The 229156-nt window shown below is 39.7% G+C and overlaps 11 protein-coding genes across 26 annotated transcripts in view; 5 read left to right on the forward strand and 6 right to left on the reverse strand.

Annotated features, from left to right (window-relative positions):
• The window catches only part of tshz3a (teashirt zinc finger homeobox 3a), a 16610-nt gene extending 5411 nt beyond the window's left edge, over nucleotides 1-11199 (forward strand). Inside the window, exon 2 of the mRNA XM_067502351.1 lies at nucleotides 7001-11199. Within this exon, the coding sequence (XP_067358452.1) occupies nucleotides 7001-10293 (3293 nt within the window). The 3' untranslated portion in view covers nucleotides 10294-11199. The remainder of the gene's footprint in view (nucleotides 1-7000) is intronic.
• A 21774-nt stretch (nucleotides 11200-32973) lies between these two features.
• LOC137125605 (zinc finger protein 219-like) lies at nucleotides 32974-55641 on the reverse strand. Of its 2 annotated transcripts, none has more exons than XM_067501344.1 (4): nucleotides 55503-55641; nucleotides 45520-47335; nucleotides 39207-40148; nucleotides 32974-33445 (listed from the first exon to the last, which is right to left on the reverse strand). In XM_067501344.1, the coding sequence occupies exons 2-4, from the start codon at nucleotides 47126-47128 to the stop codon at nucleotides 33210-33212; spliced, it is 2787 nt and encodes a 928-aa protein (XP_067357445.1). In that variant the 5' UTR covers nucleotides 47129-47335; nucleotides 55503-55641; the 3' UTR covers nucleotides 32974-33209. The 2 variants fall into 2 exon arrangements, with proteins under 2 accessions (XP_067357445.1, XP_067357446.1); XM_067501345.1 differs by having other exon boundaries at nucleotides 32976-33445; nucleotides 45526-47335.
• A 4201-nt stretch (nucleotides 55642-59842) lies between these two features.
• On the reverse strand, nucleotides 59843-70345 carry uri1 (URI1 prefoldin like chaperone). Of its 2 annotated transcripts, none has more exons than XM_067501347.1 (11): nucleotides 69954-70345; nucleotides 68871-68905; nucleotides 63776-63854; nucleotides 63439-63574; nucleotides 62249-62340; nucleotides 62095-62158; nucleotides 61796-61976; nucleotides 61462-61699; nucleotides 61210-61361; nucleotides 60869-61109; nucleotides 59843-60300 (listed from the first exon to the last, which is right to left on the reverse strand). In XM_067501347.1, exons 1-11 carry the CDS (start codon nucleotides 70023-70025, stop codon nucleotides 60277-60279), a joined length of 1314 nt encoding a protein of 437 aa, XP_067357448.1. In that variant the 5' UTR covers nucleotides 70026-70345; the 3' UTR covers nucleotides 59843-60276. The 2 variants fall into 2 exon arrangements, with proteins under 2 accessions (XP_067357448.1, XP_067357447.1); XM_067501346.1 differs by having other exon boundaries at nucleotides 59843-60625; nucleotides 69954-70344.
• Nucleotides 70346-71594: 1249 nt separating this feature from the next.
• Nucleotides 71595-73269, forward strand: zgc:112052 (protein C19orf12 homolog). Of its 2 annotated transcripts, none has more exons than XM_067501348.1 (3): nucleotides 71595-71724; nucleotides 72231-72391; nucleotides 72503-73269. In XM_067501348.1, exons 2-3 carry the CDS (start codon nucleotides 72232-72234, stop codon nucleotides 72766-72768), a joined length of 426 nt encoding a protein of 141 aa, XP_067357449.1. In that variant the 5' UTR covers nucleotides 71595-71724; nucleotide 72231; the 3' UTR covers nucleotides 72769-73269. The 2 variants fall into 2 exon arrangements, with proteins under 2 accessions (XP_067357449.1, XP_067357450.1); XM_067501349.1 differs by lacking the exon at nucleotides 71595-71724 and adding an exon at nucleotides 71732-72039.
• A 1605-nt stretch (nucleotides 73270-74874) lies between these two features.
• Nucleotides 74875-77249, reverse strand: LOC137125608 (cytochrome b-c1 complex subunit Rieske, mitochondrial-like). Of its 2 annotated transcripts, none has more exons than XM_067501350.1 (2): nucleotides 77013-77249; nucleotides 74875-75606 (listed from the first exon to the last, which is right to left on the reverse strand). In XM_067501350.1, the coding sequence occupies exons 1-2, from the start codon at nucleotides 77137-77139 to the stop codon at nucleotides 74996-74998; spliced, it is 738 nt and encodes a 245-aa protein (XP_067357451.1). In that variant the 5' UTR covers nucleotides 77140-77249; the 3' UTR covers nucleotides 74875-74995. The 2 variants fall into 2 exon arrangements, with proteins under 2 accessions (XP_067357451.1, XP_067357452.1); XM_067501351.1 differs by having other exon boundaries at nucleotides 77025-77245.
• A 246-nt stretch (nucleotides 77250-77495) lies between these two features.
• Nucleotides 77496-81101, forward strand: rxylt1 (ribitol xylosyltransferase 1). Of its 2 annotated transcripts, XM_067501352.1 has the most exons (6): nucleotides 77496-77716; nucleotides 77865-78053; nucleotides 79070-79172; nucleotides 79277-79591; nucleotides 79684-79854; nucleotides 80127-81101. In XM_067501352.1, exons 1-6 carry the CDS (start codon nucleotides 77551-77553, stop codon nucleotides 80527-80529), a joined length of 1347 nt encoding a protein of 448 aa, XP_067357453.1. In that variant the 5' UTR covers nucleotides 77496-77550; the 3' UTR covers nucleotides 80530-81101. The 2 variants fall into 2 exon arrangements, with proteins under 2 accessions (XP_067357453.1, XP_067357454.1); XM_067501353.1 differs by lacking the exons at nucleotides 77496-77716; nucleotides 79070-79172 and having other exon boundaries at nucleotides 77895-78053.
• Nucleotides 81102-81750: 649 nt separating this feature from the next.
• On the forward strand, nucleotides 81751-154236 carry srgap1a (SLIT-ROBO Rho GTPase activating protein 1a). 9 transcript variants are annotated; one of them, XM_067501358.1, is made up of 22 exons: nucleotides 81752-82421; nucleotides 108313-108508; nucleotides 114660-114822; nucleotides 120160-120222; nucleotides 122721-122900; nucleotides 123704-123832; nucleotides 126115-126336; nucleotides 126884-126985; nucleotides 130409-130606; nucleotides 131109-131193; nucleotides 132273-132300; nucleotides 132985-133090; nucleotides 135094-135154; nucleotides 135693-135770; nucleotides 135933-136067; nucleotides 139269-139374; nucleotides 139534-139758; nucleotides 141030-141094; nucleotides 144941-145121; nucleotides 147630-147767; nucleotides 150558-151004; nucleotides 151661-151803. In XM_067501358.1, the coding sequence occupies exons 1-22, from the start codon at nucleotides 82358-82360 to the stop codon at nucleotides 151665-151667; spliced, it is 2979 nt and encodes a 992-aa protein (XP_067357459.1). In that variant the 5' UTR covers nucleotides 81752-82357; the 3' UTR covers nucleotides 151668-151803. The 9 variants fall into 9 exon arrangements, with proteins under 9 accessions (XP_067357462.1, XP_067357459.1, XP_067357460.1 ...); XM_067501359.1 differs by having other exon boundaries at nucleotides 150558-151015; nucleotides 151661-151798; XM_067501355.1 differs by having other exon boundaries at nucleotides 81753-82421; nucleotides 150561-150939; nucleotides 151661-154236.
• Nucleotides 154237-154577: 341 nt separating this feature from the next.
• cfap263 (cilia and flagella associated protein 263) lies at nucleotides 154578-158348 on the reverse strand. Of its 3 annotated transcripts, none has more exons than XM_067501366.1 (10): nucleotides 158209-158348; nucleotides 157871-158051; nucleotides 157421-157556; nucleotides 156765-156926; nucleotides 156514-156663; nucleotides 156153-156263; nucleotides 155775-155873; nucleotides 155543-155650; nucleotides 155248-155403; nucleotides 154578-155020 (listed from the first exon to the last, which is right to left on the reverse strand). In XM_067501366.1, the coding sequence occupies exons 2-10, from the start codon at nucleotides 158014-158016 to the stop codon at nucleotides 154892-154894; spliced, it is 1197 nt and encodes a 398-aa protein (XP_067357467.1). In that variant the 5' UTR covers nucleotides 158017-158051; nucleotides 158209-158348; the 3' UTR covers nucleotides 154578-154891. The 3 variants fall into 3 exon arrangements, with proteins under 3 accessions (XP_067357467.1, XP_067357468.1, XP_067357469.1); XM_067501367.1 differs by having other exon boundaries at nucleotides 158185-158320; XM_067501368.1 differs by lacking the exons at nucleotides 156765-156926; nucleotides 158209-158348 and having other exon boundaries at nucleotides 157871-158186.
• parp12a (poly (ADP-ribose) polymerase family, member 12a) lies at nucleotides 158224-164209 on the forward strand. The gene is made up of 11 exons (XM_067501364.1): nucleotides 158224-158619; nucleotides 159263-159398; nucleotides 159531-159786; nucleotides 159893-160042; nucleotides 160143-160332; nucleotides 160437-160611; nucleotides 160837-161072; nucleotides 162557-162644; nucleotides 162752-162882; nucleotides 163425-163576; nucleotides 163744-164209. Exons 1-11 carry the CDS (start codon nucleotides 158300-158302, stop codon nucleotides 163998-164000), a joined length of 2091 nt encoding a protein of 696 aa, XP_067357465.1. The 5' UTR covers nucleotides 158224-158299; the 3' UTR covers nucleotides 164001-164209.
• A 1445-nt stretch (nucleotides 164210-165654) lies between these two features.
• tbxas1 (thromboxane A synthase 1 (platelet)) lies at nucleotides 165655-173192 on the reverse strand. Its single transcript, XM_067501365.1, has 14 exons — nucleotides 173095-173192; nucleotides 172355-172492; nucleotides 172024-172117; nucleotides 171057-171109; nucleotides 170785-170881; nucleotides 170560-170676; nucleotides 169354-169442; nucleotides 169115-169263; nucleotides 168400-168530; nucleotides 167910-168251; nucleotides 167676-167764; nucleotides 167408-167545; nucleotides 166900-167062; nucleotides 165655-166753 (listed from the first exon to the last, which is right to left on the reverse strand). The coding sequence occupies exons 2-14, from the start codon at nucleotides 172453-172455 to the stop codon at nucleotides 166643-166645; spliced, it is 1674 nt and encodes a 557-aa protein (XP_067357466.1). The 5' UTR covers nucleotides 172456-172492; nucleotides 173095-173192; the 3' UTR covers nucleotides 165655-166642.
• A 16052-nt stretch (nucleotides 173193-189244) lies between these two features.
• LOC137126279 (uncharacterized) lies at nucleotides 189245-195983 on the reverse strand. Its single transcript, XM_067502869.1, has 6 exons — nucleotides 195781-195983; nucleotides 193753-193896; nucleotides 191984-192989; nucleotides 191613-191768; nucleotides 190553-190645; nucleotides 189245-190322 (listed from the first exon to the last, which is right to left on the reverse strand). The coding sequence occupies exons 3-6, from the start codon at nucleotides 192035-192037 to the stop codon at nucleotides 190014-190016; spliced, it is 612 nt and encodes a 203-aa protein (XP_067358970.1). The 5' UTR covers nucleotides 192038-192989; nucleotides 193753-193896; nucleotides 195781-195983; the 3' UTR covers nucleotides 189245-190013.
• Between the last annotated feature and the right edge of the window lie 33173 nt (nucleotides 195984-229156).

Below are 229156 nucleotides of genomic sequence, written 5' to 3' on the forward strand. Positions count from 1 at the left end.
GTAATGGCCGCCTAAAAGTTTCCATTCAGCTTTGCACAGAAGAGTCCCCAGCCCCATGTCATAACCCAACAATCATGAATACAGTGAGAGGTCAAGGCAAGGCCAAATCTGCTGCTGCTACAGAAACGTGAACAAACTGTTGTTTTGTTTTTGTCCTCTTCTTGTTCTTTCGGTCTGTCTACTACCTCCTCCTCCTCCTACACACTACTGTGATTTATGGTAGCCATCCATCTTCAGGCTGCGTCCATCACCTCCTCGTTGCTAGGCGATCATCAATGCAGCAGCTGTGCATTGTGAGTGGGGTTTGGTCATCCCACTCCCAAGCCCTGACTTTATTAGGCCTGGTTCTATAGATCTGTAGATGCATGTAGTAATGTACTGTATGTATAATTCTGACTAATTTTATATATGTATATATATATATATATATATATATATATATATATATATATATATATATATATATATATATATATATATATATATATATATATATATATTTTTTTTTTTTTTTTTTTTAGCTCATATTTTTGTAGTTTTGGACATTATCAGCAACAACATCTACAACAACAACAGTCAAACAGCTACATGACACCAGCATGAAATTAACTGAGACGGCTTCGCAACTAGATTCAAGCAGCAATAAAAACACGAGCAGATCAGACAGGTTATAAACTGGTCTGCTTCCATCTAGTTACCATAATACTCCATAGCAGGTTAAAAGAATTGTGATCATTCACATTTTGAGCTAAGCACGTTTCAGTGAAGTTGATCTACTGTTCTTACCATAGTTTAAGTGCCTGCAGTTTTGTAATACTTTTATAAATATATCAGACAGTTGAAGTTTGCTGCACTAATCTACTTTTCCAAATTCTTTACTTCAGATGATTGAGTTAAAATTGGCATGTTTAAAATCTGTTGTATCACTGGTGTTTCCAAGGCATCAAAAGTAAATCTGTGTCTTGGAAAATCCCAGACTCTGTGCAAAAATGTTGGCAAGTAAAATGTTATGACAGGTAGGAATTTAGGCATAAACTATGACATTAAAAAAGGCAAGGGGAACACAGTAGTCCTTGTATTTAACCTAGTTTAATTGGACAATCTTAACTCCAGCGAGTCTTACTTTCAGCCTCCTGTCTTGCTGTTTAGCCTCATTCACACAACCCAGTGACCTTTTATGAACACTGTCATATGAGGCCCAAACAGTTGATGGAATGAGAAAATAAACAGCAGTTTTGCTTCACGGAGCTTTGCTTGAGAATGGCTAAGGTAGGGCATGTAGACAGAGTGATGGAAAAGACGAGGCAGAGATGAGGGATAGTCGAAGCCGAAGTTTGACTGGCTATGTATTATCAGAGCAGACAGACTTGATGTGGATGTCAAACTTCTCGCAGAATCTCGATCCTTATTACTGACCTTGGATTTTTGCATTGTTTTTTTTTTTTTTTTTTGTCTTGTTTTTACTCATCATGGCTGCATCAAGTTTCAAACTAGTCATGAGTTTGGTCACCTTTTGTCACAGCTTTATTCTCTGTTAGCGTCAATAACAAGGGACCTTTATGTGTTTGTGGCTTGTCTCACATCAGATAAATGGGATGAATTTTCAGGTCTTAAAGGTCTGCATGTTCAGCTGGCAGCTTTGAGGTTTAGTCATAACACAACAATCAGGCGAGAGTTGAATCTGTTCAATGCCTGTGTCTTTTTTTTGTTCAGCCTCTCTTTCTCTTTGTCACTCTCTCTCCTCTTAATATGTGCATTGACAAGGTTCAGCCCTAAGCTTTGCCTGGGGCCAGAATGATCTCTCTGTTTTTCCCATCTCCCATATCACACATCCTGTACTACAATCGGCGGACACAATGTATTCACAATGCCGTCGGGGGGTAGAGAACACACACAAATAAAAAGTGACAAAGACATCCATGATTGTTTGTAACATGATAGCTTGCATGAGAGTAATGTAGTGGCAGAGTATTTTAAAAACCGAATGTGAGCAGCACTTGCCAGCATTCTCTGGTCACATCTGAAAACAGCGCATTACAGTATGTCAGGACTGGTTAATTTTTCAAATAGCCACAGATCACCTGTTACATATTTTCTCGTGGGACTTTGAGCCAGCCTGTAAAGATCAAAGGCACAAGCGGGAGAGAACTAAGTTTGATTGTGTGTGTTACCTTGACAAATGTGTACAACAGAAAGGCATTTCAGGTATGTTACTGATCTGCTGCTATTTTGACAGAATGGGGCTGTTTTGGACTAAATTATTCTAATCTATTTAAAGAGTTTTAGGCTGCTGGGAAACTTGAGAGCATGAGTGGAAGTCAGGGGTTTGTGGGTTTTTTGATTGAGACTGAGGTGACTTCCTGTCCTGTGCTTTTCTGGAACAGTTTCCTGTCTGTGAGAGACCCCTGCTGAGGCACTGTGTTGGTTTAAGGGCATCGAGGTCCAGTTCAAATACTGTACACATGTCAAGTTTAACTCCTTCCTCTCAGAATCGCTGTATCCTCTCCAACTGGCCAAAGATATTTCGACAAACGTGTGATTAAAAAAAAGGCTCTGGCATCTTTCTCTTCTGCTGCTCAACTGATTGAATTGAAAACATAATTTAAATGTCGTCTTTTACATAAAAATAACAGCTTAATGTGTGTTACCTCTTTATTGTCTGCAAAATCCCATGATCATACAAGGCTTCAGAATTTATTAAACCAATAACAAAAGTCTGAAATATAAGGGCTTTTTTTGGTGCTTGATTGTTGTTGCAGTTAAACAATGTCATAAAACATCTCTTGTAATCTTTACAGTGGGCTATAAGGGACCACCCATGTAGACGGCTTCCTCTCCCCACCCTGGATTTCAGTTTTGTCTTTGTGCACAGCAGTTCTCTAGGTGTACAGAAATAAAGTTTCTAATATGAACATTATCAATAATGAAATACCCCAAAATATTAGTTTCCCCAAAGCATTCATTCCTATTTTATTTACTTATCCTCTTAGGATGTCAATTAAGCATTCTTATTTCTCCTTTGAATCTGCATAACACAATATAATGTGAACTTTGAATTGACATTTTACATTACATCAGTTTATGAAGGGCCTAAGCACTGTTAAAGATTGTTTTACATAGTAGTATGTGCATTTAAATTTAAATCTTTTTCTTTACATCTTTGCACAATTCCAGCAAAAAAACGTTTCACAAAACACACATCTGCTTTTTTGTGTAAAAACAGCACAGATGAAATATTGTAGAAAAAATAAAAAATTCTCTTTTTTATAACACGATGCCTGTGGCAAGGTTGCAGTCATTTGAGGGTCAGACTCAGGTAGAGTTTTTAATAACACATCCTGTTTACCCCACTGCTGCTGGGTGTGATCTGGCTCCCAGACCGATTCCCCAGCTGTGGCTGTGTGCCTGACCAGGAGTATGCATGTTGGTCTGCATACAGGACTTAGTTCAACCCTGAGGAAGAGCTATCAGGATGTATTTTGACCGATTTACTAAAATATTTTAGTTTTATTTTTAACTTATACACAGATTCAATAGTTTTCCTACTGTAGCTGTGATAATCTAACAACAAGCTCAAATATTTCTACTTGAAAAAAGGTTTTATTATTATTATGATTATTTGCTCTTCCTATTATAACTCATGCATATGAGGCCTATTTAAGACACAGCATCAAAAACAGACAGTGCCTTTAGCAGCACTTGAGGAGAAATAACCCGTGGGACAGAGGGAAGGAGAGAAAGACACCAAAAGGCTCTGCTTTAGAGGCAGCCACAGCACCTTCCTGCTTAATCACCCCCTGTCCCTGCCCTGTCTGTTGTTCCTAATCGTCAGAGCAGCACTGCAGTATTTCTATCAGATGATCTCTCCCTCCTCGTCTGCGGAACTTATGTTTATGAAAATGATACTCCACAGGAATGCCTTCCTGCATGCCAAAATGTCACTGTCTTTCCTCATCGCTTGCATCTGCGTGTACAAGTGTGTTTGTGTGGAGGGGTGTTATAACTGACTAGCTTTATTTATAATTATGTTGAGGGGTTTGAGGTTGTGTATCTTAAGGTGAAATGTGTGTTTCTGGATGAGTTGTATGTTCTGCAGCCTCTGTGTGTATGTGTAAATCCTTTATTGCTATTGCTGTGTGGACTGTGACTGACATGTTGATTGTGTGAAAGTGCACCTTCTACCTTTCTTGACCCCACCCACCTACCCCCACACACAAATACACATGCTAATGCCCGAATACACAAACAACTACAACAACACTGCTACCAAGAAAAAAAAGGACCTAAAGATTCTTGTCATTCCTCCACATGGAAACCTCACTTCATCATTTCAAGATCATACACACACACGTGCACACACACACACACCACACACACACAAACACACACACTAGGAAAGCTCATACATTAGTCCAACATCATATGCTTAGATATTAGTTAAGACTGCATCCACAAATATGGTTGTATTCATAATCATCTTCTTTTTTTTATTCTAAAGGAGCCTCTATACTCCCATCACCTTTTATTAGCTTGATAAATCACCTCTGTTGTCAGTCAAGCCAGGGAGAATAATTGGATGTGGTTGTCGCCCTGTGTGATGGATTATCAGTCATTGGGGATTAAATTAACAGATAGTGCTCAGACATAATGGTTTTTGTTTTGCATTTTAAATTGCCTGGGAGCATGGCTAGACTCTGTAGGTTTTATAGCTGGTCCTTTTGGACTGCCCCCCCACCCCCCCGTGCTTTCTAGGCTTAATGACAAATGAACAATAACCTACAGGGCCGCAGCTCTATTAGTATGAAATGTGAACCATTTAGTACCAAGTTAAGGCACAAAAAGAGGCCTGGGAAGGCATGCAACTTTGACATCAAATTAGATATAACGATAGTTTGATGAAATAGCTATACAGTTATATGAACTATGTGGAATAAGTTTTTGTTGTGGAATGACATTTACAACCAGCTAGTCAGGAAACAAACACATTAACCATCTCATCCTGACTGGATTTCCTCTTTCAAATGAGAATCTGACACAACTACTTTCCAGAGGAAAGTAAAGCTAAAGGAAAGAGGGTGTGGGCATTAGCTTGAGCAATGGTAGCAGTGAGATATCTCCCTTGCGTGTTTGCCCGAGCGTGAGCGATTTACCTCCTCGCCCCTTCTCCATCCTCCCAGACCCCTCCCTCCCCTCCACGTCCACATTATCATAATTGTGTCCAGAACATGAGGGGCCGGGGAAGTGATCATGTCATTTTATTTACACCCTGCTTGGCCCTTTTTACAAACGACATGCCACTGACTGCCAAGCAGACTGGGGCCCGACGACATCTTTTGATCAGGGCTGTCGGGGCCTATCAGCGGAGAATGGCAGGTAATGGATACCCAGTGACAAACCAAATCTCCGGGAGGATGGAGAGTGGGCTGCACCTGCCAGGTCTCCATTAGGCTGGCCTCTCAGTTGGGCTGCCTGCTGACTGTGCCCCCAGGGCCCAAATCAGACCAGCGCCAGCCGCATGGCTGCCTAGAGATTGGCTGTTAGCACTGGAAATGAGAGTTATTTCAGCTATGACATTTTTGTTTAGACTGGACGTGTACGTGTGGGGCAGTGGGGGAATGAAGGATTTAGTCACAGCGTGTGTGTGTGTATGTGTGTGTGTGTGTGTGTGTGTGTGTGTAAGTGTTATGTGTGTGTGTGTGTTCGCATGTTTGTGTCCACATGCACAAGTTCAACTGTATGAATGCTCAAACCTTATGAGCCTATACCTACCACTTATTTTTGTTGCATTTGTCTTAGTTTACAATATTGTCCAAATGGCCTAAGACCTGTCCACAAGCCATTCACTATTTTCAGAGTTTATTTTCTTTTCCTTATGTTGAGCGATTTACTGAGTGAGGTGGACAGGAAATGAGGGAGGAGGGCTTATGACACTGTGGAAGAAGGGGGTGAGAGGTGGGTGAGTTGGCGTTGAGTGGGTAGACTCACTGCCACAACAGACGTAGGGGCTTGTGTTTATGTGTGGTGTAGCAGCACACATATACGCATCCATGTGTACACACACACTTATCATCTCTAGTCATGTGAACAGTGGGTGCCAGCATAAATAGTGACAGGTCGCTTATGCATCACGATCATGTTGATCATCTTCAGTCTCACCTTGTCCTTTTTTCCCTTTGTCTCATTTTACAATTCTCTTTATTTAGTTCATTTCTTTTTTTTATCTTATGATGTGTGAAATCTCGTATTTTGTTCATGCGAGATTTACCACCTGTTTGGACTGTTGAGGTTTCATTTTAAGAATGCAGCTTGAACCTATAGTATTGTTTACTTTCTCAATACTAACAATCTAATAAAACTCACTTGAGTCCAGATGACACCGTATGATGTCTATCTAACATGTCAAAGACATCACCAAAATTCTGACATCCTTTTCTTGAAATTCTATTCTAGATATGCTCTGTCTTTGTGTGCGCGTGTGTCTGTATATATGTGTGTGTAATCAGAGAAGGCAGATGAAGAGGCGTCAGACATATTAACTGACAGATGGAGGTTGATCCAACTCATTTATTACCCCAGAGGAGAATGCCACAGTGAGATTGGGCTTCATTAATTTCAGATTTAGTTTTCATTTCAAGCTGTTGCGCCCTGAGATAAATAAAATGGTGCATTATGTTTTTGCCAAGATATTTCTTTTTTGTTTTCCTCCAATAGAAGGAGTTAAAAGAGGGGAGGCATAAGTTCCGTGTGGCTGGGGTAGTATATAAATACAGGCTCGCCTAGAGGAAAATAACACCTCAACGGTTGATGAGGTGAAATGGGATGACTGTAATTTCTCAGCTCAGCTTTAAAGGCTCCCACACAGATGGCTCATTTATCCCTCGGAGTCCTCGGGCACACATAGCAGGGAAACTTTTTCTCCAGTTATTCTAACATAGCATGTTCTTTCCCTGCAATTTAACTCATCTCTTTCTTTCTGTCTTTGTCTCTATTCTCCTTGCAGCCTATTCTCCCGAGGAGCTTACAGAGCACACTGTGGAGAATGAGGAGGCAGAAGCAGACGACCTGCCCTCGGCCCCTCAGGATGACCTTTCCATGAAAGATGAGTTTGTGGAGCAAAGTGCAGTGCCTGGCAGGGAGCAGGCTTGTGACCAGGAATCAGCTGGGGCTGTAGAGCTCTCAGGACAAGACATGGACAGTGAGTCCCATGTGAGTGAGACCAGTGACCGTCTCTCAGACTTTGAAAGCCCCTCCAGAAAAGCCGAAGGCAATCTGGTCACAGGACCTCTGAATGGTGGGACTAAGACACCTCCCATTGGGATGGACACCTTAGAACAAATGAAGGCTATCTACTCCAGCTTTCTTACCGGCCCCTTGTGGTCACCACTGAACTTTAACTCTACACAGCCACAGCCACAGGCGCAGTCGTCATCTTCTACAGAGAAGCCAACTCGCAGCAACAGCACTAGTAGCAGTAGCAGCTGCAGCAGCAGTAACTATGACTGGCATCAGTCTGCAGTGGCAAAAACACTACAACAGCATCCTCCCCAGAGCTGTCACGCTGCTCAGTCTGAGCCCAGCCTCTTTAGCACAGTCCAGCTCCACAGGCAAAACCCAAAGTTGTTTGGCTCAATCTTCACTGGGGCCAGTAAATTCCGCTGTAAGGGGTGTAGTGCGGCTTATGAAACCCTGGTGGAGCTGACAGTTCACATGAATGACACAGGGCACTACCGCGATGACAACCAGGACAGAGCAGGTGGTGGTGCAAAGCGCTGGTCTAAACCACGTAAGCGTTCCTTGCTGGAGATGGAGGGGAAAGAGGATGCCCAGAAAGTTTTGAAGTGCATGTATTGTGGTCACTCCTTTGAATCCCTCCAGGATCTCAGTGTCCACATGATCAAGACCAAACACTACCAGAAAGTGCCTCTGAAAGAGCCAATGGCTCCTGTGGCAACCAAAATTATGTCTTCTAAGAAAAGAGGGCTTGTAGGTTTAGACCTCACTGCCTCACCACGTTCTAGAGAAGGAACGCCCAAAGTTAAGCACCTGCAGGCAGACCTAAGTGAATCCTCCCATAAACCTTCTTCCAGCCCTTTGACCACCCCCAATAACCGCTATGGCCAACAGAATGGCCATAGCTATGCTTGGCAGTTTGAATCCAACAAATTCCAAATCCTGAAGTGTATGGAGTGTGGGAGTTCCCATAATACACTGCATGAGCTGAGAACCCACATGATGGTGACAGGACACTTCCTCAGGGTAACCAGCTCTGTAGGAAAGAGAATCAAAACACTTCCTGAGGCCACCTCCCCCAACCCTGGAAGGGTCACCACACCTATTGAACAAAGGGTCCAGTCTGTCCCACTGGCACCCTCCAACTTCTCTCCTCCACCTGTACAAACTACCACAACTCCCCCTGCCACCTCACCCCCTCTCAAAGAGATCAAGAAGGAGGAGATTGAGGAAGAGTGTACTAAGCAAGAGGAAAAGAAAGGAGGAAAGGAGGAGGATGCTGAGAAGGAGCAAAAATATGACATCTCAAAGTATAACTATCTTACTGAAGAGGACCTGAAGGAGAGCCCCAAAGGGGGTTTGGATATTCTCAAATCACTAGAAAACACTGTGACGTCAGCCATCAACAAGGCACAGAGTGGGAATCCAAGCTGGGGGGGCTACTCTAGCATCCATGCAGCCTACCAGTTCCCCAGTGCCCTCAAGCTCCAACAAGGCGTCATGGAAAAGAATTCCCCAATGAAGTTTTTGTACAACGGAGGAGATGTAGCATTGTCCTCCCTCACCAAAAACCAGCCTCTAATTTCTCCACCACTTAGTCAATCCTCCCCTTTCCCTAGCAACAACTTCCAAGCAATGGAGGACCTTGTGAAAAAAGTGACTGAGAAAGTAGCAAAGGTAGAGCAAAGGGTAAAGCAGTTGTCTCCCAAGAGGGAGAACCATCTCTCTCCATGTAGTAGTGAAGCTGGAGAATCCCATAAGGGAGGAGAGGCTGACTCACCGCGAGAATGGAGGGCAGTGACCCCAGCTAGTAGCGACAGGGGAAGCCATAGCGACAGAGCATCCCCAGCAACAGAACCCAAGAGAGATGCAGCAGTCAAATCTCCACTCACCTCGACACTGAGGTGCAGCACTGCCATTATCACTGGCCATACTCCACTAGAGCAGCCCTTTGTCAACCCTCTAAGTGCTCTTCAGTCAGTAATGAACATTCATTTGGGGAAAGCAGCCAAGCCCTCTTTGCCAAACCAAGATCCCCTGAGCCTGCTCTCAAGGCTGAGCCAGAGCATGGCTGAAAGGGCTGCTGTGGCTGCTCCTCCCTCACAGACCAAAAAGCCTGAAAGTGTAGTTGACAATAGTTTTAGCCAGCCCAGTGATGACCAACCTATGGACCTCACGAAAGGGAAGAGTGAAAGAGGAGGATCTGTAGGTTCAGCACCCCTTACGCCATCATCCACAGCCTCCTCTATCTCCCCTTCCTCTCTTGTTACTCCTGCAAAGCTAACAGTGGTCTCTCCCTTCACGTCCACCAGTCCGCTACATGAAAATGCATTGTCAGATATCTCAGACATGTTGAGGAACCTGACACAGTCTCATCATGTCCCAAAAACCTCCACACGGTCCCGGGTGACAGATAAAGTTGAAGTTGCAGGATCTACTCATGAAGATGATGACGCCTCCCTGCATGGCCACAAACGCAAAGGGCGTCACTCCAACTGGAACCCCCAGCACCTCCTACTTCTGCAGGCCCAGTTTGCCTCGAGCCTCAGGCAGACATCAGAGGGGAAGTATATCATTAATGACCTCAGCCCACAGGAAAGAATGCACATCTCTCGTTTCACAGGCCTGTCTATGACCACCATCAGCCACTGGCTAGCTAATGTCAAGTACCAGCTAAGGAGAACAGGCAGAACAAAGTTCCTAAAGAACCTGGACTCTGGACAACCTATATTTTTCTGCAGTGACTGTGCCTCACAGATCCGAACCCCAGCAGCTTATGTATGCCACCTGGAAGCCCACCTAGGGTTCAGAATCAGAGACCTGGCCAAGCTGTCCCCTAAACAGGCTGTCAGAGACTCCCACACTCTCACTGAGAAACTACTACCCCTGGAGTCCTTGCTTTCTCCACAAGATGACTGCAGTAGTAATGGTGCAGTGTACCGCTGCCAGCTCTGTGTCCGTAAATTTGCCACTAAGCACGCAATCAAGCTTCACCTCAGCAAGAGCCATGGGAAGTCTCCTGAGGACCATCTGCTGTATGTGTGCGAGCTCGAAAAACACTAAATTACTCTTAGCAGGAGACATACTGGAAAACACATGTAAAATGACTGTTAAAAACCAGAAGGAAAAAAAGAAAATTTGAAAGTATGGTGATGCAATGAACTCCTGTTAAAAATGTCAGCACAAGGTGTTTACATCTTATTGGCCTATAAACATTTCTGATTTCTCTGTGTTTAAGAAATCATTTATTTCACATTAAAATATAGTGTAGATCAATGATATTTAGCCCAAATTTGTTGTCTCCCTTATCTGTGTTCCCCTTTGTTAATGTGAGACAGCAGAGAACAGATTAATTCATAAACATGGTGAGTCTTTTCACTAGAAGGTCAGCTAATAACTTGAAATACGCTAACTTTAATGTATTTATTTTGTATTTTTGTGAGTTTGGCTTTGATTTGCTGGTAGACTGCATGTTCAACAAGTTTTACTGTTACGTTTGTCCTGTCCTGTCCTACTCAGATTTTGAAAGGCCCTTTCAAACTGATCATTTTTTACCCACCTTAGAACAGCCAAATGCCTGGGAAAGCGCCGTAAAAGTATCTGCCAAACAGCAAACTTCTTCGCTTGTTTTTATAGTTGTCTCTGTACAGCCTATTGATTTTCTTGCTGATTGTAAAAGCTGCCTTGTTCTTTATCATTGAGTAAGGGGTGCTTAAAATCCAGGTTTGTGTAAAAATGTACATATGGTGTATAAACTTACAACTTGCTGTTTAAATTATGCATACTTGTTATATTTCTTAATTTAAGAGGACTACGACTATCCACTGGTGCAGAGCCTTTGAAGAAGATTAAACGGACATTGTTTTGCACAATAGTTTTATAAATGTTATTTGATAAAAAAATACAAATATGTTAATGCCTTGTGCTTCTATGATTAAATTTAACTAACTGCTGTATAAAGTATTTGTTTTCTCGCCTATTTATCAGCGATATTTGTAGATCAAGGTGCATTATATAAGTTAAATTCAAAATGTAGTGTTTTATCAAGTAGCAGTTTGTAAAGAGATGACACATCACAGTTTTTTCCTAAACGTGATTTCCAGATGGTTACAGTATCTAATTTTCACCTGGCTCACTAGAAAGTCATGCACCTAAAGGGAAAAAACTTCTTTTTGTTATTCCACATTGTAATGACTAAGCACTTAGAAATCAGCTGAGAGATTGTCAAAATCGGATTGCATCTGCACAAACCCTGATAGAACTTAAAAACCTTCTGCATTTTCCTCTGCAGTTGTCTTCACAACAACAATTTCTCTAGAATATTCGTGGTGATTTCTGTGTCGTCGCATTGTTGTGGGGTGGACCCGAGAGGTGCGAGTGGTGCCACTGCCTGCGAGGCGTCTGGCAGGTGGTGTGTGCTGCATGTAAACCACCAGATGTTTCTGAAACGAGCCACTGGAGGAGGAGGAGGAGGCAGGCGGGCTGCAACAGCAGGCAGAGTGGGCTGATTACCACGGGGGCTTGGATGCCATCAGGAGCCCTGGGCAGAGACAGCAAATCTGGCACACACCTGGACTCCAAGACTGTCCCTTGGAAAAAATAAAGCGGGATCCTATATATGCGTGCTGAGACAAGCTGACAGTGGTGCAGAATGCACAGACAGGTGCTATTCCCTCAAAGCAGGCTTTTGGATCTAACAACATTACTGGCAGGTGTCGACGCTATCAGAGTAGTCACAATTCAGGCTCAGTGCCATGTAATGAGAAAGTTTTTTTATTGTTGTTTTTCAGTATGCATGATAAAGACATGCATGCATGCACGCTCTTAACCCTCAGATTTTCAACCATCTACCTTTGTCTAATTTGAAGATGCCTAGGGACACAATGTTCTTTCTGTTTGATGTTCCCAGGCTTTGCTTGTCGTGAATGACTGAGTGAGTGACTTGGGGCCGGGGAAGTTATCTGGTAACTATGGTGATGGCCATTTGCCCAGGCTCTAACCCTGCTCGCTCACTCAACAGAGGACAGCTCGAGTGCAGCACACCCATTTACTCTCTTAAATCTCATCATCTCGCTTCAGTTCCTCCCACCCGGGAACAGATTAATTAACACACACACACTGTGTCCTGACCCCGTCTTCTCACACAAACTCATTACCGCCTCAGACTTGCTCCCGGCCCTCCGACGTTTAGGATACATTGGTCTTACGTTGTAGGAGAACCCAGTGATGACTCACAACTGACAAGCAGAATAAAGCCCTTAACAAAGGATGATAATTGAAAGATGGGATTCAGACTGGTAGCCATTGATAATGCAAATGAAAAAGACCGAGCTTCCTTATTGAATATCTTGCGAGTTTCCTGGCTCACAGGGTACTTGCATGTATAAAATTATCTCTTGGATATGGTCAGTTTTTTTGCTGCACTGTATGTGTTGATGAATGCTTTAGGCTTGGTGATGGACTTGGGGTGAGGATGGTTGGGGGCATTAATGGGATAGTTGACACTTTGGGGGTTAATGAGGAGCTGGAGGGAGAGGGCTAAATGATTGGCCTTCTGCTTGGATGAGCATTATAGTGGCTGCTAGAGGAGAGTAATGTAGAATCTGTGGATCTGCTGTGGCCAATTATTTAGCATGAAAAGCACAAAACTCTCAGTTGTATTTTTCAGCAATAATAAAGAGAAGATTAGATGCGTTATCCATTGTTCTTTTGTCTTGACTATCCTTGAGGGCTGGGTAGTTATAGACGCCGATGCGCCTCACTGCTCCTAAAACAAAGTCAGCAGTGAAGGGGGAAGAAAGGAGGCGGACAGGACAGGGATAGGATAGGAGGAGAATGAGTCCCCCCACTCCTCCACTCCACAGATCTCCCATCAGCTCTTGTCATCCCTCTAATGAATATCAGTTAAATTGCTCTGTGGATCTGAGGAGTTTGGATGTCAATGTGATTTGTGTGAGTGTGGCGGATGGAGGGACCCAGACTAATGAAAGGCGAGCCTAGCCTGACAGAGTGATGAGCATCAAGCCCATCAGACCAATCACACAAGAGTAGCTGACAGCACCGACAGACAGCTGCAAAGGAGAGGTTATGTATTTAGCAAAACAAAATGGCTGCCAAAACAGTGGTGGATGTCTTTAGAACACATTGATATACTGCATGTCCCTCCTGTCTTAGTGTGCTTGTAAAGTTGTGTAAACTGATACAGGTTGCACAAGCGTGCAGTCCTGAACAGCCGTGAAATGCAATTTCTGTAAAATTTATGGAAGACAACTCTTGTGTTTTAAGGCTTCACGTTAATCAGCAAAAGTCTTAAAAATATCAACAGGTTGAGATGATAAAATAGGTTAACTGCTATTAAAAGGGAACAACAAATAAAATGTTCCTTCAAGTGTTTCATCATAATTTGATAAACAACCATGTCGAAAACCAGAAATAAGCTTTGAGCCCCCCTCAAATCTCTGCATGCCAAGATGGCAGACAATGTAGGAAGTGATGTCCACTAATGCAGCCTACATAGCAAAGGTGACATGATGTCTACTGACAGCAGTGCAGGAGTCACAGGTAGAGCCAATTTATCTTCACCCTGGACCTCTGACCCCTGTCTCTAATGTATGGGAGAAGGAGTCACGCAGGAAGAAAATCTAGCCTTTAATTTTGACAGCATCAAAAATAACCTAAAACTTAAGTTAACAATATCATGCAGAGATTTTTGAGAGAGAAAGTGGGAAAGAGACTGAGACAGAGACACCAAGAGAAAGAGATGGAGACAGTGAGTTTAAGGTGGTATGATTTTTGAACGCGCCTTCACTACTGTGTGAAGGTTTTCATGCTGCTGTGTTGCAGTGTGCTGCTGCTGCTGCCGGAGATAGCTGTCAGAGGTATTTTGGTGTGATATCTGACAGATTTGCTAAAGACACTCGTCTCAGGGCACTACTCTATATATCGTTAGTTTAATGCACAATGACATGACCAATTATAGCGAGCTCCATGCTCAAATAGCATGTCAAAACCTGTGTATCAATCCATTAGATCCTGTCTCCCATCACATTAAGTGGTACCTTTAGCTATCTGTTCAGCACGTAAAGAAAAATGCTGACGAAATGGAAAATGTGCTGTTCACAGAGCTGATATATTTTGGAGAAGGATTCTCTCTCTCTCTCTCTCTCTCTCTCTCTCTCTCTCTCTCTCTCTCTCTCACTTCTCTCTTTGTCTTTCTGTCTCCCTTTTTGCTGATCTCCCGCTCGCTTGCTCATCCCAGCCACGGAGCGCAAAATGCATAAACAATACATCTAGATAATGGCCTGCATTGTTTACTTAGCTCTGAAAATGTATTTGTGCAAAACTCTAAAATGCATTTAGGAGGAATCATTCACTCTGTGTAAAGGCTTGTTGACATTGGGGTGCTCTCAAAAGCAGGGGAAGTGTCATAACAACATCATAGATCACTGTATCAATTGGAATAAGAGGATGTGCTGTGTATGACTTGGAACAAACCAGTACATTTGACCAGTAGATGCTCACCCAGTGTTTCTGCATCAACCTACTTTGTCGGCCTTGACAGTTGGTGGGAGGAGGTATGTGATTTAGTGCAGTTGGTCCTAACGACCTCTCTGTCCTTGTGACGAGGACACACCGCCTCAGGGCGCTGGCATGGAGGATGTGCCTTGGACCGCCTGGCACCTCGCCTGGCACCACGCATGGCAACACGTCCACACTCTGCCACCAATCTGATGGATTGGCCTGTCTCTGGTGCCACCTTCATGAAATCACTTTTTGATTTGTTGTCATGTTTTGCTCCTTTTTTTTTCTTGCTACTTGAGTTTTTCACGGGTAGGAACAGCCTCTGGTCAGGTATTACAAGAGTGATTAAATTAACCTTCAATAAATCAGCATAATAGAGCGTTACCTGTGAGAGTGTGTGCGTGCGAGACTGCCCAGCGGTATGAAAGTGTGCGATCGGGAGGTCAACATCAAATGTCCATCCAGGACTATGAAACACAGTTGCCCTGTGGCTGAAGCTGCTCTTTCCAATGTGCCATATCACAGGAAACACATCAATAAGGCACGATTACAAGGCTGACAAAATTAATCTCAACTGTCATTTCACAGAGCTTGGGTTTGAGAGTGCTCTGATCAAGTTACATTAGTGGGAGGCTACTGAATGATTTGGAGTGGAATCAAAATCCATTTGACTTCCCTTCTGTTTGGCTAAGGCTTATTATCATTAAGAACGTTTTCTTATCAGATACAAATGACATTTACTGTAGGAGTAAATTTTAATCTAGGTTCCTGAATTTAATGCATATAATACTATAACTACAGAGCCTTGTCTTATCAGCAGCTATTGTAGGAACTGACATTTTAAACAAATGACCATTAGCACGACTTTTAGACTCTGAGTGTACAAGGGCCTGCAATGCCAAAGGTCATTTGTCCTGTAAGTAAAGGTAGTAAAGTAAAAAGTTAAAATACCACACTTTAAAAACCCATTTAGTGATTCAATGTGTTATTTAACGCTATAGTGTTTAAGCTTGAGTCCACCATTGAAATTACCTTAACATGCACAAGGGTTTCAGATGAAACTGTTATTCAGTATTACCGTTATATTTTAGATGGTGCTCAATGTGCATTTGCTTTTGTATTAAACTGCACTTATTGTCATTATCAGTAACAAATAATAGGAAATATTATTACCAACAAGTGCTTAAAATTAAAGATTTCTTGGTCCTACCCTCAGATATGACCTATAGGAGCATAATAGCAACAAGCATACTGGATATTTTTCTTTTGTAGAACAATAATCAAACTGGGGTTATGGCATCCAGTTTACTGAATGGACACAGTTTAGGCACACAATAAATTTCACGTTGGAAAACATTAGAGTTTGGGATTCCATTAGGTACTACGATAAACGTAGGGTCACCATAGTTACATTAATAATATAATAAATGAACAAGGCTGTGAAATAGGAAACAACCAGCGGTCTTCAGTCTCAAAGTCCTGTGTTTGACCTACCCATCTGTCCACTGCCGACTTCTTTATTCCATCACCATTTCCTCCTCTGCTCCTGACTAATGACATGACTAATATGACCGCTAAAATTCACATACCTATAAAATGTAACTATGAGTCGTAATAAGCTGCTTAGAAAGACAAGCTAGCGGTTGTCTTTTATAGGACATTCAAATTATTACTCATTAATAATTATAAGCTTTATAAGCTTTATATAAGCTATAATAAGTATAGCTTTATAAGCTTTATGTTGTATCTATAACAGTGGCAACAGCTGTGAAATTAATGTGGGTGAAAAGTACTCAATTCCCACATGAAACTGAAAAATTACAGTACGACCACATCAGAATTGTACTTAACAATTTTGTATAAATTAACTTAAACTATAAAATGTAATTTTGTTTCAAACATAGTGACTATTTCAGACTTCCTGAAGATACCATTGTGTAATAGATTAAGGTAAGTAGCGATGCCTCATACAGCACAGTTTTCAAAACAATAGCTTGTTTGAGAAAGAAGAAATATTTAGCACTCATTTGTTTGATTTATTAAGTTAGAGATATAAGAAGCACAATGTTGTTTCTCATCATAAAACCCATTCCTTACTGAGAAACAAGGCGAACCTAAAACAATTCATTCTTTCCCTGTCTTCAATGTCCTTCACAAGCCAATTTTGACAGCTCAATCCAGAAGAGGAAGTCAAACTCAGGACATCTGCTTCTCTGCTTCACAGAGACATGGCAGGGATTTTGACACAGAGTGTCAGGGTAATCTGACAAGACAAGCCTCGTGTTTTATCGGAGCGTTCAAAAAATGTGCCGCCGTCGCTCTGGCTTGTGTCTTCCGTACATCATTCTGTCTTTTCCTTGACTGCTATGCCTTGCGTAGGTGGCACTGAAAAAGAATGTCCTGTAAAACAGACGAAAGAGGGGAGAGAAGGGAAGAGAAGGAAAGAGAGCGAGGGAGAAATGAGAGTCAGACCCATGACCTCTTCGGCCATGCGATGTGTCTGAAGCTGGCAGGGGACGCAATTGAGAGTGACACTCCTGGTTGGAGCTGCCAAACTGCCACTTCCTGTCCTCTTTATTCACACATAGCAGGAGTTTAAGCTGGACATTTGAAGAGCAGAGAACAGACATGTGTCTCCTTGTACAGCCATCGTTTCTGACTGTCATTATTGTGGTTCACAGCCACTCCGTCAAATTCACCATCCGACACCCATCTCCCAAACGAGGGCAGAAAGAAAGGGAGAATGAGAGGAAAGCAGTATAATGAGTGATTATATGAAATTGCTTGTTTCTTTTTTCTGGTAATTGACTGAAATATGAAACTTTCTTTGTCATCACTGTTCCCTTTTTTCAACTCCTTATGCCTCCTCTGGTGTATCATTGGATTTGGGAGTCCTCAGTGGCTCAGCATGATCAAATTGCTGTAGAATTGGAGAAATTGGACTCATAATTTTGATGTTTTGTGTTGAATAACCCTTTAACTTTGTTAGGATCAAGTTTGTCACTCTTCCTCTTCTGCTTTCTCCTTTAATGGCTTTGTTTTTCTTCTTCCCAGCATCCCTAATAACGATTGCACCTGAGATGGGCCACTTTCACCAATACAAATAAGATTCAAAGTCATGTGTCCAGCTCCAGGTTTTCATTGAATTCTGTCCCCTTAGGTCAAGTTTGTTTTATTTCTCTGATATTCCTGTCTTTCCTGCCTTTGCCTTACCAGTATATCCATCTCTGTTTCTGCTCTTTACTCTTTTTTTTAGCTCTGCTTGCACAGACACCCTCTCTCTCTCAATCGTGCACACACACACACATTATCCTTGGGCTATTACCAGGGTAAGTCAATTTGATCCATCCAAGGCAGTGGATGTCATTTTATTCATATATTTTCAAGCCTAGTGACTTTATTAAAGGCTACTGCTTCAATCTATCCTGAATGGATGAATGCACCCACTGATGAAACACAGGAAAAAATGAGGCCCACACAGCCTGAAATGACCACAGCCAATCAGTCTGTCATTTTCAAACATGTTCTCAAATTCTGTGTTTTATATGCAATCGAAAACAGCTTGGTGATTCTGAAGCTTTTGGCACAATGTTTTCTATTCATCTGTGAGTGAAGAGACAGAGAGTTGCCTGCCCGCCTTCCAATGACAAGAGAATGGCTGTTGAGACTTCCAGCTTGGGGGAAAAATGAGATGTTACAGTCAGTGGAGGCACGGAGCACAGAAAGTTGGAGACAAGACAAAAATGTGTCTATTCATGCCAACTGGTGTCCTGACCCTCCTCCAGGCTGCCATTGCTTTCTGTCAAGAGAAGAAATTAAAGGGCCATTCACAAGACATGGAGACTTCAACGCCTTTGCGACCAGGCCTCATCCATTCGCTCTCACTCTGCTGTTACTGGTTTTAGGTCAGCTGCTACCTAGTAGCTGCTGAAAGAGGAAACCTCCTAGTGAGGTTCATTCAGAAAAAGTATTCCAGGTCCTGTCTCTTTAAGGTGAATATTGGAAAGCCAGAGTGCACACAGCCAACTAGTCTTCCAGAATAGAGCGGAAGGTCATATAGAGTTCAGAGTGAGAGTGGTAAGTGATGACTCTAGAGGGACTCTGATGTCTGCTGATGCACCTCAAAGACCAGGTTTCAGTGGCTGAAGTCACAATGCACTGAGAATTCCTTTAAGTGGATCAACAACTTACAGAAAGCTTGTTCTTTTACTGTTGAGCCATCAGGCTGAAAAAACTCTGCGTGCCTTTAACAAGCTTGTCAACTGTAAAACGATGGCCACTGGTGAATTCAAGCTTATAGTAGATTCAAGATTTACAGTAGTGTCAACAGCCAATCAGCCTTCTCCTCCAGCCTTTTCCAGCTGAAAGGGTACCAATTTTCTGAATTAAACTTCTGTGTCAAGAAACGACTCATGAGAAATTGACAACTGCAACACAAACATTTGGAAACTTTTCTTTTGATAGATAGAGGTGTTGAAGCAAGCAGTGATACATGACATGAACAGCAGAGTAGTTGTGAGACCTGATGGTTTTAAAAGCCCTTGAATGAATGTGATGGCATGTTATTAGTCAGCTGGTAGTCGAACTAAAGATGCATGATACTGAGCATAAATGAGGCAGCTGACACCAATCAGCTTATATGACAACCTAAATTATTAAGTATTACATTAGCTGTACTAGTGTGAACTAATGCCACATTCTGCAAGGCTAGGCTTGCTTTCCATATTGTATAGCCAATATTTTGAAAGGTATGAGTATACACCACCACAGGTTTAAGAGAAAACTCGAGGCTATGCCATGCAGTTTTTTATAACAACAATATAAATTTGCAGGGGAATCATTTCAGTATTCGTCTCCAGTTGGACTTAAAGACAACAGATTGTGATGATTTATATTAAGCTTGAGGTTTTTAGAAAGCTGCAAGTGTCTTGCACACCCCAACCGAGTCTGAATTTCACAAGTCTTAATAACGGAGGTGGTAAGATGATAAAATATATGGAGGAAAATATTAGAAACAAAATATGAAGAAAGGAGAGAAATAAGACTAAAGTGCTGTATAAAGACCATGTAGCCGTTTTTTGTTTCTAAAATCCTTTATTTGCTTTTTTGTAACGTAAGACATTGCTGCAACAAGAATCACTGGGCAGTTTGGCACTGGTGAAATGTACTGTGAGTGAGACAAACACAGACAGAAAGTGGAAGTGGAGGGACATTACTAACAATATCTTGGAAGGTGACTGAGATCAAGATTTGATGGCATCAGTCTTTTCTGTTTGACTTAACCACACCAAGCGATAAACCAGAGACTCCCACAGCTGTAGAAAAGAGACATGTATTCGAGCGCACGTGTGTGACAGTTACAGAATCTAAATTCATCCCCTTTTGCCTCCAAAGCCTCCCGCAGCCCTTCACCGCCTCCTCCACCCTGCTTAACTATCAGAGCTGTATCGTTTTGCAAACCTCTGCGGTGATGTTGTCAGGCTTCTTTCTGTGAAGTGGCCCCAGCCATAAAACAACAGTGACGTGAGTGATTGATCCAGCAATGAGGATGGCAATACTCCTCTGCATCAATATGAAGGCAGCCTGCGGGACTGGAGCCCTTTCAGACAGCTCTCTGTTTCTCCTCAGAGGAAAAATCCATACACAATTGATGGCAGTTCAAAGAGAGGCTTTATTGTGGGATATCAAATAAAACATCAGAGAACACAGAGAATGGGAGAGAGAGATAGAATGAAAGAGTGCATGAGAGTGAGCGAGTATGGGTGTAAAAGAGGGGGAGACAGAAAGAGCAATCTGCATTTCGCTTTATCTCCTTTTTGCACCTGAATGGTAATGAACTGGCTTAGATGAAATGAAGAGACTTCGTCGTTTCCAGAGGACTTGCAAACACCATGTGGATGTCAACAGTATGTATGGCACAATTACACTATAGGTTCCGACACAAAAGTGGTATGCAGATATAGAGAACAGGTGATTGTGTGCAAATGAAGACAACCTAGACAGGGCGGTAAAGGTGTTACGTATGTATAGGGTTATTTTAGGGTAGAACAGAGAAGCGTAAGTAAGAGGGAGAGATATCAGTCGTTTCCTGTCTATTCTCTGCAGCCTGGCCTCCGGCAAACCCTCTTATGATTTCATCAGCACTGCTTCTAATCCACTTACTTAATGAAATACATAATTAACACAGCTTAATTGTGGTAGGGACAGTTTTGACTGAAATCATTTCCTGTGGCCAGCGTTGCTGTAATTGAATGTGTTCTTCACACCAGATCGAGACCCCTGGGTTAGAGCAGAGATTAGTTGGTTTTTCTCTTAACTTGTTTTCCTATTTGGAAAAACAAGAAATTCTTTGCTTGTATCTCATTGTTTGTTCATTTGTCACACGGAAACAGAATTCAGACTTTAGTGATCTGATTTGTGATGATGGATCATTATGTGACATGAAATCTACTAATTAATCAAGGTGATTATAATTTATTTGTGTTTCCAATTTTCCATTTTCAGACATAGATGAGTAGCTTTTGACCCTGATTCACTGCTGAAGATACAACCTAAAAAACAAGGAAATATATTCAGTCATAATTGGCTGGGCAATGTTTAATGTTTCATTGTGACTCATCCTCGCTTTCTCTGTCTCTTTGGCTCTTTGGTTGTGATTGATCGATGTGTCAGATATGATGGGGCATCATGGCGTTAGACAGGGTTTGTAGCTCTGTCATGTGACCGCAGCAGATGGCACAGCTGAGTATTAGAGTGGGTTCACCTGCTGTTTGCTCTCCTGCTTCCTGCTTTACTGCTATCAAATACCACCAAGGGAGAGTGAAGGAGTGAAGGAAGAATCAAGGGGAGGAATCATGGAGGAGAAGGAAATGGTGTGGGGAGCGAGGGGAGGAGAGAAGGATTTAGAAAGAAAAAGCAAGAGAGGAGACAAACTAGAGAGATGGATAAAGAAGCAGATAAAAAGAGCAAGATGAGCGGAGGAGATGATGGGTTTGGATGAGGGAGGTATGTGTGATTGTGCAGAGAGAGAGGTGCATAAAAGGGGGGGACAGAATTAACAGTGCAAAAATGGACGCATTCTTTTTTTTATAATTTTCTCTTTTTTTAATTTGCCTCTGCGTTGTTCTCCCTCTCATCTTCTCTCAATCATAAGGCTGAGATCATAAGCTCATAATGATGGGATGTGGTCGAGGATCCATTTAACACCCGTTCCAGACCAGTGGATGAGTACAGATGGAGGGGCTTAAGAGACACAGAAAGTAACAATGACTGATCGCTGGGCCTGGTGACTCCAAGGGACATCCTCTATGTAATTCTCTTAGTGTAGCATAATATCATTTATCCCACAAATAGACATATGACCCTGCAGAACCCGTGTCACTCAGAGTTCAAGACTCAGGGAGTGCACTCAAAGGACAGGACACACATTCATAATTAGACACAATGCGGTTAGTGCTTACACATATACATACACATACATGTACACGCTTGTGCTTTGCACCAGTGGTGCCGCACGTACACGTGCGCACATAGCCACAGATAAGGAACGTCTGTCACACATAAACACACATGCTCATTACATATGCATAACCAGCGTACAGCTTTAAGGGCATTGCTGACTAATAGAAGCACTCGCTGCGGCCTGCAAACATAAGCGCGTTATCAGTGATGAATTCCACCACACCTACCCACCTTGACAGCAGGCCAACCAACAGCCTTCTCGGCTGCTATCTGCCCTCTACAGCCCTGCTCCTGGGCTGTTTGGGAATGAGTGGCAGGTGTGTGTAAATGCTGGTGCCGATATGTCACAGGCACCAATCTGCAGTCCCCGGGGATCCTACTGGGAGTTCAGCCTGAGTATCACACCGCGGAGAAAACAATTTCTGCTGCCAATACTCCTGCGCAGATGAGAAATGTTTTAATATTTGCTGCTGCTTTATGGCTGCGGCTGTGACAGTGATGGAGAAAATGTCAGCTTTTTCCACCCTTAAATGCCACTCTTTGTCTCAGTCTGTTTCTTTTCATTGATCCCTGCCTCTGCCTCAGAATCAATAAGGTCCACGAAACAGTCGCTTGTCTGAGAATGCATTGCCGTTTTCCCTCTTCAAACCTTTCTGCGATGCAGGATTTCACACTTTACTTTTTTTGCCTAATTAGTTATCCAATATGGGAGCAGATTGTGTAAGGCAACATGTACAAAGGAAGAAATAGCATTGTAATTCCACAGCTGATTTAGTTGTCAGTCACTGGAAAGAATGTGTGCCCCCCCACCCCAACCCAACAGAAATTTGCTCACTTTCTTTTCTTTAGCTCTGAGTTGTAGTTTTATGTGTTTTGTCTAACTGCAGTAACATTTAACCAGATAATAGCAGCACACAAAAAAAGACAACAATACATCCCTTCTTCCTTCCAGCTACTCCAGAGCTCAGCAGAGACTTGTGATAGTAAGTGACCCAAACTTGCACCCTCACAGGGTGAAGGGTAATTCAGTCAGTGTTGTCACTCAGCTGCAGTCCCACTTCAGCTCTTCCCTCTGGTGCTGCCAAGAAGCGGGTAGGACAAAAGAGATAGAGCAGTAACAGTTTAGGGCTCAACCAGGATGGTAGATGTTCTCCATCGACCGTGGCCCTCAGGAGTAGACTGCTCCTGGAGCCTGTGTCAATCTGGATCAGATATCTGTGATGTCAGTTCAATAGACACAGAAAGTGATTTAAACTGACTGTTTTTTTAAAGTCACATAGATATTTCATTCGATGACTGAAAGGTTAAGATTAAAATGCAAGCAACAATAGGTCCATTTAGCTGAATCATTGATTCTGGGGTCATTCAGAGGACGCCAGGGAGAGTGATGATATAATATAACGCATCACTTCCTTTACAAGTCGACAGGGCAGACAATTAAAGGTTTGTTCTCACAAGACATGTCTTCCACCCGAGGCTTGGAGGCAGAGCAGGAAGAGGACAGGATGTGAAACTGATCCCTCCTGAGTCTTACTGGATAATATATTGTGTTTATAGACACGTGTCGATACAAACACACACACTCCCTGTGTTTATATTATACTGAGACACACACACACACAATTCATAAGTTCAGCAAGTCATCTTATTCATTTTTTTAGAGGAAAGGAAATAGATGTACAGTACCTGGGAGCTCTATGCATGCTGCAAGCAGTTACAGGTTAATGTTTAAAGCAAACACACCACTTAAAAGGCTTTACAACTCACTTTAACAATTGACATGCTTTTCCCTGTGGTTCACTACAGTCAGTCAATATTTACAACATGAGCAGCTGTCTTCCAAATCCTGTTTCTGACCTTTCGTAATACCGTGACAGACACTGCACAAGCAAACAAATTGTTCACCTACAGTGAACAGAGAACTTTTAAACAATGAATGACAGGCTGTTTTGGGGCACCTAAAGAGTCTGACTGAGGTTTGTACTCAATAACCCTTGTTTCATCTCTTTGAAAAAAATAATAAAATAATAAAAAGTGCATCACGTCAAAAGTTTGAATCCCCCTTAATAACCTGATTAAACATTTATTTTCAAATTAAAGAAGATTTGTGCTAGCTGAGTAGGCATTAAATATTATTTATTCCTTATTGATGAAAAAAATCCGTTTTACTTTTCTTGCCATTTCAAAATAAATTATAGCTCTTAAAACCACCTATACCATTGGTTTAGTTACCACAGATAAATCATTATTTTCTAAAAGGTCGACAACTAATGAGAGTGTAATTTTCTGTGACACACACCCACACTCAAATACAAACCCTACTGTACATCAGGCAGGTCCACAAGAAAACATGAGTAAGAGAAGCTGATGGTGTGTGTACACAGTCTTCAGAACACTTGAGCTAAGGTGCTGCACCTTGTCAAAGCAGCCCAGTGTCAGGTGACAAGGCATCATGCCACCTCAGACAGAAATGTCCCAGTAATGTCTCACTCGATGAACCACGGGCCGCAGCTTTGTCCCTCCATCACAGCCAATTCCGAACAGCTGCCTGCTGCTGTCACTGTCTGTTAATGTGTCTCAACATAAACACCTGCCTGAACCACATCAGGGCTTCACTTTCATGTGACCATTTATTGTTACTGCTTTGTTTCAGCCCACTTTAGTTCCTGGTTTTGGATTTGTTCTGATCAGCGATAATGAAATCCTCTGGCATCATTTGGGAACTACTTCGGAAAGTATTCAATATTTCATATTGTGCGAATATAAATAGTAGTAATGAAGAATTATTTTGTTTCCATGTAACTTAGGTTCACATTTTATTGCTCATACCACTGAAAGAGTGTGATAGCTGTACTCAAGGCCACATGAGCAGAATAAAACATGTCCAATCAACAAGACATTTTCACTTAAGTTGTACCTGTTCATTCATCAGACAACAAAAATAAGCAAAAATAACCACTGGTTATACTGACGTTTGGACTTCCACCATAAACTGAGCAGCGTTCACAGGCCTGGGCTGTATTTAATGGCTCCTTGTAGCAAATTGTCTGTGTACTTATTTCAGTTACTGTGTATTGTCTGTTCGGTGTGTCTTAAAATTATTTGGCTTATTATGATTTAAATGAAATGTTATGATAACATTTCAGGTGCAAACACAAGATTATCTTGCTCAAATTTTGGCTTGTTTACTGCTTTTCTGATCGTTTGACTGCTTATGTTTCCAGCCCTGTCCGATTTCATCAAAGCAATGTTGGCGTATTCCAATATCTTAGCAATTAATATGACGAGGAAGGACTATAAAAATGTGACTCGAAATGGAATAAACTGAGGGCAACTTTATGTGGGTGGTCTTCCTGTAAATTATAAAATAGTTCTTGTCTGTTTACTGTGTGCTTGACCACTCAAACACCCATTAGACAGTGTCAAATTATGACCAAATATAGTCTTCATCTCTGACTTCTTAGAAGTCGTTTTCATTGGCCTCCACTTGACTGTGAACAATGACATTTTTCAATGACAGTTACAGTCATAACAAAAGTAAACAATGACTAAATATAGTTGAATCTGATTGCGTAAACAAATCATTTTTTAGCGAAAACACTGGTTGAATAGCATTTGAGTGATGGTATTGTACATTATGTTTTCCTCTGCTACACATCTTCATAGTGTTCTGCCTAATCCTCTTTTTCACAGTCTAGTCTGAAAAAGGTCTTTCACACAGTGGCCTAAGGGACATGAATAATTGTTGATATAGAGGCTGTTTCATAAACCCCTAACACTGTAATCACACTCTGACAGATGTGGGCCTACTACATATAAACACACACGCGCGCACACACAAAGGCACACAGATTTAACCCCCTCTTTTTTTCTCAGTGACTCACTGCTCATATCAGCATAGTGACCGCAGACTGATCCAGCCCTCAAGGGCCGCGGGGCTGAGGGTTGGAGCAACGCTGGATACAGAATAAACAATGAATGACGTGTGATGAGGGGTTGGATGTGATCGTAAACTACTTCCACAATGTAAAGGGATACTCATGGCCCACAGACAATAATGTGCTGATGTAAGAACAAATCTGCCTTTGATTACAAGACTGACGGATTAAACAAATTCCAGAAAACTGTGGTTTCTCAAAGGAAGTTTGGGACAGTCAGTGTGTTACACCTCCTAAAACTTTACAATTTCTGATGTTGTTGCACATTAGGAAATGAATGACATTTGACCAAATGTAGAACAATAGCTTGCAATTTAACCTTTTGTCCATTGTTAAGTGGCAGTATCCTGGTATAGATTCTGAGACGATGAAGCATGAATAGTAATTGTTTACCTGCAGTTGGTACAATGTCAACAGACCAATCCATCACATGGACCCTGTCCACTTATTTATAGACAAGGGGAATAAATCAGGCGAGTGGATGAAAGTTGAAAAGACAAACACAAGGACACAAATAGGAACCCGATAGATAATACTTTACACATTTTTAATCAAGATGTCAGCTACAGGAAAGATGAATGTAGCATCCATCTATCTGTAATTAAACTTGTGCATCATCTTAATGTAGATATAATGTGATAAACAGCCTGAAGGTGATATACTGATACTAATAGTGCAGCGAGTGATTTGAGCTTCATCATTTCTTGAAGTTTGCATTGTAATACTAAAGGTAAATGATTTGAGGTATATTATCATTATGAGTTTACATTGTAAAACCTGGCACTCAATGATATAAACTGTATATCTTTGCGTCTTTTGGTGAGTGAATGATTTCAATAATCTCTACAAAATTGACTTTCCGAGATTTCTTTTTTGAAGTCCATGAAATCGCTTCTGTAAATAGGACAGAAAGTAACAACTAGCACACCTGACATATCCTTAAGTCTAAGGATAGGATATAGTGTAATAATGGGATATTGGTGAGAATAGAAAATGTTAAATATTGTGGTGTCTGGGTTGATTTTTCTTTTTCAGAGTAAGTAATCATCATACTGTTACATCAGACTACTGGGACCCACTTCACGGGAAGACAGTGTCATAAAGTCTTCCCAGGATTCAGCAGGAAGGATTATTTCTTAGAAAATCTGTTTGAAATATGTTTATCTTGTAATTCCTCAAATGCCTTTAACAGTGTTGCTTTCATTGCTCACAAACCAGGTGGCTCTCCATCATTTACCAGGAAAAATCCCACTCATTTGTTTTTACAAAAGAGATAAGGAAACACTGCAAGCACTTGTAAGGAAATTGAGCATGCGTCAAGCCTCATTTTGAAATTTCACAAAACTGCTCTGTGTCACTCTGTTTGATTTCCCCACACACTTTGGGATGTGCTGTCAAGAGGTGTTCTCTCCAGTGTCTTTTTTATCAAATTCATGGAACAGGAGATGGCACAAAACCTTCAGACAGACAAGACAAACAGTATGACAACTGGAGAAAGAATGCAAAGAGACACACACACAAACATACACAAAAAAACACTGTTTTCTCTGATATCTGCCAAGTGTCTTTCCTTTACCGCCAGATAGTGGAGATTTAAGCTGATAGGCCTGATTCTGCTCCAAAAGCCCGTGGTACAGTAAAAACTTTCAATGTCATTGGATTTGTTGTGTGGGTGTGCTAGGCAAAGGGCGGTGTAGGGGTGGAGGTGTGGGTGGGGGCTGAGATTACAGTGAATGTCACCCTACCTCCTCTCTCAATCATCCACTTTCAATCCAGCGCCGTCCCAGGGTTTTGCGAGACAGCTTGGCGATGATGCCAGTAAAATGGGATCAATAGCAGAGGGAAAAACAGACCAGACAATCTCTTACCCCCTTGAACTTCTGTACCCATGATTGATTTGTCCTCTGCCACAGGAGAGGAGATATTAGAGACAAGGAACACGTGTGTGGCCAAACATGTATGAGTGTGTGCACCTGTGTACCCATGTTGAAAGCATGTTTTTGTACAAGTGTGTATGTGTGTGCGTGTGTGTGTGTGTGTGTGTGTGTGTATGTGTGTATGTGTGCTTCCACTCAGTGATTGATGATCTGAAGAGCATACACATCATCAGCAAGGCATTTGCGAGGTGTGTGAGTCAGGAGCTGTCATCCCCCTCAGTCTCCCCAAGCAGAGGCCTCGCCTGCTGATTTATAGTAAATCATTAAAATCTGCTTATTATTGCAGCAGCTCATCACCCACCCCCTCCCTCTTTTCTGATAACCATCCCCTCCCCCACTGAAAACTTGCCACACCACTGCAGAGACACACCAACAATATTATCTGACCAGCCCAGTGACAGTAACTTAAACACACAGAGTGATGGTCAGCAGGTTCTGGCACATTAAATCCGTTTTTGATGTGTGTTTGAAAATAAATAGCCCAGATGTCTTGTTTCATAAACACAGGCGGAGGAAGCCAGTGAAAGAACCTGGCTGTGTTCCTGAACAACAGCTGGTGCAGTGTGGAAGTATCTATCTACAAAAAAGGAAAGAAACTTTCTTTTGGGCACTCATGCTCACATGTCCGTAAACACACAAACCCACAGACCCACACACAAATGCATACACACACCTGCACACCTCTACTGTCTTCTGTCTATGAAACTGAAAATGTGATGTGACTTGAACAATGACAGGTGTGTTTGTCAAGGATGTGGCTGTCACTTCAAATCAATGGACGGGAGCATCTTCCCAGAGAGACTTTCCACTTCTTAGGGTTTGACTGGTTACATTGCGCTTCAGTGCAGGTTGGAGAACAGTAAGTTGTCAAAATGGCATTCAGGGAGCCATGCTTAGGCGTCAGTGGATCAGCGGAAAAAAGTAATGTCAAAAGAGACTCATTTTTGCTTCTTCATCAGTGGTAGCTTCCACTGGTCATTATATACTGACTCATGTAGTGAAAAAGAAAATCATTAACTGGGCGTCTATCCATCCCAAGATCATTAGCACGAACAAACCCGAGAATCACTGTTTTAGAGACGTACTATTCAAGCAAGTTGTGTAGGGCACAGCATAAAATAATGATAATCATTTCTACTGAATAACTCAAGTGAGAATCACAGCTTGTCTATTGCCACTTTGCGGTGCGTGGTTTGTCAAATGCTTTTCAATTACAGCCTTTAACTTGAGGCACTATCACATGCCCATGAAGTGATTTTAATGAAGTTTGGTGCAATTGTTTGTTATGCAAGACAGGTCTTTTCAGCAGAAAGTGAGAAGGGAGAGAGAGAACGAGAGGAGGCTGAAAACCCAAATGAACTTTGGGTGATAACACGACACGAGTGGCTGAGCAGGGGAGTAGCTCTGGGCTCAAATCTAGTCACTTCCTGTCACTGGTATTTAACTGAACATGTGTATTGTACAATATGAGACGGGTCACTCTGCTACATCTATGCCTAAGACTCAAAACATGGGTGCACAACATGCATTCTGGAGCCAGATTGTTGTCTCCAACTCCCTGAATCTCCCTGAGTTGATTCTGTCCCACTTTTCTCCTCCAAATCTCCCTCCCTCCCTGACACATACAGTATAACAGCCTCATCTCCATTCTGTCTCTAAAGCTCCTGGATCCTCGCAGCACAGGTGCAGGACTGCAGGGCTACAGCCCACAGGCCCTGGATGCTGAAACAGGAGAGGCGAGTCGGCACACATGCAGAATTACAACGCCTCCATTTCTCACACTGACATAATCCCCATGTTTTATTTGTCCCCTTGTAATTCTTTTTATATCTTGGGCTTATGTTCTTTGGCATTTGTTCAATCCCAGCCTCGGGACATGGGGCTCTACCAGGCCCATATGTGTGCCTTGCTCCAGTTAACGCATATTAGTGCCTTTGTAACTGTGACTAAACTGGCACGTCTGAGATGGGAGATGTGCTGGCTTTGACTGACAGCCCATGTCTGGATCCTGTACTTTGAGTCTCACGCAGACTTATCAAACACGGGTTCTGTCAGAGCATCCCTCACTCTGCTGTCAGGCACAGGAGATTTGCAGAAGCTTCTGACCACATGTCTCTGAATTACCTTACACTCTATGGCTGTAAGTGTGTGTGTGTGTGTGTGTGTGTGTGTGTGTGTGTGTGCGCGTGTGAAGTAAAGACTGCATATTATCTCACACACTGCTGTTCCCTAGAGTTACTTTTACCAAAACTGAGTCTCAGAAGCATGTTCTTGGCATGTTCCCTCTTTTCCTCAGTAGGGAATATCCTAAGGGAAAACTTAAATGAAACATTTTTCATGCTTGTGGTTTGGCAAGATTGCCTGCAGGAGAAAAAACAGAGACTTGTATACCCTGATCAGATCAGTCACTAAAATTACATTAAGAAAGCTTTTCCAATAACAGCTTGATATTAGGACTTCAGTGCAGTGTTGATGTATGTTGTCGGCAGAGAAAATCTGTTAAGTCTGTGCCATGTGATGCCAACAGTCTTAAATATTGTTTTCACAACTGTGCTAGCTAATTACCTTTAATTTTTCATCTGTGCTCCAAGGGTTGTAAGAGACTGTGATTAGTGATTCATTACTTCTCATTACCTGGCCTGTCAAACTGTTTCCTTTACTTATTCAGGCTGATTAGCCGTACATGGCCCGCCTCTCTAAATGAGGCTGAGAAAAAGACCTCAAACATGGACCGCAGATAAGCAACTATAAATAGTAATAATGATGGGAGGGACAATGATGAGGGGACATGCATTAAAAAAAAGGAAACCACAAAGAAAAAAATGATGCACTAATTTTATGATGAGGAGTTGGACTTTGTCTATATCTAATTTGTGTGTTTCAAATACACACTTTCATATAACATTTCAGCTTAAGTCGATAATGACACAGTTCTGATCTGAGGTCACTGGGTAAACCTCACGCAGACAGTCTGGAAGATGGCAGGTCTGCCTTTTCTCCAGAGACGGGTTATTTATAGGTGTCAGAGAATGAGGATTGATTTACTGCAGGTAAACAGGATGTCATTCTTAGCAAAAGGTCAAGGTGAGCCAAAGCTTAGAAAGTTGAAATACAGGAATTTTGCCTCTGTGCATTTCACTTATCTGTCAAGCCAATCAGGCTTTAAAAACGCTGACAGAACTTGATAACATGCAAACTGCCTATTTTAGATTAAAGATGTGACACGATGAGTCCCCGAGTTCGAACACAAAACAACACTAAAGACTTTGAAAAAAGAGGAGTGTGCTGATAATGAGGGATGAGCCCTTACAAACCAACAAAAAGCCTGAGTATGACATTGACTTTGGTAGCGAGACGTTAACTAAAACATTCATCACCATTAGGCGTAATTAACAAACTTCCCCAGCATTAATTAAAGGGTCCTGCTTTAAGGGAAACTGTGCTTAATTAGGAAGTTTGACAGGATGAGGCCTCAGGGATGATCCATATCCAAAGGGCTGTTGGAGGGGTTCAAGTGGCAGAATTTCTACAATGCTGTAGCATTTGCTTCGTTCCACACAAATCTTTGTGCCCTTGGTCAGCTCACAAGATGCTCTGGTCTGGTGCGATCTGGTCTGAAAAAGTATCGACAGGTATGACAGGCCTCTGATTAGCCAGTCCGCTGAAGGCCCACACCTTAAGGTAGAGAGATGAAGGGTGAGTGAGCAGAAGGAGGAGGGAGAGGGGGGAAAGGAGACGTTTTGGGGGAAAGGAGAGGAGGGACGGACTGGTGACAAAGGCATTCAGCGCTGACAGGGTACACACAAATACAAGAGGCTACTACAAAACCACATGTATATCAGGACTGAGTCACCTGCAAAAGTGTTTGTGAAGCACTCGATTACAAAAACTAGGGGGTTTGAGGATGACAAATGTGTACCCAAAGAATCTGTGATTGGATCGGGGATTAAGGGGCTGCAGTCTCTCTGATGGGAAACAGACAGGAGACAGACCGACGGAGAGTGGAAGAAAGAGAAAGAAACTGAAGGGACGGAAGGATGGAAGGAGGACAGCAAACAAATGTCAGACTGCCCAGGCAGGAAGACAGAGTGGCAGAGTGGGTGGGCTTTGACAGACACATCTCACACAGGCTGACAGCTCTGTCAATAGCCCCAGGATGGCCGCCCTGATTGACAGCTAGCAGGTGGCGCATGAATGGAGTTGTCAGGCCGACTGTCAGTCAAAGTCACATCGCGGTGGCTACAAGGCCCTGGCTGAACAGGCACACAGCTGCCCAAGGTGATTTCTGAGTGTACAGGCAGAGTACTGGCACGGGAAGCTGGAGCAGCTCACATTCAGATCATACTATAATTACCACACATGGCAGCAGCAGCATACGATAGCATTTTACACTATTGGGCAGATCTCTTATACACACAGATGGGTGGTTCCACTCAATTAAAAAAAAAAAAGTAGTAAAAAAAAAGAAGGGATTTGAATTTACTATCATTGAATCTCTGCAGTTTTTCCATTTCCTTGGTTCCCCTTAATTGAGCATTGTTCCAGCACGAGGGCATGAAGCATAGGAGTTAATGGGCAATAATTATATGTGAGAGAGGCTTTCTCCCTGGAGTGGAATCCAGAACAAATGGAAGCTTCGATGTGCAACATTCTACTTCATTACATCTGCTGCGATTAAAGCCTGAACATCTGGCACCACATCCTGACAGATAGACAAGGCTTCTGGACTGGAAGGGAAATCGAGTGATATTTACAAAAATGTAACACAGAGTATTTACTGGATGAAAGAACAAGTGCTTTGGGCAGGCATGGTACATTTTCCCTATCAGACAAGTGTTGAACTGATAGATGCATGTAAACACAAGTAAATCGTTTGGACACTTTTGACAAAACAAACGGCACTAAATACCTCCGCTTACACTTTCACATCACAGGACTTTTATTATTATAGGCAGCTTCTTTTGCTACAGATAAATACGTACTGTGGCTCTTCAAGTAAACACTGGAATGTACATCAAGGTTGGTTGTTAATTTTTTTAACAATCTCAATTATCCTAACCCTTTCGAGGTGAAGTTAAAACAATATTCATAACTGTCTGTGTCTGCTGCTGCCATGACAACATCAAGTCCCACAGAGTGATGTCATGCCGATCTGGTCTCTCCCTGGAGCATGGTTGTCTTCCGTGATGCTCTGAGGCAATCTGGAGGGCCTTTGAGGCACATGCGAGCGTCGGAGGCGGCGGTCAGGGTAAAGGCTGTTGTCAAAGGGCTTACGGTGGACACAGAGGACGTGGGTCTTCAGGTTGCCCTTCTGGGAGGCGCTGTAGGGGCAGTATCTGCACTGAAACGGCTTCCGAGCTGAAAAAAAGGAACCAGATACAGAAATGAATAGTAATTTAACCTCTGCAGCTTTTCTTACCACCTGGCGAATGCCAAATGTGTCCATGTCTTTAAGAACCTACACCGCTGGATAACTTTCAAAATAATAGCATTTCATAGTTTGGACTGTTATTACTGGCCCTTTGCGCCAGGGCTCCACTGCAAGTAAGTCAGTCAAATCAAAGCAAACTAATATCTTTTACTTCACACAGACCAGGTTTCCTATTCGTGAATTTCTTTTGTGGAAATGAGCACGATAAGGTTGACTTACTGTAAAAAATGTATGAAACATAATTCTGCATATCAAATACAGTTCTGATGGGTGCAGGTAAAAAGTTCAGGGAAAGGAAATCACACATACAAGTTTTATTGGTGTTCAAAAACATTTCCTATTAGTCTGTGCGGTTTTGTAGAAAAATGTAAAAATAAAACTGTCTAAACATAGTCTCAAAATTACAATTCACACCTTAAATTTACCAGCATAATGTCATAGGCTGAAACTTTTTTACAGAAAGCCCGGCAAGTTCTAATTCATGTAACACATTTCCTGCTCACAACTGAAATACACATACACACAAATAAACACATACACAAGTGTTGAGCTGAGGAATGACAGACGTCTGCAGCTGGGAGGCAAGGCATGCCAAAACTTCCTGTCTGTCACTCTCTTTAGTGGCCGCTACACAACTCCACTACAAATAATGTGAACCCAGATGACACAGATTGTACCTTTAAGATACAAATAACAAAGCATATTGTTAATAGCTTGCAGACGTTTACCTGACCTCAATGAAAATCAGTATGACACCACAGCCTGAAGGTGTTGCTAAGATCAAAACAAAAACTGCACAGGATGACTCATTTACTTTCTACCTAGACAGCTATGTGTCCTTGTTCAGTGCGGTGCTATTTTCGAGATGTTACCTCATATAATGACTTTCTCTTTTCCCCTCTGTCTAACACTTCAATGTGTTTTTCTGTGATTCATGGTTACAGTAAACCATTAAGTCCTGATGTCATTTGACATCACTTCCCAAAAACTGAGGGCTGTCTCAGCCTTCTCACCCCACCCTCGCCTCTTCCTCTCTATCATGCTCCTCATCAGAGCTGAGACAGCTGCACGCAGCTGAGCTCTTGCTTTCACATCAACATAAAAAAGGTGTTTTTGGGAGGAAAAGTGGGAAAACTCACAGAAGGTGCGAGCAATAAAAGGTAATGCTCCATCTGTTGGTGTATAATAACCTGATGGCCGTAAAGGACACACACAAACACACACACTCACACACTAGTCAGAGAGAGGATAAGGGCTGACACATCTGAATATCATCAGGATGGCACAGAGGGTTTCATGTGTTAGTGTGAGAGTACAGAGTAGTAGGGTGTGTGTGTCGGGGGGGGAAGGGGGGGCTGTCTGGGAGGAACAATAGTAAAAGAAAGCTTTGTCAAAATCCAAGCACCAGTTTGTGGTCCGTGTTAAACTCCACCTGTCTCACCTCAACTTCTCCCGGACTCAATCACTGGGAGGGGAAAAACGGGGCAGGACAACAAAAAATAAACATCTTATTCTCTGCGTTTCTTAAGCTCATTTACTGAAAGTGAAGTTGCACTCTTTCATGCAGAGAACTTTAAAACTGTCGCATCACTCCTGCAAATTTCACAGATCCATTGTGACTTTATAAATTGAAAAGATTTCTCTCAGTCTCGTTAAAAACATGTAAATTCACTCAGATGAAACTGGTCTGTACCCTTTAACTTTCATAAATATTAAGCCAGAACGTCTCATGTCTACATCAGTTGCTTGTTGCACTGTTGCACAGTTTCCTCCTCTCTGCCCCTATCGCCTTTATTTTTCTCACTACTTCTCATCTTCCCGGGTCTGCTGTTCTTTCTTCACTCCCACCAGAGGAGAGGGGAGGTCCAAGAGAGGGCAACCTCCAAATAAGTTCCATTAATCACAGGCCAGAGTCTAATGCAACTAATATTTTACAATTAGAGGAGACAGCAGTAGGCTTGGAGCCATCCATCTCTTCACCACATGATCCCCCATTCATGGGCTGCTCTAGCCACAGCTTCAGACTAGATATGCACACACACATGCACACAAATACACACACACGCACATATGCGTGCACCCATATACACGTTCACATGCATAGACGCACAAATAAGCTGGACAGGAAATGAGAGGCGTGGGATTATTTGGTGTTGATAGAAAGACTGAAGATGGGCCAATGGTAAAAGAAAAATAGAAAGAGTGATACAGACTTTGGCTCTGTATAAGACACTGGACTGTATTAAAGGATTATTCTGCTTTATTATAAGTCTTAGCTTTGGCCATCATTTACTTTGGTTAAGATTACACTGTAAAAAGCAAAGTAGCTTTTGAGCTCTGGGAATACAGCAACATCACTACAACTACTGTAATTCAGCAGTCTGTCAGAAAATCAGGCTCAGTTGTTAGCTGACCCTGATAATTGAAACCAATTTATTTGGAGGTAAACCTGAAACCGAGCACATCTGAAATAATAGTAATCACTCATTACCTAGCAAAACTTAATGTGCACACACAGCAAACATGCTCAGTCAGAAATTAAGCCGGATCTCCGTGTGCTGTAAAAGCCATGGGTTTTGTTTATTAATACTGTGAAGTTGAAGCTACAAAATCTTGCCTGGGCTTTGTTTAAAATCTGTAAGATTATTTCATCATCAGCCTCCTGAAACTTCAATCTATCAAAGTCACTGAACTTGCAAAGAACAATCGAGCACATAACTCTCTCTGTGAAACCACAACTTTTTATTTTTACACTTTGGTTTTTGTACGAATTAAACAAATTAGCTATACAGTAATCAATTATTGAGCTTAGTTCTGTTCTTAGCTCTTTTCCCTGCTTTCATGTATAGAAATACATTTGAGAGTGGTGTCAATTTTTTCAATTAATTATCTGAAAGAAAGCAAAGCAGTATCTTAAGTATGAGTTTGTATTTTAAGTTGGTAAGTGCGGCTTGAAGCTCTGCGTCTTTTGGTATTAACTGAAATGTGAAAAATATTGTAATATGTGGCCAGATTTTAAGTATTTCAACTTTTACATATCCTTTAGTCAGATCAGATTAAATAAAAATTTCTGATTGTATTATTCTAATGTAATGATGGAGAGTTTAGACAACGGTTAAACAACTCCAAACTTTGGCTTTTTTGTTTGATTAAAAGTATTTTTTAGTTAAATAATGTGTGTGATGGAAAAAAGGACTATGCTGCTGTGCTTTTAAATGTTTACTCATATGTTGGGACTACTATTTAAAAAACCTTGTATTTGCATATTTGCATTAGATTGAACGCATGTATATGTTTGCACCTGCATACATGTTATCCTCTGTGTGTGTGTGTGTGTGTGTGTAGTGAGAGGGTGCTGTGTATCACAGGCCGAGATAATGACCATGATGACAGTGGCGGGGCCGACGGAGGCCAGAGGAGGATGGTGACGGATGACACAGGCCTGAGCTCTGATGGCACACAGACAGTGAGTGATGACTGCACATCCTTCCCAGTGCTCCACCCTTCATTATCTCTATGGGGAGAAACACAGCACAAAGGCAGGCCGCGCTGCCCTCTCACTGCCCTCAAACGACATCTGCTCACAGAGACTGCCAGTACTACCGCTCCTCTTTCACCTCGCTGTCGCTCCATCCATCTCCATCTATGGTGATCTTTCTCTGCCCCTTTTCTCTCGCTTTCTGTCACCCTCTTTGCGGAGGGTATACAGAGGTCAGACAATAAGATAATGACTCACCTCATTCAACCTTTCAAATCAGGGCCCTCTCTTTCTCTCTGTTCCTCTATGTTCTTTCATTCTTAATCCTTTCTTTATCGATCTTCTCATATTCACTTGTTCTCATGTGTCTGGGAGGCCTGATATAATGTCACATGAGAGACTGAAAGAGTTTAGTTAACTGCTTAACTTGTTTACAGTCAGATGTGACTCTAATAAAGCCAAGAGATTTGTACATCACTACAGGAGTGAAATATGAATGCATGCCCTACTGACTGGTGAAGAAATATTTGGAGGATGTGCAGCTCTGCTGTTAGAATGGTAAATGTTGCCATCTAGTGGATTAGTCTGAGCAGTGCAGAAATTAGACCGTCTGTTTAAAACACAAGGGAGGTCTCAGTGAGACTAATGAGCATGCAGACAGGTTCAAGCAGAGGTCACCATCTGGCCAATTACCACTGTTGGCACATTGGAGCCGACCTGAACTGTCATCACAAACACATCACTCCATGTCCAAACTGCCCAGCAATATGTCACCATGCCACTCAATGTGCCATACAGTATGGAGAGGATGGGGGCAACAGGAGACAGCCCCATGACAAAGCCACCTGGTCTGCACTGCAGACATGACAGGCTGCTGGACCACCTGCTTGGTTCAGTTTTAGAGGACATTCAATAGACTCTCAAGGTCAGTTACCCATCTCAATGTCCAATTTGACTGACAGGTCTTCAATGTGTCATTGGCATCTGCTTCCTCGGGGAGAGAATACAAATATGAAGGATCAATCTGCAGCAAACAAAAGGCAGGAGATGCTGGAAACATCTCCTTACAGTTAGCAATACTTTGATCAGAATGCTGAAAAACACACCAATAGTTATAGTAAAATATGCTGTATTTGAGGGAAATGAGTCCAATTACTCAAAAGATAACCCCAAACTGCCAGCTTCTCTAAACCCTATCTAATTTTTCAATCCAAACAGCATTATAGACAATAAAAGCAAAAAAGAAACATGAGCAATGTGACAGCTATGACAGGAGTTGCAGGGGGGGGGGGGCTGCTTTTTGGAATATTATAATAGCCATCTGTACAATCAAATAGAAATCTACATCTTGCTGTTAGAATCATAAAGAAAGGGAACAGATGTTAATCCCTAATGGAGTTGACAGGCACTTTCCTGTCTTTCACATGAACATATTGAGTTTCTGAATAAGAGGGGGATCAGAGGGAAGGTGTATCATGTTGCACTCATAATACATGCATATCAAAGACCCCAGCTGTTGGATTCCCTCTCCTGAGAGACAGCATTATTAAACCTGCACTCAGCAAGCATATCACACCAGCACAAGAGCTTAAGTCTCTCCATCAGTGGGCTCCATTGGTTTGGGCGATTTGTAACCTATCACACAAGTAGATTATATCATCCTTTAAAGTGTAGGGGTAATCAGTGCGACACACCTGTGTCTTCTTTAGCCCTTATTTGAGATCAGAGACAAGATCAGGCAAGAGAAGAAACTAAAGTGCTATAAGTATAAAGGAAGTGTGTTATTCGTAATTGCTATGATTCATTCACACACTCACACTCACTCTTCACACATCTGCTGTCAGGTGATAAGGGCTGAGATATTGCAAGAAACTTTTTTTGGATTCCTATAGCAGCATCCTTGTAACTGACAATGTCACGCATTGCTACAGAACCTACAGCCAGTATGCGAGTTTCCCAATTATATATAGCATTAACTGACTAGTTGTAATATTGTTATATTCCCATCTGCAATGGTCTGTCACATTTTAGGTGGGATGATACAAAGCTTGCGAGAGAAGATGAGATGAGAACAAGATAAAAAAAATGAATTACTGCTCTTTATCCACTAGGGGGCACTAGATACTTTCAAATATGGAACCAGCTCTGGCTACATCTTGGCAATAGGGACAGCTGTATTTAAAATTTATGATATATAAGCCGATGCTCACCTGATCCAACATCGTTCTCCATATTCCCCTCACCATTCAGACTGGCTTTATGTGCGCTGGCAGGTGCCTCGCTTAGGTTCCCATGGGATCTGAGGAAGGAGATCAGTCCAGCCTGGTGCTGGAGTGGATTAGCCTGTCCTGGAGTCAAGTTCTCCAGAGAGGAGATGAGAGGTTCAGCCACAGCTCTCCCCCAAGCCCCCAGCTTTTCTTGGTTCTTCTCTCCAGAAGCCTGGAAATCTAGACTGGTTTCTCCAGGCTCCTCTGGCTCCAGGACATTATTTTTCAGCATCTTCCACTCTGCAGCCTCGTCATTTTCGTCCTCCCTCCCTTGCTCGCATATCTCAAACTCAGCTTCACTATTGTGACACGTGGGACTTCCATTCTGTGTGTTCATCTCTTCTTTTGTTCCCTGCACTGAAAGGTCACACTGATATCCAGGTTTCACACTGAGTTCAGCTGAGGCATTAGAGAAACTTTGTAGCCGACGGGTAATCGAGGAGGAGCGGCCATTAAAAAAAACACTAGACATCTGTACCAGTACAGCAGGAGATATGGCTGAATGGGACGTGACAGGCTCCGGTCTGATAGACAAATCTAAGGGCTCATACTGGGACTTCCTTGTTTGGGTAGATAAAGTACCTTCAGCATCTGCATCTTTGTCAGTGAGGTCTGACTGCTTGCTGATGAGCAGAGGGTTTTCACTGTGGTTCTCTACATCAAAGTAGTGACCTGCAGCTGGGCTCCAGTCCTCCCTAGATCTGGGTCTCAGCTTAGAGTTGGGACTGGAACTGGTGCTGCTGCTGCTCGTGGGCTGCAGTGGAGAAGAAAGGTTCCTGCTGTTCTGCCAGTGGGGGAAGTGGTAGCGATCCAGATGGAATCCAAGGGAGGCTGTCTGTGCAGCGGTGTAGTCACTGGAGAGTGGACACCTGTAGACTTTGTCACCTAATGCAGAAATAGCAGCAAAAACATGACAGAATTCGAATGAAATTACAAAGCTATGTATATATGAGGCATACAGAGCATTTGTTCTGAGAAAAGTATGTACCAACAACTGTTGTCTAAACATGAAAAATGTTGCAATCCCACACCAGCCTGAGTTGAATGATTTAAGTGCTGCCCTGCAGTAAATCAAGCTTGTAATCAGCTTTCAGCTCCAGTGATCCATCATTTTACAGTATGGACGCCGCCACCGTGTGCAATAAATACACCCAAAGATGTTAACACCAAACAAGATTCTTCCAGAAATAATAAACAGTGAAATTGTAAAGCACCCAGAACAAGGCAGATGTCGCAGACAAGAACCTCATTCCATCAAAACCAGTAAGTGGGTTTCCCAGTCAAAAATAACGAAGTCCAACATGTGAGCACTTCTGATTAACCGCATGCTATAGCAGAGTTTATTTTTGCTTCATACTTGAGAAACTGTGTGATGGGAACATAATTCAAAAAGTACTAAGTGTATTATTGTGGAGAATGACAATGGGTAATTTTCTTCCTTTTAGCCAGTGAATAATATCCATCTGGATCGAAGATTTGATTCTGCACACCATAACTTTTAATTAAGGGTAATTTAAGCATCTTCTTTCCTCTGTTTACCTTCAGTTTAATCCTTATAGGTATCACAGAAACACCCTTCAGGGTTAAACACACTCTCTGTGACCATTTTGAGTTAGTGATTGTCTGAGACCTCAGCCTTGCACTGTCTTTAAACAGCCCAGCTGTTTCGCTGCCATTCCAATTACAGTAAAAGTCATCCGACGCCATTAAGCCACAAATATTGGCAGTTTATTGCCCAACACTCTCCTGGCATTTGAAGGTCAGGTCATACATTATACTGTGTCTTTTAGGGATGCGTCTGGAATAGGGAGATAAACCCACCACCATTAATTTAATTCTATGCATATTGATGCCTTATTGTTCTTCTTTAATGGACTAATATCTGAGTTACAACAGTGATTCATGCCCGCCAGAGAAATATCAATTTCATACACCTCAAGATCTGACCCTGAGGTAATTCTCTGAGGTAAATCTAAATCTAATGATCTGTAGTTGTTACTTTACTTTGTTTCCAACTTTAATAGAAAAACCACCATTGTGAGCTGAATGGTAGTAAAAGCTGGCTGTTTTTTAACATTTCGAACGTACAAAACCGGAAAATAACACCCACGCATTAATTAAATAGAGCTGAACCTAATGAAATTGTAAAATTGCAGCCGAAATGGCACATTTCATGTCCTTGGACTAAAGTCAGTCACCGCTGTTTCCACTATACTCGGTGTATGTTTGTGAGCCTGTGCGGGTGTGAGCAGTGTTTACAGTGTGTTTGATTTAACGTCTGTGTACATTACATGTGCGTGGCGAAGTGTGTGGGCGTGCAAGAGCGGGAAAGACACTTCAACAGTGCCACACCCTTGTCTCCAGTAACAGACAAAAAAATCCAAACAGCTTAATGGAACTCTTTCAGACACACTATATATCTCAATTATTCTGTGGCTTAAATTACGATGACATTACCGGCCAGCTCCAACTGCAGAAAACACATATATCTGACCTCATCTTTCAGCGTGGACCTTCCTAAACCCATTTGCCAGCCTACATGAGAGCGGTAAAACAACACAAAGACTGAAGAGTCTGCCTTTTTTCTCTTTCTTTGGATGGGTGCCATCTTTGTGATTGCCTGGTTCATGCTAACTTAATCAGTTTAAGATTTACTTACACTGCCGAGGCTCACATTATGTGAGGGGAGTAATTTTAGAGCTTAGATTTATCAACCAAAAACTCCAATTACTGCATCATTACAAACCCCAGCCTCTCTCACCTAACACAGAGCATCTAATGAAGTGATGCGTATGAGTTATCCGCCCTTACTGGATGTGCAAGGCGGAGGAAAAAAGTAAATAAATAAATAAATGCCTCCACTGAGCCGTGTCTATGGAAAAGCATGCAGCTGGGCTTGGACAAGTGATTCATTTCATATGGAAATAGGCTTTAAGATTTACAACCATACATCACCGTCAATGCAATCACGGGCTCACATACTACATGCTTACACAGACATTTGGCAGTTATATTGTAGATATCAAACTCTATATACAGTGGAGCTATAGCTTCTTTTATATATGTGCAATCAGGCACCTGAAATGCAAAACAGAGATACATGTTGGCTGGTTTAGTTTAAGATGAAACAGAGTGAGAACGAGAGTCACACACAAGACTGGTGAGAAAAACAGGGGCACCAGATGTTCTTTGATGTTTATAATAGCATATATTATTAATATTAATTAGACCACATAGTCAATGACGCATTTGGGACGTTTCCAAGTCAATTAAGCCAAATGGCATTCAGGAGACGGTGGAACAATATTTCAAGGCAGGTGTTCAGAACTCCCTGGGTAAATCTTTTTATCTGCATGCTAGGAAAACAAGCATTTTGAGCTTAATTTGAGCCTCATATCTGCAATAATAATTAAAAAGAGGATTAAAAGACAGAAGTGAGAGGGAGATGGAAAAGCCAACAGGTAATCAGTGTAGACAAACCAGTCAGACTGACTCTGATCTCTGAATAAGAGCAGATTTTGTGAATCCCGACACAGGACCGAGTTAGATAAGCACGCGTTTAGTTAAAAGATCCTTTTACTGTCAGCTATTACAAAGAAGAGACTGATGTAACAGTAACAGCCGAATGAAAAGTTATATTGAGTACAGCAGCCTGCTTTATCTGTTTCTGGGTAAACCATGGCTCATATTACCATTCACAGATTTACAGACGCTTATCATTTCAGGCTGTCTTTGCTTTTACAGTAAAAGCAGCATAAAAGCATGGAATAGGGCGCAAAACACATGTGGGGACAACATCATTACATGGTGTCTGCTCATTGACCTTGAGGTTAAGAGTACTGAATGGGACTAATTAATAACTGTCAGAGCATTTTATGTTTGTCGGGCATGTTTTTATATGAAGCCTGGAATCTAACTTGTCCAATGTAGGTCAGAGGCCTGAAGCATGCACCCTTCATTAGTTTATCATTTCAAGAAGAGTCATTATTCTTAATCTCAGATTATAATTAAAGTCAAAGTGCATTTTGAAATCGGTTCTGATTAGATATTGAAAGAAGTAATTCGTAACACACGCCTTCCACTGAAATCAAAGCAGAAATTCTAATTTAAGATGCTGGATGTTTGTAGTTTGAAATCTAAATCCAGTAGTGTATCTGGATGTATCAAGCAAAGAAGCAGCCTCTCACGCTGACAGCCATGACTGTACTATATTTGCTATCCATATTGAGAACATCAATAACTTCATGGCCACCATAGGCTGACTATGAATAATTCAGTCAGTAATACTGGACTAATCAATGTTCCCCAAGCTGAACATCTGGCAGTGGCAATTCTTCCTCAGCATCTCTACACTCCTGAATTAGAGAACACTCGCTCTCTCCCTCTCCTTTCCTCCCCGTTCAACCATCAACACAGACAGAGTTGATCAGTTACAACCCCCACCTCCGAAAAAACTTATCCCTGTTATTAAACCCTCATCAAGTGGTGCGTGTTCTCCATATGTGTAGGATTTACCTATCTGTCCCGCAGCAGACCTGTGTGTTGAGCCAGGGCCAGCAGCGTGTGATTGTGTTAATTAATCTGTCATTGTGAGCGCAGGGAGCAGCTGCAGAGGTCTCTGGGATATATTGTCAGAGCTAAACAATGCGGTGCTAAGCCCCCAGAGTGAGTCTACCATTACAGAGGACTAAGAACAGAGAGGAGAGGAGGAGAGGAAGAGAGGGGGAGAGAAAGCCTGCCGGATCCATCACTGACTAAAGCAATGACGCCTGACCTTTACAATGAATTAGTTTCCATGCTTAATATTGACTGAAATTAGAGTCTGATACTGAATGTGCCATCCCAGAACTGTGTGCACTCAAATTCTCAGCTAGCCAGCTATCATAAATGTTTCTGGAAGTGACACCGTATGGTCTTAGAGATAGGGGAGGAGAGGGAAAGTAAAAACAACAGAGCTTGAATATGTTTCTTAACTTAAAGAGCAACCAGAGAGGGATTTGGCCGTAAACTGCGGTATGTAAATATTCAGATACAAGTATGTGTGTACAATATGGAAACAAAACATCTAATGAGATTAGACCTGATCCATTTATCTCTGCTATACGGCCATCATTTAAGAGGATAGTGGATCCAATCCCACAAGACCGCATCAGACTTAGATGTACATAACAACAGCATCCCAGAGCTGGAAGAAAAATAACCATAGTCATAAGCTACGAAGAAAGAGAACAAAAGTTTGGATTTATTTTTCTTCTCTTCTCTTAACAACAATGTTGTAGCAGTAATTTAGGCTCATGATAACATGTTAGCAGGATGCCATGACAAGAAAGGCATTTACCCAGAGAGCCGAATCATCCAAATCACCAGGTGGAACAGAAGACTATCAATAAAAATACCAGGTGGTAGATCAAATCATAAAAATCACTAGGTGGTATATATCAAATCATTAAAAACACCAGATGGCATGCATTAACATCTTGTGCCCCCGTAGGCAAGGGGTGGGGATGTGACGGATATAAAATAGAGAGTACTAATTATCCCTACGATTCAACATGATGCCATTATCTTTAAAAGGAAGACAAAGTCTCTGCGGATGACAGTAATATCTGTGGTGGCGTTATTGACCCTGCGCTACATGTCCACCTACAGTAAGTGGGATGAAAAATGAGGCCACAGCTGTCACCCAGACGTTATATTTTTCAAAAAAGTCAAACGTAAATAAAACAATACGGTTATTATTATGTGATAATTCGATGTTTTGTTGTGCTATGCATATTTCAAAGTGTTGTCTGTCTGCTTCTGTCATTTAAACCACACATCATTTTTTTCACTCTGATGCTCAAAACAAATCCTGCAAAGCACAGACAAAATATTTATAGTAAGGGACAGTTGGGTGACTTTATGTAAAGGCAAAAGAGAGAGACTGAAAAAATAACGGTTAGAGGGGCCTGCATGCCAAGATGTGGACCACGTATACCACAATGTTGCTAGTGAGAATCCTGCCAGGACCTTTGTCAAATGTTATTTATTTCACTGGGATAAAGAATCTATTAATCTTTATTAAATTATTAATTTATTTCTTGGTGTGAAACAATAACCCTAATGATGACACGTCAGATCTAATACCCGATGCTGAGCAGTGCTCCCCCTCCCCTCCTGTTGAGTAAAGTGAACCTAATATGTAAAATCTATTTAGGGACCCTTCAATGAAAAAAAAAACCTACAGAAGAAAATGTGCTTTCTGTTACCATATTACCTGTACCTGGAGAAGATTGTGGCTGATGGTCCAGGACACTTCCAGAGTGGGCGTTCCCCTTCTCTGTGATGATCTCTGCTGGCCCATGCTGACTCACGCTGCCTGGGCTAGAAGGTCTGCTGATAACCGTTGCGTCAGGGTCACTGAGACACATTTTCCCATCGTCTAGAGGGAGACGTCTCTCGGGCATGTAAGGGGCGCACTGCTGCTGGTCTTTAGCATTGAACATTGACTGTTCAACAGACACCCCCGGTGTCATGATCTGCCAACCTGGGTAGCTGCTGCTGCTGTTATGTGTCTCTCTGTTAGAGATGATTTTTTGCAGATGTTCCATGCTATTGGAGCTTAGTGGAGGGTGGAGATGATTTAAACTCAACAATGCTGAGCTCTCTACATCTGTCAGAGGGGGCGGGCACGAGGACATCATCCTCCCTAACATCTCTCTAACCTTTATGTCAACGCTTGCTGTGGCGAGTATCTGGTTATAATCTGGCTGTTCAGCTCTCTCGGCCGTGAGGAACCTGTTGTGAATGCGGGACATGTAGTAGGAGTAGAGGTTGCTCTGGTGGTCCTGTGTTAGATTACTCATGTTAGCAGAGTTGTCATGCTCAGCAGGGATATTACTCTTAGTGGCAAGCTTATTGAGGTGGACCTTCATGTGGTTTTTGAGAAACCAGGGTTCTTTGAAACGCCGGCCACAGATTTGACAGCAGTGCTCGAAAGAGTCCTTGTGTTTCCTCATGTGACCCTTCAGGAACCAAGCCTGGCTGAAGGTCTGGCCGCATACCTCGCAAGGAAATTCACCAATGGGCTTCCCCTTGTCACCAGCCGATACAGCAGGCCTCTGTCCTGAACCCGAATCAGCAGTTATATGTGTTGTCTCAACGTGGCCAATGAGCTCCTCCTCTTGCGAGGCAGCAAACTCGCACAAGGTGCATTTGTAGGGTTTGTGTAAGATCCTGATGTGGCGCTCAAGCTCCTGCTGCTTTCTGAACTTTCCCTTACAGAATGAGCAGCGGAAACCAGAAGATTGGGGTTGGATGGACTCGTGGTTGGCAGTCACTTTAGGAGAGGTGGATGCATGAGGCTGGCTCTCTGCTGCACCAGTGTTGCTTAAAAAGTGAGGTTGTGTCAGAACAGTCTGCAGCAGGGGCTTCTGAAGCTGGTTTATTTTAGATGGTTGCTGATGGCTAACACGACCAGCTCGCATCTGTCTGTCCCTCAGTATCGCCCTTTCCTCAAGTTCATGAAGCAACCTGTTCTCCTCTCTTATCCTTCCGCGGCCCTTGCCCAGAATGCCTTGCTTGTGAGTACGGAGGTGTATCTTCAAGTTGCCCTTCTGTGCAGCCCTGTGGTCGCAGTAGGGACACTTGAAGGGCTTCTCGCCAGTGTGTGTACGCATGTGAAGGGAAAGGATGCTGTTAAAGCGAAAACGCTTCCCACACAAGGGGCAGGGATACTTTCTATTCTTGCGGCTGTCTTCCTGAGCTGAATTTACCTGGGAGACAATACTCTGATTGGTGACTCTCAAAAACTGGGAAAGCTCTACTCTCCCATTCATACTGCTGAGAATCCTTGCATCCATAATTTGATTGGCCAAAAGTGCCATCTGGCTCCTAATTGGGTGGTTGGACAGGGTAATGAAGCTGTCCTTTCAGGGACTAGCTGATGTTACAGTATGGTGGTTAGGGGCATCTATGTGAGACGGTCCTAAGGTTAGCAGTGATCTGTATGCTGACTGTTTGCACTTATTCACTTGAAACAGGATGTGAATTCATGCTGTTCAGATGAAATGTTTGTTTGTTGTAGCTTAGACCTAAAGAGAAGACAAAAGGAGCATTAAGTGAAAACACATTCTTCCAATACCAAGAAAGTACAGTAAATACATTAATTTCAAGTTTGGAAAGAAAGAATACTTGAGGAAAATGTCAGCATGGTTATGTTCTGTCATTTAGGTGGGTAAAAGTACTTTTGCAACTGCTATATAATGCCAGTTATGCACCACAAATAGGTCAGGAAATAGAGCAGAGTAGATTTTGACTCTCTTCATCCTGTGTTAAGTATACCTGTGGTTTTAGATTATTGATGGAGACTGTGAAAGCGCTGATTAAGTAAAACCACAAAGACTTCCTCAACAAATATTGCATCTTTACTAAAGGGTAAGGTTTGAACCCTTTGTCTAGATATCAGTTAGTACTGACGCAGAGTACTAACACAACACAAACATCAAAGGCTGTCTCTTCTACTTGCCCTTTCTTTGCTTTTCACAAATCTGTACATCAAGTAAAGTAAGAGAGTTAAGCCTTTTACTAGGATAATTATGTCACAGGAGTACTAAAGAAATAAACAACTTAATGAGGGAAAAATGCTAACTAACATTAAAGATAGAATATCCAAGTAGAAAGCTAAAGTATGCGTCACTTTTCTCCTGCCTGGCTCTCTTTTTTTGTTCAACTGTAACAACAAAACAAAGCTTCAAATTCACATCCTGCTACAATGGTAGAGGTCACATATGTGAGCCCTGCACAGCTTTAGTGCAGCACCAAAGGGCACAGAACAAAGCCTGCACTGTCCACAATGAATTAACACAGGCTTACATCATCCTGGACTGCAACCTCAGTCAGTCATGAAAATGATGTACACAAAACCACACAGATAAAAAGCTGGCAGGCTGGCAGCAGAGGTTGGTGCAAGCAGCGTCTCTGCTGTAAACTGCAGATCAGAAATCAATGTGATAGGCTAACCATTTACAAGCTGAATCATATCTGACAGAAATAAGTGATTTATCATCAAATTATATTGAAATACAGAAGATCCACCTCATATTTCCAAACCTGGTATTCCTTTGCCTTCAGAACCGAGGGGAAAGCAGAGGATGCCCCGCCCACTTCCCACCCATTTCCAAGGATTACCGTCATTTGAACCAATATTGTATTGCCTCTATTAATGTCATTACTGTACTGAAGCCTTGGATGTGTAATTGTGTACAGTGCATCCATTTTGAAGTCTGCACCCAATCAATAATGACTGATCAGGCTCAATGGCACTTACAGCTTCTTATAGAATAACTTTAACTACTGTATAACTGTATTTCTATTTTAACCCACATACCTGGATGTCACACCATCATGAGGTAAGTGAAATAAACACAACATTGTTCAAAATACAAGGCAATGGACCGAATGTAACTAAAGACCTTCCAAATAAAATGTCTGACAGTGAAAGTGAGCCACCTGCTGCTGCTGCCTATAGTCCATAGCAACCTCAGTCAGTCATGAAAATAATGTACACAAAACAACACAGATAAAAACCTGGCCTGCCTGCAGCCATGGTTGGTGTGAGCGGTGCGTCTGCTCTGAGCTGAGATCAATGTAACACCTGACCTAATCATATCTGACAGGGAGAAAGTGAGCGAATGATATTTGCATACACTAGCTCCACTTCATATTTGCTAAAGTGGTATTCGTCTGATTAACTAAGCTTAGCAAGGAGGCATGAAACCTTCTGTGTGTTTGCTGGTGCATATGTAAGTTATGTAGGAATTGGTAGAGATAGGGAGCGGCATGCAGGGCCATCAGGTGCTTTCTCTGTCAGACTGGATTAGGCTCCTTTGGTTCAGATTGAGAGAGTGCTTGATTGTTATTAAGCATCGTGTCACAGTGGCGCCTCTTAGGTGTGGCCACGCAGAGATGAACAAGGAGCAGGTGTTATTTAGCACAGGCAATAAAGGGGGAAAAAAGTGACACATAAACATTTAAACTGGCTATGGGATCTGTGCATATTGGATGATTTCAGATCTGACAATATCAAACATCCTTATATTTACTTTCACTGCTGTCAGGCTAAGGATTCTGAATTTCCATGTTTAATCTACGAGAGGCGGCATGTATAATAGTTTTACTTTATAGTTGCACCATATTCTCAGCCATGATGGATGGACAAAATTTTAAATCCATAGTGAGTTGACACTGGAATGAAACACATGAATAAAATTTATAGATGAGTACTGCATATTTCATACTTCTTTTTAACAGCAGTTAACAAACATTAATAATTTATGTTGATGGTTGAGCAGAGAACTACTATGAATGCACCACAAACTGCAAAATGAGCTTGCAGCCAACAGTTACAGTGACACATGTAATGTTATCTAAAATTATGAAAATTACAAAATCACATAAAAAAATTACTTGACATATTCTGATGTATAGATGATCAGAAATTCTGATGCACAGATGATCATAAATTATTATTTATTTAATATTTGACATAACTTCCTTTTGCTTGCAAAGCCTGGAAACCAAGGGTAATTTATTGTTTACACTTTCTTCCATTTTGTTTCCCTACTTTTAGATTAATTTGGATGTTGTTTGAAAATATATACACGGTATACACTCTTCTCATATCAATAAGTGGTGTCCCATGCAGGCTGGGTATACAATCATAAAATTATGAATTAATTCATTAATGTATTTACAAATGTGAAAACGTTCAACCTAGATGATTAAGTATGGCACGGCCTCATATAGATATCAGTACCTCATATGAGCTAACAATACAAGGAATGGTTAAACATATCTTTTGACGACCCAGATTCTTTGTAACCTGCCTCTGCCTACTTCACAATGGAACATAACATGAGATCACGCCTTTCAAAATTCCTGGAATTCCCTGACTTCCCTGCCCGTAGGAAACAATTGTTTTATTCATCATTATAGAGTGGGCTTATGTACAGACAGTTAAACCACGTGCCATGCTTTTTGCCCCCTTCTGTCTCTCCCACACCCACTTGACAGCAAGTCAGCCAGCCACCCATCCCATGGACTGCCCTGTCAGGGAATGAAGAGCTAGTACGAGGGAGAGGGCAGTGGCAACACAGCTGCCCACCATGACCTGTACAAAAGATAGCACCCATATACTTTCTGACAGCCAGATTAATGAAACCCTATAGGAGCTTCTCTGTAGGCCCCCCAAAAGCCTGACGGAGACAGAATAGTCTAACCAGCACCATTCATTACCGCAGGAGTACAGAGCACAAAAAGAGCACACACAGCACTGACAAACTAGCTCCTTGTGAGTAATAGCTAAAGAACTCATAAAGGAATACATACACATTTGTTGTGGAAGCAGTAAATCTATGCCATTCCTTTTACAACTATCAAAAATCTGGCTCGTGTCCTGTAAAAATAAATCTGGCATCCATGTGGAGCATGGGTGATGTGCAGTGACTTGGGAGGCAGCTCTTTCACATGTTCACTGAAAGGAGGCTTTCGATTAATTTTGTTTGTCTCATTCAGTAATGCAGATTAGTGGCCTTGAATGTAACAGAGGGAAAATAGGTTCCTCTGGAAACATACTAAGAGCTACAGGGCACAGCGACTGCAAATCAGGCCGAAAACAACAGGTTTGCTTGGTGGTGGGCAGCTGTGATCGTACCTTTACGAGTTGTTGAAAAGTAAACAAGTATACATGTGAAACATGAGAGTACTAAAGGAACTATGCAGCATCATGACCTCATTACACTCAGTATGTGTGTCATATTTAAACTTTGCATGAGCTTCCTCTGATGCTTTCAATTGCTCTCACAGACAGCCCAGAACAAGGACATATAAACACTGTCTCCTTAGTTCTCTCCTGCTGTCTCTCTCATACACACACACAGCGCTCACACAGACAAGCACGTGCATATAGAATGTATTTTAAATCACTAATGTGTAAACAGTTGCTCTTGTTTGCACAGACCACCTGTTCTTTCTGGACACAAACAAAGCTTTGGCGTAGGATGGGGTGTGTTAACAGTGTGGGGTGCGTAGGGGATGCCTTCCACAAGAGAAGCCTATCCACATGGTGTAGGCTGCATCAGATGGTTGGGCCCTGCAGGACGGCAGCCAGCTCCAACAGACTCAAACAGATCTCAAAGAATGGAGCTTCTTCAGTGTGCAACATACTGACATGTTTTCCTTTCTCAAAAAGTACAACTTCCTCCAGTGCAAGAAAAGCCAATGCAAACTGTTGTCAGTATATCATTTAAAGAGACAGGACAGTTTTGCTTTTTGCAGTATATTTGCCTGTTTGTGCAGCTAAATATTTGCAAACCTAAAAAGAGGTGGCTAAAAATGGAAAGGAAAGACTAGAAAATCTAGATGTGCCTACTTTCAATTTGCTAAAGCACTTGGAGGCACTAAAACAAAAGTCATTAAACGAATCATCACAAAATCACAGCAGGAGTCTGGTAATGCCACTTACAGTATCTCATTAAGCTATGGCATCTACAGGAAAAAAACTGACAAACAAAGAGCATAATCCAAGGCACATTAACTGGGCTGATAATTCAATGAACTCTCATTTGGCAGCCATCTTGCCCTTGTGATGGTCGTTTTTCAGCCGCAGCAGCAGAGCACAGACCCCTCATGAAGTTCCACTCTCTCATACACACACACGCACACACACATGCGCACACACACACACGTATCACATATATTTCTCCTCACCATCGCTGTCTCTCTCTCCCGTGCTCTCTAAAACAACAAAACATCCACCATTAGACAACGGGGTACCAGCGTAATTAGAAAATGACTTCCTTTGCAATCCTAGCTAAGTAGTTTACACACTGTAATTACAGGGACAAAATCATCTTTTCATCATTTCACTGATTGAGCTCATCAACCCAGTGGGATCCCAGGACTATACTCAGGCAACATCTGGGCTAAGAGAATTAGCCCTTAGTTTAGCAGGCCTTACACAGTGGCAAGCAACACTGTATGAACACCGGACATGGCCGTGAAACACATCTCTAATTGAGAGGAGTTTTTTTGGGTGGGGGAGGGGTGGAATCAGATTGGGTGTTAGATCACAATCCTGTGTTCAGCAGAACATTAGGAGTTTACTTATTTAATATAGCAGGATGCGATGGAAGAGGAGGGCAAGGTCACTGCACAGTAACTATCTCTGTTTCCCACACTTCCAAAAATGCCATATCAAACTTTTACTCCCCTCCAGCGCACTGCTGCACTTGTGAATTGAAGCCCTGAAGATTGACCTTGGTTCACAACAACATGCCTTTTCATGGGGCGCTCTGTTTACACTAATTCTCTGTGTGCCCTGAGCCTTGACTTTCTAACAAACACATGTGGTCCTGGAGTTGAAGGTGAAGTGCTTTCCTTCGTCTCTGTCCTGTGGAAAGGATCTGCCTCTATGTGTTGGCAACAGAGGCAAGTGTTTAATGCAGCAGCTGTTAGCCTCGTGGATTTTCACTAATCACTCTCTCCTGATTACTCTGATGAGTGTATGATGCTCTTAAATAATCAACCCGCAATGAAAAAAAAGAAAAATAATTATCATCATCTCCCTAAGTAGTGCAGCTGCACCCGCCTGCAATAATTACAACTAGAACAGGGCGCCTTCTCTCGTCACTTACAACCACTTATTATTAGAGATAACGCTAATTGGTGTGGTGGTGGGCGACAATTCTTCATAGGGTTCATCATAAAAAGGCAAACCTTGAAAGTTATGGCACATTAGAGGTCTTAAAGCCAAGGTATGGTATTAAACATTGCATGCTGAGACACGCCGATAATCTGAGCCAGGGGAGTAGTAGACGTCCTATCAGTAGCCCCTTGGTTGCCTCGCTGCCTTGCCCTCACTCCACCCTTCCCCCACTCCTGGTATCAGCCTGGCAGACACAATTAACATTTTCATAAAAACAATTCCCTGCCTCCAATAGTCCAATATAATTTGTTTTCCATCTCTGTTCATTAATCATTGTTTAAATCGGTGAGCCATCCCCTCCACTCTGCCATCTGCACTCAGCTGTGTTACAGATATGACACCTTCCCCCTTAATGGGAGCTGACAGCCAAGAGAGGAGGCCTGTGGAAAATAGCTTCCTGCATGTGCACTTCCACCTCGCATACTGCCAGCAGGTGAGAGAGGGGTATTTAATGGGTTTTGATTAATCTCAAAGGCAAACAACATTACACTACAATATTATACAGGATGCAGTATGTGCACATGCAACACAGCAGAAGAAAAAGTGTAGAAAGCTACAGTGGTTAGAATAACTGGAACAAAACTCATGCAGAAATGCTTCATAACAATGGCGATGCATTCCACATTTTGTTGAAGTTGTTCGACTGTATTTTTTATTTTATTTTTTTGTCTCTCCTCTAGTTAAATTAGTGCAGTGTTCCTACAATATGCTATTGTTTTCCTGGAATTGGGAGCAAGGTTATTAATTATTCACTGTTGTGTTCTCATATGAGGGGGCTATGCTTTTCACTGTATTGCCTCATAGCTCAAATACTTAGGGCCATAGTACTCAGGCAAATTTCATGAGGCAACATCACAGAGATATTATAATCACGAGGCAGACACTTAGAAGATTAAAAGTTTCCTGAAGAGTTTGAATGACTGGAGAGGTTCAAATTTACTTCTCACTGAATTTCAAAGTTCCAGGATATCTGAGGTCCACATGGGAAAGGCAAACCAAACAACTTTTGCCTTGCTTTTTTTCCTCTTTCAAGTGATTTTAAGCCTAAGTCTAAATAGCTTAGGCATTTTTGGGGGAAGAAAATCCTACTCAATGTGGTGGTAAGAGGGTGCCAAAAAGTTCATCTGGCCTGTTGATTTCAGCATGGATTACAGATATTCAAATCATGCGCCTCATGTTCAAACAAGTGCCTCTATCAGGGGAGAAAGTTGCCAAGCAGAGCTTTGTCATGTAATCTGCATGAATTTACTGCAGCATAATGAGAAAATGGCAGTGGCACTACATTTAATACAGTTTCATCCACTCACCCTCCCTCTCTCTAATTTCCTCTCAGTTATGATGATAATAAGTTCAAATACCCCTCCGGTCTCAATGCAGGCTATAGTTTTACATTTTTTTTAAAAAAAAAGGTTGATGTCACTTGAACATAGCAAAGGCCCAATATTTCTTCAAGAACTGCATATGCATGGTCGCATTTACAAAACCGCTTTAGACAAACGCCCCAACTCTTTTCGGGGTGTTTCTAACAAGGACAGCAGCAGCAGTAGCAGCAGCAGCAGTAAATGATGTGTATATTCAAAGCTGAATATTTCATGTTGATTGATCGTACTGACTGCCATCCACCTGCTCCTCCTCCTGTCCCACCGGAGCTGGCATGAGGAGAATTCAGTAATTGAGAAGAGCAGAGCATGGTCTCTCTTTGCTCACATATGACAGATGGGGCATCATCGCTTCAAAGGAGAGCATTTGGAAACAGGAGCAATGGGGGGCAGAGGGTGAGGGTGGCTTTAAAAGTAGCTGTGCCACTCTGTACAGGTGACAGCAGAAAAAAAAAGGTTACAACATCTAAAGTATGGCTTCTTCAGTACCTGTGTCACAGTAGTGAAAAGTGTGACCAAAAACAAAACTGTAAACATTGTAAATGATTTTTGTCTGCACACTGGTTTTATTGAACATCAGACAAATTGGACGTTGTGATGTGTAGACACTTTGCATCATTTTGTATTTTCAGTCACAACCGCACAACTTACTTAGCCCATATAATGAAGTCTTGTATAAAGATGTAAAGATGTAAAGATGTCTTGTATATCATGTTATTGAGTTATAGGATTTGTGGGTTTCAATTATATCCAAATATCACTATGACATTTAAAAGCAAACGTATTGGCTTAATGTGCTATGGTGTGATAGAAGGTCGCCATGAATAGGTCTATTGTACACACAACATATCCATACATAAACACACAGGAAACACATCTTCACAAAAGACGCTCTTCTGATGATTATAATGACACATCAGGCTGAATTTCTTGGTCATCTTTCAGCCCCGGTCGTTACTTACTTTTTACCCCCCAAAAAATGCCCCAACAGTTGCAGCTCTGGGAAACGCGTGTCTATCAGAATGCGACTCGTCAGAAACTTAAAGTCTCTCTCACTTTTTTTTTTTTACACATAACTTGAGCCAATCTTTAGCGGAAGCAGTGATTTTCTCTTACCTGGCCGGTTCGAGGAGACGCGGAGGAGCCGAGGTGACAGCTGTGGTTCAGCGGAGAGTGATGTTGACCTGGATGACTGACTGCTGACTGACGCTTCCAACGCTTTATCATAAACGCCTTGTCGGACCCAGAGTTCCCCTTGAACTGCCGTTTCCTCTTTAAAAAAAACCTTTAAACGTTTTCGCCAGACGAAGGCAGCAGTGCGCCTCGTTCTGTCGTATTTCCAGTTGAAAGAAAGAGCTAATGAAATCTTATAAAAATTACTCCGGATACTTCGCCATGTCCAGAAGCCGTATGTCTCCCTCATCTGGCCGCTGGTATGTAAGTGTAACAGACTGGCGCCGTGCGTAAAATGTGCTCTGGTGTCTCCAGGACGAAGACATCATCAATCCTTCCTCTGGGATGACAGCATATCTAAGTATTATGTGGTATTATTCGGGTCAAATTGGAGATTATCTGCAGGTGTTGGACTTCAATGTTCTTGAACTTCTGTTAAGTGTTGACTTCTGAGTTCGCCTGTAACAGTGTCAAGGTTTTCTATACATATGCAGACACATTGTGCTCCGTTGACCCTTATGCTTTGCAGTAACTGCGTCTTACTCAATGTTCGCAAACAGTTTGTTGATGTAACCGAATAAAAGATGACTATACCTCGACGATCGGGCGTTTCAGTTTGTAAATGGCTCTTAATTAGGAACCTTAATTGGATGCTTGTAGCATCTATCTACACTACGGTTTATGTGACCTTCACTGAAGATTATCCTTCAAGAAAGTGAGGAACAACCACCTCACATCAAATAAATGAACGAATTCCAACAATTCTATCTAAGAAAAATTCTCAGATATAGCCATAAGTTTACCATAACATGGAGGATGCCAACACATCAACAGGTATTTGGTTTTTGTTGTAGTTTACATCCAAACTATAGGTACAGGTGTTTATTCTTTATTCAGTTATTATTCTTGTGTTAAATGTTGAAGCACCCCAATAAAAGTGGCATGATAATTAGTTTTGAAATTAAAGTTATTGGGACATTGTTTATGTTGTGTTTAACTGGTTAACTATTAGGTCTGTAGACTAGAAAATCGTGAGAACACAGCAAAAAAAAAAGCAAATGCTCACATTGAGTATGAGTCTTCAGCCTAAAAAATGATTTTAAATAATACTTAATTTATTTATTATTTATTGTTTTGCTTTTCTATTTTTCTGCTCTAAGAATAATTATTTTATTTAGCTGTAATCTAGATATTTGAGGGACCTTACAATATATATTTTTTCAGTTACATGAAGAGGCAAAATAAACATCTGCATGCTATTTTGATGCTTGTTGCATGCATGGTTTGTTGGACTCTGAATAACTTTTACAGATGTTAAGAATTGTTAGGATAAAAGAGTTAATGTGGATCCCCTGGAATGTTTTATTTTTTTTGTCTTTCTTGAGATTTTTTTTTGTGGATTTCTTTAGTGAATCGCATAAGGAGCAAATAAACACTTCCTCTCAGAGGCCATGAGTGCAACTAATGTTGGTACAAGACATTTGGGTCTTTAAAGTATGTTCAAATTGCAGAAAAGTAGATGTAAAGACTGCTGTTTAATCCATTCACCTGACATTTGGAGCAAAGTGCAACTTTTCCTCTTCCCCTCTGAAACCCAAGCACCTGTCTGGAAAACAATAGCTGCTTGAATCCTTCATCGCAACACTCTTAAAATCCCTCTTAATCCCTGAAATGTAGATCTCGTGTGTGCTGTAGCCCATTACATAGTTTGTATCCTAGATTTCTCTGAAACCTATTCTGCTATGTTTGAGCATATACCTTTACAGCTTAACCTACATAAGTCCATTGATCAGTGTCTTACCAACACAACGCCAGCATGTTAAGCATTGCCTAATCTGTCTCATGCTACCTGGATTTTCATATTGAAGAAATAATCCTGACAAATGGGTGTGTGGGGGGATGGGGGTTAGAGTCACCTCAGGACCTGTTTTAAAAGCTTCTTATCGGAGACCTACACTCCCACCATTTAACTAAAAGGGGAGTGATAGCCTTTCAACTCACAAACCACCAGCTCTAATTAAAGCTGTTTGGAGGAGAGATGAAGTAAAGTCTTGTTAATGTATTTTCAAACTAAAAATCAAGATTCTGCCCAAAACAACACAGTTCACATGGTGTTTTTGTCACCTCCAAGGTATTTTTGTATGTATCATTTACTGACTCTGAATATATTAATCATAGCTGGAAAAGATGAGTCCTAACATTTACGAAGAGGCCAGAAGAGAGAGTAATAGAACGTACAACTCTATGAAAAAATCAATATAAACTCCCACATGACTTTGTAAGAATTTAAAATCTTGCTATTTTCATTGGAAACTGATTAATGTTTTCTGGTTACAGTTTATTACTATATATATAACAACAAGTATAACAAAGACACAAACTAGTAAATATAAGAATATTATTTGCTCCTTATTTTATATATTACTACATGTACTCTGGCTGCCATTTATTCTTCACAAATGGTAAAAAATAACATATAGGAGCATATATTGTAATGTTGTATTTCCATTTCTTAGGCTTTCTTCTTCTCCATTACATTTTACAAGGAAATGTATTACATTTCAGAAAATATGGTACTTTTAACTTCATTTTACTTTACTTTTATTTGACTTTACTCAGTGTGATTTTGTCTACCTTAATAAGGTAACTCTTCATGTATCAAATTAGCTCCACTTAAGGCTAAAACAGGGAAGGACGGTGGTGGAGTGGTTAGCGCTACTGCCTCACAGCTAGAAAGTTGCAGGTTTGAATACCTGGTGGACCGTGGCCTTTCTGTGTGGATTTTGCATGTTTTCTCAGGCATCTTTGGTTTCCTCCCACAGTCTAAAGTCATGGATGTTAGATTAATTGGTGATTGCCCATTGGTGTTAATTGCTGTCTTTCTATGGTGGCCCTAAAATAGACTGCGATGGGCTTCTGCAACCCTACACAGGATAAGCAGTTACATGGATGGATGGAAAAAGTTACAAGTTACACAGTTTAACAGCAATCAGATGTTACTCAAAGATATTTGTCGTAAGCGGGGTTATGACAATTTTTACGCTCATGCACTAGTATGTACATTAATAATAATGATGATACATTTTGTTAATATAGTGCTTTTGAAGGAACTCAAACATGTTTTACAAAAAAAAGGAACAGTTACACAACAAAAAACAAACTTATGCAGAGAAGAACAAAGGTGGGAGAAATTACAGGTTAAAACGGTTTTCAAAAGGTGTGACATGATTGCTGTTTTGGAGGTGATAATTTACATTTAGAGAGATGATTTAAGTCATGATGAGTGTGTTAATTATGGCAGCACAGTGCTGGAATGGTTAGCACTGCTGACTGATAGCTAGAAGACCCCTAGTTTCAGTCCCCGGCCTGCTGTTGCCTTTCTATGAGGAGTTTGCATGTTCTCCTGTGTTTGTGTGGGTTTCTTCCCATTGTCCAAGTGGTGACACTGGTGACTCCAAATTGGATCGATAGTTCTGTCTGTAGAAAGACTGGCTAACTGCACAGGGTGTACCCCATCTCTTGCCCAATGACTGGTGGGATACGGTCCAGTGCCCCACCCCCACCCCCTCCCCATCCCCATCCCCATGGATTCTTTGCTGAAAATAATAATACTTTGCACATTCTTATGTCTGGATTTTTTCATTATGTTTGTCTTGTTTCCTTTTGCATTTTATGGGGGATGGGGGTTCAAGAGATCACAGGTATTTCCCATCATTCACATATCACTCATTGTGCAGTTCAACAGGTGTGTAATTTCCTTCATGTACATTTCCTGACAGCAGCCAAGAATTGCAAAGTTTATTCTGTAAACCAGACTTTTTCTGGACAAGAGCTGCTAAAGGCCTGTGCTCTTGGGCCCACACTTACCTTGATTTGTCAACAGTTGTTTTCTTGAAAATTCCTTCAAATGCATTAAGGCTGGTTTTTCTATACTGTTTACTACAATGAGACATTACATGTTTTGTAGGCTTCACAACTTAGATGAAGTGTTATTGCTCCCTTAAAGGGTTTGGTGGTAATTTGTGTTGGTGCTTTATTTAGCTTTTCAAATTTTAATGCACAACAGGAAATTCACTAGAAGTAACAATAATTCTTAGAAGATGATATTAGCTCAGTCAGTATCTGGTGATAGCTGTTCAAAGACTGAAACACCAGGTATCAGAATCAAAAACATATTAAACACTATTACTATGCAGTGTAGTAAGCAATTTGAGAAAACTAACTGTTTCTTAGTCACATTAAAACAGAATATTTTCTTTCATCATAAGAAGTGGAAAGAAGACTTGTAACCAAAATCATTTATTTTCCTTTTTAAGGTTTTGTTAATTTATTATTTTTTTATTTTTTTTTACATAAAGCTTGTTACAAAGGAATACATACATTCATTTTGCAGGTCAAGAGAAGGTGAAATTAGAGCTAGAGGGCACCTGATTCTGCTTACGGATCAATAGTTGAAAAAAACAAACAAAACAAAAACTCAAAACAAAACAAGGCAACTCATCCTATGTGGCAAAGCCTAACGTCTTCCCTAAAGTGGCAACAGCTTGGATCAATAGAAGAAAACATGACAGACAACTATTGGTTTAAACAAGCCTCACAGAAAGAAGGACTAATGTTAAGTGTCACTTATACAGTAAAAGCAGATAAGAAAAAAAGACTTATCAATGTTTGGAGTATGTTTAAATGCAGTATTACACTGATTTGTTCTTCTCACACATCAACCGTATTCAATGACAGAACCCTGCATGGTTAGAAGAGAGAGAAAAGAGAGGGTAAGATGGTTTGCACTATGTCCAGTTCATTGTCGAAGAAAGGACACAATGGCTAAGAGAAAAAGAAGTTGTTACTGTGAAATGTGAATATTTGCTTATTAACGGTCATTTCTGCTGCAACCTGGCAGCTTTAAACTTTGACACCCGTTTTGGGGCCTGCTCGGGTGGGGTGACATCGGGCGCCACTTCCTCCTGTTTTCTCTCTGGTATGGTTGGCAAAGCCGGTGGAGAAATGGTCAAATGAGGGACAGTTGTAGGCATTGGGTCCTTCTCAATTACTGTCCCTGAAAATGCCTGTAAAAATAGAGACATTAGAGCGTTCCTATGCTGTTTCCTTGTGTCATACAACGAACTTAAGGAGGTTTCTGTGGGAGCTTTATTATAATGTTGAGATCTTGGACTTAAAGGTGTCATTTCTATAAATGGCTTCAAAATGTAGTTATACAAATATATACAGTAAAAAGTATTGTATATACTGCAGAGTCCTTCACAAAGTTATTGCCCTTAAAGACTAGAATAAAGAAACGTGTATTTTACCTCAAATCGGCTGGTGGGATACAGTGGCACTGCTGTGGGACTGTCTTCCTCCGTAATGCCATCACTGGTGTCACTGTGCGTCGCTTCATCGTGGCTGAAGCTGCGGCCAACCATCCGGCGCTCCTCAAAGTCAGCCGCGCTGCTTTCGCTCGTGTCGCTGCACACGCTGTTCTCTCGGCTCCTTGACTTCAGGATGGACTTTCTGGGGATGGGCTCCCCGTTCCTCACATCCACAAACAACCTAACAAAAATAACAAATCAGCCAATGTCACAAAGTAGCTCAACAGTAATAAAGTTTGATTTATGGCCCAGCCCTTGATGTTTGATTTTTTTTTTTTTACCTGTAAATGTCTGCTGGTGTTGTGATTTTGTGAAGTTCATGATGTGAGTGTCCATTAGTGTGGCCGTTTTTCTTTTTCCTCTTTGAATGTTCCTTCTGCTCTTTCCTTTCACTGAACTTCAGTGTGGTGTTTTTTCCTGTGTTTATCCTCACCTGAAGTAAAGACAAGGGGCAGGAGAGGGTAATGACAAAACAGAATTAAACTTTAAAATTAAAAGAATAGGACAAAATATACGTTTTAAATCGCTCTGACCTTCTTGGGTTCAACTGTATGAGTGAAAAAGATGGTGGGCAAAGAGTTGCCCTCCTCTTCCTCATCGTCTTCCTCCTCTTTCCTATCTTCATTGGATGACTCTTTGCTGTGAGGCATGGAAGTCCAGTTTGGCTTCACACTCAATCCGTTTAGAGCAGGTAGAGCTTCTGTGTCCTTCTCTTCTTCTGAGGACGAAGATGATGTGTCCTCACCATTCATGTCTGCATTATCAGATAATCTAAAGACAAATAATCAATTGCAGAGTTTTATTTTCTTGCCAAAATGAGGAATAAACGTATGAACCTAGAAGTATTCACTCAAAGTGTAGATGCACCTGTCCTGCTCATCTTGTAGCTCCTCAAGTTTCTCAAGTTCATCCAATCTAGCCCACAGCTCCTCCTCAGTCATGATGCCTTCTCTGCTCTCTCCTTCATTCTGCTCGTCTTCTTTTTGTGTATCAAACACCACGTCCAACTTGGGCTTAGAATTTGGTTTGTGGGCTATTCTATGTTTTCCTGTTAAAAACAGACCAAATGGAAAGGAGGATAACTGGTAATCCAAAACTGGTGTAGAATTGCGTTTAAAGTGTTCAGAAGACCGCAAGTAAAATGACCAAAGGCTGACCAACAATACCTTTGGTGACAGCAGTGCCAGTGTTTTCGACTTCTTCTCTGATGTCAACATAGTCCTCTTTACTCTAAAGAACAAGCAAAGTCAATACATGTGTCCCCAAGTATGCTTCATTCAACATCTTATCTGTGAGATGAGCTGTAATAATGCAACATACGGCTGAGATGGTTTCCAAATCCTTTGCAAACCCAACTCTGGCTTCATAGTTTTTCATTGTCTTGGATTGAGCTTCAAGTTCACTCTCTACATCTGCAGAAAAAAAAAAAAAGTTGCATAACCCTCGAAAGGCAGCGAGACAATTGGAGGCATACTGACAAAACCTACAGTTTAAAAAAAGGTCGACCAGCTAGGAGATGTTTCTGAAAAACATTTAACATGACAATGACACCCAGCTGTGAAAGAGTTAAAATTCTAAACAAGTTGGGGGGAAATTTGTGAAAAATGATGACACAAACAGTTCATAATATCTTCTGCCCTGAATACTACTCCGGATCATTAAATCTTCACAACAATTAAGCCCTTTTACTAATAGCAGCAGAAGGCCCTTGTTTCCATGGCGATTGGGAGCCCCTCCAGTCAGTGCATCAACTGGAAGTGAAGAAAGGTCAAACACAGAAGGCCTGACAACTCAGCCGCTGTCTGACACATTTCAGGCAGCTATGTTTGTATTACAGCACTTAGCTCTGTAATAGCGGGGTGGGCAGGGTCAGGCGATAGGAGGGGAAGGGGAAAGCGTGTGTGTGAGTTAGTGGGGAGGGTCGGGGGGACAGACGGCAGCGGATGGGCTGTAGCAGCACATTTCTGCTTCACTAAACATTCTAATAATGTTCACATCAGAGATTGTTACTTGGGCCCATTTGACTTGATATGAGATTTTCAGGCCTAGTATGAGCAGCAGGGAAAACAAGCAGGAAATACAGCAACACTTCTTTCTTCTTGCCCTTGAACAAACAACAACACTGCACTGCGATTTCTACGACAATATTTACAACAGATGCGGTGACAGTCGTGAGCTGTTGTGTGCAAATGCAAAAGCAGCACAGCCAACGAGTTCTGATACATGCCCTGCAGCTCGCAACCATTTAACCTTTAGTGGAATAAAGAAGGCATATGTAAAAAAAAAAATCATTGTCACAATGACAGTATTTTTATAGCACTGTTATAAAGTTTCTTCTAAAATCCTGTGGTGGTATGTCACTCCAGTGTTTAGACAAGCTATCTAGACTTGATGCACCACCACCCTCTGCTGGCTGAAGAACAGAAGTGTGGAGTGATGACATTAAAATTAAACAAAGCCATCTGTTTTAAGAGAGGAAAGGAAACAAGTCCTTTAAGAAACAGACTCACATTTCATCCTGTGATGGACAATTTTTTGTGCCTGCTTGGCAGAGCACTTAGCAAACCAGTTGTCACCGAGCAACACCGTGATCTCATTTGTGTGCACCAGCTTCCCAGGCATAAAGGCCAGAGGGCCAAATGGCACCTGTTTATAGGACAGTGGGTAAGAGCAGAAAAAAGAAAGCAGGTGACAATGCAATTAGGACATGAAAGAAGGTAAAGTCAGTAAAAAAAAACGAAATGAAATAAAATTCACACAAACACATCCTACAATTAAGCCACGATGCAAAAGCAGTGCGCGCGAGCGTGCATATGTGTGCACTGGTGTGTGTTTCTTAGTACTTACCATGATGTCATAAGAAAGTTGATCTGGAAGAGTTTTGAGGCGGTCGTTCAGGGCTTCATAGTCACCTGACACCTTCTTCCTGCAAAATCATATATTTACAGAAACGTTAGCCACTGCAGTTTATTTTTGTTTGACTTATTGTGGGAAAAGTCAAAATAGAAGTGGCTGTAGCTCAGATGGAAAGGCAGGTAGTCCTGACCGCAGGGTCAGTGCTTAGACTCCCGGCCACTTCTGGCGTGTCAAATTGTCCTTAGGTAAGCCACTGAACCCTAAGGTGAACACCTTGCATGGCATGCAGTGTGTGTGCGTGTGTGTGTGTGTGTGCATGCATGTACACATGAGTGTAGAGTAATTTCAAATTGAATTGCTGGAAGGATTCACATTAAAATGCACAAATGTATTAAAAAATGCTTTTTATATCATGTTAAATTCATTTAGAACAGTGTAACTGTTAAAAAATTATATTTCTTTCAGAAAAAGCAAAATATATTTTAGATTAACATTTTATAGAACCCTGCTGAAATTCAAATTTGGAACAAAGGTTTAAGGAGATAATCAAGAATAAAATAGAGAGAATGTTGAAATATAAGAAGAGATTATACAATAAGTCTTAATTTAAACTTCAAATAAATAAATAAAGTCAAATAACATAATGTACATAATTACCTGTTTAGGAGAGTTAATAAGTTAAACAAACTGATTAATGCTATTTGGTGCTGTAGCAAGATTCAAAGGATTTGGTTTCTTTAATAGTTATAATCAGATATGTAATAATCATCCTAGGGGTGAAATTTTATTTGAGTAAATCAATTTAATTATTTCAAGTTATGCAACAGGATACAGTGACGTATTCGAGGAATTGAAATATTCTTTTTCTGCCCGTGACGATCAAGAATCTTAGAAAGACAAATGTACTTATAAGAAATACATACTCTTCTACAATACCACTCTAGGAAAAGGAAAATAATTATTTTTCTTTTAAATTAAAATGTTAGCATGTTGGTTTAAAAAGAAAATTTTAAATCCTCATTTTGCAACCCTCTAGGAATACTGTACCTACAGAAATAGGGCACTGCACAACAGGCAGCATATTAAAAACATAGCTGAAAATTAGTTTAAAACAGTAAATGCTCTGATGTTTTGAAATCATTTCTTGTTTGAAGTGTTCTTACTTGTCTAATACTATTTATTTAGGTTAGGTCAGCACAATGGAGGAAAATGGGTACTGGCTAAATTTAGCACATTAATACTGATGTTGTCAACATCAATGTTGGCTAATGTGCACTGTCCATTATAAATAAATAAATAAATAATAAACAAACAATATTTATAGAGTGCATGTAATTGACATTTCAATTGTTAATAATAATAAAAGACGGGTCTACTCAATAGGATTGTATTACATTTGAAATGTTATGTGGCTTGATAAACTCTATTAGAGGAACCTATTTAGCTTATTATGTGGAATAGATATAATAAATAATAATAAAAAATTATAAAATGGAATAAATATAATAAAAATAAGTTTTAAGTATGAGAAGTGTATGTAATGTTAACCATATAAATTGGAGAATAATTTTCGCCCCAGTCACAGGTAGAGAAATGTTAGAGCAATGTGTGTGCACTTATTTCCTCGTCAGGGGAGAGTGGGTATAATGAAGATGTTACTGTTTTTCATTTTTATTAATTCATAGCTGAACAATGTAAAACCTTAAAAGGAACTGTGTCAAGAGAAAAAGCAGGCTCCTTTATTGTCTCCAAAAAACAAATTACACTAAGCATTATCTCTTTCAAAACAATAAAAATACTACCCTTGTGGAAGTCTCTGCAGCATTTTTTAAATCTAACACAACTAGCAGAGCTTTATTAGCTTTGTCCAACACATTATCTCTTGGCATAACTTCAGATACCTTTTTGAATATTAATGCTTTGTATTAAACTAGATGTCTTTGGGGGAAGCATGGTGGTGGAGTGGTAAGCACCACCACCACCTCACTGCTTGAAGGTCCCCGGTTTGAATCTTGGATGGATTCGGACGATCAGATGTCTTTGTGTTTTGGTGACCTTTACTGAAATAGAGAAAGATCTTTGAGCCTTTTTATTCAATTAACTGTTCTACATTTCCCCTCATTTGCACCTTTGAGGATGTGTCAAACTAATTTGTACGAGACTTTTAGAGCTCTTTTTTATAAACAGCATCAAACTCATTTATCCATTATCTTAAAACAGTTCATCCTGTTCAGGGTGGCACGGGGCTGGAGCCTATCCCAGCTGTCATTGGGTGAGAAGTATGATAGATCCTGGAAAGGCTACCAGTCTTATGTCAGGGCCAACACAGAAATACAACCATTCACAACTACAGGCAATTTATGTTCACCAAATAATCTAGCATGCATGTCTTTGGACTGTGGGAAGAAACCGGGGTACTCGGTGCATGCACCCATGCATGCACAGGGAAAACATGCAAACTTCACACAGCTGTTAGTTAGATTTGAACTTGGGACCTTCTAGCTGGAGTGCAATTACTTTGTATTTAAGAGTAACACTTAGAGCAAGTAGTTACTTTTACTTGTAGTGTTGTCTTACTTTCTCTACGTAGTGGAGTATTTTTAAGGTAAATACTTGCACTTTTACTTGAGTACTGAAGTTGTGTACTTTCACCAGATCTGGTGATTCCTAACTTTACATCATGCCATATAGTCTTTATTCACAAAATACTTTTTGTATACACACCTTGCTGTACAAGTACTGAGGTCTTTTCAGAATTAAGCATTGCTGTAGTGAAGAACCACTACTATAAGGCATCTAACAGCCGACAATACCTGACTAAAACTCTTCTCAGGACTGCGCAGGTCTGTACAAACTGTACTGTTAAGGCTTTTTTATTTACAGATAAAAACATGGCATGTGCCAATAAGGCAAGAACAGATGAAAATAATACAATTACTGTTTAAAATTAGACCTTTTCTTTTCGCAACATGCAACCCAACTCATTATGCAGGTGCTGGTCATATCTCATCTAGATTACTGCAATGCCCTGCTGACAGGGCTACAAATGCCTTCAATCAAACGGCTCCTTTTTAATTAGGCAAAAAAGACATGTCACACAACTCTTCAGATCTCTGCACTGGCTTCCTGAAGCTGTCTGCATGAGGTTCAAAGCTGTGACTCTTACCTACAGAGTGGTCAACTCAACAGCACCTGCCTACGCAAAGTCCCTCAGTGATGTCTACAATCCTTCCTGCCCACTGCGCTCTGCCAATGAATGCTGTTTTGTGGTCCCATCACCCCCAAAAAAGCAAAACACTTCAGCTCATTGGTCCCACGATGAGCTACTGGAATGAGCTGTCTAAGCTCAGCAGGCTCACTCCCAATATTCCAAAAACTGTTGAAAACTGATCTCTTTTGCATTTCATAGACACTTAAATTATAATTTTTAATATAATAAAAATCCTATCTATTCTTTCCTCTACTTGCATCTCATACCACAGAAACACTTATAGTACATTGCTTTCTCCTTGAATTAGATTTTTGCTTGCCCTGTACCTCACTTGTAAGTGGCTTTGGATTAAAGTATCTGCCAAATGACAACATGTACATTTAAAATTACTGTCCATTTATCTGCTTCAGTTTCAGGGTCCAGATATTGTGTATGCACTCCGATTGTCATGACTTCCTGTAACAGTGTAAGTACACAGCACTGCCTCACCTGATTTGTTACCTAAAAATTCCCAAATGACCAAGGGAACTCTTTTTTTCCTGAATTACCTCTACCCTAAACTCTTTCAAAGTGTAAGCCTTGCCTTCCACCTTACTTGTTTTCTTAGTAGCCTTGTGTGAAATGTCAACATTAATGCCTAAGCATTTGGTCACAAAGTTATACGGTGGATTTCAAAACAACAAATTTGTATCATGGTGAAGAATAACTCTGACTACCTGAAGGGCTGTGCATGTGAGGTTGATGGTGGTGGGGCATAAAAGGCAGGGCAGATATCAGATCAGGTACAGGGAGAGCTGGGCAGAGCAGAGAGGATTGATTCAGAGTTTCATGTTAATGCTAGCTTTCGCTGCACACTGTAACTTTAAAAAGGTACAGACAGGATCAAGCTCTCGCCTAAAGTAAATTAGCATTTCTTGAATAAAGGGTGCTTGTGATGGCATTTCTCTCTATTTTCAGAATTTTGCAAACCAACGAATGAAGTTAATTGAGAAAATATTTAGCAGATTATAATCCATATCCATTATTATCCATAATAAAAATAATGATTAACTGCAGTTTGATACAAGACTATTTAAAGTTAGTTTCACCTTAACAATCAAAGTAAAATTGTGCTTACATACTTTTGCTTATCATTTTTAACGTATCTATGACTGGGTATAAAAGTGTTCTGTCATTCTTTAACAGGCTGGTGTTGCTTTTGTGGTTGTTACTATTTAATATAACAACAGTATACTGTAACTCCAGGAAACCGTAATATTTTCTGAGACAGTTATAATATCTTGAAACTCCCATACCATTGCAACCTTAGTGTTCAGGGACCATGAGATTGCTTGATTGCTGAAAATGCTCCATTTTTCCACTAAGGCTGTGTATGGCATTCATAAATAAGCAGGCTAAGTACGGCACACTTGAAACAAATGCCTCTGATTGGTCAGGGTGTGTCTCCATTTGTTGAGTTTGTCCAGAGCTGGCACTCCAAATGCAAAGCATTATTGCAGCACAGTCATGCTTGATTAATTGTGAAAGCCAAATTTGCTGTTATTATTAAAAAAATATATAAATGAATGGACACACAAACTCTACTGACAAGAAGGAGAACAGATTGTGACTGAAGCTTCTGGGAGAAATAATCAGTTTTTTCAGATTGGCTGCCTTCGTGCATATGGGTCATACAAATGCAAGCAGGTGCATTGCTGGCCCTGCAAATGCTTAGCTGTGATTTACCGTAATATATTCATTTTTATATGCTGAAGTATAAAACTGAAGAATTCGGTCATCTTTCAGTCGATCACCAAGTTCATTCTAAGAATAATGCAAGTTGCACATTAATGCCAGTGCTGCTAAAATAGTACGTATGACTTTCGTGATGCTTACCAGTGCTGAATCCGACTTTCACAGTCTTTCACCACCTGTTTTAGGACAAATAATTTCAAAGTGAACCTCATTGAAAATCAAATGCAATTTACACAGTCATGTGGTTTCCCAGCCTAAAGGGGTTACAGAGGATACATACATATACAGCGGATTCCTGAGTCAGAAACATGTTCGATTATGTTACTGGTTTCACATGATGGATTCTGCAAAGACTATGCATACACATTTTGTCTGAAATTGAGGATCATTACACAAAGGGGAAACAGATGAAAAAATAAGAGACGCTGGAAAGGGAAACACAGCTGTCAAAACTTCATCAAAATGAACAAGACTTGCTGTATGCACAAACACTCCTTTAGTTTGATATATAGATAGATATATATATAGATAGATAGATATAGTGTCACATACAGTTAATATAAACCAATATTTTCCAGAGTTTAGTGCAGTCTGTAGTATAAAATATCTGGCTTTGGAGAGTAACCAGATGTAAAATAAAGTCCACTCTGATCAAAGTAATCCAAAAGTTAACCTTCTCACACTGTACTCTTCCTAACCAGTATGCTATAGGACTTCCGGGTTGAATATTTATGTTGATATGGTGCATTTTGACATTGAGGACTGTGCAATGTGAAAAGGATAAATAAAAAATGAAATAACGGTACAATAGCTAGAGTTAACTCACCCTCAGCCGGCTAGCGGGTTGACAATTAATACATACTTTAAAAAGGTCACTTTCTCAAAGACTGCAGGTCAAAAAAATAAATAAAAATGCGACAAGCCAACAGAGAAAGCTAGTAGGAGCAGAGAAGCACAAAGAAACGAAAGCATACACTTTCCGCCATGCAACATTTAAAAAAGAACTTCAACGTGTGTGTGGCTGCAAAGGAGGAAGCTTCTATAAAATCAAAGAGTTCAAACAACATATGTACACATGTGACATGCAGTATAGTTGGTACAAAATTGTCAAATTATTTGACAAGCCCTGGTCCATCACGTGGCCAGCAGTGGCTGACTGTGTTGGCTAACGTTAGACGTTAGTTACTAGCCCGCACAACATTTGGTGTCAACAGGGAAAATTACCTTCTCGTGTTCCTCTCGGAGCCTAACAGCTCCGCCGAGACGCTCTACATTAATTTTACCTCTTCCAGACATTGCAAACCCACGTGTACAACAGGAATCTCAGGCGTTGTGTGAGCCCGAAAACAAAGCTCAGGGGTTGTTGTGAGTCCTAAAGAAGTGTTTATGAATGCAGCAGCGATTCCTGAGAGCCGTTCTGCTTGTGTTCATCAAAGGGGCGGTGATAGTTATCCACACTTTCGCAAGTGATCTCATTTCACACTCTCATTTCAGGATTTCTGCATGATTTCCAAAAATATCCACGGGTTTAATATCCAAAAGATTAGCAAATATTCCTCGTCACTCTCGCTGCGCCATGAACCTCGGTAAAACCTCAACACATCAGGAGAAAACAACGCGACTTCCGGTCGAAATATGAAAAATAAAAGACCCACATAGCTGCATGGTAGTATCGCAGTATAATATGAACACTAACGTAAAATACGATAATCAAACTACGTTCAACATAAAAAAAGTATTGGTAATTTGTAAAGTAACACAACTCTTCTACAGAATTGCTCATTGCTTTTTTTATTGCTTTATTATTCACATATCAGTGTTGCATTACAATCGTACTATTGGTGTCCACATTTATTTTAGTGGTCAAAAACTAGGTCAGTTCACTATTAGGTAGTTTAATCTATAAGAATGGATGTTGTTTTAAAATTTGCTTATATTATTGTGTGTCCGTTGTTAATATGCCATGTAACCAGTCGCCAAATAAAGTAAACTCTGATGTGTATTGCAGTAGAAGTATAAAGTAACATGAGTAATTTTACTTAATGAAAGCGTGTTCCTTCTATTCCGTTTTACACTTCTATTTTGTAGACATCATGGTTCATTTTTCCGTTGTATAATCATACGATGCGAACTTGACTCAGATATGTCTCCCGGTGTATTCTGGGTAAATGTGGACGCACAAATGTAAACAGCACTGTAAGGAGGTAAATGCTGCTCTGTCGATCAGCAGATAGTATTTTCACAGATTTATCTTATCTAAAGTAGCTGTGGAAGTAAACCTATTAACTTGTTTAGTTTCTTTTGATAATCTATTTCCAGATAATATTTAAAACACACAAGCACACATAGTTATAGTTTCAGTGGTTTCAGAAAATTAAAATAATCTTTCTAATCCCCGTCTTTAAAGATGCCAAATGTTTGCGTGTGTGTTTGTTTTCTGGCAGTTTTTGCTAAGCAAAAGGTCCTCATTTCGCTATTAATTGACCAAAATACACGACTTTTGTCACCACTTATACATTAATTAGTACGAGCATTTGAAATATTAGACAAGTAACTTTAAATGATAAAGTTAAGGTGTTATTACTCACAATATAAAAACCCAAATCCCTTTACCCCCTCAATGAATATATATTTTAAAATATTAATTCATTCATTTATTCATTGAAGAAGATGTAAATCACTTTTTTTTTAGCAAAATTAGATGATTGCGAGACTTATTTAATATTTAACCAAAATAATACTTACCTAATCTGATAGTTATATACTGTTAACAAAATCATAAGACTAGACATGCAAATTTAGAAAATGTTGAATCTAGAAAATTCCTTATTGGACGAATGTACATTGAACGCAGCAGGCAGCACGTATGTTCCCATAAAGCACTGCGGCCATAGTCATGCTGGTACAGAAATCGGTAGGAGCGGGGAAGCTAATTAATATACCAATATAATAAGTACATTAATTGCTATCGATGAGGAGTTCTTAATAAAACAAGGTATATTAACGAGGTTTTCTTTGTCTATTACAGAGTGTGTCTCGCGTTTGGAGGCGTAATAATTTTTAGAAATGACATGCCGTTATTTGGGTTAGTTAACCCGTTTTAACTGATGACCGTCAGCTGTATCCCAGCTCCTTAAAACAGTAGCTGACATATACAACGTAAAAACTTTATCAAAATGTAAGATAAATAGCTATGCTTGGGCAATTAAATTAAAAATAAACATAGCTGCATAAACGAAGACACCTGTTTTCAGCAGCCGTAAGTTCTGCCGGCACGGATATATTGGACACCTGGTCACCAGTTAAAATGGTTAGTAATAAATCCGAAACACCAGTAGACATTTCTTATGAAACCAAGTCTAAAGTAAATAAAATATATGCAGGGAAATAAACATGCAGCACCACGTTTATTTCCCCTGTAAATTGCATTATCGTGATTTTGTAGATTGTATTTGTTACATTTTCTTTCATGTCTGCTGAAATTAAAAATCTGCTCCACAGTATGTCTCATAGAATCGGTGATGTTATGAAGCTGTGTTGTGAGTTATCTGCAAATCAGCAAATCCAGACTACAGTGAAGGGCTCAGGGAAGGGGGCAGCAGCAGCTGGGGGATTGGCCTTTGCTGGAGGGTTGGTTGGGGGGCCTCTTGGCATTGCAGTTGGTAAGTGGAAAAATGTTACCTCTCCTCTGCCTTAAATATATTTAAAACCCTCTTTAACTAAACTGGATTGACAAAATAATTTCATAAGGCTGAAATCCCAATCGCCTGTAGGTGGCGCTGTTGGAGGCCTTTTGGGATGCTGGCTGACGAGTGGACAGTTCAAGCCACTGCCTCAGGTCATTATGGAACTCAGTCTTCAGCAGCAGCAGAAGCTTTATGATGATCTAATGGACATCCTGGGTGACATTCAGTGGACAGATGTAGTCCAGCTCACTGCTCTGGTGATGGGAAACTCTACTCTGAAGCAGCAGCTCACTGCTGCTCTTCTTGGGTATGTCACCAAGGAGTTGCAGGCAGAGGTGCACTATTTGGATTAGAAGCTGTGAAATTACTGGAAAATCTGACTCAGATGCCTCAGTACGTGGCGAGATGGAGCCTGTTTTTAAAAGTCAATCATGAAACCACATTGCCAAAATGCACAGGTAGTCAAAGTCACGTTAATAGCGACACTAATAGGAGTTTGGTATATTTATTGTGAATTTGAACAGCTTTACATTTTTATTTTATTATGGAAAGTGCACTTTGGAATAAGTTAAAGGAATTATTTCTTTATCAGGCCTTTAATTGTTCTAATAATCATGTCTGGATTTAAAAGTTAACCCTTCATTTGCACATCACAGTGGCATGACTGCAGTTATAGGTCTGCTTTCAAAGATTGTGTACTGAGTGAGTGCCAACTGTATAATGAGAAATATTTGATTTAATGTGAATTAAATAAATACAAATTTGGGTGTAGAAATATGTAGTCTTATGTTTTGCCATCTCTGGTTCAACTTTGTATTGCTTTAAATAACATGAATAAAATTGTGTGGATGTCACCCTTTTACATAGCACATTGTTCCTTAGGCATAAATGAATCTGTGATCTAACTTTACAACATATTAAACATACTACAATAATACTTAGTTTGGAGAGATACCTAAATGTAATTCTCATACCAGTAAAAAAAGGAAAAACAAATTTCCTCTCCTCTCTTGCACTTGCATCTCATGAAACGGAAACACTTCTTCTGACAGCACTTTGCCTTGATGTTTTTTTCTTGACTTACATTTTTTCTGCCTTGCACCTTACTTTTTAGTCACTTTGGATAAATGCCTCTGCTAAATGATCAAATGTAAAATGTATTCTATTAAAATGAAAATGAGGTCTAGAGAACAAATGACGTACACATTCTTAAGTAATAAGTAACAAGTAATAACATGGGCATGATCAAGTTGTTCCAGTGGAAATCAGTCTGAATTCTGTGGATCTCAGTGATGTCTTTTTTTATGTTATGCCAGGTACCTAGGCCTTCTGTTGTCCACCTGTATCACACAAGGTTTGTGTCAGAATATCACATTTAACCATGAAACAGCCACCTAATAGCCCTTAAAAACCTTGTTTTTAATGGTCTGCCCCAGATCAGATCTCTCTGTCACCGAGTGGACAGGGTCATGTCCAGGGAAACTCGGATGTGTGGCCAGTAGGAACCTGTAGTTGAACATCTGACCCTTTGGTTTACAGATGAGTGCTTGACCAAATGAGACACAGCTGCCCCGCCAAATTGTCTGGTCTAGTTTCAGGGATCAAATTTCTTTGTTTAGAGATTGTGTTTTTTAGTTTCAGTTTTTCAAAGAAATGTAGTTTATTCACCGCCTTTGCTTAATACTTTGCCAAAGCACTTTTAGCACAAATTACAGCCTCAAGTCTTTTTAAGTATGATGCTGCAAGCTTGGCAGACCAATTTTTGGGAAGTTTCTCTCATTCTTCTTTGCAGTACCTCTCAAGTTCTATCAGTCTGGATGGGGAGCGTCGGTGCACATTTTCAGATCTCTCCAGAGATGTTAATTGGGTTCATCTCAAGGAAAATGAGTGGAAACAGGATGCACCAGAGCCTAATTTTGAGTGGTAAGGCAAAGGCTGTGAATACTTGTATGTCTTTTTTCTACATTTATTTAGTTAATTTGCAAAGATTTCAAATAAACTTTTCACATTGTCATTATGGAGTTTTTGTAGAATTTTGAGGAAAATAATGAATTTGGAAAAAGCGTGATTATTTTCTGGATGCACTGTAAATTTTCCACCGTGTCGCAAAAATCATTTTTATTCCACTGTAGGATGGCTGACATATCATACAAAACTAAGAATTGAATATAAACACCAAGGGGCCAAAATAAGTATTAGAGTATAATGAGTACATACCACACATCCATTGGAGGGAAATGGTTTCAGAACTAGTGGACATTTAAACTTTTTCCCAATTAATCGAAATATCAATGAAATACTCTGCATTTATACTGTCAGGCAGTATTTTAAATTAAATTTAGTTTGAGAAAGCATTAAGATTTGGACAATAAATGAATAAATCTTTAGGGGGCAAAGTAACTTCTCATTCTACTAGAAATGATTCAGGACAATTTTTTAATTAAACAAAATCCCAAAACTTTAATACAGTTTAAAATATCTCTTTATTAATGAATACATACTTTTATGTCACTCCCCCCACAAATCTATCTTAGAGTTAAAATATATATTACAGAGAGGAACTGAGACAGAGCTCCAGCATTATCCAACAATCACTGTGTCATTATCAGGGAATTCGTAGTAGGGAACCTCCAGGTTCGAAGGAGCGGGTCCTTTTCTTATTCTCCCTGAAGCATCATAGTGGGATCCATGGCAAGGACAGTAGTACCCTCCAAAGTCTCCAGCGTTGGCGATGGGCACACAACCCAGATGGGTGCATACACCAAGGACGATGACCCACTTGGGGTTCAACACTCTATCCTTGTCGTGCTGTGGGTCACGCAGCTCTGCCATATTCACAGCCTCCTCTGTAGCGATTTCCTTCTCTGTGCGGTGACGAACAAATAGAGGTTTTCCTCTCCATTTGAAAGTCATGTTTTTGCCTTCAGGGATGTCATTGAGCTTGATCTCAATCTTGGATAGGGCCAAGACATCAGCAGATGCACTCATAGAGGACACAAATTGGGTGACCGCCGTCTTGGCTGCATAGACACCCACTACAGTGGTGGCTCCAGTAACAAGGTAGGAGAAGGCCCTTCTTGCCTCACTGCTGTCCTGGGAAGACTTGTTTGCATCGATAACCTCCGGACGGCGGTAATCTGTAAAATCAGGAATCTTGATGTCTGTGTGAGCAAGGCGGATTCCTCCAGGAGCTGAAAATAAGATGTGATGCAGTTTTAAAAAGGAAGACAAGAGCCGAGTTTAAATTATATGACATCTTTAAAAACAAACCTGTCATGGCTTAATATTGGGAATTCATAGCATTTATAAATGTATTATGGAAGAACAATATTATAGAGTCTGGCCACTTATTGGTCATGAGTACTAATATATATGGCTGCAACATCTGAAATGCATTTTTGAAATATGGGAACTCAATGCATATGTCTTGCTTCTTGTTGCTCTTTTCTTTTCTCTTCTCTCACTTTCCACTCACCCCAACTGGTCAAGGTAGTTGGCCGCACACCCTGAGCCTGGTTCTGCTTGAGGGTTCCTCCTTTAAAGGGACTGTTTCCTCTCCATTGTTGCCTATGGCTTGCTTGAGGGGGATTTGTTGGGTTTCCTCTATGTGTGTATAGTCTTGAAGTTAGTGTTTAAAGTGCCTAGAGATTACTTTTTGTGAATTGGCACTATATAAACAAAGTTGAGTTATATTTAATTGGAATTTGCATAAACTGGTGTCTTAGAATTTGTGTGCAGGCATTATATTTTTTATTTAAACTAAAAATGTACCTAAATGATGTGGGAATAACTACTTTTATTTATTATATACACACACAACATTTTTGATGGCAAAAATCATACCAGTCTGGATATAAATGTTTTTCCCACATCGCATCAGGTAAGATCTACTTTAAAGTAATTAAGGATTATGATAATTATTTGAGTGACAGTCTTGCTGAATTATTTTCTCAATTAAAATAATTTTCTAAAAAAATCTCCTTAAGCCAAAGCTGACATCCTCAATGTGTTTGTATTGTCTCACAAGGGGTCCAAAACTCATATTCAATCTGCTATCAGAAAAATAACTGTAAAGCAAGTGATGACGTTTTATAAACTGAAACCCGCGAGTATTTGCCATTTTACCTATAAAACGAATTCTACAACTAATGTGTTATAAAAATTGCTACCAATCATTATACTAACTGACAAAATCGACTCGTTCTTTAAGCTGTAAAGTTCAATAAACATACCTGTATTTAGGACTATCAGCTTGTTTTTTAAAAATGTAACCAGTTCAATCTAACGCACGGTAGGAATTTCAAGCCAACTAAACTAAAAGTAAAAATGAATAGTAGTGTTTTGGTGTCAAGACACTGGATTTTTATCCTGTTAGTCTGACTGTCTGTCAGAGAAGATTTCGGCTGCTAGCCAAAGCAAATCGTAAGGAATAAGGCAACTTAAGTTTGCAGATATGAAAGGAAACTTGGGGTAAATATCAAGATACACCAAAAATTGACTTGTTGGCTAAAACGGGAGTTTTAAGTAACCAGTAAGATGTCAGAAAACCATGTTTTATGGTTAAGTCTCACAGCTTAGCACCAACTGTGTGGCTAACCTTCAGTCTTACCAGCAGCAGGCAGCAACTCCTTAGCTCCAGGGAACACCCGGGTTTTAACCGTGTGTTTTGTTGCCTGTACGTGTAAAGAAAGAGGCCCGAAACGAGCAGCAGTGGACAGCATCATTACACAAAGTAATAACCTATAACCGGCAGCTAGGGACACGACCTTGCACGTACAAAATTTTTTACGTGCACCACTTTGATCTGCTTTACCAGAAACCCGCACCGCCTTTGGAAAGTTCCGCATTGGATGAGACCTGTCTTAGAGGCCCCTGTGCAATTACACTCTAATATATACAGTTTGTCCATAGATTAGAGACAATAATAATTAACAGACGTCTAAAACACACAATATATATTCAGTTTTGTCAAATAATTTATTTGTAATGCTAGAAACCGTACATAAATGTATAATATCAAGGATTTAGTACAGGCATTTCTCTATGTCAGCTGGATGCAGGGGTCCTCGTGATGTAAACACGGGCCCTTTCATAAAACAGGCAGACGAGCTACACAATGGTAACCTGAGGAAAAAATGAAAATGAAAATGAAAATGAAAATACCCAAAAGAAAGCTATTCCTTCTGATTATTTTTGCATATGTTGCATTTTCACTTTATGCTGCATATAATGTATTCTTCAGTACAAAAGTAATCTCCCGCGTTCACAGGGTGGTGAAGAAAGAGACCGGAGTGCCATCGGGTGCGTTAGCTGTTAATTCTACATATGATGGTCTACACTTGGTCTCTAATGCATAGATTGCTAGTTAAAGACTGGTCTCACTTTTAGTTTGTGCTTATATTAATATGTGCTGATAAATTGAATAAGACTTGTGACTTTGTGTTTGCAGGTGGTGTCAGAGATGGCGGTGCTGTTGCTCCATTTTTGGCAGACGAGTGGAATCCGTGGGAGGATGAACAGGTGGAGTATAACTCTGCCCTGAACAAAAAGAGAGAGGCCTTCAAACATTATCTAGGCCGAATAGACAAAACCAAATCTAAAAGATACAAAGTCCAAATATGGGGGAAAGCTGCCATAGGTAAGTAATGTTTTTTTTTTTTTTAAAGTAGATGTCTAGTATAGTTGTGTTTTCATCACAAAGTACCATCGCTGTGATTTTACAGTAGTTACTTTATCCACATTTGTTTTTTAGTAGAATACAACCAAACAAAATATAATGTCTTGAACTATGCCTGATACCCGCAAAAGCCTGCAGAAAACAAGAAATTTGATAATTAGAATAATGCAAATGTAAAAAAGCAATACAACAAAACAACAGCAAAAAAATATTTTTTGTATCAGTATCACTTTTCATGTTATAAGGTATTACAACAGCACATGATGGAAAACCTACATAATATCTCAAAAGACATTTAAGAAACTGAATTTTAAATCTGACTGAAGAAGGTACGCTTGTGCTCTCTTGTCCTTATGTTAGGTGACCTGCAGCACAATGATTGTTTTGAAACATTTACAAAATGGGGCAACGAGTGTCTGTGGCTAAATCCCATGTGTGCCAGGATAAAGTAAGAAGACATGTATCCTAATGGAACCAATGAACCCACGGGATGATGTTATCTTGTTCTTAGACATGGCAGTATAAATGCGAAATTCCATGTCACATGTTGGTGATGATTACCATTATTCAGATCTTTTATAGTCTGACAAATGCTTATCAGTGCTTCTGTACAACAGTTACAATGTTTCCTCCCTCCCTTTGTTGGTTTCTTTTGTTTACTTAAATATCTCCTAAGATACTAGGTTTATATGAGATATCAGGCCTAGATCAGTAAGAGCACATACTGTGTATTTACATATATTCACTCATGGAATATCTATTTATCCAAAGCAACTTACAATTTTTTATATATACTGAGCAAACCTGATAACAAGGAGTGTAATCACTACATTACAAAAGCGTACATAAAAAACTAATACTGTAAAACTGATTTATGCTCTGCTGTGGAAGCCTGGCAACATAAGGGTAAAAATAAGGGTACTGCAGCATGTTTCATTCCAGTAGCAAATTGCAGTGAACCTTTCTTACTTCCACAGGGCTTTACCTTTGGGAACATATTTTAGAAGGACCCCTCAATCCTACTGACAAGGTAGCACAATGGAGAGAAGGGGAGCTGCAGTCAGGAAAGATTGATTTTAGGTAACAAGTTACAGATGGGACACCTCGTATAAAAACCATTGAAGAAGAAGAAACATCATATTGATTTATTCTTCCTCCCTCCCTTCTTGCCTCTACATCTTCAGTTTCTACACAGGCCCTGCTGTGGTCCAGGGCCATGTTCCTCTGGATATGGACAGCCTGGTTATGGTTCTCAATGGCCGGGAGAAGCAAAAGGTCTCTTACTCCACACGGTGGCTGGAGCATGTTCAAGCTCTGGTTCACTCCCACACAGTGTCACATGTGGCTGTGGTCCTGCTGGGCAACGAGCAGTGCAACAACAACTGGCTCAGCCCCTTCTTAAAGAGAAACGGTGGCTTTGTGGATCTGCTATTTGTGGTATACGACAGCCCCTGGGTCAATGACAAGGACGTCTTCCAGTGGCCACTTGGTGTCGCCACGTATGTCATCTTTTAGTATTGTTCTGTATAGGTCATTAGTGCTTAGAATCAGTGCATTTAATTGTGCAGATTATTATTTTTCCTCTATGCAGATACAGGCAGTTTCCCATGATCCGGCCCAATGCCCAGCTGATTACCTCCAACAGGCCATACCTCTGCAATTTCCTAGGAACTGTTTACAAAAATTCCTCCAGAGAAACACTCATGCAGGTGCTGAAACAATCTGGCTTGGATAAGGAATGTATCACCATTGCCAGGGAGAAGTAAGTCATTTTTCAGGTATTGGGTTACTGTTTAGGACTGATAAGAGTAGAGGTTTTTTGTGTCGTTTTAATTATTCAATATAATGCCATTTATATTATCCATTATCTCCTATATAGACTTTCAGTGTCATTTTTAGATTTGTTGCATTATAAATAGAGCTGAGGTGAGATAACATCATCCTGATGTCTTAATGGAACAGCACTGGAATAGAGCTTGCATATTTACAGTTTCACTGTACCTCAAAGTATCTTTTACTCCCTTGTTGGCTAAGGTGGCTTCCTCAGGAGACAGCAGACAGTCTGAGACGCTATCAGACAGCTCTGGCCCAGAGTGAGCTCACTCTCTGCCCAGTTGGGATCAACACAGAGTGCTACCGTATCTACGAGGCTTCCTCTTATGGCTCAGTGCCTGTGGTGGAAGATGTAATGACACCAGGCACCTGTGCAACAGGGCCCAGCTTGCCACTACGTCTCCTCAAAGCTGCAGGAGCACCGTTCATCTTCATCAGTGACTGGAAAGAACTGCCGGCCATTTTGGAGAGGGAGAAAGGAATGAGCCAGGAAGAGAGGGTGGATAGGAGGAGGAGACTGTTGGAGTGGTACACCAGCTTCCGTCAGCAGATGAAGGACAGGTTTTCTGAGGTCATCGAGGAAACTTTTTTCAAAAGTGGCTGACTGTGGCGTTTAGTTAGCAAACCTTTAAAAGATTACTGGGGGTAACATTCAACATTACTTTAATGTATTTTGTGCTGTATGGAGAACTGTAATATACTACTGGTGATGTTAGGTGTGATATTGTAATACAAGTTACTATAAAATTGTATGTAGTAATGTTTTGAGCCTGTCATTACAATTTTAATTCTGTAAAGGACGCCGTACTATAACTGTGGTTTTATCATCAAAATGTTTACAATTGTGAAACAATAAGCTGCCTTTACATTTTGAAGTCATTACAGCAGTTTAAGGATGTTTTTATATCTCTGTTTGTACCTACTTCAAATTGTAATTTTTAGGAAACTAAACATTAGGTAAAAAATACAATATTTATGTATTTTTAAGCCTTGTTTAAAAAGTGGTACAAAAATCTATTTTGTACTGTAAGCACCTAGTAGATGGATGTTTTGCGTGTGGCATGCCTTGCCTTTGTCAAAACAGCAAAAAATGTATAATTTTGTTCTATTTATTTAAGTGCTGTGCAGCATGGACTTTAAAAGGTGCAATAAAGTATAATGTGTAATGAAAAATCAGTGGATGCTCTTGGTTTATTTTTTTATTGTCCCAGAAGATGGCGCTGTGGATCCGTTTATTTGCACTGGATACACTGACGTCTTCAGCTATATTGAATCTATACATACATGCATGACGCAGAAGGGTTTTAAAGTTGATAAAAAACAAATGAAAAAAAACGTATCACTTTGTAAAGCAGTGAAATTGAGAACTTGTTTGTCTATAGTATTTTGTAAACAAATCATGTTCATAGTATGTTATATTGGGAAGACAAAACTGTAGCCTGTATGACCTATAGGGCATATTGTAACTGGCCCTCAGCAGCTAAGAATCACAGGATTATCTTTTGATTCCACTTAGTAGAGCATTGAATTTATATATAATTAAAATGGGGTAACCTGAATTTCTAAAGAAATGAAGGGATTTTTCTATTACATATATGAGGCTTATTAATAAAAACATTACGCGTAAAATGCAGAACCCTTTAGTCACACTGAATGTTATAGTCTGATTCAACAGATGACTCATGTGAACAGTTGAAAAACCAGGCGCAGCAGTGTCAGTCCACTGGTGTCCACTAGCTGCGTGCGTGCACGTCCCTCCCTCTCCGCTCTTTCCTGTCCCTGCCTTGCTCCAGCTGCCGTGTGCTCCAGGCGGCCTGCCCTGTCTGCCTCTGAGCCTGCTGGGAGAAGTGGGGAGAACGGGAGAGACCGTCGAGAAAATGTGTGTGTGGGTGGGGGGGAGGAGAGAGAGAGTGTGTGTGTGTTCGCTGTGCTGGAGTCCCAAAAACTGGAAACCACTACCAGAAAGCACACGCACGTACGATTCCCACTCGACTTTTGATCTTTAGACGCGCGTCGCTGTTGACACAACTCTGCGGACAGATGCCAAAAAGGCTGAAACTTGCGTGATTTTTTTTTTTTCTTCTTCTTCTTCTTCTTCTGTGGTAGCAGCAGCAGGAGCAGACCGCTCTGATAGTTGAGTGGATTCATTGGTGTAGAGCGGGGTTGCGCATTGGCCCCTCTTCACATCCGCCGCTCATTCAGGGGGGAGGACGAGAAACAATGAAGGTTTCTTCTCGCTCCAAGTCGAGCTTGTTGTAGTCTTAAACCCTTTCAAAGTGTCGCTCTCGCCTCGCGCTTCTTCGCCTTCCCCCGTGTGTCGCGTTCATTTTCCTCGTCCCGTGTGGGATGTCTCGGCTAATGTAGGATCCCGCTTGTTGACGCCAACAGTTTTTCCAAGAAGTTCTCAACAAGCCTCGGACACAAGAAGGAAAATGTCCACGCCGAGGTTTAAAAAGGATAAAGAAATCATCGCAGATTACGAGAGTCAAGTAAAAGGTAAAGGGAGGGTGAAATGTTTCGCTTGTTGCAGCCGCTGTGTGCTGAAAAGACTAACTGGGACCAGACTCCTTCACTAACCTACCTGCTCTGTGAGGATGTATTAAAGTTTTAAAGTTTGCAAAATATGGCAACACATGGAAGTTTACAACAAGGCACAACAACGTTTTCATATAAGTTGGAATAATGTAAAAAACAAAAAAAAAATACTTGCACTACAATTTAGTGTTATTTATGTCACATTACAAGGGAGTGGACTTGATCAAGATAGATGTGGGATTTGGGTGAGTAGGTGCTTTCAGCCTTTTTCATGTCTAAATGTAGTTTTGCATGTGAAACCCAAATGAAAGTGCTTGGCAGATTCACCATTGGCTCAGAGAAGAGATGCCCATCATTCACAGGTTTAGGGTATTAGTTAATCTGATTAATCCAGGTTGGATTTCATTGGGTTACAACCTTTTATCTGCTGACACATTTGACTATAGTTGGTCTGAGGTACTGCATCATGAAGATGTGTTTAACAACTTGTCATTATTAAGGTACAGTGACTGTGCTTATATCACTATTCAAGAGTTAGTGTGATACCTGTAGCTACCATATTGTTCCAACAGCATTATGCAAATGAGAGGAGGAAAAACATGATGTCAGAAACGCACCGGTATTGTGATTTGGTGTTCAACTCAATAGAGCTGGTCACTTTTAATTAGATGTTTTGTTTAGTTTTATTTGCCTTTCTGTGTTCTCCTTTCCTGCCTAATGTGAGAAGCCTACACATTCACTCCAAAGTGTAAATGTGCTATGTTCACTGCATGATATAGAGGTGCACAAGACACTGTAAGGATGCCACCGTAACTTATCTTGTGTCCTCTGTCTCCTTCATGCTCCCTCATGCATGCAGAGCAGAGGTAGTTTATTCCCAGACAGACCAGCACAGGAAAGAGGCAGTTGCTTCTCCAGGGTAACCATGGGGATTTGGCCCCCAGCCAAGCAGCTCTGTTCTTCAGCACTGTTAGCATGCTGAAATGCCACCTATTCACGTCCCCTGCATCCAACCTTAAATCCAGATATAGAAGGAGAGGTTAGTAGGGGTCGTGGGGTTTAGGGGGGGTGATTAGAGAAGAAAAGGAACCGGTGCTGCTTGAGCAATTACAGGATCGCATGTGGCTGAGCACAAGCCCTCATTTGCAAGGAATGTTCAGCACCCTTTCTTCTCCCCTTTGAGGATGACTAAGGGCTTTCAGCCTGTAATAGACGAGGATGCACAGTCATCGGGGATACTGAACGAGAGATGACGAAGCCTCCCATTTGTCATGGTGAACCCAACAGGTTAACAACAACAACCTGATGCTGCTGAAAATAGTTGTTGCTTGATAGGGCTACTGTAGCCTGAGTATATCAGTGTTTAGGTGTTTTGTTGAAGGTGTAGAATTCACTTTAGAGTGTAATGCACTGATGCTTTCCATGCATTATAAATACTCTTGGGAGGGTTATTTTTTTGGGGGGGCAGTTAGCCTCAGAGTTTGCACCAAGTTATTTGCATAAACTACTGTACCTATTCTTTTTGCATTGCAAATAATCAGCCATTATTAAATTTAAGTGTTGCTTTGTCTTTTATCAAATTTATTATGAGTATTTACGAGCGCCATTTAGCAAAATATAACAGTGTAATTATTTATAAAGAGATGTTCTATACTGTTCTCATTTCCAGAATTCCAGACATATTCAGCATATTGTTTCATCTCTACAAAACTTGGTTGCTTTTGAGCATGAGAGTGAGAGTCTTCAGTGAGTCCAATGACTCCTGCAAACGCAGACCCCATTTGTTTTTGGAATACTAGCTGCCAAGAACATCAGAATACCAGCAATTAGTAGTTAAAAAATGCTTAGTAATGTAGTTTCATGGTGTGTGCATTCAGTCAACATTCAAATTTCAGCTTTTGAGCTGCTCCTGGTTTGCTGAAAAGCATTTTATGAGTTAGGAGTTTGCGGTGATAATGAGTGCGTTCACATCTGCAGTGTGACTGGGATATTCAACGGCAGATTCTGTAGACCAGACGTTGATTACTCAAGAAGTAGAATAACAAGCAGCCCAGGAACCAGCTGGAGCTGATGTTTGATCTGTTGGCCTGTGTTTTTGCCGTAACACATAGCAGCAACTGTATGCTGAGTGGGATTGAGATAGATTTTCTTTTTTTTTTTTTTTTTGGTCCTTTCAACTTATCCCGTGAGTTGAGGGTCGGCACAGTGGATCATTCGTCCACATGTTGATTTGGGACAGTTTTTACACTGGATGCCCTTCCTGACGCAAACCCTCCCCAATTTCTACCGGGCTTGGTCCGGCACTGCACAGCTGGGGATGGGAATGGGCTGTTACGGGTTCAGAGACACTTCGATGTGATGTATTAAAAGTAGTTGTCTACAGTGAGCGTTAGCAATTTAAGGAAATTGCTAAAACAAATTATTTACTTAAAAACACTTCTTTATGTCACATATTTGCTAAATGCAAATCTACGTCAACATTGCTGTTCATGGCCTGGGCAATGTGACTCTGAAGGCAAGATCACTTGAATTTCTGACAGGGGAACTCTCCTGAATCATCAACGCTGCCCCCTTTGAGCTACCTCCACTGCTGTTTCAAATCAGACCCCTGGCCCTTTGCATACACAAAGAGAGTGGTTTGCTCATGTTTGTATGCAGAGAAATTCAAAGCAGGAAACTCCTCTGAGGTGGCAGGGTTGCGATTATTTCTCAAATTAACAGGATTTGTCTTTTGGTTGAAAGTCATTAGTTTTATTTACAGCCAGAATATGTCCTTGATCCCCCTTTTTCTTTTTTCTTTTTTCTTTTTTATTCTTAACAATATCACATTTAGTGTTGCTTGAAAATACAGCAGCCAACTGTAATTTTAGACATTTTTAGGAAAGGTACAATATCTGGTCTGTTCACCACATGCACTTCTCCATGCCAGGTTATTGAGATTATTGTTTTATTTAATGAATGTACTCACATCTTCCCTGTACTTATTTATTAATTTGGAATAATAAACTAAAAATAATTAATATTTTTAGGTTTATATTTATAGTTACAGTTTCCTCCAGTGTGAAGCTGTGTTCTGTTTTCTGCTCTTGGTTCATTATTGAATTCAAATATCTTTGCTATGCTATTTCAAGTAACAGAGAATAAGAATTGTTGCAATGGAACACTCATCTTTACACTTGCTGTAGCAGCACTTAAGTTGTAGTTGATACTCTTCAGTAGATACTGGTGGATCTACGATGCTCGAGCATCTCAGAGGTGTTGATGGATGTTAATGGTTGGAAGACTAATGGAATCCTGAAACCTCCTTCTCTACAACATCACACATTAAGTCACACACTTACCATATGTTTTGCTACCCCCCTTTCTAACACTGTGTGTTTGTGTGTGTGGTGTTTTTAGTGTCTTTCCAACCAATGGTATGGCATGGCAGGTGTTGATGTGTGTTAGTGCATAGGCTTGCACTTGCATGGTTGGATGAATAGTTATTGACAGCACCATCTGTGGTCACTCACCGTCTTTGCAATTTTAATAAAGTCTGCTGAGCAAAAGTCTTTACTTCCTGCTGTGTTTTTCATTGGAGTCACAAAGGCCGAAATGGCATTACTGCAGCCTCCGACATCCCACCCCCCACCTCTTACATGTTTATTTAATAACAACAAATGACAGAACATTGTAGTTCTCTATGTCTATCAAATCAACACATCCTCATCTGACTAATGAATGCAGAAACCAAGATAAAAACTTTCTCTTGCCATTGTGATTTTGTCCTCTCTACTTCTGTGAAATACAATTCAGTAGACGACACCTCAGCCGAGCATCCAGCCAAGACCACTCCTGAAATGCTCTGTAAAAAGTTAATAAGGTCTTATCCATTTTATTGTTGAAATCTGTGTTTATCTTTACACTAAATGTTGTGAACTGTTTACAAAAAGAGCACGGGCATTTAATTTCCGTTTCCGGATATTTTCTTAATTTTCATTGAATTGAGGTTTGTTAAGGCCGAATCATACTTCTCCGTTGATACTCGTAGACATCTATGCGGATCTACAATCAGATACGTTAGCACATGTGTTTCTTTTATACTTGAACGGCAGGTGTACGTATGCAAAATGTAGGAACGTGTCCTAACATCATTCGAGTATGTACACATATATGCAGAACGCAGAAGTAGAATCACAAATTAATGGGCTTCTCATGTCATGTTCTGCTACTAGTACCTTCCCCCTCCTGGGACCACTCTGCTTGTTATTGACCTGTATAAGATTCAGAATGTACCTTCACTGTCTTAATGGAATTAGACCATGGCTACAAAAGAAAAACTGAGGTGAAAAAGTGAAATAAAAGGGAAGATTGAAGGGGGTTTAAAGGGATATTGCTACTTTCTAAATAACTTTAATTCCTTTGCACCACTGCTGGGACCCAGCAGATGGACAGACAGGAAAGCAGACAGACACAGTTTGCCCATCAGGCCGTGCTAGTGCCTGCTACCCAAAAGGGATAGATAAGGAGGCAGGGGGATGGGAAGCGTTGGGATGAGGTCAGTGTAGGAATAAGGGAAGGCAGAGGTCATTAGCTCTGCCTTGGTTGAGTTGTTTTAATCCTTGTGTTTTCAGCAGATTCATCTGCTAGATATAAGCCATTTATGTGTTGAGCAGTGCCAAACAGGTTTTGAAATGAGTACAAACATGTTTTAAGTGAGGTCTCTTGCTGGTTCATATTTCCTGTCTTCAAGTGAACAATGTGGCATCTGGTTCTTTGTCTTCCTCTTCTCTATGTCTAACGTTTAACTGACCATGGCAGTCTCTTTATAAGCTGTGAATTACTGCCTGCCTCAGGTAGCCAAGTTTTGGCTTAAAAAGAATTCTGGGTGAGGCTTTAAAAACCTGTCCCTCAACCTTAACGCCCCCATAGGTCATATCTCCCTAACCTCTTATAGGACCTGATAAACTATTAGGGAGGCAGGTGCAAACACAACAGGTTGGTTAAGGTTAAGATCCAAATAAAGTCAGTTAGAATGAGTAAAAAAGTTATGGGTTTCCTTTAAAATCAGTACATAACATCACATTGCATCATGTGACAGATTGCTACAATTGCAGTTTTTTCACACTTTTCTAGTACATTCTTTTATCTATTCTCATTGGCAACAATTGATGCTCTTGGTGTCTGCTTCATACAGGACTACGTCTAGGTGCTTTTAATTTGTGGATGGGGTCATACCTTTTCTCCTACAGTTTTCAACAAGCCATCAAGCTTTGTACAGAACTCAGCTCAACTACTGATCAGAGACAAGTGTCATAAGTTGATGTAAGTCATTGCATTTACACTCTCACGACTAATCTAGTAATCTGTTAAAATAATCTGCTAATCTGTTAAAAAAAAAAGTCACCATACATTTGCAATGGCACCATCAGTATAACTAAAAATAAAAAGCTGTTGGTGTGTTTATGCAGTTCAGGGCTATAACACAGGACAACTAATAGAAGCAATGGCCTTACCTACAAAAAAAAAAATTTGTAATAAACTTTAGTTTTCCGTTAAGAAATGTTTGTTTTTTTCTTAGAATTTTTCTGCTTTGTTTCACTTTTTTGATTAACAAAAAGGTTGTATGTAATACTTTTGGGCAGTGATACATAGACATGTCAAAATGCAAACTAAGGAATGCCCTATTTAAAGACTAAGATCTGCATCTGTCAGTAACCTCTCAAAGTGAGTATTCACCTTATCTGATCCTGGGTCTGCACTTGCATCTGTATAACTCTCCACTTCCAGTTGACACCAGCTGGTGGCCTTTCCCAGCTTCCTTGAAATATTGAAATTCAAAAGAGTCAAATGTTTGCAGGACTGGCAACCAAGAGGCTCTTTTTGTGCTGAGAACTCACTCCATCAAGTAGCTAGTTATATTTACTCCACCTGATATAGACAAGCCAAATTACCTGAACAACCTTTTGTGTTGTAGGGAAAAAAAGCACGTTCTTATCATTCCCACTGTAGGCTTAATTTAGTATGTTTATCAGTGTGTGCATGCAGGTATCGCATTTTTGGTAGATCAAACTGAATCAATTTGTGATGTAAACAATCCTTTTTCCTATATAGCAAATCTCATGGACCTTCTCTTCCCCAGAGTTGTGTCCTCTGTGACCATCATCATGTTTCCTCTATTAAAACAAAGAAAAAATAATTGCAGGCCATTCATTTCGGCCATCAACAGTCAAAAACAGAAAAGAAAATGCAGATATCCATTTCAATCTGATAAATATGATGTATTAAATAAAGTTTACATGTATGACATGAATTTTTTATGGAAGGGTTGTCTAAAACCATCCCCTGCTGTTACCCACTGTTGTAAACTTTTATTACCTATTACTCTAAACACTGATAAACAGAAGTTTAATATACTGATCTTGTTACATCTCCATGCCACCATCCCCCACTTTGCTTTCTTCTGCCTTGACCTCATGACCTCAGGGGCAGCGGCTTTTAGCTTGCTCTGCTCCTAATCAATGACCAGAAAGACGGGCTGACAAGTTGAGCTGTTACCATGATGGGGAAAATAGTGTTAAAGAAATAGTGTGGTCAATGAAATGTTAAATAATGGATTAATCTCCTTTGTGTTTGTTAGTTAGATTGATTCTAGCTTAAAGCCACCAAGCAAAACCTCTTATCTATTTTTTTGAAATCTAATGCAGTCTCACTATTGCAGACACCCTGAAATGTCGACACCGTTTAATGTGGTCACCTTTCCCTCCAGAGCTCTCTGTCTTAGTAGTGCAGAAAGAGTTTCCCATAGGCTCAGCTTATCACCCTCATAATAAAAGCTCATTGTGGGTTGCAGCAGGAGGAGGCCTGAGTTGAGTGTGCAGCCATGGTGGGTGTCAGAGCAGCCACAGGCAGATCTTGTGAGATCTGGCTTGAACTCTTCTCCACCCTCCCTTGAGATGGAAACTGGAGCCATAGCTGTGGTTCCAGCCACGGATATGTGGGGTGCTTGGAATTATAAAAAAAAAAAAAAAGAGCCATTTATGGATAAAGATCAACCATGTTGCTCCACTGCTCTCTTTGTCACAGTGCCAGTGGTCTAACACAGGGAAAGTCTCTGTCCTCTTTTGCCTCAATCGCTCAAATTTCATACTTCAGTTTCTCCATGGCTAACAGCTAATGTCAATCACTAAAACTAAAAATGAGAGATGAAGATATGTATTTATAGTTCTCTTTTCTCCTATAAAGCATGTGTGATGCTTTCACACCCCATGAAAACTCTCCTGGCTCCTGTGCTGTGCTGGTCAGCTTTTACTATAAATAATACATTTATCTTATTATAAATAATACATTTATCCATGAGACCTGACATCATGTAGTCATTATGCAATAGATGAAATATAATGGTTTACATTTAAATAAAAGAAAATAATTCAGCTATTTCTAGCACATTCTCACACACATACACACAAACACACAAACACACACACACACACACACACACACACACACACACACACACACACACACACACAGAGACTTATGTGATTTAAAGAACTTGAGAAGTAAAGTCTTACTGACATCTTGTATTCAATTTCTGTCTGTCATCTCCTTTGTCTCTCTCCTCTCACTGACCTCCTACTTGACCCTTTAGTCAACAGACCACTAACCTCTGCTCTCTGACCTTAAACCTCGGCCTTCACCTATGCCAGACATGTTTAGGTGGATGGATGTGCATGTCATGGTGTGATCATTGATAGCCATTAACAATTTAAATGATCAATTATTGGGTTTTCAATCTCCAGATTTAGTTTTTTAGTTTTGTGCAGCTTGATTGCAAAGTAACTAGTATGAAGGAAATATAAAGGCACCATAAGTGAACTCATTACCTAAACAAGAAACAGCAATTTTGCAATTGTTTTTGTGTGTTCACTATATCTATCCATCCCTTTAAATGTAAGCGCTTATCCTATTTGGGTCACGCGGGGGGCTGAGCCCTATTCCAGCTGTCATGACGAAAGGTGGGGTACACACTGGAGAGGTCGCCAGTCTATCACAGGACCAATACAGATGGATACACAGACAGAAAACCAATCACACTCAAATGCACACCAGGCAATTTTACAGTAGATTCACCAGTTAACCCAACATGTACGTCTTTGGACTGTGGAAGGAAAGTGGAGTACCAGAAGGAAACCCACGCAAGCACAGGACGAACTCCACACAGAAAGACCACAAACCCACAACTTTGTAGCTGTGAGGCAGCAGCACTAACGGCTCCACCACCATGCTACTTGTGTTCAATATATCTTAAAGTGAAATTAAGTAAATGAGTTAAAATAATTTAAAAAATGACCATCATATTGCTATTCATGTATTTTTGCAATGGCATTGCTCTGACATTGGGGTGAACGTAGTTAACAAATGTTTTAGTTCATAACTAACTTTGTGTGCACTCTCTACCTCTTTCAATCACTGCTGCAGAAAGCTGACAATATGTCTGTCCTTGCTGTAGTATTCTGATGGCAGAAATGGCCTGCATGAATGAAACAGTTAAACTCAATCACTGTGTTTAAATGTTCAGCCCAGTTTAGTGCTGCAAATCTTTCCCCTTTGTTTCTGGGTAGTAAGTAAGTATGCCCAGAGCAGGAACTATGTCAGAGGAATCAGTCCCTTAGTTACTTAGATCTAAACACAAGTAAAGTTGCCAAGTTTATAGATTGGTTCCTGGGCAACTACAGTGGATATTAGTGTTTTTCGCGGAAGAGTGATGAGCCGATCTTTTGAATAACAGCTTATTTAAAGCTTCCACTTGGTAAGGGTTTTTAATGACGTCTGTATGTGGAAATCCTGTGAATGAACCCACCAGGCAGAGCAGTGTAGGATTGCATGTATCTGCTACTCGGTTCTTGGAAAACCTTGCACTGTCATTTTTTTTCTGGGAGATTTTTTTTTTTTGTTAGGAGTAAGTGGAGCACTTTGCAAGAAGTCCCTGCAGACTTCTGACAGCCAATTTTATTATAGTTTAATAGGAGTGGCATTAGCTGCAAAGCAAAGATAGTTTTTTAGATCGCAATGGTCTGGAAATAGAACAAATGCTGTCCTGCTCTGACCTGTTTTCTTAAGTAGAGTAAAGCCTCTTTAACACAAATGTTCATGAAGATAACAGTACAGAGGACAATTTTTATCTTCCCCTCAATTGTAGATTACGATTGATTCTTGGAGGAGGATGACAGGAGGGCCATAAGGTGAACAACCATTATAGCTGGAGAATATTATTGTTTAGATAATTTTAAAAATGTCAGCACAGTTCGTGTGAGTGTGTGTTTGTTTGTGTACATATGCTTGCGTGAGTTTCCATGCAATTGCTCACTCAGCTGCCCAGCATGGACAGTCACTGTGGACATGCTCGTATATCTTACTTTTTAATCAGGCAGTGTGGAGGAAGCTACCATATCCCCTGAGGTTCTGTGATTTTTCCTGGTTAATGGTGTGTCAGAAGGGTGTAATACACAGCAACCTGGCTTGGGTTTTTGGAACATGTGTGACTGGACGGGAGTCTCTTACACAAACGCACACAGACTTACACACACAAAGAGATTTGAAAAGAGTAGCCTCTAACTCTTGGCTCTGTGGGGGACACAAAAGAGTGAGCCTCAGTCTTTCTTGCTGTAGTGTAGAGAAACAAAGAGTAGTGAAATTTGATCTGTCTGTTCTTTTCTTCTTTCTCTTGCTTTGTCATTTGCTCCTTCACTTTGAGCAGCTGCCATGAAGTCAGCCACATTTTGTGGCTTCACTGGGCTATCTCATGTGGGGCTCCAAAAGCACTGGGTGGATCTGTGTGGTGTTGCCCCTCTACATGCAAAACTGACATTCATTTCACCTGCTTTTAATTAGGTATTCTGTTGGACATTTTTCAGTTGAAGACATGTCATCTCAGACTAGAGAGTAAAACTGTGAGCCTATTTTTAGTGTCAGCCATTGGTATTTAAAAAAGGAGAGGATTGGCAGTTGAACCCTTTCTAAGGTTGGTTCAGCAAAGATAACAGCACGTAAATCTCTGTCCCTTCCTCCATATTGGCTTTCACTATAATTATCTGGAAGTGAGGTCTTTCTGAAGCCTCCTCAGTATTTTCTTCAATCTGTGTTGGATTGGGTTATCCCGTTTTTGTCTTTGATGTGGTGTGTGTGTGTGTGTGTGTGTGTGTGTGTGTGTGTGTGTGTGTGTGTGTGTGTGTGTGTGTGTGTGTGTGTGTGTGTGTGTGTGTGTGTGTGTGTGTGTGTGTGTGTGTGTGTGTGTGTGTGTGTGTGTGTGTGTGTGTGTGTGTGTGTGTGTGTGTGTGTGTGTGTGTGTGTGTGTGTGTGTGTGTGTGTAAGGGGGTGGGTCATTGTACTGCCCCAATCCTCCAGTATTCACAGATTTCTCTTCTCTAACCATGAGGTTTGATGTATGGTATGTATACACGCACCCAAGTGACTGGAAGGTTGCTGGTTCAAAGTAGTGCTTCTGGGATGGGGACAGGTCCCCCCAATAACACTACTGTGCCCTTGGGTGTAACTGTGTGAATGCGATCAGGCCTTCTCTGCAAATAAGTTAGCTTCTCTGCAACAGTAACCTAAATAAATAAAGGGTTAAAATGCTGCCTTGTGAGAAATCAATTCCTAGTGACTGGCTGGCTGACTGTGACAAGGGGACTGATTGGACCCTAGGCTATGCAAGAATGAAAGAGGAGTGAGGGCGTAGAGTCTGACACCTGAGTAAGGAAAAAGAGTAAGATGCGATATAAACCACAGCTACATCTTATTAGAGCAATGCAGCGCTCAGTAACTGACAATAGCAGCACAAATCCCCTGGTAAATTAGACTTTTTTGTGATATTTTGTCAAAGCTCAACGTGTGTGTGTGCTTGTTTGTGTGTCAGAAATCTTTTTTTTTTTTTTTTTTTCAGTATTTCTCCTGTCTCACAGCAAAATGTCACATATCATAGCTATAAAATAAACACAAATGTTTGTACTTCAACAGCCACATTTGTCCTATTTTTGGCTAGGCTAAGAAAGGCACACGAGTTAGATGATGTCTCCTGGAAGACATTCATTGTGTCCCACTTTATGGTACGGCATGACTGTCAAATTCTCAGTTTTAGAAAGTGACCAAAACATGGCAAGAGAAAAGAGGCAAAACCCAAGGCATCACAAATTCACCTTCAGGTGAGCATTAATGTCCCAAACTGTTATGACAGTACATCAGATCGAGTTATTTCTTTGTGAACTGACCAACACCACAGTCTCTGGAGCCATGCTGATAGCATGGTAAAAAGTATTTAGACATAAACTCAGCTAGTACATCGGAAATAAGGGATAAAGAAGCTTTATGTTAAATGTCGGTAGAACTGAGATTTTCTTTTAAAAATATATTTTTGGCTTGTGTTTTTCCGTAGTGTAGGCCGCAGTCTGACATAACTATGTAATTATCCTGCCTGGTTCCTTTCCCCCTCTTCTTAAGATTCCTTTTTCAGGTGAGGGTCTTTAAAGTTGATCTTAAAGTTTGGAAAAAAATGTTTAGGAAATATTTATCTGTCTCTCAGGTTAAACCACAAAACTCAATTACTCTGCAGTAAGCTTTCTTGATCAAGACAGCTGAATTATTATACCCTCGCGTGTCTTTTGGTCTGGATGTTGTTGCATCAGACTGCGAGCAAAAAAGTTAAAATCCTCCAGTACAGCATTTAAGGCCTTCTTTCGTTTAAAGTTTGCTTTGAGCTGTCAGTTTGGTTAGCTGCAACTCCAGAAACATAGGGTTCTACTTCTGGGAATGTTTGAAAATTGCTTGATAATAAAATCATAATGATTATAGACTTAAGCCAGTCCCTTTTTCTTGGGATCTGATGATTCATCCAAAGCCCTTAAAGTGCTATTTAAGTGCGTGTGTGTATTTGGTTGAAATGTGAAAAGTGTCTTTAATCTGTATAATTATCTCTTTGATTTTAGAATATGCTTGGAGTTAATGCTTTTGCTTTTAAGTTTTGGCTCTACTTTCAGTGGTGTCTTTGCTTAGGTGTAGGAAAAGACCCGCATAAATACCATACAGTGGGGATAACCCTAAATATTGTGGTTTCTCAGTTTTCATTTATGGTCAAAATTATTACGCTAATTATTATGCCTTAAATTAAGGTAAAGTTAAATTCTAAAGTTATGTATGCACAGAGCAGTTAAGTTGTAGATCATTATCTGTCTTGTATTTTGAAACAATTCTTCACTCAATTTAAACCCCCAGCTCTTGTGCAAAACCCTATTACCCCATTATCCTAAACCTCCCCTAATTGGTTACCTTCAGTCATAAATCCGAGCTTGAGCTTGCCTATCTATGCACCTCATTACTTTCACTGCAATTTTTCCCCGTTAACCCCTGCACCCTCAATCCCCAGCCTGTGATCCAAGATGAGGGCCGGAAACATATTGATTTTCTTCTTATGACATTCAAACTTATGTGAAGTTTCAGCTCAATATATACATTGTGTACAGAGGTTGTATGTGAGTCTTTGTAGTCAGTAGTAGTGAACAAACCAGGTTTAGAATGACTGAAAGAACTAGTGAGGTCCTAACAATCCTCAAGGTTTTTTTTTTGTTATCTTTAATAGGTGTTTTTATCTTTAGCCCTGGAGTCAACCCGGCCAATATTGGACGAGAGGCGGGGTCATCAGCCTATCTCAGGGCAAACACAAAGAGACATAGATACTGGACAACCATTCACACTTAAATTCACACCTATGGGCGATTAAGAGTCATAAATTAATTAAAAAAATGTCTTTGGACTGTGAGGGGGTAACCACAGTACCCAGAGGAAACCCACACTAGCATGGGGAGAATACACTGAAAACAGAAAGGTCACACCTGCCAGGAAGATTTAAACTAGAGACCTATGTGTTACCCATGACACATAAAATCATCTAGTAAACAGCAATTTAAGCGTTCTTCAGCTGACTGAGGTTTTTCATGGAGCACTGTGTGTTTCACTGAGCTGACAGACTCTAACCTTCAGATACTGTTTACTGAAGGACTAATGTGAATATATTGACACAAGGCTGAAGTCGTCTCCCTGAGTGGATTATTTCAGCTGTCATGTCTCTGAACACCAGCTGGGGGAAGATAAATTGTTTTACTTTAGATAAGTTTAGGGGAACCTTCTGCCTTTTTTACAAGGTTTTCACCACATGCACCCTTCAGGCTGAAAATAGTAGGGTGAATGTTTTATGTTTGAATTCCAACATTAACAACTAATGGTGTGCTCAGTCTAATTTAAAGGCATTACCTTAGTAGTGTATACTGCTTGTTTGTAGACAGAGCGAGCTTTGTTAAAGTATTTTTAGAGAAGGCTGAATGGACATTAGTGTCTCTGTGTGTATCATTGTAGAAACTTTCAGCTGTGCTTTGTCTCAGCCAGCTGCTCCTTTGCAGATAAGATGTCTTATCCCCTGTTTTGACCTTGAAACTTGGCTTGCCAGTTCAAAACTCCTGGAAGATCTGAACAGATCAAGTCTTCATGCAATTCTTCGTCTTCTTCTCTTTTTTGTCTTCTTCGTCTTGTCAGATTTTGTTTAGAAAATGTATAACTTAAATTTAATTTAAAGAAAATTTTCTTTTAGAAGTTCTACTACAGCATTTCTCAGATTTATTGATGACCTAAACGAGATCAAGGAATAGGAGTGACATGTGCAGCCCTGGCAACTTTATCTTATCTTATTAAAACTTGCATGTCATTTCAGTCTTAACATTGCAGTTAGTGTTTACATTCAAACTGAAATGGCTGGTACCCCAACAATATGTATTGGAACACATTTCTCTGATGTCAAACATTTAGACAAACTGCCACATCCATGGCAAACTGTGCTCAATTGGGTTTTATCTGTGTAATTTCTTTAATCCTTAGCACTTCTCTTTTCTCTCTTTCTCTCTTTTTGCAATTTAGTAGATAAAATACCTAAAGGCATGTTTATGGTTTATGATTTTGCTCTAAATTCAAGGTTTTCTTTTCCACATTGATCTTATGTTAGCCTTGACGTAATCCACAGTGCAAGTATACGGTTGTCCATCATTTATTCTGTCTCTGGCACACGTGTGCCAGTTGACCATTTGGTTTCCTGAAATGTTATCAAGTGCTGACCCAGTGGCTAACAATAGCATTTAGCTCACAGCTCTGCTGTCCCTGAGTGCAGACATACTAGAATATCAGTTCGTTGTCTCTTAGTCCTCCTCTTAACTATTAATTCATGTTAACTAGCATTTTATGTTAGTTTTTTTTCACAACTCAGCAGTCTAGTATATTCAACAACTGTTAGTCATCTTCTGTCGAAATGCAAGTAGGGAGATTGTTGAAGATTTGCACTGTTCTTTGCGTTTCTTTTTTAAACCAAAACTATTAGAAAATACTGGTTTTAAACTGATGTCTCCACTGTTATACATTGACAACACAGACTGTGACTTCAGGCGAGACTTTGATTAAAGAACAAACTACTAGATTACTAGTAACTTTATTATTAAAGGCCCATTTGTAACATATTCCGAAGTGCATAACCCCCTGTCATCTACTGATTTTATCTTAAAATCATAAAAGATGGATTAAGTTAATCATGGGCCAGGCTTTTTGCTGGTATTTGTTTTCATTAAGTTAAAAGATCAGATATTTGATTACGAGAGGGGAAATGGAAAAATAACCCTTAGGTGAGTTTCTCCATCCTCTGCTGCGGTAATGTGTAAGCCAACCATTAAAATTGCTTTTAGGATCTTAACCTTTCTGAAGAGTCTGAAAAGATGCATAGAGGCAGTTTTTTTATGAAGATTGAGTATGTAATAAGTCTGTCTGGGAGACTTTAACAGAGACCCCTATCTGTGAGACTGGATTAGAGTCCATATGAAGCGACATAGACGTAACCGTCACACACACCTCTAAAAGAATATGACTATACTTGTATAAACTAAGTAAGAAACTAAGATTTTGTTCTTGAGCTTCCCTTAAGCTTTTTAAATTGCCAACTGCATTTTTCTTCTTTTTTTTGGTTGCATGTTGATTGAATGGGTGGTCCAGTTTTGTCAGTGGCACCTTAGCTCTAGTTGTGCACAGTCATCCCCCCTCCCCTTCATTCCTACCTCTGATTCCTGACCCATTGACAAACCAAGCTTGCATTAGCTGCAGCCAGCTCCAGGTCACAGAGTCCCTGCCTTGCCCTCTGGTGTCTCCACGCTGATTTGTGTAACAGACAAAAGAACAGGTCTTTTTAAAATTTAGGTGTGCATACGGTGAAGGAAAACAGATGTACAAACAATTTGGGTGAATAGACAGCTGGAGAGGGAGACGGACAGACAGATGGCATAGTAAGGGAGCTATAGGCAGCTATAATGTCAACAGATGGATCAACAATAGAGGCAGGTAGGCAAACAGGTTGACAATATAGAGACTCATAGAGTTGGATTTTTTAATCAAATAGTTGAACAAAAAGTATCTTTAAATTTAAAAATGTTGGTTTGAGGATATACTTTTAAGAAGTAAAATAACTATTTTTGGCCTGTTGTGTGCTTGAAATGGCATTTTCTGTATTTTCATAAATGTAATAAGTTAAAAACGTAATATAAAGTAATGGGGGAAAAATCTGCATATTGATATCACTGAATTCAGTGAATGTATAGGTCAACTCATTGTCAGACACACTCAACGATAGAAATGAGCCTTCTCAGCAGTCTGTTCTGCATATCTGCAACATAAACCCACCCAGGTGTACCCAACCACCTATTTCTGTGTGTTTTGAGAGTGCATACAGGTGCGTGGGAAAGGAGCAGCATGGTGTGATTATTCATTTATATGCTCTGCTTGTATCGTTTTCTCCCTGTTGCCTCCTTGGGGCCCATGAGGAGGGAATATATCACACTTTCATAGAAACACTCCCCCTCCATCACCGCAGGCCACAAAACTGCTCCACCATTCTTTAGGTTCATCTTTCAAACTTTGTATTATTCAAGTCTTAGCCAGCATGCTTTCCATTTGTTTACTGGGAGGGGGTGTAAATAATTCTGAAGATGTAAGCTTGTGCTTCTTAGTTCCAGGTGTTTCTCCTGTGACAACCCTCTTTTCAGCTGTCTGACCACAGAATTTTCATTGTATTGTTTCCCCAAACAAACATCCCAACTGTAAGAACTGTAGACCTGCCCAGCCAAGTCTTTAGCCTCAGGTTAGTGTTGTCAAGAAATACAGGCTGACTGGCTTCGTTGACAGATGGGTTTTAGCCCCTTTATCTCTCCCATACCTAATATTCCCAAACAGAAGTATGGCTACACACAACATGGAAGTTGAACATCATATTTTATATGGAAACACATCTGATATGTAGCCTAGATAGTACACGTGTATGGGCTGGACACGGCACGAAACAAGCTAAAGGTTTTAGCCTGGTCTGGCTTTCACTGTGTCTGTGTCTCTGTTTTTAATACACAAGCATCCACACTGGCCCTTTTAGGGCAGCAGACAGAGCAGCTGGGTATAGTCTAGAAATTTATGAGAAAAGTAGGTGAGTTCTGGCCAAGGGACTGAAAGAGATCAATGTATTCCTCGCTGATTCACTTTTCTCTGATGTTGAGACACCCTGCTTCCTGTCCATAGCGTTACTTGTGCACATTCTTCTCATTCTCAGCATAAGGCATTAAAGTGAAGCAGAATGCACTATTTTGTACCTTGTGATGTTAGGGATACTTTGCAGAATATTTGATTTTTGAGTATGAAACTCTCATCTCCGGTGGGCTTTGAAGGTGTTGTTGAAAAGTGTGCGACTTGCTTCTTTGTAGAGGGCAGCAGCTGGAACTTAAATAAGGGTTCCAGAGGTGACCCAGAGTTTTAGGAGAAGTAAAATGTCCACAAAAACTTTTAAATCAGCCTCTGCTGTATAAAATATTCTTCACAACATTGCAGGCATTTTGGCAAAAAAAGTTCATCTCAATGAAATCATCATGATCAGTGGATTCCATCCATACAATTTTTTAACATTGCTTATTATTTCTAATTTAGTAAATCCTAAATATTTCTTTTTTGAGCTTTGGGGTTTTAGGTAGGTGATAATAATGCTTAAGGCTACATTGGTGAGAAAACTGTGGCTTTGGAACACATTGGACATACATATCAAAAGAGAAGTGGTTTGAGAGGTTTTTTTATATACCCATTAGCCTGGTGGGTTAATGCCAGCCTGGTTGCTTAATGTGTCATGCTTGCATGAAAAGGTCTGCAGGACCAAATCCAAGGTGCACCACCTGGGATTGCGCACTGCTTCCCTTGGGTTAAGTGCAGAGGATGACTTTCATTGTTACATGTGAAAATGTGCTCACTGTTGATAACAAAGACTCATTAATTGTGGGGGAATTCTACAGCTGCTGTGGTCTCTCAAAACTCAAGTATTTGCTAATTGACTTGCAAAACAGTTTTAGTGGACAATTCATTTACAGTTGCAATATGCTAGTGGCAGCATGAGACTTGAAATAAGTTCACCCTGCTCAGCCCAGCCCTACATCTCTGCTTCACTTTTTAAACTCTGCCACGCTCTACTTGACTATTCAGGTATTAATCATTATAAAATTATAATAAATAAAACTACTACAAATCTATCTAATCACACTTTATTTGTTCAGATTGTTCTGATTGGTTTTAAGGACAAGCCTCCATCAAAAAGTTTAACAACTTGTTCTTAAATGAGTCAAGATCACAGGATACTTTTACAGGAGCTCCCCAGATTAAGATTTGGCTTTGGAACATATTACAACTAAATAAATATTTGACAAAGAAACTTACCAAGCAGCTTTAAGGCTGTACAGAAATAAATATGCATGCACATATTAGCAGCCTAACCCACATTCAGGCACACAAATATCAAGTCATCCATCTGTCAAACCAAACACCCTAGACTTGTGTCCAGATCAAACACACGGTCTAGATGTTAACCAGCAGCTGAACAAACAGCCCATCCCCTTTAGGGTGCTTACTTCTCACAGCATTTATCTCCTTATTCCCTTATTTTGTTTTGATTAAAATGGTTGGTTCTTACAGGCCACCATAGCCTTGTCAGCCTTGATTGAGCTCTCCTGCTGGCTGTAGGCCTTTCATCTGTGGGGGTGTTGCCTTAGCAACTGTCGTTTTTAGCTGTTATGCTATTTGGTAGAATTTTATTGGCAGAGATTATTACATTTTATTTTTTGAAACTAGACTTTTTAAATATTACATTGTCAAATTGTACTGACATAAATCTGTTTATTTTTCTCTGAGTCATCTAGTCTCACATCTGTTTTTGACTGCTGGAGTGTATTGTGTTTGAACAGTAAGCACAGTTACCCCTAATGGCTGAGCTGTTTCTGAAACAGACTATAAAACCAGAGGGCAGGAAGGAACCTGAGCTCTTTGGTGTGACACCCACGATACTCCTGAACCCAAGAGGAAACACAGGAACTCAAATCACAGCCCCTACTGCATTTCCTGTGTGTGTACTGGATTTGTTGGTTGAGAAAATAAGTGGTTATGTGTGTATTCTCTTTGTTTCCCTTTTTTTTTTGTTGTTGTTGTCTTTGTCTTTTCTCAGCTGAATGGGTTATGGCAGACCAAAATGCAAAATTTCCAGTAGAGATAAGCTACTGTTAAACATACCTCTTGTAAGTAATTTCATATAGGCACCATACTTGCATTGGGTCATGAATTATCATAAAGGATGTTTGTTGAGCAGCTCACAGCATTAGAAAGATTAAGGGCCAGGCTCGTTTCCATTTAACTGTCATTCTCTGGATAACAGTAGCCTATAGTATTTCCATTGGAACTCTGTCTTTAGTTTTGGAATCAGCTTGAAAGCTGCAACATGTCAGTCAGATGTTGTAATTGGATCAGATGGGGAAGTTCTGTAATATTCTGAGATAAAATGCTTTAGCAAAGCTGGCGGTATGTTGTGTGTAATTTGGCTGCTCTTTGTGTCCTGAGATAATTTATTGCCAAGTCTCTCTTAGGGTTGGATACCAAATCGCAGATATTGTATTTATAAAGTATGGTACACCTAGTTGTAACATGCTTTGTTAAAGCTACAATATGCAACTTCACTTGCTACTGTATAAATCTAAATTAATCGACTCACCCCAAGCACTTCAGCTGCTTGAATTAGCACCATGTCGTTTGTAAGTTAATTGGTCACAGTGTTTATTTATGTCTTGCTATGGGCTTTCAACTAAGGCTTTACTTTATTAAGGTGGGGCTTTCTTATAATATGACACATGCACTCCCAGTTCACACTCTCAGTGGTCTATTCTCAAGGCTACATGATGCAGCAGATGTGTGGACTCTCGAAAAATGAGTGACATAATCAATGACATCAGCTCATGCATTGGTAAACTAATAATTTTAGTTATAACTATAGATGATATACAATATGTTGAACCCATAGTCCTTTATTATATTATCTAGATATTATTTAGAACACTTATGTCCATTATCAGTTTTATAAAAGATGCATACTGTAGCTTATATCTAACGTATTGTAATAAAATTCACAGACGTGTAGCTCAAAATTTCAACTTGTTAGATACATATGTTGTTTTGTCTTTTTTGTTTTGCCTTTCTTTATTAATTTTAATGGTTTAGGCTTTAAAAGTATGGTTTCATAACAGGTATTGGGAAAAAAACCCAAACAATACCCAATCCTAGTTTGTACTGGTTCAGACAAATGTGACTGTCCCTCACATTGTGACTGTTCTCATTTAGACTGGTATGAATGCTTTATTTAAGTGGATTGAGGCGTTCGGAATACCAGTAATACAATCTCTACTGTCATGTAATCTGAGGTAACACTCAGAGATCCATGAAACTCCAGCAGTCATGCCCTGAAGTAAGGCAGTGCGGGCCCAACAGTGTCTAACATACCAAGCCCATGATGAATTTCTTCCTGGTCCAACCAACTAGTGAAGTCATTACACAAGCCTTCCCTCACAAGGATGCCATATGACTTTTTGTAACTTTACTAATGACATAGTGCTTTTTACAAGTGTAGTGTGTGTGTCTCCCTGGGTGATGAACTGGTTTGGCCAGGTCAAATGTAGAAACATTTCCTTACTGGGAGACTCTAGCAGCTTCTCTTGAAATTGCGATATGGTGCAATAAGTGACCAGTGGGTGCAGGCTAGCCAGCACTAGCAATAGTCAGATATTACTACACTGTCATAGGTCATCATCATCATAGGTCTCCCAAGGCAATTGGTTTGACATTTTATTTTTCAATAAGTTTATATAAAAGGGGTAAAATGGTTCCAATTTGGTAATGTACTAACTTTAATAGTGTAATATATATCTAGAAAGTTGTGTAATGTATTCCTCATACTACATTTTCTGCCTTGTATGCCATTCCACTAGGCTGACATGGAGTTGGTGTATTGTTAAAGAGCCTCTTATTAAAGTTGTAGAGAAACTAGGCAGAGAGAGGCTCACGTGAAAGAGAAGAGAAGAGATAGCTGGCGAAGAGGTTCAAAGTGCTTTCAGTAGTGTATTGTTTTTTATTTGGGTTCGAAAATCCAACTCAAAGTGGCGGGTGAGCTGTTGATAACTAAATCTGCAAATTGTGGTTGCAGTTTTGTTGCCGCAGGTGTGTGCCATGTGTCCAACTTGAATATCTCCCACATTCCATCTCTGATCCCTTCCTAATTGTTTTTTCTCTATATATGTAATCTGAACTTGGCTTTGTCACATCGATTGATCAAAGCAAGATCCTCTGTTGAACTGTCACCGTGTATTAACGGCACAAAAACTCTCTTCATTTTCATAAATGCAAATGAGCATACAATTCATTGATCCAAAGTGTACCAACAAAATATATGCAGACATTAGAAGGTAAACTATATCCAATAACAGATCCCTGATTACCACAGGACTCATAACATAAAAAAACAACTTGCTGTGTCATGAGTCATACTCAGTGGAAATTAGCAACGTGGTAGACACATCTTTAATCAATCTAATTGCTTGGATGAAACCACTTTTTGTATTTATCTTGCCATATGGTATGTAATTATCAAAGAAGTAAGAAACTGACTGATAGGCCTGCTCTAATTTAATATGGCAGAAGATCTTTGTTGGATTATCAGAATACCTTAAAAATAAATCAATAAAATCTGAAGACGCTGTAGATACTCGGCTCTTTCCTATATGTGACCAATCTTCAGCTGTAATTGAAAGCTTGTGCTCCATTAAAAACTGATCAGCCTTTTTATAATTACCTTTTGATGGTATTTATCCTGTTTCGCATTTAGCCTCTAAAAGAGGCACAAACAACTCCCCCCTGCTTTAAACCAAAGATCTAAAGCAGATGGTGGGGCTGGGCACCCTCCTGAATCATCCCTCCCCAGGCCTCAACTGCTATTTCAGGTTGTTACCGATGAGCCACTGTGCATGTGCAAATTCAGCCCTGGTAGTGATGTAGTACAGCATGTCCCAGATTGTTGGTGAAGACTAGAATCGACTAGGGAGGTGTAGAAATTTTTAGAGAGCTTATTTTTTAGAAATACATAGCTGCCCCCCGCAAATTGAAACAATACATTTTAGACAGATTGATTGATAGAAAAGTTAATTTGGATCATCGGGTGAAGCATATTGATGGGCTCGAGACAGAAATCCCACTCTTCCTGGCCCTCTAACAGTGGATGAGTTGTTTTTAGTGAAGCCCAGTTTCTCTCTCTGAAGGTCAACAGTGTGGGTCAGTACTCATCCTGCTTACAAGGCAGTTTCATTGACAATACAACAGGCCTATCTGGCAAAGCAGAATCCATTCTGAACTGCAACTTGGACATATTTGTCACCCTGAATGGGGTTATGGGAAGTATGTGATGTGGCCTTCAAAGGAGCAACTGGATGAAATCCAGTTCAGAAACAAAAGGGCTTTGGACCAAACCGACTAAACTGCACTCTCTCATTCTTTATATTGGCAGCATGTGCATTCTGGGCCACATTGACTGGATGTCCACAAGTCAGCTGTATTTGTTGCTGACAGCTGTATATTCCCTGCTTTAATTGTGCAGGCCAGTATCCACTCACATCAACATGAACCTGAATAAAGTTGTTAAAACTTTTAAAGCCAATTCAGATAGTTTGCTTGCTTGATGGATACACACAGAGAGAGAAAAGGAGTGGCATTTATTATTTGAGTGAGTGAGTGAGTGAGTGACAAGTTATTTTTCACCTTTGTTACACCTGTTCCTTTATGTATCATGTAGTATCATTTCTCTACACAATGCACAGGTGCACTCATCTCTCCTCAGCTCCTCAGTTTGAAAGGGATCACAGGAGGCTTTGATGCCCCACAACAAAAATACAAATTCTCTCTCTCTCTCTCACTCACTCACTCACTTACACACATATCTCTAGGCACAGAGGTATGCACACGTGTTTACGAGTCAGGAATGCACCATATATTAGGAACCCTCACTTTGACAGTAACATAGATCCAACTTAAAAATGCAACTTTGAATTAGAGTGGTTGGAGTTTTAGACGTTTGACATCCCATTTCATTCTCTGTTGTTGCCTGCAGCTGGGGGATTCAGAAGAAGCAAGTATGATCAAAGGGAGCTATTTAGCTGTCCTCAAACACTAAAGCAACTTATTTCACATATTTGCCTTGGGTTGTTGCCTCACTCTCTTCTGTAATTTTCAGATAATGTTAAGTTATGTTGAACTTAAGGTGGATAGACCCAAAAATGCTGCTTACACGTGGAAACGTTTTTGTCCAAGTTGATGTTTTCAATCTGTTTTTGAAGAATCTCTGGCTTTGTTGTCCCTGAGATGCCAGAATTGTAGAAAATAGCAACACGAAATCTTGCCTCAGTTAAGGTTAAAACCAGTTTCTCCTGGCTACATTTATAGTGGCTATGCATTAGGGTGTTTGGAGGGGCTTAAAAGTTTTAGGTTTTGAAAAGTGTTGAGTGGGCTTGAAAAATTTGGGCTTGAAAAACTTTATCTGGAAGAAAGGATAAAGATAAAGGAAACAGATGCATTTTCAAATGCATGTGCATTTTGCCTTCATTGCTACAGATGATTTTTCTTTAAATAAAATGTGAGTTTACAAAGTACATCATGCTCTAGTTTCAGGAAGTACAAGACCAGTAGTTTTCTCTTGACAGGTGGTTGGCTTTTAACATTAATTCCCTCATGTAATTTAACTTGGTCCTGCAGCTTCAATGGCCAGTACTTGACTGGGAAAATGAATGATTTAATGAGTTTCCTTGTGCAGTCATGAAGATAATTGTGTTAAATGATCCAGTACACTCCTTTGTGTCTGTGCCATGGTAGCTTTGGTTTAATTCCCACATCCTCTGTAGATGGAAGCAATGGCACAGTTTACCCATTAATCAGAAATGCCTAGTGGACTTTTATGTAGTCACATTTAAAACTAAACCACCCCCTTCATGCTCATTGGTGGTCTCCTACATTTATTAGTGGCCTGGGGTTCTTGAAGTTTAGCTTTTGCAGTGTTTGCTCTACGTTGTTGTAGAAATTATATTATTCATGTGTTCATAGCTTATTACGGTTGATTGTGTAGCCGCTGTTATAGGCATTCATTCAAATTTAGTATTGTTGGAATCCCTCCCTTGGGCACAATCAGTCTTTATATAAGATGCTTGTTTCCTAATGAGTGCCAAAAGGAAGGAGCTGCTACTCGGATATACAAAAAAAAAAAGAAAATCTACACTTTCTTATAGATTTGATGTAAATTGTTCGCATATCAAGGTTGTAAAAGGATTTAATTCCGATGAATGAAGCCAAGCATTTTGATATTTTGATTACTAGATTAAGAACACATGGCCGTGCACCCCTGCTACACAACAGCTTTTACCCCTCATTCACTGGAAGCTTTCTAATTGAGTCATTGGTTGATTGGCCATCAAGTAGCTTGACATACTGAACTATTGATGGTCTCCTATAAAGGCTCTCAAGACATTTGTTACTGTCTAATTGTCTTATCAAATACTTCTGCTTGTTTCTATTCACTTTACGTCTGTATTAATGAGAGTATTCATGAAGCACTTGGTTGGCCAGAATCTGATTCATTCCCAAGCATGTGGTTCTACTGTTACTCTTTACTCTTCCCTTAATTCTGGCTTAGAATAGACTGTATTTTAAGTATTGGTGACTACAAAAGCTAAGGTTCACTTGAGAATAAACAAATTGTTTTTATTAATTTTTTTAGCATTAGTGTAGGTGTCTAGAACAAAAGCAATTGGCACAGAGAGGTGGACAACAGCACCTACACATGACGACCCATGACGATGATGTTGCAGTGGCAACAAAAGTAAATCAATTACACAAGCAAGTTACATACAGAAAGTTGGAAAGTATCGCCACAGCGACTCATCTGCCTCCATCTAACCCTATCCTCTTCATCCTCTTCTCTCACACAAACTACCTTCATGTTCTCTCTCACTACATCCATAAATCTCCTCTTTAGCGTATTTTCTTGTAACTACAAAACAAATTATAAATTGGGACTTGGGTTTGTGGTTTGTGGGAGACTGAAATTCTTGAGCCATTACTGATCTTGTTCCAGTAAATGTGTAGCATTTAATCGCAGTTCCTTCTGTACATTTTCAGTATAATTCAATATTCAATATTATAAAAAGCGTTATAGTCAAAATGTTTCTTAGTTCCAGTATGATAGTTTCTCACAGCTAAACAACAGCATCTAGATTGGCTTCACAAGCAAAGGATCCAATGTCGTTCATAGCTTCAGAAATCTGGACCTATAGAAGTTAGCAGTTCACAAGTGAATATTGCCTTTTGAAGATGCTACACATTAGACATATGATGCAAATTGGAATTGTGGACTATTTAAACATATAATGTCGGGCAACCATATGGATTTGTCTGAGTGATGAGACAAGCAGCACATATTTGTGTATTTCATTTTACAACAAGCTCTTATAACCTAGCTTTTTTTTAAATTTTATTTTAAAGTATGAAAAACACGTTGCCTGAATAAACAATTGTCATGTTGAACACCCTATGTGCTAGTTTATATTGGCACCCAGTTCTGTGAGTTGTAAATTAAACAAAAAAAGTGAATCCATGTTACAGCCTGTGTGTTTTCTGACTCTGAGATGAGGAATCTCTCTGTGCTCCTCTTAACTGGTGTCTGTGTGGCTCTAAATCACCTCATTAATCTGATTCCTCTGCTGAAGATGTCTGGCCCAGGCCACCTTCCATTAGGAGAAATCCATCATACATTTGGCCCTGGCCAGACAGGACTCAAAGGGGGGTTGGTGAGGGCGGGAGTGTTGTGTGCTCTGTGCCTTAACTCTGGGTGTAATGAAAATCACATTCCATTCATCCTGAAGTTATTTTGGAACTTAATGAAACACCTGAGACCAGTGTTGCCACACTCATATCTCTATAAACATTACCAGGACCCATAACTTTAGCTTAAAAAGCTCCTTTTGAATTTTTCAGTATTGATGTCTACAGGTGGCTGTACTGTAACTATCCAGCTACTTCAGTTGTTTTTTTTTTTTTGCAATGTTGTGACTTTGACTTTTTTTGCTATTATTTTAACCAATCAGCCATGATTTCAGTGCAACGTTGCAATTTAAAACATTACAAAAACATTGCAACATGCATCCCAATTAGTTTTTGGAGAAACTGTTTTGAAATCTAGCATTTTAGGCCACCTTAAAAAAAAGAGCCCAGCAACATCCTAGAGGGAATGATTTAATGGATTGTACCTGTGTAGTTTTTGTAAGAATCGTGATTTGAATTAGCTGTAGCCTCTTGTATAACATATAAATACTTCTCTTTCTGATCTGTGTATGTTTCTCTTCTTTGTGTGTTTCCTTAGAAATCCGGGCCCAGTTAGTGGAGCAGCAGAAATGTCTGGACCAGCAGACAGAGATGAGGGTCCAGCTGCTGCAGGACCTTCAGGACTTCTTCAGAAAGAAGGCAGAGATTGAGATGGAATACTCAAGAAACCTTGAGAAACTGGCTGAGCGCTTCATGGCAAAGACTCGCAGTACCAAGGATCACCAGCAGTACAAGTTAGGAGATGATGTCTTAGTGTTTTTTTCTCTTGTCAGTTTTTTACATAGGTTAATGGTGTATTACAGTTTGAGTTTCTGGCGATCTTGCCTTATTATACTGTAAGTGTGTTCTCAAGGAAAAAGCAGACATTAGCATATTGTTTGAACTTGCGGTGGGAACAAAAATAAAACATGTTTATCCTCACTGTCTGCAAATAGCCTGGGCTGTGTGTCTGAGGCTGCTGTGGCTCTAACAGCTGTGTGTGCCTGTGACTGGTGTTATTGGTGAGAGAAATCTGGTATGGCAGTGTGGTTTTCATCACATGATGTACAATTTGGTCATTTTGGCAAATGCTTAGAAGTGCATTGCCTAAGTAAATACAAGGTGTCCGAATAACATTAGAAACCCTCCTGTGAATTTTAAATCAAATGGTCTATATATTTATATCCAGATAAACAACACACATACAGTAATGATTCTGTGTTCATCATATTTTCTGGGTTGTTTTCATTGGACTGATGGGTCTGTGATGTTTGTTGTTGTCATTCTGGTCATTCTTTTTACCATTTCATATATGAGAGTTGAGCTTGGCGGGAACAGTGTAATGAAAAATTTCTAAATGAGCAGCGGTTATAAACAGGACCATTGGTTGGCTGTAGTTATGTAAAAACAGTTAACATAACTGATGTTCAGAGAATGATTCTTTAAGACTACTTTAATGTTATACAGTATATAGATAATGTTGGAATGAGCCACAACAGTATGTTGTATATATTTTGTGATATGCTTACCTGAAAACTTCCTCTGAATTTGTTTCTGAAGATGGAGAGGGGGCTATCCCAGGTTGAGTCCTTTGAGTCCTTAGAGTCACTAGTTAAGCCATCATGCATGTCTTTGGAACGTGGGAGCAAATGCACATGCTAACCACTCCACCACCATGCTTACGTCAGTGTATATACCCAGTATATAATTCAATTATAATAAGAAATTGGACTTCCCATATGGTAATTTAATTGAATACATGAAAAGGGGCTTTATTGTGATAGATGTAGTTATCGTGATATGAAATGGACTGTATTGGGGTAGGAAATGTTGGCATCTATCTATGTGAGCAGTTAGATTTTTTTATACCATTTATTCAGCATTCAGAGCCTAAGCCTGCCAGGATGTTGACTGTAGCATGGCCAACAGTGGACCGAGTTTGGGACTTTAAATAGGCACTAATCTGTCAGTCTCTTAATGCCACTGAGGACAAATGTTCAATTGCACTAGTGTCCTTCTTTTTGTTTCTTTCTTAGAGAAAACAAAACCGCATACCCACATCTTTGTCCAGTTTACAGCAACAGTCTAAGGGAGAGTCATTCTGCACAGTGCATTTGTGTTTCAGTGACTGTTTGCAGAACAGACACACGCAAATGAACAAATATAGGCAAACACTCTCTTCTGTCTTTCTCATTCATTAACACACACACGTACCCAACGAGCCAGTTTATTATGCATAGTTTGTTCAGGGAGGGACACAGAAATGTCGAGCAGAGGAACCACTGAATTATTAATAACACCAAAGCCAAAGCTGGACTCATCTTAAATAGACTGCTTTTATCCAGAATGAAGTTCATAGTTACCTGACACGTTATCCTGAGCTACAAAGAGAGAGAGTGTGTAGAGAACATTTTGCATTGTTCTTATTTGACATGTAACACCATGTATGTGTGTGCATGCAGAATTCACAGGACAGCTAGAATTATTGTGCTTTGAAATTTAAAAAATGATATGGTCCAATTAGGGCTTGCAGTGAACACTTTGATTCAATAGAAGCTGTGTGGCTATATTGCAGGCGAACGTCACTCACTGTGTTGCAGCTATAAAGGCTGCCACCACAGTTTGTTAATGACTGATGTCATCAGAAAGGCACTAGAAGGACTTTGCCATTTTGCCTCTGTTGCTGATAAGGGCTTCTGTTTCAATACGCTGCATACCAAAGTGGTAATTATCCTTTATTGCCAGCATCCTGCCACTATATGAGAGTGCAAGTACAGTGCACCCAGAAAGTATTCCCAGCGCTGAACTTTTTACACCTTTTATGTTACAGACCAAAATGGATCAAATTTATTATTTCCTTCAAAATTCTACAAACAATGTCCCATAATGACAATGTGAAAGAAGTTTGTTTGAGATCTTTGCAAATTTATTAAAAATAAAAAAAAAATGAAGAAAAATCATGTGCATAATATAGTATATATTCTTGATTTGGAAAAGCATATAAGGTTTTTACATAAGGTCCAACAGTTAACAGTGCATGTCAGAGCATAAACCAAGCCGTGAAGTCCAAGCAATTGTCTGTAGACCTCCAAGACAGGATTCTATCAAGGCACAGATCTGGGGAATGGTACAGAAAACTTTCTCTAGCATTGAAGGTCCCAATCAGAACTGTGGCCTCAATCATCAGTAAATGGAAGAAGTTTGTAACCACCAGGACTCTTCCTAGAGCAGTCCGGCCAAAGTGAGAGATCAAGAGAGGAAGGACCTTAGTCAGGGAGATGACCAAGAATCCGGTGGTCACTCTGAAAGAGCTTCTGTGTTTCTCTGTTGAGATAGGAGAACCCTTCAGAAGAACAACCATCTCTGCAGCATTCCACCAAGCAGGCCTGTATGGTAGAGTGGCCAGACGGAAACCACTCCTCAGTAAAAGGCACGTGACAGCCGACCTGAAGGACTCTCAGACCATGAGAAGCAAAATTCTCTGGTCTGATTAAACAAAGATTGAACTCTTTGGCCTAAATGCCAAGTGTCATGTTTGGAGGAAACCAGGCACTGGTCACCACCCAGCCAACACCATACCTACTGTAAAGCCTGGTGGCAGCATCATGTCGTGGGGATGTTTTTCAGTGGAAGAACCTGGGAGATTTGATGAAAACCTTTTCCAGAGCACTCTGGACCTCAGACTGGGGCGACGGTTTATCTTTCAACAGGACAACAACCCTAAGCACACCAAGATAACGAAGTAGTGGCTACTGGTAAACTCTGAATGTCCTTCAGGGGTCTAGCTAGAGCCCAGACCCAGAACCCTATTGAACATCTCTGTAGAGATCAGAAAATGGCTGCGCACCGACGCTCTCTATCAACCTGATGGAGCTTGAGAGGTACTGCAAAGAAGAATTAAAGAAACTTCCCAAAAATTGTTGTGCCAAACTTGTAGCGTCATACTCATAAATACTTGAAGTGCTTGGTGCTAAAGGTGCTTCAACAAAGTATTAAGCAAAGGCGGTAAACACTTATGTACATGTATTTTTCTTTATTTTTAATAAATTAGCTAAGATTTTATACCAACTTCTTTCATGTTGTCATTACGGGGTATTGTTTGCAGAACAAACAACAACAACAATAATTATTATTATTATGAATTTAATCCCTTTTGATATGAGGCTGTGACATAACAAAATGTGGAAAAAAGTTAAGCGCTGGGAATACTTTCTGGGTGCACTGTATTTTGAAGCTGACCCAGCGACTCTTGAATTTAGAGCGTGAATGGACAGGACAACATACATTTGTAAAACTACTGGTAGGAGGAAATATGTTGGTCTTAAGTTTTTTGTATCATTCATTTCCCATGTTATCCCTGGAAACTAGATTCCTGATTCATACCTGTGTCTGTTAGTCTGTCTTACCCAGTTCCTGCCCCAGTTGAGGGGGAAATGATGACATTGAGAGATTTTCCTGTCATTATGTGGGGTAAGCAACTCCCAGAGGTTATTTTGTCATTACAGCCTGTCTGTCGCCCACTCGTTTTCTTGTTGTTTCGTCCTGTTTTCACTGTAGGCCACCGGGTTTATTTAATACGTCCACCCATTAACAAACAGCAAGGTGATCAGGGAACTGTATTTTATGTATTTTATTAATGACTTCCACTAGAGAATTTTATATAAGGCAGGAGCATGTATTACATCATTTTACTTATGCTCAGCATTGAGCAATACGGTGAGTTGAAGTAAATGGTGGAAATAGTCAGGGAAGTCATGTGGTGATTTAAAAGAAATCCTAAAATCCTGCAAAAAGTATGTCTAGGACGTCTGTGACCATGTGGTCACAGATAGACAAGTATATCAAGAACAAGCAAAAGACTTTTGAGATATAAGAGGTTATTTTATACACTTCTGCTGATGTATTGTGATGATGAAGCTGACCCAGCGACTCTTGAATTTAGAGCGTGAATGGACAGGACAACATACATTTGTAAAACTACTGGTAGGAGGAAATATGTTGGTCTTAAGTTTTTTGTATCATTCATTTCCCATGTTATCCCTGGAAACTAGATTCCTGATTCATACCTGTGTCTGTTAGTCTGTCTTACCCAGTTCCTGCCCCAGTTGAGGGGGAAATGATGACATTGAGAGATTTTCCTGTCATTATGTGGGGTAAGCAACTCCCAGAGGTTATTTTGTCATTACAGCCTGTCAGTCGCCCACTCGTTTTCTTGTTGTTTCGTCCTGTTTTCACTGTAGGCCACCGGGTTTATTTAATACGTCCACCCATTAACAAACAGCAAGGTGATCAGGGAACTGTATTTTATGTATTTTATTAATGACTTCCACTAGAGAATTTTATATAAGGCAGGAGCATGTATTACATCATTTTACTTATGCTCAGCATTGAGCAATACGGTGAGTTGAAGTAAATGGTGGAAATAGTCAGGGAAGTCATGTGGTGATTTAAAAGAAATCCTAAAATCCTGCAAAAAGTATGTCTAGGACGTCTGTGACCATGTGGTCACAGATAGACAAGTATATCAAGAACAAGCAAAAGACTTTTGAGATATAAGAGGTTATTTTATACACTTCTGCTGATGTATTGTGTCTAGCTTCATGTTAGTGGCCACCTTTTACATTATGCATGAAACACACATTGCACTCTGCTGATACATAATGCAGAAAGGATTTATGTTAATTGCTCTCTGACAGACAGTGTGTGTAATGCTATCCAACAGTCCTTCTGCTGTAGCTCTGGGACCACTGGGCTCCTTCCCTTTTTCTAGGTTTCTCTTCCTTTGCACATGTCATGTAGGCTTGTGGCACCAGTGCATCACTCAGCTTTTGGCTAAATCACTTTTTTCATTAATTAATTTCCTGGTGTCTTTGAAAATCAAAATGTGCTCTGGAATGCTCTAAGATGTTTTTTATGTCAGCATCTTTGGCCCTGCCTTTATCAAATGTAGTTTGCTTCCTGTTTTTGCACAGTCTCCGGGAATATTTCAGCTGGTTGAAATGTTTCTCTCAGTTATTCATTATGAGAGATGCTTGTTTTTTGCTCCTGCAGCAGATGTGTTGCCAGTTTTAAAGGCAAGTTCAGGGTTGGGTCACTTGGCAAGTGCAGAGTTTCACCTGTTGTGTTGACAAGTGCTGCCTATCTATGCAAACTACGTTAGTGAGGGGAGAGCAAAGGCGAGTGTCCATATGGTTCCTGCAAGACTTGACCCTAGACTCAACCTTCAAACCTCTTACAAACGCACATGCACAGACACACATTCATATTCTTTGCTGCTTTTTAGCAGGCAGGGGAAATGTTCGCGATTAACCCAGAGGAAATCAGCCTGCACTCCTGGGCTTATGTAGGGCCCCTGCTCACTTTTGCCTGGACTATGTCCCACAGTTGACTTGGAAGCAGCCGCCACATAGCACAGGAAACACTTTTCCTCTTTTCCTTGTCTGTGTCTGCTGTCACAGTTTATATGTAATTTTATTTAAAATAAAACCATGGCTTTTCCAACTTCATTCCAAGTGTATTTAAAAATAGTGGCACACTCTTTCCTGGTAGTATGAAGTTAGCTTGGCTTGGAGTATTTAAGAGAGCTCTGCCCCAGAAATGTCTGTGATACAAAGTATTTCCAACTTAAGCTTGTAGTCTTGGTAATACCTTGGGCACCTAAGGAGTTTGTAGATATCCTGCATACTTGGAAACTGTCACAAATTCATTAAAAAAAGCAAATATCAATAAATATAATAAATTAGTGCTAAGACACTGGCATCAATACATGCACAATGGAAAATGTTAACTGGAATCACAGGTTTTAGTCTTAGTGGCATAGTTCATACTTATTAGTAACGTAGCAAATAAAACACCAGGTCACTAGTTAACTGTTGTGATGCCTGACTGTTTCACCGGTCTATTTAGGAAAGACCAGAATCTGCTGTCACCGGTCAACTGCTGGTACCTGCTGCTGAACCAGGTGAGGAGGGAGAGTAAGGACCATGCCACACTGAGCGACATCTACCTCAACAACGTCATCATGAGGTTCATGCAGATCAGCGAGGACTCCACGCGACTGCTCAAAAAGGTGACGGCATAAAATATATTGAGTGTCATGACCACACAAGTCCCTAAAAGTCACTTTTTGAGTGCTACAACCTACTTTTAATTACTTTTGCTTGCATTACTTTTATTTAGTACTTGCTGTACTAATGTTTGACCCCTACTTTAAGAGGTCAGATGTGTCCTTTGAATTCACCACTAAGATATTCCAGATTTTCCAGAGTGGTCAAATTGAGCAGTAGCGTTTGTAGTTATTTATGTTATATAAACATCGTCTTTCACTTTCATTTAACCCATTTGTTTGACAACAAAGTACTGTATATTTAATTGCATGATGTGCAGGATACAGTTTATAATCAGTTTTGTGTTTGATGGTATGAGCTCTGCTTGGCTCCTGTGGTTTAGTTTTATGAATTGGAGTAAGGCAAAGGAACCCTGGTCACCACAATTTCAGATATGCATTCACTCTCATGTTTGAAGACTGTGGCTTCATGGCCGACAACCGGGCCTCTTCTTAACTTTTGCACCACAAAGACGACAACACCCTAACAGATTAGGAGCTCGTATGCTGCAGGAGTCACATGTACTCACCACAGGCCTAAATTATAAAGTGACTTTTAACTTCAGAGGGAGTGCCTTTTTGTCAGTTTCATTTTTTCTATGTTTTTCTCCTCCCTTTCTTTTTTTATCTAGTTTACTTTTAAACCCAAACATCTAACCTTCAGATTCAAAAAAGCAGATGTAAAGTTTTCTTTCTTGGTTTTTAACAGGGTACGATATGTGGTTTTTATTTGATTGTATGGGAGAATGGCCTTTGATTACTCGCCGCAACCCCCCACACACCCACCCAACACAAACAGGAAGCGGCAGTGGTTGTTTCCTCTTGTCAGTGTTTCAAGGATTTACGTTCTACCATTGAACCCACTGCTGATTTACATTTGTAGTGGAACTCTGAATACACCGTGTCAAATCCACACAATCTGCAGGCCAGAGCACTGGAACCCTGCTCCTTGCTGAAGAATCTGCCACATCTAACAATATTATATGATTGTTGCCAGAGGTCAGTTTAATGTTTTTATTGCAGTTTGTCAGTGGATCCAGGTGACATTGTGCAGACAAATGGCAGTCTAGTGGGAGACTGCGGTTCATAGGAGACCTGAAATGCAACTCACCTCCTAATTAAAGCTTCCCTGAGCCTTTGATCTCAGCAGAGCTTCATTAACAAGGCACAAACAACAGAGAGGTCCCCTACGTTTGGCTTTCTTGGTTTCAAAAAGACAGCTGTACTGTCATCCTTCAAGGACATCAAAGACCTGTGTTCTTATTTCTGTGTATGTTCTGGTCTGAAATTGTGAGGAGGAACAGCACAGAAGGACCCCAGACTTGACCTGTTTGCTGTTTAGCAAGTGGATTTGTGTCTACATTCTGGTCAATTTTGAAGCAACAGCAATCACCAATTCTTTTAGAAATATTTATAATATAAAATTTTTTAACTTTGATTACAAAAGTGAAGTACTGGTCTTTTTTATATATTTATGTCAGATCTTGATGTATTTGGTTTTCATTATTCCTACAACCAGTTCTTCATTTTACTCTGTCCCGTTTATTTGTGAGAGTCACTTTCTGTGGTTGCAACTACAAGGTTTATTTCCCGAAGCTCAAGGCACTTCTAAACCTTTTTACAGGCAAAAGTACGTTCCGGACCCGGTTGCAGTCTCTTTCCCTAGGTAGATTTCTGTCAGGGAAGGCCAATTTCCAACATAATCCGGTTTCTAATCGGTTATCTCCAACTGCGCATATGTGTAACAATTCATGTGTGTAAATTGAGACAGTTCCCGTTGAGCAGTTGAATGTACTTTTTCTTTTTTCTTCTCCGCCTATGCTGTCACTCCGCCGTGAAATCTGCTGTGACACAAACACTAACACACAAAACAGTCAGAAAGCCGTGTTTTCTGTCACTATACAGTTAAAGTCTGTGTTCCAGGCTTATAAGTCAGAGGTGGAGGAGAAAGTTACTCTTACTCTACTCAAGTTACTCTTCTGCTGCATGTATATTCACAATACTTAAGTGACACTTTTCAGTACTTCCAAAAGTCAATTGAAAAATGTAAATATACGGCTTTTTGCTGTCCCTTCAGCGGTCGCTGATGTAGTTCCCCAATTAACTAAGAAAGCTGATTTCTCCGAGTACCCCAGTCAACACGCAGTCACTTTGACAGGTCAAAATGTGTGCTGTGAATAAAGCATGTACTGTCTTACACCACAGGCCAGATGTATAAACTGTGCCTGCATACAATAAGATTATGCAGTGAGAGATTGCTTGCAGATAAATGAATGAAATGAGCACCATAGATGGCCACAGCCTTGCAAAACGGTTGTATGTAATGACAGCTGTGCAAATTGATGTTCAAGAGTGTCCACAGTACACATAAAATTGTTAAAGTTAGCAAGGGTCTGTGGGGACCCTGTACTTAATGTCTATGTGCAGCCCAAAGTTTAGTCCAGATGGATTTTCAGTACTGCAGGTGCACAAACTGCATGCTTCAGACAAGTAAGCCCATTTTGTGTGCTTGACATACTTTTTTTTTGCCATCCTTTGTCCTATTTATGTTTATAACAGTTTCACACTATTATTAGTGTGTTTATATTTGACAATTCTATGTAGTTCACCATCATGTTTTCTAGTGTGTTTTGTCCATGTATGAACACCTTTGATACCTGTTCATTTGAACAATCCTTTACACTTGTTTGTTCTTGAGCATGACCAGGCTAGCTGTTTTCCTCAGGTTTTAGTTTATATGCTAAGGTATGATTAAAAAAAATTCTATATCCTATCTGTAGTTAACTAAGTGATAAGACTGACATACAAAGATCGTTTCATTTCTGTCTTTCAAAAATACATTATTTGTTAAACTATTCTCTGTGCCACAAGCCTGTTTTTATGAAATCCATAAAGACCTTGTCAGATGTCTACTGTGTTACTCAACTGTATGTCAGCATTACCATGATAAGATTTTTTAGATTATCCTGAGTCCTACATAGACCCACTGGGTATACAACTGCTATCTCTATACCATGATTTATGACAGTGGCAGTATGAAACCCACCACTCCCTGAAAGTTGACTTGGTTTTGGTTGTTTGATCTTTCCAATGTGGATAAAATAAAGATGGTATGTGCTTGAAAGGGGAAAACCTTCGTAGAATCCTTTTAATGAATTAGGCAGATTTAGACCTCCCCCAAATGAGATTTCTTCAAGATGAAAGGGGGTAAGTTTTGCAAAATGAATGGCCAGCATTGATATACACTACGGCATTTAGTGAACAAATGTTATTGCTAGAGTTAAGGCAAACGTGTTCCTTTTAGCAACATTTCTTAGCTTTTCTGTATATTTCTGGTGAAAGCACTTATGAGAGATATATTTAATGTAATGTATAATGCCTCTTTCGTTTGATGTCAGCTCTTCTCACACACACTTTCTAATAGTGCAGGTGACCACGAAAAGGGTTTTTATTGAGCTCTGGACCCTTTCCCAGCCTTCTCAATGGGGAAGACCTAATGAGTGTTAGATCTGACAGATAGTCAAAGGTTCTGTCTGAACTGATGCCTCCTAATGGATTTTCCAACAGAAGTAGGCTGGTGTCTTTATGATCTTTCTAATATGTACCAGTTCCCATCATAGGACAGTTTACTAATTATATCTTTTGCAAGATATAATTACAGGTCTACTACACAATCAACGATCAAGTCATTCTACGATTTACCAAAAACTCAAGATCATTCCTTAGCCCCCTTTCCACAGACCTTTTTCAAACATGCCCGAAGTTGCCACTTGCCAGGCTTTGTGCTTTCAAAGCTCTGGATATTCAGGCTTACAGCCTACTGCCTTCTGATTATCTACGAGCTGCAAACCAGGGGACTGACAGACCAGGTGGAGCTTAGAAAGATGCTGGTCGACCAGGTCACCCAGCATGATGCTCTAATTTCAGACACCAGCCTGGCAGTCAGTAACTGAGAGTCTAATCCTCTTTGCTGTCTATTCACATGCTTGGACATTGTGCAGCTTTACCTGTGAGATACTTGTGCAGAACAAGAGTGAGAGTATGGAGATTTTTGCTGCTAAGATTTTATGACAGTGCTTAATTTTTGGTCTTTTGCAGTTTAGCTGAGTGTTTAGAGCTAAAAATTGGCATGATTTTGTTTCTTTACATGTTTGTCAAAATAAGGTGTGCAACCCTAATATAGTCTTTTCCATGAGACTTTCACTTTTGAGTGAAATATATGAATAGAATTGAAAGTGTATTTCTTGAAAACATATACAACAAATTCAGAACAAAAATAAAGTATTTGTTTGAGTTTGGGACTTTTTTGTCCTACTAGTTCGCTTTAGCTTACCTCTTATAGTTACCATAAATTGCAACAATTTAAAAAAATGTAGAAATACTAATTCCACTGATTTACTGCAGTTTTTTAAAGTTAAGTTTAGTTGGTCTACCTAAAAACCTGCATTGCATTTTTTTGATCAGAAGTAGATCATTTCTCTGTTCCACTATACTAGGTGGTGTAATTCTCTCTCCGGCTCCGAGAATGAGATTTGTCGGAGGATAATTGAGTTAGAGAGAGACCTGGACTGTGTGCTAAGGCTGTAACATCATCCAGGTAGCACCGCGTGGTATCGACTGTGGTGTAGAGATCAAAAATTCAGTGTCATGACTCATAATCTCATAAACATGTGATACAGTATATGAGACAGTGAAGAAAATATGGGAGCTTCACAGTTAAATTAATAGTAAAAGCCCCATTAAATCCATCACAGTATCACTGTTAAACTGTATCCCACAACTGTGAGATGCATTAATGTGGGGGTGTGTGATAGAATTACTGAGCTATGTGCCATGCCTGATTGAGTTAACATATTTTGGGGAAAAATCGTTCATATTTAGGTGTACAAGTCAGATAATGCATTGAGCATGTCGACAGTGAAACTAAAGCTGCGCTTTATGATTTTAAAAAAGAGTTGTGACTGAGAGCACTTTCTCACTGAACCCTGTATTTGACACTGGATAATAAATGCAGTGTCCTTATTTTGTGTTGGAAGATTCAAACCAGAACTGAATACTGGCCAAAGTCTAGTCACTGTCCACTATTCATGCAAATTCTAGAGGAAAAACATTAATTTGTTAAACAGGCTCGTCAAGTTTCAGTTCATTGTTCATTCACTTGTTGCCACAGTGGTTCTAATGGAAATTCAACAAGACAGAGAGGGCTAACACAATTTTGTTTTCTTTGTGCGTGTTACACTGTGTCACATTAGTGATTTACTGTATTGGTCTAATTTCTTTTCTTCTGCATCTCTTTTTCAGAGCAAGGAAATTGCCTTTCAGCTCCAGGAAGACTTAATGAAGGTCCTAAATGAGCTATACACAGTAAGTAGTAATGACTTACTAATGCACTAAGTTTACTGGTATTTTTTTAATGTTTTTTTATTAGACTTGTTTATAGAACAAAGATAAGACCAAGACTAAAATTCTCTACTGTATATCTACCTATAGATATAAGGCAAAGAGATTAAACATTTCAAGAATAAGCTGGCAAAGTTTAAACAGTGGGAGTGAGGGTCCCTTTTCTGTAAAACACAAACACAGCCTTAGGCCACCAGCTCACAGCAACACCCTTAATTGATATTTTTAGAAATACATAGCCGTGGCCTCAGACTTTTAAATCTAGAAGTTACACTTTCTCTGTGCCATACTAACATTTCACCAGACCATCACACATGCTGCACGTCTGCAGTCTAGTTTCCATCTACACTGAGACCATCTACACTGGTCAGTTGCTCTGCTGTAACTATTTGTCTTTGGATAGCTCTGACCTTGGTAGAGCCAGGTACGTAGATCATGAATCAATAGTTAATTCCACTGCCTTAATTGCTGCTATTAACCCTGGCAGCCTTATAGCTCAGTTTAATGCCTCACACATGTTGTTGGACAATTAGATATCAATGTATTTTTAGATAGGACAACTGAATAAAAACAAGTCTTGATTTTTTTCTTTTTGTGTTTGTGTGTGTTTTGTTATCTGCTGCCTAACTCACATGCTATATTGTTATTTATTTGGTCATATATTTTTCGTGCTTTACAGTGTGTTACAAGCAACCTTAAAGCTCCCATAATCACCAAACACTGAACAGGAGTATGATTTCAAAATAACTTCCCACTTTATAAAAATTATAACCTGTGTGTTTTGTGTCATCGACCAATCATATAAACATATATCCCTCAAAGTATTTTTAGCATCCTGATTAATTGTCATGGTAACCTGGGATGTACACAGATGGAGATAAAGGCTGAGGCAGTTCTCGTTACTTCCCAAGAAACGAGGTGGAAAACAGTTAGGTTTGTTTGTCTCAAGTTACTGTCTATTGAGGGCTACAGTGGTTACTTTTCCAGTGCATGACTGTGCTGCTTTGAAACACATGTTAATCCAAAGTCAATTTATTCCACTCTCACATGGTCCACACTCTAGATTTGACCTGGTTTAGCCCTTGTGGTAGTACACACTCATGCATACGCACGTGCGCACACACACGCGCGTGCAAACCCACACCGGGTAGCTATTGCATCAGAAAGCCACAGTCCCAATGTTGGCCGCCTCCAGTGAAATAACAGGTCTGCTGTGTCTTTAAATATGTCCCTCTAAAAGAAGCACTAAAGTAAACACAGCAGTGGCAGACTGTAGGCCAGTAAGTAAGGAGTATAGAGCCCAAGGTCCGTCACCCATCTCTAAACTGCTTCCAGTTTGGCCAAACCCCGGCTCCAGACAAATCAGGCTTTACTCTGTTGTTCCAGTTGTACAGAAATAACTCAGTTTGGGTTAAAGATGTTTAGATCTTGAGAGGGCTGAGTCTGTTTATACTGATGCCGAGGTTTTTTGCAGACAAATGTATTGCGTACACAAGTTTTAAAGCTGTAATTTGCTTGAATTGGTTCATCCCAGGTTAAACTACTCCATTCTCCAGAAAATCTGCTCTTGTTCTCAGTCGGACAATCGCCATGATAAGGTAGAGTTAAAAAAAACAACTTAGAATCGAGATCCACAGTGTTTCTTTTATTGCCCTTTACAGCTACTTAACTACTACATAAATAAACTGAAGACTTCCAAACAAACATGCAAAGAACAACTTTTTTGTTTTCTGAACCTGTGTTGATCATGAAAGCTAATACACTAAAGCTATAATGTGATGACAGAAAGTGCACAAGTAATCAACTTCACTGATTTTCCATTGTAACCACTTGGCACCAACAATGCGCAAATAAGAAATAATCCATATTGTGTTTTAAATAACCTTTTTTTTTATTTTATTTTATTTATTTTTTTGGCATCGACCCATTATGATTATTTTTGCTCCTTGTAAATGAAACAGATTTTTAATGCTGTCTGAATAAAATGTATTTGTGTTGTTAATCTGGTTTATTTGGTTTGACTTTAAGGGTAAGAGCTGAATTGTCACTCAAGGACTAAAAAGGAGCAGTTATTTCCTGTCCTAATAACCTTATTTCAAAATGGATGTTTTCTTATTTTCTTGCTTGCTTGCTTTCTTTCTTCTTCAAGTGCAGGGCAATGAAGCCAGAATGTTAGAGTTAGAGCTGGAGTGATTTGTTGTGGTCGTTTGAGCAGCTTTTATGAATAGGCTAGAGATAATGTCTTTGTTTTGTGGTTAAGGAAAAGGCCGCGGGCCTCCTTAAATCGATTTTTGATAAATGACCAAGGCAAAGTAAAGGCCTCAGTTGTGGGTTCACATGGAAGGTGGATTATTTTAACCTTTGACTTATCAGAAACTGACCAACACTAATACAGCACTGCTTCAGGATTATCTTAAAGATTCTTTTGTTTACAGCTTATTGTCATTAATGTATTTCTACAGGTGATGAAGACCTACCACATGTATCACTCAGAAAGCATAAGTGCTGAGAGTAAGCTGAAGGAGGCAGAGAAGCAGGAAGAGAAACAGATCAGCAGGGTTGATCCTGTCTTCAGCATCAGAATGGAGGACAAATATGCAAAGCGGAGCTCTGTGAAAAAGATTGAGAAGATGAAAGAAAAGGTAGAACACCAGGCTTACAGACTTTAAACATTTTATTACATAACATTTGTTCAATATAAAATAAGTTTATATTTACCCCATCCCTTTTCCATTAGGCATTTTAAGGTAGTCTCAAGCCAGAAAAAAGTCTCTCGTGTTCACATATTTGAAATAAGGTACCATCACTCAAACGTGGCTAGTTTAGACTGCAGCATAGCCTTTTCTATGAGGTCCCACTGTCCAAAGAGATGAAAAACATACTCCAAGCGTTGTTACAGTTAAACCAGTTGGCTCAGTATTTTCAGAACAGGCCTGTTTTGTGTTTAAAACTTTGCGACAGGCAATTAAAGTCCAAGGGAATGGAATTTCTTAACATGACTCTTCCTGGATTACATTTGGGAAGTGTTACAATATACATGATAATAAAGTGGGTGAATCAGAGGCCACTGGTCAGGGGATGGTGACTAACTGCCTTCTGTTTGTCTGGTTTAGTTGAGAGGAAATGTAGGATAAAGATAATGTGCTCAGACTGAGCTATTCTAGTTAAAGTTAAGCATACACGCTGTTTTTTAGTTAAAGTTTTGTTTTTTCGTTTTTATTCCTATGTGCTATTTTGTACCAGAATTTAATTAATTTCTCCTATAATGTGTACTGAAACTGTTGTTTTGCCAGTAAACCAGCCTCAGCTCTGCAGCATAGCACGTGCAGAGAGATAAAAGCACAATCACTTGTCAAAAAGGCAATTCTTGAGTCATTAAATGAATCCTCTCTTGCTCCCTCTGTTCTTGTCGGTTACTAATTCTTGCCTCTTAATTCCTCATCAGCGTCAAGCCAAGTACTCTGAGAACAAGCTGAAGTCAGTCAAAGCACGGAATGAGTACCTACTGACACTGGAAGCGACAAACGCCTCCGTTTTCAAATACTACATCCATGACTTGTCAGATTTAATTGATGTAAGTATAAAACACCATGCTTTTGCCAAGCCTGTTCTGAGATGATTCCATCTTCAGGACAAGTTTGTTTTCCTTTAAGCAGACTGGAAAATGTTTTTGCTAAGGACATTGTTACATAAATAAAACACACATTTTGCAGTATTTTTTATGGATGAAGTGGATTTTATTAGGTTTCTTTGCATTTTTTAGGTATAGGACCCATTATTAGTCAGGGTTGTTCTGACCAACCTTTAGTAGAAATTCTAATTATAATAAATATATATGATTTTAGCAGCTGGACCTTATATAACAAAAATGATCGAAAACCAGGCTGTGGGAGAGAAATTACAATGCAGGACATAATTAAAGCAGCTTATTAACTTCTGTGATACAAAGCTTTTTGGCACACAGGGATGTATGTCAGGATCCACATATCAGTTTCACTCTCATTCTGATGTCTATTTTTAAAAATCCTCCACATTGTTCACACTGGATGGAGTGGGAATGTACATTGGCCCTGAGAGCTCATGGCACTGCTTATCGAGAAAACACATGCAAATAGACAAAATACAAGCAAATTAGAGAAAACAACTTCATCAATTTAACAACACAGGCGCAGCATTAAGAAACACGTTGCAAAAAACCACAGCCCAACCGAATGAAACCGAAAATGCGCTAGAAAAAGCTACGACAGAACCAAAATTGTGTATTTTTTAAATAAAATAATTTTGTTTTATTACAAAAATAGCTTTTTGCGGCGTATTTCTTATTTTGGTTGTGTTGTGGCTTTTGCAGGGCCTTTCTTAATGCTGCGTCTGTTTCGTCAAATTGATGAAGCTGTTTGAGGGTGTCTATTTGCATGTGTTTTCTTGATGTGCAGTTCTGTGAGATCTCAAGGCCACTGTAGGAATGGCTCTACCCCTGAAACCTACTCCCTTTTCGTTTTTCTTTTGTCATTTATAGCTGTGGGTCATCCCTCCATTCACTACATGGCTAAGATTTCTCTGTTTGCAAAGCAAGCAAATTGGTTTGTCCTCAATGCTGCACATACCTACAAAGATTATTTATTTATGATATCATCTCACTTGTTATTTTGTAGAGAAAATAAAGCTGCTGCACCATTTTCTCTAGTGTTTCTAAGGCAACTGGAGAAGGTGGATTTTGTTTGGAAGTGTTTGGGGTTTTATATTCAGGACAGGACTGAAGGAGAGCAAGTAATGCAATCTCTATTCAGTTGCATGCTGTGTGCTGAAATTACCCCTCTCCCCACTTTGCTCACAAGCCTTCACATCTCACCAGGGTGTGTGTGTTTGTGATGCATTCTGCCTGAGCTGTATGTGCAGCTTCACACACATTTGTTTGTTGACAAAGAAGACATTTTATGGTCTAAAACAAAGTATACAAGCTTTCAGGTTCAGAAATCATGTTTTCCCATCTCGTGTATGTGTGTTTGTTTGTGTGTCTGTCTGTATTTGTGGGTGCCTGGGGTGTGTGTCTTCCCAGGAGAAACCTTGGGCAAGGTTGTAGTTATTAAAAATTAGAATTAGATGCTAGAGGTAACATTCAGGTTGTGCAACACAGATGCATCACTGTTATCTTAGAAAGTACTAGACTGTTTACTAAGAAATACTGTCCTATTCAAAGATTAATATTACGTACCAGTCAATTGAGAGTGTATTTGCACATAGAATCAAAAATAAAAATAAAAATTCTGCTGTGTTTAAAAATATTTCTACTAAACAGGACCAGAAATACAAATGCCTTCAGCTGTTGGGGGGAGCTGGGTGGGTCTGGGTGGGTGAAAAAATTAGTTGAATAGTTGATGTGTCCATTCACAGAAAATGTATAATTATATTCAACTACTATATTTATTTTCATTCATGTTTTTTTTTATTATTTATTATTATTTTTTTGTTAAATAGTGAATCAGACCAAAGAAGTACAGAGTGTAGGACATTGTAACATGCATTGTTTAACATTTGACATATTCTTTGGAAAAGATTATCAAAAACAGTTTATTTGAGCTTTAGTGTATTGTAATCTGTGAGATTGTTTGTGTTTTTGCCATAGTAAATTCCTGATGGTAGGGCAGTTTTTGTTTAGATACATGTATTAGTGACAGATTTTTAGGCTTGAAACAGCTGATTAGTATTCTAACTTCTCAGGTCAGCTGTTTTTTCTGAGTGCTTGAAAAAAAAATGAATTTGATATTATATATGTTTATTAAATAAGAACTAGTCATTGTTCTGATTCTTGATCATCACTCAGCCTTATCTGTTGTTCATTCTCTTTTTTCCGCCCAGTGTTGTGATTTGGGCTACCATGCCAGCCTTAATCGTGCCCTGCGGACGTACCTCTCAGCTGAATACAACCTTGAGACATCACGCCATGAGGGTCTTGACATCATCGAAAATGCTGTGGACAGTCTGGACCCACGAAGTGACAGACAGAGATTTATGGAAATGTACCCCTCTGCTTTCTGCCCACCCACAAAATTTGACTTCCAGCCTCATATGGGAGACGAGGTACACAATACTCAATCAAAAAAATACTAACTGATTATCCTAATAATGTAATTTTAAATTAGAAGCTATCTTTAAGAAGTTGTACTAATGTAATTTTTAAATTGCCACACCACTCTGTGTGCTTTACTGCAGATACACTAAACAACATGGAATTGAATTTGGAGGTGAATAAAAAATGTTTCAGACTTAATGAGGTCTGATGTTCAGTAGCTTAACTGCAGCATTTTACTGTGTCTCAGCTCTCAGATTAGGTTTTATAGGGCACTGAAATGAACCAATAATGCGTTATTCCTCCCCCTCCAGCCATGTAACTCAACATGTGTTAGGAGTTTTACTGTTTGTCTGGCACTACCAATGCTGATATCATGTCTGTTTACAAGCAGTTTTTGTGTGGATGTCTGCATTCATTTGGCAAGTCACTGCTCTGCAGTTGAGGGAGAACTGTGAAGCTTGTTTCCTGTTTAAAGGTTACATGGTCCGCTTGTTACTTCAGTAGGTTGTATTTCAGATTCCTGATCATTAAACTGCTTTTCTCCATATTTACCAGATGTGTCAGATCTCAGTGCAGCCACCAGTAAATGGAGAGCTCATCCTGAGATTCCAGCAGCTGCAGTCTCGTTTGGCTACCCTGAAGATTGAGAACGAAGAGGTAAAATATTGTAAAAATTAATACAATTGTTGTATGATGGGCTTCGGATATGCCAAACATGTCAAAACTATTCTCTGCTGCTCCACTTTTGTCATCTGCCAGGGATGCAGGAGTTTTATTTGGCTGGTTGCAAGAAGCTCTGAGATACTAAGCATTAAAGCTAAGCTTAACAAAGTTAACTTTTGCCAGAAGTTATCCAAGGTGAGACAGTAAAGAGTAGCTGATGATTGCTACAGAAATCAAAGTTTTTGTTGCATACACACACAAACACACCACACAAAGGCATACGCATACACACTCTGTATTTTCCTCTCTTATGCCCTGCAGGTAGCCATCAAATCCTCTCTGTGAAGGCTCCCTTTTTACTCCCACCGGTAGAATTCACTGTCTCGCTTTTACTGCACAAACCTGTCCTGAGCTATTCTGTTTTGACATTGGAGGCACTTCTCAGACTTGGTTATTTTAAATCTGTCTGCAGAATGTATGACTAATTCAACATTTTTTAAAAATAAGATAATACTAATAGTGAAGACAGACTTCTCATTCACATCCGTCCTGCTTCATACTATGAGCTCTCTCTGCTTTGTCTTTTTTTTCTTATTCTCTCTCTCTGCATCAATGCAATTCTTCTTTTATCTTCCTATAGTTGCACCCTAAAGCATGTCACTTGACTTTTTGTGCATTCACTGTGACGTCATTCTTTTTTATCATATTGTCAAAGCTTTAGTGACATTGAGGGAAAACAGATATGCAGGAATAATTGATGGCAAAAGAATAGCAGTGTTTTGGTTTTCATTTGAGAGCACTGAATATCACACATTTTCATCATATTTAATAAGATTTCAGTCCTGCACAACAATAACATCCACTTGATGCTTTACCAGTTGAATAATTTTAATGTGAAAGTTTAGGTTTAAAATGTATTATTGTGACCCAGACAGTTGTTTTCCTCTGTATACAAACCAGTGTGGGTCCTTTTGATGTCATCAGAATTCCAACTGCCTGTCGTGTAGACAGTATTTCTGCAACCAGGAACATACACCCCTGTACAGTATGTGTTTGTGTTTGAGGATATGATGACAAGCCTTGTTATGTCCTTGTCCACCTGCGTCTCTGAAGCGGATGTCCTGGTGGGTCAGAATTGGAGGGCACTGCTGCCTTGTATTAGGATCACCAGATGGTGTCTCTTCCTGGGCACAGTGCGCCAGATACATCCTTAGTAAGATGAACTTCCAAAGTGTTGTGACAAGCTATAAGCACAACTGTCAAATGTACAAGAGAGAAAAAAGCAAGGAAAAGCTTTACCACTGTACTTAATAGAAGTGCAGCTGTTTCCTCAAACCTCTTTGACTTCTGTGAAATGGTGAAAGAAAACATTACAGAATATTTTACTCTTCATCAATAGTGGATGGGAAGGGAAAGACTGAATCTCACTTTCATTGTAGTGTTGGGGTTAACATGGCCCTGCTGGGTACCGGTGAAATTACACTTTATTTTATTAAATAGTTTTTATATATACTAATTTAGATTTTTATAGGGAAAATCATTTTTTCATTTCAGCTCAGCTTGTTTTTCAGATTTAATGATTTGGACATATAAATCTCATTTGCCTCTGTCTGAACACGAGCTCACCCAGATTCGTTTTCCACCTCTGCTGTTTTCTAACCTGTCACCACACACACAACCACACTTAACAGTTATTCTTGAGATGTTTTACACTGAACTATGGCAACCTAATACCTCCCCCTTCACAGGTACTGTTTGCTTTTGCTCTGATACATCACAGAGAGGTACATCAAAGCTTTTGTGTGTTGGTATGTGTATCTGTGCTTTTACTAAAGGGTCTGATAAAAGCTGTGGACTGCAGCCTGCCTTTAGAGAGGCGACTGCCTGGGATGCACGAGAAAAGAAGACCAAACACATTAAGAACATGTAACCAATGTATTTATGTTGATGTAGGTCACCTGTTTCAGGGAACTGCCACGGATAAAACTATAGCACATACATGTTTAATTCTAGTACAGTAAATCAGTGCTTTATTCACCCAATGAAAACAGCTGTCACAAAACAGGATGATTTGTTGGAGATGTTTTATTATCTTCAAATCCCCCATTTCCTTTTTTTACACTTTAAATGTTATAATTTTTCTAATGCTATGTTCCAACATGCTGTAGATTTCAGCTTCACAATGGGTAGGATGAAACTTAACTACATCCACACTGCGTGCCCTAGCATGTGTGTTAGCACTGTAATTCATCACAGTCGCACAAATCCACCTTGCTTTTCAGGTGGGGTTTGTTTTTTTTTTTGGAGGCAGAATGAGTCCGGCAAATTTTAGGAGCAACCTCTAATTCACTGTTTTATAACAGTTACACCTGGAACACCTGGAGTTATTTAATTAGTGGTAAGGTCAAACTCATTAGCTAATTGAGACATGGGGTCACTACCTTGGACTGGGATCACCTTTAAAAATCACCTTTAAAAATAATCAGGAAGAATTTCAGCGTTGTCTCACTCAGGCCCATAGATCTGAGGCACCTCAAATTTTAAATGTACATAAGAGTTATGGTCACAGCTCCTCTCTCTTCTCTTGCAGTGTTCCGGTTAAATACAGAGAAGCATTTTGATGAACGTTTCTGTTTAGGTGGTTATCGGTGTTTCTACATCAGCTAGACCTCTTGCCATCCTGAGCTTTTCTACATCAGTGATTCATGCTGGCACTTGACAGTCTCAAGACTCTTCCTGGATGTTTTGTTTGTTCTTTAACTTTTTCTCTCTCGCTCTTTCTATTCCCAAGTGTCCTTGTTCTGCAAATATACATACAGACAACTCATCCATTAGTAGGTGTTTACACTGTGAGCATCTGCAGAGTGGTCACAGTGGTAAACACCTGAGTATCCCCTGCTTTTAATTAATTTTAAAACCTTTTTTTTTTTTTATTAAGCATACATATATTTCACATACACACATACTGTCATTCCTGAAGCACTAACTAAATAACTTTTATGGTGGAGCATTTTTGGCCCCAGTCTTGCCATTAATAAGCTCCTAGAGAAGACCTTCCTGTCAACAGGAAAGAAGCTGTTATGGAAATGAATCTTAAAAGCCTGCAACTGAGAGTTCATTTCTGGTCTCTCTTTGAGATTGCAAATTGATTGCTTTGGCTTAAAGTCATGTTTTGCGACTGGTAGATTTTAGAGGGTACACAGAGGGTAAACAGAGTGTGCTTGTCTAAAAACACGTTAATTTGTGTACCTTGGGATAGACAACGAGGTATTCGAGGAGTGTGATAATTAAATTAAGTGTGCTCTGATGGTAACTTTCTTATAGTAAAGAAACGACTAGCTATTAAGCAGGTAGCACTTTCCTATGACACTAATTTCAGCTGTTCTTCATTTTTATATTCCCATCTCTTCTGTCCAGATCAAAAAAACATCAGAGGCCACCCTGACCACTATCCAGGACATGGTGACCATAGAAGACTATGACGTATCTGAGTGTTTCCACCACAGTCGGTCAACTGAGTCGGTCAAGTCCACTGTGTCGGAGACATACCTCAGCAAACCCAGCATTGCTAAGAGAAGGGCAAACCAGCAGGAAACAGAGCAGTTCTATTTCATAGTAAGGGAATTGAGAAGAGGGTGCTGGTGGAAAAGGAGTCTTTTATTCTTTTATCTCTCTTATAGACTTCTTCTACACCTTCATTTTGCCTTCTATATTTAGACTTGAAAATGCTAGATTTTTCCCCATCTGATTATATAATTTGTTCATTACTTGCTTCAGAAATCTTAAAAATATATTTTAGAAATTAAAGCTTTTGTTAAAAGTGCCTAGACTTTGCATGAAAAACTGTTAACCTTAAAGCTCTAACTCACCAAGCAGCTTCAAGTTCCTTTGAAACCTTTGATCAGCTGGCTGTTGTGTGGCTATTCCAAAATGTCCCCATGTCAGACTAACTCCTATTCTGTTCCAATCTGAAGATGGACATGCTCTGATAAAGGCTTTAAAAAGACTCTCAGTGTGTCCTTTGCCCTTGGCTGCCTTATCATAGATTGCTGTTATAGGAGCAGGCACTCGGGCTGGCACTCAGATCTGCCATGTAATTACTCCGAATTCTTTACAGAAATTCCGGGAGTTTCTGGAAGGCAGTAATCTCATCACCAAACTGCAGGCTAAACATGACTTGCTGAAGAGGACACTTGGTGAAGGTACAGTCAAAGCTCTATTATTTACCCTTCTTTTATAACTTCTGCTGTAAAGGCTCTCGCATCATGCTGATTCTCATCTTTAAATGTCCAGTTCACTTCTACCAGCCCTAATCGGTGTCCAGTCAACAACGTACCAACAAAATAACAGAACATTTTCATTTATTATTATTATTATTATTATTATTACATTTAAACATTTTTTTTTTTTTACTCAAGCAGTTAAGCCCTTTTTTATGGAAAGCTTTCCATTGTTTGTGTTCTTTCTTCACTAGTTGAAGGTCTTAGATGTTGATCTGGGTGTTAGAAAGGCAAGCCCGAGCTGGGGGGGTATTGTGAACTTGTATTATTTTAGTGAATGATTTGCTCTAAACGTTATGGACTGCTGTGTTTTAGAAGTGTGGTGGTCATTACAACAAACCCTTTATTGTTTTACCATACATTGGCTGGATTTCCTCAAGGCCTCTACAGGTACCTTCAAGTCAGATAGTAGCCGTTAGCCGTTGTCTAATCAGCAGTCCTGGTGACCTCCATCAAACTTCCTATTTAATGAGTGCTGGAGCTGTGTACTAATGAGGAAGAGAAAGTTATCCTGCTTCTCCAACATGCTCCTTAATCATACTGTACAATAAGTACAGTATGAGTCACTCAGGCACACAGACAGGTTATATCCAGTTTATAGGAACATATGGCCATACAAGTAAACTACTTCTGTTCGCCAAAATCATTTGGAAGCTACTTTGTGCTTAATCTTACTTTGCTTGTCTAAACCTGTAGCTCTGTGTATTCCTATAATTATTAGCGTTGAAAAGATACAACTCTGTACCTTGTAGATGTTTGTTTGTACTGTAATTGTACTCAAGTTAAAATGTTGCCAGTAGAATTCTTTGCAAGCTCTGACTTAGTGTTTGCCAGTATGGGTTTTGCTTGTGCTGTTCAAGAGGCCAAGCAGTTGTGGACAGATGGCAGGCTTCAAATGCTTCACTAGGCTTATGCACAATGCACCAGAGGGACCTCAGAGACAAGTCCTGACATGTCCACACATCTAATTTTTCCCTCACATCTCTTCTTTTCACCTGCAGGCCACAGAGCTGACTACATGACAACAAGGTAAAGTGCATGCTCACACACTTCAGGACCTGTGGATATTCGAGATTCACATCCATTCCACTTTTCTTTCAATAGCTAGAGAAACTTTATGACATGTTGTAGCTCATCGAGGCGACAAAAGTTTGCCTCAGGAAGTTTGCATGTTAAATCCTTTGTGACCAAGCAACTAGAGAAGTGCATAGTTAGAAACAGAAAACAAAGCCCCTGGTGAGCACAGAACAGATATGCTGGCCTCTACATTATAAAGCCCAACCTGATAATGGGTCTTGTGGGTTACAATAGCTTCTAGTGCCAACCAAACTGTTTAGGTATTTAAAGAGGGACACAGGAGACACCCATAAAGGCAGGAAATAGACCTGAAGATTAAACAACATAATGTGTATTCTGACAAATGTGACACGGCATTTGTTATTTTACACTTATATCTGATATTTTGCTGTTATAGCTTGTGGAGAAAGGGGGGAAAAATAGCATTAAAAAGAAAAGGCTCATACAAATCATAAGTTTGTGCTGTGGCTGAACAGGCTCTTACTTACTTGTCCATCACATTTTATAGGTTTAGCAGCCTCAGCTTCACTTGGAATTTTTGAAGAAATAAAAGACTTTGGGAGAACAGGCCCGCAGCAGTCATAAATAAAATGTGAATCGTTTGCTCATTTAAATGCTCATTTTTTTGCATTGTAGACATTCCAACGGGGCGCACAAAACCCACACAGGCACCCGGCGGCCTAGACCCCGCTCTGTTTTTAATGTTAGGTTATTTAATGGCAATTTGGAGTCATTTATCAAGGTAATAATTACCAGTCTGCCCACTTTGCATTGTTTCTTCCATCTACTGTATCCATAGTACTTGTCCTGTCTTGCTCTGTCTTTCTTGCGATTTCTGTGGATTCAAAGCATCTTAGCTTAGCTGAGCTATTTACCTTTACCGACCAAAATCCAGCAACATATTTGTGCTGAGATAAATTCTGGAAACCTTTCTCATAAGTCATTCAGCTGTGGCAGTCTGCAGCTGAGATTTAGGGGGAACACAGATAGATCTGGAGGGCTGTAGGGGGAGAGGAATGGCAGTTGGAGGGATACACGTTTGCCTCCTACAGCTCCCCTGAGTCACTGCTGACCTGGCATCACTGAGCTGCTCTGGCAGAGAGATTCTCTCCTACTCCTCCAGAGTGAGCACAGAGGCCAGTAAAAAACAAAGCAGGATAAATGGCAGTCAGGGAGCAGAAGCCAGACAGATAAGGTGTGCTGCCTCCCTCCTCCGGCCTTTTCACTGCCTCTCACTGGTGGCCGTGTCCAATCCTTCCTGGTCTTGTCCAGTTCCCACTGTTTTCTTTTGGGTTTGATGCCAGCATAGAGTGGAATTAGGGCGCACTAATAATAAAAGGTTTGGCGGGCAACTCCTATGGTACTAATCTGGGTGTCGCTTTTTACTTTCTGTCTCTTTCTCTCCATCCCTGGCTCTTACAATATTTCTCTGTAGCCGTGGACGACGGAACTCACATGCTCGACATCAGGTAGACACATTGAAGCTTCTTGGGGCAGGGGGGCCATGCTGCTTGCCTAGGCTATTGCTATTATCTGTCCTCAACTCAACATTTTCACTTCAAATTCTCTCCTGTGAGTAGACTCAGACAGACTGAAAATTCAAGAGTAGTCATTTTATATTGCAATTAATGACATATTTTATGCAATCAGCCACTTCCAACATGAATCGTTTACTGAGTTTTTGTGATACAAAGCAAATTCACAAATAGAAAATTATAGAATTACATAATCCCATTGTGTCAGACCTGTGCCTCTACCCTCATGGCTCCACTCCAATGACAAGTCAATTTTGGCTTGGTTGCTCTGTTTGACCTGTGTGTATACCCCTAAGGGTTGTAAACAGATCCACTGTATCGTCAACGTCATGTACTGAGTCCCTGTGCAGGACTGACCCCCTATGAGCAGCTGGCACCAAAGCAGAACAAGAGTGACATCCACGATTAAGTGCATGTGAGGAATGTGTTTTCTCTGAAGGAGATGGTACTGCTCAATCTAATCACACCACTTTTGCCCTGAGCTCCATATTGAGTGTGTGGCTCTTTAGATAAGCTCTTGTTAATTTAAACACAGGCAGCACTTGATTGCTAGCATAACAAGACCAAGTATTTTTAGCAACACTGGAGCCCAATTGAAAGACACTGGAGCCCTTTTGTTGATATTTTATAATCCTTATGGGAGACCAAGCATGAATGATGAAAAGCTTGGAAAGTCACTCAGTCTGTCTTGGTCAGATCTCAAAAAGTAACTCTCACTTTCTACCTTACAAGCTTCACTTACACTGGGGTGCGCATGTTTATGTACTTGTAACATCACATTGGTCCTTTGCTGTTAGAGCCCAACCAATACATTAGTAGGCTTATATTACTAGCACACATTGGGTTCCTTACAGATATATTGGTATTGACCTCTGTTTGCAGATTTGCAAAAGGAAATAGCATTGAAAAGCATTGAACTGCAGTAATGCAGTTCTTTCCTCAATTCAGTAGTTTTCTCAATACAGTAGTTTTGTGATCTATTTCTATTCTTTATTGTTTTTTGTTGGTGCAACTGCAAAATGTCTTTTCTCCAATATCTTTACACATTTTTTGTGCAAAAAGGCGAGCACATTCTTAATATTCTCAATACTGATCTTTTCAGTAAAGTATCTTGTTGTATGGGTTGGGCTTTGACGTCTGGGCATGTAACAAATGGGAAAATTGTAAATGACCTAAAACTTGAGTGTTTTTATTTATTTTGCCTTCAAAGGATTCTGGACAAGCTATCCCCCGTGTGGTTGAAAGCTGTATTCGCTATATAAATTTATATGGTGAGTAGGTTGTATCTATTTATAGATTCCTAGTTGCTAACTTTCATTAAAAGTGGCACTTACACAAATTTAGATCAACTGAGTAATTACGATGTCTGATGCATTAATGCGAGCATTAAAGATGTGACAGTAGTGACCTCTCTGGGTTTGTCCGGTTTTCTGCAACATCGTATTGAGTAGGCAGCTGATGACATGAGGAGAGAAAGATACAAAGAGGCCAAAGGCAGACTAATTATGCCTTATCCTGACCCTTGACCTCTTCCCTTATTAAGTCCTAATCCCAGCTGGAAGACACTATTGTAAAGCTTGATTGCAGTCTCCCTGAATCATTATTTATCCCTAATTAGAAAAGTGAAGGGGCTTAACAAACCAAGCATACCTTTTATGTTTAACTAAGGAGTAAGTAAGAAGACTTTCTTTCTATGACCATCTAAGTGGACTTGTAAACTTGTGAACATTCTGACAAGTGTCCCTGCTCTTCTTTGCCCTTATGATTTACTTTCTTTCCTGCTTTCATACTTTGTCCTTTTCTGTGTAGGCCTCCAACATCAAGGAATATTTCGTGTATCTGGGTCCCAGCTGGAAGTCAATGACATCAAGAACTCCTTTGAGAGAGGTACAGGTTGTATGTTAAACCAATTTACACTTTATTGTATTAGTTGTTATGTAACCTTTATGACAAATTGTGTTGAACAATGTTTATCCAATAGGCATTTAAAGGAATGTTTTCTATATTGGTGAAGATGTCATCTGACCTGCTGCCTTTTTCATGTCTTAGGAAATGACCCTCTAATGGATGATGAGAACAACCATGATATCAATTCAGTGGCTGGCGTTCTCAAGCTTTATTTCCGTGGTCTGGAAAACCCTCTTTTCCCCAAAGAGAGGTTCAATGATCTGCTCTCCTGCATCAGTAAGAATACACACGTTTTTGTGCTTATTGTTAATTTTAGCATCTTAGTTAAAATTATCCATTCATACATTATGTAACTATTAGGGTCGCAGAGGGCGGGAGCCTATCCAAGCTGTCATAGGGCGAGAGGCAGGTACACCATGGACATGTCTGTCTATCTCAGGGCCAACACAGAGAGACACAGGCTGCATTTACGTGCACTTAAGTAACCGGGGTACTCAGAGAAATCAACTTTCTCGTGTTATCGTGGAACGGTGTTAATATGCACTTTAGAAACCCGGTTACAGGAAATCTGCAGCACAAGAGCAACCTAAGTTCTCATCCCCCTCAGATGTTTTTCTTTCTCTATTTGTCTGCGCGCGTGTGTGTGTCGCAGCAGTGTGACAGTGCAGGGGAAGAGAAAGGAAAGACGCATGGAGCGGATCCACAACAGTCTAAATTTTAAAAATTCCACAGGGGAAAATGAATTATGTAGACTTCTACAAGACACTTCGTGTTAATTAAATTTTCTGTTGGACCTTAGGCGGACTGTTTTTTGTTTTTTTTTTTAAATGAGGCAGAATTGCCTCATTAACCCGTTATCTCTCCTTTCATTCATCCTTTCCCTCAGCTGCATGTTCCTGTAGGCAACCTTTGGATACACACATGTGCAGGTAGAAAAAGCTTATTAGGAATCTGGTTTAGGTATATTAGTGGGAGACTAATCGGCGGACATACACCTCCAAAACATTGGAGAATCTCCACCATCTTCTTCTGAGTGAATGGTGTTTTCTGTCCTCAGAGGCACCTTTTTTATAATTTAACATTGGTCTAATCTGACCACAAAATTCTTATTCTAAAATGAATTTGGTTTAACATGCTCCCTAGCATACTCCAAGCATCCTGCTTTATTTCTAGAAGTAAGCAGTGGCTTCCTGTGTGTTTTTCTCCAAAACTGTCCAGAGTTGTACAGACTACTTTTGGCTGCAGAGATGTGGCTTCTAAGCACTTTGTCAGGTCCCTTGCTGGATTCTTACATGTAGCTTTGGAGCACCTCTTTTTGTTATTTTACTTGATCTTTTATTTCTTGGAAGAGTCTTCGTGTCCCATGTTTTGTCAGTTTGTGGTTTCATCAATCATTAATCTGTTCTTCAAAGCTGGTGATGGTATTCCTAAATGTTTAATATGTTTTTATATCCCTTTTCAACTTTATAAAGGTTAACCAATTCAATGTTATGGTCTTCTGAAAGCTTACGAGACTGCTTCTGGAGATCTACCCGCCTAAAATGTACATTTAAAGTGTAAACAACTCACTCAAGCAAACTCATTCATCAGCATTGAGTGTTGCAATCTGATTTTACACATTAAAGTTAATTATCTAGAGCGTATATCAAGGGGCATGCAGACCTCTATTAGTATAACTTTCTTTTTATACACTTCTTGGCCACTTTTGTTACTTCGGATGATGGAGTAACATTTGTACTAGCTGAAATTGAATTAAACATAATGTTGGTGAAAAAACATTCTTTGTTTTACATTTTTTGCCATTTAAACATAAAGGCATCTAAACTCTTTCACTCAACTGTATAATTATAGGACTAGCTGCGGTCAGGACTATGTGGTGCTGTAATCTGTGGTTGATACATTGTATCAGGTTTTCAGTAGTAGTAGTAGAATATATTGGGTCCTATGCTAAACTTCATTCAGAGTTTGTATTCTTCATCTAATATAAACCCTAAAAGAAACATCATACAGTATTGAAAGATTGTAAGAGTAAGAATTGCAGTGTTCTGTCAGCAGAATGTGTCTGACTTTTTGTTTTGACATTGTGTGACTGCTTCTCTGTGATATTTGATTTTGCACTGAGAAGGATTTTAACTGTAACTGAGTCCAGAGCCAAATTTACACACAAGAATAGTCACATTGTCAATTCAGCGCGAGTCAGCTTACACATCAGTCAGCTCTTTGTGTAGCTTTTTCTGATATTTTAGGACATTACTTGGAGCACTCTGTACTAACCTCTATTAGAGAGCAGTTGAACATCCGCAGTGTCACATAAACTCAGCATGTACTGTAAACCCTTGTCGAGCTTTGAGTGTGTATGTGTGCACCCTATCTGTTTGTGTTTTTACGCTGGTGTTTACGTACTCACCCATGTGCAAAGGGTGTCCCTTTGTGTTTCCTGTGCATACTTTTACCCATTTGTTCAGAATGATTGTTAAGGATTCCCTGTTTACTACCAACCTCAACATGTCTATGATTGCAATGTGGGCTAAATGCCCACCAGGCTCTATATTAAAAACCTCTGCTTATTCCACATGGAGCAGCTTGGACCAGCTATGAGATCACTTTTCCGTTTAACTGCTCTCAGTTGACTGCGTTGTTTATGTTTTGTTTTTGATTTTTTTCCCCACAGCAGCATGCTGCAGCTCCTTATTTATTTCAGTTTGGAATACACATTAGGGAGGTTTTGAGGGCTATGCTTACACATGTATTTGTTGATGATGTAGAAGTGTGCAATGGAATAGATCTTTAAATAGTATGTTCTGGAGTGCTCAGGAGCCTGGCAGAAACGTAGTTAGGTATTCATGAAAAATAAAATACATCATGGTATCTCAGAAGCCCAAATCCCAGATGGCACAGAGTAGCTGGAGGGTGAAATGACTATTTTTAGCAGCCAGCACAGCCAAAGCTTAGCCAAATACAATTGGCGGCTTTAAGTGCCACACTAAAACAAATGAAATTGTAATGAAAGACATACAGGTTAACATATTTCCAAAGTTTGATAAAACGATATGAGAAAGATATGAAATATTTGTGTATCAATGTGAAGTTACAATAAAAATTCTAAAGGGAGGTTGCTTACAAAAAAGTTGCACTCTTCTCATTTTTCAGGGCAAAACATTGAAAAGGATTGTGAAAGAAAAGACATTTAAAGCAGAAAAAACTCCTTGAAATCATTATTCTCAGGTTTTAGTGAAGTGTGCTAACTTCCATCTACTCTTTCTCTTCCTCTGTGGGGTCAGTAAAGTAACAAAATGAAGGTGAGGTCATTTCCTTGACTTCAGTATGCGCTTGTATTTTGTAATCAGACTGCAGATATTAGTCCTGTCAGTGAGGTGACACTAAGAAGAATTAATGAATTTAACATTATTTGTCTTGTTGTTTTACAGCAGTTTGTTTTATTAACATCCAATTCTTTCTCCATTTTTATTACTGTAGGGATAGACAACCTGTATGAGAGAGCGCTGTACATCCGTAAGATCCTCCTGACCATTCCCAGATCAGTCCTCATCGTTATGCGTTATCTCTTTGCCTTCCTTAACCAGTAAGTTTTAAGCATAAAACATACACATTAAATCCACCCTACAATCTGAATGATTGTATTCAGCGCTATGTCTTTTTCTCATTCAACATTTTTTTTTTTAATTGCCTTGTCCCCGTTGCTTTATGCTTATATACCAAAATCCTTTCCTCCTCGCTCTAGCCTGTCCCAGTACAGTGACGAGAACATGATGGACCCTTACAACCTTGCCATTTGCTTCGGCCCCACACTCATGCCCACACCAGACAGCCAGGACCAGGTTTCCTGCCAGGCCCACGTCAATGAGATCATCAAGACCATCATCATTCACCATGAGACCATCTTTCCTGATGCCAAAGAACTGGATGGGCCAATGTATGAGAAGTGCATGGCTGGAGGAGACTATTGGTGAGGAATGAAATACAATGCAAACACTAAATCTTCCTTACAGTTCGATATTTCGCTTGAATGAGGGCGCAAAACAATCTAGGTGTGGTGTGATCCTTCAACTAACCAAACACCATCTTGGCCTTTAGCTACTTAGTGGCTAAGGAGTCACAGGCTATTCAAGATTAAGTGTAAAGAATGAAAGCCTTCTCATGAGGTCATTAAGACAGCTGCACAGATTTCTTAATTGAGATGTAGGTTTGAGGCACAGAAAAACTGAGGTGGTTTTCTCATTTCTTTTGTGTATATCATAAATGGAACAAAGGCCCCCAGTCAGGGCTTCTTAATTAGGGATTTGCTGTTTGTCACGCATATCTGTTTGTTTTGATACAAACAGGTATGCGTGTGCTATCAAAGCTGCAACTGTGCCAGCAGTATGTCAGAGGAGTTGATGTGAATAATTACACTCACCAGTTAGGTGTCTGTGGTTAAGGAACATGACATGGTGGCGCATGTTTCAGAGCTGACGTTACATTGTGGACTTCTTTCAAGGTGAGACAGATTAAAGCAATCACATTATCACCATCGCAGCAGGAGGCAAAAGAAAGAGGTCATTTGGCAGGGAGAGAGTGATTAGGTGAATTGCAGCATGTGCTGAAGTCAAACAGTTTAAATCTAAGGGCCTTTGCCAGTTTCAAATCTGTAAGTAAGGTTTATCGCTTGTTTTTTCCTCCTTTATCTGTCTCTGTTGCTCCTGTTCTCTGCCCCCACATCACCATAGGCTGAGAGGAATGTATCCTTGACAGGAGCTAATCACCCAACATGGGCATGAGCATGTCCCCCTGGTAAGGCTCATGGAGCCCCAGGGAGAGTTGTTGTCTTGGCTGCCTGGCAGCTAGTGACATGTTACCATGAGAGAAGACACTTTGTGCATGTGCGTGTGTGTGTGCACACGTTTTGTTTGCCAGCTATTGCAGCACACTGCCATTTTGAAAAAGACTCCTTATCACAGATGATCTAAGCCTCTCACAGTAAACTGACAGTGCCCACTGAACTTCTTGTTGGTTAAGAACACCCTTGCTTATTGTTGTGGTAAGACTTGGCCTTTTAGAGTTGCAAACTAAATTCAAAGATAAGTATTCTGATTAGAAACAGTTTTTAGGAAGTAGGGATAAAAGACGTGAAGAAAGAAAAATGGAAGGCATCCATGCTTATGCCTGTTTTGATTATGTCCCAAACACTTCCACTATGTCATGGCTGTGACCCTGATGGTTTACATGTTGTGTCTACAGTGAGCATGGAGCCTTGGACGAGGTAGACAATGAAGGAGGTACAGAGACGCACACTAGTGAGGATGGTGAGTGACAGTACTAGTACTGTTTTTAATCAAATGCAATATAATATGCAATAAATTTAATCATATGCAAGTATGCAATATAAAAATCACATAAACCTATATGAAATTTGTCTTTTACCCACAAAACAACATATATACATGTAAAATAGTAAACTGTCCATTTGCTGTGTATATTTAAGCTGTCACCTGTGTTCCTGGTGATGCAAAGGTTAATCCTGCCTGTCAGCCTGTTAAAGGCAGTAACCTTGAGAGTTATGGACCACCATTCATATTCTAATGCCACTGCATCTCCCTCTGGGACTTTGGACTCCTCCACATCCAGCCTTTACAGATCTCTTGGTGGTCTGCACCCTTTGGACCTCTCAGGAGAGATATTTTGGGTTACACCGCTGGGCGAAAATGTTAATGTCCTTTAAGTTTTTCAGTACTTGGTGAATCACTGTTACAGTAATTTGTAAAAAAAAAACATATAGAGTGTGTCAGAGGTGTCAAGTTTTATTAGCTTTTCAAAAATTATAGGGTCTTTGCTTTTTCTATTTTTAAGTAAATTTCCATGTGTGCAAAAGAAATAAAAACACCAGGCTCGTGTAGACACTGTTGAGGAAATAATAGACCCGGCTGTGTGATCATATATACGGTTCTTTGTTTGAGTGAAAGGTATACGAACTGGTCCGGTCCAAATAAAACAATGACTGAGTTAGCTGAATCCAAAATATCAGACAGGGTCAGACATTAGCTGTAAATGTTCACAGCGAAGCAGAAAGACACATTAAAACTGCAGCTCATTAAAAAGTGATAAATAACCCTTACAGACAGCTGAGCAGATGTAGTGAATCCAAAGCTTCAGCCAAGTCTTCATATATTACCTTAGTAACAGACTTACCTAAAACTGTTTCTATGGTGACAAGAACTGCCCCAAATCCTGTCTCCTTTTTTAACCCATAGAGGGTATTGAAGGGCTCCCTGTCATCATTCATCATCAGTCTCCATAGACAGATTTCAAGAATGTGATTGATTGACCTTTCTCGTACACCAGCTGGTATTCACTCCACTTCTAGAAGTCATGAATTGGAGGTCCTCTCCAACTAAAAAGGACATCTGATTACACAAGCAAGCGTCTGCATAGGAGGAATCCCCCTGTCGAACACTTTGAGTTATTAAGGGAAGATTAGGTTTTCCTGAAATCCCTCACTACTAGAGTTTTGTTCCAAAAGCTTCTCTGAGCAATCTGAAAGGATGTCCTCACTGACTCAGTCCTTTGCTATGGAATCTTGATCCGGGGTCAAGTTATTGTCACAAATTATTTTTAAATACTTATGACCTCATTTTGGATTTCAGATACAAACCAAACATTGTACTCCTTTTTTCTGTTAAATAAACAGCCCCAGAGGATCAATACATCAAGCTTTGCTCATTGGGAGGTAAAAAAGCAATTTATTCACAGATACTGGATTTGCTAAATAAAGAACACAGAGCTACAATCAGCAAAAATACAATATAATGCGCTTTATTACTGGTCTCGGAGGATGCTTGGCCTTGCTTCCTTCCTGAGAAGGGATCACAACTTCCTAATTTTATGAGTTTCTTAATCCCCAAGCTTTGTGAATATTTTTAGGTTTACTTGTAAATATTTTAATGTGTTCTCACTATTGAACCACACTGTCTGCCCAAGACATGTCCTACATTAGCAGTTACACACATACATTTTCAGAATCCTTGGAAACTTCTCAATCCATCTGGATGAAGAAATATTTTACAACAAATTAAAAAAAACATTAACATGTCATTCCTTGCTTTCTTGATACTGGAATGTTTCAATTGAGTGTTTCAATTTAGGAAATGGAATTAAAATATCTTCACCTTACTCAAGTTGTATGAAGCCAACATGACAGTCTCATAGACTGTGACTGTCATGCAAGGAGATTTATAGCATGTTATAAAGTGGCACTTTTCACTCACCATCAGTAAATGCATGCAGTATCTGCTACAGGGCCACAGGTGAACTAACTGGAACATTGATTTTCACCTGGAGGAGTACAGCAGAATGTCTTTGTTGTCAAATGTCCAGCAAAGGAAGTATATTTCCTGTATAGAGAGTCCCCACAAGGACTCAGGTTAAACATAAATTCAGCACAGAGTTGGCTGCAGTTTTTTGCAGTAGCGAACACCTAAGATGACATTTATCTTGAGGTAGGAGGATAGAAAAGGACTTTATGCATTCTTTTGTTGTACTGTATTAATCCTAGCCACAGCTCATACCAGGCTTTTTCTCCCTTATTTCTATGCATGAACATGGATGTAGAGCATCATCCACAGCGTCTTTGCTCCAATGGTGTGTTAAGACATCTGACAGTTCATATCTCTTACACCACAGGGCTCTAGCTTTCACAGTTCAACATTTCTTTAACTCTAGTCTCAGTGTGGGTGTGTTAGTGCATGTGTAACCATGGGGGGTCTGAAGCAGTTCTCTCTTATAATTGCACAACATGATGGAGAGGATCCTTTACTGCGCTGAGATTTAATAAGCTATTGCTTTTAGCCGCAGCTGCGTCACTGTAGTGCTAGCGTGAGTGTGTGTCTTTTGCAGAGATGGACAAGCACCGTAGACAAAAAGTGGATGACTGAAGAGGAAGAAAGGGCCAGTAAAAATTATGAAATGACGAGAAATGCTCTGCAGCAGTGAGGGTGCCGTCGCCTTTATTAAGAGCCTTGTCTGCTGCAGTGCAGTCCCAATTAATTCATACAGTAAATTCCTGCTTGTCACATTTCACTGGAGCCTCGTCACATCCACCCTGTCAATCCTGACAACTCAGTGAAGCAAGGAAGGTGGCAAGTTAAAGGCTGGGTGGGAAAAATAGAATAAAAATAGGTTAATAATGAGGCTGAATAGGACACTGAGAAAAATGAAGAAACCTCTTCTCTGCTCAGAATCAAAGCCATATTTCCTCTCTCACATGGCCTTTCTGATCATCTGAGAATTACTTTCAATCTCCTGTGAAAGATATATGTCGTGATAGCTTTTCGTGCCTAATACAAGCTTCAGCTATTTACTCTCCCTACCAGAATATCTAGAGAGCCTTTGTTAGGGTGAGAGTCTGGCTGTCCAGGGACACCCTGTCTGACTTAAATTGAGAAAGTAAGATGGGAGGAGGGCAGAGGTAGAAGTGAGGGAGGAATAAAGCAGCTATTTTTAGACCTGTGTTGCTGTAGTGCATGCATATTTGCTTGGAGATCTGTACCTTTCGAAGAGAGTCAATTGTACTGTAGCTGTTGTTAAAACCAAGATAATGATTATAATGATACTGATTTATAGTGGTTAATACAGTATACAGTGCACTTGAAAACATAAATCAGCATAAATAAAATAAAATAAAACCTAGTAATAACTGTTCAGTTTACCACTGTTTCTGGCCTTTTTCATACTCCTCTCCGATGTCACTGATTCAGGGTTCATTTGTACAGTTACTGAGTAGTTATCAAGTTAATCAAATGATCCATACTGTAACTGACAAGCCGCTGAGCCATATAGATCTCCTCTCACCAGTTTCTATAAATATCTTGCTAAAGCTCCTCAGGGCTTGTTGTGCTACTGGTTGGGTGTTGTAAAGCTGGTCTATCATTGACAAAAAAAACAAACAATTTGAACTCCTGCCAAGTGTGCATCCACGTGTACAAACATGCTAATATTAGACCTTTTTCCATCAGGGCAAACATGTGTTTATATCCAGATTAAAATTTTATTTTATTTCATTACACTGAAAGTCCTAAATCGGTCAATTAAAAAAATATCTGGACGTGTTAACAGCCTGATGTACCTGACCTCTCCAATCCTCTTTCCGTTGACAGAGGGTGAGCCCATTGAAGCTATTGCCAAGTTTGATTACGTTGGGCGCTCTTCACGAGAACTTTCATTCAAAAAGGGCGCCTCCCTGCTGCTTTATCAGCGGGCATCTGAGGATTGGTGGGAAGGACGCCACAACGGCATCGACGGTCTGGTGCCACACCAGTATATTGTCGTCCAAGACATGTGAGTGGTTTAAACAAACACACACTGTATATTCAGCATTAGGAAGAGTAAAATGAATGGTGAGTTAGCACAATGATGGTTTCTCAAAGTCCTTCTGATATTTAAGTGTACAGACAAGTTCATAAATGTACATCTACTTTGCAGTCCTATGTTGTTTTTAGGACTGTTTTTGGCAATTGAGGGTGAAGATACAGACATTAAAACATTAGGTTACAAGGGAGGGGGGAAACATGCATCTATTTGCCCATATCCATCCATATGCCTGGTAACCACCTGGCTACCAGGGTGTTCCTGCTTTTCCTTGTTTTAAATGGAATTAAATGATGTGCAGCACTGCTACGTACAATCGATGCTTAACCAGCTGGTTCACTCTAATGACCTAACGTCCTATTGTGGGTTTGTTTTTAAAGTAATAAAATAGATTCAGAAAGACAATTTCTTACTCTCTGCACAATTATTTTAAAGGTAGAATCAACACATGGTTAGTTTAGCTTAAATGAAAATTGGAAATGTCTAGTCTGGGTCTGTCCTAAGATAAAATAAATAAATAAATAAATAATTGCCAACAATCATTGTTAAATCCCACATTATCTTGTCTGTTTAATTGTACAAGAAAAGTGTAAATATGAGAAATCATTGTTTTATGGGGAATTATGGCCAGATATTTTCTTTTCAGGAACCAGAAATGTCTCAGCATATTTCCTGAAATATTGGACTATTCTTTTAAGGTTTAACAAATACATTTATGAACAAAATCAATAGAAGCAGACACCATAGAGCAGTACATTCCTGAATGCATATAAAGTTTGCATCCTCTTATCTTGAAATGGCATAAAATTAAATAGACAGTACAAATGTAATGTGTAAATGTGAAAATAAAGTTATTTTTAAATACATTTATCAAGGGGGATGCAAACTTTTGCAGCAATATAATTTTCTGTATTTTAACTGTTTTTATACACTCCTTGACTATGTTTAAACATTTGTATTTCCTGAATGTGCATTTTATTATGCTAGGTGCAGGGTTAGATTTGCATCCCCTTATGTGCAATTTCAATGGAAGTGTGGCTTAAATATTATGCGGATGTAAAAATGTATTAGTTCACTCTTCATGCTATTATTACTATAAATACTATTATTATTGTTATTATTATTATTATTATTATTATTATTATTATAAATAACATTATTAATATTATTATTATAAATAAGGGGACACAAATGTTTGCACCCAACTGTGGCCTCAGAACACTGTAGCTGTAATGCAAAATGTATACAGTTAAAAAAAAAAAAAAAGGAAATCGTACTCTCTACATGATTATTTTTCTTAGGCTGTTAAGCTAGAACCAGGTCCAGTTAGACAATCAGAGTTATCCAGCTCTCCCTGATGGAATCCTTGTGGCGTAAACTACACACTTGTCTTTGTTGACTTTGACTGTGTGAATGTGTGCAAGCCATCAGTATACTGCAGGGTCAAGCATGGAAGACCATCAGCCTTGTTTGTCCTGCCCACTGCTGTCATCCCCACTCAGCTGTGGAGCATTCTCCATCTCCAGGGTCCTTAACCAAGCCCTTCTGTCACTGTCTTGTGGTCTCAGCACTAACAAGCATACTATATCCTATGCCATGGCGGCTGTTGGTGCCTAATGGACTGGATTCACTGTCTCATTAAGACCGGAACAGAATCACTCCTATCACTTAGCAGCTGGCTGACAAAATGGCCATTTAGATTTCCTTCCTCTTTTTCCTCCTCTTCTCTTTTCCTTGCTGCTGTCCCGTTAGTGTGCTCCTATCAATAATTTACCAGGAGGGACAGTGCTGATGGGGTGTCCTCTTAGTTAATGAAAGAGCAGGGGAATTTACAGCTGTACGGGTTGTCCCAGAGCACAGTAACATCCTGCTCTCTACTTAAACAGAGCAGGCTTAGGAGTGTTAAGAGCATGCAGGGTCGTGATCTTCACTTGTCCCATAAAAGAGCCTAGAATAAAACATGTAGAGAGATGCCTGAGAGACCACTTTAGCACAGGATGTCTGCTCTCAAGATTTGACTGTTGGGGTGTTTCTTTGTAGTGTCTGTCTGTATATTTGTTTATTACAGACTCTGCTTTAGAGGAGTGGTTGTACTTTGTCACTGTGTAAAGTTATGTGAATAAACCAATAAACTGACTGGGTTTCATCGGCTAATACGCATCATCAGAGGCAGCGGTGCAGCCCAATGCTGCTCTAATTACTGCTACCTGACAGGCACCAACTGTGCCCAGTATCCAGTCTCACACCTCGCTGAAACCCATACAAATGGCTTGTGTGTGGGTGTGTGTGTGGCGCATATGACTCATCTGACTCTCTGGACCTTGGGGGAGAGAGGGAGACGAGCTGACTCAAAGGAAACTGATATCAAGTTTTGCCATCAAAGAACTTTGCAGACTCGAAGGCTCAACTTGCTTCCTATTTTATTTATTTTATTTTTTTCGGTCTGTCTGTTGCTCTTTCTATGTCTGTGTATCCTAGAGATGACAACTTCTCAGACACACTGAGTCAGAAGGCTGACAGCGAGACCAGCAGCGGTCACGCTGGAGAGGACAAATGCTCAGGAAAAGATATTGGCTCACCCAGTGACACTAGGATATCTGAGGCCTACATCACGAGGTTGGTTTTCACACTGCTGTGTAGCTAATGTTTTTGGCTGCTACAAAAGTTTCCAAAAGTTTGAACATGTTCTATTTAAAATAACCAGTATTCACTGTTCTTTTTATAATGAAGTAATGAGTTTTCTGTGTCTATCAGTGTTCTACCCCAACACCAATAATCTGTTTTGTTAAAGAGGTGATAGATGTAAAAAAACAGGGCAGCACTATGGGTGGAAAAAACTCAGCTCATTATACGGTAAATAAAAAATCTGTAGTTAGAGTTGCTTACTGCCTTAAAAAATGCAAAAACAACATTTAGGTAGGTCAGCTAGCATCCTGACTTTATGTTGTGAAAATCCGTTCCAATATCCCCCAGCCTGCTAGCCTACAACATGAGCGCTGCATCATCCATGATGCCTTTTACTAAACTGCAAATTTGCTATGTGAGCAGTTAAAGTCCTGTTGTATGAACGGGACTGGTGGAAACAGGAAAGAGTTCCTGCTTCCTCAGTGTGCTGCCTCATCCTGTCATTCAGTACACTCAGCTCACTTCTTAGTTTAACTGCCACTGGAGCAATAATTTAGTCAGCCAATTCTCAGTCTATTTTATCTGCAGTGATGCCTCCTGTAGTGCAGTATTAAATATTCATTTCACATGAGTCTTTAGACATCAGGAGACCATAGTAAAATACACATATACAAAGAAAAATTTAAATCACACACACACACACAGTTGTATGTCTTTTTGGCAGCGTCGGCTGGTTATGTGCCAATATTTTGTGTCCTCCTCTCTTCCCTTATGTATTTCTGGTGGTAATACAAACGACCTTGAAATGTCTATTACTGGCTTCTACCAAACACGTGAACAAATGCTACTTTATTCAGAGCCAGACTCAGTCCCTCTACTTGACTGTTAAAATGTTGATGATTTACTCCAAAGTAGTAATTACAACCTTGCAGGTATTTGTTAGCAAATGAAGAACACATCTGAATGAATCATCTTTTTCACATCAGCCTTAATGAACCTTCCTCTCTCTAAACCAATGTCTTCAGCTGTCATCAGCTCCCAGGTGATCCCCACCTCTCACTGTCTTTTCTACCTGACATTCACTTTTCTGCTCTTCCATTCAGACTGTTGAAACATTAATACCCTGAGCTTTATTTGGATATTCTCTTCCCTCATTTCTTTTCAATCAACAACGCCCTCACCAGAGGGTTTAGTAGTTTTTTCTTGTTATTGTTTATTTATTTATTTATTTTATTTATATATATATATATATATATATATATATATATATATATATATATATATATATATATATATATATATATATATATATATATATATATTTTTTTTTGCATCATCGTTATTTATTAAGATTATTTATTTATAAGATTATTATTATATTTAATTATTAAGATGTTTGCCACAAGAGGTTATATTAAGGTTTCTTTATGTAAAGAAGATTTATGTGATCATACTAAATATTACACTTTGTCCATTTGTCATTGTTATTACAGCATTATTCATATTATGCAAAAGATTAGCCCTCACTACACTGAGAGTTCCGGATGAACTTTCTATGTGAAATATGCTCTGTCCCAGAGGACAGTTGTTATGAATGTAAACTGCTCCCCCTGCAGGTTATATGTGATGCCTGCAGTTATTTACTATTTTAAATCTCTCATTGTAATCTCTTTTTTTTTTTACCCCCCTCAGGAGGCATCAAGCCTGTAACATGAGTTTTGCTTAGTTCTGTCTTTTGTACACATTAATTTATATTACATTTGGACATTTAGTGTTCAGCAAACGTACGTAAGGGCAGGGTTTGGTTTCCATGTCTTACATAATCATTTGTCTGTTTAAATCCATTGGAGACTTTCAAGTTATTGCAGATGAATGTTTTTCTGGGGTGAGGAAATTATGCATCTAGGGAGGTATCACAGCCTCAGTGACTTTGCTGAAAATTCTCTAAGACTCTCACAGTCCTTGATAACCACGCTCTCCATTTCTTTTTGTTGGGCACAATGATGAAGGTGCCTGTAAATCAAAATGATGACATCAAAGGCAGCATTCATTAGGCAAACCTTAGGTGAATTCTGAAAGGAGCCATTTGCTTCACAGAACGATAGGATTTCAATATTTTTTTCATCACCACAAAGTACCAATAATGTAGACTGAAGACTAATTAAGTTCAGAAAACCTTTGTTGTTGTTATATTGTTTGATTGACTTTGACCTGGAACATTGAATTTGACACAAAATGTAATTAACCTCATTAAAGCAACATTTTACCATGAATTAACTAGGCTTCATGAGTGAAAACAGACTATTAGTCTGAGGGCTTTCTCTTTAGCTGTGTGCGTGCCTATGAGGTGAAAGCAAAAATCAACAGGACGCCCAAAATCGGTTCTCTGTGAAAAATGCTGCTACACCAAAGAGTAAAATTACTGCGTAACAATGTTAAAATGTTAGAAAAGTCTTTTAAATAGTGCCATGGAAGGAGGGACTAAACCTAACCTGTGCCTGGTTTAGTTTTCATTAAAAAAGCAGAAAAGGTGGTATATTATAAAATGTATATATAAAAGTAATAGTATAGATAATTGGTCTTGAATGTAGTGGAGCAAAGGTTAAAGTACCCACATTGTAATTACATCTACTTAAGTAAAGTACATATAAACGAAAAATGTAGTCAAGTACAAGTACTTTCTTACTAGACTGTACTCTATTTGGTGCACAAAGATGCCTTTCTTATTAGAGCTGCAATGCCATGAATAAATCTTTCTATTTGCTGTGTCTATTATGCCAGCAGGCACAGGAAAAGATCAGATCCACCATCTCGACGACCCCCTGCACGCCCCAGTGAAGTGCACTGCATGGTACATACATCCCAGCAGAGTCATAGCGGACATGGTGGCACCCCAGAGATGGGCTCTCCAGTACTAGGCCATTTCAGTCCACGGGACATATTGCGAAGCCGCAATCATATGCCCACAGATAGCCCTGAGCGACGGCGCCGCACTGGCCATGGCAGTCTGACTAACATTAGCCGCCATGAGTCCCTGAAGAAGATGGAGAGCCCCCCAATTCGCCGCTCCACCTCTTCGGGCCAGTACACAGGCTTTACTGATTCTCATCACCATCATCACCACCACAGTGGCAAGCCCTTGGATCCGGAGACCATCGCACAGGTCAGCGCGGGACGAGCGGCGACCCGACCGCAGCTCCCTTCACCATCAAAGCCCTGCCCCACCCTGTAAAAACATAGTCAGTCCCTGTCTTCTGCTTCCTCTGGCTGCATCTGTGTCTGTGTGATAAATACACGCAAAGACTAGCTTCACAGGCAGACAGCAGGGAGCATAGTCTGACACTGGGACTCCTTACATAATTTTACTGTTGTCTTGCTTAAAATAATTCAAAAAATAATAATTTCTGTTTAGCAGACATTCATTTTGACATCCCTGCTGATGAGATAGCGGTGCCAGTCATTTGTCTTTTGTCACTCTTTTATGAATAGTACATTTATTATGTAACTATGGTGTAAGAACCACAAAGCAGAGATCACAGAGAGCACTTAGAACTGTGCTGGGCTGTCTGTCTGCCGAAATGGAGCAAGCTCAGAATAACATATTGTCATCTCTGCATCTCCTTTGCTGTCATTGTCATTAGCATGCAGAGGGGGTGGCAGTGGTGAAAAGTAACACCCTCTGCATGTACAATGAAAGCTTGGTGTTTTTTCTTTTTTTTATATAGTTACTGTGTTCTTCAGTTAATAGGTTTTTGTTACCTACATAGCTAACTCTACCTTTTCCCTTTCATGTCATCTCTTTTAATGTCTTCTTGTGTCTTTTTCTTTTAACATCCATCCATAACCGCCTTTCTCTCTTACACACATCTCTTTTCCTCCTGCAGGACATAGAAGAAACCATGAACACTGCTCTGAATGAGCTGCGCGAGCTGGAGCGGCAGAGCTCAGCCAAGCACGCCCCTGACGTGGTGCTGGACACCCTAGAGCAGCGGCAGACCTCCGGCAGCAGTGGTGGGGGTCCCACACCAGCCAGCTCCAGTGAGTCCCTCAGCCCCATCCATGGCATTATGCTGAGGTCTACCGCCAACACTGAGCCACCCATCCGCCGCAGCACCAGCTCCTCCAGCGATACTATGAGTACCTTCAAACCTGTAGTAATGCCCCGCATGGGGGTGCAGCTAAAACCCCCTGCCTTGAGGCCCAAGCCGATGGTCTTGCCCAAGTCCAACCAGGCGCCACAACCCCCTGCTACATCTTCTCAAGATCCTTTAGACAAGTCATGCACCATGTAATATCTGGGACAGGAACCAGAGATTGAAAAACTCCATGGGGCTGCAAAATGCTAGCAGTGTCTAGATTTTATAGACATTCTAAAAATGTCTTGAGAGCATGTAAAACACATGGGCCAGAAAGAAGAAGACTACCTGCATTTTAAGATCTGGGCTGTCGAATAAATATATATAAGATTATAAAGAAGAGAGACTTATGTAGGATTTACTGTGTAGCCAGATTCGTCAGTTAGAAAAATTATGTGACATGTGTTGACGTACTTAGTGTCGATATTATCTAACATGTCCTTTTTATAAAATAAATCCAGACAACAAATCACAAAGGCTTCCTTTAAGATTTTAGAAAATGTATACTTAGTTTAGTTTACAGACATTGATGAACTCTAATTTTGAATAAAACACAGTGCATGTAGCTCCTCTTCATACCACTGGACCAGAAATAGAGCTTGTAGTGATCAGAGTGGCATCCTCACATATAGACACATAGTATGTATTTTTGGTTTTTGCCTAGGAGGGCCCCTAAAGACATTGTGAACTGTTTTAAAAGCCTTACTTACTTTGGGATGTAACTGATTGCAGATATTAAATATTATAAAGGTACTGTGACTACCTGGATGAAAGTGGTTTCAAGGTTAGACTGATGAACAACGTACGGTACTCTATTAATAAACTAATAGTACTAGCTTGCAAAACTGTGCAACTGTCTTTGGTGAGCCATACCATCAGGTGTCTCATAAATGTACAATGGTCACACCTGTACTGGAATCCCACAAAACATGTTTCCATACTGCCTGGAATGAGATATGATTATTGGTGAAAACCACTATTTTATTATGAACTTTAAACATTTCAATACAATCTCTAATTCCTGCATGAATAACTCATGATGAAGGAATATATGTTTAATAATGTATGCCTTTGCATCCCATAGCCTATGGAGAATGTGAAAAATGATGACAAATCATCTCTTACATAACATATAGACAACACATAGGTAAAAATATGGTGTGGAACACATGCCATAGCTTTTTTATGCCTTGTTTGGCTTTATCTACCCAAAGACAGGACTGTGTAAGTTAAAGCATGGATGTTGACCCTCCATATACTGTATGATGTAGGTATTTTTCAAATTGACTGATGTGTATAGATTTAAGGCAGCACCCTGTGGGATTGCTACCAGTAGCCATGGACCTAATGACTGTTAGTGTAAAAGCCCCCTAATGCATTGACCCTGCTTCCTCTTATTGTTTTTGTTTCTGAAAACAGTAGCTTGTTTAAGTCCCTTTAGTTTATTGTTGTTTGTTTTTGTATTGCTCTCTGACTGACATTGATGCTTTCTTTATGGACTCTTTATGCTTTCTTAAAGCCTCACATAATTTGTGATACATAGCCCAAGTCAGTCTGCTCAAAAGTGTCCAGATCAAGTAATAATTTCAAAATGCAATAGCCGCACAAAAAGGTGTGTGCCAGTGAGTGTGCGACTCCACCCCTGTAGGTCTCTCTTTTTTTTTTTTTTTTTAGTAACCTCTGTACTGTACAAATAACTGGGTGCATGTCTTGGAAATAATTGTCTAGCATAAAATAAGCAATGCCCACTAACAGCAGGTTTACACCATATTTGACTTGACAGTGTGTGTAATGGATTTCTTAATTACTAACTTTTATTTTTGTATAATCTATTTTATTGTCTTTCTGGGTAAAAATGGCTTAAATTTAGAACAAATTATGTAGAGTAGATAAAGGTGACCTACCTACAGTATGAAGCCAGTTGTATAAAATGTGTGCTTTTGTCAATAACAAGACTCAGTTATGCCATCTGTAGGCATTCAGCTTCTCTGTTACCTTATGTACAGTACATCTGTAGTATGTACTCAAGAAAGTGCCTTTAAAATGTTTAGAGGAACTTCCGACATTATGTCCTGTTGCATTTTCATGTCAGAGGTTTTTGAGAAAATGCAGGGAAAGAAGAAGACTTAAGTAATGCTGCCATTTTCCAAAGTGTTTTGACAGAATTAATAATAAATACACAGCTTACCCATTGTTAGGTTTCACCTTTATGTATATAACTGTATATATGGCATGTAACGGCATACTGTAATGTGTAGAGTTCGTTGAGGACTTGCACCTCCAAGGATTTCTTTCTAATAAAGGAAATAATTTGTTGAGCCTGAGAGAGACTTTTATTACTTCCGCTTACATGGACTAACTAAATTTGCACTTATTTACACTAATTGCTGAAAGAAACAATTGGATACAAAGTAAAACTACAAATATCACAATGTAAAGGCACCATTAGAAGTTAAAGTCCTGCAGTCCAATGTTACATTTATTTAGTTAATCAGTAATTATGCAGAATGACCCTTCCATAATTGTATACACTACTATATGTACTAATGCTAATAGCAAAATACTGCTTTCAAGACGATTGTAGGGTGAATTACTTTATAGCTACTTAAATTGCAGATTAACTAGTAATCAGTTGTCAGATAAATATGGAGTAAAAGCAGTGAAGGAGTGGAAGCACATCTTTATTTACATTAATCCAGTGAAGCATATACTATTTATCATAAAAATCATCAGTATGGGTGAACAAAAACCTTAAAGCCATGTTTAGGATAAATGCTTCAAGTTGATAGTTTATGGTTTTCTTTCTTCTTTTCCTAACAATCTTGACAAGAACGTAGATTGTTATTAAATGTATAAAATGTCAAACAGCATTTGCAAATGGAGCAAGGTTTCCCAGTGGGCACCGTGGTTTGGGACATAATGTGTATCTTTTAATTATTCAAGTATGTTTTTTAAGTCTCTGCCACTTCATGTATTCTGCTAGAGTATGTGTGGGAGCTTAACTGGCATTTGGTGTTCAGCGGATCTCGCTCCAGCTGCATCACTGTTTGCTGGAGTAAAAGTGGCTGCCTGTGTGTTCCAGGCTTTAGTGTGGGTCTTCAAGGCTATCTGGTCAAAACAGAAAACAGAAAGCCCATTGTTTTGGATATGGTGGGTTTTTCCTCATCTGAACTGAGGCAAGCTGTGGCATGATTAAAATTAAAAATAAGACTTGGCATTTAAATTTCTTATCCCATTTTTATAAATGAGATAAGGAATGTGGAGGAGGGTTCACTCATTAATTTATATATATATTAATATATATATATATATATAATTTATTTATTTATTTTTACCTCAGCGATCGCAACCTTCCTCTCCCAAGTGTGAATACTCTGCTGCAATTTCTTGTGTTTGTCCTTGACATGTATGTACTCAGTGATATCAGGAGCCTTATAATCTGTCATCTGGCGATGCAGGTGTTGGTTGAGGGCCTCTGCCTTTAAACGTTCCTGAAGTGACAAAAAAATAACGAGACTGAGTTAAGAAAGGGAATTACTTAGGGAAATAAGCAGCAGATAGATATTTCAGATATTAATTTAAAAAATGACTAAAATTATCCTTTTAAGAGGGCTTCATTATGTAACAGACCTCCTCAGCATGCTGTATCTCCTCCTCAATTTTTGCCAACATCTCTTTCCTGCTGGTGATGTCATTGCTCAATTCTGCAGACTCCCATGTCACACTCTGCATTTTCTCCTTTCACACAAACACAAGAATAATGATGAACTTCACTGCAAAGGTGGGATAAGTTTAATGCACTTACCCTAAATGACACTGAAAACATGTTCTTTCTCTTTCAAGCAAATTTATAATGAATTACCTTGTGTGAACTGAGGATACGTTGCACTCTCAAACTGTTGACCTGAAGTTCATCCAGACTTTTGTTAATACTCTGTTCATCGCACTCGTGAAAAATTTCCTACATTCAACACACAATGACATACATTTACTAACTATTGAAAATGTGGGGAATTATATTTCAGATTGAAGATGTAAGTTCTTACAAAGAAATCATGGCAAGTAAGTACTGTAAATAAATAACCGTGGTTACAAAAAGCAGATCACATACTCTTCTCTAAAAAAAACAGTCTGACAAACCACACAACCAACTGACAATCTATTATGACAAAAATGATGAAACTGTCGCATTTACTAGCTTATTTCAGCCTTTTTTAGTACCATTCAAGTAATTCTTTACCTCATACTCAGCTTTACCCATCTCTTTCTTCTGATGAAACTGCTGCTGGAGCTTTTTCTCCTGGACCATCAGCATCTGGTTCTTCAGATTAAACTTCTCCAACTGGGTGATCTTTTCGTGTTTGTGTGTATGTGAACAACGAAAGGAAAATGACGAAATATTATAAAATATTTTTCTTTCAAATTAACTGAGAAACGTTTTTAAAATATGACTAAAATCAATACTTTTTAAAAATACATTTACAAACATTTAATTATATATAAACTCATGTATATAAATTCTTTTCAACATATAAATGAAACATCTTTCATAGGTTGAGTCTGAGTAGCTCAGTTTTGTTTCAGGTTGACATCATCTTTACCTTTAACTTGTCTTCAATGTACTGCAGCACCTTGTCTGGGTCCTTTATATCCAGTCTGTTATCTTTCATAGATTTGAGCAGTCTGCGTTCAAACTCTTTCTTGGACTTCCTGATTTCTGTTAGACGCAATTCCGCCTCTTTCAGAGAGGCCTGCAAAGACAAGCAGAATCAGGAAAATTGCATTGTTGCATTGTCTGTTTTTGGTTTTGTTAGCTTTTGCTTTGTTTTTATATGCAGCAGAGTCTTGTGACCTTGTAACTGTCCTGAATTCTCTTATATCTCTGTTCTAGCTCCTCCTGGTCTTGTCGTATATCTGTTATTGCTCTCTGTGCCACATAAAGTTTTTGTTCCAAGGTCAGCTGCTGGAGCCGATCTGCCATGTAGGAACGGGATCGCCGTCTCCATCCATGACTCTGATAAGGAATGCGCACACACACAAAATCATGCATGTCAGTCAGGAGTGCAGTGCCGAGAAGAGTATTTATGAACAGAATTAAAATCACTCAATATTAGTCTCAAAATGTATTGACAAGAAGATTGCCAGGTCTGACTGTAAACGTACATATATCTTTATAGATAAAATTAAATTATATTAGGGAGAATTGTTGCCATTTCTCTGCGATGCTATGGCACAAAGAAGCATACATGGCTGTTAATATGCAGTAGTATGGCTTGTCACTATTTCCACTTACTGTATATACAGTGTATTTGAGTTTATGGTTCTCTCTGCTATCCTGTTTTGTAACATGGAGAACGAATGCTTGTAATGTGATTCTCAACTGAATCTAGCCCTTTCTGACTTTGTATGTGCAGTGTGAGTAAAGTCCGTCCCCATCGTGTTCATTCATGTAACCTGCAGTCACAACTGATTCTGAGTAAATTAGTCTTGACACTGGGTGTCACTCACCCAACCCTCCGCCTGGGAGGCTCCTGCTACCCCCAGGGTTTCTCCGCCAGCCAAGAACACTAGGTCCTGTGAATCCAGGCGGCTGATGAATCGTTCAAACATATCATTCTCTGACAGTAGGGCTGCATTGGACCATCTGATCAGGAAGTAAATAAAAACAAAGACAGTTCAACGTGATTTCAGTGCATTTCATAAGTCTTTTTTTTAACCTAGCCTTGTTTAAATTGAACTTCTAGATTCGTCTATATTCATCCAATGTTTGTCAGATAACTATGGTAATGTTTTAGGAGCTACTTTCTACTCTATTTTCAACTGTTAGAGCCACGTTAGGCTAATCTTAACTAGCTTTAGCTTTAGGTAGGCTAAACTAATGCTAATAAAGGGTTAACAAACGTCAAGGTTTACGTATATCTACCCATGATGTGTTCTTGAATTATTTTATTTTCTTACTTTAGTTCTTCGATTTGGTTGTAGATGAGTTCTTCTTGTTTTGCTGTGATCTCGTTGTCTTTTTCTCTCATCACTGAAAGCTCGTCCTCCATGGTTGCTAAGGTACACTGAATCACTGAGGTTGTTTCTATGGGCCATTGTTGCATTTACGTGCCTACGCAAACCTCAGTAAGCTGTAGAGCTTTGCAACGAGAAAAGAGATAAAGCAAAGGTAGACAAAATGTTCACATTATTTCCCATATTAGTAATTTCAGGGCTATTGTTTGTGTTTGCATGTAAATTAAAAAAATATTATTAAAACAACAGAGACACACGTAGTGATAAAAGTCCTTGCCCACTTGATGTTCAGTTTCGTTTCTCTGTAACAAGGCGTCACCAAGGGAGAAAAGAGGGTGAAGGTTGTTGGAACAGGCAAATCGTATTTGGAAGATGACTTCAATCATTTCTAAATTCATCCTCAAAACCCTTTGCAGCAACCAGGGGTGTCTGGACTTCCAGAGCCTGGATGAGACGATCGCGCAGAAGTTTACTGTTGCAGATTCAGTCTTGCGGACTGTCGTGTTCGACGACGGTAAAATAGCAATTCAACAAGGCAGAGAAGGGGCCACCGGGAATAACATAATGTCCCCGGATAGTTTGATAGTGGCTAAAACCAGTTTGCGGATCTGTCAGAAGAAACCCGGAGAGTGTCCACAGTGCGATGGTTTACACCTCTGCAAGTATTTTGTTTGCGGAGGTTGCACGTACGAGTGAGTATTGTGGTTCGTGTTTAATCAAACCGTATTCATGACGGCTATATGCACAGGGTTTGTAAATGTTCCCATATCCGGGTTATTAGACAGTACGGGATAAGGAGAGTAGTAGTTGTAGTGAGAAAGGCTTTATCAACCAACTTGTTATGTTTGAACCTTTAAACTTTAAACCTCTGCACACACCCAACCTTTTGTTGCCGGATTTACCCGGAACAGGACAGTGTTGACAAACACTAACTCGTCCCTCGGCCTATTCGTTTTCTTTCCCGATACTAGAAATCAGAACTTTAAAACAAAAGTTTACAAAAAAGACCAAACAATGCAAATTTTCCTAAATTCTGTTTCCAATTTTTCTGACGTGGGTGTGTTTTACCAAGTTTCTTTCAACACAATTCAACATCTAAACATGGAACAACTGTTCAAATTGACAGCACCAACAACAACAACAACAATAATAATATGAAACTTAAACAAAGATCCAATCAATTGTAAGTTCTGTATTTGACCAGCAGATGGCAGACAACCTGATCTCGAGTGTGATTGTGTATCATTGAACTAGAATCAGAACTAGGCATCCCTTATTTCTGTGGATTACCTTTAAAATACCCTTAACTGAAGTGTATTTTGTTGTCATTTTTAGAGCCAAATGTAGAAAACCCCATAGTCTGGATTCCCAGCACAATGCAGAGCTTCTAAGGAAACATGACCTTCACGAGCTGACAGAAAAACAGCTGTTCCAACTGTTACTGCAGAATGATCCTTTTCTACTACCTGAGGTGCATTTTAGCAGCATGATGGGTGACAGACATTCAATGTGTCTTGATATTGTTTAGAAAATAGTTCATTCTTCTGAATGAACTGAATATTTTTATAACCAAGTGGTTACCCTTTTCTATACCCCACTCTAGATCTGCTCACATTATAACAAGGGCAATGGCGTGCACGGTTCCTGCAAGTACACCACCGCCTGCACCAAGCTTCACATCTGCCAACACTATGCCCAGGGTAACTGCAAGTTTGGATCATCATGTAAGAGAGTCCACGCATTTGATGCACAAGGAATGAAGATTTTCCAAGGATTCGGTCAGGAGATTATTAAAAACCTTAAAGGGCTCTACAGAAACAAATTGATCATCATGGGTCAAGGAGCTCCCCCTATGCCTAGTAAAGAATAATTTATTAAAAATATTTTTTTTCTGAGCTTTTTCAGCTACTCAGAGTGATTGTTTGCACATTATCTATGGACAGATTGTATGTGTTTCTTCAACAGATATGCCAGAGGTAAGAAAGCCCACACAGAATCCTTCTCGCAGCAACCCTCGGTCCCCTACTAGTACTAATTGTTCATCTAAACCTATAAATGATGCTGACAAGAGTGAAATTTGCCTCTACTTCATTCGTATGCACTGCAGCTTCAAAGGTAAGTCCATGACATGCGTGCAGATCCATGTGACTAGAAAATTTGTTTATAAGTGTGCAATCGCCTGAGTTACAGTTTATCCTTCTGTTGCTTCTCCCAGAGAAGTGTGCTCGTGTCCACTGGCACCTGCCGTACAGATGGCAGGTTTTAGACAGTGATGGTAAGACCTGGAAGGACCTGCACAACATGGAGGACATTGAAAAGGCCTACTGTGATCCAGAACACAACACAAGCTGCATGGATCAGCCAAAGTCCATCTCAGGGATTTTCAGTCTATTGGGTTTTCAAAAGTGGGGGAACAAACAAATCACACAGATGTATACATCTTTTAGTAATATAGTCCAGAGATGATAAATACATTTACTGATAGAATTTGCTGGCGGCTTTCTTTCAGCTCTGCATCCCCTGTAGGGCAGTTTGTTGACTTCATGACAATGACATATGAAGGGTCTCCAGTTCATCGCTTGTCCACTGCCTCCTCTATCTCAAAGCCGCCTCACTACATTCTTACAACACAGTGGCTGTGGTACTGGAAGGATGAGAGGGGGAAATGGATCGAGTATGGTCAGGTCAGCTCAACATGTACAAACACTGTAGCTGTGGGTCTTTGTTCAGTTATGATAAGCTGAAAAGTTAGTTTTAAGTGCATGTGATCCCTAATAGCTACACTTTGAAGGGTACATAGCTTTATAATTTCTACATCACGTTTTATAAATAATACTCTCATTTGATCACTGGCATGTTTGACATCTAAACTTTGGTGGACTATTCTCTGATTTTTGTGTTCTCCTTAGGGTGATAGTGATTCACTGGCCTCTGTTACTTCACAATCTCTGGAGAACGTGTACCTGGCAGACAGAGATATGACGATTCCTTTTAGTGCTGGCAAACAGCAGTACGTTCTGCACTTCAAAGGCGAACCAGGAACCCAGCAGATGTATCAGGAGAATTTAAAATACAAAACCAAGAGAGAGGTCAGAAGAAGGCCTCACTTTGTGTCTGCTCACGATGTGAAGATGAAGGTGAACAGGTATTTAATTTCCATTTAGAATTAGCATTATCCTTGTGATTCAGACATTGCTGATAGTGACTTGACTAGTGATGTTGCTTATTAGTGTGATTGCTGAAAGCAATCACACTATTGTTGTTTCCAGTATTTAATTTTATTATTATTCCGTATTCTTCCGCCAATTTTTCGGCGTGCTAAAACTCCTAAGTGCTAACAGCTGTAAACATGGTTCCAACTGTAACATGTTAAGCATGGTTGGGAGAGGTGTGCTATTATTCTGTGTGCTGATACCTAATGTACTGTAATTATTATGAATATTAATATGAATTTTTTTTTGAATGGAAAGTCTATGGGAGTGATGTTTAAACTGCAATATCTCAAAAACTACACATGGTAGCATGATGCTGCTTTGTGGGATGCTGTCCCATAATGAAATGCTTCACATGTTACAGCGTGGGCTCTATAGCGCCACCGTGTGGTCAGCTATCAGCATGTTTATGTGCGTTTTTTGACATGCTACTAGTCCTACACGCTTACAGCTAGAAACATGGTTCCAACTGTAATATGTTAAGTACAGTTAGGAGAGTTGATGTATTACTCTGTGGGCTGACAGCTGATGTACAATAATTGTTATGAATATTTGTATGATTTGTTTTTTGCATTGCCGTCTATGAGAGGAATCTTAATACTGCAATATCTCAAAAACTACACATGGTAGCATGATGCAGCTTTGTCTAGTACTGTCCCATGATGAACAGCTTCACATGTTACAGCGTGGGCTCTATAGCGCCACCGTGTGGTCAGATATCAGCATGTTTATGTTAGTTGTTTTCACGTGCTACTACTCCTAGACGCTTACAGCTAGAAACATGGTTCCAACTGTAATATGTTAAGTACAGTTAGGAGAGATGACGTATTACTCTGTGGGCTGACAGCTGATGTACAATAATTGTTATGAATATTTGTATGATTTCTTTTTTGCCGTCTATGAGAGCAATCTTAACACGGCTGTATCTCGGAAACTTTACGTGATATTGTTATGAAACTTTCAGGAAAGCTGCCCAACGATGAAATGCTTCACATGTTACAGTGTGGGCTCTCTAGCGCCACCGTGTGGTCAGTTATTTAACTCGTTTTTTTACCTCAAAAAAAATTTTTTTTTTCTTTCTGATTTAACTTCTATATTGTACAGGGCCTTTAGTACTACCGCCAGAACTTCATTAGTGTTGAGAGGACAAGATGGCAACAGTTGATTCCTTTGGACAGGCTGCCATCTGCTGGAGAGTTTGTGAATAGCAATTGAAAACTTCCTTATTGTTTCATGTGCTTTCACTAGTTGTTCAATATTTTAAAAAAACTACACATGCTACAGTGTTGCCTGTCGCTTCTACAACGTTCAGAGCTGCAGATTCGGCGATGGCTGCAACGGCTGGCTTTCAGCAATCACACGCATTTTCTGCAGGAAATGCCCATTCTAGTCACTGTGTGTTTTTTCTCCTCTGCAGTACATCATCACAAAGCTCCAGCTCCACCATAGCAGAAAGCGTCCCAGCCCACTGGGACAAGGATGCCCTACCTGGTTTTGGATACAAGGTATCTAATAGAGCATGTACGGGGATAAAAATGTGAGATTTTTACAATGTTTTGTATCAAATAAGCATTTGTACCCTTCATTAATACTCTGTATGCTTATTTTTCAGCTTGTGCTTCTTTCCAAATCTGACAAGGATTATGGTTTGATTACGACACTGTTTAAGAACACTATGCCCCACAGTACGATTACCAGCATCCAGAGAATCCAGAACCCCTCTTTGTGGAAAGTTTTTCAGTGGTAAACTACAGAAAGGGTTTTTTTGGCTTTAGAAAGGAAATTATTTAACAAATATTGCTATCTTTGTTTCTTGCCAATTAGGATTATCACTCTGTGTTATACATAGGGCTACAGTACTGCCAGAGAAACAGCTAGTTCTGTACAAATCAAACAAAATCCACATACCAGCACCTCTACAGTTCTGTGATCAACACATTATTTCTTGTGTCTCTCTTTTCTTTGTGTCTCTGTCTGCTCTGTCCACACTGTGGCAAGACCTTCCTAAAGCTTTCCTGCACAACCCAAGCACTTTCTTTAAACCCCCTTTGATAGTGGACTTGGGGTGAGCGGTGGCTTAAATAGACAGAAGTAAAATTAACCATTCCATACAGAGATGAAGAAGTACTGCCAAAACACCCGTTTTAAGAAAAATAATCAGTTTTTGGAATTGTGTAAATTGTCTGTAGCTATTTTAAAAAAAATAATAATTTCAAAATTATGCATAATACAGCCTTTTTAAAATAAGTCATCACATAAAGCTTTTGTTTTCATTATGTGCTCAGGCAAAAAACACAGATGAACGAGAGGAATGGTGGGAAAAGTGTAAATCAGCAGTACTTGTTCCATGGGACAGATGAGTCTCTAATTGAGGCCATCTGTGAGCAAAACTTTGACTGGAGGATGTGTGGAGTCCATGGCACAGCCTATGGCAAAGGTACAGTAGCAGCCAATGCAGATAACATGAATATGCATATAGAGTGTATATCAAGAAATTAAAGTTTGTCATTTTAGAATAGAGCAGGAAACTCACATGTATCAGGTAATCAGAACTTAGAGAAAAGCAGTATCATTTGTCAAGGCTAAAAATACCTTATTTTTTAGGAAGCTACTTTGCCAGAGATGCGTCTTACTCAGACAGATATTCCAGGGCCAAAGGAAGGCAGAACAAGATCATGTTTGTTGCTCTGGTCCTGGTGGGGGACTACACCAAAGGGAGGAGCAGCTATGTCCGACCTCCATCGAAAGGAAACGCCCTAACCCTCTATGACAGTTGTGTGGACTCTCAGAGCAATCCCAGCATCTATGTTGTCTTTGAGAAACAACAGATTTACCCAGAATACCTTATCAATTACACATAATTCACTGATCAAATGTAAATGTTCTGTCTATACTCTGTTGTTTGATTAGTGCCAACCACTGTTTTTCTTCTAAGGTTTGTGGTGTTTTTCCGTGATTTGATTTTTGCACTGCATTATAGATACATGAAAACATGAAAAGATTTTCCTTGATTAATTAACGGAGGTAGGCTAATTAGCGTGTAAGCATATAATAAAATGCTTTCAAATTAGTCCAATTACTGTTTTTATGTTGCACCCAACAGAAAATCTATATAAATGTATATATTAGTGAGAAAATTGAATGGGAAAAATGAAAATATGGAATAAAAATACTTGAGAATATAGTCTGAATATATACAATGAAATCTGACAATATTGACTGAAAGTCTAAATATATGGAATGAAAATATAAACATACAGAATAAGTATTAATAAGTATAATAAGTATTTATAAAAGTATTCATATATGGAATGAAAGTCTGAATATATTAATAACTTCTTCTTTTCCTTTCGGCTGCTCCCTTTCAGGGGTCGCACCAGCGAATCATGTGCCTCCATCTAACTCTATCCTCTGCATCCTCTTCACTCACACCAACTGACTTCATGTCCTCCCTCACTACATCCATAAATCTCCTCTTTGGTCTTCCTCTAGACCTCCTGCCTGGCAGCTCCAACCTCAGCATCCTTCTACCGATATATTCACAGTTTCTCCTCTGAACATGTCCAAACCACCTCAATCTGGCCTCTCTGACTTTATTTCCAAAACATCTAACATGAGCTGTCCCTCTGATGTCCTCATTCCTGATCCTGTCCATCCTCGTCACTCCCAAAGAGAACCTCAACATCTTAAGCTCTGCTATATCGATTAAAGATTAAAGAACATGGAACAAAACTTTAAATATATTAAATGTTAAACATTACAACTGTGGCGCAGGAGGTAGAGTGGTCTTCCACCAAACCCCCAGTTTTTGGTTCGATCCCCAGCTCCTCTGGGCACATGTCAAAGTGTCCTTGAACAAGACAATGAAATCCAACTTAGTTGCTCCCGGCTGCATAGCAGCTCCCCCATCGGTGTGTGTGTGAATGTGAGTGCAAATGGGTGAATGAGAAACAGCGTTTCTGCTTTGAGTGCCAATAGGTAGAAAAGCGCCATATAAGTGCAAACCATTCACTATTATATTCAACTCCACCAAGAACACAGAAGCCATTATGGTGTAAATACACTCCTGTGGACAGTTGGGATTTTACAACAAAATGGCATCAGCAGAAATACACTAATACTTTGGTGTGGCACATTTCTTGGCAATATTTACTTTACAGGGCATTAGCAATTTAAAGCATATATCACGTCTCGTCATCTCGTTACGAGTAATCAGAGAGACAACCATTCACACTCACATTCGCAGCTATGGGCAATATTTTAAAGTCACCAATTAACCGCCCTAACATGCATGTCTTTGAATTGTGGGAGGAAGCCGGAGCACCCAGAGGAAACCCATGCAAGCATGCAGAGAACATGCAAACTCCACACAGAGATTCTTGGGGGAATTTATGAGTCTTTCACTCAGAGGATGACTGAAATAACACAGCGTGAAGCCAGAGGAACATCAAATGGCATGGGTGCACAATGTGTATCTCTGCAGTATGGCAAACATTACACAAGATGGCGCCTGTGCATTGATTACGTCAGTTTTATTTTTATATATTCAGACTTTCATTCAAAATATTCAGATTTTTGTTACATAATTTCAGACATTTGTTTCATATATTTGGACTCTTATTCAAAATATTCAGACAAAATATTCTCGATTTCCATTCCATTTTCCCCATTTTCTCACAAAATATTTAAAATACTACAATTGCTATTAGAGCCATTCTAATTCAAAGGGAATATTCAACCCTCCGCCTACAGTCACATTTAATAACTAAAATTCAGTTTCATAGAAATATTTAAAATAATGATTAGTTATAAGTCTGTAACAAAAAAAGCAATGCTGTTTCAAACAAGCTTTTTAAAAATCACTCCCAAGCACTGACACTACTTAAGAAATAGGTTTATTACAGTATGTCCATCGCAGACTAAATCAAAAGACGCTTTTTATGCCATTTCCTGAAATTAGACTTTATGTGCAGTGAGAAATTGGGAAACGTTTGATTCTGTTTCCTCTGAGGAATTTTTCAGGTCGTAAAAACTAAATGTTAAACATTTAGTTTAAGAGATTAAATAATGCCGAAGCATGAAGACACTGTGTCAGGCATCATGAATCAAAATATATTTAAATATAACCAGTAACAGGAGCATCATTATGCCAACCTAGTAGTAGGAAAGCATGTGTACAATAAATGCACCAAATATGTGCATGTAGCTGCTACATAGTGCTGGGGGTTTGTGACTGCAGTAACTTGAGGGGACTATAAAGGTGAGGAAAGTAAACTATAAAATGTGGTGTCTGTAGTTCAGGAGGTCGAGAGACCTTCCACCAGTCCTGGGCTCGGCTCCTCATGTCTGTAGGTTGTAGTGACTTTGTGGTCTATATTGTAGTGAGCCTGACACAAAGATGCTGTGCATCACAGTCACAAAATCAAAGGGCTCTGTATAACAGTTTGTAACTGCTGAGAGAATCTTTCTGCCATGTAAGAAGACGAACTCACAGTTCAACTTCTCACATGTCTGGTGAAGTATGCACTTGACCTTCCACGTCTCTTCTAGTGATTTTGACAAAGATGCCATTTTTTGGTCCTAAAGTGCTTGATGACTTCAACTCAAGAGGAACCTGAAAGAAAGAAAGATGTAATTCATAAAATGTAAATTTTATGTATTAAATGTAGTAGTCACTTTATGTATGCTGTCTACTTAAATCCTTTCTAAAACTCATAATATTCTGTAGCTGACCCTTTAGCGTCCAAGCGTCCTACCCACCTTTGTCTCAGAGCAGGCCACAATATTGAACCTGTAGAATAGATGAACTAGGGCCATTTTTATTTCCAGCTGGGCAAGCCTCATTCCCACACAGTTACGGGGGCCTGCCCCAAATGGCAGGTAAACGAAAGGATGTCGATTGGCCTTGGCCTCTGCTGTAAATCTGGGGGTCAATCACAAGTTTTAGTTTGGAACGCTACGAGACTTTTTCTTGTACATTAAACACCATCTACATCTCAGGTACCACACATAATTTATCACATATATCTAGAGGTTACAATAAGGTAACAATAAAAAAAAGTCACTGACTGAGAAGCTGTGGCTATAAACAAAAAGAAAGCAAATATGATCAACCGTCTTACTCTTAAAATGTTTAAGTCATTCACACCCTCTTGTGTGTATGCAAAAATTGTGTGTATGCATGGACTTGAGGTGCATATTTCGTTTCCCGGACATTCTATATTCTATTTACATCTGTCCCCTGGTTTGCTTAACTTCATGTGGTTACCTCTCAGGGATAAACCTTTCAGGCTCTAGCCAGTGCTCTGGGTCATAATGGAGGAAGCCTGCTGGTATCTCTAAAGTTGCTCCTTTAGGGAGGAACTGTCCATTCACCACACAGTCCTGCTCGATGTCTCGGGCAAACCTTTTTGAGACAAAATGCAATGCCATGCTAAAGATCCTGTGTGATGAACTACAAATTCCCTGTAAGTATGCACAGAAAAAGTTGTTCAATTGCTAAATAAGTAAAAAAAACAAAAAAGTTCTTTATTTACCTGAATCCAGGAGGGTAGAGGCGCAAAGCTTCACATATAACCATGTCTATATACTTCAGTTCCTGGACATTTGTGTAATCTGGGGACTCCTAAGGATTTACCATAATTCAGTAAATGTTTAAACATAAAATTTGAAATTAATTTGTCTTGTAAAGTTATAAAGCCTTCAATGTCAATTTTCAACTGTAACTAGATCGAATCCAATCAGATCAAAAAACAATGCGGTACACTCACATGTCTGGTAAAGAACGCATCCACCTCCTCCTGTACTCTGCGTTGACATTCAGGGTGGATGGCCAGGAGGTAGCAGGCAAAAGCCAATGTGTTGCTGCTGGTTTCAAAGCCTGCCAGTAGGAAGACAAAAGCCTGGCCCACAATCTCATCCTCAGTCATCATCTTTTTCTGCAGACGTCTGGTGTGTGGTTCCTGCAGCTGAGGTCGCTCATTGTCCTCATCTGACACAAATGACTGTGTCTGCTGGTTCATATGATCTAGCGCTGTGTCAAAGCGTTCCACAGACACACACTCTGTGCTTGTTCGAGCATCTAGCATGAGCTGAAGGAAGTCTCGACGCCTCTACATGAAAAAAAAAATGTATGGAATAATGTCAAAAGCTAAATGCAGTATGTGTTCATAAGGAAAAATTAAGGTGGAGTATAATTATTTCCAACAGGTGAATGATATGGTCAGGGCTAAACATTTTAAAATGTCTGTACTGAGTCACCTGTTCAGGAGGCTGCTCCTCTCTCTGCTTGATGATTTTTTGAATGATGCTGATAAAGAACTGATTCATCTGGTCTCGTTTTCTGTTGGGGATGAGTCCAGCCAGTGGAGCCGCAATGAAGGGAAAAGCAACTGCACATACAAACCAAAGTTGCTGGTATAATATAACCTTTGAAACCAACTGTACACACTTCACACTGAAAATGCGTTTGTTTGTAACAAAGAATTGTATATTCCAGAGACTCACTCACTCAGACTCTCTCTCCCTGTCGCTCTCTATTATACAGTATATTATAATGCTATTAGAATTGTAATTACTTTTTTATACACTTCTTTTTGTTACGTCTGACGATGAAATTTGTATGAGCTGAATGCACATTATTGTTATATGAGATTTTTGGATAAATTTGCATCTCCAAGGTTTACATACCATTTCATTGTAAGGGGTTGCAAAATAATTCTTGTAAAATTTTAAATAATGAAAATCATATCATCAATGTTTGCATCCCTCTTCATAAATTAAAAACTAACTTAAATTAATTTCTGATCACTGAACATTTGCATTAATGTGCATTAAATCGTATGATGATGAAAAACAATTTACTGTTACTGTTACTTTTACTGTTTTCGCCATTTAAAAATAGCAGTGTACTAACTTTTGATCCCCAATTGTATATATGTATAATTTTGTTTTTTTACAAAAATACTTGACTGACTGAAAAAAAGCATGATGGGCCTGAAGAAAGAAAAGGAGAAGAACATCTGAGCATGTCGGACAAACGGGTCATCTGGGTTGTTCTGAGAGTCCACCTGTGTTCCAAACGCCACACTGGCGATAACATCCATGGTGAAGCAGCCAAAACACCTGAAAAACACGCACAGCATCAAAAATATGAGCCAGAATAAAAAAGAACACCATCATTACAACTGTGTATCTGTACCATGCTTTGTCTACCTGTGGATGTCAAAGGCCTCCCCAGACTCTGCGTAAACATTCAAGTTCTTTATCAGGGCATCAATGGCTGTATTGATGAGTGGGACCATCTACAGAGAAAGGAAACGAAAGGCAAACATGGGGACATTAAGAGACTTAGGATTCCCATTCCAAAAGCTTCATGTTAGCTTGCTTTATCCATTCAACAGCCAGCTCTGACGTGTGTTTTGGTTCACTGTGCATTCTGAGATCATCCTCCTGATATTATTTCATCTAGTCTGTGCAATGTACCCGGTACAGTGTTCTAAGGTCTGAATGCCTCACCTTTACTTCTTCAAACAAGCCTCTGGTCAAAGTTGACAAGCAGCTCATTCGTTCTAACTAATCACTGATACATACATAATCGCTCATTACAAATAAGGGAACATTTGGATCTACAAACACATAAACTAAAACTACAATAGCTGGATGACGCTTTTTAGACCAACAAAAGCTCCAGTAGGTGCTTAAATATAAATAAAATTTCTTCAAAAGTAGACAAGCATACAGGAATCCCATCACCAAATACTACAGTGTGATGAAATAGTTTTGATTTACTTCTGACTGAAAATGAAAAAATAAGGTTTTATAAGTAGTTGAAATGAAGAGTAATACAATGTGGTTATGCGGACTGAACTTGGACTGATAGGCCAAGTTTATTGCTAAAAGGAATCAAAAAACTAAAATAGTAATTATGGTCAACATTGAACAAATGGACTATGAACTCAACAGGCCTTTGGGCATGTGAGGCTTAAATATGGTAAACTAATTGGTTGTTTTATCAGTCAAAAGAAGTAGAGCAGCTCCACCATAAATTTGTATACTAGGCTTGTCAGTAGTAGCAGGCCACAGTGGCTCACCCTGAATTTTAAACAAACATTCCTGCATATATTAGATACACAAATTGTAACATTTATCATAAATGAACTGTATTAAACACCGTCTACATCATAGTTCATAACATTCACAAAGAAAAATGTGGTTAGTAACAACCCTTAAGAAGGAGAACATTTGTCCTCCATTTAATGACAGACAATACATTACCAGAACAAATATCTGTATGATAATGTGTGATATATATCATCCATCCATTTATGATCTGCTAGCAAGTTTAAAAACCACAAGAAACAAACAAAACAAAATAAAAATCAAATCGGCTCTCAGTCAATCAGAGCATTCCTGTCTAACCTCTTTCATCTTGACAGCACTGAACGATGGGGTCAGGATGCTACGCACTCTCTTCCATCGCTCACTCCTCAACATTAGCAGACAGTCAGTCATTGGCTTGGTTGCAAAGCGAAGATTCTGCACAGAAAGGCAAGAGAATGCAGACCCTGTTATCGTCACTTCATTTGAGTTGGGGAGTCACGAGTGACCGCTGTAATGTATATGCATGTTGGTTAATCTACTTACCATTCTATTTGGAAATTTGCTGAAGTCCCTCACCATCACTTCTCTGAGCATGTCAGGGTCTGCTACCACCACAACTGGTCTCCGGCCCAAATAATACCTAACATACAGCACTGGAGCCTCAATCACTTTAAACACTGGGTGCTAATGTATGCTACGTATAGGTTTACCAAGCAAATATCCAGTTAATTTCACAATGTAGAACAATTAAAGTCTTAAAACTGTACAGACTATAATTTAATCAAACACCGGTCAATGGCTTTGTTTTTACTTGCCCACAAACTCGGCCATGTGTCCTTATGAGATCTTGCAGTGGGGTGAAAAAACCCTAAAAGGAACATTACAAAACAATGTCAGCTGAAACAGGAAAAACTATTTTGAGTTGCTCCCATGACAAACCTGAGCTATCCCTTTTGGGATTTACTAATCACACTATTTTAATTTAGATCTCTAAGATATTGGATGAATATTCATAGATTAATATCAGATCAGATCAAAAATCTCAAAAACATTTTAATGAGTTTACTTTTTATTCTGGCAAACTGGCAACCAAATAATTGTAAAATATTTTGATCAATAACTGAAATAATGAGCAAATAAATTAATTACTATTCACTAATGAGTAGGAGAGCAAGAAAGAATTGTTTCAAATGATTTTACATATTGTTTTCTACTGCACTAAACAAGTGCAAGTGAAACAGATTTAAAAATCATCTGAGTTAATACTCCTCTCAGAGTTAAGTAAATCTTGATAGTTTTGTGCATACTGAAAGAGTGACTTGTCTGATTTCAAGTTTCTGACATTGGCTTAAAAACTGTCAGCAGCTGGAGCTATACGGACAGAATCTCCTTTGCTGAGACTCATCTGTTTAGCATCAAACCCCGGGACACCATTGCTCACTTTTCTATGTGAGTGTTTATTATTCATATAGTTCGAGTGTTTCTCTTTCTCTTACTGTCTAGTTTTATAGTAATAAAACCTAAAGTATGCTAAAATAATAGCATCAGTTTTTTTTTATGTAGAGAGAGATATATTGATCATCCATTTAGTAAAACACAACACTGAATATTCCCAATGCTTAAAGTTGACATAATAAACCAATGTACTTATTAAGATATTAGTCAAATTTTAGGGGGTTCTTGGCCAAAAGTCTTGGCACTGCAGACTTGATGTACCTGTGATGAAAATTAAAACTTATGTTGAAATTATGTCAGACTTTACTCTATTATACAGCATCTTACCTGGCGAAACATGAATATGTTGCCCAAAAAAGGTAGTGGCTTTGGGTGTTTGATGCCACATCGAGAAAGGACAGAAAAGGGGTAAACTGAATACCTAAAGGATCAACACAGTATAGAGTTCATGAAAGGAAGTGAAGAATATAAATTCTGGTTCAGTATTTTTACCTGATCAATTACAAACTTGTGTGATGTGTGCATTTATTGTATGATCACATTGCTAGAGGTACACAAGACTTTCCTCGTTTGTCCTTTATTACAAATACATTATATAAATGACCTAATTTCCATGGCAGCTGCAAAATTTAGGAATCACAGACAAGCATTTACTGACCAGTAGAGAAGACCTAAGAAGATGAGGAACAAGCTGAGTGTCACAGACAGCCCACTGGCAGCGCTGTGGCATACATTCAGGAAGTCAACTACAGCCTTCATAGTGGAGAAACACCTGCCAGTTTTGGATCCACGGCACCTGGGGAGAAAGAGAAGATGAAAAGACTGATCATAGAATGACAACTTAGTTATTTCTTTATTAAATATTATTAGTTGAACACACAAAAAAATGATATTGGTCTTAAAAGTACTGTAGATCTGAATGATGACACTACTAATACCCTATATCCTAAATATCAAAATGAGGATGTGTTCAAAGAAATATAACAGAAGATCTCATTGAATACAGTCCTCTCGGGTTTATGTCTAAAAATGTTGACTCTCTGCTTTGACTCAAGCGTTGACAGTGCTCACCTTTATCTGCATATTAACATAGACATGGCCTTTCTATCCATGGGTACACCTGCCAATGATTATTGACACAATTCATCGTCAATAATATATGACAATCTATGTCTGCGAAAGCTAACTCTTTCTCAATTTATTCTGTAGAAATGCAGTGTTTAAAATATCATATGTGATGCTAGGCTAACTCACTAGCTAACAATACAGATTCTCTATTTGTTCAACTCTTTGCTGCTCGTCGATTATACTTTCATGCCAAATGTGAGCGCCACACTTCCATGTGGGGGAAAGTTGGTTAATGTAAAAAATGTGAAACCTGCTTGTGAGGACACTCACCTCTGATGCTTGTTGCAAGACAATGTTAGAGTAAAGTCTTGCTCTGTTTCTCATTTACTTGTCCTGCAGTGGAGAGGAGAGCAGCGCACGGCCACCTGCTGGACCGGAGTAGAACTGCATTACACCAGGAGCTGCGTTCATACATGTACTACGCTGTGTTATACTGTGCCAGTTTTATTAAATTTTGAATTAAAAAACATCCCGATATTAATACAAATGAGCCTTTTATACATTTAAACTCTGCAGTTGGAAAGGGGGTTTCCTTATGCTTACCAACTAAAAACAACCCACACTTAATTAGACAGTTGTCACAAGTATGGCTCAGATCATTAATAATAATATTTTTTTCTTTATTTACTATTAGCCTATTATTAGGCCACATGATTATATGACAGATATAGGCAAACAATAGCAATTTGTTGCTCTACTAAAAAACACAACAACTAAGGAATGGTTTGTGTAGGGTTACAAAATGGTTTCAAAATGCTTTCCTGTACCAGTACAACATTGCAACACATTTTAATTGATATAATAAAAATATAATGCATTTTGTGTTAAAACGGTATAATCTAAATATCTGTAGATGTTTGTCCTGTAGCATGCCTATGGATTCCTGGTTGAGTGAGAAGAAAATAGAAGAAGCGGACAGGCCAGTCACTTACATTTTATCTTTAGCAGCAAACAGTTGACCTCATCAGACAGACGTATGGTAATTTTGAACAGAGAAAAGACAGAAAAAGTGAGTTTTTTCACAGAAGTGAAGATGCTGTAAAAAATAAAGGAATAGAAATTATTGACAATCACTGACAATTTCAACAAAAACTTGCAGAAAATGTCCATCTTGGCATTAAAGATTAATGATATTATTAGTTACCATGTGTTGAAGGTGACTTCAAAGACTATGTGTAGTATAGTACTTGTAGTCAGTGTCTGCGTTCATACCTTCAGTTGCAAGGAGTTTTTGCAGCAGTTTTCTTTATCATTACAGGCCTTTTCCAACACCATATTTTATGTTTATATTTGTTGCAGAGGGGACCTGTTATCCTACAGTACATCTACAGTTTCCTTGATGAGAAAAAGAATGGTTGACTACACAATGTGCTAAGGAAGAGTTGTCACCTGTGCTTCAATTAACTAGCTAAGTAAGTCCATATCTGTCTTTGTTAGAGCTACCATCTTCAAAAGAATGCACTGTATTGTCCCAAGGTAAGCATTCCTTGTTTTTCATTTCTTAAGGGATAACCCATATCGTTGGTATTCCTAGGACAGCCTACCACCACAGCTGTCACTTTAAATAACCTGTTAATGTTTTCAAAGGCAACTGATGCACCTCCTGCTTACCCTCAGTTCTACCAGTTGAGACCTAGTTCTACCAGTCCACTCTGTAGCTACATGCAACAAGGGAAAAGTGTCAGTGATGTTGAATCTATGCAATAAACTTTGAATAAAGTTTGGCATTTGTATTTTTTTTTTGCATTTATGGGTCATGTTCTTTGTAAATACTACCAACCGCACTATTTTATTACACAGTTAAGATATTATAAAACAGCATTATCCTTTTATAACCAAGTGTGGGAATGTTGTAGGTTAAAAACGTCTCCAATGGGCTCTCAAGGATAAATGGTCTGCACTTGTATAGCGCTTTTCTAACTATTGGTTCTCAAAGCGCTTTACACTGCTTCTCATTCACCCACTCACACTCACGGGGGAGCTGCTATGCAGCTGGCCAACGCTCTTATTTTTATTCTTATTATGAAAAATTGGTACAAATCTAAAAAAACTATTACTTATTACAGCACTTTCTAAACAGGCAGCATTCTTGCAGTAGTGGAGAGGACTATTTGTTACCTCATGGATTTTTCTTTGTGAGCTTGTTGAACATCAGTTCATAATTGTGAGTCTACCATAACTCCCTTTTTGTTTGACAAGAGTGCTAGAGGGTCCTCTGAGCTGTAAGGGACACTTCAAGGTAAGTGAGGCTGAAGAAGAAGTCTGTAGTTTGTCTCTTCACCCATCAGAAAGCTGCACAACTCTGCTCAGTCTCTTACACAATGCACTGTAACTGACGTTTGTATATTTGTTATTACATGTTCATGAAACTAAAAAACAATAAAAAGGATGAAAAGAACTAGGTTCAGCATTTCTGTCTGTCAAATTGTTGTGATTCATTTGTTATTGAACTGTATACAAAGACATAACTGTAGCACTGACAAACATACTGTAGCATGATGCACATTGGAAATTATGTCCCAGCAGAGGGAAGGGCTTAAATGTGACCTCTGAAGCAAAACAGAAAAAATACAGCAAAAACATAAAAAGTAAAAATACAAATAAATATCAATTCAACTATTTGCACTTCCTTAAATTGCCTGTAGAGAGCACTCACACACCATATTATCTGTTTACTGATAATTTCTGGGTCGGAAAAGATGGGTACTGCAACAATGACACTGATTGTTTCCTTAAGTTTTTAAAAGGTGTCATTTATTTCACTAAAAAATAGGGCTACCATTAAAAATAATCCATGAATCAAAATTGCCCTAATTTGGCCAAACCAAAAATCAACTTTGACATTGTTTAAAAACAACAGCTGCAACCTTCCACTATGAATTCAACACATGACAGTGACTTTTGACAGATTTCAAATAATGACAGGAGAACTTTGGCTGAACAGTGCAGTGCTGGGTACCTAAATGGTAAATGGTAAATGGTCTGCACTTATATGGCACTTTTCTACCTGTTGGCACTCAAAGCACTTTACACTGCTCCTCATTCACCTATTCGCACTCCCAAACACACACACACTCACACACTGATGGGGAAGCTGCTATGCAGCTGGCCAATGCTCACTGGGAGCAACTAAGTTGGGGTTCAGTATCTTGCTCAAGGACACTTCGACATGTGACCAGAGGAGCCGGGATCAAACCAACAACTGTGGGATTTGTGTTTTATTGTGGGGACTATGATCTAAAATTTGCATTTTTACTTTTTAACTAAAAAATTATTTTTTAACTAACTCCCCTAGGGCTCTGACTAGGATAAACACTCTCCCGACAAGTGAATCAGTGCAAATTGTTGAACAGTGCTCTTGTCCATCAAGGCATCCTTTGGCCTCAGCGATGAAGCTTTTTCTAATAGGTCACAAAGTGTTAGAAGCAAGGTCAAAGATATCAACAAGAATAAAGAAAGTTTGGGAGCATAAGAGGAGGACATCTGCATTCAGAGCTCATTCGCCTTAAGCACAGATGCACAGTATTTTTGGTCTGATAAACATGGAACATCCTTTGCACAGCATGCAGCCAGGCAGGAATAACAATGGGAGCTGGAGTAGCACTAAGCTATTAATGGAGAGACTAGCTGAGGGAAAAAAAGAAGCTGGTTGGATGGCGCCTGCTCCGAGGACCACCAGAGGGCACTGGGTGCCTGAAATGAAACATGATGAAGATGCCTCTCCCCCTACTCGGCAAATCCATTACCAGTCAGACTGCCTAAAGCCACTTGGTGTCAAAGTTTGGGATATGGCTGAATGCAGTCTAAAAGCCATATTGCAGAGTTGCATTTAATGCTTATATCAGCAATCCCCTATTTAACCATTTCGCTAGATCTACTGTTAATTTGCAATCTGTTTTTAAGATTCCTTGCCAACATGTGAACCTTTTCTGAGACCTTTATATTCTTTTGAAACCAATCTTTGCAGATCAGCTACAGTCTGTAGGACAACTTTTAAAAGGGCAAAACACCTGCAGGAGGGCGTCCATCATACAGAATAATATCACTGTTCTTGTATTGTCTGTTCTCATCTTTGCCAAAAAATATGACAAATAAACTCTCTACAATTCAAATAGACCATTAAAAAATATATCAGTTCAAACATGTGAAAGTTTCCTCTAAACCAAATTGCAAAATAATTCTTAAAGATGAGACAGTCCATGGAGTTGTTCATCTTGCTGTACAAAACATAATAGAAAATGTCTGTGCACCCTAACCCTTTAGAGAATTTGTATAAAATTTGTATGTCCAAGCTCATATAAAACTTCAGGAGTGCTCAATTTATAATTTATGAGAAATGGAGTAGCCCCAGAGCTATTTGTGTGTTTTTAGCATACTGGCTGTTCATGTTCATAAATACTGACTGATTCAAGTCCAATGGAATAGTACATGTGAATCCTATTTTAAGGTGGAATTTCCCTGCAGGCAAACAGTGAAGGAAAACTGACTTTAGACAGTTTGAATCCTTCAGATCTTTATTAAGAAGGTCTAAAATAAATTCTTAATAGGTCTGAATTCAGGCTTTTAGGAGATAAATACATTTTCACCCTCTGACTTTGCTGCTTTGCTCCTCTACAAAGCAAGAGAAGCCACTTCCCTTGCCTGGACTAAGTACTCAGTTTAAAGACAAATGTGCACCACCAGAGGAAATTTTTCTAGGGCACAAAAGAAAAGAATCTCTCAGCTTTGGCAGGTTATTCAGTGAGGGCAGGCCTTGGTGTAGTAACAGCCCGAGCCTTGGCAGAACATTCTCTCTGATGTGTCATGTCTGAGGCTTCATGAGTCCAGGTAAAATGTTTGCTCTGAGGCAAGGGCACGGAAACTAATAAAATCCCTACCACCCAGCCTTCAGTAGTAATTACCTCAAAATAAACATTAGCCTCCAAATGATACTGTATGTCAGATAACGAAACCTTCAACAACCAATGCAGAGTTGCATTAAAAATTCACTGAATTTTTGTGACCATTCCTGTACTGAGATAAACATCCCCCCAAAAAACTTCAAGGGACATTCTAGTTGTGCCAGGCTCTACACACACTTTTCTATTTTTCTTTTAGCTTCTCTTCTGTGAAATGAGGTTAAGTAATAAGGCCATTGTTTCTTTAGGAGACAGTGGTCTGCCTGCTAAAGAACCAACCTGTCCTTATTTCTATTTTATTACCATTGCATTCATTAACAGGCCTTATGTGATGGCGACAAAAACAACCAATTACTGTGCAAATACCGTCGCCTCTGGTGGCCCTTCCTTTCATTGCTGATTTGTCTTTGTGGTCGAGCCTCCGTGTTCCTTTGTCCTGCCTCCCCCTTCCAGTTAACATGCCTGCCTGGCTTCCCAGTCCTGGCTGCCCCTGTTGTAATCTCATCCTTGCTTATTTACATTATATTACCCTATTTGAATGAGGCCTGCTGAGATACAAGTGAAGACATAGACACAGTGTAAAATAAAGCAGAGTAGTATTTTGCAGGTCTCTTGGGCTTCATTCTCTTGCATCTGAAAAGCCAATTTGTGAAAATAATTGAAATGCACACATAATGATTTTTGGCAAGTCTGGTCCTATAGTCAACAGTTGAAAAGGATCAGAACACAACCTTTCAAGGTAAACATGTAGGAGGCAACACAATGACACATCAGAGTTAAAACAAGTTGACTATTACCAAAAATAACTATAATCAGTGTTTTTATTTTAAAAGATCAAATGAGTACAATTTGTTTAACATGAAAGTTGTTGTGATGAACCCAGCAAATCATCCCACCCTGCTGTTATTCTCTACAGCTCTATGAAGCATTTTAGCAGCATTTAAAAGTGATAATTTGTCAGTGTTGTATTTACAGCAATAATACATTTCTATGATGATTAACTACTAAAACGCATTTTTAAAATGTAACGATTTTCAAAAGAAAATGAAAGGCAGAACAATCCTTTTAATGTGCCCCTCTGTGCTTTAGTGGGGATGATTATTCTGATGGCCAAATTAGTAATTAGTCTGGTTTAGAGGTGTCTGCTTGTGTGTTGGGAGTCTGACAAAAGAGAAGGAAAAAGAGAAGCTCTAAAAAAGAGTTGGTCACTTTGAGCTGGTTGTTCAGGTTCACTAGTTAGCCATCAAATTCAGTTCAAAGGAACTGAGAATGATTTGAATGACAAAACACAAAGCTACCTGTCTGCCATACAGCACAATAGCACCACATTTCCTTATCAAGCCACATGCCACAGAGACCAAGGGAAACAGAGATATATAAAAATAAAGAAAAAGAAAAAAAAAAGGACAGACATGGTTCAGGTGAAACTCATTTACGTAAACACAAAATCCTAGACATTCACTGCTACACAAATCCACCCACACTCACCTAGACATATTAAAGTAGTGAAGACTTGTTGAAGGTGTACACAATGAATTTAGGAAAATGCTTTTTGAGCATTTGTTGGCACATGGGGAATAATAAACGTTACTGATTTGAAATGTAAAAAAAGAACAGATGGAGAGAAAAGAAGAGGAGGACAATGCAAAGCTGAACTGGCACTTTGCATAGTCTGCTTTTACACCACACTAACAAACTGCTCTCTCCTTCAATCGCATTGTGACTGAGTCTCACAATGAGTTTTGATGGGACGGTTCTCTCCCTGTTCATTATCCAATAAGGCCTGGGATTTCTGGCTGAACACAGGTCATCATCTATATCAGAAAATTACCATTTCAATTACTATGTTAGTGGCGGCAGCTGATGGCTGCAGCATACATCCATCAGCTGCCTTTCTTCTCAGCCCAGCATTAGAGTAAGCCGCGCATCATGGAAATGGAAGGGGGCAGAAATAGCACAGAGAATGAATAACCATTACCTGAAGGCTGACAGACTAGTGCTTTGTGCTCGGTTTAAAACATGGACAACAATGGTAATCACAGAGAAAATGTATATAGCCAAAAAAATCTGTATATTTAAATATTTATTATATGTAATCCTATTGGCACTGACAGTTGGATGAAAAATTATTTTTGTTTCATCAACTGAAACACGTGCCCAGTAGTAGTAGTAGATGTTAAAATAAAAGCTTGATCTGTTAACATCTATGAGAAACTCCTGCTGAAAGATATGTACGAGTGTAGGAGCCCTAAAGCACTGGAGGTTTCCTCCCAGACTGGCAGGGTGTAGTGAGCAGCATGCAGGTAGCTGACAACCAATAAACAAACCGAAACATAGTTTAAAACACACATGAAAAACATACAGAGACTGTGGAGTTGCATATAAAACTACAAACAAAATGAGGATGATAAACAGGCTGAGCCAGGCTTTTTTAAGGTGATATGATATATTGTGTTTTAGCGTGATAAACTCACAGAAACTATCACCCAGCTACCCTCAAAAATAGAGACATCAATACACATAACAATACACATACAAAAACATTTTAGAATCTGTCAAGCTTCCTGCTTGCTTCACTACTGGAACTTCTCACCATTGTAGTTTTCAGATGAGAGGAAGGCATTTAAGCTCTAAAAAGCTTTATTAACCAACTCATTAAACAGCAGGCATAGTTTGCATTTAGTAGTTGTACATATGGAGCATTTAGCAGCTAAAGCACCAGATACTGTATTTTGCTCAAGAGAGCTAAAAGTCAAGTCAATATTTGATTTATTGGCTGGCCAGCAGCATAATGTTAAATTTCCTCTGTGTCTGCTCCTTGTGTAAAAAAGTAACAGTTTTGATGTTATATGTCAAAAGAGGTGGCTGTAGCTCAGTTGGTCCACGGACCACAGGGTCAGTGGTTCAGTCCGTCGAAGTGTCTCTGGGCAAGAAACAGCCCATTCCCCTCCCCAGCCGCGCAGTGCCAGTCCAAGCCCGGTAGAAATTGGGGAGGGTTGCAACAGGAAGAAAAAACAGTGCCAAATCAACGGACAATGATCTGCTGTGGTGACCCTGAACTCATGAGATAAGGCAAAAGGACAAAAAAAAAGATGTTATATTTCAGTTTAATATCTTGAATTTTAATCCAAATACAAACAGAATCCACAAAAAGCTTGGTAATAGTGAGAGTTTGCATCTGGTGTGGATTCTCTCCATACCAGTGTCTGGTGACGTTACAGTGATCTAAGCTCCCTCTAGCTTGCCGTACTTTAGAGGATGTGTACAGACCCTGGAAAGGATTTGTCTTTCTGCTTGGACATGTTGTATATGTCCTCAAATTATCAGCCTACAGGGAGAATCTAAGGTGATGAGGTGCTTCTTTTGAGAAGAACTGGATCCTGTCAATACCTGATCAATTTGAAACCTTAAGTAAATATATAAGCTCCTGAAGAAACAAGTAGAACAAGTAGATTAACTGGACATGAAGATCAACTAAAATAATAACATTTGTATCAGCAGACATCTGCCATATCATTTTTCTGTTACTTAAATATGTGATCATATCATTAAGATCTGTATTTAGGGTCTTTTTAAACGTTATCTCACTCTACCAGACTATACACCTTCTGGGTGCATAAGTATGATGTGCAGCAGTGACACAACAGAGTCACAGCACAGTGTCGTAGGTCTTTGTCTGTACAAGCTCGGTGACATCTGTGGTGACGATAACAGATCGTCTGACTCTATCAGTATTAGCAAGGGGAAAGACTTAATAGAATATCTTCACAATTAGGAAGAAAATAAGGATATTATTCTGTATTTGTGTATTCAGGTGCGTTCATATGTGTTTGTGCACGTTTGCATGTTGTTAAACTTCCCAAGGGTTTGCTGTAGAACTGAAAGTCTTATGTAACAATAGGTGCTTCATGACGGCTGGTGAGACTTAAAGCATCAGTCAAAAATCCACGGCTGAATAACTCGTGGACATCGTGTGTCCATTTAACATAACATAGCATATTAAAGAACTCGTGTGTCTTTTGGTTTCTAAAACATTAAAATTCCAGGACAAATATGTCACTATACAACAAATCAGCAGTGGTAATCAAAAAGAGAGAAGCCAGAGCTTTTGTAAGCCTTTTGTGCTTATTCAGCCACTGAGCCAGGGGTGATAGATGCTTTGCCCTGTTGAGATAAAATCTGTCTAGGTTGATGCTGCGTGTGTGAATAATGTATTAGAGATGATGACCCTTCCTTGACCAAGGGATGGACAGAAATAACACTGACGTCAGCCCCAAGTGTCTTGGTACCAGGCGGCACGAAGAGAGGATACGGAGGGATATTAAGCCTGCAGTGCTTTTCAGGGATCATCTACACCTCTCAATCTACCCATCTCTCTGTCAGGGGGAATGCATCTGTGTCATACTCCTTCTCTGTGTCTTGTCTTTTCATAGTGACGTGACAGGCATCTATGAACACCAGGGAGCTGAGAGGAGACTCTGGACTCTGGAAAGATATTTTTGCCATTTTTTTGCATGTATTCGCATGCACTCACATTGGGGCGTTGTCTGTCTGGTTATCTACAATAATAAATTATGTTTTTAGATTTAATGTAAATTATTTCAATAAATTAATATTTTGCTGTCAAATTTGCTTGGTAATCTCGTTTTTTTCTTCTCCACTTCAATCTGCCTTTTATTTCCCTTCTTCCTGTTTTTTTTCTTCTTTCACGCTAAGGTTATTGTGTTCGCTGGGGTCAGTGAGTGTCAGTGTGGGAGGTCTACACAGCCTCTGTGTGCAGCTCTTTCTCGGCCTCCTGTCCAAATTATCGGAGCCTGATCTTTCTACTAATATCTGCAAAAACCCCACAGTGAGTCCTGTGCTTCGCTGCACTCTGCACTGTTTCATATACGGCCTACAGATACATTGCGTGTACATTGCGCATTCGACCAATCACATGTCAACGGGCAATGGATGAATACTACCCAGCTGGTCAACCAACAAAACTTGTGAGTAACCAGCTCCCACCATCTTAACCACTCAGCCAACAAATCCAGTATCTTCATCTCTCAAATATCAATGAAGTTTCAAACAAAATAAAATCACCTTAAACATGGATTAGTAATTCGGTGGGTCATGGAAGTGGCCCCAAAACTCTCCAAAGCATTTTTTCCCCTACATTTCCTCTAAGAGATCAATATGGCAATCTTTAGTTTGTTGCCTTTTCACTGAGGCAATTCAACTTCAGAACTCAACTTTCACAGAGCGTAGGTACAGCACAGGTTAGAGGTCAGGGACTGGTGCAGAGAGCCGCTTTACATGCTGCCAGATTCACTGGAGGCTTAGTGACTTTCATTAATGAAAACAACCTGGTCCTTAAGATATTTCAGCAGTCCATAGTCTGTCTACTTTTCTAGTCAGTTAGGTTATGGTAATTTACTCATGCTCTCTCTCTCTCTCTCTCTCTCTCTCTCTCTGTATCATTTATTCTTTCATTTCCCTCGCCAAGTTCTCTTATCTTTTTTCATGTTTCTTTGTTAATAAGAACATTGAAATTTTACACGTCTTCTTCTAGGCTGCTAAATCAGCACATTTAGCTCCTGCATTTCTGCAGATGTGAAATTTACCAGACTCAAGGCAATGTGATATCAAGGACCTTACTTGACTCATTGTATGATATAAATAAAAGTGGATAATCCTGTTTTTTTCTATAAAACTGTACAATTCATGTCATGTCTGGATGTTGACTGATTCTTCATCTTAATCTTTCTCAATTTTCTTTCAATGTCTCCTCCTGAAACTTAGAATATATAAATAATTAGCAGCTTTCTAGGAGGACAAATCAAATTCTATCTCTCTAAAGGAGCTTTTTATACAGATATCAGTTTAAATTTGTACTACTAACATTTCAGGCAAATTAAAAGATATAATAGATATTTTTCTGTCTTTGTTCTTTAACTGTGAAATGGAGAACAGTGGGCAGTTAAGAGTACTGGAGCAGGTTGAGAGTGGTTAACCTTTACACAAAAGGAAGGTAGATCTTATTCCGCTGAGACTGAAGGTTATGCAAAAATACAGAGTGTAGTCAATCAGCTTTAATGTTATAAGCATAATTACATTGCCCCCAATAAAAGTATTAGTTTTTATTTAATATTCCATACAATGACCTCACAGTCAGTGCAAACAAAGCTACAGATAGAGATAAATAGCAGAAATATTTACACATATAAGCCGAAAGGACAAAAAAAAAAAACAATTTGTCTTAGAAGAGATGCATATAAAACTGAAGTGAATAACTTGTTTATCTTGATTTGTATTTCTATCAGGGACAACTCAGTTAAGGCAGAATTGAAAAAGAGAGAGGCACAGTGAGAGTTCAGTCAGAAAGCTCTCTTTGTGGAGTCTCCCTCCCCTGTGTGGAGAAAATGAAGCATTAGAGTGTGTGCTGGCAAGGCAGAGAGGAGATGAAAGAGCTTCTGACTCCAGTCACTGAGATCTCCTCCTCCTGTGTTTGATCCCGTCTTCCGGTCGGCTTGCTGCCCAAGAACAGTGTCGAAAGCCAAGGCCTTGGTCAGGGCATTAGCATGGAGGAGAGGACAGAATAGCTTTTATAAGCTGCAAACATATCCCCAAAGGCCCAACCACACACACACACACACAAACAGAGAGAGAGAGAGAGACACAGATACACAGAGCACTAAAACTTGTGTATTAGAATCATACAGGACCTTTAGTTCAGACCAGCTGTAACTACATAATTTTTGCAACTTTTAATCTAATGCTCAATAACAGTAAACAATTGTGGGATGCAAAACTCAATTCAGCTATTTCCAACAGTTCTTTTAAAGGCTCTTTCAGAAATCGCTCATTTAGTTCCACAGTGGAATAAAACAATGTAGGCTGCACACACCTACACACTCTAATCCACCACTCACAACAATGCAATACACTGAGTTTTATAGATGGAACAGACTTTATAACATTTCAGGGATGACACAAAATTGTTTTTGTTGGTATATGTCTGTTACGTAGGGGATAGTGAAGGGGGCAGGAATAATTTTAGTCTGTTATCTGACCTATAATAGCTAGTTTAACTAAGCTCCAGTCAGTTACAAACTGGATTATGTATCCAGGAATCACAACAAATGTGCCACTTTGTTTATTTAAAGCATAACACTAAAACCCATTAATACATTTAAAGAAAATTCACAATCATGTTGTATTTTCTTTGAAATAAGCAATTGGTATAAGCTGTAAAAATTCATCCACGTCAAGTATCAAATGTTAAATGTAGTGTTACATCAGCTAAACATCAAATATAACAGTGAGACTGACTGAAAACACCACCAACAAATAAACACATTTTCTGTTTTTAAACTGCTCCCGCAAATTAAATGTACTTGCACACACACACACACACACACACACACACACACACACACACACACACACACACACACACACACACACACACGCACACAGTAGGCCTCCATGGTCAGAGTGGGGAAGCACAGCAGAGAGGAGGTTATTACAGTGCAGCTGCAGTGGCAATGTACTTTATTTATGACAGGCGCTGGAACATTACTAGCTATCTGCACTCAGAAGCTGATCAGCAGAGGCGCCTGGACTAATGACACATTGACAACAACCACAAAACTGTCACAGGCAATTATAAAGGAAAAAGTGAGAATATAATGAGGAAGTGTTTTTTTCTTCCATGTGAATTTGGATGCGTACCTATGCATACAGCTTATTTTAGTGTTTGAGCACACTGACAGTAATTCCCACAATTCATTGAGTATGATTGTTTGAATGCACAGAAATTTGAACTTTTGTTCTCGACCTTTCTTGCTAGATAGATTCATAACATTAAATTTGACTTATGCTCTTCTTTTGGTGGAAAACTGTAGCAATCTGCTGTTTTGTCAAAGACATTCACTGTAATTCCATAGAGTAATTGATGTAGGCCCACCAAAATCGCTTTTTCGTGAATTTTCCTTTTGCTCTTTTCAGCTGTCAGCTTGTAGAAAATAATGATGATGAATACTTTTTTTAAATTTATCATAGATAGCCTTCAATATTTAATAGCCGCCCCTTTTTAGGATCCATCCTAGTCCTGATTGTGTTACTTTAGCACTATGTTTCTGTTGCTTGTTTCATTAATTATCTGTTCATTTTCATCATCGGCATCAAATAGGGTGAACAATGTTCAACAATGAACATTTAATTTCATGTTTTTTCCTTAAATAATATTTCATCCAAGGTCAAAGCATCACGCAAGTTGCATGGGTTTAAATCATACTTACAAATGTGGTCTGCCATGTACTGCTTGAATACATACAGTATTGGATAAACCCCAGATTCTTGTTACAATGTGTTTTAAATATGCCTAGGGAAAGGTCCTCACCTTTTGATCAGCCTGCTAGAGCACCCGAGGGCATCAAAATGTGTTTTTTAAATGTATGAAATATGTTTTCAGGCTTCCATTTAAATAGTCTATCAAAACCAAATTACTTTGTAGTGCAATTTTGCCTGAATGGCTCTGTATAAAATGTTGATTTATTCTGATTGTTGTTTATAACCACCTCATGTAAGATGAAAAAATGATGTGACGATGTTTTGAGCAGTTAAGGATCAGCTCCTCTGCTCACCTCTATCAGACGAGCACAGTATGCATGCACACCAGAAAAATACAGCAGCTAAATCAATTAAAATCCCATTAAAGTCAGCACCATTATTGAGGTCATTACCAAGGGGGAGAGATGTCTGATGATGATGGTGGATCAAACAAGATCTAATTAATTCATTTATTCATTAACACACAGCTTTCATGCAAGCATGGCTGGTACAATGTAATGAGAGCCAGACATCAAGTGCAGCGACTCTGCAGAAACATCAAAACTTGACATGAGACGGAAAATATGAATATGAAATGTGAACACAACATCAAAGGCAACTTATTGCCAGTGTAGGCTAGTGGCTGCTTTTTTAAAAAGACATTATAACACACGGCCATTTTCTGGCACCACAAAGGACGGCTGCTTTTAGCTGTGTGTCTCTCTCTCTCTCTCTCACACTCACACACACACACACAAACACACAAACACACACTATACAGTGGGTGTCAGTCTGGTTGCAGGGAAAAGGACAAAGTTGATGAGTGAAAATAGGAGTGCAAGCATAAGACAGAGGACAGGAGGCAGGCTGATTCTCTGCTTCATTTCCCACCAGTGGAGCTGTGATTAGGAAGCAGCAGACATTAATGTTGGGTATTGATCCCTTCGCGATGGCTGGGGGCTCAAAGAAGGAAATGACAGAAACATGCTGTGTTGCTTCCTCAGCCAGGAGATGTGGGGTTGGAGCAGAGGTGTGTATGTATGTGTCATAAAGTTAAAGAGGCACAAAAAGTTAAAGAAAGAAGAGTTTGTTCAGGTGCCCACAAATATGTGGTTTTGGCATAAACATGTAGGTTCTCACATGTAATAAAGATATTTAAATGTCTCAGCCTTGTCTCCATATCTTCCCTTTCAGCTCCATTTTCTCAGAACTATCTGGCAATCAGTATGCTTTGAATTAAATGAAAGTGAGATTCTTACATTGGCAAGGTTCGATTTAGTTCAGCAGTCTGTACAGGCCATAGCCATGTCCTTAACAGGATGAGATTCATTGCTATGATCTCAACCAATAACATTCCTTAACATCAGGACACATATGACTCAAAGTAAAGCTGAGACATAAAAGTTTGAGTGTATCTAGATAGAGGGTGGATGCCAGGTCAGGGGCTAAGGCAGACAGAAAGGGCGGTTAGATGAAGAGGAACAGGCAAGCTGATTGAATGTGATAGGAGCAGTGTCTTCCTCCTCTGCAGGACCAAGTGTCCCAAATGAAAATCCACTGTGTATGGCATAACAGTGGCAGCTGACCTTCACCGACTAGATGGAAGGAAACATGCACACAGTGAAACACGTACGGTAAACAACAAAACTGTGCAGTACCAAACAAAGCCCTAACTGATTTATAATTGCATTATGTTACAATGATTGTATGATTTTTAAGTTGACTTAAATTTTAATTAATATACATAAAGATACAGCTATATGACGCTATGTGATCTTAAATTGGAGAGATGCTGTCAATCCTTCTGCGACCCAGACACATAAACATTTAAGCGATGGAAGAATGATTTTACCGAGTGGAGCCTTATGCCAGGCTGTCTTCGTGATCATTTTTTGTCTGCTGTGCTGTCCGGGTTGCAGACGGAAAGACCTTAAATGTCAGAAGAGGCAATTTCATTGTTGGTTTTAAGGGAAGAAACAAGAAACAAGTCCAGATGACATGACACAATGTCTCGATATCTACACCTGGAAGGCTTCACTTACTGTTTGGGAATTTTTGTTAAAAAAAATTTATTTACAAAATGGTTAGTTATCAGTTCACTTGAAGCAGAAAATGCTCTAGAAAGAAATCAATATAACATAAAGGATTTTTCCTTTTGAGTTGGTCTTTGAAGAGGAAAATATTTTTCTACCAGAACCTCTGCTTAATTCTCAATTTCTCACCAGTAGACAGCACAGTTCATCTGATCAAATATTACGTCAGTACACAAGCCCTGGTGGTCCCTGTTTGGCACAAGATGTAACTCTGAAGACTACCTACTCTACTAATCTGACTTCCAGATTTAGTTTTGGTTGTTGTGTCTGTGCGTGTTCGGTTGTTTGTTGGGAATGCTGTGCATAATGCGGGATAGAAATGTTTACCACACACATACACCCCAAAAAGTGAAAATAAAAAGCACGATCCAAATAAGTCCACATACTGGTGTGGTTAGGTCAGTATAGTCAAAGAGCAGAGTACTTTATTTTGTGCTCAGAGATTCTGTCTTTTTGGACAGATTTCTAGATTTGGATTTATTTAATCGTATTTTTTTTACAAAATAAAAACAATAATGGGACATTTTATATTGTTAAATAACATTTTATACACTGAAAAAAATGATACTTTGGATCAACCTAAAAAAATTGCTGTAATTTGTTACAGCTAATTTTATTGCTTTTTATTGAAACGATTAATTTGATTAAATGCTAATAATAATTTTACTTTTCCCCAAAGCAAAAACCTGCATCCACACAAGTCAAAAACCTATTTATTCACTTTGTAACAACCCAATATTTCACTTTAGAAATACCTCACATTCATAATTAAACACAAGTGTAACTTTTACATTGGAAGAACTCAATATATCTTCTTCTAATTTTGTCACGGCTAATTTTTCTAAATTTTCTCAAGTTAAAAGTATGAGTCATAATAAATTAAAAATTATTATATTACCTAAATCAATATCTTGTCCGTACTCAAATCAAAAATATACTTCCACCTAAGCCATCAGATTAATTTGTGTAGATCAAAACCGTTAAATATTCTGCTTTGTGACTTTTTAACATTGGAACAGCCAAAGATTTTCTATTACAGTGAAGCTGTTTTTTTCTTGAGGTGAAACTATAACACTTATTACAGATAAATGTATTTTACTGCTGAACAAAAATCACACTGAAAAGACTTTGTCCTCCAAAAGACATTTATTAGCCTGTATGTATACACAACAGCTTTTCTGTGTTCAACAAAATTTCAGTAAGAAAAATAATACTTAAATATGGAAACAAACAAAACTGTGCTGATGTGAAATTTATACCCAGAAACACAAGTGTATTATATAACATTAACACAAACATTTGTTCATTAAAAATAAATAAGGAATTTACAAAAATTAAATAAAAAGGTATGATGTAAATTATGGTCTTTGGAGTGAAATATACATTTCTAGAACTGTTTTCATTACTTAAAACTTGAGAAGTAAAACAAGTTTGTGCATCTCACCATTGTTAAAAAAACGTGAGATGTGTACTTCAATCTGCATAGAACTGTATAAACAATTGCTAAAACTGTTCAACTGTGGTAATTCTTTGTGAAATTATTAGGGACTATTAGCGATATTTAAAATATTGCAAAAGCAAAGTTAAGAGAAATGTCAATAAAAGGCTTTTTTTTTTGTTGCTGGTAAAACACTGTATGAGCAATTAATTTTTTATCTTCTTTTTTAGATAAAAATAAATAAAGGCCTGTCTATTTTGTTAATGAAATTAAGATCAGCAAGAATGCTACAAAATTTATCATTCAATTATACACTGTAGCTCTAATGTAAAATCTAAAATTTGCTAGCCCCTCCAACTATCTGAAAATGTTGATTTTGAATACAGCCATTACAACAGAACAGAACAAAATTTATGTATCCAAATGTCATGATTTATTTCATGCTTAGAGCTTGACACTCAAACTGCACACTCTGCGTGACATTTTCTTTGGCTCAACCTCCATGATAACTTTCTGCAGTGATTCAAAGGTGTATTTAAGCTCAGTTGGATAACTCAAGTTTAGTGCATAGATGAGGCCAAATAATATAGCGCATGCATGTAACACTGACGGCAACTCATTAATGACTTCCACACCTTCAATCACAATCCCGATTTCCTGCGGTGGCTGGAGAAGATCATCTTTCTCCCTGAGAACAAACACTGCCATGGTGCACCTCTCAAGTTCTGATTCAGCTTCATCCTTTTGAACAACCTAATAAAATAGAAGACATTAGACAAATTATTCTATCTGATGAATTAGTGTGTGATGTAAAAATGTAAAAATCAACTACTTAATGTTCTCTTTGTAAGTGCAAAAATGTGATCCTTTGTTGAAGTTGTGTTGTGTATGCACAGCATCACAGTGCAGAATACACTGGTTTGCATTCAACCACATCGATATACATTAATTTTTGCTAAAGTGATTGATTACAAAAAACTTACCAGATATTCCTTAATGAGTTGATCCACATTTTCTCCCAAGTATACAATGAGGCACTTCAGTAGACACTCTCTTCTTAGATTCACATCCAGACTCTAGGTACATGCATGCACAAACACAATGTGTAATAATTAGTTCAAATATGCAGCCTGAAAAATAACAATATTAGACATCACAGTCCTGGGGGGTCCAGGACTCTGATGGGTCATCAGGGTCCAATTTTGCAAATCCATAATTGCACAGCTCGGTACTGGACCTGACCCATTACCTGCATTTATCTCTAAATAAAATCCTCACCCAACATACTACCCATAGCCTTATTAAACACACACACCAATCATCTACAGCATTAACATCACCTGGTGGTTTTATTGTTGTGGTGGATAGGGGTCAGAAGACATACTCTGAGCATTTTGTCAACTTTGACAAATGAACTTTTGAACCATAGACATGTAATGCTCCATAAAATAAAGTCCTATATAGCGATTTAACCTGAAAATGCACAAGTGAGTGTAAGGACAGAGTTTTAGGTGGTTCCTCAAGCAACTCTTATAAATGTAACCATATTATACAAGTGACAGGCACAGTACAGTCTGTGTGTGTGTGTGTGTGTGTGTGTGTGAGACAGACAGTGAGAGAAGATGGGTCAATTAACCGTCAATCAACTGCATTGACAATCGTAGAATGAGAATTGTACCTGAAAATTTAAGCTTGGAAAAAAACAAAAAACAAACAAACAAACAAACTTTATTTTGTGCATTGGCTGTCAGGCCGTGGGTACCCAACACGGTACAAGACTGTTACACATAGTGTTCATTTTGTCATATTGCCACTGAAGACATAGTACAGTGGCAATCACCAAGGCTTTAAAAAAATTAGTCTTGTAATAAGATACATGCGTGAATAAAATAAACTGCACTGTAATCTGTACTGTGCTGGACATATGTAGACATTTTATGTCTCACTTCCAACATTCCCCATAGACCTTTTGTAAGGGTTATATGAGTATATAGATAATATGCTTGTGAAACTAATTTTTCAATATACTGAGCAAGTACAAACCTGATCAAGAACTTTAAGGATGTCCCTGGTCTTCTCTCTGACAGTCCCTCCTCTCTTTCTGATTATCTCTATGAGCTTGTTGTGGTGCTTGTCCAGTGAAGCCAGGAATCTTGCTTGAAGTGGTACTGTTGTAATTCTCAGAAATTCAGCATTGATCTTAAAAAAAAGGAAGAAAAAAAAGATGTTTGTCGACAATATCCTGTAGACATCCAAAGCAACATTCTTTGTACAGGTACCCACTAAACTATTCTTATAATTAAGTTATTAGTTATTTTAAAATTACTTGGTAAAACTTCAGTAACCTTAAGTACACTCTGAAAGTCTTTTGCAAAATGACAATAGTCCTTTTGTCTTTGACCATTTCATCTTACCTCATCCACACCAAACAATGCCGGCCATCTCTCCTTTAACTCCTCTACTCCCATTTCCTTCCCGACAATTTCTTGCCTTCGAATTTAAAACATCTTGGCCATTTTCTCTTTTATCACCATGCGATTGTTTTGCTTCTTCACTTCATTCAAAAGTGTAAGTCTCTCAACCTCCAATTTTCCTAGGGTCTCTCCAACTGGAATATCAGGAATGAGGTTGGCCTCTCCTCGCCTTGGTCTCTTTACATTCTTTGCTGACAATGCATCATCCAGAGGTTTAGATTTTAGTGAATTTGCAAGCACCTCAAAACACCCAATGCCCTTAAGTTGGGTTCGGTAGTTGCCCATCTTGGTTTTCAGTCTCTGTTTCCACCCATAGCAGCCGTTGTATGAGCCAGGTTCAGATAGGCATGGATGCTTCTTAATGAGTGCTTCTGAAACATCACTAAAGTCCGAATCTGTTGGATAAGCTTTGAACTTGTAAATCTCTTCAGCTACCTTTTCCAGAATATCTGATTTCATTTTTGAACTAAGTGCCAACCTTGTCATGTTTGATCTGTATGCTGCATTTCCCTTTTCTAGATGCAGTTCAGTGTCATAGGACAATGTTGGTATAGGAAAATCTCTTGGCCACATTTGTGTTCTGATAGAAATTGAGCTAGAAGGTGAGGAAAGAAGCTCTGTGTCATCTGTATTAACAGAAATTTACTCATCATGGATAGAGTGATCAAATGTTTGCCTGGAGTCTTCTGTTACCAGAATAACCTTGACAGTGGCTAAATCCTCAAGCTCAGAAGTTGTTGTCAGGTTTACTAGTGCATCTCCAAAGTCTTGGTACTGCAGCCTAAAAGTCCCACTTAAGCCAAAAACTTTTCTGACTTCACTCATAAGCTCTTCCATTGTCTCTGGAATTCCTTGTGGCAGAATTAACTTCTGGGTATCATCAGGATTCAGAATAACACGCAACTTCACTGGTCCTTTCTTTGCCATGTCAGCACATCCAAAGGATCTGGGAAAATAAATAAATAAACAAACAAACAATAATTTTAATGCAAGTATTAATTGTATTGCATATTTTTAACTATAACCCACGTTTAATTTATATTTACAAATTCAGAGCTGATAAGTAATTAAATACATTTACTTGAGTACTGTATTTAAGTACCATTATGAGATACTTGTTATAAGAATGAGACAATTGATAAGAATCAATTAGTTTGATTCTTTGATATATGATATATAGTTTGATAAATAAGAGGAACAGAAGCAGTACTTATTAAATAGTCAAATTCTTGTAAAAGCTCACTGATGGCTACACTAGGAACAAGAAAAATATGTTCTAGCTTCAATAACAGCGAGGCAACTTTGAGCTCAATACTGCATGGCAAGTCATTTGAATTCAGAACATCAAAGCTAGAATCTGCCACTTCATCTGTTCTTAAATTATCATCTAATGCCTCACACTCAATCTCAATAGTGTCAGAAGAATGACTGTCAGTGGAATGACCAACGCTTGAACACTGTCTCTCAAGTATTCCAGACTTTAAGTTATTTACTGAGAAGTCTTTATGTTTTCTACTTCTATGAGTCCGAAATGAACCATAAATATTTGTTTTGTATGAATACCCTTCAAACACACAATCAACAGTCTCGTTTTTTTAGATGCTGTGCTATGTGTTCAAAATATTTTTTTAAAGTTGATTGTAACTACACAATAGACATTGATATGATACATCTTGAAAGATGAGTCAAAAGTGCATTCCAAGTCTTACAAGTGCATGGACAGTTGAAATAGGTGCATGGATAGGGATTGCGACGTCCATAGTGTCTGTGTTCAAGCCTGTAATGTTTAAGAAGCTCAGATCTTCTTGAAAGTGACGTACCACAGTCTTTGCACTTCCACATTCATCAGGAGACTAGGAAAGAACAAAGAATTTGATCTTTAAACTGAATCTGAACTGAATCAATTATAATTTTTTAGAAATAAACTGTTGGCAAATTTATTAAACATTCAAAATCCCGTGTCTGTCTCACTACAGCTGCAGGAAACAGTTGAGTAATTCATTAGTTGATCAAAAGAGTATTCATCCAAACTATTTTAACTTGTGATTAATCCTATTATTTTAAACAAACATTTCCAACATTCTTGACTTTAGGATTGATTAAAACACAAGTCAAAGAACATTTTAAAAGATGTCACATTGGGCTATAGGACAATTGCATGGCTATCACAATTTTCTGACATTTTACAGACTAAACCAAGGGCAACCTAGGCACACTGCACTGCTACAGTATTCCTAATCTTGTTAAGTTCTCACTTTTAAATAAAACTGATGTGAACCTATATTACCTCCCAATTTCATACTCTTGTACACCATCCAATCAAGGCAAATAAATAACATTATTCCATATTTAACCTTAATTATTATCTGCTCATGATCAGGTTTAGTCCTATAACTTAATGTATTTTAATTTTGGTTATATAACTTCTTATTAAAATTTACATGTACATGTTCATGGTTGTGCATTTCTAGACTTACCAAATTGTGAAGTATGGCTTAAACAGTAGTCCCTGAGGGAAAAGCCTTCCAACGGTAAATGAATTTAAAAAAACGTGAGGTGTCATGTTTAGTTTTTGCATTTCTTAGTTGAGAGTAAATTGTATACCTTTTTTAGCCTATCTTAATTCTATTTTCTTCCTGTGTGCCTGCTTTTGAGTATTGTATTGTAATTTGAGGAGTCAGTCATATTTTATATTTATCGCTATCAGCCGAGTAAGAGCTGTGTTAAGTTACTGCTAATACAAACCAAGCCTTAAGTGCTGTAGCTGCTTCACAATAAAAGCTTTACCCTAGCGAAACAACGTTGTGCTTTTATTGTGAACACGTCATAGGACATGCAATGTGCTTATCACATCGAGAAGTCTTATGTCGGTGACGATTCTCAATCAGCCAGGTCTTATCGGGGTTACCTTGGACTATTAGCTGTTCAGGCGGACAGCTTTTCCGAACAGTGCATTTGCACCAAGCCGGCTGCGTTCGACCGACCGCGGTTCACAGCACTGCTCGGCGCAAACACAGGCAGGCTGCAAAATACGTTTAACCTCTGCCATTTTACGACTGTAACGTCACCTCACCGATGGTAAAGAGGTGAAATGTAAGTTGTAATAAATTGATTCCTAGTCACCAGAGACAGAGCACTTGAAATAATATCGACATTTGTCTTCAGAAAAAGTATCCACATACATTGACTCTCTCCTCCACTCCTTCATGGCTCCACCTGAGTGTGTGTGCGCGCACCTGACGGAGGAACCCCCGCCCTCTGGCAAACACAGGTTGAGACGGAGTAGTATAAGCACTGGCTTTAAACAGTACCACGGGTAACCCCCCCCCGAAAAAAGTTACCATATGAAATACTAATATAATACAGGTAGCGCAAGTAAATGGCCCAACAGTATAGTTCTTAAGGTTACACACGAAGATGAGCCCCGTAGCCCACAAGCATGCTGCTAGCATGTCACAAGTATTTATATTGTATTTTCACCACATAACTATTTTTTTTGATATCTTTGGCCTGCATTACCTAAATGTAGCTAATATAAAGTTTAGTTTAGCAGTTTTGCCAACTTTTCTTATGGGTTTGGGAAAAGTTAAACGTGAGCTTAGCTAGTTAATACTGGCTAACAAGCACACCGTTAGGTACAGCATATGAAGTTGGTGTGTAGTCCATGACACTTATCATAAATTTGACAATGCAAAAGCTATTTACCTTAAAGTCTGAAAATAAGATTAACATCTTACCTTGTTGAACAGGAGTTTTCTTGTGCAGCACACTCTCTTTGCATGCGAGCGAAAAAATAATGGCGGTCAAAAGATTCTTTCGAAGCGAGCTGGCGCTACGTCATGAGGTCATGTGACTTGTAAATCCTTTGCTCTGAAGTAGAAATGTCCTTTGAGTAAACGGAATCACTGCAAGTTTTACCAGGACTGGTGCTGGTTACTTTGAAGCGAATTAGAAAAACAGGTTCAAATGGAAAAATAAAAAATTTGGATCAATTCAGTGTAGAAACATACTTTAAATGAATGACAAAGCTGTTTCACTTTTTTCAGTGTACTTTTCATTAAAACCCAGTATTCTGTGGCCAGGAAAAGGACTCTCTCCTTTTTGTGTTTGCTTTGAAGTTGCATCTATCTCATTATTCAATGTTAGACCTTCCTCTGCTCTATAAGCCTACTCCCATGGTTGTCTCAGCATGTCAAACATGGCATTCAGTGAAGATGAGCTTTGCTTCCACCACTTTGTGCAAGGATTGTTTTTGGTTTTGGTTTTTCGCCTGGCTTTAGGATCCCAAACCCAGGTCCACTTTTCTTTTTCTTTTGGTCTCAGCTTTAACAATGGTGATTGAACCAAGCAAGTCAGTAGTTCAGTTGTATCACTGCACAGACTGTTAAACTGGTCCTTAATAGCCCCTTTTAAACATTATTGTAACAGAATTTACACTTCATCTACCAAGTACTGTTAATTGGATTCATTTCCTGCCACAGCACTAATTATTAACAACCTGACCTCTTTTATGCTCCTGTGTGTTTACTTAATCACTTTCTGGCTTGATATGCTTTATTACCTCATCAATTCCATGATTGGGGGATAAAGTAAGCAGAACTCTGTATCAGTCCTTCCACTAATAGGCGTTAGTTAGCTGGCCCTGCAATTACCAGCACACATTTAGAGTACAGTAAGTCCTTATTTACTCTACCAGGTATGTCAGGAAGGCTTTTATCTCCCAAGTAAAATTATCCAATAGACCACAGGTGTTGTCATAATTGATCCATCTGCTATGCTATAGCATTTAATGGGGTTTAGCTTGGAGTTTGCTTTTAAAAGTGAAGCAGAGTTCTCATTTGAGTGTCCCACTCAGCCACTCCACTGACAAACATACTTGCACAGAGTTAGTGCTAAGAATATTATATACCAGTCAAGTGGCAAGAATTGGAAAGCTCAGGTTTGGCACCAGAAGGAAAACTACAGAGTCTGTGCTGTAGGTCCACACTCCAAACACAGCAAGCAGGCATGAAGCAGTAAACAGAAACTCTGCTGGGCAACAAAGTAACATTTGTGAGAGTCAAATATGTTTTTTAAATAAGATTTTTTATCTAGAATTTTTATAACCACTAGAGATTATTGGCGCTGAAGTCCCATGTTTCCCCACGTTAAAACCTTGACAAGTATTTTGTGCATGAGTGTGAGAGAAAGAAAGAAAAACACAAAGATACAGACATGAGTGTGTGTCTACCCAGGCTCAGAGTCTGAGCTTAAGTTATAATTTTTTGGTCTCATTAATCCTTGGCACAGAATGTGAAGTGAGAAGTCCTGCTTACTACATACTAGAGCATTACAAATAAACACACTCGCCACTGACCTCTAACTTCAGCCCCAGAAAAACATGTTTATGCCTTAAGAGATTCAATCTCTCAAACCCAAATCAGTAAATCGTGATTAACTCTTATTGAATTGACCACAGTCTTTGTGTTGTGCAGCGCTCCCCGCCGGCTTTGTTTACTTTAAACATTATTTTTCCGTTGCATGAATCACAGGTACAGTTTTCAACCAAAGCCCTTGTCCCCAGGAGCTGAAACACACATGTTCACGCACACAAACACACACACACACACACAAACACACACACACACACACACACACACACACACACACACGCGCGCATCTGTGTACTGAATGTGGAAAATAGAAGAGACATTGGTTAACACGGTGGAAACAGAAACCCAGTAAGTACACTATGTCCATGAGGTACTTGTATGAGATTAACAACTGAAGGGAGATGCGAAAGCAGTACAGGAGAATGCAAAACATTGTGTCAGCGAGGACGAGGGTGGCACAGAAGAAAAAAAGCAAAAAATGTATGGGAGGAAGAAGGAGTACTAAGGAAGAACATAAACATGTGAGAGAAGTAGAGAACAACATAATGGAAGAAGGACAGAGAAGACTCTGAAGTGACACTGCTGTTACTTTGGACATATATACGGACATATAGTCTCTCTGTCTCCACTTTGTCACACTAACACACTCACTCATGCACACACCCACATCCGCCATGGTCAGGCCAAGACTAAACGTGGCTAAGGTTGCTATGGTGACATCCCAGCAGAAAGGTAATTACAATTAACATCCCATCTAAATGACCACCTCTCTCTTCTCTCCCCCTGTGTCTCTTGGGTAATTATAGACTTCAGCTCAGTTCACCCAAGCACTGTGATTGACTCTTTTTTATTTTACAGCTAAATAATCCTGTCTGGAAACAATAAAGCAAAAAAGTACATAGAAAATATATTTTTCCTTCAAGGCGAAAAGACTGTTTTACGTTTCATTACATTTATGTACCAGCCAGTGTTTTCATCAGCATTATAATCAATATTCTCCACTCATTTGTGCAATGAACTGGTCATGAGAACGTCTTCCTTGTTCATGACAGCAGCAGACGACTCCTGAGAAACTAATTCACTACATTTGGACACATTAACAATATCTCTTGCTACATAAATGTTAACAGAAAGATTCACTGTGGTCTAACAGCACAGTAAAAGAGCAGCTCAAAGGCTCAGTTACAAAGGTGAGTGGTGTCACTGCCACTTGTCGCTCTATCGCAGAAGGGCACAGAAAGAGAAAAATAGAAGTCTGGAAGGAAAACTATGAGTGCTGCAAAAGCACAGAGAGCAATAGTCCCTCACAGTTATGTTCCAGGCTAAAAATGAGCTTTGTCAAATGGCACTCTGTCATGGTGTCACAATCCATGCAGCAGTCAAACAGAGAGCGAGACTGATACAATGAGCAGCATAGAGTGGCAAAGAAATCATTGCTTTTAAGTTTTGTTTGCTCGAATTAAAACACATTAAGTGATTACAAGACAAAGAGTGACAAGATATAATTTTAGAAATGCTTACAACCTGTACAGAAGCTCTACTTAAATTGCATTTGAAAGATTTCTCTTCGTGTTTTGATTGGTTTTGCAGCAGAAGTGCAGACTCAGATAAACAACGAACAATCTTGCATCAAGCAGCACACAATCAAACCATTAACTGTGACGAAAAACAGCTGCTGTAGATGTACAGTAAATGGACAAGAAAGACAGGCACGTTATGAGCATATGGATATGGACATGCATATGAGAATCAGATTATTTAAATAAATGGCAGCTGGATGAATATTTATGGATGTCATAGAGCTGAGAGCAGATGAAAGAAATGAATACTGGAAGATTTAAAGTGATGAGTGCAAAGAAGATAAAGAAAGAACAGAGGTGGCTGAGAGGTTAGGAAAAAGGGTGGAGAAAGGTGAAGGTGGAATGTAAAGCAAAAAGCCATGCAATGCTCCTTTCATCTGAAAGAATGGTTTAAACACTGCTCAAGGACTTCGCCTTCCTAATTGTGTCCATATTACACACGGGAATCAGGTGCCTGAGAAAGAGAAAAACTGCTATGCTGTCCACACTTCCACCCGCCATTACACCTCTGCTGCCCCCTCTGTCACCCCAATCCTCCACTGGCACTTCTGCGGGTCATTATTTCATTCCACAGCTCCAACACCCCAGACAGTCAAATCTTCTCAACAATAGATGGAGGAGTCAGAGAGCCTGTTCTGTTGTGTTATTCCTGTTCAGTCCAGTGAATGTGTTCATCTCTAAATCCTCAATCCCTCCGTCCCTTGGCCTTGACAAAGACAGAAATAAAACAAAAGAGCAGAACTCTGAAGGAATACAAACTATATGACAGTTCCTGGTCTTCTCTGAAAAGAGTTGGCTTAAAAATGTGTCCATATTGTACTGTACTACAATAAAGTGTTTATCCATCCATATTATATTACAGTGTTGTGTTTACATGTACACTTTGGAAATTTACATATGTCTCCTGGTTGCGACATTTCAGTATCCTGGTTCCTTATTTTACAAGGTAATATAATATCTTGGTGTCAGAATACAAGAAAGAGAAGTCCTGATATTAAGTAGCCTACACAAACTGAAACATCGTAAACATGAGTAACTGCAGTATGATATGTCAACACCTTGTCTAAGTTGCTTGGACACACCAGCACCTGTAATTTATGTGTGAACATGCAAATGTGAAAAAAAAAACGTAAGAAAAGTTATCGATCTGAATGTATTGTAGAGTGTTTGCAAGTGTCTTCTTGTGCCAGTCTTTGGGGGCGGCTATAGCACAGTGGTTCAATGCCTGGTTCCAACTATATGTAGAAATGTCTGGGCAAGACACTTAACCCCCAAAAGCCTGTTCCCATTCCCAGCTGTTCAGAGCCGATCCAAGCCCGGTTGAAATTGGGGCGGGTTGTGTCAGGAAGGGCATCCAGCATAAAAACTGTGTCAAATCAAAATGCAGACAATCATCCGCTGTGGCGACTCTGAATTCACAGGATAAGCCAAAAGTATAAAAAAAAAAACTAAAAAAACTCTAGTTTTTTTTTTTTTAACATTTTCAACAGAGGTGATAGAGTAATGATTGGTGGAGGTCACTTTTTTATGGAAGAGGCAGGAAGGTAGGAAGAAGCACTCAGGTAGACCACATCTTGTGACAACAAAATCTGAAAGAGATCAGTGACTACAAAGTATTGGTAGGGGAGAGTGTAGCCAGACAGAAGAGAATGGTGGTGTGTAAAATGACTCTGGTGGTGAGGAAGATAAAGAGTAAAAAGGCGGATAGGAGGACGAAATGGTGGAAGTTGAAAAAGGAAGAATGTTGTGTAGTTTTCAGGGAGGAGATGACACAGGCTCTGGGTGGTCAGGAAGTGCTTCCAGATGACTGGACCACTACGGCTAATGTGATCAGGGAGACAGGTAGGAGGGTACTCGGTGTGTCATCTGGAAAAAAGAAAGTGGACAAGGAGACTTGGTGGTGCAGCGAGGAAGTTCAGGAGTTTATACAGAGAAAGAGGTTAACATAGAAGAAGCGGGACACTGAGTGGACTGAAGAGAGTAGACAGGAGCACAGGGAGATACAGCGTAAGGTGAAGGTAGAGGTGGCAAAGGCCAAACAAACACCATATGAAAACTTGTATGCTAGAATGGACAGTAAGGAGGGAGAGGTGGATTTGTACAGGTTGGCGAGGCTGAGAGATGTATGGGAAATGTATTGACAGATGGCAGGAGTGTGATGGGAAGATGGAAGGAGTACTTTGAAGAGTTGATGAGTTCGGTAAATGAAGGAAAACAGAGAATAGAAGAGGTGACTGGTGTGGAGCAGGAATTAGCAAAGATTAGCAAGAGTGAAGTAAGGAGGACATTGGAGAGAATGAAGAGTGGAAAGGCAGTTGGTCCTGATGACACACCTGTGGAGGTATGGAAGTGTCTAGGAGAGGTGGCTGTAGAGTTTCTGACTACTTTGTTTAACGAGATATTGGAGAATGAGAGGATGGCAGAGGAATGGAGGAGAAGTGTAGGTGAACCATTTTCTTTTAAGAACAAGGGAAATGTGCACAGCTGTGGCAACTACAGAGGAATAAAGCTGATGAGTAATAAAATGAAGTTGCGGGAAAGAGTAGTGGAAGCTAGGCTAAGGGCAGAGGTGAGCATTTGTGAGCAGTAGTATGGTTTCATGCCTAGAAAGAGAACAACAGATGCAGTATTTGCTTTGAGGATAGTAATACAGAGAAGGTCAGAGGGAATTGCATTGTGTCTTTGTAGATTTAGAGAAAGCGTATGACAGGGTGCTTAGAGATGAGCTGTGGTATTGTATGAGGAAGTCTGGAGTGGCAGAGAAGTATGTTAGAGTGGTGCAGGACATGTATGAGAGCTGTAAGACCGTGGTGAGGTGTGCTGTAGGTGTGACAGACGAGTTCAAAGTGGAGGTGGGTCTGCATCAAGGATCGGCTCTGAGCCCCTTCTTGTTTGGTCTGGTGATGACTGACAGATGAGGTTAGACAAGAATCTCCGTGGCCTATGATGTTTGCAGATGACATTGTGATCTGTAGCGAGAGCAGAGAGCAGGAGTGGAAAATCTAAAGAGGTCTGCTCTGGAAAGCAGAGGAATGAAGGCTTTAGCAAGAGGTACAGAAGGTGCAGGACTTCAAGTAATTAGGGTTAACGGTTCAGAGCAACGGAGAGTGTAGAAAAGAGGTGAAGAGTCGAGTGCAAGCAGGTTTGGAACGGGTGGAGAAAAGTGTCAAGTGTGTTGTGTCATAAATGAGTATCAGCGAGAATGAAAGGAAAGGTGTTTAAGACAGTGGCACTGAAGAAAAGACAGGAGGCAGAGCTGAAGGTAGCAGAGCTTAAGATGTTGAGGTTCTCTTTGGGAGTGACGAGGATGGACAGGATCAGTAATGAGGACATCAAAGGGACAGCTCGTGTTAGATGTTTTGGAGATAAAGTCAGAGAGGCCAGATTGAGGTGGTTTGGACATGGTCAGAGGAGAGACTGTGAATATATCGGTAGAAGGATGATGAGGTTGGAGCTGCCAGGCAAGAGGTCTAGAGGAAGAACAAAGAGGAGATTTCTGGATGTAGTGAGAGAGGACATGAAGATAGTTGGTGTGAGAGAAGGGGACGCAGAGGACAGGGTTAGATGGAGGCACATGATTCACTTTGGCGCCCCCTGAAAGGGAACAGCTTGAAAGGAAAAGGAAAAGAAGAAGAAGAAGAATAAAGGTACTAAAACTGAACCTTGATTGATGTGGCAGTTGACAGGAATCATTGACAAATAACATATTTGCACTGGGAATGTCTTACTTCTCAGGTAGGAGGTGAACCATTTTAACACTTGGCCCCGCAATCTGACTTTGAAAGCAAGCGTTTTAAAAGAATGTTTCGGTCAACAGTGTCAAATATTGCACTGGAAAGGCACAGGAACCAGAGTAAATTACCAGGAGGATATGTTGTAAAGTAGGCAGAGTCTGTACTGTCAAATATGTCAAAAGTCTAAACTAGACTAGACGAGGTTTCTTAGGTAACGGCTGAACAACTGTATGTCTTAAACTGGAAGGAACTACACTATCCATTAAAGAGCTATTGACTATTGTAAGAAAAATGGAACATCTACTGGTAAAAATGTTCTTAAAAAGCATGAGGGTGAAAATAAGAACATCTTATTTCAGGGACTATTTCTGACAAATGCAAAAAAACACTTAAAGCTGATGTTATGAACTTACAAACATTCACAACATGTTTCTTGCATGGGAATTTCTTTGTACCTGTAATGTTTACTGTGTTTACCGAATCGAGGTACATACTGTCTAGTGTACATACTGTAATGGCCGACTGGTAGCTTTGGTAATACATTCTCCTAGAAACACAGAATAAATACACTGGAGAGCCTAGAAACAGCATAATATCAAATAAAGCTGTTTGTCAGCCACATTCCCAGCCTGTCTAACTCCAGTTGAATTTGACAGCTGCAGAAATAAAGCATAGATACGGCACATTTTATTTCAACAGTACAGTGACTCCACTCACTTGACTTAACTAAATCAATGTTGTTTGGCTCAGAGTGCCAGTGAGCACGACAGCCAGTGGGGAATTTAATATTTTAGTAATTCCACAAAAGCATTATTGGTCTCTTAATGCTATAGTCTAATTCATTCAGACTTTGAGAGAAAAGCAGAAACATAAGTCATTTTGGAATGGCTTAAAAACATCAAGAGTCTTCACACATCACACACTTCAACACGAGTTGTTTTTTTGAAATGGTTAAAAGGAGTTCTGTGCAGACTCATACTTCACACACTTAGAAAAAGAGGTCCAACTTTGCCTGCACCATTCAAGAAAAATCACCCTGCAGCTTCCAGCTCCTGGAGAGTTTCATTTACCAGAAAGTGTTATGGCAAATAAAAGCAGATCCGTCCCACAATACCAGCTTAAAGCACAGCTGATTTATTTCAGGTAAAATGTCAAAACAGGTCTGAGTCCTGAGCGTGTGTCTGTGTGCGCTGAAAACAAAGCACAGGGGCCAAACCTGGTTTCTAAAGTGAATTGATTTTTCCTCCAGCCTGCTTCATTCCCCTTTGACATTTCACAGACACTATAGCGCCCAGAGCGAATATACAAGATGATGAAAGCGAGGGTGGCCTTGTGACCTCTGAACCCTGTCTGATGCATGCCTCAGTCTATCATTAGCTGGGACTGCAACATCGTGAGATACTGATCTGTGTTAACCTCTGCATTTTCATCTCGCTAAAGTATAAATTACTCTTATCAACATCTGAGTGTTAGTCAGTTGTAGTTTTATCCTGTTTCTATACATATTATCTTAATTCTGCTGTGTTCAACTGAAACTCTACTTTTCTTTCATCATGCTCTCCCCCACCCTGCTTTGTTTCTTCACTCTCTGTTCTCTGCCCTCTTCACTCCGTACACTGCTCCCCTATATTAGGTTCAGCTGTGGACTCTGAGGATGAGGACACTAAAGCCCCAAAGACTGTTCTGAAATAACAGAGCGTGAACTTGTACAGAAAACACACTTCATTCTTTCACAATACAGGGTCGGTCGCACACACACAAACACACACACGCACAAACACACACACACATACACGGCCTACCCTCCCTGGCTTTGATAGGGAATGCTGAAGAGGGTTTCATTCGCGATTGTATGAGAAAATAAGGCAGGGATACTTATTTGCTTCAGGGCTTTTGAGTTAAAATAATCTCTTAGAGGAATATATTTTTTGCATCCTTTCAATTCAAATGGCTCCATGTAGCTTGTAACCATGAATGCTGTGAGATTTCTTCATGGTTCATTTGAAGACTATCATTAAATATCTGGTTTTAGCTGTTTGTTTTTTTTTTGTTTTTTTTTGTTTTTGGTTATGATTTTATTCACATTTTCATGTTTTTATCCCAATGAAGAAGAAGAAGGACGAAGAAGAAGGAGCAATTACACATACTACACATGCATGTTACGGGGGGGGGGGACACACCTGGTGGGTAGCCTGGTATTTGATCTTGCAGACTTCTGCCTCCCCTCCTCCTGCTGTATCCATTGAGGCACAGCTCAGTTAAATCCTCTGTCTAATGGATATATTGGCATAAAAAATTTTAAATTTGACATCCATCTTCCTATCTGTTGTATTGTCATTGTTGGTAAATGTTTGATATTTTGTTAATGCCAAAATCAGATCTATAAATTTTCATTTCTCCAGGTTTTTGGTTTATGAAACCTTTAAATCATTTAGGCCAATATTGAGCTCATTATGCTTCATGTATACTCAATTAGCAATGGTTTGCATGCTAACACCTAATCTAACAGAGCATCAAAGTACTGCTGTCATGCCTGTAAAACTCTTACTTCTACTTGATATCAATGCTTCTGTTGAAATAATTTTTGTGTTTTGTGTGTATGCCTAATCTAAAGCCAGCGAACTCCGGGACAATCACCCGTCTGAGAGCATAAGTGGTTTAAATTGTTTAAATCTGAGGACACTGGAGACCTAAAGTAGTTTGACCAATGGAGCCTGAGAATATTTTTTATTGGACTTAAACTGCTGAGAGCAGATACTGTGCTTCATGTTGATATACAGGCAGTGTAGCTTTGACAACTTTTATGATCAGGAAATTTTAAGCATTTGCTTTTTCTGGTAAGGGTGAAGTTACTGAAACTGTATTTTCACAATGCTGACTTTTCAGTTAAACCCAAGAAAAGAAAAGTTTTTTTAAAAAAACTTTCTTATCACAGTACACAGCAGAAGCCGTCACAAGTTAAGCTGATCTTCTGCTGTCTGCACACGGTTAGAGAAGAGCAGTGAGGCTGTCAGTACTGATTTACACAACCATGTCCATCCAGAGACCCCCCTGCAGCCTCTGCCCCCTAAATGCTGGTGGGCCACACACAATCCAACCCACACAAATCATGAATCAAAAGCTTGACTTCTGCAAGGAGCTGCTGACTTCCACATCCTCATGTTTATGTTACATTTATAGGTTATTGTTTTAGGTCTTGTGAAAGCAAAAAATGAGAAGGATGCACACAAAGTTGCCTTATGCTTTGGAACAAGGTATTGTTACCTTGTTATTAGTGTCCAAGTAGCATTGGGTCTTAGGTCATTCACATTTATACCTCTATTCAAGACTACAAGTATCATGTTCCTTCTTCTTTGGGCTTATGTTGAAATAGCTAGTGGTGTATGCTGTAACTGCCTCAAACCTCAAGGGAGTGTCTGTTGTACTGAGCACTTACTGGTTTTTTGTCATTTAGTAGTTTCCCCACTAAAACAGATGTAAAAGTAGAGACTGCTAGCACCAACTGATTATGTGCAGTATAAACCAAAGGAAACTTCACCTCAGCATTTATAAATCCCTCAGAGAAAGGAATAAACTTTTCTCAAAGGGCTGTTAAAAAAAAACCTTGTGCTTTGACGGCTTATGGTGTACAGACTTACAGATAGCAGAAGTTCAATAAAGATGTCATGAGCTTCGCTTGCTGTGAAAAGAAAAGGAAATACACACTGAAGTGGTGGATTATGTTCACAGAAGGCTGTAGTAATTTCTTTTGGCATATATCCCTGAATTTTGACTTCGTTCGTCCGTTCTTGGCATAAAATCCAGCCATGGCAAACCCAATTTGCTGTGCTTATTCCTCCCAACCTTGCTTTCTTTCCTGTTTTCTTACTTCAGGCTGAGCAAAGTGTGGAAGGAGGGAAGTGTGCAGGCCTGGTCGTTTTGATGTGTTCTTAAGAAAGAAATCTGCCTTTTATAAGCAGCCCGTCTTATCAACCCTGGACTGATCAGGCGAGGCATCAGAGAGTGTGGCACTTTAATACCAGTCTCCCCACTGGGAGGCTGTCATGGCAGGGTGCTGCTCATAATACACTCTGATACCTGTCAGCTGTGTGTACATAAATTTCACTCACATCTTATTTATTAAGCTAGGTGAGATTCTCAATCAAACATGATGTACAAGTCTTCATATTTTGTCTTCTGCAAGTTAATAAAAAAATAATCTATATGCTAATGAACAACATTTGTTTCTCACCTTGCATAAAATGATCTTATTAACATGTACTGAGGCAGAAATTAAATAAAGATAATATTGTTTCATACACATAACTGGGAGACACATCTCCCAGTTAAGGGGTATTATTAATACATTTAAAATGTTAAATGTTAAAATTAACATTTTTTTGTGCAATTTGAGAAAAAAGTAAGGCACCAAATGCTATGAATTAGTAGAATTCAGGCGTTATTCAGATTAAATGAAAATATTGAACACAGAGGGTTTAATGTGAACAATAATTGAACAGAAGACAGGTTTGTCCAGCTGCTTAATGGACATCTGCAGTGCTCTGCAGATAAAGGTGTGTTAGTGATAGCAAGTGTGTGCAGTGGTGGCTGTTCAACAATATGCCTGGTAATAAAATTCACAGCAGAATGCCATCTATGCAGTCAGCCACCAAGTTAGGCAGTCAGTCAGCTACTAACAAACAACAGCTTATCAATCAGCCTCCCAGTGAGTCAGTGAAACTGTAGCTAAAAAAGCCAGCCTGCTAGACCTCCCTGCAGACATGCATGTGGTCAATAAGTCTACTCTGACTGGTCTATCAGCACAAACTCAGTCTGTCGTGCTAGCCGCCAGCCGGCAAGTCAAGGTCGGCCAGCCAACGGGCCTGAAGGAGCCAGCCGGTCCAAATTTAATAATCCCACTTGCTCAGAGGTGTGAGTTTTGTGTACAATATGGATGCATCAGAAAGTCTCACAGCAACTGTGAATGCAGACACATATAGACAGAGAAAAGACAGAACTATTTACACCACTTGTAGTTTAGAGAGATTTGATTTTTGTCATGCAAATTAAACATAGAAAATGCAAAGCTAATAATGGACCATGAGCACCAAGACTACTGATCTTGTAGGGCAAATGTGAATCCCCTCAACCATCACCTTAATTTCATCCTAATTACAAAATGTGTAATTAATTTTAGATCAGTGATTAATTCCTTCCAAGGCCACTAGAGGTCAGTGGCTAGTCAGGTTGATGCTAATGATGAAGCGAGCAGAACTGCTGCGCTTTGGCACTAGTTTGACCTTCTCACACGTCAGAACAGAACTGATCATATACTGTGGCTGCAAACACTCAAATTCCATCTAAATCTGACTAAGTACTGAGTACATCTAACTTTTTATTAGGAGTTTTTCATTTGCTTCAGAAAACCTAAATTTCATTCCATCTGGCATTTTGACATAGGCACCTCTCAATCAAGCTGAGGCCAGGCCAATCAAATATTTGTGTGTAGAAACCAGTACATGCCTATCACATGCAGGAGAGACAAGAGAGGAGCTCCTTTGGCTCCACGGGCCCCGGCTGAATAGGCTCCTCCGGCTCACAAAGGAGGGTTTGTCTGCTAGGGTGCTTAGAAAGCGCTCAGGTCGTTGATATGCAAGGCGACGGGGCAGCCCGCAGCTTGCCTGCTTTAGAGTTAATTAAGCTGCAGACCCAGTTGGCAGGATGTCCCCCTCCCTCCTCTCCTGCCTCTGCCCTGCACTGCTGAGTTCATACACTGGCATTCCTACAGGCTGAAGCCCCCACTACTTCACCTATAGTTCATTAGGGGTGTGCACTGACTGTACAACCTACAGTGCATTGCCTTATACTACGGCTCGACAGTCATCCCAAACAACGTTTTTCTCTGATTTCTTTCTCCTTTTTCCTAATCCTTTCCATCTTCTTACCCACATCTTTGATTTAATTATCCCTTTCTTGCTACATTTGAAGGTGGAAAATTCCCCCTCAGACCAATGCACTACATCCCCTTGCACCCATCTGTTGTTAACCCCCTTATTTGTGTGTAATGTCATTGAGTAGCTTGGCAATCTATCATCCTTATCTCCTTCCTTGCTCCTTTCTTACTTTGCTGCTGTCATGCAAAAAGTAGCTCCTGCCTGCTACAGATGTCACAGACATCACACACACATACACACACATGCACTTACAGCTCTCTCCATCCTGCTTAATGTTTCATCCACATACTGTAGCCATGAAGGCAAAGAGGGCAGGCTCAATCAAACAGAGGACAGACTCCCCAGTGACCTGCCATGGCTCTAATTGTGGATTCATCACAGACAGAGCAGATCAATATGGCACTCTTGACTCTTCGCAACGCAGAATGATCTGAAGTTTGTCCTATCGGAATTTCTTTTACCAAGGGGGATTAGACACTTCCATTCGTGTTTGAGAATGAGGAGACCTCACTCTCAGCCACATTTGGGGTGAGAGAAATAGGAGTGGACTGGACGGGTGAGGGGGGGACTGGCCCTCTTTTGGCTGTTTCCCTGCTAATGACTCTCCTCTGCCTTTGTAGTCAGAGGCATACACACAAAAACACAGAAAGGCACACACATATACACACACACACACGGAGGCTGCTATGTTTTAATGTGACCTTGGCACTCCTGAAGAGAGCTGGCTATAAACTAGCAAGGTGGCAAGAGAAGTCCACACCATTAAACCTGTGGGGTCTTACAGTAACACTCAGCTTTCCATAGCTGTTCTCCCAAACTGGAATTGTAACAGTAGCTCTCCAGCTAATGTACTTATGGGTATTTAGGGAACACAGGGGGTGGTGGTGGTGATGGTGGTGGAGATCAAGTGAACCCACGCTAATATAAGTGTCCATTTTAATCAGTAATTTAGTCTTCTAATCAGTCCAAATATCTGATTATTCTGCAAACCATTCTGATATGCTGTATAATCATCAGTTTTTTTATTCCAATTTGCCTTAAATTGCATGAAACAAATTCGTGCTGTGATGATGTCACATGATTTGCATTGGAAATCTCAGTCAAGTGAGTGAATGTTGTTGTGCCCCATGTGTCACACTATTTGTTTGATGGTCATAAACCATTACAGGAAGTCACAGAGAGATTATTTCTGTGTTCTTTCTTTTGAAGTGAACCGACAAATTCAATAATCTTCTATAAAGGCCAGATGGATAGGTTATGTTTTTTCTCCAAGTGATAGGCATCAGCAACACCTTCTCAGTCTGTCACAGCCACAGCTTTTCTTTGCCATCACACAGCAAGAGGGCTCCAATGCCGAGTTTTACCAAACCGCCTGCCAACTCAACACCTTCATTCATTGCCATTTCTTCACTTTGTTTAGGACTGCACATCAAAGTTTTGTATTTTCTAATGAAGAACAACAACGCAACCAGGAGACCAACTAGAGAAAACCCAAAAAGAATAGAGCTCCAGCAGGAAAATATGAAGACAGATATACTGTATAGTTAGCTGATGATGGTTTTTGTTGCGTTAATTCTATCTAGTTAAAAAGAATGTCACACAACTGCAGTGTACCTGGTTTGATACAGGTCAAGGTGTTGTTTTTGTTTTTGCTTATTACAACATTATGTAAATAGTGGCAAAAGATTTTGCCACATTTTTATCACATGTGCTCTTTAAGCACACATACAACAGTTCATTGGACCCTAAAATAAATCACCTTTAAATTTCAAGTTTTATTTAAGGATCATGCTCCTCATATTGGTGCCATTTGTAGTTGATATTTAACTTCATTAACAAATATCAAATTTCAAATAACAAAAAGCATAAGAAAACAGAAAATGTTGCACACTCATATCAGAAAACGAGAGGTGGGGTATGAAAGGCCGGCTGAGGATTCAAACTGAGGACTTTCTAGCTGTGAAGTGGCAGCACTAACCACTCCACCCCCGTGCTGCCTCCGCTGAAAATCATACTGAATAAGATACACCATAAAATAACCTAATTTATTATAAGCCGTTTCTTATTTAATCAGTTTGTAATCACGTCTGTTTAAATTAGCTGTTCCGTTTTCTCTTATATGCACACAAATTATTTTACAAGCCAACAAAAATTAAGCAAATTGAAATTGAAACGGACTAAGAGGACACAGTCTCTGCGTCAGAACAATGTGGGTTGAAATCTCTGCATAGAGACTGTGTTCACTCTATGGCCCAGTGAGTATTGATCTCTAAATCACATAAGGATTTGCTCTGCACAAGACACATCCACATGCTGTCAAATCCTGTGATACTTTAGTGTAATGTAAAAACACATAGGCATAAATATGTGTATCATTCTAAACTAGTTATCTTTTTCATAGCTGCTGGGACAATAGCCTGAATAATTTACATCCAGTTGAGACACATTTTCTGCATCCAAGATGATAATCCCTTCAGTAAAACAATCACTGCTAAAATCTCTGTCTTTGTCACCAAGAAGGAATTGAGGCTGAGATGAAATCAAATGTTATTAATTCCAAGATATTAAGCACGCCCACTCTCCTTTCTCACTTATTACATATTCATCATAAAACTAATGCAATTATCAATACTGGAATCTATTTGGCAGTCACATGGTGCAAAAAAAGTCATTACTTGTGAGCCTTCTTTAATGAACAAATCTAATGAAGTGCAGTAATATGTTAGAAGCAAGATTTTTCTCACCTTAGGGGGTGGTATGCCTCTGTGTGTGTGTGTGTGTGTGTGTGTGTGTGTCTGTGTGTGAATGTGGGGGGGTTGACTTAAGGACTTAAGAGGTTTTGACATGAGTGAAATGCTTTATCAAAGACAAAACAAAAGACAGCTAGTGGAAAAATGTGGATATGGAAGAGCTGGACTGGAAAAGTGAAAGAGATATTACACATTATATCAAACCTTTTTCTGTCTAATCCTACCTGCCGAAACATGGACGTGTTGCCAAACGAAAGGCGAGGGCTTGGGTTGCTGCATTTTACATAGCAGGAGCACAGAAAAAGGGGACTGAATACCTAGATGAAACCATACAGAGGTGTCCTGATGAATTGTGCATGAAAGCCAATAAAGGGAGAAATTCCAACCAACATTAACACATGTAATCTCCTGCATAAACTACACAAGCATCTCCTAAGCATCGTGACACTTGATAGATTTATTTACTCAGGGGAATGTAGCCCCACTCTCAAGACTCCTAAAACCTCCTGCATGCATTATTCATCTACAGTTTGCCAGTGCATGTATTCATATACACAGTTTTTACTGATAAGCAAGTCCATGGACGTGAACGCAGGACTTGGATGCAGGACTTTGTTTGAGGGGCATTATGGGATGTGGCAGGATGTTATTCATTCATGTAATATGCCTTGTCTGTCTGGTGTCTGCTCTGCAGCTTTCTGAATTCCACAGAGAGAAAAAAAAAAGGAAGTAAGAAAGAAAGAGGGGCTTTGGTGGTGGAGCGCAGCATCAGTGGATGTCTTGACCGATGAAAGGCCAATTACTAGATAGGTTTCCTCGCTGTGTGCTGGGAGGCTGGGATGGCATTTACAGATAGCAAATAGATAAAGACACAGACACCCGCTTCTACACACAAACACATAAAAAAAGCACTTGCAACTAGAGCAAAAATGTAATATCAGATACTGTATTTATGAACAAGGCTCTCACAAGTGCACTTTCCTACATCAGAACTTAGTGAAAATCACAAAAAAGTGCAGAGCTGCTAGAAAAAAACCCACTCTACATTAAATGACAGTACTCATCTACAGCAGCATCAACCCACTGAGCCCTCTCTGATTCTAAAATCTAAAATAGCTTTTACTGTCACCACCATCCACTCCATCCCTTAATCTCTTCAAGGAGAGCCATTACCATATTAATAATGAGATGTGAACCGGTCATAGATTAAACCCGGCAATAAAGCAGCCTGCCAGGCACTCACACTGAGTCATTTTAATGACAGTGTGATAATTATAACTGCATGTGTCAGAATTGACAGACACGGCTCCTGCATACATCAGACACACACACACACACACACACTGTACTCCTCTATATCATATTTCACGTGTTAAATATAGTCTTTGGCCCGAATCAACTTGCATGACAAACTGCCTCATTCATTTGCTAACTGGCACTAAGACAAGGGCCAATGTGTCAGAACAAGTGGCGACGAAGGTGTTGTAGATGCTACTGGCATCAGGACAGCTGTTCACTATAACCTGTGGGGAAACAGTAAACAAAATGGCCTGAGTAACGTTTAAAAAAAGGGAGAAAAACATCTGTAGAATGTGCTGTTGATACAAACAGAATTTGGTGTGAGATAGTCTCAGCAGGAGTGCTCATTATTAAGCTGTAAGATCCCACATATAATACAGCGTTCACAGTTTACCATTGCTCTGTGTCTGACACTAAGCTGCTATTGTGTTCAATGAATTGTATTCTGTGGCTTTGAGTGACACAGCGGTTGGCGTTTAATGTGAGTGCAAGTGCGGCAGACTGGGTGAGAAACGATGTTTGTTTCCCTTGTTGTCCTGGTATAAAGGTCTGTGTGTGCGCAAGTGTCTAGATGTTTCAGGGAAGAGAAGAAGCACTGTGTGAGTGTGTGAAGGAGTTTGTGTGATTTTCTTTCTTAAGTCAAAAAAATATGAGGTCACGCAAACATCTACAGCAAACAAATAAAAACTGTCTCAGTGTTGTGATGTGAAAATATCAATTGTGGACATAAAGATGGAGTAACAAGTACTGCTCATATGCTATAACACAATATTTAAAGCTTAATAGCACAGCAAGTTTAAATCACGTTGGAGCAAAACATGCTTTACGGTTCCCTCTCCGACAAACACTCACACAGAGTCAGCAGACGGGACGTAATGAAAGTCCTATAGAGCCCTGTGCAGTGGTGTTTGTATGTGCTTGACTGCATCTCAGACTGAACAGAGCAGATGGTGGTGTTATAGTCAAGACTGTCTCAGTGGAGACCTCTGTGTGCAGCATGTGGTTGAGACCAAGCCTGCTGGATTGAGAATGACAAAGTCTAAGACAAATCCATACCACTCAGCTGCCATGTACAATGTTGCTACACTGAAGTTAGATAAACAGTAAACAGTGATGTAAAAGCCTTTTTTTGTAACATCAACTCATCATCCAAAGAAATTACATATATTTAGCTGCATCTGGTTTAAAACTTCCAGACTAAAGTGAAAATAATTACCAATAATAATTAATTTCCTATACTTACTGAATACTACTAATATAGTTACTTACTTAATACTAATTACTAAACCATTTCATTGTCTTTAGGTTTAAAGTGAGCTAAGAAAATCTTTCTTTGTATTGGTAAACTCTGCACAATCTGCCCAGGAAACAAGGGTCAAAACAGTTAATTCCGATAAAAAACACATATGTTTCAGGTGAGGGTGACTTTAAATTTAATCTAAAATAGTCTGTGAGATCATTCAATACAACCATGACTAATTCAAGTACATGCAAGACAAATGCAATCTCTTGAACAAACCAGTGTAAAGTTTTTGCTGCCGTCCAATTATAACCAGTAGAAATTACCATTACTGCTCCTGTATTGACTTGCGTGTGTGTTAGTGTGTTAGTATTTGTGTGCGTGTGTGTGTTTGTGTGTGTGCATTGAAGTGGGGGAGTCTTCGTTTTACAGCCTTTATTGGTGATTTTGATGTACTGTGTGAGTCATTCTCAGACTCTGAGCTGTTTTGTGCCGAACACAGGCAAGAAAGCAGGCAGGTAAGCCAATCTGTGCTGTGTTCTCATTAACCGCCTGTGGATGCACAGTGAGGTGAGGGAAAAAGAAAGGGAGAAAGCTGCTGTTACAGTGAAAGACAAGGGGAAGGAAAAAAATACAAAGGCAGAGGACGATTTTAGCTTCAAATGCTGTAAATAAGTAGAGGAGAAATGAGGAAAAAAGTTTGTCTTCCTATCCATTTGGGAGCCTGGGAGTAGCTGAACAACCTGTGAAGGGAGCTGTGCTGGTTGATCAGGAAGTGTGTGTTTGTGTGTGCATCGATTCACATGATTCCAATGAGTTCTTTTCTTGACTGTGTGCACCACTGCGTGTAAATTGGGATGGATACGTGCACAGGTCTGTCTAAGATTGTGTTTGTGTGCGTGTGTGCATGTGTGTGTGTGTGCGTGTGTGTATGTGTGTGTGTGCGTGTGTGTGAGTCTAATGTGTGAGCCTCCGTGCACATATGCATCCCAGCCCATCTGTAGTCTTTATGGAGGGGAGTAATTGAGTGGTAGAGGACAGGGCTCAGCACCGCAGGGAGCCAGCTGGAGTTATTGAGGGATGAGCAGTCGGCCTCTGGGAACCAGCATTTCTGTATCTCCCCCTCAAAACAAGGCAACAGAGGTGGGTGTCTAGGGACGCAGGAATACTGGAAGGAAGCGAGAGAAAGAGACGCACACTTCTTTCTTATTGGAGAGAGGAAGATGTGCAACAAACGTCTCTGGGAGATGCATCTCCTACACTTGCACATGGAGGTGGAGGAGGAGGAGAGGTGGTGAGGGTGGGGGTGGAAGGACGAAACAAGGTTTGAGGAAGAGTCCTCCTGGAGCAGCATCTGTTCCTTTAGCACAATGCACGTGGAGGAGGTGTAAGGCCAATAACAGTAAACTTAGAGGTTAATTACCTCTTAGATTTATATATAGTTGTAAGTCCTTCCTTCCTGTTTATATACTTTCATCACCACAGGTCTCTCTACACGTAATTATGTTTGTACTATTTCTGTGTTGTCCAGTAGGTCAAGTGTCAAAACGACAGAGAAACTGATTTCACTTTTAATTCTGCTTTAAAACAGAGTTTAGACACAGCACTTCCACTAAGTCTTATTCACACGTCGATTTAAAAAAACTGACTTTTAATCAGTGGCTGCAGCTTTTCCATCCTTCCATTGTCTTAACCACTTACCCTGTTTAGGGTCATGGGTTGAGCTGGAGCCTAAGAGTAGCAAGAAGAGACAGGTATGTGTGTCTTCAAATTTCTCTTTTTATCAGTTTGCAGCTGAGGTCTGGTCAGTGATGAGATCAGGACAAAGGAGCTGTTTAAAGTATATCTAGTTGAGACATGCCAGCTGTTGCTAATACTTCTTAATAGAGTGTGATGGAAAGAGGACTTTCATGACATGTTTGTCAGAGTGGATGTAACTCTTCAGGCTATAAAGCTAATTCAGGAGAAAGTGGAGAGTGTCCACATACTGGACTAAAGCTTCTAAAACTTAAAAAAAAAAAAAAAAGGCAAATTCAAATGTTTAAGATTAAAAATGCCTTTAAATAAACTGATTACTTTTCAGACAAATTGGTTTGAACAGCTGTTGCAATGACTATAATCACAGTAAATTTGAAATAAATCAAGAGCTGACATACAATGTAACAAAAGCATTCTGTATATTCATAGCGGTAATCATGGAATATACTCTTGGTACTCATATTGTGTGAAGGTCTCTAAGATCAGATAACAACAAGACTGAGTTGTTCTAACCTGAAAATATTGGCAAAGACATTCCAGGTTTAGTAGATCAAATGTGTCCTTGAGGTTTACTGGAGTCTTTGTTGTAAATGAAGCAAGCTGTTGCTCAAAATGTGGACAGTGAATTACACTCATTGGCAAATATTGTCCATGTCTTACAAACTCTGCACTATGGGGCACCATAAGTAAAGCCACAGTGAACCAGGCAATGCATTTAATTTGATTGGGCCTGCATTTATTCTTTCTTGCTTTTTTTTGGTCATAACATTTAAGACAAAGCAACAAACATTTTGACAGAATCAAAGATAAGCGTAACTGCAACCCTGTTTCCAAGGGTGACAAGGGCCACTGTCACACAAGACTGCACTCATATCCAGAAAAATACTGTGGATCTGAAGGATCTGCAGCATATATGCACATTACTGAACAAATCCAACACCAGAATCTATGGAGGGAATCCCAATCTTTGCAGCCCTCAGTGAAGAAGGGCTTACAGATGGCACTGTAATTTTATCCCAAAAGCCAGTTAGTCATTTAGGATCATATTTTGATTACTATTGTCAATTAACTGAGTAATCAGTACAACACTTCATCCATACAGTCTTGAGATGCAGCCAGTTCATCCACGTTTTTTTTAACAGATCAAGAAAAAAATTAAACTAAGATAACATACAACTATGTTCTTCTAAACAGATACTCGAACATAGAGGTTTACTGTATAAACTAACTGCACTGTTTGTGCAACATAATCTGATTTGCTCACTCTTTGATGAAAGCATATGTAAATGTGAAACTTACTTATTTGCTTGGAAAATTCCTTAATTTTATATTATATATTATATTTGCTACTTATTGACTCGTGTATTCTAACTATTTCAACAAAGTACATTCAGTTTGAAAAAAAAGGCCCCCCACAGACAAACCATTGACCAGCTACAACAATAAAACCAACAGGTGGTATTAAACCTGTGGCTGCTTGCTGTATATGAGACATTAAATATATTGTAATACCATTGAAACTGACTGCAGGCTGTGATCAAAATGGGCGACCTAGCAAACATTTACAAACAAAAGTTTTTATCAAATGGAGTTTTTGCTACTGTAACGTGAGTTTTATATTGTAGTCGCCCACATAAGGCCATTTTGAGGTGCTGTATAATTATACTCAGTTCAAAGTAATTCTGTGCAGTTTCACTTCATGAATAATCCAGCATTATGACCAGCGGGTAGGCAAGATGTGGGCAAATCCACAAACAATATAATCAACCCACACACAATCATGCAATCACCAGGTTTTATAAGTGGTGAACATACACTATTTCAACTGTGATGGACTGTGAAGAGTGATATGTGACAATTTACAAACACCTACAAGTGTAATGCACTTCAGGCTCCGGGGAGAAGACATCACTTTAGCTCAATATCAGATAAAATCCTGAAAATGGATATAAAGTAGCACAGGATGAGCAAGACAAACAGTTCTATCAATCCTGGTTTCAGTTCCTGGAAATGCTGTTGTTTTTAAAGAGCTTTCCAAGATTGCAGGCATGTCTGTAAATCATACAGAGGAGAGAAGAGCTGTTATAATTGCTTTGCAATTCCTGCGATGCCCCACCGGATTATCCATGTCACAGTTTATTGCTTTTTTATTGATAAGTGCCTCATAAAAAACGGCAACAATATATGGTCATTGATTTGTGCACTGCCGGGTAATCTCCCCAGATGGTGAGCATACACAGAACCCAAACATACACACACACACATGCACATGAAAATGGTTTGGTCCATGCAAGTACATGGACTGAAAGAAGAAGACCTCAGTATCAGATCTGAAGGGGACCCCGACATTGGCCTAATGACACATAACGATGAGTAAATGGATTTGTCCAGATGGACAAGAAGGATAGCGCTGAGAAAGGAGATTTGGGATGTGGGGTGGGGGTTTATGGAGTTACACAGGGACAAAACTGACTTTGAAATGTAGGTTTTTGTTATACATAAACAAAGGTGTGTGAATGTGCATTTGTCTGTGTTTTCACTGTGGAGCAAGGGTGTATTAGTTCACTAGCTCTTGTTCCAAAATCCAGAATGGTGCACTATCATTACCACACACACACACACACACACACACACACACACACACACACACACACACACACACACACACACACACACACAATACACAGGCTTATCACAGAGAGCAGAACACTCCTCTGATTAATAAGCTATGGCACTGCTGAGGCTCAAGCCAAAAGAATCTGCTCAAACTAAATCTGGTTAACCCCAGGCTGCAGTTTCACCCAAAAATGAACAAAAATGAAACAAAGCGTTGATCTCATGTCTTAGAAAGAGCAGATGACCTTAGTTCTCCTAAGCTTTTGAAACATCAGATCTGATCACACCAGTTCAGCTTGGCATATCCACTGTGTAAAAGTTTTCAAAATCAGCTCACCCAGAAGCAACCATCCCCACATTGCTCCCAATCCTTTATCATTAAAACCTATTGGTGCTCAAGCAAGAATCTCAGCTTTTATTCAATTGCTAACCAAGCATGAATATTAATTGGTGAGGGCCATCATCACCATAAAGAAGTAGACGTTGTTCATTACCACCAAAGAGCTGTCTATATTACAGAGACTTGTTCTTACAGTATGCTTATATGCATGGATGTGCAAGTAGGAACGTGTGCACTCAGTAGGGGATTATATTCGACTATAGCTCAGAGTTCTACATGCCTGGCATTCTTCTGTGTCACATCATCAGCCATCTAGTGAAATCAATCAAGAAAACCCATTGTGCCTCAGATGAGCTGCATCAACAACGGACCCAACTACCCACCTATGAATATTCCCCAGATGAATTAATCTGCAACACAAGCTTAGAGACAAAAGTGAAAGACGCTATACAGCAACAGGGATGTCCGTACTTTGTCTCTTTCAGTCTCTCAATTATGTACAATTACAACAAAGAGCACAGAATAGAGAAAGAAAAAGAACACATCAGGAACACATTGATTAACGCGCTGCTTTTTGTCTTTTTGTGTGTAAGCTACTGTTGTTAACAAAAGGGCACAGGCTGACTGTAACCCATTCACTCCAATTCTCATCCCCCAAAGATGCAACAAGAGAAAGCAATGAGAGGAAACAATTGCGACATTCACTCCACATGGAAGAATAGCTGTAATGTCCTCTTTGAAGCATCCTTCATTTCCATTAAGACAACATATCCCTCCCTGATCCTTGTTAACCCAGGTACCCAGAGCTTTTACACCATCCAGAGCTTGCACTGCCTGGAACACATCGCAAAGAAAACAGCGTGTTCATCACTTGGCCTCTCGCTATTACCATTAACTCTGTGCTAAGACCATTATTTAAACACTGAAAGCAGAGTGAGTAATTTGGAGCAACGCTGTGGCAGCTCTAGCGTCTCTTCTATAGCCGCAGCTGCAAAGTGTAGTCTGGAATCTGTCGAGGGGCCAGTAAGTAATGCTCCATTGAGCCTCCAAAAACACGAAATAGAAACGAGCCACTGAGGCAGGAGAAGAGGGGAATGTTCTTCCTCTAAGAGGAAGAAGACAGATGACGAAGCACAGTGAAGAGGGAGGAGCAGACACAATAGGAAAGGAGAAAGGGTTTTGCTTATTACTTATTAAGCCTTACGTTAGATGTGTCATCAGTGGGTAGTGCTCTGCAAAAAGAGACATTTCTACTTTCCTTAAGTAAGACAAGATCTGTCAAGATCTTCCACTCACTCTGAGTCACATGGTCACCCCCCCCCCACCCCCCCCACCCCCCCCACCCCCCCCACCCCACCTAAGCCGTGATGTTCTTCTAAGCAAGCAGTCTCACACACAGCCCTGTGCATCGTCCACCTCAACAACAACATTGGTAATGTTTACCGCCAGGCCCCCACCCCTCAAGAGCCAGTCCTCCATGTAGATCTCTGCCAGAGAGAAGTCTATTCTAGACTTCAACAGGAAGCGTAACTTTGGTGTGAATCCCACATCTGAGCCACTTCAATCCTCAAGAAACAATAACAGAGGCCTTGCCTTTGACGTCAGTGTGGTCGTAAAGACTGGGATGAGGCTAGAGATTAACAGGAGCTCTCTGAGGGGGACAGACCCTCTTCCTGTTGCTAGGAGGCTCAGAGTGTCTCATCTTTTGATGTTATGAATGTTGTTAAAAAAGAGAAATATTTAGAGAGAGGGGATGGAGAACGACAGAAATAGACTGAGCCAATAATACGCTGATTGTGGTCAGGTCAGATCTTTACAGATTCCCATTACCAGGATCTAATGTTCATTCTAATCTATCAGGTGTGACTGCTGAAACAGTGTTTTAACAGCTACAGCAGTCAGTAGAATCCACATGGTCAATGTTGACATCTGCATTTTCTGATTCTGTGTAATCATGCTTTTGCTCATCGGAGAACTTGTGAGGGAGATGTGTAAAACGATACAATGGTGTGATACAGAGCTGAGCCCCAATTAAACAATGAGTGCTTGCTTTGTGATGTACTGTCGTTTAACACCTTAGCAGAAGCTGCTGACTCCCTTTTCAGGCCTTCATCCTTTGTGAGCACAGAGAAATCCTGATTCTAACAAAGGCTGCAGGATAGTAGCTGCACTTACAGCACAAACAGCTCACATGTGAACTCACATGTTTGTCCAGGGTTCGAGGTGAACAGAAGTCAATTTTTTTCCTCTAAAGGTTTTATTTAATTAGATGTGCAAGCTTGTCTTTGAATAAGATAAAAACAAATGCTATTGTAAGAAGAGTTAACACGTATAACAAGCAGGCCAGAAAACAATACAGCATTTAACATTATGTTGAGCATTAATGTTAGTATAATTATGTTTCATTATGTTTTTTTAAAAGCATAATTTTTATTATACAAATATAAAAAATAAATTAAATAATTCATAAATATATAAACCAGAGTCATTTTTGCCCTGTCCAACATGAAAAGCCATTAAAATGAACACTTTGTTTGATTTCTGTTTGTCTACAATCTTTTTCCTCTTTTTGTAGCCTACCATATGTACTAAGTTGTATTCAACAATGCAAATTAAAAAAAAAAATAACGCTGCAAGTGCAAAGTAAAGGGAATAATTAGAAGAAATGGTCCAGGTTTCTCTATTATCATAGAAGGGGATTCTTGATTTTCAACCCTCAAATTGTATGAAGCCTGGCTATGAAACAGAAACAGAATTTCTTTCTCTTTGCACCCTGCTTCTTACAATTACTGCTCCTTTTGCTCATTATAAGTGCCAGCCCGACTACAGTGGAGGTTGCCTTTTGTAAATGCATAGCCTATGACATCTTGTGACTGACATACAGGAAATTTAAAAAAATGTTTGGTTTAAAGTTGAAAGATAAACATTTTCACAGATACACTTTACAGCTTTACATACGCTTCTAGTGAACAAAAGGCATTCCCCAAATTTGTTTTTGTAAAAACTGTTATTATCTGTATGATGAAGTCTGGCTTTTTAAATGTCAGTGAGTGACACTTCCTCTTTGCCACTGGTGGAACACATGCCATTTGAATTACATTAGAGTAAGTGTGGATAATCTGCTTTTTATTTTTGTACAGATGCAATGTCACACTCTCTGGACCTTTCATGTCCATTTCACACATGACACAGATAGAGGGAGCGGGAGAGGGAGAGAGAATGATCCTGTAACAAACCACCTTCGGTAACAATTAAACACTCCTGCAGAGCTGTGGACAAAATTGTGCAACTACTCACATCAGCAATCAGTTGATTCAGATTTGTGAAAGAATAGCTCAGCACAAGAGTGAGTGAGTAACTCAGTTGTGATTTATAGACTTAATCCCCCACAGGCAATGTGCACGGCCAGCTTTAATGAAACACATTGGTTTGGACGTGATCTGAGGACCCAGATAGCTGCGCCATGTGGAAAAGAACATATGGATCATTGAGCACCTCTCCAACATTCCTGAACAATCTGGACAGGACATTGAGCATTTTATCACCACCAAGGACTCCGCAGTTAGACTGTGGATGTATTCAGCTGCTTGCTCCCTGTGGGATAAGCATCCTTATCTGTGCTCTGGAAAAAAACAGGAAAAGGTCTTTTTCACATTCGTTCAGTCATGTTCGGTAATTTCACAAGATCTAATTCAAATGCTGGAAACTGGTGATTTGCTCTGCCAAAACACGAGTTTATGACTGCACTGAATCTCGCTGCTCCTTCAGTCAGTAAATCTACAATGATAATTGATGTAACTCACTGGCTTACAAAAAAAGATCATCTTTGTCATCTTGACCCATGACTCACTCTGTCCATGAGCAAGAGGAGCCATTTGGATTAGTAAAACTGTTTAAAGCTTGGTTGTTGCGTGATTATCTGAGAATACAGTATGTCATCAGTTCCTTTCGCAACCTTGGGACCCTGAATGGACCCTGCTTTAGCTACATCACATACAGAAGAGCTTAAGCGATTAGCTACCATTAGAGCATATTAAAGGAGAAAACAGTGGGAGTCCCTTGGCTATGGGGCATTGTATTTCAGACAACATTCATCATGCTATCAGTTTCCTGATTACAAGGTCTCTGTGTGGGAAGACACATGTGGCCTTCTGGCCAGACCAAACCATAAACTGCTCTGAGCTGTTGAAGATTCCCTCGCTTTTGCTGTTATATAAGAGTAATAAATGCCTTTTTTCCCTACACAGGATATATTGCTCCTTGTAAGCAAGATTATCTAGTTTCCATCAAGTACTACAAGCAGGGCTTTTACTTTTCAGCCACAAAGAAACGGATCCACCATTACCACCAAAAATTCTGCTGTTACCACCATAGACCACAAAACTAATGCATTGTACCAAGTTATACAATCATTTTTATGCAGACTCCAGCAGGTGTCACTCTAACCTGTGATCTCTAATACACACATTGAAGCGCTGAAGTTAAACCTGGCTGGGATGATCTGGGGTTGCAAGAGGTGGGGTCAGTCAATCAGTCATTCAGTTATTGCCCTGGCTTCACCACAGGAGAGTTCAACAGAGGTTCAATCCTGCCCAGCAGAGGAGTGTGAAACCCAGTCTGCCTGCCACACTTTGGACTGTTGAACCCAAGGCCCCAGGGGGAGGAAATGTTTTCTCCCTGCTGCTGCTGCTGCTGCTGCAAAAAGCCTCAGTCTGTGTGTGTGTGTGTACGTTAAACTGCTTTAGCTGAGCATTTAAGCCATTTTGAGATAACGATCATTAACACTCTTTGACTGCTTTGGCATGAAAACCGTGAGAGCATTAATCTGAAGGAAATGGAAGAGGAGAGACATTCTTTCTGTGAAAACGAGGGACACTGTTTGAGTTCCCTCAGCATGAAGGGCCTGCGCTGTTTAATATGTCAGATGGGAAAGAGACGGTGGTGCACAGGCCTACAGCACTTGAGAAACCAACTACAGGCTGCGTTTCAAGGGCACAAGGTTATTTTGTTTTGCAGAGGAGTGAAGTTAAAAGTGTGGGCGTAATTCTGACATGGACTTCCCTAAACCCTGTCATTTGTAATCTTTGGGGCACAGCTGTTTTAACACACTCTGGTTTTGTGCAGCGTAAGCTCATATGTAATGTACATTATCAGCATTCGATAGCACAAATGTCTTCATTTCTACCGATAGCAGGTTACATAACTTCCATAACAGCTGCAGCCTCACAAACAGACAGGAATTTACATGTTCTAGACAAAGTTTCTCATTCTCTCTCTCTCTCTCTATCTGTGTGTGTGTGTGTGTGTGTGTGTGTGTGTGTGTGTGTGTGTGTGTGTGTGTGCACGTGTACCTATGTGAATGTGTCCAGGCACACATAATAACCACTTTTAGTAGTACCATAAGTTGGATCAAAAGCACTCAGACTGTACACAGCTTCTGCTCAGCTGAAGCAAAGTGCTACATCTTAAGTGGTTAATGTTAATGCCACAATAGAGGAGCTGAAACCTTGTGTTTCTCTTTAAGGTGCACCAGACACGCTAGGCACTGCTTGCAAATATGGTTTGTTGTAGCACTAAACACCTCTAACAGAGTGAAAGAAATAGTATAACAAAGGGCTGTGTTTGCTTCTTTTTTTTCAGTTGTGTGATTAATGGTGTAAGGTTGTGGAATGTGCTACCTAATGTGTGTAGAAACTGTGAAAAGGTTCACTTTGTAAAGACTTTTTTCAGTGTTGTTCAGAAGGTGTGGTTTTGGTCAGTCATTGGGTAGATGTAGGTAAATAAGACCTGAATTCCCCTTGACATTTGAAACCTCTGCAGGTGCAGGTTCAATTTCAGTTTTAGAAGTCAAAACCAGAACATTGTAAAATAGAGTTAAACAAACACAAAGTCTCCACAGAGTTTGTACAGCAAATATATGTTGTGTACAGACACTGAAACTCACAAGTGCCTCTCATGGCATGTTTAGTGTTGTCTGCATGTTGGGCTGCCTTTAACACAGGACAGCGCCTCCGAGGGGTCAGTGAAATTGTGGCCTGGAACAACAGCTCTTCACACCCCGCCTCATAGGCTGGAGCCTGCTGTTCATTGTCTTGCAGGTGTACCCCTAAATCACACTCTTGCTCTTAACGGAACGTACAAGGCAGCCCCTTACACCAGTGAAACTTCTAAAACAAAAATCGTAGTGTGACTCACTAGCATCTTAACATCTAATAACACACGCTCATCTGCACATCATGTCCACAGTACTCCCATCTGTATATAATTTGTCCATAATAGCGCCTGTCTTCTACATACTGTAGACATTGCATATTTTCCAGGGCTTATTGCACTTCTGGTTAGATACTAAACTGCATTTTGTTGGCTTTTACTAGACAATAAAGTTGAATCTCATCTACTCTAATCTAATCTGTCTTTTAAACTTTCACGGCCTGTCTGCATCTTTCAAACTCCATGCACTTATGCAGGATTTCTATCAAATATCTGAATTCTTAAGTCCAACTTTGAAGTGACTCTAACTACATCATCGAGGTTGTTTATACATATTATAGAAATCTCTCTGCAGAACCACAGTTGAGATGTAAAACGGTTTTTAGAGGTTGTGTCGTATTTCCACCCACCTTTTTTATTAGTGAATCAATATAATTTAACCTAATATTATATACTTCACATTTTCTACATCAGTAGTCTTTTGGCTGTTCTTTATGCTTGTTTTACAGTAATATGTCTGTCAACACTGTTTTCCTGTTGGTCAGAGAGTTTATAGCAAGGATGTTTGGATTTTATTGCTGAGTTGGACTTCCATGTGGACTCAGCAGAAAAACATCACTTTTTAACTACAGATCTGCTTGCGAGGGAAGTTTTACTGTTGCACAATCTGTGTTTACAGAAATGATTTATGGTAAATTGGTCATGGCCATGTTCAGTGGAGTACTTAAGCAAAAGTGGCAAAAACTATGACAAGTAAAACTACTGAATTCAGAATGTTACTTAACTAAAATTATAAACATATAGCCCAAAAAATACTTTAAGTACCAAAAGTAAAAGTACTCGTTCTTCAGAATGGTTCCTTTACATCACATGAATGTGATTTTACTAGATTACCACTTCCCTTCACACATTTACAAATCAATTACAGCCTTCATGATGGAAGAAACACCCTCATTTGATCATGCTTTCTAGAAAGAAAAATTGATATAATATATTATTGTGACAAAGTCATCGACTATCTGACACATGTCATTGCAGATGGATGGCATTTCGATTAAAAATTGATAATTTTGCAAAAAAGTTCTGACTGTAAAAAGCCGAAAGAGCTGTTGATACTGGAAGAGTCAACATTTATGTAATGGTTTATGTAATGAGAGGTAATGATTTTGTAATGCTAAATCATTATATTTGAAGAGAATTTGTAACACATGCTGTGCACCATATCTCAGAAACAACCTAAATGGCCGAGATGAAGACAGCTGATGCTACCTTCTTCAAGTATCTTTGGACTATGCTAAGAGGCGGATTTGTCTCATGCAGATGAGTTTGTTGGTTTCCAAGGCAACCTGTCAATTATTTGGTAGAGCTCTCACCCTTCCCCTCCACTATGACCCAGCACCCCGTCCTCAGTAAGATCATGTCATTGATAAACCTCATGAGACAGAGCACTACAACACACAAAAGAACATTTGGAGAAACACTTTGCTGAACACTAGAAAATAAACCATGAGACAAAGCAACTATTCAATGAGCTGTAGATTTTATAAGGCATGACAAATTGCTTGGTTGTTGAAAACAGAACTGCATGCATTGGTGCGTGTTAAGCATATGGTATAATCATTTACAGCTTTGCGTTGTAATTTATACCGCTTGTTTGTTGTTAAAGAAATACCATAGCTCAATCAAAAAGGTAGTCAATGCCAAAGTCATTGTCAGATGAATTTAAATTCTGTTTACTCTGCTGAGCTGCCTGGTAAACCACCACTTTTCACAGGCAGGAAAACATCACACTCATACATACCAAAAAAAGAAACCACAAAACGGCTTGTGCACAAAAGAAAACAACACTTTAGTAGGACAACTGCCATTCATACAGCAGCTTAGATAGGTTGCCTCACAGTCAGTGAAGTCGTTCCTCTTTCTGAAAACACTTCTGATGTTTACCAGGTGTGTGAGGATAAACAGGTGGTTTCAAGCTCTAACATATACTGTAAGACACCAGCAAATATTCATACAGCTGTTTACAATGAGCTACAGTGTAGCCACATGTTCTCAAAAAAGGTGGTTGTAGGAATCCAGTAAATGGGTGTTATCTTTTTTGAAGTAATTGCTTCTGAACATAATTGACATACAAATATTGCAATTTCAGATGCAATGCATGTCAACAGGCTGCACCAATCAGGAATTGCAGCACGCTGTTCCTCCCAAGCAAATCTTAAAACAACAATTGTTCCAATGGAAATGTGCATTTTAAAAGTCTATGATATCATCCATGTCAGTGAACCATGAAACAACCATGATTCCAGTACGTGTGAAGTAATAATTAGACCTCTGGGACTAAACAGTGGAGTACAGTAGTTAGGACTCTGAATCAGCACAGAGGCTATTTTGGTGCTATACAAGAGGTTAAAGGTCACTAACAATTGAACATGTTTTCCACTAAACACAGGAAGGGCAAAGGGAAAAAAGATGAGATGTTTGGATTCCTTGACTTCCCTTGAAATAAATATGTTAAAATAGTAGGCATGCATGCAGCACAAATGATAGATGAGAAGATGTATTTATATGGGGCCACCTGTGTAACTCAGTCTTAGAGGATAATATACTGCATACCCTAAGTGGGACCAGGCAATAGAAGATAATGAAAGAGTGGTAGCCTACAGTATATGAACTATAGTTTCATTGCTGTATAATAACAGAGTTAAAATAGGCTACATACTGTATATATGATTTTATTTCTGACTCATTCATCACTATGATTATGCATGCAATTTATATTCAAATTGGGCCTGACATCTCATGAAAGGTCAGGTGTAAACATACTTTACCTTTGATGGAACCACCCACTACCCAGGCTTAACTTTTGTTTAACTCAGACCATGTGGTAAAGTGTTTGCACTCTGTTTTGTGTCAACACAAACAGGAGCATCAGCACTCAGGGGAACTCACAAGTCAGTAAAGACACGCTGTACGTCTCTATAATTACAGTGATTTTAATTAAATCTGCTGTCCATGTTTCTTGTTTTTCACATTTAATAACAGTTTATAGTCTTTTATCACTTTGAGAATATGGTGTCATTTAGCAGAAACAAATTTTGCCGGTGCCCTGGAAATACAATTAAGTACTTTTTTGTGTCTGGCTTTGATATTTGAACCCATGTACACAATTACATACCCATGTGTCATGTGATTGTCAAATTCAGTTTTCTTTGGTGAATTAATTAAAGCCTTTAAGTAATAAATGTTCAGAATGTTTTGAATGAGTCAATTCAGAAAACTTGAAAACAATGATGTATTAAAGGATGAATGTGTAGTTATCTGTGCTTCTATGTACAGTAGAGCACAATCACACAATTATACCTTTTGTTTTCAGGCATGTAACATACTTGTGATGGCAGCAGTACTGACATTTTTCTTTTTACCTGAGAACTGAAGATGGTACTTTAAAGCTGAAGTTTGCAAGTTTCCAAAATTTGACAAAGGACTTTCTTAAGCAGAACAAAACTGTAAATAGGGATAATTCCACTGCTAAACTAAACACTTCTCTCTCTCTTTTTGTCAATAAAAAAATGACTTAACCTTACTTTTATTTTGAAAGACAATTCCTCAAAACTTTCCGTAGTGTTTCAAATACTTTTCGAAATCCACCTCTATTCTAGTATTAATGACAGTGTACCTGATTAGACAATGAGTAGGATATCTCCGCATGCGCCATCAACCTGTGCATCACTATCACTTCCTGAGATTTGTAGTTCTGGCTGCAAAGTCATAGTATCTCTCCATGATGAACTTGGGAGAAAGAAAGAGCATTAATCTGACACAATTGTCCTTCTCCATCTGTCTGCCTGTCTGTCTGTCTGTTTGACACAATATTTTGAACCCAGCTGTTGTAATCACCCAGGTCATCATTATTCTGTTGGGACTAAATCTGGTTCTGTAGTATTGGTTTAACTATCTTGTTTATGAAATCTTTAACATTTGAACAAACTGTATGTGAAAGTTCTTTTTTCACAACTAGGGTCATGTATTTTGAAACCATATACATTGTAATATTTACAGTTAAAGGACGACTGCACCAATTTTAACTTGCTTTCAATGGCTTTAGCTTAGAGTGTAAATGTACATTAATGCTTATAAAATTTCTTCTTACTTTCCTATATTAAAATATTTCTCTTTTCATCATTAGGAGTTCAGATGATGGAGCTCTGGAAAAGCAGGTTGACCATGATTACAAACTCCATAGTGTGAGCAACAAGATGAACTAAAGGTTCCTCTGACTGA

This window comes from Channa argus, chromosome 4 (genome assembly GCF_033026475.1).
Source record: "Channa argus isolate prfri chromosome 4, Channa argus male v1.0, whole genome shotgun sequence".
Classification (NCBI taxonomy): Eukaryota; Metazoa; Chordata; class Actinopteri; order Anabantiformes; family Channidae; genus Channa; species Channa argus.

Coding starts and splice junctions, on each gene's coding strand:
- LOC137125605 (XM_067501344.1), bottom strand. CDS start 47,128: ATGGCACTTTTGGCCAATCAAATTATGGATGCAAGGATTCTCAGCAGT. Junction 40,149..45,519: donor ACAATCTTCTCCAGGTACAG/GTAATATGGTAA, acceptor TTTCTGCATTAG/GTGACAAAGTCTACAGGTGT. Junction 33,446..39,206: donor GGAGAACGATGTTGGATCAG/GTGAGCATCGGC, acceptor CCTTTTTTTCAG/CTCGGAAGCCGTTTCAGTGC.
- uri1 (XM_067501346.1), bottom strand. CDS start 70,025: ATGTCTGGAAGAGGTAAAATTAATGTAGAGCGTCTCGGCGGAGCTGTT. Junction 63,575..63,775: donor AACTTTCTTATGACATCATG/GTAAGTACTAAG, acceptor TCCTATAAACAG/GTGCCATTTGGCCCTCTGGC. Junction 62,159..62,248: donor ATTTGGAAACCATCTCAGCC/GTATGTTGCATT, acceptor CTTGTTCTTTAG/AGTAAAGAGGACTATGTTGA.
- zgc:112052 (XM_067501348.1), top strand. CDS start 72,232: ATGTCTCATAGAATCGGTGATGTTATGAAGCTGTGTTGTGAGTTATCT. Junction 72,392..72,502: donor GCCTCTTGGCATTGCAGTTG/GTAAGTGGAAAA, acceptor AATCGCCTGTAG/GTGGCGCTGTTGGAGGCCTT.
- LOC137125608 (XM_067501350.1), bottom strand. CDS start 77,139: ATGATGCTGTCCACTGCTGCTCGTTTCGGGCCTCTTTCTTTACACGTA. Junction 75,607..77,012: donor TGCTGCTGGTAAGACTGAAG/GTTAGCCACACA, acceptor TCTTATTTTCAG/CTCCTGGAGGAATCCGCCTT.
- rxylt1 (XM_067501352.1), top strand. CDS start 77,551: ATGAAAATGAAAATGAAAATGAAAATACCCAAAAGAAAGCTATTCCTT. Junction 77,717..77,864: donor AGAGACCGGAGTGCCATCGG/GTGCGTTAGCTG, acceptor TTGTGTTTGCAG/GTGGTGTCAGAGATGGCGGT. Junction 78,054..79,069: donor ATGGGGGAAAGCTGCCATAG/GTAAGTAATGTT, acceptor TTACTTCCACAG/GGCTTTACCTTTGGGAACAT.
- srgap1a (XM_067501354.1), top strand. CDS start 82,358: ATGTCCACGCCGAGGTTTAAAAAGGATAAAGAAATCATCGCAGATTAC. Junction 114,823..120,159: donor CCACGCGACTGCTCAAAAAG/GTGACGGCATAA, acceptor TCTCTTTTTCAG/AGCAAGGAAATTGCCTTTCA. Junction 131,194..132,272: donor GAAGAGGACACTTGGTGAAG/GTACAGTCAAAG, acceptor TTTCACCTGCAG/GCCACAGAGCTGACTACATG.
- cfap263 (XM_067501366.1), bottom strand. CDS start 158,016: ATGCAACAATGGCCCATAGAAACAACCTCAGTGATTCAGTGTACCTTA. Junction 155,874..156,152: donor TGGGTAAAGCTGAGTATGAG/GTAAAGAATTAC, acceptor TGTTGAATGTAG/GAAATTTTTCACGAGTGCGA. Junction 155,404..155,542: donor AGATACAGCATGCTGAGGAG/GTCTGTTACATA, acceptor TTGTCACTTCAG/GAACGTTTAAAGGCAGAGGC.
- parp12a (XM_067501364.1), top strand. CDS start 158,300: ATGACTTCAATCATTTCTAAATTCATCCTCAAAACCCTTTGCAGCAAC. Junction 159,399..159,530: donor ATCCTTTTCTACTACCTGAG/GTGCATTTTAGC, acceptor ACCCCACTCTAG/ATCTGCTCACATTATAACAA. Junction 161,073..162,556: donor GTGAAGATGAAGGTGAACAG/GTATTTAATTTC, acceptor TCTCCTCTGCAG/TACATCATCACAAAGCTCCA.
- tbxas1 (XM_067501365.1), bottom strand. CDS start 172,455: ATGAAGGCTGTAGTTGACTTCCTGAATGTATGCCACAGCGCTGCCAGT. Junction 167,063..167,407: donor GAAAGGTTTATCCCTGAGAG/GTAACCACATGA, acceptor ATTGACCCCCAG/ATTTACAGCAGAGGCCAAGG. Junction 166,754..166,899: donor TGGCCTGCTCTGAGACAAAG/GTGGGTAGGACG, acceptor TCTTTCTTTCAG/GTTCCTCTTGAGTTGAAGTC.
- LOC137126279 (XM_067502869.1), bottom strand. CDS start 192,037: ATGGGAGTAGAGGAGTTAAAGGAGAGATGGCCGGCATTGTTTGGTGTG. Junction 191,769..191,983: donor CATTGTTTGGTGTGGATGAG/GTAAGATGAAAT, acceptor CTTTTTTTTAAG/ATCAATGCTGAATTTCTGAG. Junction 190,646..191,612: donor TCCTTAAAGTTCTTGATCAG/GTTTGTACTTGC, acceptor GCATGTACCTAG/AGTCTGGATGTGAATCTAAG.